Source organism: Molossus molossus, unplaced genomic scaffold (assembly GCF_014108415.1).
Source record: "Molossus molossus isolate mMolMol1 unplaced genomic scaffold, mMolMol1.p scaffold_m16_p_10, whole genome shotgun sequence".
NCBI classification, from domain to species: domain Eukaryota; kingdom Metazoa; phylum Chordata; class Mammalia; order Chiroptera; family Molossidae; genus Molossus; species Molossus molossus.
Window position 1 is genome coordinate 71,464,854 of NW_023425345.1, and position 288,358 is coordinate 71,753,211.

The 288,358-nt window shown below is 36.7% G+C and overlaps 1 protein-coding gene and 1 pseudogene across 1 annotated transcript; both read right to left on the reverse strand.

The window, feature by feature from the left end:
• Positions 1 to 66,173: 66,173 nt before the first annotated feature.
• Positions 66,174 to 230,457, reverse strand: SLC16A7 (solute carrier family 16 member 7). The gene is made up of 6 exons (XM_036252357.1): positions 230,403 to 230,457; positions 136,701 to 136,832; positions 134,166 to 134,412; positions 74,342 to 74,485; positions 70,062 to 70,874; positions 66,174 to 66,474 (listed from the first exon to the last, which is right to left on the reverse strand). Exons 3-6 carry the CDS (start codon positions 134,380 to 134,382, stop codon positions 66,206 to 66,208), a joined length of 1,443 nt encoding a protein of 480 aa, XP_036108250.1. The 5' UTR covers positions 134,383 to 134,412; positions 136,701 to 136,832; positions 230,403 to 230,457; the 3' UTR covers positions 66,174 to 66,205.
• A 7,848-nt stretch (positions 230,458 to 238,305) lies between these two features.
• On the reverse strand, positions 238,306 to 238,778 carry LOC118623560 (annotated as a pseudogene).
• Positions 238,779 to 288,358: the final 49,580 nt, after the last annotated feature.

Here is a 288,358-nt window from a genome sequence, read left to right on the forward strand (position 1 = left end):
ATAACTTTAGTCATCTAAGCTAGCTTCTGGCACTTATCTTTGATTAAGGAAAAAGACCTGCCTGCTGAGGGCTTTAGCGCCTGAGCCCCTTTGCCTGGTCAGATTTTCCAGACGCCTGGAATGAAACATAATTCTCAGTTGTCACTTGGCTGTCTTTTGTACTGCCTACAGATATGTCTATAGAAGCAGTACTATTTAATGTAGCTTTCTAATACCTTAGAGTAGACGAGAGTTTCAAATATCCCTCAAAAGCCAAACTTAACCTGAGGCTATTCACTAACTTTTTGATGAGAAGCAGCTTCTTTTCTTTCTTTTCATTTTTTTCAATTACAGTTTATTTTCAATATTATTCTGCAGTAGTTTCAGGTGTACAGAATAGTGGCTAGACAATCATACACTTTACAAAGTGTTCCCACCGATATTTCCAGTAATCACCCGATGCCATACATAGTTATTACAATATTATTGACTCTATTCCTTATGCTGTACTTTACATTCCCAGGACTATTTTGTAATTGCCAATTTGTACTTCTTAATTCCTTCACCTTAGAAACAGCTTCTTGATCACCCAGTTGTCAGGATGTTATATGGTGTTGGACTTTGAAGGGAGAATCAACATTTTCCCTATTGACTCAAGTCCAGGGCCCTATTTGATACAGAACATTGCTTCTCCAAAGATAACTTGGAAGCTCATTTCGATGAGCTGCTAAGAATGGTACATATTTTGCTCCTCTGGGATAGCCTGGATACTTTTCTACTTCCCCAAGCACCTTCCAACCAGTGTTATATTGGAGAAACTCATTGAGAGGTCGTGACCGCTAGTTGACCCACAGCTGGCCCCAGGCAACTGGAGGCTCCTCACCCCCATTTCTCTCCTTGGAATGTATGTTCCACCCACCCTTCCCACAGTGGAAGCTGTTTCCAGGAGGCAGCATTGAGAGATTAAGGCATTGTTGAGATGATCTGGATGATATATATGATTGAACCCTGGAAAAACATCTATAGAAACTTTTTATGATTCTGTGTCTTGCAGCTGCCCAAGACAAGCCTCATATGTGTGTTCCCTTGCTTAATAAATATACCAGTCTGGAATGGTCCAACTCTTTCTTTGGTCCCTGCTTGCCCTCTGTGTACAGGGGTCAGTTTCAGATTTCATTCAGGGAATTCTCAAGGTTACAACGTCTTAGCTCTAACTTCACCTCGTTTGAAGGCCGACCTCATCCAGCTCGTTCAGATGTGTATTGTGATGTTCACACTTGGTAACAGAAATGAACCAATTCCTTTCCATCGACTGGACATGGCAGGCATATTTCATACATATGAGAGCTACAATAGAAACAATTTTTTTTCTTCCCTTGAGCATTTTCTTAGATTCAACCTCTAACGAAGGAGTATTCTTAAACTGCTCCAGTGTTTCCAAAATTTTACCCAGTTAGTGTGATCAGAACACTAGAAAATTCTGGCTTCTGCGCAGTGTGCTGGTGACATGGAAATGGAGGGATGAGCAATGACCTGTCTGGAAAAGCCTGCAGTGTGTTACACAACGATCTGTATCTGCTTTCTTATAGTGGTAAAATGCATTGCCACGTTTTAAATAAATTACCTGCAGCTACAGTTAATAATCCAGGGAAAGTCAAATGGCACAAGAATACACATTCTCCTGTGTGGAAACCACAGGTTTTGGTTTTTCCCCTCAAGGTACTTGCCTTCAGGAGATGATGGCATCTGTTCCCCCTTAGTCTCTATAATAGCTTTGTGGTTCTGCAGACTGTACTTACGAAAGTAAAACAGTTCCTGAAAAGGTGTTCCGTAGTTGCTTGCTTCTGTTATCTCATTCTTATCCTTATCCTTTAATTTTAAAAAAAAATTGTAAAGACCAGTTACTTCCCACTTTTCAATAGATGTATTCCTTTCAAAGGCTGCAGGATGACATGAAAACTGGATGGAGTAAAATTTCAAGGTGAGCCAGAATAGGGAGTCTCCGCAAGCATACCATGTAAGGCAGAGACTAGGGGTGGTTAGAGCAGAATAGGACCAGAGATTTGAGTCTCTAAAATCACTTGAATTTTTTAAAATGTGCCTATAGAAACATTCAACACTAGTTGAAAGACCAAGCTAACTAGCAGAAGGGCAACCAGGTCGTGCGTATTGTTAGCCCTAGGTCCAGACTAAGTTCAAGATCAGGGGAGAATTTCAGATGAAAAGGTTCTAATAGCCTGGAAAACCTTAAGGGCTTGTAGAGTAACTGGTTTGAAAATAATGAGAATGCAAAGTCTTAGAGACCAGTACAAAGAACACTGAAATTCGGGGACAGAAATAAAGCCACAGGGTACGTACTTGGCACTCACCTTTGATTTTTCATTTTCCATCTCGTCACACCATAGCTAATTGTGAGTCACCAAGTTCTATCAATTAGAACTTCTTAAAAAGTCCTCTGTGTGATCACTGCTCTCATCGTTCCTCTCAGTTAATACCAAAGCCTTCCGGCAGGTTCCCCTGCCTTACCTTCTTCCACTCTGTTCTTCACACTGCTATGGAAGTGGTCTTTCTGCAGTAGGAACTACTTGCCTCACATCCACCAGCGGCTTCCTATTGCCTCTCAATGAAACCGAGCACTTTCTATGGCTGTCAGGGGCTGACTCTGCCTCGACTCTGATGAATCCCTCTCCGCTACTCGTCACCAGCCATGTTTAAGGGTGCTGGTATTTTCCAGAGGAGCCCTGGTCTCTCAGGTCTAATTAGCTTAGCACATTTCACCTGGTCTGTTCCACCTGTTCCTCTAAACTAAATTCAGGCTTTACCTCCTCTGGGAAGAGCCTTTCTTACTCTCTCATCTTCCTTCCCACGTCCATCGTCCTTATGTGTTGTCACTTTTATGCCAAATCTATAATATATTAGATACTGTATTGTGTCTATGGTTTATCGGTCTGTCTTCCCCACTATTCTGTGTGGTCAGTCAGTGTTTTTCATTTATCACTTGTCGTATCCAGCACAGAAATCTGAAGTAGGTTTCAATTTGCAATCTAGCTCCCAGGCAGTGGCTATCGAAGACAGTGTATGGAGATAATCATACTAGCAAGAGTGTCATGATTGATTAACGACGTCTGTCTTGAGCACTAGTTGTAGAAATAGCAACATGCATATCATGTATTTGCTTTCTCTAGTCTAGCACATAATGCATTCTCACAGTTTTTGATGAATGATGCAATGAAAAATGTGGCCGTTGAGAAAGAGAACCAGCCTGGCCGCTGTGGCTCAGTTGGTTGAGCATCATCCCATGCAACAGAAGGTCGCTGATTTGATTCCCAGTCAGGGTGCATGCCTGGGTTGCAGGCTCAATTCCCAGTAAGGGGTATGCAGGAGGCCGCCGATTGATGTTTCTCTCTCATGGATGTTTCTATCTCTTCTTCTCCCTTCCTCTCTCTGAAATCTATAAAAACACATTTAAGAAAAAAAGAACCAGTAAAATTATATAGGACTAAAAGCAAAATGAGTTAATATTGGCCCAGGAGCATTAAGTGTCTTCATCCTGTGGACATTATTTGTATTGGAATCTGAAGAAGGCTGAATTGATAAACTATGCTTATGCAGTTACAAAAGTTAAGAATAGAGTACAAAGAATCTGTTCTTAGTGTCCTGACTCCAGATAAAAATAGGAACTATCATAGCTAACCAGTGCTATACACTAAACTGAAGACTTTTGGATGGAATGATAAAGCTTCTTGAGAGTCTATTGACTAGACAGATTTTTAGAATAATCATCATAATTTTTTTTGCCTCTACAAAGCTATATTGAAATTGTCACTAAGTGAGGACTAGAGATGATTACAATAACCTTAATAGACACAAGGCCATATTATGACAAGTTTCACTAACAATATATATTAAGTTTACGGACCAGGTAATATCAAGGATCATGGTTTAAAGCTAGAATTGAAAGGAATATTGTTGTTATACTTTTGTCTCAAGGGAAGATGTCACCTTATAAGTAAGATCGCATTAGAAGAAGGCAATATGCATCCTTCAAACTAAATATTCTTTGGATAAAATGCCAGTTTGCCTCAACTTATTCCCCACAGGTATGTTGTTGTTTTTTTAAGATGTTTATTTTTTCCAAGTTGGTTTAATGTTAACCTTCAAGCCTAAGTTTGCATCTTTCAACATTCTGTGACCTATCTGGAAAGTTTATAGCTTATAGCAATGATTGTGATTAGTAAAATATTCAAAAGGAACACACACACACACACACACACACATTTGTTTGTTTAGTAAAATGCTGTAGATTGGCAGCCCCCCTCTTATTTTGCTGCTGTTTTCATGAGAACAGCTGGATAGTCCAAAATTGTACTATGTTATGGAAACAATAATTAAGCGTTCTCTATGAATGCAAGTTCAATAGCTTGATAACACATGTGACTAGTTAACTGACCATGTGCTCTGGTATGGACATTAATTATGCCACTTCAGTTTATGTTGCTAGATGATAAGAGCATAAAAATTGACAAAGTAATCCATGATGGGAAAGTTGAAGAGGCATGGAAACTTGGCTCAAGTCAATTTAATTCATGAAGCACCTACTGTGATAGGTGTAAGGTTACATACAAAGATAAATAAGCTTCTTGCTGTGTCTCTATCTATCTATAGGAATTAGGGGGGAAAATCACTGTAGGTTTCTAGTATGTTTTTTTGCTTATTTGAAAGATGATAGTGTTGGGATAAGATGATCAACTTTTTTAAAAAATATTTTTTATTGATTTTTTTAGAGAACGGAAGGGAGAGAGAGATAGAAACATCAATATGAAAGAGAAACATCCATCAGCTGCCTCCTGCACGCCCTCTACTGGGGATTGAGCCCATAACCCCACCATGTGCCCTGACCAGGACTTGAACCAGGACCTCTCAGTCCATGGAATGATGCTCAATCCACTGAGCCACACCGGTGGGACTAGATGACCAACTTTTAATGATTTGTTTGTTCTTAAACTCTTAGAATTTCATGAGTCACTTGGGTGACTCAAAAATAACATAATTGACTTTTAAATATTACTCATCAGGAGTTTGGGATTAGTGGTTATTGAGTCACAAAGTTTTTCAAAATTCTCAATTTATATAAAAAGCAAAGCAAAGAAAATTGTACATGTGGTCAATTAAAACACATGCTATAGAAAGACTGTACATTCACTATAAACTCAGGCTTTAAAAAAATGTGAAGACACAGGAAGATACAAAGGAAGGGACAAAGGTAAGTTTACAGCCCTGGCCAATTTGGCTCAGCAGTTAGAGCATCAGGCGGCGGACCAGAGAGTCCTGGGTTCGGTTCCCGCTAAGGGCATGTACCTCGGTTGCGGTTTGTCCCCGGCCCTGGTTGGGGACATACGGGTGGCGGCCACTCGATGTGTCTCTCTCACATTGAATTTTCTCTCTCTCTCTTCCTCTCTACCTTCCACTCTGTCTGAAGATGAATTCAGAAATGTCCTCAAGTGAGGATAAAAAAAAAGTAGGTTTACAGTTGTGAGTACATAACACAGAGTTTATTCTTGTATTATTATTTATTATTTTCCATAAAACAACTCTAAACCTACTTTTGCCCCACCTTGTATTAGAAAAGGCCTGGTGAGCTCACATCTAAAATAAAGTGGTTGAATTGCCTGATCATTTTTGCTTTTGCAGTGGAGTAGATGTTTGTCATTTTTAGGAGGAGGGCTGCTTCTCAGAATTGTAACCATTTTCCTTTGTTTGAGGATGGAGGGAGGCAGATACCACTTCAAACAATATCATTTGAAGTTACTGGTACTTGCTTGGCTAGTCTCCCATAAAGCTGGCCAGAAGCTCATGGAGAACCAATTTGGAAACCAGCAATGGCAACTTGGAGACAGTGCACATTTTCCTGGGGGTGCAGAGAAAGGGTGCTGAGTGGCAGCCTGTGTGCAGTGCAGGAGATGGTTGGGGCCGACCTGTACAGGGCAGGGCTCAGTGCTCATGGCAGCAGGTCCTTCCTGAGCTGCTTATGTGGTCTTTCACTGTGGATGTCTCTCTGTCTGCTATATTATTTATAATTTGCCATGTCTTTAGCCTTCTCAGTGAAATTGTACGTTACTCAATATTCTTTTCATGAATTTCTTTTGCTGCTTTAATGGGCTGGAACCAGTTTATGACCCATGCAGGTAATCTCTGCACTGACGCAAGTGTATATGGCCACAGACACTTACCCAGTAATTTTCTTTCTTCTTTTTAATTTCCATTTCATTCTTCTGATTACAGAAGTACTCATGTTCAGCTTACAATGGTCAAATATTACCACAAATCTAGAGTGGAGAAAGACAAAGTCTGCTATAATCCCATGGTTCAGAAATAATTGTTATAGTTGTTTTCTATCCATGTTTCTAATAGACTTGGAGATGTCTATTAGACACATTTTTTAACTTATCTTTATTGTTGAATGTATTATAGATATCCCCCTTCTTCCCCTATTGACCCCATCTTCCCCTCTCCCACTCCCCTTCTGCCTTCCCCACACTATCATCTGTGTCCATTGGTTATGCATATAAGTTCTTTAGTTTATCTCTTCCCACCTTCTCTCCCCCCTTCTCTTTGAGGTTCATCAGTCTAACAACAAATTTGTACTTCTTAATCCCTTCACCTTTTTCTCCCATCCCCCAACCCCCTCCTATCTGGCAACCATCCAAAGTTCTCTGTATCTATAAGTCTGTTTCTGTGCTGCTATTCCATTTTATTTGTAGATTCAATTGATAATAGATATATATTTATTGCTATTTTATTGTTAATATTTTTTATCTTCTTTTTCTTCAAGATGACCCTTGAACATTTTATATAATACTGGTTTGATGGTGATGAACTCCTTTAGCTTTTTCTTGTCTGGGAAACTCTTTATATATCCAGTGATTCTAAATCATAGCATTGCAGGATAGAATAAGCTTGGTTATAGGTCCTTGCTTTTCATCACTTTGAATATTTCTTGCCATTCTTTTCTGGCTTGTAAATTTTATTTTGAGAAATCAACTGACTGTCTTATGGGAGCTCTCTTGTAGATAAATAACTGCTTTTCTCTTGCTGTTTGTAGGATTTTCTCTTTGAGATAAACCAAAAAACTTATATGCATACATGCATGACCAATGGACATAGACAACAAGAGGGCAGAATACAGAGAAAGGAGAAACATCTGTGACAAAAATAAATCAATAAAAAAAAATAGATTCTCTCTTTGTCTTTAACCTTTTGCATTTTGATTATAATGTGTCTTGGTATGGGCTTCTTTGGGTTCATCTTGTTTGGGACTCTCTGTGCTTCCTAGATGTGTATGTCTGTTTCTTTCACCAAATTAGGGGAGTTTTCTGTCATTATTTTTTCAAATAGTTTTCAATTTCTTGCTCTCTCTCTTTTGGCACTGACATGATGCGAATGTTGGCATGCTTGAATTTGTCCCAGAGGCTCCTTACACTGTCCTCATTTTTTTTATTATTCTTTTTTTTTTTTTACTGCTCTGATTGGGTGTTTTTTGCTTCCTTATATTCCATATTGATGGTTTGCACTTGGCTTCACCTACTCTTCTATTGATTCCTTGTAAATTATTCTTTATTTCAGTTAATGTATTCTTCATTTCTAACTGGCCCTTTTTTATGCTATTGAGATCCTCACTAGGTTCATTGAGCATCTGTATAACCAGTGTTTTGAACTCTGCATCTGTTAGATTGCTTATCTCCTTTTTGTTTAGTTCTTTTCCTGGAGTTTTGTTCTGTACTTCATTTGTAATATGTTTCTTTGTCTCCTCATTTTGGCTGCCTCCCTGTGTTTGTTTCTAAGTATTAGGTAGAGTTGCTATGTCTCCTAAGCTTCATAGGGTGGCCTATTATATAATATGTATCCTGTAGGATCCAGTGGCATAGCCTCTCTGATTTACCCCAGTAGTGCCCCAGTTGTACTCTTCATGTGGACTATACACCATTCTGTTATAATTGAGTATCGATTGCTGTCGGCACATCAGTGGAAGGGATATACTCAGGCTAATCAGCTGCAAGCACTGGCTGTGCCTTCTGACTACTGACCTCTGACTACCTTAGAGGACCAGCTGTTCAGAGGCTCATCACACACAGCAAGACTTACTTTAGCAGGACTCTGGTACCCACTGAGTCCACTCCTTCAGTGTGTCATTTGTGGAGGTGGTTGGAGGGTGGTGTTTCACTGTGGTTTGAAGTTGTCCACTGTGAGTGCTGGTTTTGGGGCAAGGTCAGTCATTGCCTGTGTTCTAGCTGGGGCCACCAGGCCTAAGCTATAAAGCAATCTGCCAATGGCTGCTTCTTGTGCTGGGTTTGGAGGGGCCCAGGCAAAGCCAAGCTGTGAAGTAAGGCTGGTTGCCTCTAGTGCCAGGCCCGGGGCCACTTAGTGAGAGGTATGGAGCTTGCTGAGGCCAGATGCTGCTTGTTTGAGAGAATTTAGGAAAATCTGAAACAGGAGCCAAGACAGGCCAATCTTACGGAAAAGCCACTGGATACAGCTTGAGTGGGCCTAAAATTTGGGTGAAGCAGGGCCTCAGGGAATTAGCAGGGTGGAGAAAACAAGGCGAGCCAGGTTGCTGGAGTCACAGATATGGTGGCCATCTGCCAGCCCCATGGGGGAAGGGCTCACCCAAGAAACAATGGCTTCTACCAGCACATCAGTCCGGGAGAAAGCTACCTCTCCAGTGCCAATGCCAAACAGCTCAGTTCTTCCCCATATGTCTCTGGTGCCTTTCAAGCTGCTCCTCCATGATAGAGCCCACAGGGTACGAGTCCAAGTTAAGTCCATGCCCGAGCCCTTTAAGAGGAACTGCCTGGAGCTCCAGCAGCCTCAGCCTTCCTCAGCCTCAGTTCCATCTGGTTTTTGTAGCCAGAAGTATGGGGACTTCTCTTCCTGGCACTGGAACCCTGAGCTGGGGGCCTGATATGGGACAGGAACCCCTCACTCCTCAGGGAGGACCTTCCCAGCCCAGGCATCCCTTCTGGTTTTTATCCGCCACATGTGGGTGTGGGATCAGCCTATCTCTGCCTCCTCCCCTCCTACCAGTCTCCGGTGTGGCTTCTTTCATCTCATAGTTGTAGGACTTTTATTCAGTTCAATTTCAAGAGGTTTTGAATGATGGTTGTTCTGTAGTTTAGTTGTAAATTTGATGTGGTTGTGGGAGGAGTCCAGTACCACGTTTACCTATGCCGCCATCTTGACTGGAAGTCTCATGCAGTGATTTTCAACCTTAAGTTTATAATTCTTTAGCATATTTACAGGTCTTCAACATGAATTGACAAAGTAGATTGATCACAAAGATATTTATTTCAAAGCATGCATCTATTTAACAGTGTGTTTAGAGCGCTGAACTGCCCACTATTTTCTTAATGTGTGACCTTAGGCAGGTTTTTTAACTTCTCTAAAAATAAGTTCACTCATCTATTAAAAAGGGAAAAAATCTTACTTATCTCAAAGTATTGTTTTTAAAATTAAATTAAAAATATATACATAAAATATTAAGCCAATTGCTTGGTTCAAGTAAACAATAAATATGATCTACAGTTTTTAATAAAAATATTCTAATTCATATTATAGTAGAAAAAATTATACCTTTTGGAATTAATTTGAAATTTAATTTTGTTTCTGCTTTATTCTAATAATATAATGTTGACATTTTTGTTTAATTTCTCAGTCTATTACTGTAATGTTTAAATTTAAAAATTTTAATTACCTCACTGAATTGTTTTGTAGATTTGTTTGTGACATAGCCCTGACAAATTGTTAAAGAAATAATATTGGAAGCTACCTATTTTATGCAATATTTCTGGAAAGTTGCAGTTAGTCTTTACAAAACTTGATTTTATGAAAATAAGACTGCAGCAACTAGAGTTTAAATGATTGCTTGGTGCTACAAGGAGTACATAGAGTCAAACCTAGTCCACATCCGATACCATTGTAATAACCTGGTTATTAATTAACAGGAAAGGAGCAAAGGGAAGGCCAGATAATACAGACATGCCTTTGTACAGCTTTGCCAGGAAGCTGCAGTTTAACACTTGTCAAGTCTATTCCTTGCAGATTGATGGGAGAAGGGACTGTACAGAAATAGTTTAGATGCATGTCCAATAAGGTCTGGTATACATGGAAAGATGCTTACCTGTCACTCACACCTGGAAATAAGCCATTGGCCAGAATAGGTGTGGCCACTGCAAGCGCAGGATGATGTGATATTTAAACTCCTGAACAAAGTCATTCTGTCCTGTTGGTCTTCTTTTTGCTGCTTGCACTTGACTCCTGGCTTGCGGGGCTTCCATGTTCCATACTCACCCACATGGCTCATGACCATGTGGACCCCACATACAATGAAATAATGGACTGTGATTAGCCCGATGCTACACTAGACTTGACTCCACCATGGAATGGAAACTCTGGACACTGGCTTTGCTTCTAGCCTATTGAATTCCCAGCCATCCCTTTTCCAGGACTAAATTAAGAAAACTGGGACTTTGCAAATTGAGGATTATAATTCTATGCAAATAAAATCACTCATTCTCCTGTGCAAATCTTAGAAAATTCCTTTTCTCAAGATATCACAAGATCTGACCCCCAGCACCCAGTGGGGAGAGGGATACCTCATTCCCACTGGTGGATACTCCACATCCACCAATAATAATGTATCATTGTAATTAGCTAGTTATCAATAATAGGAAAGGAGCAAAAGGGAGGCCAGACACTATAAGCATGGCCAGCTGGGAATTTTCACCAGGGAGCTGCAATTTCACACTCCTCAGGGAACCACTGGCCCATTCCCCACAGATCACTGGGGAAAGGGGTCCAACAAAGGGGAGATAGATACATTCATAGTAAAGTTGGGGTGACTAGAGAAGGTGCTTGCAAGTCACACCTGGGAACAGAGATCATTGGCCAGAATGAGCATGGTCACTGAAAACCTGCGAAAATTTGGGAATATATAATCCCCTAAACAAAGGCACTCTCTCTCATTGCTCTTTGTTTTTGGCTCATGGGGTTCTCTCATTACATTCCTGATTTCTTGCATTTGCCTGTCTTTTCTCCGTAGCCATTTGGCCCTGAAGATGCCCACATGCAATGGACTGATGGACTGATTGCTGCCGGGACCACAAACTAAGGAAGCCGGATGCTAAATTGGACTGTCCCAAACTCTGGACACTGGCTGTGATTCTAGCCCTACTGAAGCTACAGCTATACTTTCTTGGCTGGACTAGGGGAAATGGGACCTTGGAAACTCAGGGGGGTAATTCCACAGAAATAAAAATCACTTGTTCTCCCATGAGAGTCTCAGAAAATTATTTTTCTTAGAATATCACAAGAATTCCACTCTCATTAGCAAAAAGTGGGGAAGACCCCCACACACACTTTTACTGGTGATGTTAATTTAACCCTTTCCTGCTTATCCAGCCTCACCTAATTCTACTTTTTATATTTTATACTCAAGAAACATGGAAGCACTGCAATTCTGTAGACATGCTATAGTAGTTCTCATTCCCACAGCTTTGTGCATGTCCTACCTAGCTGGATCTTTGTCATAAGACTTAGCTTTGACATTACCTCCTCCAAGAAGTCTTCCTGACTTACCTCTTGTCACCAGGTTGATGGATTAGGGGTTTTAATAGTGTCTTGTGCATAGCTCTGTCACTACCACTTCTTCAATTAAAAAAAAAATTACTAGTCCGTTTCCCCAAACTATTCTGAGAACTTTTTTAGGGCAGAAGATGTATGTTATTATCATTGATCTCAGCACCACACACAATGCCTAACATAATGCCTAGGAAATATTCAATAAATGTTTGACTAAATGAATATATTCATGGCATAATCTGCCAGAAAATTTGTTTTCTGGTTGATTATAAATGCTTTCCTGAAATTTCTCACATTTATCAGCTGATTCATATTTTGCTTCAAGTCCAGTGTAAAAACCGTCACAGTCAGAGAAGACTTAACAGCATTATACCTAAATGCAGATGGACCCCTTGAGAGTTTGCCTTGCACTGAATATTCCTAGAGGAGATTTGGATGAAATTATTATAGTGATTTCTTTCAACTTTGGGGAGTTTGTACAATTAATTAATTTAAGTCAAATTTAAATATGTCCCCACCAAATTCTCTGGCAAGGGCAATGTGATCTTGCTATCAGCAAAAACAGGATCTGAAAATGTGTTGTTTCTGACATCAGGAGAAAAGTATCCTTTCTCAAACAGAATGAGTAATGAACAAGAGACTGATAATGGTTTGTTTAAAGGGAAGGAGGGAATAAAATTAAAGAAACTATTCAAAAAGCACAGACTTAATACCAAAGACACAATGGTCTATCCTCATAGAAATAGGTTCATTACAATGGAAAAAAGAATAACCTTTATCCCTTTTGATTCAAGTCTCTCCAGCAATGGCTGAACCTTTTATTCATTAGTTGACTAATGATGAAAGCTGACTTTTTACTAATAGTTTATAGAGGCCAAAGGCAGACCTTCGCATATGTAAAAACTGTGTTCAGCATTATGTGTTCAAGGAAATTAGACAAGCAGAAAGAGCTTTCAAAGAATAGTATTATTTTAAGCAGACTGGGGGGGGGGGTGTAGTCTCCTTTTTGTGTCCACATATTCAACAAATAATAACTGAGAGGAACATATAATAGAGCACTTAGAATGGGGTAGGGGGAACAGGGAGGATGGAGGATAATAGAGCAATGCCACACTTAATAGATGCAGGTCATGGTTCGAAGCGCTTTACAAGAATTAATTCATTAATGATCCTTACCACCTTCAAAAGTAGGCCTTATAAGTCCCAGATTACTTATATGGAAACAGAACTTAAATAACTTACCCAGTTTTCACACTGCAGTGTCTGGGCTGTGGGTAAAATGTTAAGAAAAACAGACATCATCCCACAAGTGCCATTCATGAAAATAAAAATATTACAAGCATGATCTAATTGAGACAGGTTTGTAAACCAGGAAAAGTGGAATAGGGAAACTGAGACAGATAGTTAAATGGCCCAACAGTTTACAGCTATCTAGTAAATCTCAAAATCCTATCTTCCCTAACCAAGGACACTTAGAGTAAATGGTTTATACTTCTCTCCCCAAATCAGAGGGTAAATAGCTTCAATCACCCTAGTCAGGGAGATTGATACCAGAAATTCAGTTAGTTACATTTGTGCCAATTATACCCAAGGACCGATGAAGTGAGGGGAATAAATCTCATTTTGGTACGTTAGCATAAAGCTGATGAAAATTATACTGAGGTCCTCCCCTAAGAGATCCCTTAAGATCCCCACCTTTAGAAAAGAGATAAGAACCCTTGAGAAAAAGACCCAGGGTAGGCTCTCTCTCTAGCACACCCACACCTTTCTTCCCTCTCAGGCATGCATTTTTACTTTCTCTCCTAAACTATAAGGATCCCCATGAGATTTGCAACCATGCGAGCAATGGGCAGTGGCAGTTCATTCCTAGGTTACACCCTGAACCTGTCTCCAAGGCCCCCTGTTTCTCTGACTTTTCAGTGAGCTAACAGCAGCCTCACTATGGCTCGCTCACCTGTTTCTTCTAACTTTTCTAGAGAGCCAAAGCGGAGCACCACCTAGGTTCTCTCCTGTTGCTTCTTCTGTGGTAGATTTGCAGTGAGCTAAAAGCAGCTCTGACTTGGCTCACTTTCGTCCCTGTGATTTTTACTTCTCAGTGAATTCACACAGCCTAGCATGGCTCACTTCTTTTCTACAACATTTTTAGGGAGTCAAAGCAGAGCACCATCTAGGTTCTCCTGTTGCGTCTTCTAAGCCCTTCCTTTGTTTCACTGTGCCCAGCTTCAATAAGTGTACTCTCAAAACCACCTGGACTCGATTTGTGAAATCTGTCCTGCACAAAGTCAAGAACCCGCACATTGCAGGTTGGCCCGAGGCAGACCTGCTCCAGGCCCAGTCCCTTTGCAGTGACATAGTGAGTGATATCACATGTTTGCCCTCACCACATTATCCCTAGCATGGAGAAAAGTGCTTGGTAAATAAGAGGCACTCAAAATATTTCTTGTTTGAGTTAATTGAATGATAACATCATTTTTAAAAAGTTCAAAGAGAAGAATGAAAATGGAAAGAGAATATGTATGGACTGGACTTCTCTGGGATAGGCACGGTCACTACTCGGCTAGTTGGGGGTGGTGCTGATAAGCAAGAATTCAGGTGCTAGATGACCTGGCTTCAAATCCTATCTCTACCACCATATGGACTTGGAGACACTTACTTTTTCTGTGCCTTATTGTCCTCGTCTGTAAAATGGGGAAATTCACAGTAACTACTCAATGGATTAGTATGAGAAATAAATGAGTGAATAAGGCAAAATGCTTATTAGAATAGTATGTTTGCAGTGTTAGCTATTGTTGCTATTAGTTATACTTAATCGTTAGTGCATGCAATGTTCACTTTTAGTGACTGGAGAGCTTCCAAATCAGCGTCATCTTGGATATTTGTACTCTGTAATTAATGTTAAAGCAATGAAGAAACAGGAGAGGAAGATTCGGTAAGATCACCAGGGAGAAGAAAGAAGGGGGTGGGAATACAGAGATAATACAGGCATATGAAAGCGTATGGCAGAGAAAAAAATTATGGATGCTAAAGGACAAAGATTATTTTTAGAACAATAGTAGTCAAGTTTACTTGAGAAGGTTTCAGCCCAGTTGTTAATCATTTCAATTTTGTTTAAATCTATTGATCTCATCAGGGAAAATCAAACCAAAAAAAAAAATGTACAAACCAATTTGAAATGTCATAGCTTTACGTATACAACTTTAGCTTGTCATGTTAAAGAGCCTTTGCAATTACACTGACCATTAAAATTTCTGTTTTCATCAACAGTGAGTAATATAAATTTTTCTTGACAGTTAACACAGGTCCTGTTTCCCCAAGTCCTTGTGTTTGGCTTACATCTGTCTGAGACCAATAGTGGCTTAAAGCTATATGAGCAGATTCCTGTTTAAAGGCTTGTTGAAGGAACTAACCAGGCCTTATGGCAAGGCCCAGTGAACTGGAGTGTGCCGTCTAGCTGACATTGTAATTGAAAGTCCACAGCAGAGCAAGGAAATCATCAATGGTCACTGAAAATGGACAGCCCTTTAGTTCTCCACAATGGTCCCTCTGGAGCAGGACCCAAGCATAATGGCACAATAGTGCCAGACAGCCGGCTTTACTGACCTCAGTGCTATGTGCTTATTCTGAAGATAGGCAGGCCAAATAATGGTTTAGCTGGCATTTCTGACCAGCTTTTAACTTTTTTTAAATTTTAAAATGCTGGTTTTTATAGAAAACATCTATTTGTGCTTTATTGTTTTTGTCTGGGGAGAGGTGTGGAACAGAGATGCTCTGGCCATCTGTAATTGGTTCTGAAAGTGAAAGCATGCAGGCCCCGAGATCTTAGCGAACCTTTCATTTCATATGGTAAAACAAAATATTCTTGTATCCTAGCTCCAGACTAGATTTATTTCATACATGAATGAGAGGAAAAGAGACACATTAAATAATAATCATGTGCTCAATTTCAAGATGTGAGATTCTCACTGTTGACCTTTATATGGTGGCCTGTTTATGAAAACAAATTATGGGAATGAAGTCAGAAAATTAGGCCGTTATGAAAAGCTTCAGACTTAAGCAAGAGGCCGCATTAAAAGCGGCTTGCTGCATAAGTATATTTAGTCAGCAAGACAGTGAACTGGAAAACCAGATTAGGATCTTTAATATAAAAATTGGGGGCTTAGTGGAAAATGCTTAAAGAGAAAACTCACTGAGCCAGTAGAGTGATTAGTTATAGAGGGCAATCCAATTGAACATGGTAGAGATTTTTTCCCCTAGTTTCAAAGGATATAGAAGAGAGTTACAAGACCAAATAAAGCTTTTACAACTGTTGAGTAAGAATACTTGGGCTATAAATACATTTAAATTGGAAGAATATCAGTTCCCTACTTTTTATCCAAAGTAGGGAGAGAGAGACATGTCAAGGCAATGTATGCATTTAAATATAAAATATTAAAATGCTATACTTATTATTTGCAAGCTCAAAAATGAGATAAAATAGTGCTTATATATCTAGTTACTTGCCTGACAAGTTCTTTAAATGGATTTTTTGTGTGTATGAAAATGAGAAGAGAGTGATTATTACATTGAAAGTTGGAAATGGATGAAGAATTATAGAATGTTGAAGAAACGAGAAAGGGTGCATGATATTCATCACAAATCAAGCTCAAGCAATTCTCATTAGAAAGGTAATTCTGGTGCTACTACCTATTATATAAATGAAAAGTGCCTTTTCTAATTTCAGAATTTCTTGGTAAGAGATGGCTTAGCACCAGAGATCTAGAAAGGGTGATAAACAGAGTGGACATTATTTCTAGGGAAAGAGAAGATCTGTAACAGCAACAAGTTAGAACCAGAGAGGTATTCATGGATACTGAAATTTCAAGACCTGATGATGAAAAAAAAAAGAGGTTATGAAACTGCTTCATACAAGGACAGCAAGTTCTAACAATAAGGCATGTGGTACAAAGTGGAAGATCAAGAGCTAAAAAAAAAGTATCAGAAGAAAGTGAGAAGTGAAAGTATGTTAGTAAGGAGAACATCAAAGGATTCTATCATTTAAGGGTTCTGATGTACTTCCTCCTTGGATGGACCTCCCAGTTTCATGCTGTCTGGCAAATATATGACTATTCATATAGAAGGCTCACAAATGCAACCAAATACCACTATAAATGGGGGCCAAGAGAGAGCTTCCCCAGTAGCAGGATGCTATAGTAATTGTTAAGTCCAGTAGAAGGTTGAGGTTGAATAGACAAAGTACAAGTGGTCTCTTGTAGTGGTGAAACCATAATATCACACATATACTATCATCATGGTAGCTATATAACATTATAACAATGATTGTGATTAGTAAAATATTCAAAAGAAACACACATTATGAATCTGTCAACATGTGTAAAACTTTACAGAAAAGAAATGAACCTAATATATGACAATTAAAACAATCATTTAGCAGGCAGGAACATCTCAAGATGCATCAAAACAATCCAATTATATCACAAAGATCCCAGACAACTTAACTGAAGAGGGAATAGGTGATAATTTAAGTAACCTTGGAAATGAGTGAAGTATATAAGTCTAAAGGCAAAAGAAAGTGTACATAAAAATATACCTGAGTTGATAAGTTGTTTTCCATAGGGGTACAGCTGAGCAGTTCTGAAACTACTACACATAAGTGCTGGAAAGGAGGTAAATAGATGGCAGATGGCTGGGGCAGCTTTCGCACCGCTGGAATGGGGGCTTTCAGGAGTGCAGGGGGAGAGACTAGTATGATCCACGTGGCAGTGAATTCAAGTTTGAGACATCACTATGAACTCGTTTTCAGCAATATAGATGCCGATGGTTACAGACAGAAATACGTATAGATACGTGTACACACACAGATTAGTTTACATAAATATATTTCCTTGCTGTTAGCTGAGAGAGCCTAGAAATAATGACACCTCAGTAGCATAGCTACTTAGATCTTTATTTTATTCTGTTCTCCAATAAATGAGCAAGGCCTCCTTAGCAAAATGGCTAATTCTAAGACTGGAGCAACAAATATACTAGATGATAGTGGAGAATTGTGTGTACAAAATAAGGAAGTATACAAATAAACAGACAAACAACAACATCAAATACTACAATGAGAAAGAAATACAAAAATAAAACACAGGAAGCAACTGAAAGAGCTCCGCATGGCCAAGACTAGAACAATGGAAGTAACCAAATAAAGTAGTTTCGGGTTTAACCCAGAGTATAAAGTAAATATCCTTGACTTGCTGTTACTGAACTAAAGTTCATGTGCCCTATGCTTCAAAAGGCCAAAACTCAAAATTCCAGAGCTTGGAGTAAGGAAACATTTATTGATTGAAAAGGCGCCAACTGAAAAGATGGGACATTTTTTGGTGCCTCTTATCCATCTTTCTCACTGTACCAGGTTAAGCATTTTTAAAAGGCTAGGGGAACAGGTGTGCAGAAGTGCTGGTGAGGCAAGCTTTAATTGGAGGACCTTGGAACTTGGTCCTTTATTGTAACGGGGCATCAATACCAGATCTTTCTGGGCAACCGAACTTTGGCTTCTGAAGGTGTTCTGGTGTTCGAGTTGGATTATGCCCTAGTCCTTTGGTTCTGTGTATGTGTGTGTCGTGGAGGGGGTGGGGGTTTTTGAGACTTTGGTTCTAGGTTCAGTTGGAGGTCAAAGTTCTTTATCCTGCACATGCTTTGACTTCATGACTTATGGTTTTGGTCTGTTATCTCCATATCTTGTTAAACAGGATAGTGGCATTTTGAGCTGGTTCTGTAGTTACATTTTTACTGATGTAAATGAATTATTGAATAAATAAATAAGTAGAAGAATAGACAAGTCTCTGGAGCAGAAGAATTCTAATAATTTATACAAATACCCTCAAGAAGGGGGAATAATAACTCCCTTCTCCAAGTGGAGGCTGTGCATGGTAATTTCCTTTCAAAGGGTACAGCATGAAAAGGAGGAAGAAGAATAACTTTACAGTGGAGAAACCTAACAGACACTACCTTAGCCAAGTGATCAGGGCAATGGTAATACATCATGCTAATAGTATATACCCTTGAAATGAGTTGATGAAGATGGTATTTTATCTCCGTAGTCTTACTTTCCAAATCCCATACTCTGGTTTAATCATGAGAAAAACATCAAATTTCAGTAGAAGAACATTCTATGAAATACCTAACCAGTATTCCTCAAAACTGTTAAGGTCATCCAAAACAAGGAAGTCTGAGAAACTGTCACAGCCAAAAGAAGTCTACAGAGAGGTGACAACTAAGTGCAATATGCACTAAAAGAGATGTGTCCCTGAAGAACTATGGCACTTGGATATTAGTCCATTTGTGACATGGAACCACTAGATTCAGGTAGCCAGTGTGAATCCTCCAGGGTCAGGCACTCCTCTGAATTCCAGCCTCAGTGGGGGGAATGCAGTTCCTTGAAACTTGCTGACAGTGATAATGCCCTCCAGCCAACGATGAGCAGAGTGGGCTCTGGAGAACCTCAGGGAACCAGAAGAGATCCCAGCCTCAGGCTTAGCAACCACAAGAACATCCCATAAGCAACCAGCCTCCGGTGGTAGTTTTGGAGTCTCCCATTCCAGAGAACAAATAACACTTTCCTCTCCAGTAGAAAGTCTAGGCATTTTCACATGGAATAAGGATGCCCCGTAAGAAGGTACGTTCACTTATCTTGAGGAAAAGGATCCTTAGGAGGGAAGGAAGGTATCCTCACTAGAGAAGAAAGGAGAATTTGGTGAATTCGCTTAAAAGTTAAAATAAGTACAATATTGAGTTTTTTGTTTGTTTGTTTTTATTCTTCACTTGAGGACATTTTTCTATTTACCATTAGATAGAGTGGGAGGGAGGGAGAGAGAGAGAGACAGAGCGAAACATCAATGTGATAGAGCCACATTGACTGGTTACCTGCCACACGACCTCACCAGGGCCAGGGTCGAACTGCAACTGAGGTACATGCTCTTTGACCGGAATCGGACCCGCGACTCATTGGCCAGCGGGCCTACGCTCTAACCGCTGAGCCAAACTGGCCAGGGCTACAACATTGTTTTTGTTTTTGTTTTGTTTTGTTTTTCTTTTTGGTATACGCCCTTAGCGGGAACTAACCCGGGACTCTCTGGTCCGCAGGCCAACGCTCCAACCGCTGAGCCAAACTGGCCAGGGCTACAACATTGTTTTTATCTAAACTAATAACACAGGTTGTGTAATACAAAATATTTTCCAAGAGTGCTACAAGTGTGCCAAGTTGAGAACAGTGTTATTTCAGGGAATGGATGGTGACTGTTCTGTGATGCACATAGTGCAATGTTTAAAAACATGTATACATTTATTTCAGGGTAATATTTCCATTTATATGGAGTCTTTCCATCTTGAAAAAAATTTCCCCCTTGTTAGATTGGCGATAATGTAAAGACAGTAAAAATTGCTGTACACAATGGTAGGTTCTCAGTTTGAAGTGTCTTTCTATCCTGCTGAATTTCAACCAAGAATCTGCCTAGGGTAGAATTTTTGTTTTGCACAATAGTTTATTCTATGCAATTCTTTTTTAATAGAGAATGTTTTTCTCAGGGAGTCCAGGATTACAGTGGTTAAGAAACTAGACTGGGGAATGTCAAATAATATGTATGTATGTATGCATGAATAGATGGATCATTTCTCACCTCTCTGTTAATTTTTTAAATGAAAACATGTTTGCAAGTAAGAACTTTATAAAACATTTGTGAAATCAAGAATTCTGAATCAGCCTAAAGTGTCTATGTCAGAAATCTTTTCCTTTTTCCCTTTTATGCATAAAACAGGGAGCACAATTCTGCCACTCTGAAGCTACTTTTTTGGGGGGGAGGGAGTATTGATTTTAACCTGTTTCTTAAGAAGGAAACTTTGACAATTCCCTACTTTCCTGCCCAAGGATTCAGTCAGAGGAACCCTTTCTCAGGTAGGAAATCTTAAGATGTTGCCTTAGCATAATTTGAATTAAGTATGATAAACAAGAAGGCTTCAAGCAGGTGCCTATTGTTTCTGAGTCACCTAGCAAGAAATGTTCTGCCCTGTGAGTTCTGCTCTTCCTCAACTACCTATAAATTGCCCATTCTCACTTCTGAAATCTAATACTCCAGTCTCTCTTTTCCCCTTTTGTCCAAAAATATCTCATATCTACCCAGTGTTACCTCATTGTTTTTGACATTTTCATGGATTTATTATGTGTATGTGAATGTGAATTCCCCATGTGCATGTATTAAACTTTGATTTTTTTTTCCTGTTAATCTCTCTCTATTTATTTGGTTATTAGCCCCATCAGAAGAACTTGGAAGGTGAGAGGGAAAGTTTTAATATGTTTTTAGCCCCCACATAACTTACTGTGGAGAAGAAAAGGCAGCAAGGTAGAGAGGAGACTGAGAAAAATATTTAATATCTTTAATATCAATACCAATAAAAAATATAAAATTGTGTTTCTTTGAAGCAGGTTTGCACTAGGACTTTGTGTCAGAAAGTATTTAATCAAATAACTTCCCCAAATAAGAAAGATTCTGACTCGCTAAAATTAAGTCATTGATACAAACTCATAGATGGGGAAGAAAAAAAGCTTTCATTATGAGTTACAATTAAAGATCAGACAAAAAGAACGGTGTATGATTTAAATTGCCAACCCATTAAAAGTAAGATATCTTTATTTCAGTGCTGGAGAGAGAGAAACAAGGTACATAGCTTGCCCAGGGGACTCTTTTGTGAAATTGCAACAAGGTGTCTCCTGCAGGTTCCCACAGACTTGAAGGGGGCCCATGTCTTGGTTAGCGGAGTGTGGGGCGGATTTTGACATGCACGTCCTCGCTGCTAGACACCGGGAATACAGACCTGAACGTCACAGAGACAGAGTGAACGGGGAAAGAAATACTTCTCCATCTTTGCTGATGTTGCCAGTGGAAGTAGGGTTCTTGCAGTGTCCTAAGGAAAGCATTCCAGGAGACCCACAGATGGGAGGTTATGGCGGGGTAAGATTTACATGTGGTGCCCCATGCAGAACCGCGCCACCCCTGGGTTCCCCGTGTCCCAGACTACATCTTGTCTTCATCGAGGCCAAAACAAAAACTGGTGTCCAGAGTTCCTGTTTCGTATTAAAGCGTAGTCCTGTGGAGCCTACCTGGTATGCCCTGTCCCCAGGCAGCTGCCAGACCCACATGGTGGCTACGAAGAGAGCGCTTGAATGAACGGGGCAAGAATGTGTTACTGGGCAGGCGAGAGAAGAAGGGCTTTGTTTTTATCAGGTTCAGGTTGTATTATCTGAGCCTTGGAAAAGACCAGAGCTTTTTTTCAAAATAACCACTGGCCATCAAAGTTTAAGAAATAAATGTCCAGGAACTCAAGATAAAAAAGACTTTTATCTATAAAGAATGGATGCTAACGAAGATACACAAGAAAGAGAGGAAAGGGTATCTTGGCTACCAATTAATTTTTGTATTTATTACCATTGTAAGGGCTAAAAAAGTTAATACTTTTTGTCCATCTTCTAAGTTCCTCTGGCTGGGCTAATAATCAAATTAACAGACACTGATTAACATGAGAAAACCAAAAATTTAATACATGTGCATTGGGAATTCAAACAGCATGGAAATTCCAAAGACAGTAAGGCAACATTGAATATTTTAACATTTTGGACAAAGGAGAAAGGCGGATATGGGATATTAGATTTCATAAATGAGAATGGGTGATGTACAGGTAGTTGAGAAAGCGAGGAACACACATGGCAGGTGGGGTATCCAGCTAATAGCCACCTGCCTGAAGCCCTCTTATGTACCACATTTAATTAAAATTAGGTTCAAGTGAACATCCTAAGATTTCCTTCCTGAAGCAGTTTTTTCTGTCTGATTCTCTTGGGCAGGATAGGGGGAGGGGCCCAAAGTTCTGAGTGTTGTTTCTTAATAACCAGCTTAAAATCAATATCCCAAAAAGCAGTTGGTGGCAAAACTTTGGTCCCTTTACCTTCAGACTGACATCCAAGCTCCTGGGCACCAGAGGTAGTGTGGGCTGCTGCTGCTAAGTGTACCTTGCTGGGCCCTAACCGAGTGTAATGCTGGGTATCTGTAGTTCACAACCAGGAAACATTAAGAAGGACAAGTGTTAAAGTCACAGAGGTGGGAGAAAATGAGATTTTGCCTTGTCCCTACTAACACAGAATTGTGAGTATTGTTTATGTTTAATTCTCCAAGAAAGCAAATCCAGAAGCTGCTAGAGACCAACTACTGGGCTACACTCTGTAGAATGTCCCTGATTAGAAAAATAAATATTAGCCTTTTTCAATATGTTTTTTTGGTTCTCCATAGTCTTAGAAACAGAAATGGGCCTCAGTTGAAGAAAAAGGTTGAAGAAAACATAGTAGCAGTGAGAGCTTTTATTTTTAGAGTATATTATGTCCGTGGGACCAGAGAATAGGAAAAGAGAAAAGTGTTGAAAAACATAACAGGAGCATGTCCTCTATGTGTCAGACATAAGATCATCCAAGGAGAATGCAGCAGTTAACAGGACACTGACCCTACTACACAGAGCCCACCATCTGGAGCAGTAGATGAAGTGACTTCCATAGGCTCACACTCTACATACAGGGCAGGTATTCACCTCTTTAGATACCTATGTGACTCAGCCCATGGACCATCTGATGAGAGGTAACCCCTTTTACAAAGAGGAAGTTGAAGATGAGAGAACTATGAATAACTTGTTCAGCAACCAAGAGATGGAGTTGAGATTCAAACCCAGTGTATCTGACAATGATGTTTTTCTTCATCCTGTAAGATGGAGCCTCTTCTTTCCTAGCCTTCTAATTCTTGAGTTCATATTATGACAGTTACTGGTGCAAATTTTATTATAAGACTATGGCTCTGAATGGAGGTTCTATTTGCCAATTAACAAATTAATATAAAAACACACCAATAGGACATTTATTATAGCTTAACTCCTGTAGAGGAAATTGTCAGAATATCACCCAAGTTCAACTATTAAATTCTTAATTTTAAAAGTTATATACCATTTTAGAGCTAGAGCGGAATATATGAGGTGACATTCCAGCTTTTATTCATGTCAATGACTATAAATAATTCAGTGTTTTTAAAGGGCAAATCTGAGTGGACTGGTGCTCAGAAAGTAAGTTTATTACATGAAGCTTAACTTTGAGGCTCCTGCTTTTTCAGTTACTACAACTGGCAGAGATTCGAAAGTAATCGGTAGTTATTTGTTTTTACCATATAGCACAGTCTTTAAAAATCTCTTCAAGTGCCATAATTATTTTTTAATTACCCTTCATACATAACATTCTTTATAATAGCATTATTAAACATCTGAGTGCCAATACTTTACTTTCTGTTGTGTGAAGAGAGGAAGGCATGATTGTTTTGGCTTCCAATCAACCATAAAGTGTGGGGGAGTATAACAGATGCTGAATATTTTGCGTGCAGTCTGAGGCATTGCAGGAGGATTGAGCCAAGAAGTGACTGTCCTAGATAAACAAGGCGCATTTCAAATGATATTTTCCCCGGCTCCTTTCCAAGGTGTGAAAATGCAGAATCTGAAACCAAAGGCAAAACAGTAGTAGTGGGAAGAAGCAAAGTCAATTATTTTATGACCATATTCTTCTTAATTTTCTGCGACAGTTGACCTCTTCCATTTTCCCTCTATGCTACTTGAATGCATTCATTTTTTCCAGATTGTATACTGCAGTTCAAAAGGACATGCCTCCTTACTTACAAAGAGCACACAGATGGGGTGAAATTCTCTCATTTAGCATTAGGTGGGATGTTTTACAAAATCTGAGCTTATGATAAAGGGAAAATTTGCTCCCTTTAATGCATTTATGCATCCTGTTGAGACAACGGAGCTAAAGTATATGATCTCAGAGCTGAATTACTCTCATTTTTTAACCTATTAGATGTACGAATGACAGCTAAAGTCTAGATAGTGAAAGAGCCAATGGCAGAATCCACTTTCCCAGCTTCCAGGGTGAATTTCTGAATGGTTCCAGTAAGACTTTTTGTACATTCCATGTCCAACTTACTGAAAGCAATGGAAACTAAGGAATATTTGCACAACAAAGAAATGTATATCCAGCTCTAGAGTAGTCTCTCCCTAAATAATGTATGGGATGCATGGTATTTTCTTTTCTTTTTTTTTAAAACGAGAGTCCTGCCTTCCTTCATTCCTCGTGTTTATCAATGTAGCAGAGACCTACCTAACACTGGTATATTTGATTCAGTCCACGTGCAATGCAACTAAAAGAAGGTTTGTGGAAGTAGAGATCTGACAGAAATGTTTATTGTTAAGAAGGAATTTAGTGCTGCAATTCAGCTATTGTCCCTCCCCAGCCTCCCTCTATTTCTTTCTTTCTTTTTTTTTAATCCTCACCTGAGGACATTTTTTCATTTCTTGTTAAGATAGAGTAGAAGGGAGAGAGAGAGAGAGAGAGAGAGAGAGAGAGAGAGAGAGAGAGAGAAACGTCGAAGTGAAAGGGACACATCAAGTGGCTGCCATCCACACGACCCAACCACAGCCGGGGACAAACTGCAACCTAAGTACATGCCCTTAGCGGGAACCGAACCCGGGTCTCTCTGGACCGCAGGCCGATGCTCTCACCGCTGAGCCAAACCGGCCAGGGCCCTCTATTTCTTTATTGTTGACTCAAACATTATAAAATGGTGTAAAATAGAATTAAATTGTATTTTGAAGATTTTGTGGGGGTTTTTTTTTTCCCAATTTTTAAATTTAGTTATTTTGCCTTTTTGTTCGACATTTAATTAGCTACACATTACATATTACACACATTACCATCATTTCTGAGGTGCAATGAGACAAATTTTGAAAATAAGCTGTGAGATAGAGAAGGAACATTCTAGGCTCATGCCTCTGAGAGAGTTTTGATGGGGTTAATAATGAAAAATTAAAATCTTATGTCCTTTCTCTGCAGTGTGAAACAGGGGACACACAATCACCTGCTTTTACTTACCAATGCATTTTACTGGGTTGGTTATTCAAGCCCTCCTATTCCTTTGTGCATTGTTCATGGAAAACACCTTTCCAATACACCTGTGGTTCCACCAAATTCATAACCATTTGATAAGTAACGGTGCTGAATGTTTCAACAAGTATTGGCATCCCAAAACAACTAGACTGTACGCCTGGCTTTGAAAGCCCGAGAAGCAATGAACTTAGTGGCAGCAAAACACATTGCCTAGAAAAACACTAATCCTGCCAGCGCGTAAAATTTGTGTGAGTGAAATGCTACGGTGCAATATGATAAAATGAAAAGGTTCCACTTTCAAACAGTAAATAAGTTGATGTATTGATGGTGTGTCATGTGCTGAAAAGGTTGGATATAATAAACTGAAAAACAACAGCTTCTCTCTCCAGGTTGATGAGTCAACAGGTTTCACCAATAAATGTCATACCATAGCATTTGTAGGACTTGCAAATGATGTTGAAATTCAAGAACATTTTTCTGCTGCAAATGCGGTAGGCAGTTAGACAGACATGAGCAGAGCAAAGACAATAGGCAAGGTAGAAAGGATCACCAGGGTGGAAAGCCCAGGGTGCCTAGCAATGGGAAAAACCGGGAAAAGAAGGCCCTCACCCTCGGGGTGAACTTCCTTCCTCTAATATCACTGGTCATATGGTTTAGACTCCCTGACTTTTTATATCATTGGTCATGTGGTTTGGACCTTCCACTGACCTTTCCTCCCTTGGCATATTTCTAGTCATGTGGTTTTAGACCCCTTTAGAGAAGGAAAAAGGGTCCAAAGAATAACCTCATATGACTCCCACACAAACCCTTGCATGCCCCCTTCCTTAAGCTTTGGGCCCTCAGGACAATGAAATTCTGACCAACATCAAATAACCTTAGGAACAAAGCATCGGGTCTGCTGACCATGGATACAGAGTATTGGTCAAACTAGAGGTGACATTAGGCCTCAGTTGTGCTTCAGCTCCAGGTCCCCACAATGTAGCAAAACCAGACAAAGCAATGCCGTAGTTGACATCAGAACCAGATGCAGTGTCTAATGACTCCCTCCCCTAGCACTGACTAATTAGTGGAAATTACAACCCTGAAAGGACACACCTGGGGGCTAATGACTATCCTATTGAGTTCCTCTCCTAAAATTCCCACCTTTAGAAAACAGACAAAACCCCTCAAGATAAAGGAAGCCAGCACAGGCACCCTCTGGATTATGCCTATTCCTTCCTTTCCCCCTTCTTTCTCAGGGTGTGCATCTCTGCTCTCTTTCTCCTAAGCTCTAAGGGTCCTGGTGAGACTTGCAACCAGGGGAACATTGGGCAGCGGTAGCTTGTCCCTGGCTAACCCCATGATCCTGTCTCCAAGGCTCTCTTTTCTTTAATTTTTCAGTGAGCTAACAAGCAGCCCTACCTTGGCTCAATTCTGTTATTGTGACTTTAACTTCTCAGTGAGTCCATGCAGTAGACTTCTCAGTGTGGCTCACTTCTATCTTATAATGTTTCTAGGGAGTCAAAGCAGAGCACCACCGAGGCCCTCTCCTGTTGCTTCTTCTATTGTAAGCACTTCCTTTGTCTCACTGTCCGCAGCTTTAATAAACATACTCTCAAAAATCATCTGGACCCATGTTGTGAACTCTTTCCTGCAAGAAGTCAAGAACCCACACACACAGGCCCGAGGCAGACCTGCTCTGGGCCTGGTCCCTCTCTGGTGACACAAAGATCTTCTTGAAACAAGCAAAGACAAGATACAGTTTCAGAGAAAAGGTTTGTCTTGGAGGAAGGTTGGCTTCTGTAGTGACAGGGCCCTTTCAATGATTGGCTTCGTGGGGTAGTTTACCTCTCGTAAAAAAAGTCACAACACAGTGTTTCCTTCACAGATAGATGCTCTGTCAAAACATTCTTAGAAATAAAAATTTTGAAAATTCTGGATGATGGTACAAAAATGACTAATTTTATTAAACAGATGACAGTTCAGTTGTGAATGTTTTAAAAACCCTGGAGAATTGCAAATAACTCTGTTGCATACTGAATTGTGGTAGTTTAGCAGAGGAATTCTTAACAGGTATTTAAGTTGCAAGGCAAATTGCAGATGTTGCTGAGCATTTTGAAGAGGAAGAATGACTGCAGGAAACTGTCTACCTAGCACACAATTTTATTTCTTATTTTATTTTATTTATCACATCAACCAGTTTGAACAGTGCCCGTCAGAAAATGTTTTGACTTCAAATGACAAGACTTAGATTTCAAATAAAACCTAATCTTTTGAAAAACTATGTTTGAAAAGGAAATCCTGAAATGTTTCCATGGCCACTTGGTGCCGAGAGTGAGGAAAGTTATTGGTAGATCTCAATTCTTGAAACCCAGAGGCACCCCAGTACAAAATCAAATAGTGTCTTCCCCACGACCCCCTTTCACCATAAGTACATAATGGGGTGCCAACCCTTTGAATCTTCGCAGCCTGAGAACTTGACTTGGAGAAAAAAGGAAAAACTTTGTAAACTTCATTCTTATCCTGCATTTAAGGTAAAAGGTACCAATCCATCTGAAGACAATTTCTCAATTTCTGTGAAAGGAGAATAGTTTGCCATTCATAGGAAAGTGTTAAACATCTGAGAGCAAGTTCCTTTATTTTCTTTCTTTCTTATTTTTTCATTGAACTTATTGGGCTAACATTGCTTAATAAAATTATATAGGTTTTAGGTGTACAATTCTATAATACATCATCTATATATTGTATTGTGTGTTCACCACCCAAAGTCAAGTCTCCTTCTATCACCATTTATGCCATTTTACCCTCTTCTACCTCCCTCCACTCCCCTTTCCCTCTGGTAATTATCATACTGTCATCTGTGTCTATGAGTTTCTTTTATTTCCTTTGCTTAATCTCTTCACCTTTTTTACCCAACCCCTACACCCCTCTTTTCTGACAACCGTCAGTCTGTTCTCTGTATGGGTCTGTTTCTATTTGTTAGTTTATTTTGGACATTAGATTTCACATATAAGTGAAATCATATGGTATTTGTCTTTCTCTGACTGGCTTATTTCACTTATACGCTCCAGGTCCACCCATGCTGATGCAAAAGATAGGATTTTCTTCTTTTTTACAGCCATTGTGTAAATGCACCGCAGCTTTTCTGTCCACTCATCTACTGATGTGCACTTGGGTGGCTTCCAAATCTTGGCTATTGTAAATAACCTTGCAATGAACATAGGAGTACACATTCAGAAAACTAATTTATGCACCTTAGCAGTACTAACAAGTAAGTACATTATTTCATTTTCATTGGAATGTTTCTTGGTGAGCAAATCACTGTACTGTGATATTATGAGTCATTAAATATTCATTAACATTACCTAGGAAATACATTTGAACTTGCAGTTAACAAATAAATATTCATTTGTCACTTACTTTTAGCAAGGTTCTCTCTTAAGTGAAGAATGTAGGTGCGCTCTCCTTCCCAGGAGCACTTCCCATGTCTTTCCCTCTCCCCTCTCCTTCCACCATAAGCATGTATCTCCCAAGCTCTAAGAGTCCCCAGCAATAAGAAACAATATGTAGCCCTGGCTGGTTTGGCTCAACGGTTAGAGCGTCAGCCTGCAGTCCAGAGAGACCCGGGTTTGGTTCCCGCTAAGGGCACATATCTCAGTTGCAGTTTGTCCCCGGCCCTGGTTGGGTCATGTGGGTGGCAGCCACTCGATGTGTCCCTTTCACGTCGATGTTTCTCTCTCTCTCTCTTACTCTCTCTCCCTCCCACTCTATATGAACAAAAAATGGAAAAATGTCCTCTGGTGAGGATAAAAAAAAAGAAAAGAAAAGAAAAAGAAACAATATGTGAATTGTTACTCATGGGTGGTACAGAAAACAAGATCTATAGGTATTCAGAAGAGGTATAGATCATTCTTAAAAGAAGGGGTAAAGGAGGCTTACTAGGAGAGGTGGACCTTGAGCCGAGCTTTGGATGATAAGTAAAATAGAAGTAGATAAAGTGAGACCAGAAATATAAACAAAAGGGTTGAACTGACCAAAATTAACATGACTGTCTTGGCAAAAGTGCAGGCTTGCACAGAAGAATGCGAGAAAGGTAAGGTAGAGATAGATGACTTGGATGACAGGACAAGGACATTGAACTTTAAATAATTATATGTTGCATAATAATGTAGACATTTGGGGAACTATTGCTGTGACACCAAATGAAGAGTGGTTTAGAGAAACAAGAGATTAAAAGCAGAAAACCAATGAACAACCTTTGGCAATGGACTGGTTACAAATTAATAAAGCCTTGACTAAAGATATTGATGATATTAATGGAAAATATCCATTTATTTTATTTTTTCTTGATCCTGTAACTTTTTCTGGAAGGGCTTCATCAAAGTATTCCTGGAACTTAAAATCCATGTTTGTCCTCCCTGAATTTGATTCTGCAAGTCTGAATAAGCGAAATGAGTTTCATAAACTTGATATGAACTCATAAACTTCAGCAAAGGCGTGAAAGGCTGCAGTCTTACTTTTCCCAGCCAAGTGGGTTGTCTATAATAAAACACCTATCACTTCAGGGATTTTAAATTAGCAAGCCATCTGGCAGAAAACAAATTAAGGAGGACAGGATTACTCATGAGGGAGGGCCTGCATATGACTCGGTGGGCTAAACAACATTGAGGATAATCTGGTTATTTCTTTTCACAAGTTTCAGTGGTTACTAAAATAGAATACCTCTAAGGGTCACATTTTTAAAGATTTATGTGTTGGTAAACCAAAAATATGCATGCAAATGTGGGTAAATAGTTATGAATTAGATGCAGACCCCATTGATTAGTCCAGCTCTAGATAGCATCCTATGTGAAGGCCTCATTAGGTGTTCCGAGTCGTTCTTACCGTAAGGAACCTGCTCAGGTTCCGCAGTGCACTATTAAAATTGCTTGACTGCAATACCTTCTCAAGTTGGCTCCCCCAATGATCCAGGACTATCACTGTTTAAGAAAAACAAAACAAAACAAAACCTAGTGCTGATGAGGGTCAGAGGGTTCATTTACTGCTAGCAACATGATTGATTTAGCCTTCAGTATAGCAATTGCTAATATTGTTAAAAATAAAAAGTGTTTCTAACTTTTCACCTATTAGTCTCAAGCATATGAAAGTTGGGAGGTTTTGAAGAGACATTGGACAAGGAACAGAGAGGTAGGGAACTGGATCTGAAATGTGGACTTTTCACTTTCTATCAACATGGCATAAATATAGTCATAGATTTATATTTACAGAATTGAAGTGTGTATATATATATATTTATTTCTATATATTATATATATATATCATACAACTTTAAACTTGTTTCATACTAACTGATAGAAATTCTTGGATGGTAGGATTACAAGTAACATTTCTATATATTTTTGTAATACCTCACTTTTCTATGATAAATGTATATCACTTTATAAATAGGAAAACAAGCAATAAATTCTGTATTAAAAAAAAAAAAAACATGAGGAGATAAGCGACAGACACAGTAGTTCTTCTCAATCCATTTTAGCTTGGTCCATAAAGCACATAAGTGTAGGATGGCTAATCATAAGCATCTTAACACAAATGACAGATGGGCTTTTCCCCCAACATTAAAATTTCTCTCTATCCAACTTATGCAATGTAAAACTCATTTTATTGCTGCTAAATAACTGTACGTTGTTATTCTTTGTCCTATTTTGGCTTCCCAAATACCTGAGTTAATTGTTATGTGCAGTCCATTATACAAATAGATTGTTATTTTTCCATGGTACATCATAATTTTCTTATTTTGAATTCTCTCATGAACATAACCTGAGATGCAAATTTTGGCACAGGCATTTTATTTGGAAGTCCATTACAGAAAGCTGGAGGGAACAGGGGAAATATGACATGAAATAGGAAAAGCCAATAAAAAAACATATATTCTTGAAGTCATACCTATAGGCATCAGGGGCCCAATTCAGCCAGGTCCTCTGATAAATATACAGAATGTCTCCAGTGTCATACAGAGCAGACGAGGTCATTTATTGATGAGATCTCAACCCCTCAAGGATTCAGACTCCTGCACTTCAGGGCAAGGCCTGCATGTGAACTGAGCGGGATTGGGCATCTTCGGGGAAAACCATGAGACAGAAATGCAGCAGATGCGCAGCTCATGCTTGAGGAGGCGTGCTGGTAGCACACACAGAGTGTCTAGCACCAGTGCAACTAACAGTAGGGATGAGGTAAGAGAATGTTTCAGGCCAGCAAGAGCATCTACTCCAACCTACCCTTAAACCACTCACAAGGACTCGTAACTCAGTTGCTCTTCAGTGTGGTAACCAACCACAATCTCTTAATAAGACTCGGTCATTAGGGTTACTGCTGCAGGTCTTTCCAGGACCGTACGTAATGTTCATTATCTCCAGCCTTTGACAACTATTCTAGATTGCCCTTACCTTTGTCCAGCATTATAGCTGGTCGTATTCATCCAGTCAGATGATAGAGATCTTTCCCCCTGTGGGGTCTAAGGCTTTGGTTGCTCTAAGTTGCAGACACACTCTCATAGCAGTAAATCTAGCCCTCACCAGCACGGTAATTATTATTTTTTGTCTGCTAGTCTGCATGGTCACTGGGACATATGATACCCCAACTGGCCATGCAGCTGTCATAGCTTCAGTTTCAGTGAAAATGTTACTGTGCCCAGAGGTGGAAGTGCTCCTCTCCTGGGAAATAAAGACTTCTAATTTAATAGAGACTAAAGTTGAATGGATGAGAAAGACATATTCCCAAGTGGGTCTCTGGGAGTAATGGCAAAAGGCCTAATTCTACACCTACCCCTAGATTCTAGACCCAAGTATTATAACTATTTGGGACACAATGGTATTGTGTCAGTGCTTTGCCACACACTTTTCAACACACTGGCAAATGCTGTTGTACCTCCCAGGCTTTTGCTAGTCTCTCTTCCACATCATTCTTCTGTGTGCTACCGCAGACCTCCCCATGCCTCAAACTTGCAATGTTTATCTTCTCTGAAAATGCATAACTCCTTTTCTACATCTCTGCATTACTCCTGTTACTGTTACTATGTATCCTCATTGAGACCGGGGACCGTGGTTCAGTCTTTGAGCACCACTGTGTTTAAAGAAACACTCTTCTTTTATGCCTCTTCTTTCTCTCAGATTTTGTATTGTAAACACCCGAAGGAGAACAGATATCTCCTCTCAGGGGAATAGTTTGTGGAGAAACAAAGGCCAACTGTTTAAATATTGTCCTATCATCATGACCAGTTCTGCATCTTCTCTACTAGAACATTAACTGCTTGAGATCAGGAATGACATCTGATTGATATGTGTTACCCTCAGAGCAGTGTCTGACACATACTAGGGACTCAGCAAATAAATGAGTGACTGAATTATGTACATACTATCTCACAGTGGTTATAATAAAAGAACAAAGAATTTTAAAATATTTTAATGTATTATAATTATCATATTATTGTTGTTACTATGACCAACAGGTTTGTTTTATTGAAGAAGAGGGATGTGTAAAGTAAATAATGGGAGTGGGATTATTGGGAACTGAAGTTAGAAAGAATATTCTCATTTCTACGTACTTATTTTCTGAAAAAAAAAAATGTTAATGTTTATTGGTTGTAAGAGGAAGTAGGCATCAATGCAAGGATATAGCAATAAGGAGACCATGTGTGTGCTGGGATGGCCATGAGCCAGTGACTACAGAGAAAATGCAAACGCCTGTCTCTTCCATATAGATATAGGTAAATATAGACATACTGCTATTATCTCTTTTACTCTTTTTATATTTTCTGTCCCATTCTGCTTGCTTCTATTATCCAAAGATAAAGGCAAATAGATGGGGTCTAAATAAGTCATCTCCAAAGTTCAACCAAACCCATTTAAACTGATTTCCAGATTTTCTGAGCTATTAAAAGATGCTTATATTTGCTTTTAACCTGGAATTCTTTACATGTATTCCAGGTTGAGTTGCATTATTGGTTCCTAGTCATCTGCTTACCCTCAGGGTTGTGATGTATCACTTTACATCTTCAGTGTTGTTGGGTCAAATGTAACGAGGCATTTATAATGCTAGTAACTGTCTGTTCCTTCCTTATAACTGAAGTCCATGCCAGAGGCTTCTGAGTCATCCTTCATAGCATCAGCAGACATCTCCCAGTGCAATTGTGGAGGATTGGCTTTAACTTACACTTTTTTCCTGGTACTTCTTAGATTTGGTGCTCTATATCATTTATTAATGCTCTTTTGTAACCCAGCCTATTCTAAGAAAGTATAATTATTTTCTTTGTATTAAAAAATTAACTCTCATTGCATAGAATTTATTATTGTTATCAACTAAACTATTAGATAGGTCTGTAATAACTAATATAGTATATTGTAGACATGGTTCTTAGGGCTTAGAATGAGTAAACAGAACGGAGATGGCCTACCGTAATGGGAACCTTCATCGGGAAGAGAAAACAAAACAGGAAAACTATCACGTGTGTGAAATAACTATAACTAGTGATTGATGCTGTTAAAGAAGAAAATGAGTGGCTAAAGTGGAAAGTAACAGGGAAGGGTGGCACTGTGGAGTGTTCTACCTGTGAAGGAGCAGCTGAAGAAGACGGTCCTGATAAGGTGGAAATTAAACTGAAAACAAAACAATGGAAAGAGATGAGCCATTCGAAGAGTTAAGGGGAAGGAATTTGATCTAGATTAGTCAGTGTCTAGATCTAGAGGAAGAGAGAGAGCACAGGAGGAGAACGGAGAGGAAAGCCAGGAAGGCGTCATGCAGGGCACTGTTCCTCGCGAGGAATGTCAGTCTTGTGAGTCAAAGAAAAAGGATTATAGAGTTTTAAATGCTAACATGGTTAGATTCATATTTGAAGAAGGTGCCCCTTGTTATCTAGAGAATATAGAAGAGATGGGGGCAAGGAAGAAAGTGGGAATGAGCCAGGAAGAGGGAAAGTGTGCTGATCAAGGACAGGCCAGTGCGAACAGGAGATCCCAGATCACACTGTTGGAGATGCGCTGGGCTTTCCCAATGGGGCAGAAATCAGAAGGAAATCAGTTTTAGCTTGTTTTTAAAACAAACAAACAAACAAACAAACAAACAAACAAACAAACAAAACTCTTGTTTTTCTTTATTGATTTTAGAGAGAGAGGAAGGGAGAGAGAGATAGAAACATTGATGAGAGAGAACATCGATTGGCCGCCTCCTGCATGCCCCCCACTGGGGATCGGGCCCACAACCTGGGCATGTGCCCTGACCAGGAATCAAACTGATGACCTCTTGATGCATGGCTCGATGCTCAACCGCTGAGTCACACCAGCTGGACAGTTTGACTTGTTATAAGGAAGAATTTTGTCCTTCTGTCACTCATTGCATCATTGTTCAAAAGTATGTCCTTAAGAATATTTTACTTTCCTATTCCATTAACACCAGTATTGATCATATCACTTGCTTTGATAAATGAAATGTGAAGGTAAGTGATATGTGCTGGTTCTGAGCAAACACCTCATGAGCTAGCTTATGACTCATCATTGCTCCTTTCCCCTGTGAGAAGAACAGTACATCCCAAAGAGAAACACGCCTCTTGTCTGGACCCTGAAATGAAGAAGAAATGTGAGGCAGAGCCACAGCTAATCCACAAAATATATGTCATGTGAGTGGGAACTAAGTTACAAAGATTTGAGGCTTATTTATTACTATAGGATAATTAGTGACTGATACAATGTGCAACTTTTTGAAACTCATATCTTAAGCATTTTGTCATACTCAATTATATCTATAACTTGATGTTTCCTTGTTCCTGTTAGTTATTGCATATATCCATGAAAAGTTTGGAAGATCAATAGATCTAGCCTCTTTCAAAAATTTCCCAGTCTTCAATTTATTAATATCTGGGTATTTAATTCATCATAATCTCCACTATTCTCTCTTTGCTTTGCACTATGACACCGAAAAGAGAACATATAGATTATTCTGATTTATATCAGCATAAGAATAAATTTAGTTCTTCCGGCAACATAAACTGCTTAGAGGAATTCACTAGTACCATATTATTTTCAATGTCACATAATGTAACTGTTATGTCTTCTCATTTATTCCTGTTAAAAGGTATGGAGAATTGGATTAGAAGAGGATTAGAATATGCTATCCCAAAATATGCCACTTTTGCATAAAAATATTTTTGAGTTGAAAGTAATTAAAAAGCAGCAATTGTAGAGAAAGCTCTTTGTCCCTCCCCTATGACTTTAAGCAGCGTATTGATTTTCCTTTGTGAAGGTGTTCTCCTTCCCTCTGCCCACACCAGGAGGAGGAAAACAGCCCAGCTTGTGCACGCTGGTCTGCACAAACAAACCTTACTAACATAACCCTTCTTTTTCTTGTTCCCCCAGATGCAGGGTGGGGCAAAAGGAGGTTTACAGTTCTTCATGTGGAAAATACAATAATGAACACAGAACAATACAAGAATAAACTGTGCTTTGTGTACTCACAACTATAAACCTACTTTGCCCTACCCTGTATTTACCTTCCCACAATTTACAGCCCCCAGAAGCCCAAACTCCTTTTCCTTTGTTATGTCTCTTCACAAATGTATCACCTTTTGTTGGAGTTCTCATCACTGAGTTCTGCTTTGTGAATGTGGGAGGAAACTCTGGGTTTTTCCCCTCGTCAATCTCTTGTCGGTTTAATTTGCAGACCTCGCCACAGAACCTAAGAAGGTAGAGGAAAAGTTGTTTTTCCACTTGCCGGTACATTCAATTGTAGTCATAGAACTTTCCTAGTGATGGGGTGTGCCTCTATAAGACACAGTTCCTGTGTATTCATGCTATCGAGGTATTTCTTTTTATCCTTGAGTGTTTCACTTATATCTGATTGATAAAATCAATTGAGAGAAATCTGACATATATGGGAAGAAATCTGAAGGATGAAAAATATTTCCATCACCAGTTTTACATCACAGAATGAAGCTTTAAATGTTGAGAGAGAAAAGTGTTTACTGTTTTATTATCTAGTGAAATAAATGATAATTTTAAAGAGTATTACCTGCAGAGCACCACAAGAAATTAATGTTTAATATTAACTTATTGATTCGTGGCTCCCCAGTAAGAGGTTAAAAGATAAGACTTACAGATAAATTTCTTCTGGTCTGGTTACACAAATAGCTTTTGTTAGAGCTATACACATAAATATAATAATAATAATAATAATAATAATAATAATTGATGTAGAACATTTACTTTAATGTATTTCTTCTCAAATTTGTCCAGTTTTTCTTTTTTTGGATCATCCTAGTTTCTTTCTACTTTCTTTCATCACTAAAGAATTTTCTTCAAACATCAAAGCAAATAGTCCATTTTTATCAATTATGGATTATGTTGATGTAAGAAACATTCAAACCTGTAGAGAATTTTTATAAGTTTTTTTGAGCCAAACTGACGACAATTGCCAGGAAGCAAAACCTCAACAGATTGAGAAAATTCCCTGAAAAAATGTCAGTTTTGCACCTTATTTTATGCATGACAATCAAAGGAGAAATGTGGGTTATATGAAATCCACTGGTGATAAAGTAGGGAGACGGGAGAAGGCAAAGCGGAGGAGGGGGCACCTACGGGATTCAATAAAAAGTAAAATGATAGATACATGTTTCTTTTACATAAGTGGGTACAGGATAGTTAACAGTCAACAATTAGCATGAGGACAGTAACAAGGAAGGAATGTGTGGTCTCTACTCTGCTGCCTTATCTACGCCTTGAGGGGTCCAGAAGAAAAACAATCACTTTGACATTTCAAAGGTATTTTGTCCCAGGTACTAAGACAATAGAACGGCTCAATTAAGGTAAAGATTGATCTTTGTCAGGGAAGATACCAACCCAGGACATGACTACCTGCCATAATCTGCTTCTAGTTAAAAGTTATAATTTCAGACCATCGTGTGTGGTTATTTTAGGTCTCTGAGTTTGTAAGGCCATCATGCAGGCCCTCCCTGAACTTGTGTGGTTTAGTATGTGGCTCCTTTTCATCCACAGTTATTAATTAGGATCAGTTTTTATATCAACTTTCTGTTACCCTTTTCTAATATGCAACTAATGGAAAAATTGAGGTGATTTTGTGTACTGGGAGGAAGCTAGATATTTAAATTCTTTCTTTTTCATGATTTGCATGTATGACATGCTATGTAACTTCTCTCTATTCCATTTATTTCATCTATAAGTGAGTGAAATATTTTTGTTTATCTAATCTGAAAGTAAGATGAAGAAAGTCTATGAGATTACATCCTTTTAGCATCTGTCAAAGGCACAGGGCTAAAAGCCATGATTCTATTAGATAGATTACCATTTCTCTCTTACCAAAAGAGTTCTCTAATGTGGGACTTCCTACGTGTTTTATGCATGTGCAGTTCCATAAGGTATTTAATTGTTCCCTCCTATATCCTGTTATAGTGAGAGGCAAATCGGTATTTAGAATATCAATGTTAAATAGAAACATCCCACTAGAGGGCTACCACTATGCTTGGTGTTCTCTCCAACTTAATTTATATCAGGAGATGATCATCTCCAAATTAAAATGATGCCCAAATACTTGCCTCTTCATTCCCAAGTTCCATAAACACAGTTCAAATAAGAATTAGGACAGGATGTTAAGGAGATTTAAGAGATGCTCAATAAAATGTATCCTTAATTTTCTAGATTTTCAAATATTTTTAATATTGACAATACTTCACTTTCTCTGTTGCAAGGTTATGTCTCTCCAGCATCCTGTCTTATCTTGGCAGGGTGAAGTTAAAACAGGAGTCCCACCCCCACTGTATTCCTCTCTGGCTCTTGACCCTTGACAGCTGACGATTATTTATCAGGTAAAATGTAATTCTCAAACTAGTTCTATGGATTTTTTTTCTACTTGTGTTTCTTATATCTTTGGCTAGAGGAGGCCCTGGGTCCATGACAGATTCAGTATCTCTACTCCCATCCTTGCCTGCAGAGAATTTTGGTGATTTAAGTTGAGATAAGATATTTCCAGTCAGACATCGTATAAACTGATAACAAGCCAGCGTGGTGATTTTCATAAGACATACTTCAGTGCCCAACCGTATTATTGCAAGGCACAAGAAGAGTTTCAGAAAACCTTCTTGAGGTTTCTAAGTGATGTGATTCATTTCTGTCTATGGACATACAGAAAATGATCTCCTATTTTGTTTCAATTACTTTCCAGCAATGACTCCTACAGTTTAACTAATTACTCACACAGCTTTACAATGTGACAAAGTCTGATCACCGAATCATCTGTGTTCCTCAAGGGGTATAACAGGAATTTAGATGAAATAGTCCTTGTTGATGTCGTCTACAGCCCTGTCTCTTGCTCAGCAGCCCTAAGGCATATATATCCTGCAGGTTTAGAGTAATAAAAACTTTCTCCTACAGTGTGTTCCTTTCTCCTCCTCCTCTTTCTTCTATTTGGCCCTCTGCAAGAAGAAAGAAAAGCTCTTGTTTTGTGGCTAACTCTGCTAGGTAAAGAAGTTTGATCATTCTCTCTCCTATATGACAAATGAGAAGGTACTATCCAAATAACTACTTATTAATTCACTATTAGTAGTTATAAGATGAAAAAGATAATAATTAGAATTTCTCTTTCCGAAGTTTCATTTTTGTTTGATTTAGATTAATCCATAAATCCTATAATTTTGCTTTTAAAGAGAAAAGAGTATAAATATTATAAAGACAGCAATCAGCAGTTCAAATATTTAATAGGTTAGCATTAAATTGAACTGGATCTAATATATCAAATATGTCACAGATATAAATGTAGAATACAATAATTATATCCAAAAACCGATGGCAAGGATATAGATAAAAGAGATGTAGTTTTATAGCACCCCATATGAAAATGAGTTAAATTTCCTTGATTATAATTAACAATGTGATATATATGACTAAGAGACTAATGTGACCTTATGCAACATTAATAGAAGCAGAATGCCCAGAAGAAAGAATGTCATAGTTCAACTATTTTCTGTATTTCGAAGAAATTCTGCCTCACTATGGGGACATATGTTCTCTAAATAATCAAAATGATGAGGTGACTTTAAATAAAATTAATATTACATTTTCATTTTTCCTTTTTATTGATTAGAGAGAGAGAGGAAAGGAGAGAGAAAGAGAAATAGAAACATCAATGAGAAAGAACATTGGTTGGCTGCTTCTTGCATGCCCCTCACTGGGGGTTGGGCCCACAAACTGGGCATGTGCCCTGACCAGGAATCAAACCGGCAACCTATTGGTGCATGGGTCGATGTTCAACCACTGAGCCATGGCTGGCTGGACATTTTTAAATGGTTAAACAAAGAACATGGAATAAGATAAAATAGAAGGAACATTATGGTTTATTTACTTGAAGGGCAGTTTAATAGATGAATATGATCCATTTTTATCCTATGACACATTTCTCATGTCAAAATTTTAATTGAACTCAATTCATGTTTTGAGTGTTTACCCTATTTCTAGCATGATAATGGGCTGAGAACCAGAAATAAATTTTAATTCTGGTTGTTTCATTCACTATTATATGACCCTGGGCAAGTATTTCACTTTCCTAAGTTACAATATTTTCAACTTTAATGTGGAGATGATCATACCTATTTTACAGGACAGGATCAAATATTAAATTATACAATGTATGGAATATAACAGAGGCCAACTCACAGCAAGCACTTGACCTATCTTTGTGAGTATTGCTGATATTAATATCCAATGCATTTAGTGCCCAGTGGAGTGACCAAGAACCAAAATGCTAAAATTGCTGATATATCCTTGGCCAGTTTTGCTCAGTGGTTAAAATTATGGGTTCGATTTCCAGTCAACGGCACATACCTGGGTTGCAGGTTAGACCCATCGTGTCCTCGTGGGAGAGGCAACCAATCGATGTGTCTCTCTCATATTGATGTTTCTCTCTCTCTCTCTCTCCGTCCCAACCTTGCACTCTGAAAATCAGTGAAAAATATCCTCGGGAGAGGATTAAAAAAATAATAATAAAATAAAATTGCTGATATATTTCTGTTCAAATAAACAATATTTTTTTTGTTTTGCATATTATTTACTAGCCCTTCTCAAACATTTTTTGGTTCACAAATGCCTTGGAATTTTTTTTTTTTTGCCTTTTTAAAAATTTTATTTTATTTTTAGTTTTATTTTTGTTACAGATGTTTCTCCTTTTATACCCCATTGACACTCTCCTCCCCATCTCCCCCACCCCATACCCAGCTTTCTTGTCTGTGTCCATTGGTTATACGTACATGCATATAAGTTCTGTGGTTTATCTCTTCCCTCCACCCACCACTCCCTCTTCTGAGGGTTGTCAGTCTGTACCCTACTTCCACGTCTCTGGGTCTACCCTATTCCTCAGACTGTTATGTTCATTATATTCCACAAATAAGTGAGATCATGTGGTATTTGTCTTTATCTGCTTGGATTGTTTCACTTAGGATAATACTTTCCAGGTCCCTCCATGTCGTCTCAAAGGATAAGAGAGCTGAGTCCCCTCTCTATGTGCGTGTGTGTGTGTGTGTGCACAAGCAGGCAAAAATGCAAACACAAAATTTTGTTAAATATTTCAGGAGATGCATAGGTTTATTAAAATTTTTCCGTAGTATGTGTCTTCAATGCATAAACATTAAATTAAATTGGTTAAAATTAGAAATTTCACAGAGAAGACAAAGAATGCTCTTCCGCTAACAAAAGTATCTGAGAATTCTACCCGTTGTGAATGCTGCTAATACTGTGTTTTCTGTCTTAGTAAATATGCAATTAAGAAGAAAAAAAAACAAGAGATTGAAGATGTTAACTCAAGTCCAATTAAAAATTAGAGTTCATTGAGCAATATCCAAAGGATTTACTAACATTCCCTAGATATAGGATGGCAAATGAGTTGAAAATTAATCCTTGTTCATTTGCTGACTTATAGCCAATTTGTTTCCAAGCATAACATTGGAATCAATTTCAGAGTTTATGTTTTGTCAACAAAACAAGTCCCATTACACCAATTTCATAAATCTTTGCAAGCCCATGCATGGTCTCTTTTGATAAACATAGAAATATTAATTTCTCATTTAGTGTGATTTGAAATTGCAAAATAGCTAAATATTTGAATAAACATTATGGAAGTGACAATTGTTTATACTTCTGTCTCAGAGAGAAGCAAAAATAATAGAGAATTAAAGCAGTTATTCAAATTATTCTAACCAAACTTTTCTTTGGTTATTGTGGTACCTAATGTCTTTGTCTGCCCAGGAGTTCTCCTCTCCTGTGCTAACAGAATGTGGTCCCTGATCCCAGAAGCAACCATGTGACCCAGCTTGAGAGAATCATAACCCATAAATTGGATTCAAGAAATTGATCCAGGTATGGGCATAAATCCAAGAAAAAACAATGGGAATCAATCTCCTGGATTTTAAACTGGAACTAACAAGTCCATGCATTGAAGTTGCAGATATTTTGTACACATGCATGTGTAGGGGTTGGGGAAAAATGTTTTCTGTGATCATAGAGTTATATGGATATAACAGCAGAGAACAGTCCCTCATTACACAAACACAAGGAAGATGCACACATTGTGTGAAAAGTAGAGATGTGGGACAGCAGAGACTATCCTGGGAGTGTCAAGTGTCAACATGCCAGAGATGCCCTGATGCTACAGGTCTTCCTTCAGGTCCATGAAGTATGCCATGTCTTGTCAATATATTTTCTTTTTGCTCAACCTAGATTGAGTTAGGTCCCAATCATTTGGAGTGGAAATGGTTAATCCAATGACTAAGGATTTCAAGTTTTTATTTTCTTTGATTTTCAAACTTTTATGTAAAGCAGTGGAATCTTTTGCAAATAAAACAGGAGGATCCTCCCCAAGACCCTTCCACCAAAACAAAAGCAAAAACGTTGCTTGGATTTAAACAGGTAATGAGTGTTGTGGTGCCTTCTTGGACTTCCCTTTGCCCCAGAGATGACTGTCTCTACTCTCTGCCAAAAAAGGCCTTGGCCTCTGCAAAACATTGTGTGAAAAACACTGGGGAAGTGTTTTGGGGCACAAAGCATGCATTCTACTTCATCCCTCTCTTTCTTAAAAACAATTTCAGCTTGATTGAGGTATTATTGTCATATAAAAATGTAAGATATTTAAAGTGTACATTGTGGTGATTTGAAATATGTATATATTGTGAAAGAACTGCTTCCATTTAGTTCATTAACACATGCTTCACTTTACATATTTATTTTCTGTGTGTGAGAGAGAGAACATTTAAGTTCTAGTCTCTTAGCAAATTAAGTATAGAACAACACAGTGTTATTAACTATAGTCGCCATGCTATACATTAGGTCTTCAGACCTTATTCATCTTATAGCTGAGAGTTTGTACCCCTTTACCAACCTTTCCCCATTTCTCCTATACCAGCCCCTGGCCAATACTTTCCTACTATTTCTAGGAGTTTGACTTTTTTTGGATTTCATGAGTTACTTTTTTAAAATACATGTAAACAGGAGGATAACTGCATCTTTTTATCCCACTTTGTTCTGTTAATGATATCTCTATATAACTTTTTTCTACTCATATTACTTTTGTTAAAAATATTCTTTACCTAATGTGTTGTGTAAAAAATTCTGAGAGAATAATTAGCACTTTACAGAAATATGTATGATCACCATTATCCTAATGTCAACATAAAAGTTTGGTTATGTATTTCCAGAAACAATATTCAAAAGCTTTATATCATATCATTATGTTTTCAATTTAATTTTAATTTTCTAGAATGTCAGGTTTTAATATTATGTAAAACTAATAACCCCAAGCTTTAAATTGACTTCTTAATTTTAAAATAAGTGTTGTATAAACAATACTTATAAAGAAAATTCTATGAAGAAAAACATGTAGAAAACTGCTTTAAAAAGATTTTTTTTGTTGATAATTAAGCTTAAAGAGTGAAATACAATATGAAATTTTACTTTGTGATAGAGAATATAGTTGTGATATAGTCAATTATTCCTCAAAATAAGAAATGGTTAATTAAATGTGTTTCAACTTCGGGTAATGAGCAAACTTCATTTTAGTAGAGTGCCTATTTATATAGTAATCAAGAAGGTTGATAAGATAACGATAATGATGATGATGTTTTTCATTTGAATCACACGAGGCATCAGTTATCACATTTAAAGCAAATTGGAAATGAAAAAATATAATTAGTAGAAACACAGTAATTTGAAGTCACCATTTTTAAAATATATAGTAGTCATCTTTGTTTTTGCCTACCCAGCATCCTCTCTTCTTTGGTTCAGCATCTTACATTTTTTGGGGAGAAATATCCTCTATCCACAGTTAGGCAACAGAGTTCAGAAGCTCTATGCAAAACTACATTTAAGTTTCAGCCTGGTCAAACAAAACCCTGAATTGCCTTAGACACAGGGGTTGGTTGAAAGATGAGCATGTGACCCAAAATCATATGATTAGAGGGAATCCTAGGGCTTCTGGGGAATTTGCTAGGAGATACTCTACGACTTAAACTGGAGTAGAGAGCTCAGAAATAAATCCATGCATTTATATCAACTGATTTTCGACAAGGGTGAAAAAAACATACAATGAGGAAAGAAGTCTGTTCAACAAATGGTGTTGAGAAAGGAGGATGTCAATATGTAGAAGAATGAACTTGTATTCTTATCTCACATCATAAACAAAAGTGAACTTAAACTGGATTAAAGACTTAAACATAATACTTGAAACCATTAAAGCTCCTAGCAGAAATATAGAAAAAAAGTCTTAACATTGGTTTGAGCAATGATTTTTTTTGTTTATGACACCAAAAGCACAGGCTTCAAAGCAAAACTAGACAAGTAGGATTGCATTAAAGTAAAAACTGCTGAACAGCAAAGAAAACAACAGGATAAAAAGGGAATCTAGAGTATAGAAGAAAATATCTGTAAACTATATATCTAATAGGGGTTAATATCCAAAATATATAAGATACCCATACAACTCAATAGAAAACAACAACAACAACAACAAACAATCCTAACCCAATTAAAAGATGGGCTAAGAACCTGAATAGATATTTTTAAAAGACATACAAATGGACAACAGGTATATAAAAAGGTACTTACCATCACTAATATCTTGGAAATGGAAATCAACATTACACCTGTTAGAATGGCTACTATTAAAAAAACAAAAACAAATAGATAACAAGTGTTGGTGAGGATGTAGAGAAAAGGAAACCTTTGTACTTTGTTGCTGGGAATGTAAATGTTACAGAGATTATGAAAAACAGTATGCAGAATCTTCAAAAAATTACAAATAGAACTACCATATAATCCAGCAATTCCACTTCTATGTATATATCCAAAGGAAATGAAAATGGTATCTTAGAAAACTATCTGTATCCCCATGTTCACTGCAGCATTATTCACAAAAACCAACACATGCATACAATGTAAGTGTCCATTGACAGACGAGTGGATAAAGAAAATGTGGCATATATACAATGGAATAGCATTCAGCCATGATAAAAATTAATTAATTAATTAATTAAGCCTGCCACTTTGGAAGACATGAATGAAGTTGGAGGGCATTATGCTAGGTGAAATAAGACAAATACAGAAAGAGAAATACTGCATGATCTTACTCATATGTGGAATTTAAAAAGTCTAACTCATAAAAGTAGATATAAAATGGTGGTTTCCAGGGGCTGGGTGGTGGGGAAAACAAAGAAATGTTGGGAAAAGGTAATAGCGGTTACATTATAAGGAATGGAGATCTAATGTACAACTCAGTGACTATAGTTAATAATATGGCATTATACACTTAAAATTTGCTGAGAGTTGGTCTTAAATATTCTCACAAAAATCATAATTATATGAAGCTTGATTGTAATAATCATTTTGCAAGGTATATAAAACATCACATTGTCCATCTTAAATACATGAAATTTTTGTCAAATATACCTCAATAAGGTTGAGCAAAAAAATGTCTTCAAATTGTGACTTGACAAAGGACTAAAAACAGAGAGATTATTAGCCAGGAGATGAAGGTTTTTGGAAAAATTTGGCCTTGATGGCCATGTTAAGGGATGAGTACAATAATAGTTTGTAAGAGGAGTCGGGACATTTGATGAGAGCAAACATCAGAAATGTTCCTATGGAATTTTGAACATGACCATTCTACCCTTTATCTAGAAGAAATTTTAGTTTTTGGCATGTTTACATAATTTTCCCCTATTTCAAATGAAAGTGTAAGTTATTTTTTCTTAGCCTACTGAAAATTTTATTCAGAATTTAGAATAAGTAGAATTAGATGTATATATTCAAACTTCCATTTTAACTGGTTTAATTAATAATTAAGTCTTATGGCAAAAATTCACAGCTGAAAAAACATTTACTGGACCTTTAAAAGCAGGAATTTATTAAGTTAAAGAATGACAAAACACATTATAGTCTTATAGAACAGCATAAGATAAAAAGAAATGACAGATTTATGCAAATAAGAAGAGATCCATGTGACAATATTTTAGTAATTATAAAGAATTTATAATGCAATAAGTCCGGAAAGGTAAGTGGTGATAAATAATAAGAATTGTAATACCACGCTCAGAACATTGATCTTTTTTCTTCACAAAACAGTCCATTGAACATTTGGGAGGGTGATGGTGACTTGGCTGAAATCTAGCTAGAATATGAATAAACAGTCATAGGGGAAAAGTGACTGGAGAATTAGATATAGTAATTGGAGAAAACAGATTAGGGGATTAGGTACTAAAAATAGACTTGAAGACCTAGATGAATGAGAACATAGAACACAGGTGGAGTATGGGAGTCTACATGGAGAAGGTAGAGTACTACAGATTTAGTTGTAGATTTCTTCCACAATTGCATTATTTTTCTTGTTTTTGTCCTCTAGCTTGAAAAATAATTGTACAAAAATGCTACTTTCATCAGTGTTCAAATCAAATTATTTAATTTGACCATTAAGGCTCTAAAAGTTGAAGTCTAATCCCTTCTTTGATTCTATCTACTTCTCCCCTTTGCTTTCCGTCCAGCTAGACTGATATCTTGCCCTTTCTTGAACTTGCCAGACATGGCTCAGAGCATTCACACTTACTGTTGCCTTTGCTTAGAATGTTCTTCCTCCTGAAATCTGCATGTCTTGTTCCTTTGCCTCCTTTAGGTTTTTATGTAAATATTACCTTATTTTTCATCTTATCTAAAATAGCAACCTCTTTATTTACCTTTCTCTGCTCTATTATTTTCCTTAGCATTTAGTGTCTGACATAATAAGTGATTTATTTCTTTTCTTATTTATTGTTTTCTCCACTAAGATATAAGTTCCATGAGGTCTGAATGTTTTACTACTTTATTTACTGCAAACTCAGTGTTTAGAACAATATTTCTACAATTGTAAGTGCTCAGATATATTCATCAAATGCATAAAGTGGTATGCTTTACAATGTATGTGGTTGCTTATGTGCTTCTTATATTTTTACTCATTTGGAAAAAATGGGGTACAGGAAACTTCTGGACCTCAGAGGCGACTCACCTATTCCCACTTGACCCGGCCTCCACACAGCCCACCCTTGTGCCCAAACACCTCAATTCTCTCTCTCTCAGAGAAAATGTAACGAGAAAAGTTTTTTGTTGATGTTTTTCTTTTCTTTTCTATGCTGATTTAATATCAGGATTGGTGACATTTTTTTTTTTTTTACCTAAGTGGAAAGTATATATAGCATACTTTCCACAAATTACACAGTTACAGACACCCACAGTCATCTGACCCTCTCCTATTGCCTAGGTTTGTTAGAAATACATGAAGGGTCTTGAGTTCAGAGAAAATAGCCCTAGGATAAGAATTATTATTGGACTCCAGAGTAGTTATAATAATTCCCTTGGCCAGTGATTGATTTAGGAGTGACCATGTGACCAGTTGTTGCTGGTGGGCTGGAAGTTGGAGGCTACTGAAATGGGATTCACTGACAGAAAGGTCAAATCCAATTGGCATGGTGCTTTATCTGTCTGTACTTCATCCCTTCCCCTTTCCCATTCATCCTGCCTGCAATGTGAATGTGCCTACCAGAGTTGTAACTGTCAGGAGGTGATAAACATGAGGAAAGCTAATGTGCTAAGACTGACAGCACAACCGTAGAAAGATCCTTGGTTTCTGATGACATCCTTCAGTACCTGCAAATAGCTTTTGGCAGCCTACTTCTGGATTTCTTGTTACGTGGAAAATAAAAATCTGTTTGCATAAGTCACTGTAATTGCATTTGCTGTATTTCTGAATACATTCTTGATGCAGTAGTTAATAAGTGATCCAAGTATGTTGATGTAGTTAGCTAGTATTAATACAACAGTACCATGCTGCACATTTTGTTTATTTGCAGAAATACATTCCTTGTAAAATACTTTGATAGCCATGGGTTATATTAAAGTAACAATGTGTGTTAGGGAATACCATATATAATTTTACTTTATTAAGAGGGGCTGATGGCTTCATTAGGTAAAATTATTTACTGATGATCTCAGCAGATAATAATAATAGCTAACATATATTATTTTAAATAGGGCAGAGTTCTAAGTGGTTTACATTTAATATTCCATCCAATGTCAAGTTTATTCATTGTGCCACTGGCCCCACCCAGCTGATGCTATATTTATATGAAATCAAATGTAAATCTATAAATCAATATTTTTCAACTTCCTTTGTTATATATAGTTCATTGTTCCACAAGAGAGTCTCTAAATTCCACATATAAAAAATTCTAAGGGAGCCCTGGCCAGTTTGGCTCAGCGGTTAGAGCATCGGCCTGCGGTCCGGAGGGACCCGGGTTCGGTTCCCGCTAAGGGCACGTACCTCGGTTACAGTTTGTCCCTGGCCCTGGTTGGTTGTGCGGGTGGTGACCACTCGATGTGTCCCTTTCACATCGATGTTTCTCTCTCTCTCTCTTCCTTTCTCTCTCTCCCACTGTATCTGAACAAAAAATGGAAAAATGTCCTCAGGTGAGGATGATAAAAAAAAAAAAAATTCTAAGGGAGATATTACATAATTAATTTCATTTTAGATAAAATTATGTCAGATAGTTTGGCTGATAGGTAAGATTAACATAAATTTAATACCAATGCTTCATTAAATGTACTTTAAATATAAGCATATAAGTCTTCCATTAATATGAGCAACACTTTTTAGGTTGATAACTCTTAGAACTATTTTCTTTATTACTCCAAAAATGTACTTTTTAAACCCCAATTTGCAATAATATTATGATAAAGTTCATGACAAAAATAAAAATGTTGAATAATGTCCTTGAATTAAAAACAATGAATAAAAGATGAGCTTCACCTTAAAGTCAATTAAAAAACAAAACAAAACCAAATAAAAACACTTCTGGTGTCCGGTCTGTCATGGAAAAGCTTAGCAGTTGACAATGTCCTAACAAAGAAAAAGCAGAACAGACTAAAAAATTGATATTTCTTCTCATATCTGTGAGAAAGGTAAGGTAACAGGAAAAACTGTTGTTCCCAAATTGTTCAGATAGGCGAACCCAAAGAATCAGGAAACCCATGAGTAGCAAATTGCACAGGAACCAGAGCCAGAGTATGGGAAACTGAACTGTGATCAACAAAACTGCTGGAGCTCAGTGTGAGCAAGTCTGAGAATCAAAAACTCCAGGAAAGCCCTGGCCGGTGTGGCTCAGTTGGTTGGAACATTGTCTTGTGCACCGAAAAGGTTGTGGTTTCTATTCCTGGTCAGGGCACATACCTAGGTTGAGGGTTCAGTCCCCAGTTGGGACATGTGTGGAAGGCAACCAACTGATGTTCAATCTCATATCTATGTTTCCTGTGTTCTCCTTTTCCCTCTCTCTAAGAATCAATAAGCAAGTCTGCAGGTGAGGATTAAAAAAAAAAAAAAAAAAAAGCTCCAGGAAACCAAAGATCCCCACACTGTTTAGTTTTACCACAAGAAGCTTTACCAAGTTCTCACAGTAAATATTGAAGAAAAATTCCCTTGTGCTTCTTGCAGGGGACAGAGTAGAGGAACCATTTTTAAATATACCACAACATTCTATTCTTCTTCACAGTAGTTTCCTTTGAAGGAACTTATTTAACCAGGGCAGAACTTGTGGGGGTTTCATCAGAGCCTAATTGACTTGAAGGAAGGGAAATGCCAACTCCAGCTGGACCTCCGGAAGAAGGAGAATATCCAAGTGCAGCCTCTGCTAGCCATCCCGTCCCACTAGTGGAGGGACAAGAAGAGAATGAGAAGCACATGAGAAGTGCACAGTCCAGAGCACAGGTTCACCACAAGACTGAGACCTAACCACAGAACTTTACAGAGCTTTCCTCCCTCCACACCACAGCTCACCACATGACTAAAGTCTTGCTTAAGCAGTTCTTTTGCCCCAGGACATCATGTCTGGTCATCGGGAAAAACATTACGAGACGTACTTGTAAAAGGCAGACACACAGTTTGAAGAGGGAGAGCTAGCATCAAACCAGACTCAGTTATGACAGGGATGTGGAAATGATCACACCAGGAATTTAAAACAGCTATGCCAAGAGCTCTAATGGAAAAAGTGGACAACATGCAAGAACAGAAGAATAATATAAACAGAGAGAGAGAGAGAAATTCTAAAAAAGAAGAAAAAATTCTCAAGATCAAAAATACTGTAACAGTGATGAAGAGTACCTTCGATGGGTTTATTAGTTGACTGAATACAACAGAGGAAAGAATCTTTGAGCTTGAGAATATTTCAATAGAAGTCTTCAAAACTGGAAAACAAAGAGTACAAAGACACATAAATAAATAAATCCATAAATCCAAGAACTGTGGGACTATTACAAAAGTTATATATGACATTTGCCTAATGGGAATATCTGAAGGAGAAGAAAAAGAGAAGAGTACAGAAGAAATATTTGAAATAATTACTGAGGATTTTCCTATTATGTCAGATACCAGTCAACAGATACAGAAAAATTCATAGAACACCAAGCAAATGTAAAAATAAACAAACAAACAAACAAAAAAAAAAAACACCTATACCTGGATATATTATTTTTAAATTACAGAAAAAATTCTAAAAGAAATCGAGGGGAGGAGCAACTTACCTGTAGAGGAACAAAGCTAAGAACCACATCCATCTTCTCTTCAGAAACCGTGCAAGCAGGAAGATAGTAGAATAAAATATTTAAAATGCTGAGAGAAGAGACCCACTAACACAGAATTCTATACACTGCAAAAGTATCCTGCAAAACTAAAAGAGAAATAAGAGCTTTGTAAGACAAAAATTGAAGATTTATTTATTTGCTAGTAGACCTGCCTGTAAATTTAAATAAATGTTAAAAGAAGTTATTTAGCGAGAAGAAAAATTATATATAGGTCAGAAACTCAGATCTACAGAAAGAAGAGAAGAACGTTGATAAAGAAATAAGGGAAGGTAAAATATGAACTTTTATTTATCTTAGTCTTAATTGATCTAACAGATAATAGTTTAGCCTAAACAATAATGGCAGCAATGTATTCAGTGTAGATTTATATATGCTTATGTATAAGTGAAATGAACAACAACAATGATATGAAGAATGAAAGGACAATGTTAGGATTATATTGTTACTGTAAGGTATTTATGCTACCTGTGAAATGATACAGTGTTATTTGAAAGTGGATTTGGTTAGTTGTAAATGTATATTAAAATCAGTAGGATATGGGGTGGTGAACACACAATACAATAGGCACAATACAACTTACAGATAATATATTATAAAGTTGTACACCTGAAACATAATTTTATTAACCAATGTCACCCCAATAAATTCAATAGGAAAGAAAAACAATGAATAAAATCACTAGGGTAACCACTAAAAAGAAAGGTATAAAAAAGAAGTATCAGTATACTAAGACAGGACAGACCACATTCTGAGCAATAAAAGACATCTTAATTAATTTAAAATAATAAGAAAACATGCTATGTCTGTTTTCAGACCACAATGATATTAAACTAGAAATCAATAACAGAAAAATAACTGGAAGATCCCCAAACACTTGGTCATTAAACATCATACTCCTAAGTAAAAAATAGGTCAAAGGAGCAATCTCAAGAAAAATTTTAAAATACTTTAAACTAAATAAAAATAAAATATCAACACTTGTGAAAGCAGTTCTTAGAGAGAAGTGCATATTATTGAAAGACGAAACCTCTAAAATCAATCATATGAGCTTCTACTTTAGAAGACTAGAGAAAGGAACAAATTACATAAACAAAAAAAAGCCAAATAAAATTTAAAAATAAAGTGAAATTAGTGAGATTTAAATCAGAAAATCAACACAAGAATCAATGATATTAAAATCTAGTTCTTTGAAAATATCAATAAAATTGATAAACCTTAGCCAGGCTGACTGAGAGAGAGAGAATACACATTACTAATATCAGAAAGAGGGGACACTATTGGTCCCATGGACATTAAAAGAATAATAAAGTATTACTATGGGAGCAACTTTATGCCCCAACATTTAATAACTTAGATGAAATAGATCTATTTCTTAGAACACAGAATTTGTCAAACTTCACACAAGAATATATATACAATTTGAATAGACCTATATCTATTATAGAAATTTAATAAATAGTTAAAACTTTCCAAAACAGTAAGCACCAAGTCCAGATGGTTTCACTGGAGAATTCTATCAAACATTGAAGGAAGCGTTATACCAGTTCTCTACAATATCTTCCAGAACTTAAAACAGTGGGACGACTTCCTAAATTATTCTATGAGACCAGCATGTCCTTAATGCCAAAACTGGGCAAAAGCATTTTATGAAAACCACAAATCTCTCACGAACATAAATGCAAAATCCACAACCAAATATTAGCATGTTGAATCCTACAATGTATAAAAAGTATTATGCACCATGACCAAGTGGAATTTACCTCAGGTATGCAAAGTTGGTTCAACATTTGAAAATCAATTAATGTAATCCATCACATCAACAAGCTGAAGTAGAAAAATCACATGATCCTAACAATAGGTGCAGAAAAAGCATCCGATAAAATCTAATACCCATTTTTTAAAAATAAAAACTCTCAGAAATGTAAGAATAGTGGTGAACTTCTTCAACATAAATTGTAGCTACAAAAAAAACAACAACATACAATTAACATTATACTTAATTGTTAGAATCTCAAATCTTTCCCAATAAACAGCAGTAACTAAGAATGAATATTCCCTTTTACCATTGCTTTTCAACATTGTGCTGGAAATCCTAGCTGTTGCAATAAGACAAGAAAATAAATTAAAAAGTATACAGATGGGGAAGGAAAAGCTAAAACAGTCTTTGTTTGCAAATGTTAATCTATATAGAAAAATCTGACAAGAATCAACAAAAGCTCTCTTGAAACTAATAGGTAATTATATTAAGGCTGCAGAACACAAGGATAAAAATGCAAAAGTAAATCACTTTCTTATATACCAGGAATGAACAAGTGGATTAAAACTTAAAACCCAATAAAAATCCCAGCATAAATTATTTTGTAGATAATGACAAACTAAAGTTTATTTGGAAAGGCAAAATACCAAGAATAGCCAACACAATATTAAAGGAGAACAATAAAGGTAGAGAATCTTAAGACTTACTTTAGAAAACTTTAAGACATAAAGCTATACTAATCAAGACGGTATGCTTTTGTAAAAGAATAAACAAATATATCAGTGGGTCAGAATAGAGAGCCCAGAAATAGACCCACATGAATAGTCCAATGATCTTTGATACAGAAATGAAAGCAATACAGAGAAGAGATATTGTTTTGAATAAATGGTGCTAGAACAATCAGACATTTATGTACAAAAAAACATCTGGACACAGACTTTACATCCTTTACAAAATTGAACTCAAAATCGATCAATAGTCTAACTGTAAAACACAAAACTATAAAACTCTTTTTTTACATAAGGTTTTTTTATTCATTATTAATTTCTTTTACTTTATTTTTATTGTTGACACTATTACAGATGTCCCCATTTTCCCACCCCTTTGCCCACCTCCACCCAGCCTCCAGCCATCCTCCCCCCATTCCCTCTGGCCATCACCATGAGTTACGCATATGTTCATTGGGTTATGCATATTCGTTGACTAATCCCTTTACCTTTTTTATCCCATTCCCCCTCAACTGTCCCCTCTGACAACTGTCAGTCTATTTCGTGTATCCATGCCTTTGTTTCTATTTTGTTCATTAGATGCCATGTGTAAGTGAGACCATGCAGTATTTGTCTTTCTCTGACTGGCTTATTTCACTTAGCATAATAATCTCCAGGTCCATACACATTGTCTCAAAAGGTAGTATCTCCTTCTTCTTTATGGCCATATAATATTCCATTGTGTAAATATACCACAGCTTTTTCATCCACTCACCTACTAATAGGCACTTGGGCTGTTTCCAGATCTTGGCTATTGTGCTGCACTGAATATAGGGGTGCATATAGTCTTTCAAATTAGTGTTTCAGGTTTCTTCAGATAAATTCCCATAAGTGTTATTGCTGGGTCATAGGGCATTTCCATTTTTAATTTTTTGAGGTAACTCCATACTGCTTTCCACAGTGACTGCACTACTCTGTACTCTGCATTCCCACCAACAGTGCAGAGGGTTCCCTTTCCTCCACATCCTCTTGGTGATGACTATTTATTTATTTATTTATGTAATCCTCACCTGAGGACACTTTTGTATTTCTCTTCAGATAGAGCGGGAAAGAGAAAGGGAGAAAGAGAGAGAGAGAAACATTGATGTGAGAGACACATCAAGTGGCTGCCACCCACACGACCTCAACCGGGGCCGTGGACAAACCGCCACCGAGTCACATGCCCTTAGTGGGAACCAAACCCGAGACTCTCTGGTCTGGGGGCTGAAGCTTTAACCGCTGAGCAAAACTGGCCAGGGCTTGGTGATGACCTTTTACATATAACACAAAAGTCACGATCCATAAAAGAACTGATACTATAGGCTTCATTAAAATGAAAAAAAACTTCTGCTTTGAAAAACACACTGTCAAGGGGATAAAAAGACATAGACAGAGACAACAATTTGGTAATTACCAGAGGGAAAGGGGGCTGGGGGTGTAGAAGAGGGTAAAGGAGGGAGAAACGGTGATGGGAGGAGACTTGATTGTCAGTGGTGAACACACAGTACTATATACAGAGGATGTATTATAGCATTGTACTGAAACCTATATAATTTTACTAACCAATGTCAGCCTAATAATTCAATAAAAAAGTGAAAAAAACCTAACAGCTTTACATTATATTAGAAAGTTAACTGTCTCCTTTTACAAACAGAATTGAAGGCTATAAAAATAAGTTGAAATAGAAAACTCACTTTGTCATTAATTGCCACTTATGTTTCAATTATATCTAAGTTATTAAAATATAAAAGTTTAAATATTACATAAGAATTCCATGAAAATTCTTGTCTCAGAAGAAAAATATCACATTGCTTGTGTATGAAATGAAAATTTAATTTATAAATGCTGCCTAAAAAGATACCAAATGGTTGTCCTAAATACTAATTCTTCTTGATAATATTATGAGTGATATAATTTTTCCTTATTTGTTAGATTTTAAAATGTTATACTATTAGTATGTAAACTTTAGAAATTAAATAAATGTTATCATATTTAATGTAACAAAAAGGAAAGCACAGATTAGGAGACAATATTTGCCAAAGATATATGTGATAAAGGACTGTTACTCAAAATATACAAAGAATTCTTAAACTCAACAATTAGAAAACAAAAAACCTCATTAAAAAATAAGTCAAAAACCTTAACAGACATGTCACCAAAGAAGATATACAGATGGCAAATGAGCATATGCAAAGATGCCGCACACCATGTGTCACTGGGAAAACGTAACTAAACAACAGGAAACCACTAGACACCTACAGAATGGCCAAAATCCGCAGCATTGAAAACAAATGCCGGGGTGAATGCCGAGCAGCAGAAATGCTCACAAATTGCTAGAACAGCCTCTTTAAAAGAGAGTTTGGCAGTTTCTTACAAAACCAAACGTCCTCTTACCACATGACCCAATAATTACGCTCCTTGGTATTTATAACCAAAAAATTGAATGATCATGTCCACACTTAAACCTGCAAGTAGATGTTTGTAGTGGCATTTGCATAACTGCCAAAATATGGAAGCAACTAAGATATCCTTCAGTAGGTGAGTGGATAAAATGTGATACTTACAAACATGGAACTATCAAGCTCTGAAAAGATGTGGAAGAAATTTACATGTATGTGATGAAGTGAAAGAAGCCATATTGAAATTGCTACCTACTGTATGATTTCAAATATATGATATTCTGAAAAAGGCAAAGCTATGGAAACAGTACAATATTGATGTTTGCCAGGGTGGATACATATCATCATAAATTTGTCCAGACCCATAGAAGGTGCAACACTAAGAGTGGACTTTAATTTGAATTATGGGTTTTGGTGATAACAGTGTGTCGGATGCATCTGCAGGATATATATGGGAAACCTCTTTATTTTCTATTCAATTTTGCTGGGAAACTAAAACTGCTCTAAACGATAAAGTCTGCTAAAAAATGTTAAAGGAGAGAAAATAGGCTGGAAGTGGTTTGAGGAGAACTTCTATGGTGGTTTGAGGAGAACTTCTATGGTGCAGATCACGTTCTCTTTTTGAACTGAGTATGTTCCTTTCTGTAAATTCATTAAACTGTATATGCATAAAATAGCAAACAGTAGACATGTATTTTAGTCCTTAGAAATGGCTTGTATTTTGACTATGTTTGAATTCCATCGACGTTAATCATTTACATGCATTCATAAAAAAGTAGTGTCCTCACAGTTGAGCTGATGTTGAAAATTATCTTTTGATTAGCATACCATTGAATGGTCCTTAAAAAAAGACAGTGTACATTTCATTTGAAAATTTAACATGAACATTTATTTGTCATTTTAATGTTAATTTAATAGGCAATACAGTTTTTTCTTACATAGTATATAAATAAATGCATATAGTTTCTGAGAAACAGCATAGCCCTGCAATAAAAATTAGTAAGCAGTAAAAAATGACTCAAATACAATAATAATAGAGCACAAGGAAAGATATACAGTGGTAAGTTGCATAATTCAGGCAAAAATTACATTCTAATTTTCTTTTTTGCATTCCTGCACCTGAAAAGAAGAAGGAATAAAGCTCAGCAGACAGGAATGTTTATGATCAAGGTAAATATTGAAAAACAAGTAGCACCTTTGGTCAATAATATGATTGTCAATATTTATCTCCAGGAAGCATCAAGAGCGTTTCTCATTGTGTAAAGAAAATAAAACTAGTTAATATGTACCATGAATTTAGCTGCTGCATAATTCAACATTTGCATAAATGTTTACTGACAAAAAAATGAAATCTTCAAAATAAACTCTCAATTTAAAGATAAAATGCTATAAATATTTGCTTTCTATACTTTGCTTTGAAAATAAGCCAGAGAATTCCTCTAATATACATTCAGTCTTGCTTTGAAAATTAGCCAGATAATTCTTCTAATATACATTCAGCCTGCACATAGAATAATGTAGTGTTAATTTAACGATCTAGATCCATTCATTTGTCTCAATAAAAGGAATCATTCTTTTCCCTGGCACTTTGCTAGGCACCAGAATTGTTATTGCAACTAAGATAATGTCCTTGTCCACAAGGAGCTCACAGTCTAATAAGAAAGAGATAAATTTGAAGGTAAAAATACGTACCCCCACAGAACAATTCAACATCTGGTTTCAAATGAGTGATGTAGTTAAACTTAGAAATGACAACAGAGATTTTTCTAAAACAGTGTGTCCATATAACAGTGTAAATAAAAGTTATGGTAAATGATTCAGTTATTTAAATAAGTTTGTTTAAAAATAAAGAAGCAGGGACATGTAAAAGGGAATGTAATTTTAAAATGATCCACAGCATAATATATTTCTGATTTAAATAAATCTACATTGTGTTTAGTTAAAGACAAAATATGTATTGTATGAAAATGCCAATTCTTGTCAAGTTGAGAACTACTATATATACAAAAATAACAGAAATATATATTCCAAGACCAAATCACAATCACTTTAAGTACATTCATCTGTAAGAAGGCAAAAGTAGACATTTCTAGCTTATATTTTTAAACTTTAAAAGGTATTTAAATTAATTATATTAATTTTTAAATTATATTAAGTTTTTTAAAACATGAAATATGTATAGCTATAATTTAAATCATGCAAAAACAATTGACTGGATTATTTTAGGGTTCAGGCAAAGCTCTCTCTCTATTTCACCATCACAGTAAGTAGTTGATAGACCCTGTGATGTATGATCATTTGTCCAGTGGTGTTTAAGTTGCCTACAATACAAACAAATCAAATCCATTTAAACTGTTTCACTAAAAAAAATCATAAAAACACAGCCTAAGTTGTAAGTATACTTATAAAAAATTCTACAGATTAACTCCTAACTCTAACCCCTAAAGAATTCTTGCAAAAGTTATCTAAGTGTAGCTAATGCCAAGGAATGTCGCATATATATTATCAATGTGTCATTATGTATAACTTTTATCCCAATAATCTTACTTTTAATATCTGCTCAAATGGAATGATGGGATGAGATTGTAATTGTTAAAGTAATACAAGTAGTAAATAAAGTGTTTTTTTTTAATTCCTCAAAAATGGGGAATCATTTATTCTAGAAATATCAACACAGTTTAAATCATTCAGAGGGAAGTTCTTGTACATAAAAGGTTTCAAATCAAATGTAAATTTCAGCCAATAAATAGAAAGATCTTGCTCTTCCATCTTCAACAACACAGTGTATGAACTTCTATACCTGGTCTCATTTCTATCCTCATTACAAAGAAGGAGCCTTTTATTTAGCTGATGCACTCACTGCAGCTACTGAGGCTCAACCACACCCCCTCCCCCATGACAACACAAACTTAGTATATTAGTATATGAACGTCGGTTTGCCTGAATCTCACCAAACACATCCCTGGCTGCAAAGGTATTTAGGGCCCTATTCCTGAAGGTTTTACTGTGACACATCTGTTTATCAAAACTTTTATTAAAGTATATTCTTAGGGTAAATACCCTTGATGAAATAAGCATCAAATACTAAGTACAGATTACCGTTTTAACATTTTTGCAGAGAGAATTCCTAACAGCAGCAATTCTTCCCCTTCATCAGGGATCTTTTATTTGGGAGTGATTTCTTTCTGGAATGGAATCAAAAGGGAAAAAATCTAGGAAGAATACCTACCTATCTAGGTAAAATGAGAAGACAGGTAGATGGGATCTCTAAGATAAAAGAAGCTCTAGTTTTACTGTTGCCACACACCTCTTGTAGATTTTAGTATTGCTCAACTAGGCAAAATGATCATTTGAAAAGCAAACATTTTTTTAGATAGGTCCTATATTAATTATTTTATTAACATATCCTCAGATCCTTAAGTCAAAAAATATTTTGCTGTGATCTCCTCAAGGTTTTACAATGACACTTTCTTGCATGCAATTTAATAATACAACAAACAAACTTGTATTGTGTTCTGTGCTGTGGCATTATACTTTTAGAAGACAAGTAAATAATGCTTCTAAAATAAAATATGAACATAAGCCAAAAAAAAAAAAAAAAGAAAAGGAATTAATGGAACACTGACATATAGACTCTATAAACAAATCATTAATGGGTATTTTTAATGACATATATTGCTATAATGACATATACATATTGGACAAAGTCATTCATACCCTAGTTATTATGTCTAATTTATTCAGAATTATCTGTTGTGGGAATTAGCAAATATTCCTCAAATGAAATTTATAAACCTGATTTTGTAAAGTATGATTCCCTTAGGAGACATATATTCATTTTGGAAATAAAAGATTCAAATAAGGTTTAACTGTATTTCCAGGAAAGGATGTATTCACTACAAAGTTCACCATTACAAATGGGATGGTTTACCCAGTCACTTACTCAGAGGACAGATGAGTGTTTAGGCAGAGTCCCTCATCTGTTCCAGTATTATTCTGCAAAATTATGAATATCTAATAAACCTCACTTAGAGGGCTGAGATGATGAAACAAATCAAGTAAATATATATTTGATACATAAATATATCAAAAAGAAAATATAATACAAATAAAAATTACAGATAATGTTTAGAAAATAAACAGTTCAGTTCACATGTCCTTTCTCACTAAATCCAGAAATATTTATACTTTACTTAAAATAGTATGTGGTAGAAAAATAAAGTCAGTTAAACAGTCTTTCAGAAATTTGTCCTGTACTTGAATGAACAAGCTATATAAACTGGGTCCAACTTAAAAACCCGTTTCTAGGTGCATATGATGTTAAAATAACAAACCTAGCATGAAAGTCTTAGAAGAATGTTTTAACATTTTACCCTGACGTTCACATGAGGTAAGAATTTTATTCTTTTGTTCATCTGACCAGAACTTTTTACCAATTTATACCAGTGCCTTCATACAGAGCTTCTCTAGCATATTTTGTTCTATTTGGATTTAAAACAAAATAGCAAAAAGCTTGTTATACCATGTGAAGAAAAATATTTGCTTAAAAGACAGCTAATCTATGATCACGGCATAGTACCTGCAGAAATACTGAATATTACACACCTTACTAACAAGTACCTCTGAAGACTGAAAAACTTGGAGATTATGCAACTAGGGGAAGTAAACTAAACCTGCCAAAGAAACACAAATCCTACACTATAAAGTGCCCATAATTAGATAAAAATGCTAAAAAGGTTGATCTAGATATTGAAAAAAATGAAAAGAAAAATATTAAAAAAATATAATTATACAAAAAAAAGGGGGGGGGAGAGGGACGGTAAAGCAGCGTGGAATTGAGATGAGAGAAATAATGTGGTCTCGAAAAGCTTCCCATATGCTCCACTGAAGTAAAAGATTCTTCTTGCCTTATTACTTTTCCTTTTAAGGCAGAGACCTAAAATCATGATTCTCAATACTACCCTAATAATTCTTTCATGAACTGCACAGAAGCCAAACAAGGTGAAAGAAAAGCAGAAGCGGACAGAAGACTAAAATATAGCAGTTTATAGGACCATAAAGAGTTAAAACCTACAGTGTACGAACTATTGACAACAACAAAAAAGAGTATAAGAACAACAACAAAATCGCATGAGCTCAGCAAATTATTCAATTTTCAGTTATCAACAGAGGTGGTTTATGATTTTGATTATGCAAACATTGTAATTACTGATAATTGGGCCTCTCAGCTTTTAAGTGCATTTCTCAAACATGAGGTCACGCTCATGGGTATGTAGAAACATAAGCCTTAAAAAAGTGACACGACTGTAATTTCAATTTTCATCTCAATAATGTTGATGCCCTTTGGTATGGGGAACTGCTGTGGTAAAGAACCTACGTGGTATGCTGTCAGTGACACCATTGCATTGAAAGGGCTCTCAGGTGGATGCCTTGGTGCTCTGCTTGGTGGTAAGCTTGGTTCCTCCAAGTTGTCAGGCACTTTAAGAAAGTTAGAAACATCCAGGATAGTAAGGGACAAGGACAGAAAGATCAATTTTTGTAGATTAAAAAAAAAAATCACATTCAAGTATATATGCACATGCATAAGGAAGACTTACATTAACAAAAAACCTAGACTATAATCACCTTCCTTATACAGGAAACTTCAAATGTACAGTCACACGAGTTTCTTTATTTGTGAAGATGGGTGGTGATTGCATACACAAAAACATACACTGTCGGCTCCAGGAACACGGCCATTGCTGCTCATCGCAAATAAGAGCAGCAGCAGCAGCGTGGGTGAGTTCGTGAGGGACGCCGAGACACTAGAAGTGCCCATGGGAAGTGAAGCTGAGGAGAATATTCTGCACATGACAAAAGTCTGAATGAGAGGAAAACAACAATGGCATTTGTTCTTTCTATAGAAAAAAAAATGACAATGCAGGTGTTCAGGAATACATGAAAAATGAGTAAGGGTATAGGGGGCCATTGCATAAAATAATGGAAATGAATATATATTGCATAAATGAACCAAATAATTTGTGTAGTGTAACCTTTCTACAGTTTTTTTTTTTTTTTTGGTAGTTTAGAATAATCCTGTAAATGAGAATCATGATTCTGAAAAGAATGGTTCATAGTAACTACTTTTAATTCTTGAGTCATAATAAGTAGCTACCAATATGAAAATGACTTATCCGTAAAGAAAACATTTTTTTTTTCTAAATCCAACCTCAGGGAAAATATATTATGCTCAAGTTATAAATAGGTCATTTTTCTGAAAAAAGTCACACTGAAATAATGATGGATACTATACAATCACCGTCATGATTTGGGTTAACATGCATTGGCTGGAAATGCAGCCACCTTGAAATTATGCAAATGCAGGCTCTAATAAACACTATATAAATCATAAAACAAATTGAAGTTAAGTCTAATTGGTGTCCTGTGTGAGGTTTAAATTTCCTGTTCCTATATATACTGTATCTAGCTTTGCTTCTACGGGTTCTATTAGGAGGCAGCATGACAGTGAATATCCCAGGGGTTCTTTCTACTTTTAGAAAAGCCTGCGTTTTAGCTCGGATTCTGCCACATATTACATTTTCACTTTGGTGACTTGCTGAAGTTCTTTGTATGTCTGTTTTTGGTTTTGTTTCATTCACCTATTATATCAGGCCGATAGCCTCTATCTACAATTTGGCTTGAATATTAAAAGGTATTAGGTAGGCAAAATGTATAATACAGAAATATTAGTTTCCTTCCCACTTTGTATCCTTTCTTCCTATTAAATTCAGCCTAACAGTCATCATTTTTATATATTTTTTTTATTAAATCTGAAACATTATACAAATAAGAGGGGTTTATTTTTGTTTGTTTCTGTTTTTTTTAAGAAAAGGTCTTTTTGGATGGAAAATATTTTTTATCTAACTGATTAAGGGTATCTCTACATTTTATAACATCAACTTACATCGTAAATCTTGTGGTCTTTTTTCTGTATCCTCAATAGTCATGTGTAGCCAGAGAAGGATTAATAAAGATATACCTAGATTTCTACAGTGCACCTTCAGATGTATCAAACCTAATGATTTTAGTTAGTTCCTAGTGTCTGGGGAGGGGGAAGTTGTGGGATAAGGTGGTTGAAACTTGGTACTAAGGAAGTGAAACTTATGAGTCGTGTGAAGTTACATTAAGGAAACACATGCCTTCCAACCTGAGGTACAAGGTATGTTGGAACCTGACTCCCAGTCTTTTAAACATGTGCTGATTGGACCTAAAAAGGGTCAGGAAAGAGGTTGGGGATAAGCCAGGACAAGTCCATACCCAATATTCTCCTCATAAATTAGTAAAGTCATATTTATAGTTAAATGGTGAGAAATATGTGGTCCTCAGTTATCACAAATAGAAAAATAAACTCGCTAGTGATCCTGAATTATGTTGGTACCCTGGTTTATACTCCATTGTGAGGAAGAGTGTTAACAGTGGTCTCTGATTTCGCTTCATGAGATCTTAAACATCTAAAATATATCGTTTCTTAGCGGAAGAAATATTTTCTCCACTAATCGTTGCAGACACAGAAGTCTACTGTATTTCATCCTCCATTTATGTGATTATATAATAATGAATGCTCTAAGTTGATATTCTCTTTTTAATCTTTGAAAGATTCTGTTAAAGCAACAAATATTTTAACAAGTTCAAGGAAGTAGGAAGAGTGACAAGCAGAATAATTTATTTTACCCTGGAACAATTCTGAGTCCTGTATGTGAATTTACAGCACTGTTTCCAGTATTTTCTGATTTAATTTTTAATATTTATGCATGGGAATTTGTTTGTGTGCATATTTGTAACTTTCTGCATTGCTGTTGCCAGACATGACTGTATACATCATTATCATATGCTTTGAATGCACAATTTCCCTTCCCTTTCTTTTTTAAACAATTTAATATAATCAGTGTTAGAAATGAAAAGATAATGAAAATGACCAAGGAGCAACAAAATAAATACCAATTGGTTTTGGACAAGAAATTCATTAGTATGCAAATGAACCTCCTTCTGTGGAGAAAACCACTGGGATGCACCACCAGCATGTCCACCAGCAGCCCATAGAAAGGACTACAGCCTTAGATCTAAAACTCCATCTTCCTTACTTTGCTCTTCATTCCCCCCACCCCTGGGGTTTGACATCTATATTAATTTGAGTGTGTCTTCAGAGAATTCAAGACACTTTGGAAATGTTTAAGATTGGAGAGCTACTGCGCTGGCCAGTTTGGCTCAGAGGTTGGAGCATCTGCCTGCGGACCTCAGGGTCTTGGGTTTGATTCCTAGTCAAGGGCATGTACCTGGGTTGCAGGCTCAATCCAGGCCCTGGTCAGGGTCATTTGGGAGTCAACCAATCAACATGTCCCTCTCACATTAGTATTTCTTCCTCTCTCTCTTTCTTTCTCTTCCTCCCTCCCTGCCACTGTATCTAAAAAAAAAAAAAAAAAAAAAAAAAAACAATGGAAAAATATCCTTGAGTGAAGATTAACAACAAAAAGAAAAAAGAAAAGATTGGAGAGCTACTAATTTATGGTATAACATTTCTTATGACAAGTCATAGTTACATAGAAAAGCACTAATAATATGAAAATAGCTCATTTAAAAGTCAAGATTGGGCAAAATTAAATATAAAAAAAAGCCATATACAGTCACATTTCCCTGATTAATTTATCTATGGTATTGGCACATATTGTTTACTTAATATTTGAAAAATACAAATACCTCTTTTCTATGCAAAAGTGAATGTTAAATGAAATATGGAATTTTATATAGCTTCCTAAATATGAGCCACCTGCTTAAACAGTGCATACATTTTACAAATCGAATCCTTAACATTAACTATCACACAAAGCTTGGTATATAAGTACAGTCATACAGGAAATAAGAATAGCACCTGCCTCTACCTCAATAAAAAAAAGAAAAACGGTAAATTCCTTTTGACGTCTTAAGAGTGACTTCACTTCAATGATCAAGTACTAAATGCTTTTTATTAATCATAATTTTAACTTAAACTTCAGATATGTAGATGTAGATGTTTGTAACTTTAGCCTTAGTGTGCAATTTCTTGTTTAAAAGCATTTTATGACTCAGAATGGTATTTATAGTTCTGAATGTACAAAACTATCACATGCCACTGTATTCCAAAATGATTCAGATTCCCAGATGTTTTCCCAGACACTGCTAGATTAATCTGGGCTGCAGTATTGCAAGCTCCTTGCTCTTGTGTTACACAGCACCCCTACACTTCACAAGTGTTCACCGTGTCACTCCCGGGCGAGCCTATTTTTAACAGTATCCAGGTTTCACCTGCCACAGGAAGCCCTGTCAGCAGAGGGCAGAATTTTCAAATGCTGCCATCCCTATAATGTGAGGCATTTTCAGTGGCTGAGTAAAAAGCCTATTTGTGGCTTTTGTTTCCTGCTTTTGCATTTTGGGGAAGGGAGGGAAATGAGAGAGTTTAGAGGGCTCATTATAAGCACCTCCCACTCTTAGTCAGCTTGACTCAGATGGACCACTCATAACAATAACCTGCTGATCACCACCGTGTTGGGAAAAATGACAACACCTGTTTGTAAGCTTGTCCACCAGGATTATGGTTGTCTGTCTGAAAAGAGATCTGATGAGTTCTGGTTAAAATAAATCCCTGGTTGTTATTTTCTAGATTACCAACAAAAATTCTTTTTTAAAATCAATGAGCATAGTTCATTGTTCAGAGTAATGTAGGTTTTTAATTTAGTTTACACACTAAGTAAAATTCTGAAAATTATTTGAGGGTTCTGTTTTCTAGCATGGATTAATCAAATCTAACAGTGCTCAGAAACAATGGTTCAAAATGGAGTATTTTCTCCGATTTTATTTTATATATGCAAATGACTTTCTTTTTTTACAACAGCTAGCTGTATTTTCAAATTAAGATAACCTCATTTCCACCCATGTTCTTATCTTTAAAATCCACGTGTATGGTAGTATGCAAATATAATACACTTCTTTTTTCTCCATAGATTTTTTTTTATAAGTAAAAAAATAGTGGAGTGATAATGTTCCTTTTGAACTTAGTTGTCTTTTTTTCTCCAGATACTGCAAGTGGAAATTCATTTTCCTTTCATTCCATTTCACACTTTAATATCAAATAAAAAATGAAATGTGGAGAAGTATTCTCATAGTACCACACATACTCCTTCTAACTAAACTAGGGGTTTGGAATTCAGATCTCAAAAATCAAGACTGGAAGTCACGGGAAGAATTTAGAATTATTTTAATCACCCAACCAGAGTTATGTACGAAAGCAAACCCCTTGCAAGGATTCTTTATATGCATAATCTCAAAATGTAATTGCCCAAATAAATTTCAAAAAGGAAACATTTAAAATCTGCATTGAGGAAAATCTTATCTCTATCATTCATTATGAAGTTTTATTTCAACTAAAATATTTTCCAATATTTTGAAGAAAAAAAAAAGTACTCCTAAGAAAGTCATAAACACTGAAATTAAAGATGTGATTCTTGCTATATATTAGTTTCTCTTTCTGAGGGATTGCTTCCCGTTTTCATACTTTTGACTTCAACATCATATTCTTTAGATTTGTTCAAGGGTTCAGATTCTCTGGATTCAGGCTTATTATAAATTTCCTTCTTTGCATTTTCCAACTTTTCCTTTGCGATCAATCTATAGTTTATAGTATTGCCAATGAGCAGCCACACACTCGATAGGAACACAATAGCTCCACAGGCTATATACATATATTTATATTCTCCAGTTTCATCCACCAATTTACCTAAGAGACAAAAAAAAAACAAAAAACAAAAACAACAAACATATTTTAGGATAAAATAATAAATGAGCCATAAATAATAATATTTTAAATAAATTCTTCCACAGACAAAGCATGTACCTATTTCTTATTTGTTAATATTAAATGAGACTTTAATAAAGAAAAAAATTATTTTAGTTTATGACTTTTATAGATATAAATAAAGGCATGTATGGGCACATGCAGCATTCTATTACCAGTATATTAAAATTATTGAAGATTATCTCCCTCAATAAAAATGTACAACTGAGACAAAGTAGGTATATGTGCCTTTGGGTGCATATTCATAAATATATACATATGTGAGGATTATGTTTTATATCTATACATGTAGAAATAGATATATGTATCTATTTGTTTACAGCGTACACATTGAGATTGCTTCATTCCTTTCCATGCTCCCCATCTTTTCAATAAAGAGGGAAATATTTACATTCTTTAGGAAAGATCCAACAGCTTTTATAACGTTCATAACAGGGCATAATGTTTAATAAACGCTTTCCCTATGCCCAGCATTAGGCTAAACGCGTTTATTTGAGATATTTCATATAATCCTACAAGAGCACTGTGAAGTCATCTGACCACGGATACACAGCAAGGGAGTGGAGGAATCGGGGTTCTAGTCAAGATCTGTCCGAACCTCATATTTGTAACTGTTCTGTAAAATGGCTTCTCCAAGCCTCTCAGTTAAGGGTTATGTGAATTTTGTGACTAATCACAGTTTTGTTTTTTGTCTTTACCTGAATCTAAATTATTAAGAGCAAACAAATCATGAAGAAAATATTTATTCCATTTAAGTATTGAAAACATAAAACAAACTAGCCTGGTGCCATATAATCTGGAGGTTTATCAACTTTTACAAATGTTTCAGTTCATAGCTTTGTCTCTTGCTTTTGCAGGCACCTAATTCTTAACAATAACTATTATCAGAAAAAGTGACTGAGTGTACACAAATTTATATTGTTTATCACAAGCTTATTCCACGTGATTCTAATGGAGACCTATTTGTTTAGTCAGAGTCTCTATCATTCTAACTAAAATCTAGCTAGTAGCTCAGTATTCCATTTAGCTACTCGTGAAATTATCTATTTGAACAAGGTTCCCTGTTTTAATGAGGTAAATGGTGCAATAGGCTCACTTAAAATATGACATATACATAAGCATAACAAAAACTGCATAGTTTAATTTTCCATTATAACTTTAAGTCAAATATTTCTATTGATACAATGATTCTTACACTTTAAAATACATAAACATTGGTTCTATGGCCCCATCAGAGTTCACATCATTTTGGGCTGCCGTATCAACATACTTTCTAAATGTTTTGGCACTTTTTCTTTTTATCATCATCAAGGAACCATATATGATTTTCAGAACTCAAGCTTCAGTTTTGTGAGTATAGCAGTGAAAATTTGGGCTGAAAAAAGATTAAATTAAAAATCATGCTCTCAAAAAAAAAAAAAAAAAAAAAAATCACTCTCTCCCTACCTTTTCCTGCTCTTCTAACGAGAGTAGTAGGAGCAGCAGCAAATCATGAAGAAAATATTTATTCCATTTGAGTATTGAAAACATAAAACAAACTAGCCTGGTACCATATAATCTGGAGGTTTATCAACTTCTACAAATGTTTTTGTTCATAGCTTTGTGTGAGAACTAACTACAACAAGACACACTCATCCAGAAGAATTCACTGAGTGCCTACAATGTGCCAGACACCACTCTAGAAGATACCGCATGCTGTAGAGGAGAAGCCAGTCTAAAAGTCAGGGAGTGTCAGGGGTAGCAGGAGGCAGAAACAGGATGAAAAAGTAGGAGTATTTTGGCTATCGTGTGAGCTTCAAGAAGGAGCCATAAATCAACCACTGCCATTGCCACCACAGGTACAGTGGTTTGGCAGTATTAAACAATAAGTACCCAAGGGTACAGAAATAGATACAAATATTATTAATAAATATCTTCAGCCCAAGGAGAAGTAGCCACAGCAGATTCCTCCATTGTCATCCTTCAAGCCCGCTCAGTACATCTGTTGACCTGACTTGATTTTTCTTTTTTAACATCCCATTATGACTGCTAAAATACAATTTTCTCTGTTGATGAGAGTTTTATTGATAATAAGGCTACTAAAACCCATTTGGCAAAACTGCTTCTGTATGAAAAGATAGGATAGTTGTACTTATAAAACAAAATCAGTTGGCTGATAAATAAGACTGACTGGTTTTCACTCTTTTTGAAAATTGTTTTGGTGCCATGGTATATCCACACTGAGAGATACCAACCAAAACAACTGTGCAATTTACCAGGGGACAGCTGTGGTGGACAGAAAATTCACAAATACGCAGATCATTCCTAACCAAGTGAAGAAGCAAAAGGTAAAAAGTCAAAGCTGCCTTAAGACTAGCAAATTAAACATGAATTTTCCCACTTTCCAAATGATTCCTTAATGTCAGGTAGGAAGCTATTTATATAAACTGATTTAAATACACTGAACATTTTACAGTAGCCCAGCAATTACTGTGACCACTAGGGGGCGGGCTAGGAATCTAAGTGAATATCTAAGTTTAGTAGTAATCAAAATAAGGTACAGTGTTACTGGCAAAGACTGACTCACAAAACGTATTTAATATTTTTACCATTAAAGTCTAAGACTAGCCTGGCAGGTGTGGCTCAGTGGATTGAGCGTCACCCAATGGACTGAGAGGTCCCAGTTCTATTCCCAGTCAGGGCACAGGCCCAGGTTGTAGGCTTGATCCCCAGTGGGCAGTGTGTAGGAGGCAGCTGATCACTGATGTTTCTCTCTTTCTCTCCCTTCCTCACTCTCTCTAAAAAAATTAAAAAATAAATAAAAACATTAAAAAAAAGTCTAAACTTCAAAATGAACTCATACATGTGTCTTTACTAGTGCCATTACTGGGTTATTTAACACACATATTTTTGAAGGCATATTAAAATATTTCAGATCTTAAAATGAAAAGTTAGTTTTATAATTTGTAATTATGAAATGTGTCTGATAAAAAAAGACCTTTAATAGCTTTTCCTTCATTCCATATCTATCTATCTATCTATCTATCTATCTATCTATCTATATTCTTATCAGTCATATTATAAAAGTATTTCTTCCTGAGGCAAGTTTTTTATCAATATGAACAATAAGAAAATAGATCCCGATTTTTTGAGAGCATTATTTTACATTTTTTACTAACTTTAATGTAGACAAAATAAATCTATTCACCAATGATAAAATTTTAAAAACTGACTTTTTTATGCTACATCTTTAAAAGCACAAAAACTGATATGAGTGAAAACCTAAAAATTATGCTATTAATTATCAGTTTAACTTAAATTCTTAAGTTCATAGGTTCAGGCTTTGAAACAAATTTAGATCTAAATTCCACTAATTGTGAAGTTTAAAAATACATAATAAAAACCCAAAATCAACATACCCGCAGTCTTTCAAGCTATTAGTATGCTTACAAATTACAAAACACAAGATATGCTATGAAGAATGTCTCAGTTGACAGCGTTTCGCTTTTCTTGATGAGAAACACTCTTACCAGCAAGAGGAGGGCCAAGGAGCACGGGGCAGCACTCCACCACGGTGACGAGCCCCACGGCACTGGAAAACCGCTGTGCGCCAACCAGGTCCATGAGGCTTTCAAAGAGGATGCTGCTAACGCTCCCAAACCCAAGGCCAAAAAATATAGCATAGAACACCAGGCTTATATAGTTCTCTGCCAACGGGCACAAGAGATGACACACTCCGGTGAACATGATCGCAAAACTGAAGAAGTACTGGATTCGAGGTCGAATAAGTTTGGTGTTTGCAATGAATCCTACAGCAGGCCTCGCAAACATATCAACAAAAGCCATAACAGACAGCAAGAAGGCTGCAGAGTACTCATCGATTCCCCTGTCTTTAGCATATGGAGCCAAGAATATAACCGGGGCAAAAAATCCCAGAAACATGATGACATTTCCAGATAAGTATATCAAAAATCCCCTATGCTTGAAAAGGGAGAAATCTAAATAGTTATTAATTTTTTCCCATACTGATGTCTTCTTATGGCTTTTTCCCACACCTGACTCACGCTCTGTTTCTCCAATCTTTTCAGACTTAGTATTTTGTTTGGGTCCAACGGGTCTCATGAGAGAACCAGCCACACAGGCATTCAACAATATACCACCCAAAATCATGAAGCTTCCTTTCCAGCCAAAAGTATTAAAAAGGAACTGATTGAAAGGAGCTAATGTACTTAAGAACACAGGGCTTCCTGCCATGGCAAGTCCATTCGCCATGGGTCGTTTCTTATAGAAGTATTTGCCAATGATTGTTAAGGCGGGTTGCAGGTTGAAGGCTAGACCTAAACCTGCAAAGAACAAAACAGAAGGAAGAAAAACATAAACACATTAGGTCGCTCACAAAAGAAATGACTCTTCAAAACGTACATTCAGCTGGGTAAGGCAGAATTCAACGTGCAATATCAGGTAGTGATTTTTGTTAATTATAAATATCAATAGAATGACACATAAAAAGTTTCTTATAACTGGGCACTTAATATGTATGATGGTTTCATATTCCTTTCATTTTAAATAATAAAAAGTTTTAAAACCTAAAACTTTTATTGATGTTTCAATAATCATAGAATAGGTTGAAACTAAGACAAAACTATTTGTTTTTATAATTACAATCATTTAATTCCAGATTTTCATCACTTTATATATATATAAAGAGATGAAAATATATATAGATTATAATATAAAGAGATCATATATATATACATAGACAGAGAGAGATCATATATATGTGTGTGTGTGTGTGTATATATGTGTGTGTGTGTATATATACATATATATATATGATGTTTTTTTTTTCTTGTGGGAAAGACTGCATTTAAAATGGAATGCTTTATTTTTAGAGTTGAACAGACTGAAAACGTTGTCACTTATAAAAATCTTAGGTCTCCCCAGAGAGATTTCTTCAAAACCATGAAAATAATAAAGAAGAATAAATTCATGCCACTACCTTCATGCTGTCTATCCCTCACATTCCACATTTCATGAATATAGATGCACATGTGTGTTAACTAAATAACAAATACTTTTATTTCAGGGAGTAAAGGTTATTGTTTATTTATATAAGTCAAAAGTTCCTGCTGTCTAGGGAACTGCTTGGCAGTGCTAAATATCACCTTTGAAAATGAATTATTTCTTATAGCTCGCCAAGGTATTAATTCAGCAATAGTAATGAATAAGTTGTTTAAAAAGAATATAAAATTGACTTATACAAACTACCACTCTTTTGACCTTAGCCTAGATATCCTTCCATATTATTTTAGGAGTTATAGAAGTAAGAATCCTGCACTTACTAATTTACGTAAATTGACATAGTACTGCAAAGTAATTAAGTATTTAGATTCTGGGACACTCAGTTCTGAGTATAAAAATTTACTGTAAACATTTAGTACAAATGTTTTTTATGAGTTGGAGTGTCCCTAAAAGCTGACTGGGAGGAACCAAGAATGCTTGAGGAGTAACAGGGCAGATGCTCCCTGCCTGTACCTCTCCCAAACCTGTGGGACATGCACAATGAGTATGATTAGATCCAACTCAAAAGAGATAAAACTGACCAGCCTATGGTCAGTGGCTTGTAAGTGGAAAAACCAAAATGAAAACCCAGGAATTGTTTCGGATTGTGTTTTTCTTTTTAATTTTTATTTATTGAATTGAGAAAGAGAGAGACACACTGATTTGTTATTCCACTTATTTATGCATTCCATTCATTGGTTGAGTCTTGTATGTGCCCTGACCAGGATCCAACCCACAACCTAGGTTCATCTGGAGGATGCTCTAACCAACTGAGCTACCTGGCCAGAGCCCAAACTGTAGTTTGAAATTGTGTGCTAAATTTCTTTATCCTGTGCCATGTCCCATCCCCCAGCCCCCATTCTGTCACCTAGAATTTTGATTTCAGATGTTAATCCAAGTTCTCAATAGGAGAGAGTGGCCATCTACTTCCTATTCTGGCATGGCAAAACAAACATGAGATTTGAAATTTAAAAAAAATCTAAATCTACCTCAACTACTTACTTATGGTTTCTACTTGGCAAAACATTCAGATTTCTTAAGCTCTAATTCCTTCAACAACAAAAATAAGTTTGCCAAAATCAACTAAGTTCCAGAACTGTAAAACATTGTGATTATTATTATTTGCTAATATTTATTTAAAAGTAATGAAAATGCTGGGCACTCTGTAAAGTACTATATGTTAATTTTTTAAATTTAATCATTCCAAGAACTCCCAAAGGATAGAGCTATCATGTCCCCCATTTTAAAGACTAAAAGAATGAGGCATAGGAGGTTAATTTATCCATGATCACACAGATATGTGCTGAGTCAGGTTTTTTAAAAGATCTGTCTGATTTCAGATACCAAAAGTATTGGCTGTTAATGACTTAAGGTAAATTTCTTATAGGTGTTTTTAATAGTTGACTCGAGCAGCACCAAAGTGTTCAAGATCCAAAGGAGTGGAACTGAAGTTAGAATAATATACAGGGTGGGGCAAAAGTGGGTTTACAGTTCTTCGTAGGGAAAATAATACAATAATTAATAAATAATTATATAAGAATAACCTCTGTGTTCTACATACTCACAACTGTAAGCCTACTTCTGCCCCACATGTATGATACTGTTTATATTTGTGGTACAGTAATTCCAAGATCATCTTTTCTCTAATACATCTACTTGTAGGCCCAGCCTTACTTCCATGGTCAAATGTAATATAAGTATTTCAGCATTAAGGAAAGGGCATTCTCTCCACTGACCATTCTTAGACACAATAAGATTTTCATTCACACAGGGTGTTTTATCATATCAAGAAGGAGGGAGTTGTTGATAGGTAGTAAAGAGAAAGATTTTAACATCACTATGTTGTAGGCTTTAATGTGTCTAATTTTTTTCAACACATGATACATAAGTAAGTGCAAGGTTAGACTAATCTAAAATCACAATAAAAATAGAACTATATTTACCTTTTTATCTATGAGCATAAGAAAAATATTCAATTTCTTTATATATTGAAGTCTATTTTTCTTAAAACTGAGTATAGATTCAGTTTGATTCAATTTATTATTGAGGCCAGTAAAAATAGTATTTTCCAAATGTGCACATTCAAGTCAGTTTGAGTCCAGAGACATTATGCATGAGAAACAACTATAATCAAATGATAGTATGTCATTTGACAATATTTGTGTTTAGTGAAAAATGTGTCTTGTAGAGCTTTGAAACAGCATCTTTTAGGAAGGGAAAAAGGCACCAATACAGAACTCTACCATAAACAGAACACAGACACAAGTAATTCTACTATTAAAGCTAAGTCAGTGCATCCAGAAAATTATCTTTTTGCTACCATTTTAACCTATTATAAGTAATACATCAGAAACTCTAGATAGTAATAAGTAACAAAAACTACATTTAAAAAAAAAAAAAAAAGAAGCTATTTAAGTGCCAGAATGTTTCTGTCTACCATCTTAACTGGCTGAACAATATGGGTAAAACAATAAAACAGACCAAAGCTGTTTTCGTTTCTGACATTTACATCATAGCACATTGCATATCTGATAAATCGTTTTTTCCTATTACATGAAATAATTGTGACTGGATAATCCCTAGCTCGTATTTCACTATGATGAAATACTAGATGAAAATAATTCAAGATTGTACCTGATATGAAAATAAAATTCAAAGAACACAGTTAGAATGTTCTGTTGTTCATGCTTTTTAGAGAGCTTTGTAAACAACATGAGCATTAGGATAATAAGCTGAGAACAAAACTTACCTCCAATGAACCCCACGGTGAGGTAGAGTTCTATTACACTGGTGCTGTAAGAGGCTGCGACCAATCCCGCACAGCATAACAAACCTCCCAGCATCACCACTGGCCGGCTACCATATTTATTCACCAAAATACTGCTTATGGGACCTGAGTAGAGATGAGATTAAGAAATATTCAGTTGCTGGGTCATTTATTTATTTTAAACATTGTTAATTTTGAAAGCTGAGAAAGCACATTGTAATAATAAAAGGAAAACAGTAGTTCACATAGACTATACTGAAGACTTTTCAATATTTTCCAATCAGTTTGACTGGTTATCTTTAACCATATCTTTGAAAGCACCTAAAATGATAAATTAGAACTGTTTAATATATAGTTTATGGCCATAATCATTCAACTTTTGATAGAAACATTTTTCAATAAGATATAGCTAAACTGTCTAAATATCTTAATAAGTGCAGGTATATGTGGGTAGCAAAAATCTAGGCATTATATAAATGACTTGTATGTGTTAGAATTTTATTTTTTAGTATACTGTGCACACATGCATACACACACAGACACACTCACATACACTTAATTAAATTAGCTTTCATTTATTTATCAGAACCCATTATTATTTTTGTTTAATATTGTATTTCTTGGATTCTAAGAGACCAATTGTTTCCATAACTTACTACATTAGAAATAAGGGTTCATCAAAGATTTATCAGGGTGCAAACATAGGTAGTAATATAGTTATCATGGCCTATGAATGCTTGAATTGGATTGTTATTTCTGTGGCTTAGTTGGACAATGGCAATAACTCACATTAACCCACATTTCACTCAAACCATTCAAGGACCATTTAAAAAGGAATATGAAATCCTATGTTCTGTTGGCACACTCTGGTAAGGTCAAGAAAGTACCAGCACCAAACTTGGAGAGTGGACGCAGGAGTATAGATGGAATTACCAGAGAAAATGATGGACTTCTCCATTAAAATATGCTTCCTTATAGGCAAAGAGAACAATCTCTTATGTGAAAAATGAACATTAAGGACTTGGTCTCAAAAACTAATTTAGAAGAGCCAAATACTTCCTGGAAAGGCTTTAAAATGCCTTACTCAATTTATTTAACCTACATTTCCTGGATATATGTGTATGTGTGTGTGTGTATGCATAAAACATTCAGGAGTGATTAAAATGATTAAAATAATCTGTTTAAGTATGTCTCAAAAAGCTATCCTGGTAATTATAAAATTAAAGTTATAAATATTAATAAAGTGCTGCATCTTATTTTAATGTGCAGTGTTTTTTTCTTTAATAGTTCTTTATAAAATAGTCGTACAACTGTCATGGCCAGATAGGCCAAGGTTTCAGGTTCAATCCCTGGTCAGGGCACATACAGGCATCAACCAATGAATGCACAAATGGGTGGAACAACAAATCAATCTTTCTCTCTCTCCCTTCTTTCTCTCTCTCTCTCTCTCTCAAATCAATAAATAAAAATTTAAAATAATGATACAACTTGACAATTGAGGCTTAGAGTCAATGAAAATCCATACTATTTTATAAGACTTGTCAATGTGTAAATGATTTGATTTGGTTGACATTGCCTTTTTAACTTAAAATTATACTTCATCTGAAACTAAGGACACTGTTTATCTTAAATTTATTTAACTAATTTAATTTGATTAAATTTAACTCAAATCAGTTTAATGCAGCATTTCTTGAGCTCCTAGTATAAAGTCAGCTGACACAGGCCAAGAATAAAATAATAAAAGCACAACTATAATCCTCAGTGTATTATAGTCCAGAGAAATAAATAATCAAGAAGTTATTTTAAGAAATGTGATGGATGCTTTGATAAAAAGTACACTATCAGAATAAATTCAAAGGCATTTACCAATTACTTAGATTAATAACAATGATCTCTCCTCATATCACTGATATTATGTATACCATTTTCTATGTGATGTCTAGATAATTAACAAATGAGTTAACTGATTACTACATTTTATAAATGTGTTTTTCCAAAATGTGTAAATTTAAATTGGAACATAGGCTATGAGTCACAACTAAATTTGCAATGTATGTGAAATAATTATATCTATATATAGGGATAACCATATCAAGGTTTTTTTATGATTAATTAAGGGTAGCACTAAAGAAAACTTTTTTTTGAAGTGGCTTTGATAATTTCTACATTGGAATCAGTTGAGATGCAGTAAGACTTATAATTTTAACAAATAATTTTACTTTAAGTTATATACTTTAGTTGATATCCTATATGGTATATATTTCTATAATTCATCTATAATTTTTTTCTAGTAAAAAAAAAATACACTTTAGAAGTGATTATTTAGAAATAATCAAAGCCCCATACTCCTTAATATTAAATACTTACAAAATGTCATAAAATGTTTACTTTGTAATAATTGTGGGTCAAAATTTAATTATGATATAAAATAAACTCATTTTGTAAAGAATTTCTAAATTCTTAATATTAGCTTAGAAAGTTTATCTTTAGAAAGATAACATTTCAAAAGAGAAGATTCTCATCACAGGTAACTTTCATTAAAAATGAGCTAGCTTCCCAGGTGTCCCTTTTTGATGAATCATAGGTCTCATTATATTCTGAACTCATTCATTCATTTATTTATTAATTCAATCATTCTGCAAGTTTGTACTCAGCATGTGTTTTCCAAGTAATCATGATGTTTAATCATTAGTTATGTCAAAAAAAATTCTACCTGCTGATAGTTATATCTGAGTCCATATCTAAGTATAGCAGTTATTGTTCATCAATATTATTTGTTCTATTTGCTTATCAAGAGGTTATAAAAAATGATGCACAAGGATAATAATGCTTTATTTCCCCCCCCAAAAAAAAATCACAAAAGTATCAGACTGTACCTAAATCAGACTATCCCACTAATTTCTTCTGATCCTGCTTTCCAATCTAAGAATTTCTAGTGTCAAGAATAACGGCCACATTCAAGCTATGAAGTTTTATAGGAGAGTTTCCTCAGAGAACAGTGTAAGGATCCCAATATCGTCACTCATGTTTCAGCTACTTCGTTGTCTTCTGAAAGCTACTTCTGCAGCTACTGCTATCTTTCATAGTTGTGACTCCATAGCACTTAGCAAAATAATACTTATCCTGGCAGTGAAGCTTTTACTCTCAGAACTCTTGTGGCACTTAGAGTTGATAACACACACACACACACACTTACACACACAGAAAAACCAACTTATTTACTCTCCATTTCTGCTGTTTGAATCTTGTTCATACATTCTATTCTAAGTTCTGTGAAGGTAGCTGCCATACATACTATTGTTATTCATCAGCATTTATTGAGGGAAGACTCATTGCAGTTAGTGTGCTAAGAACTGTATGTGCATTATTGCCTGTGATTTTCATGAAATCGGATGATATAATTGCCTGATTAAAATTATGTAACACTTGCTAAAACTGAGGTGTGCAAATTGTTTAGATAACTTGTGCAAGGTCACGTCAGTATAAGTGGTAGAATGTGGATATGAGCCCGGGGTAATCTGATTATAAAACAGCTTTAACAACTCTGTAGAACAGAGTCAGTAACAGCAGGGCTAAGATACCATCCTTCAAAGGGCCTGATTGCAAAGCTGGCTTTTGACGTGCATCTGGGAACTGAGATTTCAGAAGTATTTCCATCATTCCCTTATTGGTAAGAGTGGCTCACTGTGCCTAAACTGTTTAACAAGCAATGTGCTTTTGCTGAACATCTGCTTTCCTTCATGGAGTCTGGAATTTTGTTTTATGCCTGACAGAGAATGCCTATGTGACCAGTTACCCAACAGAAACCTTAAGCACCAAGTCTCTAATGAGCTTCCTTGTTAGGCAGCACTTCACACATGTCAAAAGTAGTTGCAGAAGGAATTAAGCCCATCCTTTGTGATTCCATTGGGAGAAGACTCTTGGAAGTCTGCAACGGGTTTCTTCTGTATTTTGTCCCAAGTGCTTTTTTCTTTTCTGATTTTGTTTTGCACACTTTCATTGCAATAAATCATAGCCATGGAAGACATTGTTGAGTTGTGTGAATCTAGAAAGTGAATCATCAGACCCGGCTGTGATCTCTCTTACTGCTAATTTTGAGTTTTGCATACATTACTTATAAACAGATGGGTTTTTGTTAATATTTTTAGAAGGTATGACATATATATGTATGTATGTGTATATACTGGTTTATTGTTTTGTATATTGTTATTCTGGTCTGTAGATGTAAACTCATAGTGCTTGTTTTTATTTCTTCTATAATTGCATGAGTACATAATAAATGCTGTTGAAAATTTGGAGGGTATGTTATATAATGAACATTTCATAAAATATATTTGATCAATCTAAAACCATGAATTGAAATTGACTATGAATTTGAGCTATAGAAAATTTTTATGCATAGCATAAACACTAACTGAAGTAATGATAAACTGCTATAATTTATTTTTCATTTGCTTTATTTCCAATTTGTATATGTAGTAACCTGTCAGATCAAATGATAAACAGCACTAGTGCAGGACTGAGAGAAAGTTGTTCGCAATTTCAGAAATTTATCTGAGCTTACTATCATAGTATTTGTCTTACTAACAGAGACTTTCTAAATTTGAAATATTTTACAAAAAGATTTTTTTAATTAGAAAACTATTGCTATTTTAAGTTGGACAGAGGGTGGGTGCCTCTTCATTAACTACTTATTTTTACTTGAGGTTTATCCCTCCACTGAAGTTGGGATTGAATTTCCACCTGGTTTCTCTATCCATGTGACTTCCTTTCATTTAAATTCAGTGGAAAACATGAAAGGAGTGTCCCTGATAATTAGAAAGCAACTATTGCACTTGCTTATGGAATGGATGAAGATACCAGTGTTACCCAGGTAAATCAGCAGTTAGCACATTGCTCAATGATAAGTGCCCCAGGTTAACTTACTAGAGCTCATCCAGCTCCAAAAAGGATGAATTTCTATGTCAGCTGAAGACACTCCTCTTGTGAAGAAAGGGACTGATGAACATGGTAGGTATACTTGGGGCATAACAGGGACATGAGGTGACATGGTCCACAAACTCATTTTTGCATTTGCTGTTCCCTCTGTTGGAAATTTTCTCCCCTTTACATGTAAATGATTTACTTTTCTCATACTCAGGTCTCTGCAGGTGTAGTAACTCATCAGCGAGACCACTCACCATCCCAATAGATGAAGCTATCAAACTTGAATAAGGTACTAAATGCTATTTTAGAAGACACCTATAAATCTATAGCTCATTTTCCATACCTTCTATTTCAAATATTTTTCTCTGCACATTTCAGTGCCTGTCTACCATTGGTTGCAATACAAAATCTTGAATTTTATTTTAATAAGAATATAGTTATTTTTATATTTCTTCATCTTTTCCTCTCTGTGCATGAACTCTTTCCATTTCTACATTCATTCAACCACAGATTGCTCCAACTAGGCATCATCACAACTGTTTAAAGGAGATCATCATACTATATGTATTGGTGGGTGGGGAGTAGACAAACTGACATCTTATCAAAATCTTTTAATACAAATCAAAGGGTTTGAAAGTGATCATTCTTTATGCCCAAGGACAGAAATGCCAAGCAATTCCTTGGTGTTCATAGGTTGCATTACTCTCAACCAGGAAAAACATTCTCACTTGTGCAAGGTTGGTACAATGGCTACATAATAATAACACTAATATTTCTTGAGGACTTGGCATTTCTAAGCTCTTCACATTATACAATCACATTTAATTGCACAACCCCTCTAAAAGTCGGTATTTCTTCATTGCCATTTTATTTTCATTTCTGTTTTATAAATAAGGAAACTAAGGTGCAAAGTAGTAACTTTTAAGAATTGCTCAAGCACTCTGTTATAAATGCTTATGCAGAGTCTTTTATTTATTTTTTTCTGGGAGGAATGATTAATGATTATGTGTTTACATGCATAATGCTCATTCTTTAAAATAAAAATTTACACTTAATAGTACATTACACAAAATTCCCTGCTCTTTGTAATAATTTTTAAGAAGATAAAAAAATAAGACTGTATTTGCAGAAACTGTTGGTTGCCTAACCAAGAGCCATGTCCTCTTCCTTCTTTTTAACTGAATCCCAATTTTGTTTCATACACAAACTCTTCTGTGAGAGCCCAGGCCCAACAGTTGAGGGCGAGTCATAAGCACTGTTAGTAAAACATGATGGGACCATTCCCATTACCAAATACTGGTTTGAACATATGCATTTTGTGGCAATGTATGTGGGGAAGAATTCTCTGGTGACATTTAAGAAAGTTATTTCTTCAGTCTTATAAAGCAATAAAATGCCTTAGTGTGTACTCATGACAATGGGATGCCTAGAGGTGCCATGGTCATCTAGGAAGCATGAAAACTGCTTGAAAATTAGGCAGAAATGTATGCTCTTGATCATGTCAAAGAGCCAATGAATCAACCAAGCCAGGACCTGCCTTACTTATAGACTTCTTGTGACATAATATCATAAAATTTCCTTATTAGTTTACCAATGGACACCAGATTTTTCATTACTTACAGTTTAAAAGATGCTAATATATTAATAGAAAAAATTCAATTTCTATTAAAAATTTCATAAAGTCTATTATGACTATTTCACACTATGAAGTAGTTAAAATCTACTAAATACCTTCTTTTCCTCTAAGCTGGAAAGTTTACTTAGTTTCAAATAATCATCTCAATGTGATCTAACTACACGACATTCAAAATGCTTTTGACATTTTTCAATTTGTTAGACTCAGTTAAATGCTGGAATAGTTTAATCTCAATAGGAATTATGTAATTCAAAATGCACCCTAAAATATATGTATTTCCATTAACCAGTAAGAAAAATTTAATTTATAAATCGAAGATTCCTATCTGTCTTAGGCAATTAATAAATAATATGACCATTTCCAAAGGATGCTAAAATGCATTCCTGATCATGAATATTTTCCCTTATAATGCTGATTGTACATAGAATACTGCATGGAGTCCTATAAAGTTTTATATTATTTCCCTACATCTATTCTTGAAAATTAGTTTTAAATAACACTGCCATAATGCATGCCATGAACTCATCTGTCTAATGTAATCCCCATAAGCTTTTAACTGCTATGCTACTAAAGGTTCCTATTTCTCTTAAGATAGTAATATTATTCTACCTTGTGGTATCTTTATTTGCATATTTGCATTAATCACTGGATTTAAACTCTTGGAGGGCAGAGATGTAATTGCATTCATATTTCTAATTTACTTAAGCATAGGAGAGAAAATGTGTTTCATATAGTAGATGATGATTATCTTAAATTTAATTAAATTGTTTTCTAATTTGACTTAGAATTGTCATATGATGCTACAGTCATTTAATTAACATGATATCAGTATTTATCATAGAAAAGGTTTTGAGAGAATATTTAATACACTTAGTTCCTTTCTCTTCTTTTCTAAACAGTAACAATAATTCAAAAATCTCAACATATGTGCCAGGATATAGGTCATTTTAGAGATGTGTATATGATCTCCATTCATCTTAACTTTTCTCTTTAAAAGTGCCTTGGTTTCTGAGTAAAGATGTTTTAGCAAACAAAATTCCCAACTAAAATTATGAGGTCCTCTCACCTCAACATCCTTGCTACTATTTACTGCAGTATATACAGTGTACATATAGTGTAGAGGTAGATATATTTGTGTGTGTGTGTGTGCGCGTGTGATGAATCCAAGGGATATAGTATCAAGAGAATGCGCTCCTAGTATTCTTTGTGCACCTTTTACATAAGTTCCAGTATGCTATAAAGTACTACAGAGTAATAATAATTACTATTCTCTATTTATTACAGAGAATAAATAATAACTAATATTTATGAGTCCTCTCTTGGCTCATACTATTGGTTATCAACTGTGCATCCATTTTCTCCTGTTTCCTCTTCAGGGAGAACATGGAATCCTTACAGGAGTCTGCTTTTCACCGTGCAGCTGTATGTTCAGAGAATCAAACACTGTATTGAGGTGGCAATCAATCTTGCTTTATTAAGAAAGCCCATCACAGAAATCTCATTCCCCTCTCCACTGAATGATTTAGGGCTGGGCTTATGTTATGATTCTGGCCAATAAGACATGAGTGGAAATCTACTAGTGATTTCTGGGAAAGTTCTCCTTTTCTTCAAAAGAGATACAGAGAAATCACTAAATGTTGTCCTGTATGCAGGACAGCCGATCTGTGAATATAAAGAGAGCTGGCCTGAAAAAAAAAAGCTGAAACATAGAAGTTAGCAGTTCCAAGAACATCACAGTGAAGTAGACTTGGAACCCAAATGATGCCGTTCTATAGACTCCTTATATTTTATTTATTTATTTATTTATTTATTTATTTATTTATTTATTTACTTACTTACTTACTTACTTATTTATTTTTATTTATTGCTTTTAGAGAGAGAGAAAGGGAGAGGGAGAGAGAGATAGAAACATTGATGAGAGAGAACATCGATTGGCCGCCTCCTGCCTGCCCCCGTGGGGACTGGGCCCACAACCTGGGCATGTGACCTGACCAGGAATCGAACTGGCAACCTCTAGGTGCATGGGCCAATGCTCAACCACAGAGCCACCCCCAGCTGGGCAGTCCCCTTATATTTTAAATTCTTATTAAATGAGATAGAGTGTGTACTTAGTATGTAAGCTTATTGTGTGTTTAAGCTGAAAGTATCCTCATGGATAAACCTGCAGCAAAATAAATTACTTTTCCTTAAATATGGTGGTATAATAAAGAATAGATTAGAAAATATCAAAAGTAATTATAACAAAATAGTTTGGTTCAATCACATATCTAACTGGGAAGCTGTTATTCAATTTTACTTTGAAGAACTGAGTATTCCTGTTTGACAGGTTTTGGGAAAAAGTGGCACACATACATTTATTGTACTACATGTATTCATAAATTAAATGATAACTTTAAGTTGACAAAGGTTTATTGGTTTAGTGAACTTCATGGGGGTTTATACAAAATATGTAACATTGTCTAGATATGTCTTTGTGTTTGGCTTATATTTAACCTCTTCATAACAAACTATCTTCACACACTCATATCAATTCACAAAATTTTTAGAAAGGTTAAGAATGGTGTGTCTGAAGTCTCTATTTATTCTTAATTGTGGGACATATATATTCTAATTTCTGTAACATTGCTATTAATCTAGGAGACAATATTATTAAAAAATTACAATAAATCATTTTATATCCTTTGACATCATCTACAAACTCTACTAGCAGATCTAGCCACGTTAGTGTTCACAAAACAAATCTAAAATGAATACATGAATGAAGCGCACTGTGTAACAATAAATGGTGTATGCTAGCCTTATCTTTCCGAATGAGGAATCACAAATTCCAAAGAGCACCACACACTACTTGTAGCAACAGTGTCTGCAATGAAGGCCACAGAAAGAGGAGTAACTGTACGTATAAGCAACAAACACTGGTTTTCAGAAGCAAGTAACAATATTTAAGAAAAGAGAAAAGTATTCGCAGTATATTTTGATTTTAAAAATCCTAGACAGAATGTGAGAAATGATATAAAAAATGAAGGAATAACTATAAATGTCTGAAAATGTGAGTTCAAACCAAAACCAAAAAATCGGGAATTGTATTTTATATTTGATAGACAAAAGTAAGAAATTACTTTTAATAAGCTTGACATCACTAATTAGAAGGCCAGTGGGGGTTGAGGCAGAAGAGAGGAGAATCCTGGAGAAGAATGATAATATCCAGTTGAGGGAACTAAAACTAGAGTCATGAAGAGTAACCTGAAGAAGGAACAGGACAGGCCAATGTGCAACACCTGAGATACTTGATAGTTATGAGATTCAAATCTCAGCAAATTAAAAATTTATGGAGAAAAATATATGGAAAAGTAAGGAGTATCTCTACTCCTGACTTAACTAATATTATAGAAAATGTTTTAGTGGTCTACCAGTTGAAATCAGCAAGTCCCATTCAGATAAGCATTTTTATGCTGACTTCAAGTAATATAGAACTTGTGAATATCACCCACCTCCCCAAAAAACCACCTACCTCATCAGTGCTTATATTTTTAATTTCATACATTAAAGTGTACAAAATGATGTTTTGATATATGTATACATTGTGAAATGATTACAACAGTCAAGCTAGTGAACATATTAATCACCTCATATAGTTACCTTTGTGTGTGTGTGTGTGTGTGTGTGTGTGTGTGTGTGTGTGGTGAAAACACTTGAGATTTACTCTCTTATCAAATGTCAAGTATACTGTACACTATTGTTAACTAGAGCTACCATACGGAACATTAGGTCTCCAGAATTATTCATCTTACAAAGGAAAGTTTGACCAACATCTCATGTTCTCCTCTCCCCCCAGTCCCTGGCAAACCCTATTCTACTCTCTGGTTCTGAGTTCAAATTTTTTAGATTCCACATATAAGTGATATCAGGCAATATGTGTCTTTGTGTGTTAGGCTTATTTCACTTAGCATAATACATGTTGTTGCAGATGACAGGATTTTCTTATTTTTTAGGGCTGGATAGTATATGTGTGTGTGTGTGTGTGTGTGTGTGTGTGTGTGTACACACATATACACCCCACATGCATGTAGATATTTCCAGATCTTGGATACTGTGAATAATACCACAATGAACATGGGAGTGCAGATATATCTTCAAGATGGTGATTTTTATTTCCTTTGGATATATGCCCAGCAGTGAGATTGCTGATCATAAGGTAGTGCTATTATTATTATTATTATTATTATTATTATTATTTTAGAAACTTCCATATTGTTTTGCATACTGGCTGTAACAATTTAAATTCCCTCCAACAGTGTATAAGGATTCCCTTTTTTTCTCATCCTCACCAACATTTGTTATCTCTTGTCTTTTTTCATTAATTGCCCTTCTAAGAGATGTGAGATAATATTACATTGTGATTTTGATTTGCATTTCCCTGATGAGTAGTAATGTTGAGTACCTTTTCATACACCTGTTGGCTATTTTGGAATATGTCCATTCAAGCCCTTTACCCATCAGAGCTTCTTAACTGAGGCAAAATATAGTCTTATAATAGGGAACATTTGGAAATGCTAGACAGCTCATCTATTGTCATGGGAGTTTGAAAACACTGTTAGTATTTGGTGACTGGAATGAGAGATGCTACACTTCCTGCAATATGCAAGACCTACAACACAAAGATTCATCTAATCCTAAATTCCATTAAGTTCCCATTGAAATACTCTAGGCTAGATAAATAGAAGTGGATTATCTAAAGAGGAGAGTTCTTTTACACATGAACACTTGACACGCTTTTACATGAGAAATGGTTGAAAAATGTATATATTTATCTTGGAAAAATATGATTTAGGAAAAACATAATAGCTTCCTTTCATTATTTGAAAAGTTTTCAATTGAAGGAGTTATTAAACAGAACAGACAGAAGTTACAGAACATTGATTTTGTATAGGAAAGATAGTCTTAATTATTTAAAAGGCAGTTATGGGCTCTTGAAATGTTCAAATACAAGTTATGTGACCACATATATTAAGAATATTTTAGAACAACTTAAGGAATGAAGGTTGGTCAGACATTTACAGTTTTTCTAGCTTAAGATTTTCAAACAAAATATTTCATGTATCTTACAAACAAAAGCTACAATTTAAAATATGTTACATTACAAATTCCTTACATTACTAATTCTGGTCTAGTTTTGACATTATTTCTTTTAATTAAATTTTTGGGAATATTTAAGTTTAATTGCTATGGTACCTACCAGAAAGCTTACATTCTTTAAAAACAATATATATTATTTATCAAATATTGTTTCCTACAGCTCTGGCTGGTTTGGCTCAGCAGTTAAGAGTGTCAGCCCTTGAATGAAGGGAAGGTACCTGGGTTGCAGGTCTGATCCCCAGCCCCTGAAGGGACATGTGAGGGAGGCAAATGATTGATGTATCTCTCTCACATCGATGTTTCTCTCTCTCTCTCTCCCCCCCCCTTCTCTCTCTTCCATTCTATCTAAAAAATAAAATCAATGAAAACATTTTCCTTGGGTGAGGATTAACCAAAAAAAAAATTTTTGTTTCCTAAAATAAACAATTTGTAGATTTGTTATTAGGTAAAATGCTAAATCAGCTTTTCTACTTTATTGATGTTGTTATATTTTAGTATTAACATTCATTTTTCATAACACATTTATTATAATTTTATTTATAACATTTTTGAAAATGACATGATGAAGAAAGAAAGCTAGACAAGCACAGGACTTTAAAAAGATGCAAGTACCCCCGGCCAGTTTTCTCAGCGGTTAAGGCATCAGCCTGCGGACCAGAGAGTCCCAGGTTTGGTTCCTGCTAAGGGCATGAACATTGATTAAAGTTTGTCCCCAGCCCTGGTTGGGTCATGTGGATGGCAACCAGTTGATGTGTCCTGTCACATTGATGTTTCTCTCTCTCTCTCATCCTCTCTCTACCTCCCGCTCTGTCTGAAGATAAATGCAAAAATCTCCTCAGGTAAGGATAAAAAAAAAAAAAGATACAAGTAAATCTCAGCATTCTGGAACAAACATTCTTTATTCCTGTTCAAATTAATAAGAATTAACTCAATTAATTGCTCATCAAAAGTTACAAGTTTAACAATGTAATACTACTCAGCCATAAAGAAGATGGAATATTGCCATTTGCAACAACATGGATGGATCTTGAGAGTATCATGCTACGTGAAATAAATCAGACAGAAAAGAACAAGAACCATATGGAATATTAAAAAAACAACATGTGAACAAATAGATCCAGACAACAGAATGGTGGTTACTAGAAGGGACGGGGGTAGAGGGAGGACAAGGGGGTAAAGCAGTCAAATGCAAAGTGATGAAAGGAGAGTAGACTTCTTGTGGTGAGCACACAATAGAGTATGCAAATGTTGCAGTATTAAGTTGTACACCTGAAATTTAGATAATATTATTAATTTATCCCAATATTTTTTTAAAATTAGTCCTTGAGCCCTGGCAGGTTTGGCTCAGTAGTTAGAGCATCAGCCCTCAGACCAAAGGGTCACGGGTTTGATTACCAGTCAAGGGCACGTACCTGGGTTTGATCCCCACCCGGGTCAGGGTCATGCGGGGGGCAACCAATTGATGTGTCTCTCTCACACTGATGTTTCTCTCTCTCTCTCTCTCTCTCTCTCTCTCACCCTCCCTCCCTCAATCCCTCCCTTCCACTTTCTCTAAAAATTCAATGGAAATACATCCTCGGGTGAGGATTAACAAAGCAAACAAAAAATATAAGACCTTTAACACTTTATTGGAAAGGTGGTAAAAAAGATGCTCCACCAGAATTTATGTAGTAGATAACTGGTTTCTCATTTCAAATTGAGAAATAAGTGAGTACGTAGCAATGAGGTTTAGTAAGTTGGCAAAAAAAAAAAAAAAAAAAAGGTTATGGTTCATCTACAACCTTGAACATTTCTCTGAACATCTGCACTTCTCAACTAATCAATAATCTGAGCTCAAGCAGTCATGGAGATGTTAATTTCAAAGAGAGGCAGATTCTCTCATCGAAACAGGTTCTCAGAAAAAGTGAATGCTTTTATTTCTGTCAAAGAAAACTTCAGTTCCCTGGCTGAATGATTGTTGAAAACCACAATTATTTCTGTCAAAGAAAACTTTAGTTCCCTGACTGAATGATTGTTGAAAACCATAAGGCTAAGTGACTGTTAAGCTTTCTTTATAAAGGTTGACAAATCCTATGCCTTGGTAACTTGTTTGGGAATTCACTTATTCAGTCAACAAATACATAGACAGTACTTTTTATTTCATCCTCACCTGAGGACATTTTTCCATTTTTTGTTCAGGTAGAGTGGAAGGGGGAGAGAGAGAGAGAGAGAGAGAGACAGAGAGGGAGAGAGAGAGAGAGAGAGAGAGAGAGAGAGAGAGAGAGACAGAGAGACAGAGAGAGAGAGAGAGAGAGAGAGAGAGAAACATCGACATGAAAGGGACACATCAAGTGGCTGCCTCCCACACGACCCAACCAGGACTGGGGACAAATTGCAACTGAGATATCTGCCCTTAGCAGGAACCGAACCTGGGTCTCTCGGGACCGCAGGCTGACACTCTAACTGCTGAGCCAAACTGGCCAGGGCTAGACAGTTCTTTTTATATGCTAGATATTTTAGGTGCTTCCTTAGTTGCTGGAAGGGGGTTTCACTCTAAAGGAACTCAGAGGTTAGAAACGAGGGTGGTTTAGACATAAGGAAACTGCAATCTGATACTGTTATTGTGGAGGTCCTGAGAGAGTTCTAGGGAAGGAGCACTTAAGGCTGCCTCCGTGAGCCAGGGAAAGGTGACAGTGGACAGGAGGGACGGCATGGTTGACAGAGAAAAATGGTGTGACTCAACCAGCAGAAACTGCTCTAGATACATAGTTTTCAAATTCAGCTGTACTTACTCTTTGAGGTAGCACACACTTTCCAAAGGATAAAGGGGTGTTGGTATTTTAAGGGATACAGTTATTTCAGTCCACAATTTCCATATGTACTAAATCCAAGTATCATGTAGGTTCTTCTTTCCTACCTGTTTTCACAAGAGTCCACTGCTCAGGATATTAAAACCCCCATGGCACCCAAGAGACACTTGGATAGAGAATTTTTTTCTAGATGCTTTTTAATGGTTAGTAAAGACCCCAACACCCTCTATCAAGCCTCCTGACTGTCGTATGCACATTACTGTGGAATATCTGCAGGCTTGCATGGGGGACTTAGGGTCCTATTTTTAAGCATTCAGAAGCCATACACATTGCAGTGTGGGCAGCAGAAGTGATGGCAATTTTTGTTCAGCGACTCCAGTTCTTCTAACTATGGTCAAAGAAAGCATTGCTCTTAAGTGATGACAGCACTGTAAAGGGAACATTCATAAAAATTCATGTTTGTCAAAGACGGTTGTTTCAAAGTTTAAATTAGTCATTTTCAGCTGTTCTCTTTACTTGCTCTTAGAACTTGTCATTAGTTGGAAAGAAAAGCACCTTTGAACAGCAGGAGCAGTTCAAATCATTGAAGTCTGTTCTTTTAATTATAACTGAAATATTCACGAGGGCTACTGTAAGATCAGTTATTGTGATGACTAGTTAAAAAGAAACATAAAATAATTTATGTTAGCCAAACGAACATAAAATAAGTAAGAGGATTGAATAAATAGACTTAGATGCATCCAACTTTAAGGCAAATCACACTCTTCATTTTCTACATCTTTATCACATCAGCTACTAGTGAGAAAATCACAAATGCTGAGAGTTTATGTTCCTTTAAAAATAATAAAGTGAGCATTTGTGTATCAATCAAGTTGAGTTTAAGTACTAAATGTATCCCCCACCCGCAAATATTCAAAGACATAGAAACCTATTATCAGACACTGAGGAAAAACAAAATCCTATCTACTGATTTTTTAACAGTGAATAGTTCTGGGTCTCTGGGACTCTAAGCGCACTGGGTGAAATCTGCAGGGAATCAAGAAAAGTTTAAAATATTCTACTGGCAAACACAAGTATATTTTGTAGTAATCCCTGAAATTAAAGATCATATTGTCAAAATATATGTGATGTTTTTTTACAAATGGAATTAAATATTGGAAATATTGAAAACTAGCTGGTTAAAAATACACTTGGTTTAATATTTAACAGGGAAATGCGTGCACAATGTTACCAAATATTTAACTAAAGATAATAAAGCCATTAACCAATCAGCTTCTCACTTCAAGTCTTTTCACCATGTACATCCTAAAGTGGGTTTACTGTGCCCCTTGCTCAAGCAGCATAGGCCCCAGAACCCTGCACTTGCCTGGGTCCCTCGCAAGGTCTTACGTTTAAAAATATCTGAAAGGATGCTTTTATATTTTTCCTCAAAAAATTTCCTCCAAATGAGACTATAAAATCTATAATTACTCCTAGAAATTCCAGTATTTGGGGGCTGCAATATAAATAAAAGTGTCCGTTTAGACTTAGTTTCACAAAGTCCAGCTATGAATTGTTGTGTTCTTGGAATAGTCGAGTTATCTTGTTTGCGTACTTCTTAGTAACGATAGACTTTGATTTTTAAACTAATAGGATCCACAGAGTTGAAAAAAAATTCTTGGTTCTAGCAAAATATAGGTTTAGTTTTTCTGTGACCACTAGAACATAGGCCATTTATTTCTGATCAACAAGTAACTCTCATTAGAAAAACATAATGGATATGTTTAATGTCCAGTTAATATTAGTAATGCATAATTGGGGAAACAACGAGTTTATAAAAGCTGACTTAAAATAATTCTGTTGAAAAAATGGTTTTCAATATTTGCATAATTTACCTCTAAATATACCACTGCATTATTGTATCACTCAGAAGCAGAGCAAAGCATTCTGAATTAAATATTTCCTTTTGGCCCTGGCCGGTTTGGCTCAGTGGTTAGAGCGTCGGCCTGCGGTCCTGAGAGATCCGGGTTCAGTTCCCACTAAGGGCACGTACCTCGGTTGCAGTTTGTCCCCGGCCCTGGTCGGTTGTGCGGGTGGCAGCCACTCGATGTGTCCCTTTCACATCGATGTTTCTCTCTCTCTCTCTCTGTTCCTCTCTCTCCCTCCTACTCTACCTGAACAACAACAAAAAAATTTCCTTTTGTATTTTAAGCCCATAAGTCTATAGAGCGATGTCTATTTCTATTTATTTAAAAAAACACTATGTCCCTTTTTTGAAGTCTGGATAATTTTTTCTTGGTCTATTGATTTGTAGAGAAACAATGGAACATAAGTAGAATTTATAATTTCATAATTCCCCAATTATGGTCCAAAAGTCTTAAGAAAGATGCCAGTAATTATGAAGTATATTGTATTTTAATGATTGTTACATATTTCTAAAAAGATAATCTGCCATGAAAAATGGATCTTTAAAGATGGACAGGTAGGTAGGTAGGGAGATAGGTAAGTGGGTAGGTAGGTAGGTAGGTAGGTAGATAGATTTTAATCTAGGTCCTCTACCAGATACTTCTTTATATAAGTACTATGATGGGATGTTTTCTTAGTTTTATAATTCTAAAGAATAAGAGTTATTGTTTATTTTTATATATTGCATTATTTTTATTCTACTTTGTCAATATCCTTTGAAGGAAACCCAAAATAATTTTCTGATAAATTCAGGTGCATTGGGGTAGAGGCTGTGAGGAATACTAATACGGCTGGAAATGAAATGCTATATCCTGAAGGATGCACTTGAAGGTAACAATAGTAATGATACATTAACTTAATCTGCTTTTACCTGGCTCAACATTAAGTGTGAAAGCATCTTCTCATTCTACTTTCTAAGCTTTCCTCAGGCTTTAACTACTAGGGGATTCCAAGTCCAAAATTCCAGACCAGAACTCTTGAATGATTATCAAACAGATAAGCCCTGTCTAGTATTTTGAACTATGCATGTTGCTGATACTTCAAATTAGTAAATCACAAATATTGACTCATTCAAGCCTCTGAAATAAAATTTATTCTGCTACCATATTCCTGATTTTATTTAATGACATCATTATCCATTCAACGAACAGAAAGTTAAACATCATCCTAGATTATTTCTTGTTTCATATCTGACATCAAGTTAATTACAGAGTACTGCCAATTCTAGTTCCTAAATATACATATCGTTCTTTTCATCCTTCTTCTGTTTCTTTACATGAAATTCACACCGTATTTTACTAGACAAATAGACCACTAGAGTGACCTTTCAAAAAGCATATTATTGATCATGTTTTTTTCTTCTTAAAACCCTTAATTGATTGCCTATCAACTTCAGAACAAAGACTAACTACTTACAAATGAGGTATGGTCCATTCATCATGTTACCGGTCGTCACCTTCACCCTTCAGCACTTGGTTTTTATATTCTTTCATGATCTATTATTTTTGTGAATGTTGTTCTTTTAATACATCTTTTAAATATTGAAAAACTACTATGTTTTCCACACAATTCTAGGCATTAAGGATGCAGAATGAGCCCGGCCAATGTGGCTCGGTTGGTTGAGCATCATCCTGTGCATCAAGAGGTCGCAGGTTTGATTCCTGGTCAGGGCACATGCCCAGGTTTTGGGCTCCATCCTCAGTAGAGGGCATGCAGGAGGTAGCCAGTTGATGTTTCTCTCTCTCTCTAAAATCAATAAAAACATATCTTTAAAATAAAAAAATAAAAAAAATAATTCAGAATGAACAAAAGAAAATTAAACTTCCTAGTCTCTTAGCCCATCCATTCTAATTCTTTCTGTCTGAATTGTTTTCCTTGCCAACATAGAAAATATCTGTATACAGTAAATCCCAACATTCATCTTAAGGATAAACTCTATGTATACTTTATCTCCAGGAGGAAACCTTTGCTTCTTTACTTGTGCATGCATCATAACTGGTACAGTTCTGTATTATGGTGCCTATTACGTGTATTACACTGTTTCTGATATGTCTGCCTCCCTGGCCAGCATGCAAATTGTTTTGTGTCATTATTTGTGGGTTTGGTGACTAACCCACAGAATTTCTAATTGTTGCTTATGTGTGTAGTTTTTTCCATTGTTCTGTTTGCTGATTTAAATTTTAACTTAAAATTTAATGACTTTTGTATCGACTCTTAGGGCAACTGTCCATCCCTACTGTCACTAACATCACCATAATGGGCACTGCGACAAACTCTTCATCACCCATCCCGACTCCAGATTACTGATTTAGACCACTAATCCACTGACAGTAACCTCATACCTTTTGCATGTGTAGAAGATTAGAATTAAACTAATCTGAGCCAGTGAAACAGAGAAACTACTTATTTAGGGCTTCAAGAGTAAAATGCAGTCAGAAATCCAGACCTTGCCATGCAAGATCATGATGCTATCATATTTCTCTCAGCAGGTGTCTCAGGCTCAGAGACAGTAAATTACCTTAGTGAATTTTAAAGACAAACAAAATTTAAAAATGACATGTTTTGTCAGTACCAATTGGTGTTTTTGAAAATCAATGCAGAAAAACTGCTTTTCTGTTTAGAGGTAAATAATTTACAAAGTTTGCCTTTTGTCCTGGTTCCTTAGTAATTATTCTGACTTCTCTTTCTCTAGTGTTAGCTCTTAAATTTCTATTTTTACCACAATGTTGCTAATTACTGGTGAAACAGTGTGGTGAGTCCAACTGGTTATTCACGAGTCTTTTTCCTCTGACACGTCAAGCATTGTTCTTTTGCAGTCTAGTGTTCTGCATACTGAGCTCTGAAAGAGTAGTTTCTTCTTTGTCGGAAAAACTTCTGCCCCTTGGATCATCTACTTGTTTAATGACTTAGGTGGAAAGATCCTTTCTTAAACATCCAACAAATGTAGGTTTAGTTAGCAACGCAAAACTGAAATAGAAAAATTATAAAGAAAATTAACTGAAGTTAACTGAAGATTTAAAAATAAAGAAAAAAATAATATGCTAAACAATGGGAATCTCCAAGGTATATTTTTATCTATTGACAAAGATATCGACAAAGATATAGCCCAAGGGCATGTCATTCTTCTTCCTTACTTTTCCTATGACTTAGAAGATCTCTACACACATTCATACTTGTCAATAAAATTGTGTCTTCTATAAACTCTTTGTATTGATAAAGTCTGTAGATGCTATTTTAAACCCTTCCATTTCCATCAACTTTAATTAGAGTATTTTCCCTCTTCTGTCCATTGCGAAGCCGTCCTTTCAGTCTCCCACTTCTACAGTCATTTCTCACTTGCCCTCCTCCTAGGTTAGCAATCGGGGACTCTATGGAAGAATATCTGGCAGCTAAGTGAACAATGAAGAAGCACCTCTTTCCTCCATGCCCTAAAATTAGTTGTAAACCAACTAATTAATAGCATAAAGTCACTTCTTTATGCTACTGGTTGGCCTCATGGGTCCCAGCCAAGGGGTTTCCTTGAGGTTCAAGCCAATGCGTTCTTTTTGAAAGAAGAGCTGTAACACAGAGTGGAAAGGATGGTGGTAGCTCGGAATAGTGACTACATTAGGACAACTTACCCTTCTTGTTTTTATTCTGAAGAAAGAAGAACCTACCCTTCATTGTATCTCTGAATGTTTTTTTTTTTTTTCCCTTTTTAAAACAAGCATCTATGCAAAACTGAAGCAAGTCCATTGATCCATGAGCAAAGAAAGAGGTCTGGCAGTGTTCAGCATCAGAAATCATCAGGGAAATACAAATCAAAGCCACAATAAGGTGTCACCTCACACCTGTTAGGGTGGTAAGTATATTAAAATAAAACTACCATATGTTCCAGCAATCCCATTTCTGAGTGTTTATCCAAAAAAAAAAATTTTAAATTAAAATCAGAATCCCAAAGAGATATTAGCACTCTCATGTACATTTAAGTACTACTCAAAATAGCAAAGATATAGAAATAATCTCAATGTCCCATGATGGATGAATGGCTTAAAAAAATGTGGCCTATACATACAATGGAGTATTATTCAGTCTTCAAAAAGAAGGACATTTTATGATATGGGACAACACATATGAACTCTGATGATATTATGCCAAGTGAAATAAAGCAGTCACAGAAGGACAAATACTACATGAATTCCAATTATATGAGATATCTAAAATAGTCCAATTAATAGAATCAAGAGTGGAATGATGATTGGCAAGGGCTTGGAAGAGGGGAAAATGAGGAGTTACTAACCAACAGACACAAAGTTTCAGTTAAGCAAGATGAGTAAGTGTTAGAGATCTGCTGTACAACATTGTACCTGTAGTTAACAACACTGCATTGTATACTTAAAGAGTTAAGAAGGTAGCTCTCACAATAAAAGAAAATTTAAAAATATTAAAATAAAATATTAAACCTGCAGGGTAAAGTAAGACCAGGAAAAAAAAATCTGAATGAGGACATAGCCCAGAGTAATTCTTCCAGAGGTTTGTTTGAGCTATTGCTTTTTTGTTAGGGTAAGATATCCATTTTGACTGGTACCACCTTTGAAAAGTATGGCTAAGCAAGTCAGGTATCTGACATCAGATTTTATAATCATCAGATCTTATAACAGCTAAAGTGGTGCTCTTGTTGAGAAATACTTTAATTGGGGGGAAGTTTTCAAAGCAAAACGTCTTCCTATTGTTGATTCACCTCATTTTGCAAATGCAGCTTGAATGTATTCTCTGTCTTATTGCCAAAGGCAAGCTGCCCCACTCAGATTTCAGAGTGTCACTCATCAGTTACTCATTACAATTGCTATAGTCATCTCACGATGACTAATATTTACTTCCTCCAAGTTTAATAAGAAAGTGTTATTCATTTAAATTCACAATCACCTATATTGTTGAGGGGTGTCTACCTCCAAGCTGCTTGGATATATTTTACCACTCAAATTACATGCAATTGCTATATTAATTTTTTTCCCAAATCTCTTAAAATGTAAAAGCATCTCCTTTTACCACTCTGCCATTACTCAGTATATGACCAAGCTACTCAGTCGGAGAACACAGAAGAAACCAAGCAAAAATACTTCAACCTTCAGTGAACAAACTCATAAACTTTCTTGCAACCTATCAACTGAGGAAATATTTAAGAAGATGGAATAGTAAGTATTGTGAGGTATTTAACATCCTAATTTTATTTTTCAGTTGACCTAATCTTTATTCCTCAGTTCCAATTTTGTTAGTAAAATGTGAACTATCTTTGGACATCTTATAGTTTCACACTTGGTAAATACATTTAAATTTTATTCCTGGGCAGAAATATTTCATTTCTGTGATGGTGTGACCTACCTAGACTGCTAAAGTGATTCTTCAAATAAAAACCGGAAACTTCCCAAATCAAATGTAGTAGGGGTACTGAGCAGAATAGCTTAGACCAGATATCTGTCCTAGTATTGTTGTAAACTCATTTTTTTATTCAAACATAGTATCTGATAAAGTGCCAGGGGAATGCAAAACATAGAGCTTTTTGAGGGTATAATTTTATATACATCTCATAAAAATAATGAATTGAAATAGAAAAAATGATGATTATTATCTCATACTGTAGAGACAAAGCATTACTAGTATTTACAGTCCATTAGCTCTTTGTATTATAGTTTAAAGAAATGACTTATGGGACACAAGCTAAGACATTAAAACATTAAAGAAGCAACAAACTGTTCCATCAGTTCTGCGGGTCCATGAGTTGGCAAGATAGAGAGAACCATGGCCAAAGTATCAGTCAATCATCCTGTTTTCCCAGGGACACGCACAATAGTTCAGAGACACGAGAAAACTTGTGCCAGGTGAAGAGGCTTGGTCACCTCAAAAAAGTTCAGACTCTTCATACCACAGCAATGGCATTAGAAAAACTAGAAAAAGTCCCTTTTAAGTTTTTCAGTTACTCAAAAAGTCAGCTCACTTTTATACCAGCCAGAGCAAATAAGGAACATCAACACTTTGTTAGTAATAAAATTATTTAAATAATGTTACAAGAGGAAGGGTTTTTAGAGATTGCATTGATTATTTTTAAAGGTCCATTACCAAGCAATAATCATGTCTGAGAACTTCCGTAACCTGGTGTAAAATTCCTCTTCCTCCATAATGCAATAGGAAAAACATTAGCATTCTAATTTATTATAACACTTTTATTTTATTGTGTCAATGATTTCATATGATAACAAGAGCAACATCATTATTATTCTCTTTGCTTTTGGGTATGGACCAAAACTATCAAAAATAAACAGCCTAGTGGATAGAATTAGGCAGGTGAGCTAAACCGAGTTGTGCATCCTATCTGAGGCTGACTTATAATGTCCTTTGGGTTTAGCTCCCCCTTACTACATCTGTAAATGGTCCTCAACACACAGGCACAAATACTAGTCTCCGGGTGCGTGGGGAGAGTGTTAGTGACTTACTGTTAAAATACTGTGGGACAACATGCAGTCTCCACTTAAGAGAAAGAGGAGTCAGAGAACAAACCAGGATTTGCTCAGATAAAGGAGCAGAGAGCTTGATCATCAGAGACTGAGGTTATAGACTAGAAGATGGGATATATGAACTCAAAACATTTCCAGAGGGCTCATTGGGAAGGATTAGGAGGAATGTCAACATGGGACTGGAAATCATTGAAGAAACACTGGTCAGCATATGGAAAAAGGTATGTTAGAGGACGGATGATGAGGAGGATTTGTTTAGCTTAACTAAAGGCTAGACAGAGATCAGAAAGGAAATGGTTTTAATTGCCAGGCAGAACTAAGCAGTGAGATTCTAATGAGGCTGGTAGAAAATTCTTTTGTTAGAGATCTAAAGTGATGTTTTCCCAGACTGCTGTGTGGAAGAGATTATTTAACTAAATGGTTAGTGTCTGCAGCAGGGCAATGAGAGACCGTTTGTAACCCCCAGACCGATCCATTCATGAAGGGATGCATGAGAGAAGGTTGGGGAGAGCATTAGTTCACTATAAAAACTGACCCTTCAATGGACCTTCATGGCTACTGTCATTACAAATTTGCATATTGTGTTTGAAATTCTTTCAAACATTTACAGAATTTTGTTTTCTTTTCTGTATGCATTCAAACTACTTCACCCAAGCCTGCTCTGTCTTCTATTATTCTATATCTATGAAATCTCTGCTCCCAGAGAGACCAGTTGATAAACATCTAGCCTCTAGCAGTTCTTCTTAGTCCTTTGCCTCCACCATGGCTTATGCACATGCTGTTTGTGCTCATCTTTTGCTTGTCCTTTTAAGACCAGCTTAAACTCTATCACGTCCGCGATGGTCTATCCTCAGAGTCTTGCTCGCAAGTTTCCAACTGTTATAGGCAGTTAGATAGACATGAACAGAGCAAGGAGCAGGGGCCAGGTACAGAAGGTAACCAGGGCAGAAAGCCCTGGATGACTAGCAAGGGCAAAACTGAGAAAATAAGAACCTGGCCCCTACCCTATCCTCCCCTGGTCATATCACTGGTCATAAGATTTGGACCCCCTGACTTTATCGCTAGTCATGTGCTTAGACACCCCTAATCTTTTCCTCTCAAAAGATAACATCTAGGCCTCCGTTGTATTTCAGCTCCAGGCCCAGAAAAGCAACGAAACCAGACAAGGGACTCCATGGCTGCCTCAAGACCAGCTGCATTGACCAGTGACCCCCTGCCCTGGCACCGACCATTCAGTGGACACCACAACTCAGAAAGAGCACACCTGGAAAGCTGGTGAATATTCTATTAAGACCCGCCCCTAAGATTCCCAGCTGCAAGAGAGAGAGAGAGAGAGATGAAGGACCCAGTGCATGCTCTCCCCCAGGAAAGCATGCCAGCACAATTCCCTTCCTCCCTTTTTTCCCTCTAAGGGACCCCATGAGACTTACAACTAGGAAAACAGTGGGCAGCAGCAGCTTGTCCTGCCTAACCCCCTGAACCTGTCCCCAAGGCCCCCTTTCCTTCTCAGGGAGCCACAGCAGCCCAGCCCCCCCAGGCTCTCCTGTTGCTGCTTCCAAGCCCTTCCTCGTTTCACTGACCTAAGTGTATTTTTCCTGTAGCCAATAAACTATTTCTTACTTGGCTATACTTTGTCTCTTGATTGAAGTCTTTCCTTCAAGAAGACAAGAACAAAGGTCTAGTCATTTCGCCACTAATATAACCATGACTCCATCTATCATCAGATATGGAAATAAATCTCTTATTGCTTACTGGGAATAAATCTTACCACTTGTTACCTTGCATTCTTATTGGAATCATGCATTAAGATATTATTCCATCCCAAATCTTGTTACCTCAAGTAGATGGTGGTCTTCTTGAAGGGTAAATAAATGCATATGGCCTCTTTTTTCTTCTTCAGTACCAACCATGGAGTACTAGTTATACTCAATAAGTTATTTCAGAGTTTAATTTTACTCTAATGTTTGTGTGTATTTAAATATATGGCAATCTCCACTACATTAAAATTATAATATTTTACTTATTTTGAAATATTTAATGATAGATATATATTACGAAACAATGTTTCTTCACCTGTTGGCCAGCACTTCTTGGTAACCATTCCAGCAGGTGTGAGATGTTACCTTATTGTCATTTAAATTTACATCCCTCTAATCTCACTTCTGGAAATATATCCTAAGGATCCTGAAACACCAATCAGAAAGAATATATGCACCCCTATGTTCATAGCAGCACTATTTACAATCGCTAAGACCTGAAAATAGCCTAACTGCCCATCAGTGGATAAGTGAATAAAAAAAGCTGTGGCACATTTACACAATGGAATACTATGTAACTGTAAAAAAGAAGTATATATTGTTCTTTAAGACAGCATGGAGGAACCTAGACATGATTATGCTAAGTGAGATAAGACAGTCACAGAAGGACAAATATCACATGATCTCACTTATATGTGGAATCTAATGAATACATGAACTGATCAATAAAACAGAACCATAGGCATGGAAACATGGAGCAGACTGATGAATCTCAAAGGGAAGGCAGCATGGGAAGAGATAAACCAAATAATTTATATGCGTATATGCATTACCCATGGACACAGACAACAGTGAGGTGAAGCTCTGGGGCAAGGCAGGACCCGAGTGGTAGAGGGCAAGGGGAATACAGATGGGGGACATCTGTAATACTCTCAACAATAAAGAAAAGAAAAAGAAACAGTTTCAAAAAATGGTAAAAAATCGCATGTTAGATTTATGTTTGAATATAATGCAAAACCAACAGGGCCGCCATCTTTCATTTAAAAACACCCTCATGGTTATCCATGATCAAGCACAGTGGCATAGAGCATAATGTATGAGAACTGTGACATAGAATTGGCAGACTTCTAACCTAATGCCACTTTACTGCAGGCTTTTTACTTTGTTTTTTTCTTTTGAAATGGGTTTGTTTTCCTATCTGACACCAAGAAATAAAAGCATCCACAAACAGAACGCTTATTTCCCCATGAACTGTAGTAAAGCTGTACAGTTCTTCCTAACGGCTGCATCATAAATTCAAAATAAATTAGTGGCCATTAAGCCACAAACTTGCCACCATTTGTATTGCAAATGATGTTTAGACATCAGGCATTGCTGGAGCCACCTTTGATCTGAAGAGTGATACTCATGGTCTTAAGCCAGAGCACATTAAAATGATCCAATGAAATACACTAACTTCAGGAAGGATATAGCAGGTTATGCTTGTGATTAGAATATTATTTAGGTTTCCTAGTAGCAAAAAACATTTCTCCCAATATAAAAGCTATGTTTTTGAGGTAGAATTAAATATGTCTTAAATAAAAATGACTTTTCAGGAATCTCATAGTGGTATGCTATTTATACCTTGGCTATCTACCACCCTAAGCACACAGAGAGCATCCAAATTATGTTCATGAGCTATAAAAGACAATTCTGCATTCATATTTGTATCATGTTTTAAACTCTTTTCAAGATGATTTAATTATACAGAAAATGCACTGGGCTTTACTGTTGGTGTCACAGAGAAGGAAACTTCAAGTTGAATTTTAAGAAACTAGAGAATAATGCATGAATGTATAAATTTATAGCAATATGTGAGGATTTTAAATAATGTGATTACAAACCCAACAAAACAACTTTTCTTTATCTCATCTTGTTATAACTTTTCTTTAGAATATAACATTAAAAGAATATCTAATTACATAAATAAAATTAAATATGACAGTTATCTAACTAATTAAAGTCCACAAATCCACATCAACTATAATATGAAGGGACTTTTAGGACTATTTGGGATTCTAACCTGAATCTCCCAGATTACACTGTGGATTTCCCTCTAAGCCAAACAGTCAGGTTTGAATTGAGACAATGCACAGTATTCGCATATTGATGGTGTGTAGTTAACATTTATTTTTATTTTATTTATTTTTTAATGTTCAGCTTTTAAAAAATATATGTTTTCATTGAATATTTTTAGAGAGAGAGGAAAGAAGAGAGAGATAGAAACATCAATCATCTGCCTCCTGCACGTCCCCCTACTGGGGATGGAGCCCACAACCCGGGCGTGTGCCCTGACTGGAATTGAACCAGGACCTCTCCGTCCATGGGACAATGTTCAATCCACTGAGTCACACTGGCCAGGCTTTAGTTACTATTTAAATATGCTTGTTCACATCTCAGCCCATCTGGGGTCTTCCTAGCATTGGCAACTTCAGGGATTTGTTGTCCAATACCAGAGGGAATGAACTGCACATTTTTTCAACAAAGACATTATAAAGTGATCTCTTATATCAACTCTTAAAGAAATCAACCCTTCATCTAACTCCCTCCTCTTTTGCAACTGGTGTTGGCAGGGAGGAGTAAGGAGGCTAGAGATGACTAGAAGTCTAGCTGGATCTAGCTCAAGCATGCAGTCACTGTAATGGAGTGAATGGATGATATACTTGAAAGGAGGCATCAGCATGGAATGTCAGTTCAACTTTTATGAAGTCCTTTATAAAGCAGCAGAAAAATAAGCATATTGAGTATCTGAGAATATTAAGAAATAAAATTAGAAAGAGGCTGAGACTTCCTGAGAAAGGCAAAAAAAAAAAAAAAAGTATGGAGATCAGCCAATTTTTGTCTCACATGATCTTTTTGTGCATAATACCCTTTCATATACCTGCTTTAACTTATTGCCTTTAGAATCCATAAAGATTTGTCCAGCCTCTGTGGCTCAGTGGCTGAGCATATTGACTCATGCACCAAGAGGTCACCACTTCAATTCCCGGTCAGGACACATGCCCAGGTTGTGAGCTGATCTCCAGTGGGGGGTATGCGAGAGGAGGGCCAATCGATGTTCACTTTCATCAATGTTTCTATCTCTCTCTACCTCTCTCTCTAATATCAATAAAGAAAAATTTTTTAAAAATAGACCCCATAAAGATTCAGGAACCATTATGATTTTTTACATAGGACTGAAAAAATATAACATTTTCAAGTATACTACACGCTAGTGAAGCTTTTCTCCATATATAAGTATATTTGCAAAGCACCTTTTCAGTATATAAAGAACTTCACACTTTTGTTTATCCCATCTCACTTCCTATAAACATCTGTAATATATAAATATCACTGTTTTAGTGATATAAACCACTCAAAAAGTTATTATTTTGCGGTGGCCAAAACAGATGCGCACATTGGACTCATCTGGGATTAATGGTGGAGTTAAGGTTTGATTCTCTGTCTTTACCTGAGGATGAAATCCTCATGACAGAATGCCACAGCATTATAAAATAATATTTCTTTATAGTTTATAGCAGTATTCACTCATTTTCCATGCACTTTCTCTTTTGGGTGTGGGTCCCATGACCTCTGTAGACCAAGCCAAGCGTTGCATTATAACCACACGGCAGTTAAAGAAGTCACATTCAGAGTTTACGTGACTTCCAGGAGAGCCACATGGCTAGCAAATACTGGAGCAAAGACTAGCATGTAGTCTTTTCATTTAAATCAAAGTGCTTAGATAGCCAATGAACTCAAGGAGTCAAAAAAGTAGAGATAAAAGTTAATAGGACTTGTATCTGGGACTCTTGTCATGCTGTCAAATACTTCAAAGAATGAAGCTTGGGGCTACAAAGCTTGCTTTCCTACAGACAGTCCTGTGATCTTCTGCCAGTCATTTGACCTTTCTGAACTTCAGTTCTGTAATCTAAAAAATGATGAGCATGTCCTTCCCCAAACTTTTATGTTGTTTAAAATTCAAGTGAGGTAATACATAGTAAAGAACATTATCAACTTTAAAGCACCACACAAATATAAAATGTTATGTTTTGGTCACCTAAGATTTTCTGAAAAAGTCTTCAGGTAAGGGTCATTTCTTCATAAGCTTTGAACATACTTAAGAATACGATGTAAAAATCTAAAAAACTAAACATGTTTGAGTTTGCATATTTTGCATTTAATTTAGTTTGCAATGTGCATTATTAACTAGCTATTATGTAAAAGGAATTATACCAGCCCCCCCCCCCCCCAAAAAAATGGCACTTGGCATAAAGATACTTAGGACCTGTATTGGCAGAAATTTATTACACATATTTGCTTTAGATCAGTGGTTCTCAATCTTCCTAATGCCACGACCCTTTAATACAGTTCCTCCTGTTGTATGTGGGTGAACCTGCATGTGTGCAGACCTGCCTGGAGATGCATAGAGGAGCGGTGTCTCGGTTACTAAGACTATCAGAAATATGTGTTTTCCGATGGTCTTAGATGACCCCTGTGAGAGGGTCATTCAACACCCAAAGGGGTTGTGACCCACAGGTTGAGAACTGCTGCTTTAGATAGTCATCATGATTATTTGTTTTGTGAAGTGCTGTATTTTCTTCCCCTTTTGTTTCTGACCTATTAAAAAGGTCTCTATGGGTCTCTATGGGTCTTTATGAGTGGGAAGTGTCCATGGATAAACACTGTAAGAGATAAGCATAGGTGATGAAGAGACTTAGGAGTTTGAAAGTTTCTTAGATCTATTAACAGAGTCATATTTTAGTAGAATAGAATAGCACTAAATTACTTCATTCTGGAAAGCATGTATTTCAAGAGAGAGTTGCTGAGCGCAAACATGCCACCTGGAATCTACATAAGTCTTAAAATAAATTAGGAAAATGAAAGTAAAATAGATGGACTTTGCCCAGATACTTAGGCAAAATGTTCTCTACCCAGCCAGGGATAAAATGTTCTTTAAAATATGGCCACCTGTCTAGTCCTCCTTGGCTAAGTCATTCCTTGTGTCTTTCAGTGGCCTCCTTTGTTTATTAGATACAATTGTGTTTTGCTTTACCAACACTTTACTCAGCTGCAACTACATAACAGTAAGTTTAATATATACTTTATGCTCACATATTTAATTCCCACACTTAAAATATATGTATATACTAGCACATGATATAGGGGGATATTTAGAAACTCCAGTAGGTTATCATTTTAGGAGCCGTGCTTCCTGTTTATTTACAATGTTAGAGAGCCCAATCTTTTAGAGCACACATAAGACCATTTGTGTGGATAGGACTAGAAGACTAAGAGTTTTTGGTAGATGGCGCTGACAAAGATGTGCCTAGTGTCAGAGGATCTTTACTTTTGTATTAGGGTTTCGAAACAACACTGACAGCAATAAGGAAAAGTGGCAGCAGTAAGTGGTAGGAACGTTGCAAGGCAAGGCTTCAGTAATTCTGGGCAGACAGAGACCATGGTGAGACCTCTGTCCTAAAATTTAGTCTAGATCCCTGCAAGTCACAGGCTCATAACTAACCTCTGTGTAGAGACTGAAGATTCTTTTTGCAAACGTGATGGCTTGCAGGTCACCTACTCTTTAAAAAAAGTAGATCCTCAATCATCATCAATAATTTGAAAGAATGATTCTTTTTCTAGAACTACTTTTAACTTTTCCACCGAAGCAACTGGATAGCACCAGTCATATACAAAATGAGCAAAATTGTCAGCAAACTTCACTGTGCTGATTGAAGGCAATATTTAGCTTTTCCTAAACTCATTGTCTTCAAATGTCTACTTTAAATAGGACAAGTGTTAAGTGACAAACTGCAATTTGGTCAAGGCAAAAAAAAAAATTAATGGAACTAATTTGTTTGCAAGGTGAAGATACATTTTTTTTGTTGTATAATTACTTTAAAACCAAAAAAGCATCGAGATAGGAAAATCTTCTATACAACTCTTCAAAGAGACTACAACAAAAATAGTTGGGCTTTTTGTAGAGAAAGTAAGTCATAAAAGCTTTCGTGTTCACAATGAAAGAATTAAGGCTATAAAATTATAATCCAATGAGAGGAATAAAAATGTTGAATACATAATGATATAGGAATTAGATAATGGCATTAATAAAGAGAAAAACAAGAGAGAGAGACAATGAGACTGAGAGAGAGAGAGAGAAGATGACATTTTTCCATTTTTGCCACAGAAGACTTACACGAAGTGAGAAATCATCAAGTGGTGATGAGAGGAGGAGAGGCAACACCAACCTGCTCTGCCCAGCAATCAGCAGGGTGACTTATAACACCAGTAGCTGCCCTCACTTCTATGGAATCTATGAAATTTTGTAGATTTTAACAGTAAGCTCAATGTTAAAAAGAAATGACTTAAGTCCTGGCCGGTTCGGCTCAGCGGTTAGAGCGTCAGCGTGCAGTCCAGAGAGACCCGGGTTCAGTTCCCGCTAAGGGCATGTACCTTGGCTGCAGTTTGTCCCTGGCCCTGGCTGGGTCGTGTGGGTGGCGGCCACTCGATGTGTCCCTTTCACATTGATGTTTCTCTCTCTCTCTCTCTTCCTCTCTCTCCTTCCCGCTCTATCTGAATAAAAAAATGGAAAAATGTCCTCGGGTGAATATAAAAAAAAAAAAAAGAAATGACTTTAACGGGGAAAGTGGGTAATTAAGGACTTAACCAAACTATGTATAGGAATGATTAATGAGAATATGTTGAGCATCTAGTGATATCACATATAGGCATGACTTTTACCAACGTAATGACACCATAATAATCTGAAGTGGAAAAGTATTTTGCAATTTTTAATTGACAAAATGATTAAAGTGTAGACATATTGGAAAAACAAACTCAGACAAATATCTACGTAGGACACCTGCCTATTAGATACTTTCCTGTTTCAGAAGTTAGTAAATTTTCATGTCACTATAGGAGATATTTAGGAGCAGAGAACTAGAGCTGCGTGAGTCCCCACACCCCTCTGCCTGGCCTGGTCTCATTATGTTTCAAACTCCTGTTCATCCTAACCCCCCCAAAGTGATCACATAAATCCATGCTGGTCTATCAAATCGATCACCCAATGCTCTCTTTTTTTCTATCTTTCTACTGTATGCTAAGGAATTCCAATTCTTTTGTTCATTTGCTTGTTTTTGTTCTGGCTTTTTTGAGTGTCATGGCTATTCCACTACAAAACTACTTCCCTCCTTGCAGTTGGGAACTATTTTATCTCCTACATAAATACTTCAGAGCCAGGAAGTGGCAATAAGTGTTCTCTCTGTTCTCATCCACAACTCCTTCTGTCCTCAAAACACCTGGCCTTTCTCTTCCAGTACCCACCTGTCCACAATCAGCAGGTTATCACCAGGGACTAACTCATCTTCCCAGGCTAAATACCCCACTCTACCTGGATACACACATTTATTCCTTCTCAGTACAATATTTATTTCCACTTCATATTTTAAACGATCTTGCTAACAGAATGATAATACTCAGCATCAGTTGGCAAAAGTTCATTTGCCTCTGAATACTGTTTTGAGAGACACTGATGAATTTTGCCTCATGACCATTCCTTTTGAATATCATTCTTATTTGAATAAGTAAATGGATTAAGTACAATACTATCACAGCCTAGAATTTCTTTCTTATTATTTAAGATACCGTTGCATGCCTCTCTTCTGATCCACTTATGCACTAGCCACAAGTATAAATCTCTGGACAATCTATTTCCAAGTATTGTATCACACAAAGTTCTTAATTTTTTTTTTCAGAGATGTTAGCAATGATCACTGAGTGGTGAGCCTTTGGAGGTGTTGGACTGCAGGTGCTAGATCTTAGGGCAGGAAGGTGAGGCTGAGCACAACCTATACCATCACTATCAGCACCCTGACAGCCTGAAGATGGGGGATCCAACACTAAGTCAGATTTCCTAGTGCCCAGTTCTATACTCCTTTAATTCTTAGTGTTAGTTATTAACTTGGTCACTATTAGAAGTCATTAAAATATAGTACATTAGAAATCAGCCAGTAAGATTTTAGACCATATATTTTGCTATCCAAGGGCAAGAAGAATAGTAATAAAACTGTCTATTAATCTATACCTAAACACATTAAATATTCTGTTTTCAAAACAGTTTAAATATTGATTAAAAAACACACACTTTGGCCAACTGAAAATAGCCATTCTTTATAGTCCCAAAGCCTTTCCCCATAGAGTTTCAAGTTGCTACTCTTTTCTACATGAATGCCACTGGAGTTCAGGGAAGCATTCTAAAAATTCAGTGGTCCAAGACAACCCAAATTAGCTACATGGACTCATTCTTCACTGTACCTGAGATCACTTTAAATATGGTCAGGGGGAAAACAAAACTGAGGTGAAAAAATGCTTCTGAACTCTACCCACTGACGCACTTCTGATCTCTTCCTCATATCCCAAACTTGATTGAAATGGGTCAGTCGACATTCTTTCTGTGGTCTGCAGAGACCACGTTAAACACTGTGGCAATTTGAGTCACCTCTCTAAAAAGAGAGATGTTACGTTTTGAACAGTGCCAAGTAAATTGTCAACACTCAAGAAATTAATTACAATAATAAGAACATGTAGGGAAAAAAAGATGGCGGTGGGCAGGACCGGAGGGAGGGTGAGTATGTAAGAGAGTGAGCAAGTGTGCGAGAGAGTGTGACTGGATGTGAAGGTGGATTACCAAACCCGAGCAGTGCAGAGACATGGAGCAGAAGGTTCCTGTGCTGTGGACTGAGCAGCTGACTACCACAGTAAGCGGCTCTTCAGAGTGCTTCTCCCTGCACCGTGGGGAGGTCCCACCATTTTGGGAGATCCTGGGTCTTCCCTGGGAGGAGGCAGTGGGAGCATCTAGGGCCCAGCAACCTGAGCCCACCAGCTCACCTGGCACCATTGGACCTGTGGACACTCTGTCAACACAAACTGGTGCACAGTAGTGGAGCTGCCAAGGTGCCGGTCGCAGAAGTCAAGGACAGCCCAGAGCCCAGCACCATCCCCCATAGTAGCAGCCCGATCAGAGTCCAGATATACCCCCAGCAACAGAAACTGGGGAGCAGACATCCATCCTCAGGCAATAGAAGCACAGACCAGCAGCTGAGACCCATCCTCGAAATCTACAGTAAAAGCTGAGCAGGAGTTGAGCCCCACCAGGCAGCAGCACTCCCCAGCCGCCAGCAGCAGGACCTGGGGCTCCACAGACACCTGAGCAGTCCAACAGCTCACAAGTGCAGTGGGAAGCCTGAGCCCTAGAGAGACTGAAGCAATCCAGCTGCCCTCTTGCGGAGCCTGCAGGGCGTAGGGGTACTGGAGAGGCCTGTGCCACCCAGCAGGCACTTGCGATCCAGTTACCCTTAGGTCCTGCGGGGTACTGAAACACCAGAGAGGCCCTTGCAACCCAGCAGGGACTGCACCATCTACTTACCAAAAGGGCCTGTGGGGTGCTGAAGCACCAGAGAGGACTGTGCGACCCAGTAGGGACTGCTCAATCTAGTTAACCACGGGGCAGGTGGGGTGCTGAATCACCAGAAAGGCCTGTGCCACACAGTAGGGACTGTGCAATCTAGTTACCCACAGGGCCAGTGAGGTGCTGAAGCACCAGAGAGGCCTGTGCTTCCCAGTAGCCCATAACATAGGCATAGAGCCTGGTCCCCAGAGGGACTGAGAAATCCAGTTACCCATGGGACCCGCAAGGTGCGGAGGCACCAGAAAGGCCTGAGTGACCCAGCTGTGCACAAGATAGGCTTGGAGGTTGTGAAAAAGGAGGCAGAATGAATAGAAGCCACGCAGACAATCTCCCAGGACCAAAAGGGAATTACAACTAAAATAAAGACAAAACTGTGGGAAAAAGCAACAGAAAAGCAGCAGGATAGGACCATATAACCAGGCACACAGGTAGGATCTGCGGAGGCTCGAGAGGGTGGTGGGCTGGAGCCCAAGGACAGCAATAGTCTTAGATGTGAGCAGCGGCCTTGGTGAATAAACCAAGCCCACTCCACAGCCCAGAGAGCCAGGACAGAGCACTAAAATAGACACAGCCTGGGGCTACTGCAGAGGGAGGGCAGACTGGGCTGGAACTCTGTGCAGACACCAGGATTTGGAGGGCACTCAGAGTTTCTGCTGAGTTGCGGCCACAAAGGATGGTGGCCAGTGTGCTCCTTTCCTGAGCTGTGGGGAAAAGCAGCACCCCCCCCCCAGAGGTTCAGCCTTTCCTAGGTGAGACAAAAATTAAAAATTGAGGCTCATTAACAACCAGCATTATCCCAACCTCTGGAAATCCTCTTAGGCAGAACACCAGAGCGACATTCCAAGGAACTGAGTAACTGAGGCTACTAGCCACCAGGAAAAAGCTGGAGGATAACTGAACCTTTTCTGGGCTTGCAAATCTGCCCAGGAAAGTAAGACTTGACATTGGTGTTTAACGTGGGCCCACCCAGGCACATCTAAACCCAGTAGAGGGAGCCACAAACAGGAGAACAGCAACACCCACAGGAAAAGTTTGGCAGGCTCCAAACCCACTGAGATAGTCAAAATAGTGAAACAAAACAAATCCAAAATGAAAGAACAAGAGAACTCTATCGAAGATGAGATCAATGAAATGCAGCTAAGCAAATTATCAAAGGTAGAGTTCAGAGTCATGATCGTGAGGAAGCTCAACAGCATGAGTAAGGACATCAGCACCATGAGTAAAGATAAAGAAACATTGAAAACCAACTAAGTGGAAATGAAGAATGACATAGCAGAAATTAAGAACACATAGGAAGGACAAAACAACAGAGTAGAGGAAGCTGAGAACCGAATTACTGAATCAGAAGACAGGGTAGAAAAAAATCAACCAATCAGAAAACCAAAAAGAAAAATATGATTGAAAAACAGGAAGATAGCTTAAGAGAACTGTGGGACAATTAGAAATGTAATAATATTCGCAACATATAAGTCCCCAAATAGGAAGAAAATGGGCAAGGGTTAGAGAACATATTTGAAGAAATAATGAAAGAAAACTATCCTAACTTAGTGAAGGAAAAAGGCACTCAAGTTCAAGAAGCACAGAGAGACCCAAGTAAGAAGAACCCAAACAGGCCCACACCAAGACACATAGTAATTAACATGCCCTAAATTAAAGACAAAGAGAGAATCCTAAAGGCAGCAAGAAGTAAGCAACAGGTTACCTACGAAGGAAACCCCATAAGGTTCTCAGCTGACTTCTCAACAGAAACACTACAGGCCGGAAGGGAGTGGCATGAAGTAATCAAGGTCATGCAAAACAAGAATCTAAATCCAAGAGTAATCTACCCAGCAAGGCTATCATTCAAAATAGAAGGTCAAATAAAGAGCTTCCCAGGCAAAAAAAAAGGCTGAGGGAATATATTAACACCAAATCAGCTCTGCAAAATATGCTAAAAGGACTGCTGTAATTAGTAGAAGAAAAAAAAAAAAAATAGAACCACACTAAACAAAAATGGCAATAAATAAGTACATATCAATTATCACCTTAAATGTGAATGGATTGAATACACCGATAAAAAGACAGAGTAGCTGACTGGATAAGAAAGCATGACTCATATATGTTGTTTAGAAGAGACCCACCACACAACAAAAGAGTCACATAGGTTAAAAGTGAAGGGATAGAAAAAAATTGTTCAAGCAAATGGAAAGCAAAAAAAAGCTGGGGTAGCAATACTCATATCTGATGAAGTAGATTTCAAAATGAAGACCATAACTAGAGACAAAGAAGGTCACTACATAATATTGAAAGGATCTATCCAACAGGAAGACATAACCTTGGTAAACATATATACACCCAATATAGGAGCACCAACATATATTAAACATTTTTGGAGGACTTCAAAGGAAAAATTGACAGCAATACAATCATAGCAGGGGTCTTCAACACCCCGCTTACATCACTGGATAGATCTTCTAGACAAAAAATTAACAAGGAAACACAGACTCTAAATGAAGCACTAGATCAAATGGATTTAATAGATATCTACAGAGAATTACACCCCAAAACTGCAGAATTCACATTCTTCTCAGGTGCACATGGGACATTCTCAAAAATAGACCACATGTTAGGACACAAACTAAGTCTCTACAAGTTCACGAAGACTGAAATCATATCAAGCATCTTCTCAGATCACAATGGCATGCAACTAGAAATCAACTGCAACAAGAACATGCAAAGACATTTGAAAACATGAAGACTAAATAACATGTTATTGAATAATGAATGGGTTACCATGGAGATCAAGGAAGAAATTAAAAACTTCCTGGAAACCAATGAAAATGAACACACAGCAACATAAAATCTATGGGATGTAGCAAAAGCAGTTCTGAGAGAGAAGTTTATAGCACTACATACCTACCTTAAGAAGCAAAAAAAGAAACAACAAAATTTCTAACACAATATCTAACCTTACATTTAAAAAGAACTAGAAATCAAACAAACAAACAGACAAAAACAAAACAAACAAAAAAACAAAAAACCCCAGAGCAAGTAGAAGGAAGAAAATAGTAAAGATCAGAGCAGAAATAAATTACACGGAGACCAAAAAACAATTCAAAGGATCAATGAAACAAAGAGCTGGTTATTTGAAAAGACAAACAAGATTGATGGACCCTTTGCTAGACTCACCAAGAAACAAAAAGAGAGAAACCAAATACACAAAATCAGAAATGAAAGAGGAGAAATAATAATGGACACCACAGAAATACAACAGATTGTTAACAAATATTATGAACAAATTGAATATGTGAACAAATTCAACAATCAAGTGAAATGGATCAATTTCTAGAAACACATAGTCTCCCAAAACGGAACCGGAAAGAGATAGAAACCTTGAACAGACCAATAACAACAGAAAAAATTGAAGATGTAACCAAGACTCTCCCAGCAAACAAAAGCCCAGGCCCGCACAGCTTCACAGGGGAATTTACCGAACATTCAAAGAAAAACTAACACCCATTCTCCTCAAACTATTTTTAAAAATTCAAGAAAAAGGAAGACTTCTAAACTCGTTTTATGAGGCCAGCATAATTCTAATTCCAAAACCAGAAAAAGACACACTACAAAATAAGAAAACTACAGGACAATATCCCTGATGAACATAGACACCAAAATCCTGAACAAAATACTAGCAAATCGAATCCAGCAATACTTCAAAAAATTATTCACCATGACCAAGTTGGATTCATCCCAGGGATGCAAGGTTGGTACAATATTCGTAAAACAATAAATATGATACACCACATAAACAAAATGAAAGATAAAAATCACATGATCATATCAATAGCTGCTGAAAAAGCCTTTGACAAACTCCAGCATCCATTTCTGATAAAAACGCTCAGCAATCTGGGAATAGAGGGATCATATCTAAACATAATAAAGGCCATAAACGAAAGATCTACAGCCAACATCATACTCGGGCAAAACTTAAAAGCATTTCCCTTAAGAACAGAAACAAGGCACGGATGTCCACTTTTGCCACTCTTATTTAACATAGTTTTGGAAGTCTTAGCCACAGCAATCAGACAGGAGGAAAAAATAAAAGGGATCCAAATGGGAAAGGAGAAAGTGAAACTGTCATTATTCGCAGATGACATGATACTATACGTAGAAAACCCCAAAGACACCATCAAAAATTCACTAGACTTAATAAATAAACGTGGCAAGTAGCAGGATACCAAATTAACATCAAGAAATCGATGGCATTCTCATACACTAATGATGAACTCACAGAAAGTGAAACTAAAAAACACAATCCCATTTACCATTGCAAGAAAAAAATAAGATACATAGGAATAAACTTAACCAAAGAAATAAAGTACCTATTTGCGGAAAACTACAGGTCATTGAAAAAAGAAATAGAGGAAGATATAAAAAAAGTGGAAGCACACACCTTGTTCATGGATTGGAAGAATTAACATCATTAAAATGTCCATACTACCCAAAGCTATCTATAGATTCAATGCAATACCATCAAAATATCAATGACATACTTCACAGAACTAGAACAAATACATCAAAAGTTCATATGGAACCAAAAAAGACCTCGAGTAGCAACAGCAATCTTGAAAAAGAAGAACAAAGTTGGAGGGATCACATTACCAGATTTCAGATTATACTACAAAGACACTGTAATCAAAACAGCCTGGTACTGGCACAAGAACAGGCATATAGACCAGTGGAACAGAACAGAGAACCCGGAAATGGACCCAAGGCAATATGCTCAATTAATATTTGACAAAGGTGGCAAGAGCATACAGTGGAGTAATGACAGCCTCTTTAGTAAACGGTGTTGGGGAAATTAGACAGCTGCTTGCAAAAAAAACAAAAAAAAAACAAAAAAAAAAAAACTAGACCATCAACTTACACCATACCCAAGAATAAACTCAAAATATATAAAAGACTTAAATGTGACTCATGAATCCATAAAAATCCTAGAAGAAACGGTAGGCAACAAAATTTCAGATATCATACGCAGCAGAATTTTCATGGATACATCACCTAAGGCAACAGAAACAAAGAAAACAATGAACACATGGGACTACATCAAACTCAGAAGCTTCTACACAGCAAAAGATACAATTATGAAAAATGGAAAGGGTACCCACTGTATGGGAGAGTATAATTGCCAATGATATATCAGATAAGGGGTTCATTTCCAATATATAAAGAGTGCACATACAACTCAACAAAAGGAAAATAAAGAACCCAATTAAAAAATGAGCAGAGGAAATAAATAGACACCTCTCCAAACAGGACATACAAATGGCTAAGAGACATATGAAGAAATGCTCAATATCACTCATCATCAGAGAGATGCAAATTAAAACAACAAAGAGGTATCACCTCACACCTGTCAGAATGGCCGCCATCAACAAATCATCAAACAACACGTGTTGGCGAGGGTGTGGAAAAAGGGGACTCTAGTACACTGCTGGTGGGAATGCAGACTGGTGCAGCCACTATGGAAAACAATATGGTGTTACCTCAAAAAATTAAAAATTGAACTTCCATTTGACCCAGTGATCCCACTTCTAGGAATATACCCTAAGAAGCCTGAAACACCAATCAGAAAGAATATGTGTACCCCCAAGTTTGTAGCAACACTATTTACAATAGTTAAGATCTGGAAACAGCCCAAATGTCCATCAGTAGATAAATGGATAAAAAAACAGTGGTACATATACACAATGGAGTACTATGCAGCTGTAAGAAAGAAAGATCTCTTTTTCTTTGAGACGACATGGAGGGATCTGGAAAGTATTATCTTAAGTGAAACAAGCCAAGCAGAGAAAGACAAATGTCACATGGTTTCACTTATTTGTGGAATATAATGAACATAACCATCTGAGGAACGGGGTAGTCCCAGAGACGTAGAAGTGGGGTACAGACTGACAATCCCCTGAAGAGGGGGTGGGGGGAGAGATAAACCACAGAACTTATATGCATGTATGCATGATCAATGGACATGGACAACAAAGGTGGGGGCAGGGTGGGGAGGTAGTGGGAGGGGGGATCAGTGGAGTAAAAAGGAGAAACATCTGTACCAAAAATAAATAAATTAATTTAAAAAATAATAGCATGTAGGAGGCAGTTCAGGGAGAAACAAGTGAAATGTCTAAAAGTCTAAGAGACTGTTTGAGGAAAGATGGTAAGATAACAAGAGAAAAGAGTAGCTTGGTAAACAGTACCAAGGCGGGTGATGGAATAATGGCTGGCAATTTTTGAAAGGCTTGAACATGTTGAAAAGTAAAAGCATTATTACTCACCAACTAGGATAAGTAATAATAATCACTATATAGCTTATGTTTCTGTAGTACAATTTCAAAAATGCATCTCACATAGGTCAGATATAATTAAAGAGTGCAGAAATTATTTTAAATCCATTAAACATTTTTTCTGCTGAAAATAGTTTGAGGATAGTGATTTCTAAGAGAAGAATATTATATATTACTTTTTAATAGGAAAGATGAAGACTGGCCAAAAAAGGAGAAATAATCCTGAAAGATGGCACCACAAAATCCTGGAGTCAGAAGCAGATGCCCTTCGTCCTATCACTGTTACTCTCTGTGTGGCTTTTGGAAAACTCATAATTTTCTCTTTTCTTTTTCAATCCTCACCCAAGGACATACTCAGAGAGAGGATAGGAGAGAGAGAGAGCAAGAGTGAGAGCGACAGAGAGAGAGAGAGAAAGAGAGAGAGAGAAACACTGGTGGGTTGCCTTCCACATACATGCAGACTGGGAATTGAACCCGCAACCCAAGTATGTGCCCTGACAGAGGAATCGAACCAGCAACCTTTCTGTGCACAGGACTTTTCTCAACCAACTGAGCCACTCCGACTGGGCAAAAATTTATAATTTTCTTAACTTGCTTTATCTGTAAAGTAAAACAGCAATTGAGTGAAGGAGACTTTCCTTTACTTTGTAAACATATAAGAATTCATATAAGTATTATTCAAAGTGTGATTGTTTCTTTCAATATTAAATGATATAGAGTTGGAAGTGGATTCTAGCTGTTTAATGATAACTATGCCAATAACATGGCACTAAGTACTCATCAGCAACTCTCTCTCTTCAGTAATGAATATGAGTGAACCTTCTTCCCTGTATCTCTTTGATTAAATATGGATGTGTTCTTGAGGGGAAGCATTATTTAGCAATGTTTGTGGAGATACACCAATCTTCGTGAGCACTAGAATATCAAAGCTGTCATTTTTGAGTGATTTATTACACAGTAGGAAGAACAGTAAACTTTGCATAATCTGTCTACTTTACTGGTATTTTCATAGACTAAAATTTTTCTATTTTCACCATTTCACAGGTAAATATCTTATATGGGATTTTCTATAGTTGTTATATTCTTAAGTGCAGAAATTCCAGATACATATCTAAAAAAATTATTTCTAAAATATAAAAATACTTCTATTATCTCTTGAAATATACTTTTAATGAAAATATTCTCATGACATCATTAACTTGTTAATATACTCCATATAACGAAATTACAGAGTCACATATATGTCTTAAATTCTAGCACTATTCTGTTTTGCAGCTTGGCAAACATCTCAGAGAGAAGTGCCTAACTAGCTCCAGAAAGCCTGATATAATTTCTGTCACATAAAGCACAACATATATTTACTTGGGAAGTAATACATCCAATTATCAATGTTCATTATAATCTTTTTTTAATTGTCTATAATTGACATAAAACCCAGAACAGTGACCTCAAGAAAAACTTGAGATGTAATTGTTTAAACATATTAAAATTAATTCTATTATTCTTATTTAATAGTTTTATTTTCTTCTTTCCTTATAGATGGATGCACCTGAAAACTGATATTGAACTATGACAACGAGCTAAGGTTTCAGGGGAGACACCTGATACGTTCTTTGGCAGGTGTGAAAGGTGAAACAGCACCTGCTTCAGCACATTTCCAGGACTCCTTCTTCCACTGTCACCTAATCCTCAGCACTAGAATGAGAGATGGACACAAAAGCTGTATTCCACCGACGGCCTACAGAAGCCACTCTGCACCGCCCCGGCCTTCCCGGCCTTCCTGCTGTGCAGTTTTCCTGGAAAGTGTATAGGACTGCTTAGGAACTGCTGAGGTATCTATACTATTAAAGCCATAGGTAGACAGATAGATAAACGTTATACATTATATGTAATAGATATTATATAAACATATATTTTTATCTCCACAATTAAAGTTTTCATTTTCAGTTTTTTATAACCTGCATGACTATTTAGAAATGAAAGAAGAATCTGAAAATAGTTATCCCCTAACTATTAGCAGAGGGATAGTTCTTACATACATAAAAAGAAAGTCAGTGGAAACTAAAAAGCAATGCAAATTCTCAGCCAGGCCGGTGTAGCTCGGATTCAGCATCGTCCCATGGACTGAGGGGTCCTGGTTTGATTCCCGGTCAGGGCGCATGCCTGGGATGCGAACTTGATCCCTAGTAGGGGGTGTGCAGGAAGCAGCCAGTCGATGTTCTTTCACATCAATGTTTCTATCTCTCTCTCTCCCTAAAAAAAAAATCAATAAAAACATATTTAAAAAGCAATGCAAACAGAGAAACAACAGTTATAAACATCGGCTATTTTAGAGCTTTGTACCAGAACATAGCTGAAAGGTTTCAGAATATATATGAGAATTTTCTGCCTATTTACACTGTGACCTCATAATAGCACATAAAGTCATTATTATGCAATGCCTTGCATTCATATATCCTCCTTTTCCACATTTTATGTTCTAGGGAGGAATTGATTTCAAATACGGTCTCTGCTACCCTTATATTAAAAGGCTGACTCTAGTAAATCCTCTCTCCTCCAGGAAGTCTTGCCTTTCCCCTTTCCCCCAACTATGGCTTTTGACAATTAAGGCAGATTTGTATTGTTTTCTCTTCTCCCAAAGCAGTTCATATCCTTGTCATCAGAATTTTCACACAAATTGAATAATTTTTAGTCCTCTTTCTTGCTACATGGACAAAACTCCAGGTCAGGGGCCATGTTTTTTCATCTTTGTACATCAGTCAATATCTATCATAATTTCTGGCACATAGGAGGTGCTCAATGTATGTTTATAAAAAGAAATAAAAAACAAATGAAGGAAGGAATTGGGGTTCTGAGGAAGGAAATGACTCCTGAAAATAATCACACCATTAGAGTAGCACATCGAGGAATAGAACCCATCTTTCACAGCTCATTTTGTGATTGCTACAATAATTTTCATAATGATACATTTGTTCATTCCTTCAAAAAACATTAAGCACCTACAATGAGCCAGAGCATATTGCTATCTAGTATGGTAGCCATCAGCCAACTGAGGATTTTTATAATTTAAATTAGTTAAAATAAAATACAATAAAAACAGTTTCTTTCTTAAACTAACTTGAACATTTCAAGTGTTCAATAGCCACATGCAGGTAGCAGATCTCATATATTGACAATTACATTGAAAGAACATTTGTATCGTCACAGAAAGCTTTATAGGATAGCACCATTCTAATAAAAATGGAACAACAGTGAAAAGTACTACACAGGGGAAAAAATGCAAGAAAAGAAGACAGACATGTGTGAATGCGATGTTAATATTTTACATAGGCCCCTGGCCAGTTTGGCTCAGTGGTTGGGCGACAGCGAGGACCGAAGGATCACAGGTTTGATTCCAGGTCAAAGGCCCGTACTCGAGTTGCAGGTTTGACCCCCAGCCCTGTTCAGGGTCATGCGGGAGACAACCAATCAATGTGTCTCTCTCACATAGATGTTAATCTTTCTTTCTTTTTTTTTTAATCCTCACCAGAGGACATTTTTCAATATTTTGTTCAGATAGAGTGGAAGAGAGAGAGAGAGAAACATCGACGTGAAAGGGACACAGCAAGTGGTTGCCACCCACACGAGTCGCTCTGGACTGCAGGCCGACGATCTAACCACTGAGCCAAACTGGCCAGGGTGATGTTTATCTTTCTCTCTCTCTTCCACTCTATCTAAAAATATTAATGGAAAAATATCCTCAGGTGAAGATTAACAACAGCAAAAGAAATTGCAGATAGGATAGCTCTGGAAGACCTCTCTGGGAAGGTGAATTTGAGTAAGGGCACAGGGGTAGCCATTTACAAATTCAAGGGAATATTGTTCTATGTAAAGAAAAGAGTAAGTAAAGTCAGGAGATGAAAACATGGCTGGTGTATTCTCGTAGGTGGACAGTGTAACTAGGGCACAGTAAACCAGAGGGAGAATCATAGGGTTAGGAAGTACTAGGGGAGAGTAGACATACAGAGTAAGATCAGAAACCTTGAGTAAGTTTGTACAGGGGACGGGACTGGACCTAAGTTATAGAAGGATCTCACTGGCAGATATATCCAGAAGAGGGCAACCAAATCTAGGCTATAATACTAATCTGGACTATAAATAGTAGTGCCTTAAACAAGGTAATGGCAGCAGAAGTTGTGAGAAGTGATTAGATGCTGTATTTATTCAGAAGATAAAACCAAAAAATGTGCTCATTGGGAATAAGAAAAGAGAGAAATGAAGGATTGCAGTAACCTTTTTTTTTGTTTTGATCAACAGGTTTGGAGGAGAGTATGAGGAGGTTAATTTTAGGTGGGTTAAGTTAGAGACGCCTTTTAGGCATTTGAGTGGAAATGTTTAAAGGAGATTTCTATACAGCTCTGGAGTCTAGGAGAGATTGAGACTGGAGATAGAAATGTGAGAGACATCCACTTATAAATAATAGCTCAATTCACAGGAAACTGTGCATCACCTGTGGAGCAAGTACATATGAAAAAGAGGAAAAAATCCAAGAGTAATCCAGTGTTGATAGTTTAAGAAAATAAAGAAACATGAGAAATAAATATTAAAGTGGAATGGCTAATAGCATCCAAAGGAAAACACAAGTGTAGTCTTTTATAAGTAAAATGAAAAAGGAGTTTAATGAAAGAGTGATGTACTACCACATCAAATGCTGCTGAAAGGTTCAGTATGATGAGGACTGAGAAATGACCATGAAACTGATGACAGAAGTCCCGAGAGATCTTGAAAACAGCAATTTCAGATGCACGGCGCGGGCTAAATAAATCGGGAAGAGAGAAATTAACATAATAAATATAGCAATACTTTAAAGAACTTTGCTCAAAGAGAAGGAAATAGAATTGTCGCTAACAGGAAATAGGGGTCTAAAGAATGTTTATTTGTCTTCTTTTGTTTTTTCCAAGTTGGAAGATATAATATTATGTTTATGTGTTAAGAGAATGATCCTGTTGAAATGGAAATTATTGCTGTTGAAGGAGAAAGAAGAATTTCATCTGTAGTTATGTCCTTCAATGGGTTATCAGTAAGATAAAATGCATGAGTAAAGGGTGGGCCTTAGCTAGAACACAGACAATATAGGAAAGAAGGTCAAGTACAGAGGCCCAGATGTAAACAGGTGAGAAAATGTTGTAGTGGAAGCATGTGGCAGTTCTTCTGCTTACTTCTACCTTCTGAATGAAGTAAGAATCAAAGTTGTCACCTGGGACGGAGAATGAAGGAGGAAATGATAGCAGGTTTTATGAATGAGGATCCAGTGAAAAATAATCATCTCGGAGAAAGGGAGAGAGACTGGGGTAGGGCAACAGATTATACAGTATGGTTAGCAGGCAGCTTAAGGGACTTCTTGAGATTACTGATCATGCATTTTAAAAGGCCAGTGAGTCCTGCAGCACATTTTCCTTCATTACATTCAGTTGTGCAGATGGAGGCAATGAGAAGGTGGAGAGCCAGCTATAACCAGTCTAGTTTCATCAAGAGACGCAGGAACTTGAGTGGTAGGTATGTGAGTGAAATTGTACACAAGGCAGTGATAAGCATTGAATCTGACACTTGGGTAGGCAAGGAGGGCAAAGACTGCACGAAGGGAGCAGTGATAAGTGTGGCTCTATCTGTAGAAGCACAGTACCAGTGGGGCTGAAGTATTAGCAGAGTTGCGGTACTGAAGGCAATGGGCTGGAAGATAGGTCCTGGTAGGGAAGAGTAAAATATTAGAACATTGAGATTATGAAGGGTTTGAAGTTATTGGTAATGACAAGGTTAAGGATGTAAACATGAGAATTACGTTCTCCATGAAGAGGCACTGAATGGTGATGATGATGATGATGATGACGACTACTCGATGCATTACCTTTGTCATTACAACAAAATATCTAGGTAACAGTTCATAATTGCCTCCCATTTTGTAGAGAAATCAATAAAGTTTAGGGAGAACAGATAAGATTTTGTGAAGAAGATACTGGAAACAGGAAATCCCTAGGTCTACCCGACTTAAAAAAAAATCCCTTTTTTATCTATTTTATTTTAGTGACATAAGAAGTTCACACCATCATGACTGGTTTTTTTTTTTTAGTGATAGAAAGATATATTTTTATTAGCATGAGAACTAATTATGGGTTCACAAGACTATATTCTGTTTCAAGAAAACATAGAGCAAATTCATGAATGTGTGTTACAGGAAAAAGAAAACATGACCTGATAAGAAATTTCAGTCAACTATAAATCCATGAAAATAATGTAAGAAAATTCTAAACTAGGACAAATCTACTGTCCTTCCAATACTGTATTCTGTTGGCAGTGATGCCGTAATGGATTTGATGAAATATATGGGTGCTGCACATTATCTCAGCCTGGAGATTAGGAAAGAAAAGAACAAGGTATAGTGGTAAGAAATCTTACATAATTAAAACATAAAAGTAAACTGAAATATGAACTTTAAAGTCAGACAGAGGTCTGAGTCTTGTTTCTAATATTTCCTTGAGAGATTAACATGCTATCTTATTCTTAGTAAATTCATAATTGATAATGGATTGATAAGAAATATATATTAAATATCTTTGTTTCTATTTATGTCTAGATCTATCCTTCATAAATTTATCAAAACTTTATTTGATTCGGTTAAAAATTTGGTCTAATTTCTTTTTATCAGGATCATATATTCTATTGAATTATCATTCTCTTATCAAGTTTATCTTTTCAGCCTTCTCTTGGGCCCTACTTTTTCTTCTCTCTCACTGTGATTCCAATATTATGTAATTTAGTTAACACATCCATTCATATAATCCATACCCTTTAGGACTTCATACTGTTTCTTTATATCTCTTCCTAATCTTGGTATTTCTACTCTGTAAAATAAAAAACCTGACTTGTCTGTCTTGATACAGGAGATATTCTCTATTTCAAAAACAAACACAAACTCAAAAATTGTGTTTCTAATCAATTTCACTTCTCTGTTTTGAATTTTCTCTGGTTGCATCATGTTATTGCATATGGTGCTCATTTTGTGCAAATATTGTATTAAAATCTCTTTTTAAAATACACATCCATTTACAGCTAAAGGAGATGAAGCACAATGGTTTTTCTGCAATTATGATGGATTTTGCAACTCATTTATCCCCATATCAGATAGCTTTTCTCAGCCTATTGCATTCATTAAAAAGACCCAAAAAAATGAAGAAGAAGAAGAAGAAAAAAAAAAAAAAAAACCCTAGAAGATAGAACATTAAGGATGGACTAAAAGTTAAAATATCTAATTTAGATAATTTCTAGAAGAAAGATTGGCAAAATGTCATCTAAGTAATAAATGGATATACTTATATCTATAATGCTTTTAGGCAGAAATATAAGACAAAGTTGGCACACTGGAGATGCTGTGCAGGTCTTTGGATAATTTTGAGTTTTCAAAACAGCTTACAGAAGCTTAATGCTGGAACACCTTAACATGCACAGGTGTAGATGGTGACTATGTTTGCCCAGATAACTGCACTGTACTTTCTTATTGTGTTTAATTAGGGGAGATGAAAAGAACCAACAGAAAGTTCAGAAACATGTATATACACACACACATGAAAAAAAGCATGGGCATTTTATTCATAGTAAATTGCAGCAGAGATGCATTAGGTAACTTGACAGAATGCTCAGCTAGTAGGTGGCAGCACCCGAGTCTCGGCACAGCCAAAGCCCAGTCCAGGACCTACACCACTGTTCCCCTAGGTTAACCACCTCCAGAAAGAAAGAAAAAAAACAAGGCAAAAAAATACTTCTTTAGTTGAGGAATTTAGTTTAAAAAAATAAGTGTTTTGTCTTCACTTAAAAACTAATGATTACGCACTACAAAGAAGTGAAACAGGCCACTGCCAGAGAAACACCTCTTAGAAAAAATACATTGACAACAACAACAAAAGTTTCAGTCAGAAGGTGATGCACATTATGTGTCATTGAAGCAAAACAGTTAGCTCATTTAATTTGGGCCTTATTAAATTCATTTGATGGTAAATACGAATTAGCTAACGCAATAGAAAGTATGGTCGGAAACAAAACAGAAATTCAAATCCTTTGTGAGATATTTTCCTGCCACCATTACTCACTTCCCAAGGGAGAATGAATACAGAATACAGAAAACAAAAAGCATTTATATTTCCAAGTTTGTTTCTTTGCAAGTTGATAAAAAAAAACTGTATATAATAATTATTCATTATATGTACATATATTATATATAAAACATTAATGGCTGCTTCATTCATGTTATCTAACAGAATAAAATTAGTCAAAGAGACAAAAGAAGAGGTCACAAATATGAATGTAAAATACAAAGTGAATAAAGATGTTTTCGTTTTTCTCCCATAAGCACATTTTGGAATGTTAATAGTACACACAGACCAGACTCTGTGGCCAGTGAAAACAGTTTCACAAGCCTCAAATTTGTGTATTGCCTAAAGCTTCTAATTAGTTGTGCTTGAAATGACATTGGAGCCAACTTTAGGGAGCAGAGGTTATGCTCCCCTTGGAAGGTTGTATCCAGGTTCAAAGACATATCATGTTTGATTTAAGGAACAACTCTATGTAATATTTTGGTCACAACATAAAGGTATTTAACATCATTTCTTGATAGAAGCAGTGTTAGTTAATGAGAAAGGCTTCAGTTAATTTTATCTGAGTCATCTCATTAAACTTGTTTTTCTTTGTCTTTAAAGGTAAAATTAACTCTACATAGATCTTTTCCATGTACTTTTAAACTAAAAGTGAAAGACTCCTTGTACCCAAGAAACATTTGAAAGGTTAATTAATGACAACCTCTAAGTGCTCCAGGACACTCTAAATAAGGTTATTACAATTCAACCCTTTGCATGTTTCTGATAGGGGGAAAAAAGGCACAAAGTTTGTTCCATAAAACAAAGGTCAAAGAATATCCAGAGTCTTTTAAAAGTTTCCCAATGTCTGGATCCATGTCTACTCTTTAGAAGATGATAGAAGTCTGCAACATTGAGACAGACATCTGTTTCAAAAATAGTTTCCATAACCCAGTTCTTGCCCAACAGTCAAATAAGCAACCATCTGTTATTTGTGCCACATAGGTTTCACAACTCTCATTTCCACAGCATACACGTTTCATGTTCCCACTTGTAGTATAACAGCTGACACTAGTTGAGGAAAAATAGCAAATATGTTTAACTAACTGTATGATATCTTTTCTCATAATTAAATGACTAAAATGATGCTTTCATAATTTTGGCCTATAGATTATTCTTCTGCTTCTATATCAATGTAAGTCATGGACATGAATAATTCGCTTTTCTGGTGGAAATTTGGAAACATTCAAAGAAACTCAAAACCATTTACACATACATAATGTTTTTCCTTTCATTCCCCTTTGTTCATTATCCAGATTTCACTCAGCCTTGTGTACAGATAGGAAGGCTGTAAGATAACAGATGAGTCAAGTATTTCAGTGTTCTATTTACTGGATTTATTCCTCTTCAGCCTTCCAGGAATGCACATTCATTCTCGGGGTGCTGAGAAAGTATAAAGATTGCTTCCACATGGTCTCTCACATGAATCTCTAATCGAATTATTAATTGCATAGGAGGTGCGATAAAAGACATAAGCCAACAGAATACTATAGTATAGTCATCAGACATTCCCACAGTGTGCAGATCCCATTTTAATCAGAACAATGCAAGGCCCATAGCCTCAGTCTTCAAAAACCTATCACAGCATCCACAGAAGCTCACCAAAGCTTTGCACTTAACGCCTTTCTAGTGACTAGAAAGATTCTAAGTGTAACTACTAATAGCTCTGTCGAATGTGAAAGTTGTATTCCTTTAGTAAGAACTTCAGAAAAATCCAGGGTGATAATCAATGTCTACCTACAGAAATGCTGATTTTGTGGTTGTGCAGAATGGGACAAAACCAGAACCACCTGCCATGCACATGCCCACCCAAGGTCAAAAAGGGTGACATTCTACCTTCCTGTTTCAGTCCTTGTACTGTAAACAAGTGTTTTTTTCTCTATTTACTGCCACGTTGACCACATTTTTATACTTTTTCTTGGTGATTTTTCTGTATATAATGGCCTTCGAGCCCAATGCTGAAGAGCTGGCTGGTGTTCCTAAGCGTATGACGGCTGCAATATGCTTACGGAGAAAATATATGTCACATGAATTTTGCTCAGGTGTTGAGTTACAGTGCTGTTTGATTAGTCCAATGTAAATGGATCAAAAACATATATAGTAAATAAGGTGTCTTGAAACAGAAGCACACATAAAATAAGGTATATATTGATCAGTTGAAAAATATGACCAGAGGCTTGTAGGAACCTAACCCTGTATTTCCTCTAGGAGAAAGAGTTTAGTGTTCATTAATTCAGTGTCCATGAAAATGTCACAGAACATAACTAATGCAAATAATAAGAATTAACTGTATTTTAATATATTTTAATTAAATTTCTTGGAGTGATATTGGTCAATAGGATCTATAGGCTTCAAGTGTACATTTCTATGATACATAATCTGTATATTTCATTAATACATTTTGAATTACGAATATGCTGCTGAAATAGAACAAAATGGAGGAGGGTGCTCAGAGCTGCAATCTTGGTACCCTGGATGCCCATCTTCTGACCCTCCTCTCTTGTGCCTTTGTGGACACAAAATATGTTTCCCAGGATCATTTTAGTGGATTTTAGGTCATCACCTACACCTCCCTTCCTCTTGTCATCATGTACTCACATTCCCCTCCTTTGGGCTACTAAAGCTCTCTCTACCTCTTCCCTTTAGGGCTTTCACTTATACTACTTCTTCTGCTTCAAATACTTCTCTTGCTTTGATTAATGCTGCATCCTCATTCTTCAAATTCAGTTCAAAAACATTTTTTTTTCCTGATCACTCATTCAGCTATTTCATTTTATATAGTTTCATGGCAACTACTGTGTACCTTTACTGATATGTATCATAAGTGTAATTGCATAAAGAAAGGTAAAAATAGCTATTTCATATCCTGTAATCACAGCCTGTGTCTGGTGGCCTGGTGCGGCTTTTCCAATGCCAAGCCGGTACTGGGCACACTGTAGATGCTCAATGAATAGCTGTAGGATAAATAAATGAATGGATAGAATTATACAAGGCTTTCTCCCCAATTATGACGCTGTATTACCTATGTAATCCCACCTCTGATGATCATAAACAAATATTTGGGCAATAATTGGGGAGAGCTAGAGTTTCTGCCACAGCAGAAGGTCATGTCCATGAACTCATATCTGCATATGTAATTCTAACCAGATGAGCTAATTCTGCATAGCTGTTAATTATTTAGAAATGTCTTTGGAACAGTGCAATTACTCAGCCAAAGTCACTCCTTCCAAAAGAAACATCCATAGAAATAGTTTTCAAATTAACCAATATAGTTCAGGAAAATATTTCATGCTAGACCTCACTAGGACCTTTTTGGAACTTAACCCCACATATAGCTATCATATATCTAATCTACTTTGTTAAAGAAGAAAGCATTCAATGAGGACTAACTAATTCACAGAGTATAAAGGACAACTGAAGAAACCAGGCCTGATGCTTCCTGTGTTTGTCAGCTTGTGCTACCATAACAAAATATAATAATAGACTGAAAGTCTTACACAACACCAATCTATTTCTCAGTGATGGAGGCTGGAAGTCCAAGATCAAGGTTCCAGTAATTTGACTCCTGGTGATAGCTCTCTTCCTGGCTTGCAAACTAGCTGCCTTCTTGCTACACTTTCAAATGGCCCATCTTTGGTGCATGGCATGAGAGAAAGGGATCTCTCTCTCTCTTCCTTTTCTTATAAGGCTACCAATCCTCTTGGAGTAGGACCCTACTGACGTTATTTAACCTTAATCACCTCCTAAAGCCCTATCTCCAAATATAGTGATGTTGGGAATTAGGGTTTCAGCATGTGAATTGGAGGAAGAGCAGGAACATTTCAATCCATAGCACTGCCAAGTCACATTATAAAACTCAGTGCTCCCGTGGGCACATCATTGCTGTCACCAACAGCCACATACCCTGTACCACAAATCCCCTGACTCCAAACACTGACACCACTTAGTGCTGCTTTAGGACCCTGGATTATCTGTCACCACCCCATCCGAATGTTTCCTGAGGCATCCGTTTCTGCACGCAGCAGCTTCTGAATCAAACCTGGCCTTGCTCCACTGGGTTAAGGGGTCCAGGGTGCCCTAAGAGCAAAGAACTCCGAGAAAGTAAATTTTGAGCATTTTACCTGGGAAGTCAGGAAATCATAAAATTTTACAAATCCCTTAAACATAAGAAGACTTTTTAAAGGTATACAATGGCCCCAAAAGAATGATCAATGTCCACTCTACCACCTGAAAAGTAGAAGATATAAGGGGAATGTCAGAGCGAATATGAATAAAGGTCATGGAATTCCTTTTACAACTAATTATTGACCTATGCATTTCTTACTTTACCCTGTTTCCAAACCTTATTGGCACAGGTTGCTTTAGTCAGACTTACTATCTTCCTGGTACCCAAATCTGTGGTTTTATTCTATAATGGTTAATATCAAGATCAACACCAGCAACAGGAACAACTATCATGAATCAAACACTAAAAATTCCTAAGCATGAAACTCAGTACTTTCTATACATTAAAATCTTGACATTATAATTGCTGGAAATGATCTGAGCAATAGACACCAGGTGTACATACACATATCTATGTTTTTCTCTTTGTGATTTCACAGATGGGGAAACTCAAGGAAAGAGGGCCAGTCTTTCTCATGTCAAATTTGAGACTGAAACATAAGACAGAGATGCTGGTAGTCATTTTCTCTGTGGTAGGGGGAAGATATCGAAATAAATAAACAGCCTGGCCAGAGTGGCTCACTGGCTGAGCATCAACCCATTCACCAAGAGGTTGCCAGTTCAATTCTCAGGCAAGGCACATGCTCAGGTTGTGGGCCAAATTCCAGTGGGGGCATGCAGGAGGCAGCCAATCGATGTTCTCTCTCATTGATGTTTCTATCTCTCTCTCCCTCTCCCTTCCCCTTTCTCTCAAATCAATAAAGAAAACATATTTTAAAAATAAATAAATAAATAAATAAATAAGCAAAGTTACCGTACTGGAAAAAAACAGGAGAGAGGAGCGGGAACAACGTGATAGACACATCGACATCACGGGTGGAGGCTGCCCTGGATGCTGGTGCCTAAGCTGCTGCTTTGATTTGTATGTTAGAGCATTTCTATTTAGACCATAGAGGCTTTGAATCAGGTTTCTATAATTTGCAACTAAAATACATCTGCATAAAATATGTAATGATACCATGACATATATTAGAGGAATTTTAAGGCAAAGACCGGAAAAAATATTCTTGCCAGGTCATATAAGTAGGGTTTTGTTTCGTTCTTTTTATATAAGTTAGTAAGTAAAATATTCACTATCTAAAATATACATATATATATATAAAAGATTTCAATAAAATTTCTTGAGTATTTTCTGCTGTAAAGAACATTTAGTAATAATCTAATATTATTTGGATCATCATCCCTCTGTACGAAAAGTATCTCCTGGAAAAATTTCACAGGCCAAAGTATACCTGTGACCTGTCCTTGGTCCCTGCCTCCTTCCACCCATGGCTAGAGAGGGCCAAAGAGACCTTAAATCATAGAAAGCTGCATGGACATGATTTCACCCCTACTTATGTGCTTTGAAGTACCTGCCTCTCATTTTTATTCCCATGAGAACTGGCAACGATGATTTTCATTTACAACTCCCTTTTCACTTGAGATACTGAAGGCTTCCTCTTCTCTTAACACGATCTGAAGATGTGGGACATCTGCAAACCTTCTCCTGACACAGCACACGCTAAATGACTAAGGGCATCGACTAAGGGCATCCCATCGTCTGCACTAGTCCCTACGTACACGCAGCAGTCTAAGCCCTCATGTTTGTATTGGTCAGTATCACCTAGGTTGTTCTGCATAGTACACAGCTGAAGCTTAATAATTTTTTTTTTCTTATTCAAAGTATAAGCGGGACAAAGATTTTCCCTTTGTAACCACGTTATATGCAGTTAGGCTGCTGCCACAGGGAAGAGGAGAAAGGAAGATGCGCACCAGCTGGAACTGCCTTGGACAGGTGTCCAGGTGTGTGTGGTGGGGGGAGCGGCATGGATCTCTCTGCTCACAATTCACTGGTCAGAAGTGGTCACGTGGCCTGAGCCTAAGTGTAAAGAAGTTGCGAAATGCACTGGAGCTCCTGGATGAATGGTGAGCATGATGGTTCCTGTCACTGTACTGTATTTCCTAGGAAAACTTCCGAAATATTTATGTTCCTCGATGGAAAAAATCTACCACATCGCAGGTGTAAGAAGTATCCAGCCTGCTTGTACAGGATCGTCCAAGTGGCCCTGGTATGCTCTGGGTTTTGTGAAGTTAAGATGAAAGCCCTAGGTATCTCGAACAGACATGGAATAAACTGTATTTTATTACTGCTGCTAAGATACAGTCCTCATGACTTTTTAAATGGTCTCCTTTATCCTTCAAAATGTTTAGCGCACAAAGCAAAATAATGCAATGTGTTTATTTAGACTTAAAAAAGGATAGAAAGATGCACATTGTATATTATAGTCACCAATCTCCTATGCCTAAAATTTTTTGCTTCTTGGCCTCCAGTAACATAAGCTCAGTGGTCCAGCACCTGGTCTCCCGTGTGGAGCAGTCCCTTGGAAAACCTTCACCCTTGCTCTAGCACAGTCCGGTCACCACCCATATAAAGCAGAAACATTACCAAGGAGACAGAGCCAACACCCCTAAATGATAATCCTATGTAATCACTGTTTATAAAACAAAACCTCATGTCCATTTAAAACAATGTGGAAAGTTTACATTTTAATATGTTTTCTACCTCTACTTAGTGCTTTATTAATGGGGTGACCACTCTGCTTGACCTATTGCTGAAATTCGTTAGAACTTCAGGAGACCATATGGACAAGCAGATGGGTTGTGTAATTTAATGGCATTATTCTAAGGATGAAGTAAGGAATAAACATAATTTGCATTCTTTCCCATCCTTCCCGCATACCTATTATTAGTTTCATTTTTAATTCAGACATCAGAAGGGAATATAATACCTTGCTACCATAGCCCAGATGCCAACTAATTACTACAAGAGACTCCAGCCCTGACATCATAGGCCAGGCCTCTGACCACACTCCATCTTACCCGGTGACCCCACTGTGGTGATTAATAGGTTGAGTGCTAAGCCCTAATGAGTGTATCAGATCTTAGATGTTCTCTAAGCTAATGCAATTAGCATTATGTTGAACAGGGTATTTCAGACACTTGGTAGAGAGATTCATACTTTAGAGTAAACTCTAAGCCTTTTCACCGTATAATAATCAACCTAAAAGGCCTCTATAAATAGAGATCATTCAAATGTTAAAGGAAAATTTAAATATCTTGAAAACAAATATTTATTTTCTTCCATAAAACTTGTATAGGAAGTGAAGTGGTTTTCAAAGATGCTTGCTGAAATGCAAGTTTCTGGACTCTACCAACAGAAATTCTGAATAAAAGGGGTTTGAGAAAAGACCCAGGACTATGCATTTTTAACAAGCAACCCGTGATTCAGAAGCAGAAACTCTGTAAAACACACTTGAAAAAACACACTTTAGTAACAGGACTAGTATCTGTGTCTTAGATTAATTGAATGTATTGGACATTTTGTTCTTAATAGTTGTTTCTGAAAAAATTATGCATCCAGAGAGGAGGAATTGTTTTCAATTTGAGATTACAGTTTTATAAGTGACAATTATTTCTTGTTAAAAGATTAAGAACTAATTATTAAGTGAAGACATAGATGTTACTTCCAATAAACTATGTATGTGTATGAGGTCTCCATTCAATTGGACATGACAGTAGTAACATTTCTATTCAGTAGACAGTGGGCCTGGACTTTCATTTCCACTTTTAAGGAGAAAAAACAAGAGGTAGCAAAATTTCTGAAATTCCTGACATTTCTCCATGGCCAGAGATAACATACAAAATGTCTCAGTCCTCATGACAAAGGACTCTAAGCAATATTCCAACTATTTACCTGAATATTATCATCAATTAATATGTACTAAGTATTTTCATGTGTCTGGCATTGTTTTCTTGAAACAACCAGATGCAAAAATGCCTGCTGATGCTTTTTTCCTTTGTTTAGAGTGAGATAGAAACATTGAAGTGTGAAAGATACATCAATCGGCTGTCTCCTGGACAGCCCTCAGTGGGGATCGAGCCTGAAACCTGGGCATGTGCCCTGACCGGGAATCAAACCAGGACCTCTCAGTCCATGGGACATCGCGCAGTCACTGAGCCACACCAGCCAGGCTGCCTGCTGATCTTTAATGACATGTTTTATTCATCTATTACCCTAAACATTTTAGATAGTTTTTTTTTTTTTTCTAAATTGATAACTGTTTAACCAAACTATCATTTTCTTGAGGAACTTCAAAAGAGTTCTCCTCTGTGCTTTCTAATCTTTATACTTACTGAGTGTATTAAAAATAGAAAAGAACATGAATAAAACTAAAAGATTTATTTAATGATAAATATGTAATAGGTATTTACTTATGTACTGACACTGAGACATCTTTGCTACCTTTAGGTCCAGCCAGGGAGCAGAAGGCTGCCCATGAGCATGGCAAGTCTGCAAACACACCCTGCTTTCACGGACTGGAAGATACCACGCTCTGTCTGAGACTCACTGGATGCTATCTTATTTTGTTTTTTCCTTTTGGAAACCTGCATTTTCCAGCAACCCCAGTCCCTGGCTCTAGGTAGGGTGGTGTAAGAGTTCTAGTCCATGGAATGTGTGCAGAAATAGTATTCTTTTTTTTTTTTTTTAATCCTCATTCGAGGACATTTTTCCATTTTTTGTTCAGATAGAGTGGGAGGGAGAGAGAGAGAGAGAGAGAAACATCGATGAGAAGGGACACATCGAGTGGCTGCCACCTGCATGACCAACCAGGGCCGGGGACAAACTGCAGCCGAGGTACATACCCCCAGCGGAACCGAACCCGGGTCTCTCTGTACAGCAGGCCGACGCTCCAACCGCTGAGCCAAACCGGCCAGGGCCAGAAATTATATTCTTTTCTTCCAGATCTAGCCCTTAAAACATCTCATTGATCTCCCATGCTGTGTGCATTCTCTCTCTGACCAGATGGGTGCAGCAGGCCTGGGAACACTACAAAGCCTTAAGTGATGGCATCACCACTGGATGAAACACTGCTTGAGCATGCATTACTGGAGCAAAGTAAACCTGTATTGCCTTAAGGCACTGGGACCTTGAGGTTGTTTGCTTAAAACTAACAAAGTCCATTAAGACTTGACTTAATTAAAAAATTATACAATTTTTTTCTGGCTTATGAGTTTGTCAACTATCCACACAACAGAAAGTTATGATATATGGGACCTGAATTCCAAATTCAATAGACATAGTAATTCACGAATGGAACCTGTTTCAGTCATGTTTATGAAGGGGGGAAACTACATATCTTAACATAGCACATTTGGGAGCTCAGGACAAGATGACTGTGTGTTGTTCTAGCAAATCATTATCATCACCTGACTCGTGAGACAGAGGAAGAAAACCCGAAGCACAAGCTCTGCTCTTTCTAAGGTCATTGAAAATTACAGTCACAAGCCTTAAAGCAACTGTCCAAAGGAGAATCTCAGACAGTGTTTTAGAAGCAGAATTTTTCATTGACATACCCAAATAGCATTTTAAAGATACTTTTTGTTAGTGGAACAAAATGCATCAACTTAACCGAACCAAAAGGGTAAGGGAGACATATACTGAATTAACGTAAAATTGCTGATATACAGAAAGTGGAAAACACACACACACACACACACACACACACACAGGATTACTGGAGGATCAAATTTTAACCTTGGTGCACAATACATGATATTCTAAAGAATAATTATTATAATCATTATGTCACTAAAGAAATGACCTTGGTGGGTGAAACCTGAATTAAATTAGGTCTGTAGAAAGCCGAGCCCAGATCTGGCTCTGTCATTTTCTGCAGGTAAAGTGGGAGATGTGAGAAAGACGAACAGAAGAGCATAGTGATAAAAGTGTGGAATCTCCATTTCTATCTGTACTAATGATCTTTTAGACTTGGAAAAACTTTTTTTTCTCTATGTCCTCAGTTATAGAATGAACAGAAACAAATACTTATTTTATAGATTATTAAGAAGATTTTAGGTAATATAACACACAGCAAGCATTTAGAGAGACCTTAGCTGAAAGTTAATACTAATATTGGATATTTTTACTAATGATATAGCTCCATTACTATGAGCCATATTATCCTCACTTGGAAAATAACAAATTGCACTAGATGATTTGTGTGAGCACTTTAAGCACTATAGTCTGGGTTTGTAACTTGTCTCTTAAAGTCACATACACAGTTGAAAAATAAAAACTCAAATCTAAATATTTTAAGTAGTGACTTTAAAAATAATCTATAAGACAGTTTGGTCTGCGATTGAAATTGATTTAAAGAAGAAAGATGACATAAAAATGCACTAATTTATTTATATACATATATAAGTTTTAACATTCAGAAATGATATGGTACTCTGATTTATTCATTATTCCTCATGAATCATACCCTCATTTGAACATGAAATATAAGATAATTGTCAGGCAACTATTTAAATTTTAAAATGTCATATTTAATGAGTACTACAGAGATAAAAATTATTTCAGTCACACAAACCTCAATAAATCCAAAAGGTATATGATAACACTCTAATTTTACAGGTTTTGGTGAAGTACTTCCTAAGCTTATCAGTTGTCAACAACTTGAGTTTTTTTCTCATTCAGAAGAAAGCATTTCTACTAATTGTAGCAATAGTAAAAAATGATACTAACACTGTACTATAGACTTTATTCCAAATAAAGGATTTCTACTAATTGTAGCAATAGTCAAAAATGATACTAACACTGTACTATAGACTTTATCCCAAATTGAATGGAAAGATGCCGCCCTTAGAAGTTCCTTAATTTGTGCAAAGAAATCCTCACTCAAATCTCGAGTGAGACTCAGAATGATGTGAATAGTTTAAGATATTGAATCATTAAAAGTATTTTAAAATTCAGTTCTAATTATCCTTTTCGTTGATTTTAAGTCCATAATAATATGACAACAGGGCTTTAATATACCAAGACCCTACATGTAAAACACTGTGGCATGGAGGAATTGTTTTCTTCATGCAGAACTCTATTTATCACAAAGAACCTTACCTCCTGCATACATAACAGCCAACATAATGGATGATATCCATGCTATTTCACTGTAGCTGCTGTTGAATATTTGCTGAATTTCTTTGAAGAATACTGTGATGGCTTTGGGGAATGCATATGAAAATCCAATGGAGATAAAAGATGCTCCAACCACGACCCATCCCCATCCCCCATCAGGAGGTGGATGTAGTGGTGGGCCACCTGCCGGTGGAGGCATTTCTGTTCTTCTATTTGAAATTCAGGGAACCTATATTCAAACAATGAAATAAAGGTTTAAACAATGCTTTTATTTTTATATATCAATCTTGATAGTCACAAAAGTAGTATTTTCCAGTTATAACTACAACTATATAGTTTTTCATGAATATTTTTTAATATTCTTGTACTCAGAAAGTTATCAGAAATTTTACTTAAAAAATGGAGTGAGGTATGTAACTTTGTTATGTGCTAGGGCTTGAAAGCATTTAATTTGTTTATGAAAGCAATAATTTCTCAGAGAGAAGTTAAGATTTCAGATCTGTACTAAAGTACCAGCCAAAAAATAAAAGCTATCTCAATCTCATTTCTAAGTATAAAGAAAATGAAGCTACCATCACTTAAAACCACATATTTTTCAAAAATCCAAAATAGAGTTTTTATACAAAGGTTAAAAGGGACCATTTATTTAAAAAAAATAATAATAACTGAGAGTACATAAAAACATTTCAGCACATATCTGTTTTCTAAAACTGTAAGATTAGAAATTGTATGGTTCTAATGAACCAAGTTAATTTTAATGCACTTCCAGAGCTGGTCTACCTTCTATCATTTTTTGAAAGGTACATTTTATGTATTTTTTTAACACAATGAAATGCTCTCAGTCAAACAGATAACACATTATTGTTTATTAAAAGAAAGGTATTATCTTTTTGGATGTGCCTAGGAACACACTGCTTGCTTTATGGTATAGGACAACCACTCTCCTGTAGAAGCCATGATCACACATATTTTCATACAATTGATATTAAATTAAAAACATCTTTGTTCCCTAACATCAGTGTTTCTTTGTATTCTGCAACTTTACTGAATTTGTTGATTAGTTCCAATAGGTTTGTGTTTTTTGGTAAAATCTTTTGGGTTTCTATTGTATAAGGTCATGTCATCTACATAGACAATTTTATTTCTTCCACTCCAATTTGGATACTTTTGATAATTTTTTCTTGCATACTTGCTCTGACTAGGACTTCCAGTACCTAATAAACATTTATTTGTCCTGATTTATTAATTGATACATGCTGATGACATGAGAAGATTTGTATGTCTTTAGTATATTTATAGTCTGCTTTTGTAATAATTTTTGCTTTCTTGGAAATAATAAAAATTATCTATATATTTAATTTGAATTTAGGTTTCTCTTTGGCCATCAGTTAAGAACTCAACATAATGGGTTTGTAGCACATGAATACCAGAAATAATATCTTTTAAAAAGTATAATACCTAAGAAAGAAAGAAAAAAAGAGACACTGTACAAATTGGTTAAATGAGCTAAAAACAGCAATTGGTCTTTAAATTTTGTCTGAAAAATATCTGATTTTATATATTAGTAAAGTTTGTTAGTATATTTTAAAGTAGTCCACTTTCTTATTGCTTGAAAATATCTTTTTTAAAACCTAGGAGAATACTGGGGAAATACCAAAGGGCATTTATGTGGGCACTTACTTTTTGTTTTATTACCAGAGTATAAAAACAATTATGAGATTTAAAGTCCTTATTCTGCAATTTTCCTGCTTATATAAAGGGGAAAAAAATAGTTCATTATTAATTCATGAGTTTAAACTGTTGTAGCTTTTAGTGCATCTGCTATAGTCAGCACTTAAAAAGACAACTGGATGATTTATTTTTCAGTCATTTCAAAAGTCATAATAACATTTCTAAATAATTTTAATTTTACATTTAAAAATAATTATATCAATGTGAATATTGAAATTTGCTAATATTCAATTGTTATAAATATTCATATTAAAATTTACTAATGAGCTACACTGACATTGAGATTTCCATTTTACAGACAGAAATAAATCTATTCTCATAGAAGAAGCCAAGGGGCCTTTAAAAAAGGCATTATATGATTGAGCTATTTTTTTCTTGTTGCATAATTCACCAGTTTATCTTAGTATATAATCTTTTGTTCTTTATTTCCATCATATTTCCTGATTTTTAATTATAACTTCATACTCCAAATTGCAAGTCACTGCTCATGTACCTCTTAACACTTCTTTATCTCCTATGTGTTTTATTTCTTTGATATAAATTGAAATCTGATGATTTCTTAACTAAATCAGTGAACCCCAAACCAATTAACCCTTGAAAAAGTCTTTCATGATTGTCACCTGTTAATTATTAACTACTCTTGAGTTGACTAATAGTAAGGTCTGAATCATGTACACTCATTGGCCTCATGTTATTTTCCTGTGCACAATTCTATAACATTTTATACAACTTATGACTTTTATTTGTGGGCATAATCAAGAAAAAGAGTTAAAAGCGTAACTTTACCTGTCGACAGATTCCCACTTGAACAGACTTCTTTGGTTTATGTGTGGAATTGGTAAGCCCAGTCACTATTCCTTGAAGTGTGATGTTTGAAGGCAATACAGAGGAAGAGAGGTAGAGCAGACTCCAGATTATCTAAAGAAATAGAAAACAAGGGTCACATGTATGATCGAGTTCCACAAGCCTCATTGGAGCCACTAGCTATCGCTCACCCCAGTACATTGTGACCAAAGTTAAATAATGAGAAAAGCTGAATATACAGGGTTAGGCAACAGCATGTTTACAGTTGTGAGCATGCAAAACACTGAGTTTATTCTTGTATCATTAATTATTGTATTTTTCATATGAACAACTGTAAACCTATTTTGTCCCACATGTATATATACATATATAAATACATACACACATATATCTATGTTGGTATTTCTTTGTCAATCCATTGATAAGACTCCTAAGGTATGAACACAATAATTAAATATGTGCATGAGAAAAAATAAGAAATATAAAATGAAGAATTAGTTTTTTGAACAATAAACAACAATAGATTACATATCCACAAAAAATGAGAATGAAATGTATTGGCATTCATTGAGTATAATTCAGTTAAATAAACCATTCATTGGCAATGGAAACAAGTAGAAAGTTTAAAATAAAATTATTAGAAATACTATCAATAATAAACATCATTGTTTCTTACAGCAAGACAGACTGGGACATGAGAAAAAAATATTTTTGGAATCTTCTGATTTAGAATTCATGCTTCCTAATCAAGTCTGGGTGACAGATGCACCTGCTAAATCCCCCTAATACATCAAATACCTTTATTTCATCTTACATCTGTGATGACTATATAGCAGCTAGTACTTAAGTGTTTGGACCCAGTGTTCCTTTGCTTAGATTAAAGCTAGGGAAAAGTTAGCTCTTTCCATGAAATAACCAGTTGCCTGCCTTGCATCCAGGGCCACATGTCCTGAAGTGGTGAATGAGAGTAATGCAGCCACCAGGTCAGATGAGGCTTGTGTGAGAGGACAAAGAAAGTCTGTGTCCTAGTAGCCAAGTCAATGAGAAACTGAGGCAAGGGGCTAGAATAAAGACTGATAACAATCTCTGCTTGGCAGATAGGGGCAATAATAAACTATCACATCCCTTTCTGTACGTCAATTAATAAAGTATATTTTAATATACATTTGTGCACATATAGTTATACAGTACACATATTGGCCTTTGATATTTAATATAGAAGGTAGTATTTTAGAATGTGTGTCTGACTAAAAAAACAGTACAAGGCCAACAATCCTTAAAGCAAGTGGGAAGGCTGTCCTTTTATTTGGGAAACACCTGTTTTGGAAAGCCTCTTGCCTTCCAAGTAGGCACAAAGCTTATTCTCCCCTAAAAAAGCAGTGTTATCTACTGTGGATAGGAGCTTAGCAGTGGTATCAGCCAATTTGGTTTATTTTCAATTCACATATATTTAATTTTTTATGATGGGCTTTATTTATAACAGGGTACATTGAAAAAAATGCTTTAGAGTGTTTAATATTTTTCTAAAGATTCAATTAATTATCATAATCCCTTGAAATAAGAGAAAGTGGTATTTTTAAAATCACATTTACAGAGGGGGCATAAATAATCAGAGGTGCAAAGTAATTTTCCCAAAGTGTACTGTCCAGTAAGTGATTATATTGATGGCATGACTAGTATCATTTTGTCATACCCATTGTAACTGATTCCACTTTGACACAGCAACTTGGAGACGGCTCTTTCTGCTTACAAATATACTCCTTCAGTTTCACCTCCACGGTGAACTTCCTAACTCGATTCTTGCACATGACCTCACCTGTCTTGTCCGTGAATTCAAACATTTTTTTCTTTGGAATTCTAAATCGCAACTATCCTTCAAAGACTTTAGAAATTCATCCTTGTTCCAGCTTATTCATATCTGCCTTTTTATAATGTTTTTGAGTATACAGACTACCATATATCATTGTTGTTATAAAAAGGGTGACTTGATGGCTACTGAAAATATTTGGCTATTTCAAGTTGTGAGGGAGGAATACACTTTCCTCTACCTCATGGTTCTTCTGGCTGGCCTAATAATCAAATAGACATGAGACAGATTAGCAACAGAAAATAACCAAATGTAATACATGTATATGTATGGGAAGCCCACTTCCACGAGAGAGCCAGAGATCCCACATGCAGGAGAGGTTCAGAGATAGGAAGGGGGATTGAGGTGTATAAGACATTCTAAGCTAGGGATGAGGTAATGCACCTTAGGGGCTTCAAAGGGTAGTTGCACAATAGTAAGAATACAAGTTTCGTAAATAGAAGAGTGCCCTGCCCGATAGATAGGTAAAAAAAAAAAAAAAAAAAAGAAAGTTATCTCTAATAATCTATTATTATGGGCAAGTCCCCTGATTCAAGTTCTTCTATGTAGTTAAGGGAGGAGCAGGTATTTCTCTGAGCCTGTGACTAAGGTGGCCTTTAGCTCAAAGTAATTTGCATATCACAGAGGCACATCTTGAGGTGCTGAACCCCAATGAACTGTTTTCCAAAAACTTACGTGATGGGATATGCTGAAGCTCAAGAACTTTGCCTTATCTTTTGAAATCAATGTGGGTTGTTTACTTTCTGGAAGAGATGATAGATAAAGAAGTAATGAAACTAGCGCTGTCTGGTGTGGCTCAGTTGGTTGGAGCATCATCCCATACACTGAAAAGTTGTGGGCTCGATTCCTAGTCAGGATACATACACAGGTTGTGGGTGCAATCCCTGGTCCAATTGATGTTTCTCTCTCTCCCTCTTCCTTCCTCTCTCTCTCTGAAATCAGTAAGAACATGTCCTCAGATGAGAATTAAGAAAAAAACACAACTGTTAGAGATGGTCAAAAGTTAGACTATAATGATATATTCAAGAGCCTTTCTCATTCAGTTATACAGAATATCTCTTTACATGTTTTATGAGTAATTATTTATTTAACTTCCCAAATCTAAATCAGGATGCATCAATTTTATGAACCCTTATCAATACTCTATGCCATTCAGAAGTTTATGTTTCAAAATATAGTCCAGAAATAATGCACTCAGCAAACTAGTCCCAAATTAAATCAATAGTTGATAGGAGTCTTTGGCTTCACTATAAATTCTTCTAGATAGCCTACAGATAAAGCATGAGTCGCTCTTTACATTCTACCTATAAAGAGGTCTAAGTTTTCACCTAAAGGAATTAATATGTTCTTTAAAGAATAACAAACTAGCCCTGGCCGGTTTGGCTCAGCAGTTAGAGCATCGGCCTGTGGTCCGGAGAGACCCGGATTCGGTTCTTACTAAGGGCATGTACCTCGTTTGCAGTTTGTCCCCGGCCCTAGTTGGGTTGTGTGGGTGGCGACCACTCGGTGTGTCCCTTTCACGTGGATGTTTCTCTCTCTCTCTCTTCCTCTCTCTCCCTCCCGCTCTATCTGAACAAAGAATGGAAAAATATCCTCTGGTAAAGATAAAAAAAAAGAATAACAAACTAGTCTTTTTGCTTTCTATTCCCTCTTTCTCATATAAAAGGATATAGTAATGTTAAATTAATGTACAATGTCTAAATGTAGGTGACAACTCACCCAATTTTATAACAAGAATTAGAATGAAACAAGTATTTTCTTTTCCGACATGTAACTGAATTAAAATTGAGATCTAATCCCGGGAGGTTATTATTATTTTTTAAAGTGGACCCACTTTTAAATCCTATTGACTGATATACTTTGATAACTAGACAAGAGAGGTATCAATAGTGCATAGCCCCTAAAATATCAGTAATAACACAAAATTTATTTTTATATGTAAATTATTGCAGTAGTTTAAAAGACTCTGAAAATGTTAATTGTGATAAGGGTCAAACTAACTAAAGATGTTTTTATAATGGACAAATTAGAAAAAATAATATGAACCAGCACATAAATTTTTATGAAAAATTGGACATTAACATCCCATACCAAAAAATTCCCCTAATACTATACTTTTAGAATTGTGTAAAAGCAATTTTAATGGGCTGAATAGTGGCTGCCGAAAAGTATATCCATGTCCTATCCTCATCCCCAGACGTGTGATATGCCTTACACGGTCCTATGGACTAAATATTTGTGTCCCCCCCAAATTCTTATGTTGTTACTAATCCCCAACCTGATGGTTTTAGGACATGGGGCCTTTGGGAGGGAGGCAATTAGGTCATTAGGGTGAAGCCCTCAGGAGAGTAATTAGTGTGCTTACAAATGAAGCCCCTGAAAGCGCCTTCAACCCTTGTGCCAGGTGAGAACCCAGTGAACCAGAAAGGGCCCAAACCGGACCCTGAATCTGCTGGCACCTACCTATAAACACCCAGTCTGTGGCATTCTGTTATAGCTGCCCTCACAGACTAAGATAGAAATTGGAACCGGGAGTGGGATGCTGTTGTAACAAATACCAAAAAATTTGAAAGAGGCTTTGGAACTGGGTAACAGGTAAAAGTTGGACAAGTTTTGAGGTGTGTACTAAAAACAAAAGTTATTGCTATAAGTGGACTGCTAAGAGAGATTCTGGTGAGACCCAGAAAGAGAAATGGAGAGCTGTAGAGAAAGCTTAGACCACAGCCCAGGGGGTTCAGAAGGCAGAGCATCCAGTCAATGACGATCATACTTGACCTTACAATGTAATGTTGTTTGCTCTTAAAGTTTAATGTTTGGTTTGGGACTTACTTGGGACCCGTTACTCCTTTCTTCTTTGCTATTTCTCCCTTTGCAATGAGAGTGTATATCTTATATCTGCCTCACCATTATACTTTGAAATATTCAAAAGCTCACAGCTGGAGAGGAATTTGCCTCGGGATGAATCACACCTTAAGTTTCACCCATATTATATTTCCATGATATTTAGATGAGATTTTGGACTTTAGACTTTTGAGCTGATGCTGGAACAATACTATTGGGATGGAATGAATGTATTCTGTATGAGAGAAGGACATACATTTTAAAAGGCCAGGTGTGGAATGTTATAGACTAAATGTTTGTGCATCCCACCCCCCAATTTGTATGTTGACTCTGATCTTCAGAGTGATGAGGGATTTGGAAGGCAACTAGGTCATGAGGGTGGAGCCCTCATGAATAGCATTAGTGCTTTCATGAAAGAGGCGCCTTCTGCCATGTGAGAGGACACAAGAAGATATCCAGGAAGCTGATTCTCACCAGGCACTGAATCTGCTAACACCTTTTTAACCTCAGACTTTCCAGCCTCCAGAAAGCCACCCAGTCTATGGTATTTTGTTATAGCAGTTCCAACAGACTAGGACTTACGGCAAAAAAAACGTATGATTCAGTTAAGGATCCTGAGAGAGAAATTTATCCTGGATTATCTAGATGGTCCGTAAAGGCAATCACATATATGCTTATAAGAAAGAGGCAAAGGGAGTTTAGACACAGACACACAGGAAAGAAGTTACAAAGGAACTGTGATATGACAATGGAGGCTGAATAGAATGTGATGTGGCAACAAGCCAAGGAACGCCGGCTGCCACCACCAACTAGAACAGGCATGGACTGAGGATCAAACCAGTGACCTCTCTGTGCCTGGGACAACATCCCAACGATTGAGACACACCAGCTGGGCATTCATGTTATTTTTCAATCATGAACTGCTTGAAGTGTTCATCTTGTCACCCACTCTCCACATGACTGTATTTTGCCTGTTCTAATACTTGCTTCGCATAGGTCAGGTGCCTGGGTTATCTGCCCCCCACCCCTCCCCACTGTGTACTTCCCCAAACACTTCAGGTAGCATCCAATTACTTGATAATTGTCAAAATGGAAAGAAGAAACTAAAGCTGAAGCCTATGAAAATGAACCATCTAGTGTATTTAGAGAAATGTAGACAGGATTATGAAACTGTAAAGAAAATGGCTGTGGAACTCTTAGGAACCTACTCAAGTTACCAGTCGTGTCTTCTACTATACACTTATGAGTGAATTAAATGGGTGTTTTTATTTTTTATTTGTTTTTTTAACCACATTATCAGTTATATTTTCTGAATTTTAACCTCTTTTATTTGTACTATTGTTTCAGCTGCACCATTTTCATGATCCACATGCATCCTAAGAACTACTTTTAGTTGTGAACTTGTACAACTGATTTTTTTCATCACTTTTTGTCTCCTCTCCCACCTTCACCCATCCCCCTCCACCACTGCAATCATCACATGGTCATTCATGTCCATGAGTTCTCTCTCTCTTTTTTCTCTTTTGTACTCAATCCTTCCACCACCCCAACCCCTGCCCCCCTCCCCCAGCTGTCTGCCTGCTCTCTATCTATAGGTCTGTCTTTATTTTGCTTGTTAGTTCATTTTGAATTAACATACAGCAATGCTCGTCATGCTTGTTGTGGTTTTGAGCTAAGCCACATGACATTAAAATATAAGCCAATGACATAGAGGGCATGCCTAAGAGTAAGCTTAAAATGTGTTTGTATGTTTTGATTCTACACCTGTAATCCTTATATTCCAATATGAGAACATGTCCCTTTAGTCTAGATCCTTGAAAATAAGAATCTGTTTGAAGGTCAGCTAAACCCACCAGAGCCAACCAAAGCTCTAGCTCACCCATAGCCTCCAGGTGGCATGAAAAAGAAATAAGTAGCTTTTTTTTTGTAAATCCTAAGGTACTGGAATTATTTGATAGAACAACAGAATCTCAGATTGGGTGTGTAAAACAAAATCCTTAAATATATGGCATTGGTTTTAGGGATGGGCAGCTGGTAGTGAAGACCCTGTTAGAAGAGGTTAAAAGAATGACAACTTGTGTTAGGTAGTAGCAAAGTGTTTGGTAATACTTTTGCTGTGATATCTTGAAAGGCAGAAAATGTGCACAGAGAGGTTGGGTTTCTGGGACAAGAGATTTAGAGGGAAAATGCTACTAGCATGAGTTGGTTGTTATTTGCTATGTTGAATAGCTACTAGGAGAGGCAATGAGGTCCTGATAGACTTGACCTGTCTGCAAACTGGGACAAAAAGGGAAAAGGGACAAGCTGTGTATTACAGCACTTGCAAGGTTGTTTCCCGCCAAATCTGTAGTCTGGTAAAAGATTCTTAAGTGTGGCCTTGGTACTTTCTCTTAAAACCTCTTCCAGACTTAAGTCAGACACCTGTAAATTCTTTCAATTTGCAAAATAGTGGAGAGTGTGGATGAAGAGGTTGATCCATGGTGTGGTCCCAGAAGGTCTAATAAACTTAAATTTTCTATAGAAGTTCATTGAGAGAGATATGTCTCACATAGAACTGAGTTACTATTTGCACTAACTAAAACCAAATAATTTTAAAATATCGTTTAAATAGTTATACTATAAAATGTGCTACCAGCCTGAATAAAAAGAAAAAATGACTGTAGGAAATGCAAAATGACCAGTATCCTATAACTTGCTTTATGTGATGGACAGAGATAGAACACTGAAAAATTTAAATATGTATATTTAAATATAATAAATGTCACAGGTTTACTATAAACTGTTGTAACCTTTTGAGCAAGTGACGTTCACACTGGAGCTTAGTTTCCTTTTTAGTAAAAAAAAATAGGGTAGGATTAAGTATTCCCTGAGGTCCTTTTTCAGCTCATATTTGATTCTGTGACACTAAAGTAGTCCTATTTATAAACTTGCTTCACATGTGAAAAATATATTTCTCCCTTTCTCTGGGAAAATGCTACTGCCATTCAAAAATAACTAATGAGCCCTGGCCGGTTTGGCTCAGCGGTTAGAGTGTCGGCCTGCGGTCCAAAGAGACCTGGATTTGGTTCCCTCTAAGGGTATGTACCTTGGTTGCAGTTTGTCCCCTGCCCTGGTTGGGTTGTGTGGGTGGCAGCCACTCGGTGTGTCCCTTTCACGTGGATGTTTCTCTCTCTCTCTCTCTCTCTCTCTCTCTTCCTCCCTCCCTCCCTTCCTCCCTCCCACTCTATCTGAACAAAAAATGGAAAAATGTCCTTGGGTGAGGATAGAAAAAAAAAAAAAAAATGACTATATTACCATAAAAGTGGGACAATTGGTTTAATTTTGCAAGTAAGTCACGTGAGAATATTTTTCAAAGATAGAATGCAAACAATACTTCACATATTATATACTCAGAATATTTTAAAGAACTGTGTAATATTTTAATTCATACACTACATGTCTTTGTTTCCCATTTGTCCAACTTATATGCCCTTAAATTTAAAAAGCGTACTATATAACTACAAATAGGAATCATGTCAATCATATGTTATTCAATAAAACTATTATGTTTAATAGAATTTAAATAAGATATGATTAATAATGAATAAGAATTGACTATTTACAAACACTCCAAAAGATATTCCTCTTGTCAAACTTAAATATAAATTGTATGACCCTGACATCAGGGGACTGTTAACTGCTGTCATTTCTTATAGAAGATCAATAAGACCTATCTGAAATAGGAGGCAGAGCTGAGTGATCATTTGAATGACACTTTATGACATTCTGAAGACTCACTATGAAGACCCTAAGGAAGCCTTACTGTGAAGTTTCACAGAATTCACTTTCAAGCCCTTGTATTTAGAATTTCACGTTATTGTTCTGTAATATTCACTGAACATGGATGATGAAGTTAGTGCTGACTAGAACAAAAATGAACTCAAAGTTAAATACAACCTATATGAGAGCTACATGAGCTGTTGCAAACAAGTCAATTGGTTCTATCTTTCTTGTCACTTCTGGAAGGTCACCAGATAGAAGCGTTATCACGAATGCAGAGAGAAGAAAAACTTCTCATTCCCTGTTCCCTTTTCTTACTGTACTAGTCAAGCCTGTGACTCCCACAATATTACATAAACAAATAAATGCAGTCCTTTGGGAATTGATGACATACTTGTACCCCAGCAAATGAGAAGTAGCAAAACCACTAGAAACTTTTCACGGTCCCACATTACATTCATTTTCCTCACCTTTAGCTGTTTCCTAAAGGCTACCCTATTTCAGGTTTGGCTACCAACTGGGCAGAGAAGACATCTATAATTCCAAGCATCATCTTCATCCTCACTTAATTTTTCTACATTTTCATCCTTTTATTAGTTTAATTTGGTTTCCACCTTGCCTTTTTCTCATACATCCTGCCATCCACCCATCATTCCAGGTCGGAGATTCTCCTGCCTCACTGGGCACCCTTCAGCTCTACACGATCACTCATGTTTGTTCTGACTTTGATTCAGCGTGAATGAAAATCTCTCACCTCCTTATCCTAATGTTTCCTTTACATTATTTCATGCTCCACAAGACAGCACTGTGCTTTCTCTGAGCCTCTGTTTGCGCCTACCAAATACCCCAGCCTGACGGACGGCAGGAGAAGCAGCTGAACCAGGAGCAAGCTGCTCACCAGCACCCTGCTCGCCAGCAGGACAACAGCTTGAACCTGGGAACGACAGCAGAAAGGGGATTCCAGGGGGCAAAGGTTTTAAAGACAGAAACTAAAGAAACTTTTCCCGAAAGAATTTGAGGCTCTGTATGCAGTGATGTTATAAGATTCAGAAGATAAAATTTGGTGTAGATTTGGTCAGGGAACATTTTTGCCAGTTCTGCCTGCACCTCAGCTTTGGTCTTTGAGGATCAGTTATTGTGGGAGCCTCAGGAGACATGACCCTTTACATAGACAGTGTTGTTGGTTTTACCGAGGGCATTAGCCATGGTGAGACAGAGTAGTGGAAAAACTCATTTGACCTCTTTATTTCTCTGGTTTCATGTGATTCCCAGAAGTATTTGGTGGGAGACTTTTCAGAGAATTCAAGGTATTTTTTGGTTTGTTTGTTTTTACTTTTTATTCTGCTTTTTGAAAGCAAGGGAATGATTGAGTTACTTTGCATTTTTTTCTTTTCTTTTTTTTTTTTTAAATAGTGATGACCACTGTTTTAAAAAAGTATGTTTTTATTGCTTTTCTAGAGAGAGAGGAAGGGAGAGAGAAATAGAAACATTGATCAGCTGCCTCCTGCATGCCCCTTACTGAGGATCGAGCCTGAAACCCGGGCATGTGCCTTGACTGGGAATTGAACAGGGACATCTCAGTCCATGGGATGACACTCAATTCACTGAGCCACACCAGCCAGGTTAGTTACTTTGCATTTTAGAAAATAATGCTAAAGATAGGGTAAGAAAAATGGTTGAAGGGAGATAGAGGATATATCAACAAAAGAGCAAAATTCTATTTCAGTAATAAGCCATGACAGAGTAGAAGCTTTATTAAAAATAACAATAAGTATAATAATTTGTTAATGAATACACAATATAAAAAGAGGTATGTTGTGATACCAAAAACAAAGTGTCGGGGGAGAGGGATTAAAGATAGAGTTTTATATACAATCAAAGTTGTTATCAGTGTAAAATAAACTTATATCTGTGAAATGTTTTATTATCTTCATGGTGACAACAAAGCAAAAACCTACAAAAGGTACATAAAAGATAAAGAGAAGGAAATTATAGCATACCAATAAGGAAAATCATCAATTCATAAAAGAAGAAAGCAAGAGAGAAAAAGTGAAATGAGCAAACCACAAAATAATCTAAAAACAATAAGATGGCATTAGTAAGTTCTCACCTATCAATAATACTCCAAATGTAAACGGACTGAATTCTTAATAAAAAGGCATAGAATGGCTAAATTGACAACAAAAAGTAAACTTAAAAATGATCAAACTATGTACTGCCTTACTGTCAAGGCAGTAAGCCTATACTCTCTTAAGGCAGTGAGCCTATAAGAGACTCATCTCTGCTTTAAGGACACACATGTGCAGAGGAAAGATATGAAAAAAGATTTCCATGCAAATGGTAATAAAAAGAGATTGGCATAACTGTACTTATATCAGCCAAAGTAGACTTCAATTTAAAAACTCTAACAAGAAACAAAGAAGATCATTATATAATAATAAAGGAATCAATTAATCAAGAAAATATAACAATTTAAATATATATAACCACAAAATGGAGCACTTAACTATATTAAGCTAATACTAACAAATCTGAAGGGGAGAAAGAGACAGCAATTCAATAATAATAGGGGATTTTAATACCCAACTATCAATAATACATAGCTCATCCAAACAGAAAACCAAAACAGAAACATTGGACTTGATATATATTTTATAGCAAAAGGACCAAACAGACATATACACAACATTCCATCAAACAGTAATAGAATGAACATCCTTCTAAACTGCACGGAAAACATTCTCCAGAACAGATCATATGTTATTTCACAAAACATGTTCTACATCATTTAAAAAGACTGAAATCATACCAATTATCTTTTCCAACCACAATGAAATGAAATTAGAAAGAAATAATAGGAGGAAACTGGAAAATTTACAAACACGTGGAAATTAAACAGCACACTGCAGAAAAACCAATGAGTAAAAGAATAAACCAAAATAGAAATCAAAGTATATCTTCAAACAAAATAAAATGAACACACAAAAGGCCAAAACTTATGGGAAGTAGCAAAAGTAAGTCTAAGAGTGAAATTTATAGTGATAAACACCTATGTTGCAAAGATGAAAAAATCTCTAATAAACAAATTAACTTCATACTTCAAGGAACTAGAAAAAGAAGAAAAAACTAAGCCCAAAGTTAACAGAAGAAAATAAATAAAGATCAGAACAAAAATAGAGACCAGAAAAAACATTTGAAAAGATCAATAAAACTAAGAGCTAGTATTTTTGAAAAGATACACAAATTGACAAACTTTTGGCTAGAGTAAAGAAGAAAAAGAAAACACTCAAATAAAGAAATGAAAGAGGAGACATGACCATTGATACCACAGAAGTACAAAGGATCATAAGAGCCCTGTATGAAAAATTATATACCAACAAATTGCAAAGCCTAAAAGAAATGAATACGTCCCTAGAAAAATGCAACCTACCAAGATTGAGTCATGAAGCAATAAAATATCTGAACAGATCAATAACAAATAAGGTGACTGAATGGGTAATCAAAAATCTCCCAGAAAGAAAAGACTAGGACCAGATGACTTAAGTGCTGAATTATATCAAACATTTAAAGAAGAATTAATGCCAATCCTTCTTAAACCCTTGCAAAATATTGAGGAAGAGGAAACACTCCCACATGCATTCTGTGAGACCATCATTACTCTGATATCAAAGTCACATAAGGACACTATAAGAAAATAAAATTATAGGCTAAATTCCTGATAAACATAAATGCAAATATTCTCAACAATATACTAGCAAACTTAATTGAACAGCCCATAAAAGGATCGCATGCCACAATCTATTCCTTAGTTGCAAGGATGATTCAACATACACAAACCAATAAATTCGATACACCATGTTAACAGAATGAAAGATAAAAATCATATGTTCATTTCAATTGACAAAATTCAACATCATTTCATAATAAAAACTTTCCAGGAGTTAGATATAGAAGGGATAAAACTCAGCATACAAAAGGCCATATATGACAAGCTCACAGTTAACATAAGACTCAACAGAAAACTTTTCCTCTAAAAATCAGGAACAATATAAGGCTACTCACTCTCCTACTTCTATTTAACATTGTACTAAAAGTCTTAGCCAGAAAAGTAAAAAGAAAAGAAAAGAAATAAATAAAAGACATTCATATAAAAAAATAAGTAAAACTGTCTTTGCGAAGAATATAAACTTACACATAGAAAATCCTAAATAATACAACAAAACACAGAATTTGTTGGTGGATTCAGTAAAGTAAATACAAAGTTAAATACATAGATCAGTGGCATTTCTATTCACTATCAGTGAACTATCTAAAAATAATTAAAAATAAAATCTCATTTTTAATAGCATCAAAACAATAAAATATTTAAGAGTACATTTAACCAAGGAGGTGAAAGATCTGTGTACTGAAAACTATAAGACTTTTATTAAACAAATTAAAGATAGAAATAAATAAAAAGATATCCAAAGTTCATAGATTATAAGAATCAATAATGTTAAATGTTCTCATTAATTGAACTACACATTGAATCTACACTGTCAAGACACAAATGACATTTTTTACAGAAATAGAAAAATAATCCTAATATTCATATGAAGCCACCAAATACCCTCAACAGCTAAAGCAATCTTGAGAAAGAACAAAGCTGGAGGCATCACACTTCCTGATTTGAAACTCTATTACAAAGCTTTAGTAATCAAAACAGTATGGTTTGAGCAAAAAATAGACACACAGACCAATGTAACAAATTCAAGAACCCAGAAATAAACCCATGCATATGCAGTCACTAATATTTGACAAAGGAGTTAAGAATACTAAATGGATAAATAATAATCTTTTAAATAAACTGTTGGAAAAAATGGATAATCACACTCAAAAGAATGAAATTAGGCCCCTACCTTACATCACTCATAAAAATTAACTTGAATCCTGGCAGATTTGCTCAGTGGTTAGAGTGTCGGCCTGCAAACAAGGGCACATACCTTGGTTGCAGGTCTGTCTTAGCCCTGGTCAGGGTCTTGCAGGGAGGTAATCAGTTGATGTGTCTTTCTCATATCAATGTTTCTTTCTCTCACTCTCTCTCTTCCTCCCTCCCTCCCACTCTGTCTGAAGATAAATGAAAAAAAAATATATCATCGGGTGAAGATTTAAAAAATTAACTTAAAATCAATTAAAATTTAAATGTAAAAATAAAATCCTAAAACTCCTAGAAGAAAACATTGAAAAAAAAGTTCCTTGACTTGATCTTTAAAATAATTGTTTTGGCTATGATACCAAAAGCACAAGAAAGAAAAGAAAAAGGAAAAGTGGGATTGCAACAAAATAAAAAGCTTCTGCACAGAAAAACAAGGAATCAAACAAACAAAACCACCTCAAATCAATAAAATGAAAAGATAATTTACAGAATGGAAGACAATATTCACAACCATCTGTTTTATGAGGAGTTAATATCTAGTCTATATAAGGAACTCATACAACTCAGTAGCAATAAACACTAAACAATACAATTTAAAAATGGGCAAAAGACCTAAATAAACATGTTCCTTAAGACAATATACAAATATTTAAGAGATATATGAAAAGGAGATCAATATCACTGATCATCAGAGAAATTTAAATCATAACTACAATGAGATATCAACTCATACCTGTTGGAAGGGTTATTAATAAAAAAACAAGAGATAACAAGTGTTGGCTAGTACATGGAGAAAAGGAAACCTTGATGTACTGTTGGTAGGAATATAAATTGGGAGAGCCACTGTGAAGCCCTGGTTGGTGTGGCTCAGTTGACTGGGCATCGCCCCACAAGCCAAGAAGGTTGTTGGTTAGATTCCGGATCAGGGCACATGGCCCATTTTCAGGCACCATCCCCAGTAGGGGGCATGCAGGAGGCAACTGATGAATGTTTCACTCTCACATCAATGTTCTGTCTGTCTCTCCTTCTCCCTTACTCTCTCTCTAAAATACAATTTAAAAAGCCACTGTGGAAAACAGCATGGACAGTCCTCAAAAAATCAAAAATAGAACTATGTTATGATTTATCAATACTGTTTTGGAGAAAATTAAATCACCATCTTGAAGAGCTATCTGTACACCACATTCACTATAGCATTATTCATCATAGCCAAGATATAGAAACACCCAAAGTGACCATTCACAGATTACTGTATAAAGAAAATATGTGTGTCATACAATATTATTTAGCCATAAACAAAAAGAAATTCTGCCATTTGTGACAACACAGATGGACCTTGAGGATATTATGCTAAGTGAAATAGGACAAACAAAGACAGATACTGTATGAGCTCACTTACATGTAGAATTTAAAAACATCAAACTCATAGAAACAGAGAGTAGAATGGTGGTTGACAGGTTGTGGGATAGGGGAATTAGGGAGATGTTGAATGAAGGGTACTAACGTTCAGTAATAAGATGAATAAATTCTGGGGACTTAATATATAGCATGGTGACTATAGTTAACCAAACATTATTATATACTTAATGTTTCTAAGAGAGTAGGTTTTAAATGTTCTCATCACAAAATAAAAATGATAATTACATGAGGAGATGGAGATGTTAACTATCCTACTGGAATAATCATTTTGCCACATATATGTGTACAAAATCATCACATTTTATATTAAATTTATAAAATGTTATATCTCAATAAAGCTGGGAAACATTGATACCCCCCAAACCCACACAAAGTAATGAATCAATACCAAGTTTAAAAAAAAAAAAAATGGTGATCTAAATGATCACAGACAATAGTGTGGGACAGGCAGGAGGGGCAGAGATCAGGCAGGAGGGACAGAGATCAGGGAGGAGGGGGTCAATGTGGGGAAAAGGAAGAACATCTGTAATACTTTCAACAATAAAGATTTAAAAATGGTTATCTACTTGGGGGGTAGTTTGGGGATGAAACAAAAAGAAGTAAAATTGTTTCAAGTGATGCTTGTAGTAAATTCTTCAGATGAATGGCAGGCTCCAGAATATTCATTGTATGAATCTGTTTCCTTATTTATGTAAATATTACTTAAAACTGTATTTATCAAATACTTATGTGGCAAAGTATATAATAAACAGTAATGTTATTTTATCTACTTAATAGAAGAAAATAGTGTACAAAGGAATAGTATGTTATCCCCCTGACTCCCTTTATTGCATTTTGTTTTCTTTTTTAATGTGATGGACTTTAGTTCTTTAAAAAATAATTTTAAAACAATATAATTATTCAAGTATTCCTAAGGAGTAAGAGAAAAGCATTTCTTAGTTTTCCATTTTTCAGAAATTACAAGCTTATTTAGTGGGGCTGCACCTAATTGTCCATGATGTTTTTTCAAGAACATTTGCTGTGTTTGACTAGATAATGGTAATAAAAATCCAATAATTAGTTAATAGATTTTTATAAAAGTATTAGTGTTAGTGTTACCGTTAGGTAAAAATTTTCAAAAAATCAGAAAAGCTTCTTGACATCAAAAAAGACAAGAGCAGAATTATGTCAGCATACTAAAAAAATGCATTAAAATTACACATTTTAAAATATATAAGCAATTTAAAACCAGTTTATTCTAAATGCACATGTCCTCAGTATAAAATAAATTAAATTTTCTCATCCAATTAGTGAACAAGCATAGTAAAAATACAAAAAAAAATGAGGCAAATTGTTTTTACCTGAAAGCATAATAAATCAGATGCAAATGAGAGTTGTTGAGAACATCAATCTGTACAATCACTCTGCTGTCAGGCTCAGGTTTGAGGCTTAGTCATTTTAGAATCAAGAAGGACATGAGTCATCTTGTAGCCAAGAGACACTTGGGAACACATATTCATGATGGTACCCTCATAAATTCCTTGACAATTTGCCTGAAGGTCAATTGACAATGAACTCATAGAGATTTTAAGTTTTGAACAGATTTCATGGTGTATGTAATGACTATTTAGCCTGGATTGTCATTTGGTCTCATAAATATATCCACTGGGAAATAAGAGATATTCTGCAAAACTAGTAAAACATGTAATCGTCCTGAAGTACACTTAATAATTAAGTGCATGATGCGTAAGCACTGAATAACATCAGAATATCTGATGTTAGGTCATTTTTTTCTACAGGGTTAGCTTTCCCTTTTAATGTTTTATATTCAAAGAATCATAATTCATTAATTTATAATAACTACACAAATTTTATTAAGTCATGCATCATATTTATTCAGACTATACAGTAACACAATTATAGTAGATTGCAAAATTGGCCACAAATTATTCATCTCTTTAAATAGTTCCCTTTCATATTTACTCTGGGCTTGGCCATGTGACTTGCTGTGTACATTACTTTCTGTGGGCTGCCATAACAAAATACTATAGACTGGGTGGCTTAAACAACAGAAATTTATTTTCACACACATCTACAGGCTAGAAGTTCAAGATCAGGGTGCTGGTCTGGTTGGGTTCTAGTAAGAATCTTCTTATTCCAGGCTTTTGGAAAGCCACTTTTACACTAAGTGTTTATATGGGCTATTCTTGGTGCACAAATGAAGACAGAGAGAGATCAAGCTCTCCAGTATCTATTCTTATAAAGACAATAAATCCATCAGACCATGTCCCCAGCCTCAGAATCTAATTACCCCTCAAAGGCTCCACCTCCAAATACCATTACATTGAAGGTTAGGACTTCAACACACAATTTGGAGGAGGGTGAATAAGCAATCAGTCCATAACACTGTGGCCAAAGGAACAGCAAGGAGATACTTGAAAACCATGTGTGCATTTGAGCTCCTCCTCTCTTGCTATTCTTGGGGCCTTTGTCATTACTACCCTATAAAGGAACCCAAGCTAGCTTGCTGGGTAATGAGAGGCATGTGTCCTTGCCCCACCTTTGGCCTGGCTGACCTAAGCTAGTTCAGCTATAACAGAATGACCTGAGAGCTGAAGAGCAGTGCTATCACTCTCTGAGACAATTACGACTACAGATTAGCCCCATTCTCCCCCTGACTGGAACTTTCAGATATTAGCACTAGTTCTTATGTGACCTAGGCTCACATGCCCCTCCTTGGACACTGTAATATGAATTGTTGATCACCTTAAAGAGTTCTATTATCAACGTTTTGCCAGAAGAAGTTTTCTTAGCATTCTATCACTTATTTCATAAATATTTCTCAAAAAACTCCTACATGGAAAGAGTTCAATGTGTTAGAATTAGGAGTACAATGGTGAAACAAGATATAGCCCATGCCTTACAGGCTATAAAACTCTTTGAGAGATAACAACAAATCTGGGGGTGATGGGGAGGATTATAATACTCTGTGGCAGTTTTTCTTAACTGCAATTATCTGAACCATCAAACATAGAACATGATTTGAGTGATTATTCCTAGTTTTCCCAATGATGATGTTACATAGATATTATGCAATTCAATGCACAGGAGATAAGTTAATTCAATCCATTTTTAGACTTATGGCATTAAGGTGTAATTTTCTCATCAAACTCTAGATAAGAAAAGCTGGTCTCTAGTAATAACTATTGTATTAGGAAGTATAATTAAATGAGTCGGAGGAAATCATAAATATATTTTGGTTAACTTTTGAATGAAGAGCATGCTTTAATCAAGTAAAAAAAAAAAAAAAAAAACATGCAAGAAGACTCTACTTTGCAAAGGTTCCGAGTGAGAGAGATGCTGATGTATTTGGAGAACTAATGAATGCAGTCAATACCCTCTTTCTGTTAGACAACCAATAATGCCCCAGAAAATCTCACAGAAAGGTCCAATGGAGACTATAGTCACTAAGGCACAAAATGAAAGGCATAGTTTCATCTTTATAAAATGTTTTCACTGTAAATTCAGTGTTATGGATAAGAAATATGTTTTTAAATCATTGCTTATGCCCTTCTAGATTATATGAGTCAGTTATTTACTATTTCTATGATTTTAACCTACAGTAAAAGAAAAATATATTAATTAAATATTGCCTTGGCCAGTTTGGCTCAGCAGTTAGAGTGCCGGCCTGTGGTCCAGAGAGACCCGGGTTCGGTTCCCCCTAAGGGCATGTACCTCGGTTGCAGTTTGTCCCCAGTGCTGGTTGGGTAATGTGGGTGGCAACCACTCGATGTGTCCCTTTCACGTCGATGTTTCTCTCTCTCTCTCTCTCTCTCTCTCTCTCTCTCTTCCTCTAACGAAAAAATGTCCTCCGATGAGGATAAAAAATGTGTGTTTATATATATATATATATGTAGCCCTGACCAGTTTGGCTCAGTGGTTAGAGTGATGGCCCGTGTTAGAGACCGGGTTTGGCTCCCGCTAAGGGCATGTACCATGCAGTTTGTCCCTGGCCCCGGATGGGGTTGTGTAGGTGAAAACCAGTCAATGTGTCTCTCTCACATCGATGTTTCTCTCTCTCTCTCTTTCTCTCCCTCCCTCCCGCTCTATCTGAAAATAAATGCAAAAATGTCCTCAGGTGAGGATAAAAAAATATATATATATAAATGTAAAATGTTTTATTGCTAAAAAATTTAATATACTAAAGATTACCAATGGACAAAGAAACCTATATTCACTGCCAACCTGTCCAGTCTTTAATTAATACAGTACATCACCTTATTGACTTAAGTTTAATTTTGTTCAACATCACGAGATTCTCATCTTCCATGTTTATTCTGTCTATACTGACAGCATGGTCTTAGTATTATATTTCATATCTAGCCTTAAGTAACAACTGAATCTATTGGCCAATTACTGTCTGAAAGAACAGTTCAATGTTAAGTATGTCAAAACTAACTTAAAATTTTTTTGTAGATATTCTACAACAGATATAAAATGCTAAAAATTCTACCCAACAGATTAGCTTCATCCTAGGTGAAGTGTTATGTAGCAAAAGCATCCTGACATGCATGCTATACTGCTCAGCATTCTAAAGTTTATAAGAGCCTTGTAAGTTATTTTATAATACAGGTGATAAAAATGGAAACTTCCTGCCTACAGAATATCCCAAGTCACCCTGGCTGGTGTGGAGCAGTGATTAGAGCATCAGTCTGAGCACTGAAGGCTTGTGAGTTCAATTCCCAGTCAAGGACACAAATCTGGGTTGCAGGTTCCATCCCCAGCCTGGTCGGGCGAGTGAGGGAGGCAACCAAATGATGTATCTCTCTCATATTGATGTCTCTCTTCTCCCTCCTTCCCCCCTCCCTCCCTCCCTTCCACTCTCTCTAATATATTTCCCAAGTCACAATCAAGTCTGTTATACTTTATAGAACAGAATTCCACGGTTTTGTTAAAGCTTTGGTTCAAATAACTGACTAGATTTAAACCTACATTTAAATTAAAGTCTTCATACTATAAAGCACTCTTACAGAATAATGTTGGTGCAGAAATGGCACAGACTTCCATCTAGCTAAGAATACAATAATGCCACTTTTGCAACCCACCCAATTAGAATACAAAGCAGATCTATCTTATTGCAACAGGCAAAACAGAACTGCCAACCACTTCAGCCTTGATTATTTGCTCTCCAATTTTAGTCAAAAGTCAGTGGAGAGATCAAGACAATTCTGTAAATTTGCACTTGGATATAACCCCTCTGGCTCAAGCACATGGTGATGAAAAATAAAATCTGAAGAGCAAACGCCAAATTAAACAATTAACAAAATAACAATAATAATAAAACCAAAACCAAACATCTCCATTGACCTGAAGCACAGTGTGATGAAACAATGAGCCTGCTGGAATCTGGAACTAGAAGCCATCAGCTGGGCAGAAGTTCATGTTCTACATAATAGAGGGGATTGAATGTTCCATGCAAGATGGAAGACAAGAGAGTCTGGTTCACTGGCTCACTGATGCAAGCCAGGTACTGATCTAGGCCTGCCTTACATACCTTCAATCCCTCTTGAATGGACAAGCAAAAATAAAACTGTTTCACCACCTGGGACAATATTTGTTTTTACATTGGAGCCAATGGGACACAGATAGAACTTTGCAACAAAACCAAATGAAGCAACTCCATGCCTTAAATCTAGACTTCTTTAGCTTCAAAACAAGTAGTGGACATGAAGCAGTGGAAACTCTCCTGCACTTCAAAAATTGCTCATTGAAGTTGTGCATATATTACAATCAATTTCTCTCCTGGATGTGCATGGAAAACATGTAAAAACTGTTACAGCAGCATGAAAACAAGAGTTTAAAAAGTTAGAAACAATTTAACTGTATATGGGTAAGAAAATAGATCATTAAAATTTGTATATTCATAGAATGGAATATAAAGAATTAAAATGAGCAAGCTAAAGCTATGTTTTAGGCATCTCAAATAAACAAAGTATATGGCAAAGGAACCAGAATTTGGTGGTTTGGAAAATTCTCAGCATATCCAGAGCGGGCACTCTGAAAAAGGTCAAGGATAACCTGCATGCAATCAGTTATCTCAGCAGAAGTCAGGAACAGAGATGCAAGTACTCAGAAAAGATCTGTGGAGAAACCTCTTATCTGATGGCTTGGATCCTATAAATTACACAAGAGGCACACAAGGTTTTTAAAAAACATATACCAGCACAAACACTGTCAGCACGGATTGACGGAACAGAGACGGCATGAAATGAAGAAAGAATGACTCTGAGGGGAGAACCACAGATGCAGAGGCCTCAGCTAAGGACCGCCTCAGTTCTCGAGGGTGGAGCCACCTCCTCAGCTCTAGTGGCAGGGCTGAGGGCGTGAGACCACCCCGGCAGGACCGGAGGACAGGGCATCGGCCACAGAGAACTGTTCTGAAGTCTTAAAACCTAATGAAATTTGCTCTGCTAAGTTGCAAACTTGCTTTAGATCAGTGACCCCTTTTTTCTTTCCAATTTCTGCCTTTTGCAAAGAGAAGGTCTATTTCATATCTGTCACATTGTTGTATCTTGAAAGCAGATACTTGTTTTTTAGACTTCACAAGTCCACAGATGGAGAGGAAGTTTGGCCCTGGGTGGGCCAAACCCCAAGTCTCACCCATACTAATTTAGATATAAGTTGATGCTGAAATGGTTATTAAGACTTTGAGGGTGTTGGAACCGGGTGAACATATTTTTACATGGGAAGAACTTGAGTTTAGGGGTCAGAAGGCGAACTGTTATGGGTTGAACTGTGTCCCTCAAGATATATTTAAATCCTAACCCCCAATACCTCAGAATGTGACCTTATTTGGAAAGGGGTAATATAATGAGTTAAGGTAAGTTCATACTGCAGTAGAGTGGACTCCTGATCCAGTATGACAGGTGTGCTTATAAGGAGATGGCCATGTGAAAACACGAGGACATGGAGGCATAGACTGGCATGATGCCACCACAGCCTGAGACTATCAGAAGGGAGAAAAGGAAAAGGAGCCTCTCCCTAGAAGCTTCCAAGAAAGCACAGCCTGGCTGACACTTTGATTTCACACTTCCAGTCTCTAGAACTGAGATAAAACTTTGTGTTGTTTAAGCCACTCCATTTGTGGCCGCCCTAAGAAGTGCTCTGTAATGATGTGTGATCTACAAGGCAACGTTTGATATGAATGCACATGGTTCTCCTAGTAAACAAGTTAAGGAAGCACTACTATTACTGTTATGACCCCCATTTAAAACTCATTTAACAGAGGCTCCTATAGGCTATGTGATTTACCCAGGATCTGCAAAGCATGTTAACTGTAATGCTGGGATTTTGAGTTAGGTTTTCCAACGCCTATTCCCTATACAACATTGAAAACACTGGTACTCTCTGCCTCCTTTTTAGATAAATCTTGTGAGTGTGTGTTTACATGTGTGTGTTTAATATTTATGCGTAACTGCAGAAGGGTCTTGGTGAACGTTTTAGCAATTCATGGGATATATCAGATAATGGGCTAAAGGAGCAAAGACAACTTTTTGATGGTAACCTGATTTGCATATTCGCAATAAAAAAATTGAGAAGTAGGTGAATATCCACTGGACACCGCAAATAGTACCTATACACTGAATATGTGCAAGCCAGGTTCTGAATACAATTATCTAATAATAAAAATGAACTGAAGAGTCTACTAAAAACATGATAAGAAATCTATACATACTCAATTTTAAAAACAAAGTCCTAATTATTAAAATCTCAAACTTAGTTATTTTAATCATCATAAGTCAAATAGTTGTTTTATTCTTAGATTGCCTACAGTTTGCTTCAAACTTTAAATGAATACACTTCATATTTCTCCATATGTTTTGATTTTACTTATATTTAAAATTTTCTTAATTTTATACACCTGAACATTTCATTTATAAATTATGAACCCATCAGTATGGCTTAATATGCAAAGTGAAATAAGCAAGTCAGAGAAATATAAATAGCATATGATCTTACTTATATGTGGTATCTAATGAAGAAAATAAACTGACAAACAAAATAGAATTAGGCATAGAAACGTGGAACAGACTGATAGCTGTCAGAGGGGAAGGGGGTGGGAGGACTGGTTGAAAGAAGGTGAAGGGATTAGCCAATGAACATGTATGCATAACCCATAAACACAGACAACAGTGAGGTGATGGCCAGAGGGAAGGGGGGATCAGGGCTGGGTAGAATTCGGCAAAGGGAGGAGAATCTGTAATAACTGCAAAAATAAAAATAAAATTAAAAAAAAATAACTAACATTGCTCTCTTCCTTAAACTTGAGAACATAAATATATATAAACTAATCCATATACAGACAGAAGGACTGGATTATATAAATTATAAAAAAATTGAGACACAAATTTTAGCAGTGCCAAGAGTGAACTGAAAATATCACTCCACACAACTACATCTTAAATACCAGTACTTGTTTAGCCATACCTCCAAAGAGAAATACATTAAGGAATAAAATATTATTTCCCTTTCAGAAACAACATAAATATTGACTGATAAACAATTAACTCTATTTGTCAGCTGGTAAATATTTGTTCTTCAAGGTTCCTACTAACTCCATAATTCCATTGCATAATCATCAATCACTGTTTGACATTTAATTTCAGTTCAAGAAAAATATAAATAAAAACTGTATATGTAGCAGCATAATAAAGTTTAAATACTTGAGTCTAAATACAACCAAAAGAAGTTTTCTTGCCCTGGGATACTTGCTAAATAAAGATAACAATGGCCAGATACTTTAGAAAGAACAGAAACTCTCTATATAAATTCACCTAATTTGTGGCTTCATTGGTTTAAGCAATGTATCTCTTTATGTAGAGAACTCAATTAAGAATATGATTAGTCTGTAAATGTACAGAGCGGATACTTTTATTTTTAGAAACCAGCTTTGACAACTATAAAATTTAGAAAGCAATGTTTTTAATTACATCTAAATTATACAGATGGCATCGCCTGAATTATAACTATACAGTAACTTCATATCTTGTCCTAGTACAATTGCAAATGTTTGGGAACAAATTGCCTAAGCCTCATCATTAAACCTAATTTATTTTTACAATTTGTTCGGCAAAGTACACATGGACATTTATAAATCATTATGATTTCAAAGAAAAAATTAGATTACTTTTGAAATTTTTATATCAAAGAAAAGTGAATTTTAGTGACTAAAGATACAGTGTTGTTTTTTAAATTTCAATGTTCGGCAAACTTTAAGATTTTCCTGACTAATAAAGACTTGGCAGACTATATAATGTACTATTTTATTCTAAGTAATTATGATTAATATACCTGCCAGCCAAGAGTTTTAAGGATGACAATAGTTTCACATAAAACATTTAAATATTCTATTTTCCTCATACAAGCACAGAAGCCTTTATTAACTTCAACTCAGCACAACTGAAAAGCAAAAATCTTTTTCTATCAGCCAGTGTGTATAGAGATTTCCATTGTTCTTTCATTAAGCTCAAAACATGAAATCGTTTTATATTAAAGGAATAAAAAAATCCCACATGTCCATAATCTACAGTATAGTTTAATATGGGTCTAATTTGTATAATTTAAAAGTTACCTGAATAGAGAGAGAACGTGAGTTTGACACTTTTCTCAGGGCTCAGAGGCAACTAACTGATCATTAACTGTTAGCCAGAGGCAAACTTGAGCACAAAGCTCAGGGGACTCTCTGCTTTGCCCTTCCCTCTGCTGTCTCTAAATAGGGGAAAGGTAACTCTCTCTTCTAGAACTTGTTTTGACATACACAATTAGTTCATACTTTTCACAGTTAAAGCTAACTTGGCTTCAATACCCTGGGTCAAAGAAGGAGACCAAGGCTGGCAGTCTGAACTGCTAAATTTAATCTTCTGATTCTCATTTTCTGATGTTGATCCTGCCACAGTTTCAAGTGTAAGCATATCGTGCATAAAACACATTGTGAAAGTTCTATATGCCTAATGTCCCAGTGACTCTTCCCGGAGGCTGAGACTAGGTAACCCAGGATGCGGTGAACTAGGATAAAGAGGCTGAGTCAGGTGCTGAATCCCTTGAGAGCCAGTTAGTTTCATCTTGTTCCCCATCACACATCACACTCCTTACTCGGCTGGTCATCCTGTAGATACACTGTCTCTGTCACAAAGTCCTCCCTAGTGACGGTGAATCTGATGGGGAGTCAGTGTTGCCACCTTTGTTTTTGAAGAAATTATTATCACTCTTGGAGACATAAAGAGTTGTTTATTGGGTGTGTCTCATATTCTAGGTAGGTATTTTCCCAAACAATTTATACCCATAATCATTCTCGAAGCCATATGAGATAAATTTAATATGAAATTTAATTATGAGAACATTAAAGCTCAGAGTTTTGATTATTTATATAAGGTCTTACAGCTGATAAATAATGGGTCCTGGATTCTAGTTCTAGTTTGTCTAGATGCAAGGTTCATTTTCTTTCATTAAACAACAGTCCAACATTTCCAGAGTCCGTGGGTGAGGAAAATTTGATTTCCCATGTGGAAAATGCCATTATTTAGACCTAGGCATTAAGCAATAGCTTGTTGAAAATGTGCTTCTTAAAGACTTTAATAGGCTGCATTTCTAATTGTATGTAATGGTGATAATAACAAAAAGTATCTGGACACTTCCTATAATGTAACCAAATAAAGCAAGTACCTTTACAAAATAAGGTGTGGTGTTTTTCTATCTTCTATTAAAACCTTTAGTTCAAATGATAAAATAAAAGCATCAGGAAATTTTGTGTAATTCAAAATTAAACATACACTAAGATTATAATATACTAAATAAGTTGTACTGTGAATAGCAGTTACGTAGTACATCTGACAACTAAAAACAGGTAACATCTTTACTGAGAATTCTTCAAATACCTTTGTCCCAACCCAGCAAAGTACTTAGTAGCTAGTAAGTGTTCAATACATTTATTAGGATAAAATTTCCTGATGTAATATAGGAGATTAATCAATTAAATATAACTTCATTTTGTACTCTGGAGAGACACCTCAAATAATTTTCTTTTTCAAAAAATGGTGAAGGAATAAAATTTAAATAAGGTTGCTTGCTTTAACAACTACTTTTATATAATGCAAATACAAGCAATAAGATTCAATTTTATGCAAACAAATGATTATTAACTTTATTAAGTAGACACATTAATTACAAGTGTTAAATTTAAAAAGGTCTTATATAAAAATAATAATAAAGCCACTCAATGTGTCCCTTTCACATCGATGTTTCTCTCTCTCTCTTCCTCTCCCTCCCTCCCACTCTATCTGAACAAAAAATGTCCTCCGGTGAGGATAAAAAAAATAAAAAAGGTTTTATACATACAATTACATTTTTTACTTAGTATTATTATAAAAAAGTTCTGAAGTTAATAAAGAGATACAAAGATATATCTAAGTTTGATATGTAACATTATGTTATCAAGAAAGTAACTTGAGCCCTGGCTGGTGTGGCTCAGTTGGTTGAGCATCCTCCCATGCACCAAGAGGCTGCAGGTTTGATTCCTGGTCAGGGCATATGCCAGGGTTTTGGGCTCCAACCCTGGGTGGGGGGAGATGGTGTGCAGGAGGCAGTCAATGTTTCTCTCTCTCTCTCTCTCTCTTTCTCTCTCTCTCTCTCTCCCTTCTGCTCTCTCTAAAAATCAATTTTAAAAAAAACATTTAAAAAAAGTAAAAAAGTACCTGGACAACATAAGATCTATAAAATTAGAATGCACTGGAGTGTGAACAATATACTTTCTATTTATTTTATATGATTTTTCTCAATATTATTACAATATTAAATCCTTAACAAATTACAAAATGATAGAAACTCTGGTCTGTTAACTTTATAGAGCCTGTTAAAAATGTTTAAAGAGCTCTAATTATAAATTGTATATATGTTTTTTTTTTTTAATATTTTTTCTTTATTGATTTTAGAAAGGAAGGAAAAGAGAGAGAGAGAAACAATTGATGAGAATAACATCAATTGGTCGCCTCCTGCATGCCCCCTACTAGGGATCAGGCCCACAACCTGGGCATGTGTCCTGACTGGGAATCAAACCAGTGACTTCTTGGTGCATGGGTTGACACTCAACCAATGAGCCACACTGACTGGGCATGTATTTATGGTTTTTTTGTATGTAGAATTCATTTTTCTTCACATAAGTTATTTCTCCTACTGAAATATTTTAATATCAAATCTACCAAAAATTCAAAATTACCAAATTGAAAGTGTTTGCTGAAGTAGAAAAAAATAACAAATATAACTATGTGACTTTAATATGCAACTTAACACCTATGTAATCGCCATAAAACTTTAACAATGTGACTCATTTTGTTTATGTGAAATATAGCTGAGTTGAATCACAGAAAGTCGTGTTATTAAAGTGGAACAGTTGAGTTCTATGAGGTAAGAGATAAATGCAGATCTCCATGTTTGCTACATAAACCCTTGAGAAGAGAAAAGCCAAACGCAGGAAGAACTTGTTCAACAGGAGCACGGGGGAGAAATAGCTGAAGGTGACTGACCTTTGCCAAGGTTACAAACTCTCAAGAGTAATTCCAAAAGTACGATAATGTGAGCTTGTATTTTTAATTCCAGTTTCCAGAATTCTTCAATAATGTAGGTACAGGATCGAGAGAAAATAGAGTCTCTCAGGGGGAACCTTGATGAAGAGCATGTGTGCTCTTGGAACAGGTTATCAACTCTGAGTCTGAAACATGACAATCCGTGCTTGGCAATGGATTTGTTTGTAGTATTATTCCCCGATTCTATGCAGCATTTGCACATTTCCCTTGTGAGATTTTGATGTTTTTTTTTTCATTACGACTAAGGAGTGAAAACTGAGTTAATATGGAAAACCCAAATTTATCATCTGAATAAAAAGTGCAAGAAATTCCACAGGGCAGAAGCTCAGGCAAATATTTTTGGTGAGAAAAGGCAGTAAACTAGTCAGAAGACAGAAACATTAAATCCCTCACAAATGCCATGGAAATCTTCTCATGGTTTACTTTTATAATCTAGAAAAAAAATGTTCCCTTACTATTTTTCTGGAAAAAGTACCATAATCTTAACATTCATTTAGCAAAACTGACTGTGATCCTATTATGTTCTGAATTCTAGAGTTATAATGGAGCTAAAAGTCAACATATACAGGAAAAAACAATCCAAGTTTATTTGCTGATTTAATTATCCCTCAAAGTTATAATGGAAAAAAAGAATTTTTAACCTTGATAAGCATAAAAGGAAAAAACGTCTTTAGTTAAATTTGTCTTTGTAGTATAATTTCTATAAGACCACAAAAAAGCATACAGAGAGCAAGGTGGTCCTGAACACTAAACATATATGTATTCTATCATTTCAACAGATTTCCCCTTTCTGCTGATGACAGTGGCTCACTACTAATAGAACAGAATTACTGGAAGTGACTTGAGTACATATAACTTTTAAGACCCTTCCTTCACTGCCAGTTATCCAGTCAATAAAAGATACCACTGTTACCATTATAATTAGATAGTTATTTATATTAATAATAGAAAAGGAGCAAAGGGAAGGCCAGACGTCATATGCATGGTCATCTTGGCAGCCTCACCAGGAAGCTTGACTTTGAACTCCACAGGAAACCACCGGTCCATTCCCTGCAGATCACTGGGGAAAGGAAGAGGGGTGCTTGTGCAGTAAAGTCGGGGTGACATAGGAAAAGTACATGCCTGTCAGTCTAACCCAGACACAAAGGTCATTGGTTAGGAGGGTGCACCTCAAAGCAAGTCCAAGAACATTTGGGAATACATGATCCCCAGACCAAGGAAGCCTCTCTCTGATGTTGCTCTTTGCTCCTGCTTCCTTGCAGTCACCCATTTCCCTCCACAGCCATGTGGCCCTAGAAGCAGCATGACCAGCCCGCAGGCAATGGACTACAGCTAGGAACACAGGCTAAGCCAGCCTGATGCTGGACTGGACTGTGCAAATATGGAGTGGAAATACTGAGCAATGACTTTAATCTTAGTTCTGCTGAAGACAAAATGGAACTTATTCCTTGGAGGGCCAGAGGAAGACTGGAAACTCAGGAGTTTAATTCCACACAAATAAAATTTACTTATCCTCCCCAGCAAGTCTCGGAAAATTCCCTTTCTCATGACATTGCAAGAAGCCCACTTGCAATGGCAATAGGTAGGGACATGAAGAATACCCCACCAATAGCATTACTATATTCAGTTAATACAGAAAGCATGCTCATAAAGAAAGTGCTTTTAAAAAATCGTCTAGTCCAGAACCATTGACTTCCCTTAGTTCCCTGACACCACCCTCAGAATGCATTGTGGTCCCACAGTTTTCTGTTAAATGCACCAGCATTTGTCCAGAGACTCAGTGGTAGTTAAAAAACATCCTAGAAAAGCTCCCCTGTATCTGAAACCAATATACCTAGTAATCAGATTTTCCATGGACACATCAGCAAATGTGACTGATTTGTTCATAACAGGAAGTCTCAAGTCATTATTTCTGGACCATAACATGAATGGAGTTAACTAAACATATTATTACATTTTTTCCTAGGTGTGATACTTTGCCCAAAAAGCCTAGCCATTTGGTAATCAGCACTGACATCTAGCCACACAATCCACAATCTATGTAAAAGAAATGATGACACAGTGAATGGGGTGGTGAAATTTCTAATAGAGAGACTACAGATTGGCAAGCTCTGCTTACCTCCCTAGTAACTTCTCATTGTGGTTTCAAGGTAGAAAGACATAGAGAGGTAAAGAAGACATGACAATGTATTTGGTATGTGATTTGTCTAAAACCTTCCACTAACTCATTCCAGTGACTTTTTGTTCAAATAATTTCTTCTCTTTCTCTCTCTCTCTCTCTCTCTCTCTCTTAATTTTTTTTTTCTTCTACCCTCCTGTCAACTGCAGGATTAAAGTTAAAACAGAGGCAAGAAAAGGGGATATCCTCTGCAGGTTCAGTGTTCAAAAGTTTCTCTCAGGCCACACAAGGATCTACATATGTATATTTTCCCACAGTTAAGGCTGCCCTGGAGAAAGCCCTTCCTAATTTTCTGTGATTTTTAGCTGAATCCAGGTAAACAAGATGCTAATCAGTGAAGTATGGGAGGAATGGAGTTATAAAATAGAAGATGAAGGAATGGACCAAAGGGCAACACTAAGATGCCAGATGTATTTGAGAAAAACAGAAATCTCATTTAACTAAAAGTACACATTATTTGTGTGATTATTTTTGTCTGTTTCTTAACCACATACTCAATAGGCCTGTGATTGCAGTTGATATCAGGATACATAGTCTGCATTCTCAAATCATAAGAAATAGGCAGGGATAAATCAGTTCCCTTAGGAAATCATGTGTCCATAGGAACCATATGATGTATTATGAGGAACCTCAACAGACGCTTGGAATGGGACAAAAATTAAACTAATGAGGCAAATAACCCATGACTCACCTAATGTCACCCTGGCAACAACCAATCTACTCTCAAACTTCTCATAATGTCACACTGTTAGACTGTTTTAGTTTTCTATTGCTTCTGTAATAAACTATCACAAAATTAGTGGCTTCAAACAACATAAATTTATTCTTTTATAGTTCTGGAGGTCAAAAGTCTCACTGGGCTAACATCAAGGTCTCAGTGGGAGGCTTGGGGGAGAATCTGTTTCCCTGCTTTTTCCAGCTTCTGAAAGTCACCCACATTCCTTGGCTTGTGACTGCATTCCTCCATTTTCAAATCATCAAGGTCAGGCTGAATCTTTTTCATGCTGTCACCTCTCTTTTGTTTATCAGTTCCCTGGTGATTACACTGGTCCCATGCATATACTCAAAGATAATCTCAAGGTCATTTAATATAGCAACTAATTCTCTCTCACTATATTACATATATATTTATTGGATGTGGGGATTAGAATGTAGGGAGCCCTTACCTTGCCTGCCACATGGACATACCAAAATCTGCTCTGAATATGAGGTAGAAGACAAAGTGCAATCATAAACTTGGTCTAGGAACTGTTCATGACAAACAGGTAACACCATTTGGTAAATTTATAGCACTACTCTTCTAATATAGTTTAAATATGTAACAATCCAAAATGCAAAAAAAGAAATCGCTCCAATTAAATATCTTTTCTGAAAAGAGCATGGTTATGACAACATCTGATTTCAAATTCTCTCTTTCACAAGTTATGCACTCTTGTGCAAAACATTTGCAATGCTGAGCACTAGTTTTCTCCTCTGCACGGTGGGGGATACTGATTCCTGACCTGCTTTACACCAAGATGGTATTGAGGATCAAATTACATTAAGTCATTAGTATGGAAACTCTTTGAGTATTGAAAGCTTATACAAATAAAATATAAATATAAAAGAAATCCCAATATAATTATTTTTGTTAAAATTTAGTCACTTTTAAAGGGTATCAAGGACAAAGGTAAATAACATAAGTATATCCTTATAGCTTCCACATTTACTTTATTTTATTATTATTTTATTATTTTTTTAATCTTTATTGTTGAAAGTATTACAGATGCCTCCCCCGCCCACTCCACATTTACTTTAAACCTAGGATTTACATTAGTAATAATAACATAATTCTTTTTATTGTTATTGAATTTAATCACTTATTACCTTTAATGACCTTTTGATAAAAGGTTTATATTTAACTCTATTTTATATACAGAGAAACTGAAGTTTAATTGTTTGACCAAGATCACACAGAATATGGAGTCACAGAAGGACTAAAGGCTAAAAGTGCCAACTCTAAAATCCATGCTATTTTTGAAAATGAATTTAAATACCAGACAAGCCAAAATTCCCATTGACATCACAATCCAATTCCACAAACAGCATTACACACTGAGGGCACTCACAAAGTAGCTCTATTGGCCAGAGTCCTAAAGTCCTTTGGTTTACAAGATTCCGTGTCTCAGGTTTCAGAAGAAAGCATTACACACTAAGACTAATTTCTAGAGAATAGAGTAACCATCTCAATATTGAGATGCAAGTTAAAAAAAAAAAGAAAAAGCTATCTAACTCCATCTCTGCAAGACTTAATAACTGTAGCTTTCTATTTTACTGGCTAAAACTGCTGTTTGCCTTCAATAAATCTCCAAGGTTTTATTTCTAGGCTCCCTTTAGATTATGACCAGATTATTTAATTCAATTACTTCACATCACCACTAACCCTATATCATAACTATGGTGCCTGCCTTTACATATTCTATCCTAACCCATATATCCCAAAGTGCAGAGGAGTTCCTGCAAAAACATCAAAGAGATTCACTTCATTCCAATGCATTTGGGATTTCAAAACAATAACTTGTTTTTAACTTTTGGGAGACTTGTCCCTCTACTCTTGGTAGGTTAATGTATAAATGCATACATAGGTGTGTCTTTATAAAGCAATAACTTGAAATTTTTACATAAATACATTAAAACTCTATTACATCAAGTGTAATAATTAAAACATTTGAAGGAGCATTGTAATAAGATTTATAAAGTCTAATAATAAATCAGAAACACTTTTTAAAAAGCATCAAAGTTTGACCATCAATTCCTGTATGTTCCTTGATTATACAAACCTTTAAAAAAAGCTTTTGACTTATCTAATTCTCTAACCTAGAAAATAAGAGAATATATAGTAGGGATTAACCCAAAATTGTGACTATTAAGTCAGTTAATATTTGTAAAATGCTAGCACAGTGTTTGGCAACAAAATAGTAATAACAGTAATAAGAATAATTATTAATAATAGCTATTTAAAGAAGAGAAAAAAATATTAGTTTATATAGACAAATACATATTAGGTCCTTGCTTATTCCCAACTTGAAAAATACAAGACTTAACTATACAAGTCCTGGTATTTTTCTATTATTAAGCCAAATAATTAATCAACTTGCAGATATGCTTCAGAAAAACCAGACTATTTTACAGTGACATAGTTTAGTGCAAATTTATTTAAATATATTTCACAGGAGCAAAAACTAAGAGGAGAGAACAGAGGTAATGCAATGTCATTTAAATGGCATTTGTAATGTTACCTGATTTGACCAGAGACACTTAACATTGTAGTCTAAACTGGAAGGAACTTGGACTAGCAGTCAATCTACTTACTGTATAAGTTCTAAGGCTATAATAAGCAGACTAGGTACACATAACTGTCTCATTTAGTCAATAATTGCACATGAAAACTTGTCAATTCACATGGCATGAACTTCTTTATAATGATAATTAATTCGAATTTGGAATCAATATTAAAATATATTTTACAAAATTACTGGTATTATTTATATAATTCTATATAATACAGTTAACATGTTTAAGAATATAACATCTTACTACAATTAAATTTAATTCTTGCTTTAGTGACTACCACTGAAATCTACCATTTTGAATTCATTTCATTTACAGATATGATGATGTATCGGTATTATTTACTACAATCCACTTTGGCCTGCAAAAGTACATTCCTTATCCCATGTCTAAGAAATATCCCTCATAGTTGATCTTTTGCAAGATAAAGTGTTACTAATATTTGAAAATGATGAGATAAGAAAGTTTTTTGCTTTCCTTTTTATCTCAACTATTGTTATTTTTTAAATGTGAGTTTAGAAATTCCCTGATTTTACTCTAGAATATTAGAATACCAGACTTAATTTCCACTTACAGTAATCTGTTATGCAATTTTAATTTACAGTATTTTGTTATGCAAAAATAGGGCTGTAAAAGTGTTCTAATTTGCTTTATTGTGTACTTTTTGTAAAACAAAACAAAAAAAAAGACCTTAAAAGGTATGTGTTTGTGGACTAATATGGAAAAAAAAATAAGGACTAATTTTATAGTTATGTAATCATATCTATTAAATAAAGATTTTTAAACAAAAGGTAGTTAAAAAGAAATAGAATGTTTTCAATTTGTTTTGGCAAACCTTTTGAACTTCTGAGTAAACTTCACCTTGTACAAAAGTTAGTATACATGGCCTTTTGAATCATGCATGTCTAAACCATATATATGTTTTACAAAGATTTTTACTCATTGAAGAAAATAACAACTTGCTTTATAATTCCTTTAATATAAACCCAGTAATAAAAGCTTAGGCTGTACCTATAGAAAATCCCAAAAGCTAAGAGAAATTCCTTGATCTATTACATTAAAAATCAACACAAATAAGAAAAGGAAGAAAAGATACAGGAATCTCTCAGCCTCTGGAAAGTTAAGTTAATATCCAATCTCTTATCCATTATCAGGTAGAAAAAAATATATGATATTTTAAATTCTGTAATTTGAGAGGGAACATTATATAAGTGATTTACATGGCCACACTTTTTAGAAAGAACCAGCAGCTATTTCAATATTGCTCTTTTAATACTCTGTGGTGTCATAAAGGTCTATGTCTGGTATTAGTCATCTCACAATTAATTGACTTGGGAATTTGAGTTGCAACTAAAATGCAGTGCCTAGGGTTCATGATCTTTTCTAATATTTACAAATTTTAATTAAGACATAAATAAGACATTTTTACAAAGGTATTTATTAAAGGAGCTCAATATGTATGATGTAGAGGAGGAAAATATACAGGAGTGAGCAAAAGTAGATTTACATTTATAACATTCTTTTGAGTTAATAAGCTATTGTAATAACCATAACCTGTATGTCTTTTCCCATATGAATAACTGTAAATCTACATTTGCCAACCCCCATATTATTCATATTTATACATGGTTGGTTATTACCTACAGAGTAATAAAAAGAAAAAATTATATCAGCTGAAATAGATAATTTTATTGATGTATTTGACAAACTAGACAAAAAAAAATCCTCCCAAAACAAAGAGCTGTTTTTAGAAACCAAAGTAAAGTTGAAAGAACATTTAACTATAAATCCACTCAAATTTCCAGGAGAAACAGCAGATAATCCTATACCCTTAGGAGAGAAATTTTGCCCTTTAACTTAATAGCGTCATCCAATCACGTCTGTAAATATTCAGTGTTCATTAAGAAAAAGTTCCCTTAATGAACTATTAATTAACACCTAATTCATAATTCCATACTTTATGACAGCAGTTAGCATTAGCAATAAAGCCAAAATAACTGAGAAACCCTCTAGTATTTTCTTTTAAATCTCCTTCTTCTTTTCTTTTCCCACAAATACCGAAAACATGTTTGTTTTGGAAACAAATGGCAAACACTACCAGAGAACATAAAGTGAATGATAAACTATCAAGGCAAAAATGTAAAATCACATCAGCTGACCGCGGCTGGCTGACCCAAGGTCGAAGCATGTGAGAGCATTAGGACAAGTGAAGAATTTCTTTTGCTGTTAAATGACAGACATGAGCACCACACCACCTCACTCTTAGATATCCAAAAACAAATCCATTGTTTTAAGTTCACACAACCACTGAAGGTGATCTTTGAAAGTCACAGGAGACAGTCTCTAAAGCTATGTACAACTACTATAGATAGTCATCTTCATGACCAACTCCAAGGAATTCTCCTGTACCCCTTAATAAGTACTATAACCTAACATTTCTAAACAAGTGCAATAAAATTGCATGAGTGGAATCTAAGGAAATGACTTACACCATCTTACAATGAAAATAAAGGGAGAAAACACTAAGACAAATCGTTTTGATTGCAGAACTTTGGCAAAAATATTGAATGCACTGATCTTTTTCACATATCATTGTGGAGATACATATTGTCTGCCCTTTTAACTGAGGGAGTAGAAGATAAGGGAAAATCAATTGGTACTGAAAATAAATACAATTTTTTAAGTACCACATTGAAAATTAACCATGAAGAGGGACAAAGCCAAAACACCTTTGAAAGCTTAGTGAGCTTGTTTTGTTGCTGTGTGGCTTTGCTTACCACAGCTCTGTGATGCAGGTGTGAGAGGGGTTTCTAGGGGAAAATGTGAAGGCAGCCAAAAAAAATAGCAGCTTCTATTAGCTAGCATCTCCCCTGCAGCAAAATTGACATTTATCTTTTATTCCATGAAGCAAATTGTACACCAGAGCCTTTAGCAGTATTATTTTTATATATGATTAGAGTGGACAAAAATGGTGTGGTGCTTTTAAGAACATGCTTCAAAAACCTCTGACTAGAGGAAGTATTTGACCAAGGGCCCACGCTGCCCAGCTCTGGAAGCCATGGCTGCATTTGCACAGAGTCCACACTTCCCACCGGCTGCTCCCAGGCTACACCTAAGCAAACAGGGACATTAAGTAGGTCATTCCTAAGATATATGGGACTTCTCTGATGACTGATTTTGGCTGGGACTCCTGCACAACCTTGACTGGCATATGCCGGATATTCATTAGTTATCTTGGGGAAATAAACTCTTGTCATTATTCAGTTGTCAAAGCCCAGGTCATTGCATAAACATCAAAAATTGACCTCAGTGTGAAAGTTAGTTTTTAGATAATTTTCAGCTTCTTCATATAGTTTCAGGCAGCTGAACCACGGCAAATGGGTTAGAAAACTACAGAGACAGACTTTTGTTCCATGTAAATATAACCTCTGGTAGTCAGGGATATCCAAAGCTTAAATGGGCTGCTCCAATCCTCTCAATTACTTTTTGTAATACTAGCATCCCCATTTTATAAAACAGGAAACACTTGGCTTGGAGAAACCAAGTTCTCAGGGTAACAGAATTTTAGTGCAGGAGGTAATATTGCCACCTCGACTTTCCTCATTCTTTCCACAATGACCATACAGCTAGGAAATGTCTCTTTCATGAAAAGACCCCAAATGCATGCATCAGCCATCACTTGTGGTTAGACTATGTGATGTATGAAAACACTTCCAGTGCTAAATTTTGATAACTTTTACAAGAAAATGTAGTACTTTCATATAAGCCACCTTTCTTTTTCACATATTGTGTGGGACAGGTAAATCTACAGACCCAATTTAAATTTCTTAATTTGTGTCACAGTTATCAAAGTGTTCAGGTAAGATTATGTTGTTAAGCAGACACCTGTCCTAACAATAAAAAATGATGATATATAAATCCTGAACACTAAGTACCAAATCAGCACAGTACAATACTTTGAGCAAGTGAAACATTAGGAAAACATGTCTTTGAGATATGTACTAATATCAAGTTTAGAATTTTTAAAATAAAATACTATCAAGCAAGAGATATAAATCCAGTTAATTTTATCCAAATCTTACATTGAACTGGCCAGCAAGTCATGCACATCAGCCCAATACCTACAGAGCTGTGGACAGCGCCACTCCTACTTACCTCAAACATTGATGTAGTGGAGTCAGGTCATGGCACTATTTGGAATCAAAATAGCAAAACACCCCAAACCGAAAGCTCTTTGTACAAATCTGAAGCCATCAAATGCCACTGATGCTTTTTGTTTCTGTCACTGTCAAGTCCCAAGTAAACTGTTTCCTCTCATCACTAACCGTCTTTCTCAATCTCGTCCTCATACAGCTATGCATTTTTTTCCCGTTTGGATCATATTCTCCACACAACCACACCCCTTTTGGTGTCTTTCCTAATATTTTTCATTATATCCTTTAGAGCTCCCATTTAATAAACAAGCAAACAAACTTTCTTATTCCTGACCTGAAAATAATTTTATCTTCACATTCTTTTTCCCTTCAGGATCTGACTCAAATGAAATCCTCTAGAACACATGCTAATTCCATACCTTCATGTCCAGAACAGAGGCTCAGCATAATCCCAGTTCCAATTTGTGACTTTTATATCATTGCTATTTCAATTTATGGGGGGAAAATGAGACTCATCAGCTTTCAGATCATTTCTTAAAAATCCATTTCTCTTCACTCCAAAGTCCCATCATAATTAACATTCATAATCAATACCCTTACACTGCAATGAATAACATAGCCAGAGAATTCATGACCTCTGCTTCCACTCTCATTTCATTAACCCACTTCCAACTTGAACTTCATGACCATTCTGAACAGCTCTGTCATTGGAGTCTTAAACATTGATATTCTAACTCCCAATTACAGTTTCCTATATTTTATGCAACCTTAAAACTATTATTCTACCAATCCTGTTCTGGAATTTCCTTGACACTTATCACTTATACCATCTCCCTAACTTTTAGCCCTTTTCTTTTTTTTTTTAATCCTCACCCGAGGACATTTTTCCATTTTTTGTTCAGATAGAGCGGGAGGGAGAGAGAGGAAGAGAGAGAGAGAGAAACATCGATGTGAAGGGACGCATCGAGGGGCTGCCACCCGCACAACCAATCAGGGCCAGGGACAAACTGTAACCGAGGTACATGCCCTTAGCGGGAACTGAACCCGGGTCTCTCTACTGCAGGCCGACGCTCCAACCGCTGAGCCAAACCGGCCAGGGCTTAGCCCTTTTCTAACTGCAATTTCTTCTCTATTCAGCTGTAAGTTCTGCTGATTACTTAGTAGTAGAATGTCTTTAAAAATTATTTAACTAGATCCTCAATTTTTAAAAATATCTTATTATTGACTTTAGAGAGACAGGTAGGCATAGGGGGAGAGAGAGAGAGAGAGAGAGAAACATAGATGTGAGAGAGAAACATCAATCAGCTGCCTCCTATACACTCCCTAATGGGGATCAAGCCTGCAACTCAGGGATGTGCCCTGACTGGAAATCAAACAGGTAACCTTCTGTTGCATGGAACAATGTTCAACCAACTGAGCCACACTGGCCAGGGCCTCCATTTTTTAAGAATACTACATTATACCTCATAAGAAAGAAGGGGATAAATGTGACAATGTTCGTACTGTACTTAGTTCCTAGCACATTCTAAGTACTCAATAAATAGTAATGTCACCTAAAATCACCAACATTCTCAAGTCACTCATACCTTTATCTTCCTGCAAAAAGGAACCAGAAATTTCCAAACTCAGACTGGAGTACAAGTATAGTACTGAGTAGAACCAGAAAGAAATGGATTTGTACAGATTGATGCCATTGCACATTCATAGATTTCCATTTCAGCATGACTTTCGATGCCTCTCCAGTAAGCTTTTCTCTCACCTCTTGGTGTCTTTTCTTCCCTTCCATTTCAGTTCTAAACATCTTCCCCTCTCCTCAAGTTTCCTAACCCCCTCAGTCATCACCTGTAGATGGCCTGACATCTGTTCACAGAGAAAATGAAAGCCATCAGAACAGGCGTGAAGTCTCATGATTTCTTATTACCTTTACACATTTCTACATCTCTATTAATCCTGCCTTCATTTCCTCCTGCCCTGGTAGCCCTAGTCACCAAATTGACCCTCACGCACTTTTTGATCATTTCTCCTTGACCTTTCTGTTTTTGCCATCTGAGCTAACCCTTTTCCCCTTCATTCTCCTCTAATGTCAGTTCTTCCCTTGCACCCTATATTGTAACAAAACTGAATTAATTTGTTTCCAGCTCATTATATGCTATTCCATACCCTCATGTCTTTTATGGCCTATTATATGTCCTTGCCTATCAAGAAATTCTCTCCCCATGCCCAGCTGGTGTGGCTTATGGGTTCAGCATCGACCCATGGACCAAGAGGTTGCTGGTTCAATTCCTGATCAGGGCACATGTCCACGTTGTGGGCCAAATCCCCAGTGGGGCATGCAAGAGGCAGCGAATGAATGTTTCTATCTCTCTCTCCCTCTCCCTTCCTCTCTCTCTAAAATCAATTTAAAAATTAAAAAAAAAAAAAAAGGAATCCTCTTCCCACTTTTCTATTAGACAAGCTCCTATTTTTTTCTTCAAGGCCCAACTTCAGAATGCCTCTTTTGTAAGAGTAGTACACAAGAAAGACATAAGAGAGAGGATGATAAGCGGTACTGACCCAATGAGGAAGTTCTAGGAAAGGTGATAATAGGGAAGCCTCACAATATCTTGAGTTGATAGATGATAATGAGTTTCAATTAAGTTGGATTTCTTAACTTCTATCTTCCATATACACTTGCGCTTATTGAAAAGTATTTCAACTGCTCCCTGACAGCTAAGAAATAGAGTCTTAAGCCTTCCAGATTTGCAGATAATTACAAAAATATCTCCAACTGTCAAGAAATTACCATTTTCCATCTGTTTATGAAAAGATTTTGAAAGGGAAGAGGGGAAAAAGAAGTCAAGCTTTAACACACATTTGCTGGCTAGAAAATAAAAATTGAATAAACAGAGATCATTGATTTTCCTGCAATTTTCACAAATTTCTTTCATACTAGTGACTTATAATGTCATCATTATACAAGCCTAAGGTAACTTCTGAAACTGAAATACAGGACTCTATAACCTTTGAACTACAATAAAGCCAGAACCTAGACTGTAACATCTGGTAAAGTTTTGCTTCTTTTTGGGGGGTGGTTTTATTTTGATCATCCAGCTTTATTAAGTACTAAATAACATAAATTCTTCTGTTTGACTGCTGTTTAGACTCTAGGCCAAATGTTAGCAATATATGAAGCCAAATATTCAAACTTATCGAACATTCAACATTTCTAGTACAAAATCGCCCTCATGCTCAGAGTTGCAAGAGGAGAGATACTGCTCTCTAAAGGACTGTGCCATACCATCTCTATGGATATTTATTGCATTTTTTTTTAACAGATGTAGGTCATTGCTGAGATAGTTCCAAAGTCACCTTCCAAAGCTGAAATAAAGATGTGACATATGGCCACAATTTTCTTCAGTTCACCAAAATTTCTTATGTGGAAAGGCTGCTGGAAGAGCCATGTTTTCAAACTGTTCAGCTTAATTACACTGGTGTAGTACCACTTATCTAAAGCTATTTTAAGCATCATCTTGGGTTACAGTTAGCTATATTACAAACCTAATTACACTTGCCTACAGAAAAGTAAGTACATGTAAACTTTGCTCAGTAATGTACTTAACAAAAGGCACAATATTTTTCTTCATAGCATTTATCAAAATTGTTATGAGACAGTTCTTTATATTTCTAATGCCTATGTATGTGCAGTCCCTAGCACAGTGCCTAGACACTAAACAAACGTTTGATGAATGAATGAATGGGTGACCATCTAAGCTATATTTATATACATTTATTCTTGTCACTTTACACTCATGCTGAAAAAGTACACATATTTCAGAGACTCATTGGGACACAGTGCAGTGTAGAATAACAAAGCACTGGCTTTCAATTCAAATGAAATGAATCTAACATGAGATCTGGTCTTTAAAAGTTCAGTGATCACCCAGCCAGTGTGGCTCAGTAGATTGAGTGTTGTCCCATGGACTGAGAGGTCCAGGTTTAATTCCTGGTCAGGGCACATGCCTGAGTTGTGGGCTCGATCCCCAGTGTGGGGCATGCAGGAGGCAGCTGATCTATGTTTTTCTCTCACATAGATGTTTCTATCTCTCTCTCCCTTCCTCTCTCTCTAAAAAAATAAATAAAAACATTTTTTATAAGTATATAGTCTGTCCAAAGCATGTAACAAGGTTAGTGTGGTAGGTACCATCATTTATTAAAACTTTATATAGCTTTCAATTATACTATATTAATTTTACTATCCCAGAGTTTTCAAAAATTGACAAAAGGTCTATTTTGAGCACATGTAGATAGTAATAACTCATCAATAATTTACAGCATTAAAATGAATTTTTCAATAACTTTGTGCCTGTTTTTTCAATTATTAAAAGCAGCTTCAACAAGTTACTTTCAATTAATTTCATCATTCTTTACTCTGTACTCTATTTCTAAATTCTTCACAACCATCCTGGAACCTATCTCAATTGGTCCCCATAACCACACTCTTAATTCGCGGTTAGTGTAGTTCTCTGGCCAAGGCTGTATGCTCTTCCTCAGTCAACTTTCATTCTGTTATTACCCTTATATTCCATAACTTCAACCACTACCACAATGCATAAAGCAGTTGTCTTTGAAATGTGTCTCTCTTCTAGACTATACCTTCAAAGAATCAAGTCCAATTTCAATCCTTAGCATTTATTCATTCATTTATTCACTAAATCTATACTGAGCATCATTTATGTTCTTATTCATATATTGAAACCTAATGTCCAAGGTAATAGTATTAGGAGGTGGGGTGTGATGCTTAGGAACTGGATTAGTGCCTTAAGAAAGAGGCTCCAAAAAGCTAGTCTGCCTCTTCCACCGCATGAGGACACAAGGAGAAGTCTGGGACCTATGAAACCCTACCCTGACCATGCTGTAATTCTTCTCAAGCCTCCAGGACTGTGAAAAATAAGTTTCTACTATTTATAAGATACCCAGGCTGTGATATTTTGTTATGGCTGCCTGGACAAACTAAGACAGTCTATGACCAAATACTGTGTTGAGTTGCAGATTAACAAAGAGCTCATAATCTAATTAGGGGATGCAAACTTAGAAATAGATAATTATGAAAAATGTAGTGCAGTAAGTAAAATAATTATGTGTGTGGCTATGTGAAAACACCAAGAAAGATTATTAATTTATCCTGGAGTAAGTAAAGAACCGTGATGCTTCTTAATGATAACGAGGAACCAATGGATGAAAAGGACAAGTGGAAGGGATTCCAAGGCGGAGGGTCAATATGAAGCATTGAAACAAATAATAGTGTATTCATATAAGATATGTTAAAACAACAATTTTATATATTTAGCTAGTTTCATTGAATTTATTGGGGTGACACTGGTTAATAAAATTATGTACATTTCAGGTGTACAATTCTATAATATGGCATCTGTATGTTGCATTGTGTGTTCCCCATCCCATGTCAAGTCTCCTTCCATCACCATTTTTTTTAAAATATGATTTTATTGATTTTTTAGACAGAGGGGAAGGGAGAGAGAAAGAAACATTGATATGAGAGAGAAACATAGATCAGCTGCCTTATGCACACCCCCCACTGGGGATCAAGCCCGCAACCTGGGCATGTGCCCTGACCGGGACTCGAACTGGGACCTCTCAGTCCATGGGATGATGCTCAATCAACTGAGCCACACTGTTCAGGCTCAAAACTGCCTTATTTATTTATTTATTTATTTATTTATTTATTTATTTATTTATTTTGATATCTGCCCCTAGCAGGAACCAAACCTGGGACTCTCTGGTCTGCAGGCCAATGATCCAACCACTGAGCCAAACTGGCCAGGGCAAAAACTGCCTTATTAATGACCTCTCAGAGAGGCCACAAACTGACATACTTTGGAAGGCACAATTGATAATGGTTTATTAAGCCCTAGGTTGTAGAATAGCATGAGAACTGACTCCCTCTTTGCACAAATGGAGAAAGTAAAAACCAATGATACTCAATAATTTCAGTGACTTTCCCCAAATCAGAAATAGTCATTCAATTGACTCCCTTGAATATAAAAGTAAAAATGTCATAAAGATAACATTTTTAAAAAACATAACAACAAAGACTAACTTTATTCTGTGCTGATACATATAAAATAATAGCCCTAGAAACTATTGCGCAATTACCGAATAAATTTGAACTCATCAAAAAATTTATTTATCAATGCAACAACTGGTTTTGTGTTCTATAAGGGCAAAGACTCACTTTTGTTCATCACTAAGTTCTAAGAAATACTTCCAAATGAATAAACTAACTAACTAACTAATTAATTAATTAATGCTATGTAGACTCTAGACTGCAGATTCTCTCAGGAGAATCTGGCAGCAAATGAATATACAGTGTCTCCGCTCTACCAGGAGATTCAGATTAAATTAAAATACAAAGCAAAAGAATTGCTTTGTATAAAGTAAATAAAAAGAGGAGCATAGGAATAAAGGGTGGGGGAAATGGCTCCTTCAGCTAATGTGTTTCAGGAAGGCCTCTGTGGAGGAGTGAAGGAGACTGACCTAGGTGAGTACTGTACATGTGCAGTGTTTCCGGCCAGCTATCGATCTCCAACTTACAGACTAAGAAGTTAAAGTAAAGAGTTAATATGAAATTGTTTTAATATGTATGTATACAAATACATATATATATATACATACACACACATATATTTAATTCTATACAAACGTCTTCAATGTTTTGTTCAACTAGAAACCCTTTAGACCTCTCAATATGCCCATATAAGTCATTAATCATACATGCAATTTCTCTCAAAATACCTGTACAACATTAGTGTATAGGTTCCTGAGGGAACTTTGCCTAAATCTCAAAATATTCTCTTAATTTTTTTTGTTTTAATTTTTGGAAAAGACATTTAAAATAACCTCTTTATCGGGCCGCCAAGATGAAAGGTGAGTACTTTCAGTTGTTGGTAGCGGGTCACATTTGTTTGTGCATGGGGCTGCTGATACCTTTCATTACACCTGTCAATTCAGAGGTAAAAAGAAGAGAAAAAAACATCATTGAACAAAATCCTACACATTACAAACACTTGGCATGATAAATGGTTTTAGTAGCCAAGGGTGGTATGAATCCTCCTGTTATTTGGGTAGATAGAAACTATCTTAGGAAAAACACTACATTATTTATTTTTTCAGAATCTCAGTAATTTAATTTCACAAATCAAAAATAACCATCAAGTGCTTGAAAAACTAAATTCTAAATTTCCTTCTGTCAGAGTGCAGAGTTCAAGTTAACACAAGATTTCATTTTAAATGACAAAAAGGGACATTCACCGAACTTCAAAAAAATGTATAAGTTGAAATCATGAAATCACCCCCCAAAATCAATTACAAAAAACAAAGAGTAAATCACAAATTTCCTTTTGGTCTGCTTACTAATTATATAAGTAAAATGTCTTCTTTATTTCTAGCAATATTCCCGCGTTTCCTTACAACCATTTAAACTAGGCACACGGCTGAGAAATAGATCAACATCTGTGAAAGTTGCTCCAAGTAGGGATATGAATCGTAAACCCAGGATGAGGATAATCCAGCAAATACTAGTCATTCTTCACTGGCAATGCTGCCTTTTGCTACATCATCTTGGCTATATGGAATGGTTTCAATTCCCCTCACTATCACAAGTTTTGTGTTGTACTTTCAGGTTGATTTTATGTTTGTTTTCTTGCTTATAAACAGTAATATCTGTAAGAACATTGAAATGTTACCATTGCCCGGCCAGTGCAGCTCAGTGGTTGAGTGCTGACCCATGCACCAAGAGGTCGTGGGTTCGATTCCCGGTCAGGGCACATGCCCAGGTTGTGGGCCAATCCCCAGCAGGGAAAATGCAGGAGGCAGCCAACCAATGTTCTCTCTTATCGATGTTTCTATCTCTCTTTCCCTCTCCCTCTCCCTCTCTCTCTAAAAACTAATAAAGAAAAAAAATGTTACCATCATTAACTAATTATTGATGGGAAAGGAAACAAAGGAAGAGTCAGGCATTGGTGCACATATTCAGCTGGGAAGGAGAGGCCTGTTTGCTTCCCTAGGAAGCTACAACTTCACACCCCAAGAAATCTTAGCATTGTCCTCCAAGGGGACTAACACCCTTCCCTTCCCTGCTCCGTACCAGATTGTGAGTGTGGGAGGGGGGAGCAAGGGGAGATAAGGACGTGCACAATAAAGTCATAATGGTGCAGAGGGAGGTGTTGGGCCATAGAGACCTGTCAGTCTAATCTGGAAAAAGATGACTGGCTAGGGGGTGGACCCTATTAGACGCCCATGAAAGTTTGGGAGGCTGGTTGGCTATTTTGAAAAAGCTTCTGGTCCTTCCCAAGCCTGAGAATACATACTTCCAGGTGGACAAAGAAGTTCTTTCTCTCTCTTATTTGGGACCCGCACTTTCCCAGTTCATTTGCGACTTCTCTCTCCATAGCCTTGTGACCTTAGAAGCTTGTGTCACTGATTGTGCGGACCTCACAGGCAGGCTCCAGGCGGGAGCCTGGGTACAGCCGCAAAGCGACGGTTTACAGCCTGCAGCAGGAAACACAAGCTAAACTAGGCAGATGCTGGACTGAACTGGTTTTAATGTGGCACAGAAACTCTGGACACTGACTCTACTTCTGGCTCTGATTTTCCACGGCAAGACAGACAGAGATGGGACATCGGGAACTTCTTTAATTTTGCTTCTGAATACATTTTGCCACCAGACCTCATCCTCTCTTGTGGGTTACAGCAAATGCTTTTCCCTGGGGACATCACAAGAACCCAACTTCCACCGGCAACACTAAGAGGAGGAATAAGACAAGAGCAAAACAAGGCTCTGCTCTGTATTAAACAAAAATCGGCAAACTAAAAATGAATTCCCAGAATAGAGAACAATAAAACCAAAGAAGAATGGTAACAATTACAAGAGCATTTTGAAAAATTAGCTTTCAACTCCTGATCTAGTGTTGGAATTGCTAAGAACCTTTAAAAATAAAATCAACATATCTTTTAAGGCTTCGAGGTCAAACCCATGAGCTTGCTCATGTTTGCTCATGTATGTATTACTGAGTTGATACTTCCTAATGATAGATTAAAAACTGGATATAATTGCAAGCTATTAAGTTCATATCTGATGCTAAAGTCAGAATAAACTATTCTAATTCAGACCATGTCCAACGACCAAGGTATAATTCACCTCAAATATTAATAGAAATGGTACAGAAATATGTAATAACTCATCAGGGCACATGAATGCTGATCTTATAATTTGATATTCATTAAGTACTAAGTATTATGTTTCCTATGTTAATTATAGTCAAACAAAGCTCTCGGAGATCTCAGTACACTTTATTTTAGAAAAACATAAAACTTTTCTAAAAGATTACATGGAAGCAATTTTAGTATTTATACTTAATGGACTGGAGAAAATCTTTACAAAATGTTTAATTTTAAGATATTTAATAATTACTTGCAGCATATTTAATAACTAAGAGTCAGAATCTGTCTCTTAGGTCAACAACTAATAAGCTTTGTGAATCTTGAAAATTAAGTTAACCTCTGAAAATCAAAGTTTCTTCATTTCTAAAATAGGAATATCTCTTAAGTTACTGAAAGAATAAAATAATATACTGTACTACTTGCGGACAGCTTAGTATTTGCATGACACACAGCATTATCAATCATATTTTTTTCCAGAAGCAAAGTGACTAAGCCATTGGAATAAAACAGAAAAGGAACTATTGTTAAATCCTTTATTTTAAATTTTTTTCCTCTGCTGGAATGTAGAAACACAAGATGGGAAAATAATGGTGACATGAAAAAAAGGCAATGACCATGACAGCAGGACATATTTTTATTTACAGGAACCTGTTAAGACAGAAAGAGGAGGGAGGAGACAGGAAGAGATTGATAAAAGAGCAGACAGGCCACAAGGAGACAAAGAGGTGGAAATACTAGGGTTATTATATTCAAAATATTTTGGGGGGAAATTCTCTTGTCCAAAAGTGAATTCTGTTAGTGTCCTTTGAGCCTTAAGCATGTGTGCAAGATACCACAGATTTGACATGAATATTTTGTGGTATCCTAAATGTACATACTTTTAACTATTTGTGACACATTTCTTTCCTTGTCTTCCAATGTGCACACAAAAAGAACCAAACATGAACTGCTTCTTTTATTAAGGGCAATCTGAGGTCGATATAAACATAACCCTTTTGACATGACTTGTTAGTTTCTTCTTTAACACTCAACGGGTGAAAGCTGACCATTTTCAACCTTTATAGTTTGCATTTTCCATAAAGAAATGAGCAAAAAAGTCCATGGTATTTATTAGTACAGACCCATATTGGAAATAGGAACAAAATTTTCTAAGTTATTCAAAATGAGGAATTAGTTTCTCTTAATCTACATACTATCTGAAAAATAGCATGTCAAGTCTATTTGCAGAGAGAGTAACATTTGATTAACACAATGTATCAGGCAATACATGAAAGCTGAAATATCTGATCTTACATTTATATAATCAAATGCATAATATCCATCCAAACATATGTGGCTGCCTGTTATATTCACTACCACAGAGGCCGTTAGGCTGACAGGGCTCAGTGCCACAGCGACCTACCCAAACAACCCAAAACCTTAGCCTATAAATGCCTCAAGGTTATAATATCAAAATGCTAAGGAGAGCCAATCACAAACAGCAAAGTAGGCTTTAAGCTACAGCCAATCAAATAATTTCTTTACTTTGCTTGTCTTTTCTCTATAAGACTTTACCCAAGCTCCTATAGGTGGAGCACTCCTATCCACTTGTGGTTTGGCATGGCTTAATTCACATTAATTTTTGCTCAAATAAACTCATAAAATTTTTAATATGCCTCATTTTATCTTTTCACATGTCTCTCCAGCTAAATTTGCTCACCACCTCTATAATTATATAGTAACAATATCCAGTAATAAATTACTATTTTTAAAATATATTTTTTTGAGAGAGAGGAAGGGAAAGAGAGAAACATCGATGTGAGAAACATCAATCGGCTGCCTCCCCTACTGGGGATATTGAACTGGAATCTCTCAGTCCATGGGACAACATACATCACCACTCAATCCACTGAGGTACACTGGTCAGGCTAAATTACTATTTTGTACACATATTTTTGTCACCAAATAAAGAGAAAAAACATAGCTGGAGTATTCTATATAATAACTTAATCAGAAAAGGCCCCCAAAAAACTTTTGTTCCATACTTTTAAAAAGAGGATAATTTAATCTCAAATCTCAATGATGAACATTTTCTAAATTAAATTTTTTCTCTTTGATTGTTTCTTGACATTATCAATGCTGGTAAAAATTAATTTCATCTGAGGAAAAGAAGAAGTGTTCATGTTTAACTTCTTGGGAATATTATAATTCTTACATAGATCTTGATTTAAACCTATGCAGTTTTGATCATTTTACCTCATGAGCTCATGAATGTCAAGCTTCATTTATTTGGAAAATGTTTTATCAGTTTTTAATAGAGATAAATAAATAAAAATCTAAGGGGAACAAAACTCACATTCAGCTTACCCTACACAATTGTCTCAAAGTAAGAGCTATTTAATTGAAATTCATGAAGTAACTATTTATGTTTAATATGTACTGAAATTTTTAAAAATATATACTTGTGCCCTGGCCAGTTTGCTCAGTGGTTAGAGCATTGGCCTGTGGTCCAGAGAGTCCCATGTTTGGTTCCCGCTAAAGGCATGTACCTCGGTTGCAGTTTGTCCCCAGCCCTGGTTGGGTCGTGCGGGTGGCAACCACTCGATGTGTCCCTTTCACGTCGATGTCTCTCTCTCTCTCTCTCTCTCTCTCTCTCTTCTTCCCTCCCTCCCACTCTATCTGAACAAAAAATGGAAAAATGTCCTCAGGTGAGGATAAAATATATATATATATATATATATATATATATATACACACACACACACACACACACACACATACTTGTAAGTATTTACTTAAGATAAATGTGTCTGAGTAATATCGACGTCTAGTATGTCATTATTAATATATGCACAGAACCTAGAATGAGGATGTTGGAGTGGTGAAGAGTTCCCAAGTATAGAATAGAGGCTTCCTACCTCCTAAAGGGGAGAGTATGGTGATCGAGCAGTGGAAAATCCATAAGCTTAATCACATGGAAAATCTGAAGGATTTTCTCAGGCAAGGACTTTTTTCTGATAGATGAATCTGGTCACAAACATTCCCTCTGAAACCTTTGGACTACACAAGAGTCTTGCCAAATTAGACTCCATCTGAAGTGTAGGTGGGTTTCAGGAAATTGTAACACAACAACTCCTTGCAAACCCTTCATAGAATTTATTATTGTATACTTAACCCTGAGATTTTCAAACTGCAAAATGAGTTTCAAACTGCTGAAAAACGCATGAATTTATTTCCAGATTATCAAGTGAAAAAATGGTGTGCAAGTAACTAATCAGTAAAGTAAAAGACATTTTAATATTCTCTAATGACATAAGTTGTATTAAACTGGCCTCCTGTTTATTGCATCGCATGATTTATAATGTATTCTACCATAAGCTCACTTTGTATATAAAACTGAGGAATTTGTTTCAGCCAAATTGCCAATGGAAAGAGAATTGAGGAAATATGTTACAAAGGCAATGCTAATAAGGGGCAGAAATTCAAGTCTGATAGTACATTTTGTATCTGGATATAGCAGAGAACTTTCCAATTAAGGCCAACAAGTAGAAAGCTGATAACTCCAAGCTGAGATTTATAAGGAGAGGTCAGCAGCATGTAATGAGAATTTGGAGCACATACATCCAGCTATAACACCTTTAGTATAAGTATAGTTTCTAATGCCAAAAGCTAATGGCTCCAAGACAATAATAAATAGCAGTGAGAGAATATTCTAGCCTTAGGCCTCAGAAAAAGAACTCGGTGGCATTATACAATTTTCATTAACACTAGCTGAAGGAGTACTTCTAAAGGGGTCGTTTCCTTCTCCTAAATGCTTCAGCTACACTAGAATATGTAATATCACTATAGGCAAGGAACAACTTTTCAGTTGAAAGCCATCCTTTCCTCCACAGAATTACATCTAGGCATGCCCTTGCAGAAAAGAGAGAGAGAGAGAAATCGCTGCCTACGTTTCCATCATTCACTGTATACTATTCAGAAAAAAAAAAAAAAATGTTTAAAGTAAGTAACACTTAAAAGCATCGGAATTCACTCAGCACATATTGCATACCTACCAGTATAATCTCAGGGCACTCGTGTAAGAGACCGCCTGGAGTTGTGCTCTGCACCATCAGCCAGGCCATTTACAGCCAGCCTTGGAGTAGTATTTAAGAACACAGACTCCGGAGTTGGCAGACCCATCCGGAACCAAGTGACCCTAACCATGTGACTCTGAGCAAGTTAATGAACCTGCTCAGTTCAGTTTCCATAGGCATAAAATGAGGATAATATTCACCACCACCAAGGGTTACTGAGCAATACATGCAAATAAAACACATAAGACACTTCCTGTCAGATGTTAGTGAGCTATGAAACTCAACTATTTAATTTGTTATTATTACCAGGTACCAAGCTTTGTACTAAATGTTGCAAAAAAAAAAAAGGCAATGTGCTGGTTGACACATTGAATGTGAGACACTTGTAATTTTAGAGTTTAAACTCTATTGCTCAACGTTAAGTAACCATCTCACTCTTATTTGACTCTTACAGTGAAAGTGGACATCTACAATATGATGATGCAGTTTCCTCATCTCGTACTGACGTGAGTGGTGGTCCACTAAGATCTGCTGTGTCTGTAAGCTCACGGCAGCCAAGCTGCACAAATTGCAGTTCCCCAAGTGCTAAGGCATTCCCAAAGCCCAAGAAAACAGAACAGCGTAGGGTAGGGTAGAATTGATAACAGCATGTATAAATAGTACAATGAAGGAGTAATCAAGGAGAGTGTCTAATTTTGTAAAAGGAAAATAAATATTTTTTTTTAGCATTTGTACAAAGACCAAGAAAATGCATTTCGAAGTCTTGCCATATCCACCCCAAGATTGACAGCAGAATTCTTCTTCCTCAATGCAGTCAAGCAAAGCCTAGAAGTCAGGTATATTTTTAACTGCAGAGTGGATTCCTCACGTTTAGGGGACTTGCATACAAACCCTTGTCTCTTCCTAATGCCCATCAGCAGCTTAATCACAACAGTTTCTTTCCACAGCTCTCTCTTCAAACTCTTAATCCCCAAGTGTGTCTCAGTAGCTCATACACTGCTCAAAAATATACCTGTATTTAGTCACCACCTTGAGTGAGTACAAAATAGGTCCCCGAGTACACCTGTGTTTAGTTGTTACCTTGAGTAAAAAAAGGTTATACCGAGGGCTGCTCCCCTTGGCATTTTACAAATAAAGAAGAAATAAGTTGAGTCATTCTAGTTAGACTGTAGTGGTTCTTAAAGGAGCATTGAGTGGATTGTTTCCCTGGGGGATATTTGGAATTTTTTGGAGATATATTTGGCTGTCACAACTGAGAGGTTGCTACTAGCTTCTGGTGGGTAAAGGCAGTGCCTGGACTATGGTGAAGCAAGGTGGGTGCTTAGAGCGCATGATTTAAGAAGGCATTCATTCACTTTTGGGGTCATGCCAATGCAAGATTAAAATTCATGTGACCCCGAATAAGTGCCTTTTTAAAATACTGTGCCCTAGTTGCCTCATTGGCCTCACCCTAGTCCCAGTCCTGAGTAGAGGCCAGGGATGCAGATAATTATCTAGTTCAAGAGACAATGCTGAGGTTGAGAAACCCAGACTGGTTTAAATAATATAAAGAAAAGCTGGGCTGGAAACTTTTGATTCCCTCCCTTTTCCATTTAAAGTTACAAACTTAAAATCCACTTATGTTAAATGTGCCTAAAAGTAAAATAATACCAAATTCCAGCAATTTGGTTTAACCTACTCTATTTCTATTCACCTAGCCTGCGATGACGTTAAATCCATCAGACTCGTTCTTTCCCAGACTTTGCGCCCAGGCCCCAGTCTCCCCTCTGCCGGTGTGTCATTCACTTATTCCATCTACCTTTTTTTTTTTTATCCTCACCTGAGGACATTTTTCCATTTTTTGTTCAGATAGAGTAGGAGGGAGAGAGAGGAAAAGAGAGAGAGAGAGAGAGAGAGATTGATGTAAAAGGTACACATCGAGTGGCTGCCACCCACACGATCCATCCAGGGCCGGGGACAAATTGCAACCAAGGTATGTGCCCTTAGCAGGAACCAAACCCAGGTCTCTCTGGACCACAGGCCGACGCTCCAACCTCTGAGCCAAACTGGCTAGGGCCATTCCCTCTACCTTTAAGGTCCACATGCAAAGGTACCTTCTAGTGGACACCTTCCCATCAAAATGTGACCTCTTTCTTCTCAGACTTGTTTCTTTCCCATATGGTCCTTATTACACAATTATTTTACATACTTATTTAACTACCCCCTACCCCACCCCCCAATACAAAAATGTGCACAAATATACACATACTAATTTAGCTTCCTTATGGCCTTAGACCAGGTCTTTTTTATATTTACTTCCCAACCACCTCAATGTAGAACAGTGCTCCGAACATGTAAAGACCTCAATATATGTATTAAATGGATCGATGAGGCCGGTGTACTTAATCATTCATAACAGATAGCATGAACATAATATTTCCTGGTGGCTATCTGAATCTACATATAACATTGCATTATTAGGCCTTGTTAAACCAGTACCAATTTAATTTTCCTGACAGATGTTTTCATATTTCAAGTTTGATATCCCAGAATTTTTGAGATTTGTCTTCTATAGGTAACTAACTTGACATTTTGCTACAAATAAAAATACAAAATGAAATGTAGATTCCCCCCATCAAAGGCCTATTCTAATCTAAGTAGAAAAGCACGTATCTTTGAGCCTCAATTCAAGAAGCTAGGAGCCAAAAGAAGAAAATAAAATTCCTAACAAGAGTTGAAGTAATAGCCTTGTAGTTATGTCAGACTCTCCAGGAAACTAAGTAGAAGCAGCTTGAAAGCACATTTCCATTTATCTCTACCTCACCCTTGACCTTCAGCTATTTCAGAGTGTTTCTAATTTTGAATTTAACTAAGAATAAATTAAGACAATCTAAGTCATTAATATCTAACTAGTGACAACTTTTTAAAAAGAATCAAATCTACATACAGTAAAAATTTCCAGCTAATTTGCCCTTGAAACAAATATAATTTGTCTTATGTTCCTAATGTGTGGCTTGAAAAAGGAAATGGAAGTCTTTCCCCTATGGACACGATGACACTACTGATTTTAATCATTTAATCTTCTCATCAGAGGGTCAGCTTAACCTTTAACTAGTACCTGGAAAGATTAAATACCAATCTGACGGGTTTATAATGAAACAGTTATTGTGAAAAAATAACTTGATTGAAAATTAAATGCATATTTATTTCATCAATAACTTTCAGAAATGGAGGTCATGGAGTTACTGTGTTAGGTTTCCTCAGGGTACTGTTTGATTCAGTGATAAGTAAGAAGCATTTTAATTGTTCAGTCCATAGCCATTAGTTGGGAGAAGAGAGCTGACTTATTCTAAGCGCCCAGTGTGAGTCAAGTCATGTCCACCTTTGCTTCATTCAATACTTGTAACAACTCTACCAAGAGAGGTTCTACCACCGACCTTTTACAGATGAGGAAATGGCCTCAAGAAGGTTAGCAAGTTGCCTGTATTCATACCAGTGGTATACAGTGCTTCTAGAAACATGATCATCCAGCTATGTCAAACGACTATAATCCACAAAATGTTCCAGATTATATTTACCTATGAAAGGCAGAAAATCTGCTCATATTTTAAAAGTGTTCCACTAGTGAACCAATACATGCAACTTGATTTTAAACTATGGTAATGCTCAAGGTCAATCAAGGACTATAAGCTTCCCAAAGAGGAAAAGCACCATATCAAGGAAAATGAGCACAGTAGAAAGCCATCACCGTATTGGATTTTCAGTGGTATACACAAAGAGAAGGGAAGGCCCTGGAGGTGTGGTTCAGTTGGTTGGGCATCGTCCCTGCACCAAAAAAATTGTTGGTTCAATTCCAGGTCAGGGCACATGCCGGGGTTGCAGGCTTGATCCCTGGTAGGGGGTATGCAGGAGGCAGTTGACTGATGTTGATGTTTTGCTCTCACATCAATGTTTTTCTCTCTCCTTCATTCTCCTCAAAGAATCAATAGAAAATATTTTAAAATAATGTTTATAAAAATAAGAGAGTGAAGAGAGGGAGAGTCAGGAGGTATCACAATTCCCACAATGCCAATCCAGTTCTCATTCCTTTGTTCCTTGTTCCAACAATAGACAATTTTGGCCTACTATGTATAAGGCACTTTAGTGCCTATTATATAGCACACACACACACAAAAGATATAAACATGTTTTTCTTCCAAAACTTTACATGCACTACATAAAAAAAATAAAATAAAAAGCAAAATAATATAAAAGTTTCAAAGTATTATTCAATCAGTGAGTGCTATGAAAAGTTCAGATTATTCTATCTGAGGTCATCAGGATTGGCATTATTAAAAAGGATTAAATTCAAGCTACCTTTGAAGGACAGGCTATATATCAATAGGTACAGATTATTAAAAATATATACTAAATCAAGAGATCAAAAGTTTGGATACAGAAAAGCATATAGCATATTTGGGGAATTAAATAAACATGAAGTTTAAAACAGTCTACATTTGCATATATTCTTGAATGCTTCATAGCAGAAAATTTTTATAGCAATGACATAAATATTATCAACCACTTCCTCTTAAAAATTGCTGTTAAAAACATTTTAGTTTCTCTCATTTTATTACTTATGAGTATATCATTTTTATAGTTTCATGTATAATATGCATACTGGCCATAATATACCATTTTAAACAAATATGAGAAGAGCACATCATCTTAACAGTTAGGCAAATAGCTTCTAGATTAAAAAAAATTTTTTTTATTACTATCATTTAAGAAAACTTAGTTCTCCAAATACTATTCTACAATTGTATACGGCAGAAATAGAAACAAATAGATATAGTTAGATGAAAAACGCTATGGACTGAATGTTTGTGTATCCCCTAAATTCATATGAAGCCCTAGTCCCCAATGTGATAATATTAGAAGGTGGGGCCTTTGAGGGGTAATTGAATTTAAATCAGGTGATGGGGAGATGCAGTTCTCATGATGGGGTCAGTGCCCTTCTAAGAAGAGACCAGAGAACTTTGTCTCTTGGTCTGTCGCTCTCATGTGCTCACCCCTCCCCTCTCATCCTGTGAGGACACACAAACAAAGTAACTGTCTACAAGCCAGGAGGAAGGGCCCTCACCAGGAACCAAATTAGCCAGCACCTTGACCTTGAACTTCCTACTCTGAAGAATAGTAAGAAATAAATATCTATTGTTTGAGGCATCAGTTTGTGGTATTTTGTTATAACAACCCAGGCCAACTAAGACAGATAAATTGGTAAGTAGATAGACCAACTAACAAACAAACGGACCTCTAAAATGACTTCGAGATATGAACATAGAGACTAGTCTTTTGAGAATCAATGTAGTCTTAAGAGATTATTTCTATCTCTAGTCTAAGGATAGGAAAATTTAATCTGAATGCCACATGGGACATTAATTAATGGATTCATTTATTTACTTAGTAACTGAGGACCTACCATATGGTAGGCCCTAAGCCAACACACACACACCCTGCATGAGTGTGATGTGTTTTTGTCTCGCTACATAGCAGGGGAGATAGATGTATAATATAATTATAGTCAAATGTGTTAAAAGCTACAATGGGTAGATTCGGTTTCTGTGAATGCAATGAATGCTTCCTGTGGAACTCTGGCATAATTTCACAGAGAAAGTGACCATGAACTGAGTTATGAAAGACAAGCAGTTAAAGGAAAAGGTTTTATAGGTCATTTCAGATAGAAAGAACAGAATATTCAGACACAACTCTTGACAGGACCTTAACACATGATGGCTCTGAGTCTCTACATGATCAGGAGTAGAGACCGAGGCTGGAAATGTAAAACAGTGCTTGACAATAAAGGGAAGCTAAGGGTTACCACAGTAAAGGGAGGTCAGTAGGGTTTTTTAGCATGAAAGGGGTATGATTAGATTTGTATATTAGTAAAACTGCTTTGAGGGCAAAGAGGAGAATTACCAACAAGAACAGAGAGAGGCTGTGAAATCGCTCACATGTGAGATATGAAAGATGAAAGATCTCAACTCAAGCATGGCAACAGGAATGGGAAAATGATGTTGGAGCCAAGGATATATCTTGAGTCTTCAGGGTTTGATGAAAATTTGGATAAAGATGATAAGAAATGTCAAGAATGACCCGGTGTTTTCAGTGAAAGACGGGGTGGCTATCAACGGGTTTGTAACATTGATACACTTAGAATGGAAGAAAGTCATGTAGGCAGTGGTCATGCAGGACTACAGCAAAAGAGACCAGTTAGGGCAAGAGTTGTAGACAGGAAAACCATCAGCTTAGAGGGGCTAAATTGAAACTCTGAAGACAGATGTGGCACTGAAAAAAAATGAGTCAGAAAAGAAAGAAACAGAGGTTTCAGAAATAGTGTTGGTGATAAAAAAAAAGGGGGGGTGGTGGTTTTTGAAGCAGACAAAAGTAGGGAGGAAGGTTGTCAAATGTATAAAAGGGAATGGGAACTGAGTAAAGGTGATGGATTTATCCAGAGAAAGTCCTCATATTTAATCTTACTTCCTCTGAAACTTTATGGCAAAATATGCCATTACTGAAAAGTAAAAATATCTTTCCTCAGACGGCTAAGATTTCTCTCTAGCAAAGTTAATGGCAAACTTCAGACATAGAATGATCAATAAATAAAAATCAAAAGACTGGTACAGACACATACATAAATAGATAATTGCATGATAACACAGCTTACATAAGAAATTGATATGTACTTTATACAGCGCAACACAATCTTAAAATAGTTGTCTATCGAATGTATATACTTCTGAAAGAATTCATTTAAATTATTTCTACTTAAATGCAAAAGAAATTAGTGGATTTTTTTCATCGTGGAGGTCGTGATATAATGCCACAGGACATTATTTCTGGTTAATTCACCAATCCTGCAGACACTCTCTCGGGTTCTGAAGCACAGCCTGGCGTAAGTGATATGAGACCTGTGGGAACTGCAAGACCGGCTTCATTTCTAACGAGGGAAAGTTTTATTTACAAGACAACTCAGCTGTGAAACTGAAGTAATAACATGAATTAATTTATACACTCTGCATTTAAAGGTCGAGTACTTTTAACAACTTCTCTGCGTGTTCTTGAGAGTAGGGAAAAAAAAAGCTATATTAAATAATATTTATAAATGTTGTAAGAACCAAGTCTCTTATGGGTACACGCTGAACTCCTACATGATATATGTTCAGATGGAAAGTTTAAATCGCTTTTATTCAGTGGCAAAAGAATTAAAACTGTCCTGGTTAAAATCGATATCTTTTTTGTTTTCACCACACAAAACTTAATTCCCCTGTGACTCAATCTGACCAAGATGTTATGTGCTGTGAGCCTGAAAGTGCAGAGGCAACATAATCAAAGGAAGAATTAGTAGAAGCTTGTATTTTAGAGTTCCTCTGAGTTCAAGACACTATGGTGTTACCTGAAAAAGTTAGAAATTGAACTGTCATTTGATCCAGTGATCCCACTTCTAGGAATATACCCTAAGAAGCCTGAAACACCAATCAGAAAGAATATATGTACCTCCATTTTTATAGCAGTACTATAACTAAGCTTACAATAGCTAAGATCTGGAAACAGCCCAAGTGTCCATCAGTAGACGAATGGATGAAAAAGCAGTGGTACATATACACAATGGAGTACTATGCAGCTGTAAGAAAGAAAGATCTCTTATCCGTTGAGACGACATGGAGGGACCTGGAGAGTATTATCCTAAGTGAAATAAGCCAAGCAGAGAAAGACAAATTTCACATGATCTCACTTATTTGTGGAATATAATGAACATAACAGTCTGAGGAATTGGGTAGACCCAGAAACATGAAAGTAGGGTATAGACTGACAACCCTCAGAAGAGGGAGGGAAGAGATAAACCACAGAACTTATATGCATGTAAGCATAACTGATGGACACGAACAACAAAGCTGGGTATGGGGTGGGGGGGATGGGGAGGAGGGTGTCAATGGGGAAAAAAGGAGCAATATTTGTAACAAAAATAAATTAATAAAAAATCATTTTAAAAAGAGTGTATTCTAACACATTAATTAATAGCAGTATATTCATTTCTATAACAGGATTGATTTCTGACAAGTACAGAGAAGAACCTAGAACTTGAATCCATGACTTCTTTGTTTGAAGTTTGCTCTACTCTGTATGTGTTATAACAGTGAGTGAGTCACTTACAGTCCCTGAGCCTCACTGTGTTCATCTGTAAAATGGAGAGGTTTATTGCATTGGTCCACTGCACCGAATTGATTCGATGAATCAGGGAAAGCACTGTGTTAATTGTAAAACACTGTACAAATAAAAAGCATTGCTACTTAAAAAAAAATTATCACTAGGTATTAAGGCAGTTCCAGTTTTAATTTTTTGAGGTAATTCCATACTGCTTTCCACAGTGGCTGCACTGTCTGCATTCCCACCAACAATGCACGAGGGTTCCCTTTTCTCCACATCCTCACCAGCACTTGTTTGTTGATTTATTGATGGTAGCATTCTGACAGGTATGAGGTGATATATTTTATTGTGGTTTTATTTATTTATTTTTTATTCCATATGTCTACTGCTCTTATGTATGTCCTCTTTGGAGAATTATCTATTCATGTCCTTTGCCCAATTTTAATGGGATTATTTGGGTTATTTTGTTGTTGTTTTGTGTTGAGTTTTATAAGTTCTTTTTAACTTTTAGATATTTAACCCCTTATCAGATGTATGGGTGAATATGTTCTCCCATTCAGTGGGTTGTCTTTTCATTTTGTTGATGGTTTCCTTGGCTGTGCAAAAACTGTTTAGTTTAGTTTGAGCCCTGGTCAGTTTGGCTCAGCGGTTAGAGCATCGGCCTGCGGTTCAGAGAGATGCGGGTTCGGTTCCCGCTAAAGGCATGTACCTGGGTTGCAGTTTGTCCCCAGCCATGATTGGGTCGTGCGGGTGACAGCAACTCGATGTGTCCCTTTCACGTCGATGTTTCTCTCTCTCTCTCTTCCTTCCACTATATCTGAACAAAAACTAAAAAAAATGTCCTCTGGTGAGGATAAAAAAAAAACTGTTTAGTTTGATATAGTCCCATTTGTTTTTCTTCTTTTGTATCCCTTGCCCTAAGAGATATATCAGAGAAAATATTGTTACAAGAAATGTCCGTGAATTTACTGCCTATTTTCTTCTAGGATTTTTATCATTTTGAGTGTTGCATTTAAGTCTTTAATCCACTTTGAGTTTTTTCTTGTGTATGATGTAAGAAGGTGGACCCAGCAATTCCACTTCTGGGAATATATCTGAAGAAAACCAAAACACTAATTAAAAAGAACATATGCACCACTATGTTCATTACAGTGTTGTTTATAAAACAAGATTTGGAAGCAGCCCAAGTGCCTATCAGTAGATGAGTGGATAAAAAATCTGGGGTACATTGATGCAGTTACTTTTAGTTACTCATTTCTAAGTTGCAAATGACTTGAAAATAACCCAATACATAACTGGATGTACTAATTTGTGAGAATTAGGCTAAGTACTGACCTTTACTTCAAAGTCACATGTTCTTCCCTTAAAAATACAAAACAAAAACATCCAAAAGAATTAAAATAAAACCTTGAGGCACATAAAAGAAATACAGAGAAAACAATTCCTGGAAATGTTTACAGTATTTCTAGAAGTGTTTAGATAAAAATAAGACTCTTTTCTGTAAAATGCTCGCTATTCTACTTTTATATTCTATAATTGTACCTAGTAATGTATTCTGCTTTTCCCTCCTTTATGCTCTGCCCACATAATACAATGTTTCACACACAATAAATTGTCAATAAATATATGATAAACTGAAATAGGAAAAATGTCAGCTGTGAAATGTTACACATAATATAGCTCAGTCGATGTAAATTTTTTTAAAAATCTGTCTCTTTAGGTAACAATTCTATCATTCAAGTGTATTTTTATATAAAAATTATATTAAATGTTTCAGCAAATTGACAAGTTGTTTTGTTTCTATTTCTCCAGTTTACATTAGTCCTAGTTGCTGTTGCCTTCCTTTCTTTCCATTTGCATCTCACTGGTGATGAAGGAACATACCTAGTAAAACGTGATTTTACCACATCATCCTAATTCCTGGCCACAGCCAATTAGATCAGGGCACAACAAGTGAGGAGAAATAACAATATTTATTTAGTCCCTATATCCAAGGCACTACTCTTACTTTTCACACCCCACATGTTGTAACTTATTTATTGTTCATCACAACTATTATTATCATCCCCATTTACAGAAGAAGAAATGGAGTCACAGAATTCTAAATCAGGTTTCCCAGGATTATAACATGTAGAGCTTAGAAGCAATTCCAGCCAGTTCAGCAGTAGAATCTGAGCTCTAACCATTGTTGTATATCATCCTTAAATATCATATACCGCCTTAATAGTATCTTTAGTTGAGGCTAAGACAATTTGATTTTCTATCTCAAAAATGTAAATTATGCATAAAGAGACTAAGTCAGTGAGACTGTGTTGGACACCAGAAGTGTGAGGTCATTTAACACTGTAACAAAATGGAAAATTGGTAGGCCCTGAGGAAAACTAGCCCTGGAATACCTGTCCTTGGTAGTATAAAAATCTCTCAATTGGGAGCAACTAAGAATTGTACATAAAATATAAAAAGTAGATAGAACAAAGTGTCCAGAGAATAAAACTAACTGATAGGGGAAATCTGATGGATACGAGGAGTATTGATTCAGATGTCTTCTTGGAACACTTGATGAATTTGGTGACTTGGACTTGAGGGTCCACAGCCCAAAGAGTGTTTGCAATAGATCATAAGACCCAAAGCCAGCCAGAGATGGAAAGTCTGAAAGGTGATATGCTCGCCTATGTCTCAATGAAACTGGATTGTCACTGTACCAGGAACATACACACAGAGCATACTATATCTTGCTGGTGACTGCAAAGAAACCAGTCTGCCTCCAAACTTGACATTAGTGAAGGTGAACAAAAAATACCGCCTGAAGACCCATGACTAGGTGACCCTCACATGGTTTTGCAGCCAAATTGCACACTATCAGGGTGGTTCAAACAACTACAAACAGTTTACATTGTTGGGTAATGTCCCAAGCCTTGGCAGAAGGAAATGCAAATTCTCTCAACTAGTTAATCCAGTTTAGCCCAAGCTTCACATAATTCCCACATGATAAAGATCCAGGTAATGCTCATTTGTAAGGCAGTATGAAGCAAGAACCAGGAGAAACTAGAAAGAATGGAATCAGTTTGATAAAGACATTCCTTAGCAAAATTGTCAACCAGGAGACATAAATTAAATATGTTATAAATAGGAAAGGATTAAAATATAATTAAAGAATAAAAGACCCTGAGAATTACAAGAACTAAACATTAAAAAACATACATACATTTTTCCCACATAAAGTTTATTATTGAAATCTAACAACTGCCCCCACCCTGGCAAAAAAATCAAATGAATAGTCAATACAAAAATTTCAATAGTGATTAGCTCTGGGGAGAGAGAGTAAAGACAAGAAGCTTGTGAAGTTGTGGTTACTGACAGTGACAGGTGCTAGTGCCAGGATAGATGAATTCACCAAGAAACAGAAAAGAAAGCCAAGAAATATACACATGATTTATTTTTTATTTCAAAACTGGCACCATCAATCAGGAGGGAAAATTTGTTGCTCTAGGCCAACTGGTCATCCCTAAGACAAAAGATGACACCAGATAATCCCTTCCATCATGCAGAAAAATGATTACCAAATGAATCACCATTCATGGAAAAACAAAGCTGTAGCTGAGCTACTCAATCCAACAGTCAATAACCACATGAGGTTATTTAAATTTAAACTTTAGCTAACTAAAATTAAGTTAAAAAATTTAGCTCCTCAGTCACACTCTTCAAATTTCAAGTGCTCAATCGTGACATCTGCCTTGTGGCTATGGACAGTGCCAGATTTGGCATATTTTCATCAGTGTAGAAGAGTAGATTAGACAGTGCTGAGACACAGTCTTTATGACCTGGGGGTTGGGAAAGATGTATTAAGCAATAATAATAAAGTAAACAAATAAACAAATGGAAATACCCGATCAATTCAGCTATTATAATTCAGAACCATTTATCAAAAGACACTATAAAGAAAAGGGGGGAAAATAAAGCCTTAATCTGAAGATGGTACTTGTAATATGTATGTACACAATATACAGGATATATAAAGAATCTATATAAGAAATAAAAAGATATACAAGCCAACAGAAAAAAATGGACTAAAGACTTAGGTATTTCATTCTATTTGATGACCGAAAAAGATAATTATAGTCTGACATTTTTATCAATATCGATGTTCTATTTTAAATCACCAAGAGAAAGAGGGGAACAACAACCTACTTTCAGCCTGGAAGGAAGATTATGCTGACTTAGATGCCACCCAGCAACATATAAATAGGTTGATAATAATGTTTGATCATGTAATTAAATAGATATTTCTAATGTTGGCTTATCCTTTATTAAAAGATAGTTTTTAGTTCACCTAGCAATTTGTCTTTACCTCATTTCAAGTACTAATAGAGTGCCTGAGAGTCACATAGCACATTTATAAAAACTTTTCCCTCTGAGTATAGAATCGGATTGTGACTAAGGCATTAATCTCATGTTTACTTAAGAAGAGTCAGAGAACACAAGGGTGTGTGTGAATGGAGGGTGGAATGGGGAAAGTACAGAATGTTCCAAACATATGAGGAAATAGTGAAAATATAACTGAAATGAATAGTTTTCCCAAAGGAAAGATAAACTGTAACTCTAAATTAGTGGGTATTACTCTATTCACCACCCTCTTCTTCACCCAAAACAAGCACGGACAGGATAAAAAACAAATCACCTTCCTAGCTTCTATATACAAAAAAGTTTTAATATTTAAAAGAAAAACTTGTTTATGTACTTACAATTTGAAACAAAACTGTAGTCACACCACATTAGCAAGTGATCTAATTTATGCTTAGTTTTTTTAAAAAATTATCTTTATTGTTGAAAGTATTACAGATGTCCCCCTTTTATCTCCAACTGAGTTTATTCTTGTATATGGTGTAAGTTGGTGGTCTAGTTTCATTTTTTTTTTAATGTACCTGCCCAATTTTCCTGACACCATTTATTGAAAAAACTGTCTTTAATGCATTGTATACTCTTGCTTCTTTTGTGAAGTATTAATTGAGCATAATGGAGGGGTTCAATTTCTGGGTTCTCTGTTCTGTTCCATTGATTTATACACTTGTTACTATGCCAGTACCAGGCTGCTTTGATTACAGTGGCTTTATAGTATAACTTAATATTCCGTATTATGATTCCTCCTATTTGTTCTTCTTTCTCAAGATTGCTACTGCTATTCGGGGTCTTTTTAAATTCCATATAAGTTTTTAGAGTATTTGTTCTAGATCTGTGAAATATGCCATTGATAATTTAATAAGGATTACATTGAATCTATAGATTGCTTTGGGAAGTATGGATATTTTAATGATGTTAATTTTTCCAAACCATGAAGATAGTATATTCTTCTATTTGTTAATATATTCCTCTATCTCTTTTTTCAATATCCTATAGTTTTCCAAGTACAAGTCTTTTATCTCCTTGGTTAAGTTTATTCCTAAATCTTAATTTGTTTTGTTGCATATGCTTAGTTTTAACCAAAGTCTAGGAGAGGTATTGAAGACTTTCTTACATTTTATTTTCACATATTATTAAAAAAACGTAATGATATTAAACAACTTCAAAATAACTTAAACTATAAATTAGTATATCAAAATATATCAAAGGGTAACATGTGAAGGTTTGGGCAGTGTGAGTATATGCCAATGGTTCTAGAAGTAGACTCAATTTGTCAAAAAGAAATGCACAATAGAGAACACTCTGTGTGGATCCCACGAGATTATAACATGATTTCACCCTTCAAGGGGAATAGTATTAGACAGGTGCAGAGAATGGGACATTCAAGTCAGATTACATATTACAGGCTATATGACATCCATTAGCAATAATTAGAAAGAATCTATACCATGAATCAGGATCCAAGCCAAATGGATGGTGCATGGTGCGTGATAGCCTGAAGACTAGGCAAGCAAGAAGTCACCATTGATAAAATCCACTCTAGGTTAGCGTACCTTCAGCTCCTAGGCTAAGGTTCAAGAAATCCTCTCCCCAAAGGAGATGGTAAAGAGCATAGCAATATCCCAGTATGCAGAGGATTGGGGAGACAGAGATGACTACAATCAATAATCAGCATGTGACCTTGCCTGGGTAACTAAGTTGGTTAGAGTATGGTTCCGATATGCCAAGGTTGTGGATTCAATTTCTGGTCAGGGCACATACAAGAATCAACCAATAAATGCATAAATAAGTAAAACAACAAATCACTATGGTTCTTCTCTCTCTCTCCTTATAATTAATAGATATAAATTTTTTAAAATAATCAGCATGTGGAGCCAAGCATAAGGTAGTTTTAACAACAGAGGAAATGGGGTTGAGAAACTCAAGCTCCTGAATTCAGACATGTAACGTCCATTATAAGAAAAAAGGGGTCTAGATTTGATAGAATGACAGTGGAAACTCATAGGTCAATCACAGTGTACCAAGTCTTGAATCAGATTTGTTGTTGGGAAACATTGCTAAAAGCTAATCCTTCCAGTTGTCAGTTTGGGGAACCCCATTTCAGCTTAGCCTCGCTACTTCCTAGGATCCTAAGCAGAGACTGTTTAAGTATATATTTTGCATCTATTCAGAATCGCCTGCCAAACCACATTAAATTTGGGCAGTGAGCCAACTCTGCACAGCTAAACAAAGCGAACAAAAGGTCACAAACTCAGATGCTAGTGTGAAGGGTAAATTTTTTTTAAGTAATATTATAAATAATAAAAACTATAAATATTTCCCCCAGTTTGAAGGGGGTGAACTTTTCTGCATAATTTTCTTTCAAATTAATAATCCCATATGGTACCCTTTTGAGGTATATTCTTATTGTGCACTTGTTTTCTGTTTCTCACAAATGTGTACCTCTTACTTCTTCTAATTTCCTATTTTTTATTCCTTCCAAAGCAATTCCTTGTGTTCTCACAAGGGTAAAAGTGTAGATGTTATTGTTTTTGCAAAATCAAGAGGAGAAAGTGATTAGAAGGGTCTTAGTAATTGATTTTCCAGGCTAATAAAAATGCCAAGAGAAATGTTACAATTTTGTGACCATCAAATGGCAAAGACTGTGTTCTAAACCCATAGGTAGGGCCACTTGGTTGATTCCTGCCTCCTTAATATTATCTCTAATGCGGATCATATTGTGCTGCCTTCATATTAAATAAATAAACATAGCTCATTATAAAGTCAATAATTACTTGCACTTTTTGGAAAGGGTTTATATGAGGCAGCAGGTGTTTTCCAAGTTGATTTGTTTTGCTTTGCACATAAAATCCCAACAATTAATCTAAAACACAGAATTTTCTATTAGGCAAAACTTTAAAAAAACATTAATCAAAACTTTTTCATAGGTAGGGATCTATGTTTGCAAGAAATTAAAATCTACTCAGTGTAGTTTAAGGAAAGGGGAGGAAGAAAATAGTAACAATGTATCAACACAGAACTGAACCACAGAGCTGAAGTGTTCTCAGGCAGATGCCTTCTGTTTCTGTAGGGCCCTGACCAGTTCAGATACTAAGAGTATGATTTAAGTATTCCACTGTGGCAGCTGGGTGTCTAGTTTCAAACATCATCTCTATTACTTATTAACTTTGTAAACTTTGGTGAGTCACAATGTCTTAGACACTTAGTTCTTATTTCTGTAAAGTAGTAATAATGGTACCTATCTTAAAAGTATGGATTACAGAAGATGAATGTGTAAAGTGTTTAGGATGGTGCCTGAGACAGTAGGCACTCAATAAATGCAAGTCATTGTAATAACATCATCAGAACTGCTTGTTTTGAACACATGTCCCATTCTTCCCTCAGCATGGCAGTTTCTTCCCTTTGCTCATGTGCCCACAGAACCACCAGCTCCGAGTTAACGATGTCACACGAATTGAGCGCCCACCACTTCTGATTCACTCAGCCCATGTCATGTGATGTATACAAGGCTACCTTCACTAAGGCTGCAGATAGGGACAGAGTCCTCAGAATCTGTCCATAGGGAGCCAAAGACCTGCCTTTCTGGTATGAATGCTGCCAATTTGTAATTTAATAAATATCTAAATAACATGATTCGTGGGCACTATTCCTCTGAGGCTAATACTTAAATAAACTTACCAACAAATGAGGCTAGCTAAGAGTTCACTGTATGTAGGCAAAACTTTTCATTGAAGCTGGATAATCACTTTTTATAGATTTAGTAGGACTAACACACTGGGTGAAATACTGGGCTACACAACTTCTAAGTTCCTTTGAGCGCGTGATTCGATCTATATGAACAGTTTGTGTAAAATCCATGATACTAAACCTTCAGTGCAAAGCCAGAACTTAAATTTTTCTTTCCTCGAATTCTACACATCTGAAAAGGAAAAGGGTATACCTTGTAAATTAGATTCAGTAAGTTCTAAATGCCTATTTCGACAGAAAGTATTTGATGAAATCTTCATGTCAAAGTGAGAAGTCACTCAGAATGTGTGTGCTCACATTAGATACAATCTAACAAACAGTTTTTAGGGTAGATAAAAAAAATGAATTAATTGAATAGTTCTTTATATCAGATATTGTAAATGGGAAAATATAAAAATAGAAAAACCAGAAAATTGTATCAGCATAATATTCTACTTAGAAAGTGTAGACAACTTCCAAGCAAAACACCATTTCTACTATCAACGATATCATTTGTATACCAAAATTTCACTGTAGATAGGTGATTTCCACAAAAACAAGAAAAAAGTTGAGTTGTGGGTGATCAAAAGTCACAAGCATTTCTCTTTGGAAGTGCTTGACCTTAGTACCCATAGGTACCTTATTGCCAAAATCACTATTGAAAAGGGAGGATCACATACCATAGGAGTGTGTACTGAACAACCAAGGCTGCTAACAGTCATGCATTTGGGATTTGGAAGAGAACATCCTACTTTTAAAAATTAGCTTTGCAGCCCTGGTCGGTTTGGCTCAGCGGTTAGAGCATTGGCCTGTGGTCTGGGGAGACCTGGGTTGAGTTCCCCCTAAGGGTGCATCTCTTGGTTGCAGTTTGTTCCAGGCCCTGATTGGTTGTGCAGGTGGCAGCCGCTCGATGTGTGCCTTTCACGTCAATGTTTCTCTCTCTCTCTCTCTCTCTCTCTCTCTCTCTCTCTTCTTCTCTCTCCCTCCCACTCTGTGTGAATGAAATGTGGGAAAAAAAAAATGTCCTTGAGTGAGGATTAAAAAAAATTAGCTTTGCATAATCTTTATGTTTATGTCCTTGGAATGTGTAGAAAGGTAGTTTGAAAGAAAAAGTCCAGTATACTGTTTTAGCAGACTGGCGAACAGCCAATATTTAGAAACTTGTTCCTGCACTTCTTGAAGGCAGGTGACTTACTTATTCTTGAGCTCCATTACTGAGTCTAGTATTTTTAATTGCATTGGTCTCAGTCATGCTAGAAAGAATAGAATGAGATTAAATGGAAACACAATTAGTAAAAAAAATACTAAGTATCATATCTTAAAATGTATGTTAGTTTGCCATCTACTTTTTTAAATGTTTGAGCATGAAGTATATAAAATAAAGCTGTAGAATATGGTGAGAAAAAAATGATTGAAAGATCCTGTTTTATGTTTAAACAAATCTATGAAGTTTATCAGATAAGCATATAAACAGAATTGATAATTACCAAAATAACTATAGTAACCTCACATGGGAAGTGTTCGTTTAGTCTCAAGATTTAAATAGTTTTGAGTCTTTTAGGCCCGACTCCAGGTCTCAACAATTAATCCCCCACCTCAATAATACCATTGATTATTTTGCTTTTTATTATTTAAAAAGTTTTATTTTTCTTTACTGATATTACAGAGAGAGAGAGGAAAGGAGAGGAAGAGAGAGAGAGAAACATCAATGAGAGAGAAGATCAATTGGCTGCCTCTTGCATGCCCCACACTGAGGATTGGGCCCACAGCCTGGGCATGTGCCCTGACCAGGAATCAAACCGGCGACCTCTTGATGCCTGGGTCGACACAGAGCCACACCACTGGGCGCTTTGTATTATTATTATATCAATATCGAAATTTTATTACCCCATGTGATCTTGATGTTTGTCATTTGATTATGAAGATTAGGACAGCAGCTACCTATTTTGACATACATTATAAAACACCTGAGAATATGTCATATGTTTAGATCTCTGAAAATGAAATCCAAATTTAGTTACTCTTCAGGCACATTCAGGGCTTTATAAATAATACTTTCAAAAAACTATTTTGTCTTAAACACAGTTCTTTCCTCAAGGCTACGTTTGCTAAATGGTGTTTCATAAAATTCCAATGCTATAAAATTTTGTTCAAAAATGGCATCTGTAATCAAATAAGTTTGAAAAATTATGAATTTAGGCATTGCCTGAATAACTATAGATTGGAGGCTAATGCCTGTCCAAAGTCAAGTAGAATTTTATGAGTATATTAATAATGATGGATGAGAAGGGTACATATATTTAATAAGAAGAAACCATTTTGCCTTTATAAATCTTAGAATGTACACTAATTTAAGTAATATATTCACATGACTAAAGACTTGAAGAATAGAGCAATAATATATGAAGATTAAATTTTTTGATTCCATACTTTATGGAGAAATGGAACTAAAAGTCATGTGAAAAAAGAGAAGTAATTTCATCCTCACACTACATATTAACTCAAAATATTATGCATTAGAAGAAATATAGATTAATTCTTTAATAAAGTTAGCAGCAAACTCTCTATAGAACGTATTTATGCCATAACATATAACAATTAAAATCTATAAAATCTCACTCATTTGAAGTAAATTCTAGGGCAGAATATGACTTTTAACTGAGTAATGATGTTAGAAAATATGTTATTAAGTATAACAGTAGAAATGAGTTTTAGATACCTTTTAAATAATACATGTAAGGAGAACTGTGAAAATAAATTACATGTATTTTAGCTCTCCTCATATAATGGGTTTATTCTGGAAATGCTGAAATTCCTATATTTCCACGGACAACATTTTTCTCCTTAATAAAAATGATTCAGTTCCCCTTCTTCATTCTATTGAACAGTAGGTTTTGCTCTTACAAACAGCTGACTTGAAACAATTGACTAACTAAGAAATAGGACCAAGCAGTCTTATGATGATGACAGAGCTATTTTTATACAATAAAATCCAAATAATGTAACTTTAAAATAAACTGGGTATTTTTTTTTTTTTTGTATTTGTGAAAAACATCTAACTCAATTTTTTTCATTAAAAAATAACTAAAGTAAGTATCAAAATTTAAAATAAATTCAGGAAAAAACAAGAGCTTACTTATAGGGGTTAAATGCAAATTTAAACTTTCTTAGTGGTCTACCAGGATATCTGAATTGCATGACAAATGATCTTTTTTGTTGTTTAATTTTTTAGTTTTGTTCAAAGTAAATAATAAAATGCTTTGGTCAGGAGCAAAAGAGAGAACTCCCATAAAATGATGTTATTTGGGTACCATAGGCCACTTTCTGCCTTCAGTAAATGCATTAATATGTGCCTCCAATTCTTCTGTTATATGAGAAGCACAATGCTGTACAATGAAGTCCCTACTGTATGTATGTATGTCTAAAGGTCGCAGGCCCAGGGTGGTAAAGCTCCAAGCCAGTTACTTTAGGCATCATGCTGTTGCTTGCCCTTTATGCTTTTCTTTGTCAGTCTGGCTTTTGGCAACTGTTAGGTTCCCATGACTATTATTTGTAGTTTTGCCTTCCAGTAAAACTGAAGGGCATTTCAGGGAACAGTCACTAGGTCCTGGCCAGAGTCAATGCCAAGATTCAACAGAGTCAAGTCATGGAGCACGAACCAGGCCAGGGTCCAAGATAAGGCAATCAGCAGGCTCCCACAAGCTCATCTTTTTAGACTCTGGTACTGTAGAGTTCACAAGATAAATCCACATCTGATGAGCAAGACAAACTCCAAAGGAAACAAGAGTCTTTATGCTGACTAGGTCACTTTTTCAGCAACAGGCCAAATGCAGATTTCGGGGGCAATGGCAACACCATCCACGACACTCCAAGAACAGGAGTAGACAGCCGAGATGAGAGTGCCCGGCAACATTCTGGTTTCATTATCGACGCTATTGTGTGACTACACAGGGCACTTGTTTCACAGAGACAGCAAACTCAGCATGTGAATGTTTGCCAATCTGGGCACATACTTCTCTCTATACATGTGTTTCCAACCCTACCAGAAAATTCCTCTTACGAGCAAGCGTCTGTAAAGAAAAAGAGAGAGAAAAAAAGAAAAGGTGATAGTGAAAAATAAAATTAAAAATGTTGAAAGTCATAAAGGTAGAGAAAGATTTTACTAGTGATCACTGGCATTTTTGAAACAAAAATTATACTGAAAAACTGAGAAATTATGTGGTTATGTGTTTTTGTTTTCAGATTTCTAGGAATTGGAGAGACTTGTCAGGAGTGTAAAGAGGAGAGGTCTGTACAGGCCAAAATGTATGATTTAAAAAAAAAAAAAAAGTTTAATTATCTAATAAAATTAGGTTAAAGAATCATGGCACTTCCACTACCTTATGTTATTCTGATGCCTTTTACTAACATAAAGAGCACATTAGAACCACTTCCTTTAAATCATTAATGATTTCATTATAAAAGATGGTCTGTTTCAGGAGCCAAAATAGTCACGTAAAAACTTTTCTCATCCCAACAGACAATCTGGCAATACAATGCTGGTTTAATCCAGGGCTAATAATCTTCAATAAGATTACTGGTCATAATCCAAGAATGCTTTCAAACTGAATTTCTAATTTCACTTTTGTGAAAGAAGCCCAGTGATATAGGAAAACCTATCTTTGTTTGAATTATTGGCCTTAGACTCTTGGCTTTGGTAAACTATAACTAACATATTATACATACATGATCTTTGTGATGTGCCTTTGTTGAGTAACCAGGGCAGACTCTGTGTGTGTCTGTCTTTCTCCCTTTTATTCCACTAATGAAAGGGAGAAAGATTTCCCTTTTAAAAAGTCAGGAGACAAGAGGAAAGCATTGAATGCTGAACCCCCAGATCTGTGCTCTTAATCTGTCTATAAAAATTTTGAATGAACAATGGAACATTTATCCCTGGTTGATTTGGCTCAGCAGTTGGCGTGTCGGCCCGAGGACCAAACAGTCTCGGGTTCAGTCCCACTAAGGGCACGTACCTCAGTTGTGATTTGTCCCCAGCCCTGGTAGAGTCATACGGGAGGCAATCAGTCAGTGTGTCTGTCCCATGTCAATGTTTCTCTCTCTCTCTCCCTCCTCCCACTCTATCTGAAGATAAATAAAAAATATCCTCAGGTGAGGATAAAACAAAACAAAACAATGGAACATTTAGTAAAGTATAAAGAGGGTCAAATATATGGTGATGGAAGGAGATTTGAACTTGGGTAGTAAACACCCACTGCAATATACATAAGATGTATCATAGAATTGCACACTTAAAACCTATAGAATTTGCCCTGTCGGTGTGGCTCAGTAGTTGAGCATCGACCCATACACCAAGACGTTGCCTGTTTGATTCCTGGTCAGGGCACATTCCCACGTTGTGGGCCTGATCCCCAGTGGGGGGCTTGCAGGAGGCGGCCAGTTCATGTTCTCTCTCATCGATCTATCTCTTTCTCCCTCTCCCTTCCTCTCTCTCTGAAATCAATAAAAAAAAAAATTTTTAAACCTATATAATTTTATTAACTAATATCACCCCCAATAAGTTTAGTAGAATTTTTTTAAATTTATCTTTATTGTTGAATGTATTACAGATGTTCCTCATTTTTTCCCTATTAACTTCCTCCTCCCCACTCCTGCCCCCTTCCTGTCTTTCCCCACACTGTTGTCTATGTCCATTGGTTATGCATATATACATATAAGTTCTTTGGTTTATCTCTTCCTACCTCCACCCCTCCTTCCCTTTGAGGTTTGTCAGTCTAACAACCAATTTGTACTTCTTAATCCCTTCACCCATTACTCCAACCCCCCTCCCATCTGGCAACCAACAAAATGTTCTTTGTATTTATGAGATGCTTCTGTTCTGCCTGTTCATTTTGTTTGTAGATTCAGTTATCGATAGATATGTATTCACTGTCATGTTCTTTGTTCATATTTTTTATCTTTTCCTTCAAGAAGAACCTTCAACATTTCCTATAATAATGGTTTGGTGATGATGAACTCCTTTAGTTGTTTCTTGTCTGGGAAACTTTTTTTTTTAATCCTCATCCGAGGACACTTTTTGCATTTATCTTCAGATAGAGTGAAGGGGCGGGGGAGAGAAACATTGAGTGAGAGAGACACATCGAGTGGTTGCCACCCGCAGGACCCCAACCAGGGCCAGGAACAAACTGCAACTGAGGTACATGCCCTTAGCGGGAACCGAACCCAGAACTCTCTGGTCCGTGGAATGACGTTCTAACCATTGAGCCAAACCCGCCAGGGTAGTCTGGGGAACTTTTTATATGGCCATCAATTCTAAATGACAGTTTTGCAGGATAAAATAACCTTGGTTGTAGGTTCTTGCTTTTCATCACTCAAAATATTTCTTGCCATTCCCTTATGGCCTGCAAATTTTCTATTGAGAAATCAGCTGAGAGCCTTAGGGGAACTCCATTGTAGGTAACTAACTGCTTTTCTCTTGCTGCTTTTAAAATTCTCTCTTTGTCTTGAAATTTTACATTTTGATGATGATGTGTCTTAGTGTGGGCCTCTTGGGGTTCATCTTGTTTGGGACTCTCTGTGTTTCCTGGACTTGTACATCTGTTTCCTTTACCAAGTTAGGGAAGTTTTCTGCCATTATTGTTTCAAATAGGTTTTCAATTTCTTCTTCTCTCTCTTCTCCTTCTGGCACCCCCAAGATGCGAATGTTGGCACACTTGAAGTTGTCCCAGAGACTCCTTACACTATTCTCATTTTTTAGGATACTTTTTGCTGTTCTGATTGGGTGTTTTTGCTTCCTTATATTTTAAATTGATGGTTTGCTTCTTGGCTTTACCTACTCTACTATTGAATCTGTATAAATTATTCCTTATTTTAGTTAGTGCCTTCTTCATTTCTGACTGGTCCTTTTTTATGCTCTTGAGACCCTCACTAAGTTCACTGAGGTTCTCACTAAGTTTATTGAGCATCCTTATAAGCAGTGTTTTGAACTCAGGATCTGTTAGGTTGCTTATCTCCATTTCGCTTAGTTCTTATCCTGGAGTTTTGTTCTGTTCTTTCATTTGGGACCTGTTTCTTTGTCTCCTCATTTTGGCTGCCTCCCTGTGTTTGTTTCTATGTATTACTTAACGAGAGGTATGGGACTAACTGACACCAAATGCTGTTTGAAAGAATTTAGGAAAACCTGAAGCAGGATCCAAGACAGGCCAATCCTATGGTAAAGCAACTGACAACAGCTTGGGTGGGCCAGAAAGTTGGGTGGGGCGGGAATCACCAGTGCGGGGCAAACAGTGTGAGCCAGGTTGCTGGAGTCCCAGATATGGCGGCTTTCTGCTGCCCCAGGGAAGGGCTCACCAAAGGATCAAAGGCCTCTGACAGCATGTCTGTCCAGGAGAAAGCCGCCTCTCCAGCCCTTGCTCCAATGCCAAACAACTTAGTTCTTCCCCATATGTCTCTGGTGCCTTTCAAGCTGCCTCCCATATGCTGGAGCCTGGAGGGTGTGAGTCCGAGTAAGTTTGTGTGCAGGCCCTTTAAGAGGAGCTACCTGGAGCTCCAGCTGCCTCGGCCTCCCTCAGTCTCAGTTCCCACTGGTTTTTTCAGCCAGAAGTAATGGGGACTTCTCTTCCTGGCACTGGAACTCTGAGCGTGGTGCCTGGTGTGGGACAGGGGACTCCACAGTCCTCATGGAGGACCTTCCGAGCCAGGTATCCTCCTGACTTTTATCCAACACACATGGGTGTGGGACCAGTCCGTCCACACCTCCACCCCTCCTACCAGTCTCAATGCAGCTTCTTTAATTTCATAGTTGTAGGACTTCCATTTAGCTTGATTTCAGGCAGTTTCGAATGATGATTGTTCTGTAGTTTAGCTGTAACTTTGATGTGGTTGTGGGAGGACGCGATACTGCATTTATCTATGCTGCCATCTTGACTGGAAGTCCAGTTGATTTTTTTCTAATGCAGTATTTCTTTTTTTTTTTTTTAATTGTATTATTTTTTGTTTATTATCTTCACCCAAGGACATGTTTGCATTTATTTTCAAATAGAGCAGGAGGGAGGGATAGAGAAACATCGATGTGTGAGAGACACACCAAGTGGTTGCCACCCACAAAACCCCAACCAGGGCGAGGGACAAACTGCAACCAAGGTATGTGCCCTTAACAGGAACCGAACCTGGGACTCTTGGCTGATGCTCTAACTGCTGAGTCAAACTGGCCACCGTAAATGGAGCATTTCTTGTTTTCCTCATGAACTCTACTATTCAGTAGGTAGTATTAAGTGATAATATTTCTTCACCTCATCATTTGGATATCTTATTGGAGTCAAGTTAGATGATATTCTAGTTACAATGCACAAATCATATTTTATTGTCAAATGTAAAAAAAAGTCCCACTGCATTTAAGAGTATTAGATACTATAGAACCTTGATAAATAAAACATAATGTTCAACTCAACTGCCACATATTTTGAAACATGTAATATCTCAATCACGTATTTTGAAGTTATGTGTTACTATGAAAAGGACAGATTTTTAAACATGTATGCTGGAATTTCATTATCGTGCCATATCTTTGGCACACAACTAGCACAGAGTAAGTATGTAATTTGCCTCCTCTTTCCTTTTCCAGCTCCAAAAACCTGAATGTGTAAATCCTTCTGAGAAGCCTTAGGACACCAAGAGAATACCAAAAAATTACATTTTCAAATTTAGATTTCATAGATTGCAACTCACTATCTGCGTGTATAGCTGAAAAGACATTAAGTATTATTGCTTTAAGAAAAAAGCTAGTAAAAATAAGAGGCCCACTAAAATGTGAAATACTTAAAAATGTTAGATGAAATAGTCAATCTTAAATGGAACTTATAAACCAAATATGCATAATAATTTTGATCATAAATACTAAAGTAATAATTAGGTTTCTAAGCATTTATTATTATTATTCCTCACCCGAGGATATTTTTCCATTTATCATCAGATAGAGTGGGAGGGAGGGAAAGAGAGACAGAGAGAGACAGAAACATTGATATGAGAGAGCCACATCGACTGTTTACCTCCTGTATGACCCTATAAGGGCTAGGGACCAATTGCAACCAAGTACGTGTCTTTAACCAGAATTGAACCCTCGACTCATTGGTCTGCAGGTGGACACACTAAACGCTGAGTCAAACCATCCAGGGCAGGTTTCTAAGCATTCAAAATGAATTTTTTTAATTAATAGTAGGTACTTAGAAGTGTCTCTTCCCTTTTCTGGAACATTTGAAAACAAATGTGGAATGCACCCTGATATCTTACCAAGATAGAGTAAATAAAAAATCTATAATTACTGGTAAAAATATTTAAAAAATAAAAATATGCACATTTCTCAATAAATACATTATTTGCAAATCAATAAATGTGATGCACCACATAAACAAAATGAAAGATAAAAATCATATGATCAGATCAACAGACGCTGAAAAAGCATTTGACAAAATCCAGCACCCATTTTTGATAAAAATGCTCAGCAATCTTGGAATAGAGGGATCATATCTTGACATAATTAAGACCATGTATGAAAGACCTACAGCCAACATCATACTCAATGGGCAAAAACTAAAAGCATTTCCCTTAAGAACAGGAACAAGACAGGGATGCCCACTTTCGCCACTCTTATTTAACATAGTACTGGAAGTCTTGGCCACAGCAATCAGACAGGAAGAAAAAATAAAAGGGATCCAAATTGGAAAGGAGAAAGTGAAACTGTCATTGTTCGCAGATGACATGATATTATACGTATAAAACCCCAAAGACTCCATCAAAAATTTACTAGACTTAATAAATGAATTTGGCAAAGTAGCAGGATACAAAATTAACATCAAGAAATCAACGGCATTCTTATACACCCATGATGAACTCACAGAAAGAGAAACTAAGAAAACAATCCCATTTACCATCGCAGCAAAAAAATTAAGATACCTAGGAATAAGCTTAACCAAATAAATAAAGGACCTATTTGCAGAAAAGGACAGGTCATTGAAAAAAGAAATAGAGGAAGATATAAAAAACTGGAAGCACATATTCTGTTCATGGATTGGAAGAATTTGCATCATTAAAATGTCCATACTACCCAAAGCAATCTATAGATTCAATGCAATCCCCATCAAAATACCAATGTCTGTTCACAGAACTAGAACAAATACTTCAAAAGTTCATATGGAACTATAAAAGACCCTGAATAGCCACAGCAATCTTGAAAAAGAAGAACAAAGTAGGAGAGATCACATTACCAGATCTCAGGTTATACTATAAAGCCACTGTAATCAAAACAGCCTGATACTGGCACAAGAATAGGCAGATAGATCAATGGAACAGAATTGAGAATATAGAAATGGGCCCAAGACTATATGCTCAATTAATATTTGACTAAGGTGGCAAGCGCATACAGTGGAGTCAAAACAGCCTCTTTAATAAATGATGTTGGGAAAATTGGACCGCTACATGCAGAAAAATGAAACTAGACCATCAACTTACACCCTACACAACAATAAACTCTAAATGGATAAAAGACTTAAATGTGACCCGTGAATTCATAAAAATCCTAAAAGAAAATGTAGGCAACAAAATTTCAGACATCCTACACAGCAGAATTTTCACTGATACATCACCTAAGGCAACAGAAACAAAGGAGAAAATGAACACATGGGACTACATCAAACTCAAAAGCTTCTGCACAGCAAAAGAAACAACCACCAAAATGGAAAGGCAACTCAATCTATGGGAGAGTATAATTGCCAATGATATATCAGATAAGGGGTCAGTTTCTAAAATATATACAGTGCTCATACAACTCAACAAAAGGAAGATAAAGAACCCAATTAAAAATTGGGCAGAGGAACTAGGTAGACACCTCTCCCAACACGACATACAGATGGCTAAGAGACATAGGAAGAAATGCTCAACATCACTAATCATCAGAGAGATGCAAATTAAAACAACAAGAAGGTATCACCTCACACCTGTCAGAATGGCCGCCATCAACAAATCATCAAACAACAAGTGTTGGCAAGGGTGTGGAGAAAAGGGGACTGTAGTACACTGCTGGTGGGAATGCAGACTGGTTCAGCCACTGTGGAAAACAGTATGGTTTTTCCTTAAAAAATTAAAAATTGAACTGCCATTTGACCCAGTGATTCCACTTCTAGGATATACCCTAAGAAGACTGAAACACCAATCAGAAAGAATATATGTATCCTCATGTTTGTAGCAGCACTATTTACAATAGCTAAGATCTGGAAACAGCCCAAATGTCCATCAGTAGATGAATGGATCAAAAAGCTTTGGTACATATACACAATGGAGTAATGTAGCTGTAAGAAAGAATGATCTCTTATCCTTTTAGCTGACATGGAGGGACCTGGAAAGTATTATCCTAAGCAAAACAAGCCAAACAGAGAAAGATAAGTATCATATGATCTCACTTATTTGTGGAATATAATGAACATAACAGTCTGAGGAATGAGATAGTCCCAAAGACATGGAAGTGGGGTACAGACTGACAATCCCCAGAAAAGGGTGTGTGGGGGGAGATAAATCACAGAACTTATATACATGTATGCATGAACAATGGACATGGACAACAAAGTTGAGGACAGGGCAGGGAGGGAGGGGGGGGAAAAAGGAGAAACATCTCTAATGAAAATAAATTAATTAATTCTAAAAAGTCTAATAAATAAAATTATATAGTAAAAACAATAAAAATATACATATATATCAATGTAGTGTTTTTTTCTTAAATTAATGCATATGTTACTCAAAAGTTAATGATAAAAAATGGAGTAATTTTTAGATGAGCTTTAGATCTGTAAATCCTCCTGTGGCAGGCCATCACCATGTGTAATTAATACTCTCCATGTGGCACAAATGGCCAGGTTATTCTCCAGAGACGCTAATGTGGCCCATGGGGAACAGACTTACATTTTCTTACAGTCCTTGAGGCTTCTTCTGAATCATTCACCTTTTTCTATCTACTCATTATTCTGTTATATCAATTAGTGATATGCAAATATTTCTGCAGTACCTGCTGCTTTTTAAGTTAGAAAAAAACAAACAAAAAAAAATGGCATTGACTTGCATTGATTCTTTGTTTTCCTTCTGAAAGAGGCCATCCCTTTAGGAAAAAGCATTCCAGTACTTTACTGCTACACTGAAGATACCATACAATAAGTAACCGGGACCTATATGAATATTAGGAAAAGGAGGGAACAAAATAAACTAACCAACAAAATAGAAACAGACTCATTGATACAGAGACATACTGACAACTGTCAGAGAGCGGTGTTGTGGGGCTGGATGTAAAAAGTAAAAGATTTAAGAAAAAAAAAGACAACAGTATGGTGATTACCAGAGGGAAAGAGGGGTGAGGGGAAGTAGAAGAAGGTAAAGGGGAGATAAACAGTGATAGAAGGAGACTTGACTTGGGGTAGTGAACACACACTGCAATATACAGATGGTGTATTACAAAATTGTACCCCTGAAACCTATATAATTCTAGTAACCAATGTCATACCAATAAATTCAATATTAATAAATAAATAAAATAAAAAGAGTGCTGCTGGTAGCATTGCCAAAAAAAAGGGGAAATGTGGCAGAAGCAGAAAGGAAGCAAAGAGAAAAGATGCACTTCCGGTCAAATAAAATACCCATATTTTTAATAAAAGTTTGCAGAAATATTTTCAAGTGAAAGCAGACTCAACCACTATAAAATATGGCACAATGCTTTTAATAAAAAATAATTAAGTTATATTAGAACAAATTGGCAAATACTTTTTTTTTTTTAATTTTGAGACTGTTTGTTAAAGCTGGGGACAGCGAAACAAGGCCTTAGGGCAGAAGAAGCAACAGAAGAGAGCCTAGGCCCGGCTGCTCTGACTCACTGAAAAATAAGTCACAGAGAAAGAAGTGAGCCTGGGTGGAGTGGCTTTGGCTCCCTAGAAAGTCAGAGAAAAGGGGACCTTGGGGACAGGTTTAGGGGGTTAGCCCAGGATGAGCTGCTGCTGCCCATTGCTCCTCTGGTTGCAAGTCACATGGGGACCCTTAGAGTTTAGGAGATGCATGTCTGTGGGGAAGGAGAGGGGGAGAGAAAGGTGCAGGCATGCTCCTGGAAGGGAGAGCATGCTGGCAAATCTTTTTTTCCCCAAATTTCTAAAAGTCCATTCCTACCTATACCTTAGCTCCAAAGTTTCTCTTTTTTTAAAGAATCAATTTATTGGTCATATTTGATAAAAAAGAATCTATTTACTGGTATTGTAGTCTCAAGTCAATTATTTTTCCATCTGATCCTTAATACCTCTTCTATAAATAATATTTATCTCATTGGGTTCTTGTAAGTGTTTAATGAGATAAGGCATAAAAAGCTCTTGGCACAGTGCGGTCACATAGTTGTGTGCTCAATATCTAGAATTTATTTTATTATAACTACTTATTAGTAAAAATTATTAGTGTATGTTCAGCATGCATACACTTTATAAAGGAAGAGATAACATGGGAGAAAAAAGATAACATGGGAGAAAAAGAAATATATTCTCTGTCCTTAATAGAAAAAAATCAATTTTATCAAATGAGTAAATATTCTAGATCAGAGATTTTCCCCATAGACTATACCCTAATATCACAGATTATACAGTAAAACAAAAATCTTATTTCTAAGCAGTTCACCAAGTGATTCAAATGTCTCATCAAGTTGAAGAATCGCTGTCCTACATGAACACTTACAAAAAACTGTACTCACAGACAAATGATTATAATATATGAATTGTACAAGTGATATGATTCTTACACTTCACTAGACTTTCATATTTATCTTTGTGTTTGATTTTGCTTTTGAGTTTTGTGGCACTTACAATGGCCATCTCCTCTGTTTATTTTAAATACTCCTGTCCGTCAGCTCCCAAAGACATCCACTTCTTTCATTAAAGCCTTGTTTGGGTCTGGCTTGTGTGGCTTAGTGGATTGAGCATGGTCCCCTGGACTGAGAGGTCCTGGTTCAATTCCTGGTCAGGCTGATGTTTCTCTCTCACATCAAAGTTTCTATCTTTCTCTCCCTTCCTCTCTCTCTAAAAAAATCAATGAAACCATATTTTTAAAAAGTCATTCATTCATTCATTCATTCATTAAAAAACAAAACCTTCTTTGATTTTTCCGTCACATAGGAAAGTCTCCCTCTTCTGAAATCCCAGAGCAGAGTTCAACAAATATTATTCTCCAAAAGGCCAGATAGTAAATATCGCAGGCAGCAAAGGCTTAGTTACAACTACTGCACTACACAGAACAGGAAAGCAGTCACAGAATATATTATAGCAAACTGGTGGCTGTATTCTAGTATAACTTTTCTTGTAAAGAGAGGCAGTTAGTTGAATGTGGCCCAAGGGTTGTTCTTTGCCAATCTCTATTGTAGAAGATCACTGCGTTCTACCACTTATTTTGACACTTGATCCGACCCTGGCTCATTCCTTTACATAGTGCATACATAAAGTGTAGCTCTGAAATTAGTTTCCTCAGGGGCTCAGGAAAGATGTCGTCTTTTTTTTTTTTTTTTTTCAGATCTCTATGCAAAGTACTTCAAATAGCAATGCTTGATTATTTACTGATTTAAATTGATTTAAGATTATGGGAGTAAAATCTAGTTGCCATCAGCATCTTACCTGCACTGAAATATCTACTAAAACATTGACTCTTGAGATTCTCTAATGGACAGCTTCATCCTGCCAAGTCTTTATTCTCTCTGTAATGGATATAATTTATCTTTTCTTTTCCCATTTGAGACCACATTGTATTTTCCCCCTTATTATTATTACCTGTTGCAGAAATGCCCATGGAGATGTCTGTCGTGACATAATCCAGCCCCTGTGGCTGCTTTTCACTATAGTAGCTGCCTTTCATAGTTCTGAGCCATGTGACTGCCTGTTGTGATAGTAGCTGCCTGTTGCAATAGTGTGTGTGCCCTAGCTGCATGTCACAAGATTTAAGGGATTCCAAGAGAATATTTTTTTTTTAATGGAATGTATTGGGGTTACAGTGGTTAATAAAATTGTATAGGTTTAAAGTGATAATGAGGATTAGAAATACTATATAAAGATCAAGGCCCTGGTAGGTATGGTTCAGTTGATTGGAGCATCAAGCGATATACCAAATGTTGTAGGTTCGATTCCTCTTCAGGGCACATACTTAGGTTTTGGTTTGATCCCCAGTCAAAGCGCATGTGGGAAGCAAACAATGGATGTTCTCTTCTCTCTCTCTCTCTCTCTCTCTCTCTCTCTCTCTCTCTCTCTCTCTCCCTTCTTCTCTCTAAATATCAATAACAAATAAATAAAAATTAAAAAATAAATAAAAGATCAAGCACAGAGGGAGCATGTAAATGGTATCAATAACTATGTTGGCATACATTTTTGTTTCTTAATATGAACGAACATCTCTAAGTCAGAATAGAATAATTGTTTTTTTTCTTTGTGGTAGCTTTTAAATGTGCTTCTGTGCACTACTACATCAAAGTGAAAAATAAAGAATGCCCATCTTAAAATTCCCTTGGGATGTAGTCCCAAATAACATTACTAACTCTGTGGCTAAGTGAAAAATTTAGCACTTAAATCATTTTGCAGCATTAATATCCACACTTGAATGCGCCAAAAACCAGTTTGGTCCACATTGGGAATACCCACATTATTGTAGTCAATGAGTTCTTGCTGTTGTTGTTTTGTACATCTCCTAATTGTTTCAGGCCATGAATGGCAGCGTTATAACTTATAAACACTTGTGCACAGACGAGAATTCTTCAAGAATAAAAGGGCTTTGCCGAAAACAGAGGTAGAGAAAAAAAAAAGCAAAATAATTACGATTACCATTTATTGGTTACTGACATTATTTATTTGCTCTCCAACAACAACCCCATGATGCAGGTTTTAGTGTTTACATTTTTAAAAATGAAGATATTGGGGCCCTGATTTTGGTTGAACAGTTTGGACGTAAGTAAGTCAAAATGCCATCAAGTTCTGTCTACCTATGAAGTCTCTGATCCATCCTGTGGCACTGAGATGGAGGAAAAAGGAAAAGAGAGAACTATTGAGTGAGACAGACAAAGGAAGATGACGACACTGGAGATCTACAAATAGTTGACCGAGAAACAAAACTGCTTAGCCTTGCTTTGTGAAAATGTTCCATTATTTGTGTGACTCAAAACTAAAAGGAATTTCCCTATACTATCCCCAGCCTTCTCTCTAATATCTAAAATGGTGTTTAGACACAAATTTGAAAGAATATGTGCACCCCTATGTTTACTGCAACATTATTTACAATAGCCAAGATATGGGTGCTATCCAAGTGCCCATCAGTAAATGATAAAAAGTTATGGGGGCCCTAGCCGGTTTGGTTCAGCAGTTGGAGCGTCGGCCTGCAGTCCAGAGAGACCCGGTTCGGTTCCCGCTAAGGGCATGTACCTCGGTTGCAGTTTGTCCCCGGCCCTGGTTGGGTTGTGTGGGTGGCAACCACTAGATGTGTCCCTTTCACGTTGATGTCTCTCTGGAAAAAAAAGTTATGGGCTACTTCCTCCATTTTCCTCCAGGCAGAAACCTCCATGGGGGGTTGGCCGTAGTTGCTTGTACAGAATTGCAACCCCCCACTCCCCCAAATAAATCCTTTTTGCTGAATGGAAAAATAAAATTTGCCTGACTGGTGGCTCAGTGAATTGAGCATCATCCCATGGACTGAGAGGTTCCAGTTCCATTCCTGGTCAGGGCACATGCCTGGGTTGAGGGCTCAATCCCCAGTAGGGGTCATGCAGGAGGCAGCTGATCGACGTTTCTCTCTCATGTTAATGTTTCTATATCTCTCTCTCATTTCTTTTCTCTCTAAAAAAATCAAAAAACATATTTTTAAAAAGTTATGGTACATATATACAATAAAATTTAGTCATAAAAAAGAATAAAATCTTACTATTTGAGAAAGACAGTATAGATGAACCTAGCAGGTATTATGCTATGTGAAATGAATCAGACAGAGAAAGGAAAATACCATATGAGATCACAGAATAGTCACAGGAATGTGTAGTGTTGCTTAGGAAACAGAGTCAATGATGCTGCAATAACGAGGCATGGTGCTGGGTGGGTACTGGACATATTGGGAGGAGCACTTTGTAAAGTATATGCTTATCTAACCACTATGCATTAAACCTAAAACTAATACAAAATAACACTTAGTGTAAACTGCAACTAAACAATAAAATAAAATGGTGTCTGGAGCACAGTGGATGAATAAATAGTTGTTGAAGAAGAATTATATTATGTGGCTTGAAACATGTCAGAAGCTTTCTTTAAAATCCCACTTCAGTAAAGAGATGACATAGACACATCAAGGAGAATTCAGCAGACTCTACTCTGCTCATGTACCCCCAGCCTGCGACTTTACAGGAATCCCACCGCACCACACACTCTACCCCTAGTACCTTGCAACTAGCACTGGGGGGATCATATTCTTTTTGTTGTTGTTTCATTAACCAGAGACATATTTGTTGTAAAATTTTATAAAGCAAATATATAACTTGTTATCAGAGAAATGCACAGTTCTAAAATTTACAGTTTTAGTTTTGACAAATATGTACACCTGTGTATAACCCACTTGCTCATTAACATGTAGATGATTTCTATCATCTTAGAAAGTTCCCATCATCCCAGAGAATTTACTTGTGCCCTTCATAGAAACCCCACCTCCCTGAAGCCCCTTTCTTTCCATTGAATTTATTGGGGTGACTTTGTTAATAAAAGTATATAGGTTTCAGGTGTGCATTTCTATAATATATCATCTGTACTTTGTTGTATTGTGTGTTCATCACCCCAAATCAAGTCTCTTTCTATGACATCGTATTCTGGACTTATTATTCCTTTAGAGGCTACTGGGTCTCCAGCCTCTCTGAGTTCACAAGCAATCACATTATCTCCTCTGAGCTTCCTAGTTTGGTTTCAGTTGCATCCTCTAAACAATAAGGAAACCTTATCATTCTGCTGACTCCGTGTTTTAACAGAACAAAACTAATTTTAGTTGACTAATCTTTCTTTTTTTAAACATTTCTCAAACTTCCTCCTTCAGGAATCTCTTAAAACCCACTGCATCACTGAATGTTTTAAAATACTAATATTGAAAATGTGCATTGTGGTTAATAGGCTCAAATCCAGATCCCTCCACTGACAAGATGGATAACCTTAGGTAAGACACTTAAACCTCTGTGACCTAATTCCCTCATCTGTAAAAGGAGAATCATAAGGTTTGGAAGATTAAATTAGTTAAAACTTGTAAAAGAATGCTTTGCATATTGAAGTGTTCAATAAAGGCAAGCTATTTCTACTCAATGCTATCTCTGTAGCTTAACCCAATAGTCACTTCTTTGATCCAGTATCTCTAAACTCATTGGTTATACACATACATACAAACACGGCATGTTTGTCATTGTACCTGTCATGGCACTCATCTACAAAGGTGAATAATTTTACTGAGTGGCTAATTTTTCATTATAACAAAAATTTAAAGAGAATTTTCTTTCCTTCCTTCCTTCCTTCCTTCCTTCCTTCCTTCCTTCCTTCCTTCCTTCCTCCTTCCTTCCTTCCTTCCTTCCTTCCTTCCTTCCTTCCTTCCTTCCTTCCTTCTTTCCTTCCTTCCTTCCAGTGGTTTATTCATTTATTATGCTGAGGCCCACAGAGATAAAATGTTTAACCATGAGATAACAGTGAGTTCTTCCACAGGTGGGTCCCCCACACTCCTCTATTTCTCCCCTCCGACTTCATCTGAAAAGGAATGGTATTGATGGCTAGTTGAGTTATGAGCAAGAGTTCAAACATTGATATTCATAAACAATCATTTTTATACTTGAACTAATCTATACATTTCTTGACTTTTCTAAACTTGAATGCCTCCTGAAACATAGCTGCCTTAAAAAAAAAAAAAAAAAAAAAAAAAGAGCTTAAGCCCTGCCAGTGTGGCTCAGTGGACTGAGCACCATCCCATGGACTGAGAGGTCCCAGTTCGATTCCCAGTCAGGGCACATGCCCAGGTTGCAGGCTCGGTCCCCAGTAGGGAATATGCAGGAGACAAGATGATTGATATGTCTCTCTCACATCAATGTTCCTATCTCTCTCTGCCTAAAAAAGTCAATAGAAACATATTTTAAAATATGTAAATTTAAAGAAGAGCTTAACCAGGTCATGTGAAAACAGAAAAATAGAATAGGTTAGATTAATAGAGAAAACATAAACCTGTGGGCTGTCACCACATATGTACAGATTGTCAACTGACCCATATAGGAATTTATTTTGTGTGGCCCCAGAAAATTGAGTAAGGACCCTAGGTAGAAGCAATGGAATTGAGTAACAGTTGTATCTGGCTGACAAAGAACAGGCTGTCTCTGTGTGCATACTTGAAATAAACAATAGGTGATTGTTTATTGAAGATGCTGAAGAAACAATACACAAAAGTGAAAACAGATATCCTCTCAATTCCTTGAAACTCTATAATCCACCAAAGTGCTGAAGGGTATATAAATATGAATTCATTATTGCCGACATCCAGGAATTTGTAGTATATGAAGAAACTGAAGACTTATACAAATGCAACTATAATAACATGGTTAAAACAAAACAAAAAAAGACAGATTAATGCAATGTAACTGAAATTTTAAAAAAGCTTCTTTGTCCTATCCAGGGGCTTCAGAGGGAATCTGAAGGTGGTGTTTAAGCTCAGTATAAAGATGAGATTAAAGCTAGATGTGGCCAGAGCAGGAAGTTAGAGCATTTTAAGATGACAGAACAGCGTGAACAAAGATGACATAAAGATGAATGAGGCACAGGGGACAGTTTGATTGGACTGGACTAAGATGGAGTGGGAGACAAGCCTGAAAAACTTTTTTGGAATAACAAGGACTGAAATGTTGCTCCTTAGACCTAGGTAATGGGAGTCACCGAAGTGTTATTTACAGGTAGGTAAGGGAGAAGTACTTCAGTTAGAGTATCTGGTGGCATGTACAGAATTAACTTGTATAGTGAGAGACTAGAAGTGAGAAGATCCTCTGAGAGACTACAACATGACTATAAGAAATACATCAAAAAGTGTCCGACTCTGTGGCAGCATCAGAAAAGAGGAAACTTTGGATAGGCAAATGTCAAGTCTCAGCAACTGACTGTGAGACACAAGGCCAGGAGGACAGGGGTCTCAAAAGCTTCTAGACTATAAAATACGCTATAAAATAATAAGACCAATAAATACAAAGGGGGCAACAGAAAGAAGGAACACACAGGAAGTTCAGAAGAGACCACAGGGTGTCCGGCAGTGTAAGTCAGAATAAAGGGGAGCTGTCCAGCAAGGCATTTGGAAAGGTCAGCCTAGAGATTATGTGAAGGTCAGGGCTAAAGATAATGACGTGGGAGTTATTCCCACTGAAGTGAACGCCAAGGCCAAGGGAGGATGAGTTTTGCCAGTCAATAGACTATACGCAAAAGCAAAACTCAAAACAGAAACGGAGGAACACATGGTTTAGTAAATAGGAAGTGAAAGGAGACTCAGGCTGCAAAGGAGCAGTCAGAGTGGTAAGAGGAGAACACAGGGCGTGGAAACCAACGGGAGTCTGAGAAGCCGCAGGTGCCAAGGTTACCAAAGTCTATTGACAGCTTAAAGCAAATGAAGATTTGGAGCCTGAGAAATCCATGATAACCTGATTACTAAATGTTAATACTTATATATACCTTACAAGAAAGACCTGTTGCTTCATATCAAAATATTTTCACATGAGATTTTTTTTATCCTCTGAAGAAAAAGCAAAACAATTTCTTATTTGAAGATCTCAAGGATCATTGTGTTAAACAGTCTCAATGTTGATCCTGTTTGCCAATAGTACTAGTCTTCCAAGGGGTACATTTACATGTAGGGGCAGTTTAGGTCATCACAATGACTTAGGGAAGCTATGATCATGAGGAGGACAGAAGCCATCAACACCACATGTCCTCCAATGAAGGAGTCCTGCATCCCCACACAATGAAGAGGTACCTGTCAAAAACACCAAAAGTGACCCCTTTTCAGAACACTGTCACATGATGCTGTTTATCACTAAATGCACCTTTGGCATATTTGAGAAGACCTGATAGAAGTTCAGATGCTGAAATTTTGGAAAACTGATTTTAAAATGAGGTAAATATTATTAGTGTAGTTTAACCCCTAGAAGCTTTTCAAGCAAACATGTCTTTTAGTTCCATTGTTTATTCTTTCTAATTTAGTTCTGAAAGAAACAGATCTTCAAGTAAATTAATTAGTAGGACCATTTTAAATATATACGGTGTGTGTGTGTGTGTGTGTGTGTGTGTGTGTTTATTGATTCTAGAGAGGAAGGGGGAAGAAGAGAGAGAGATAGAAACATGGATGTGAGAGAGAAATATTAACTGGTGCCTCCTGTACACACTCCAACTGGGGATCAAACCTGCAACCCGGGCATGTGCCTGACTAGGAATCAATCCTAAGACCCTGTGTTGCTCTGGACAACTTTCAACCAACTGAGCCACACTGGCCAGGACATAAGGCAGCTTTTCATTTTTTTTTTAATGCTCACCTGAGGATATTTTCCATTGATTTTTTTTTTTTTTTAGATAGAGTGAGAGGGAGAAAGAGAGAAACATCGATGTGAGACAGACACATCAATTGGTTGCCTCCAAAACGACCCTGACTGGGGCCAGGATTGAACTGCAACAGAGGTACATGCTCTTGCCCAGAAATTGAACCCAAGACTCTTTGGTCTGCAGGCTGATGCTTTAACTGCTGAGCCAAGCCAGCCAGGGAAGCTTTTTATAAATAAATTATAGTTATCATACATATTATCTCTAATCAGAATCTGAGTAAGGGTATAGATGATTAAGAATACATTTCATTATAGTATTAGGTGATAAAACAGCCAATGTTTGAAATAATATGCTTTCTTAAAAATACCAACATTTTATACAGATCTTTATTAATCAAAACTCTTGTATTCATCACTCATACTAAATATTTCCTATTGAAAATTGCTGTTTTAATGCCTAATGTTACCAAGAATATGTCATCAGTTTAGATCATTGAAGCACATAGACATTTTTGTGGGACTCTTGTAACTGCCCAAAACTTTTTTTTTTTAATCCTCACTAGAGAATATTTTTTCATTGATTTTTAGATAAAATGGAAGGGAGGGAGGGGGGAGAGAAAGAGAGAGAGACAGAGAGAGAGAGAGAGAGAGAAACTTCAATACAAGAGAGAAACTTCAATACGAGAGAGTAACAAAAATATCTTTATACCAGCATCTTGTAGCTGTCATTCAAATGTCCTGTAAAAGTTTTATGAACTTGCCCTGGCCGGTTTGGCTCAGCGGTTAGAGCGTCGGCCTGCGGTCCTGAGAGACCCGGGTTCGGTTCCCGCTAAGGGCGCGACCTCGGCTGCAGTTTGTCCCCGGCCCTGGTTGGTTGTGCGGGTGGCAGCCACTCGATGTGTTCCTTTCACATCGATGTTTCTCTCTCTCTCTCTGTTCCTCTCTCTCCCTCGCACTCTACCTGAACAAAAAATGGAAAAATGTCCTCGGGTGAGGATAAAAAAAAAAAAAAGTTTTATGAACTCATTTAGGGTTCAATAAATATTAATGAGAACATTTGCAAGACAGTTTTGGCATTAGGACAGGCAAATTATTTATAAAATATATGCATCACTTATTAAACTGATATTTATGAATAACAGTGATACTTATTTTAACATGTTTATGAATATGTCTGAAGCACCCAAGCACCCATTAGTCCAGCCCAAGGTGAACTAGTTTTATTATAGTCAAATTCAATTTGTTTAACTTGTGGTTAATTTTTTTCCAGGATTCTTGATTATTACTAAACACACCTGACCCCTCTTGTTTACTAACTGCCAAGTATGTGTGGTAAAGTTTATTTCTTCCTCTAGACAATGGTCCATATTAGGCTATTCTCTCATATTGTGATTGCAAGCAGCAAATTGACTAGGCACCGGGGTTCACCATTTAAGGGACCCATTGAGAAAATTAAGCTTTCTCTAAAAGTTTCACCAGAAGATAAAAAAATCTATTACTTACTAAGGCTCAGTGTACAGTTGTTTCCTAACACATTTCCTAATAGCTTTGATTCAAACAGTGTTGAGAAAGCCTGTGACAAACCAGGATCACCTCTCAGACAAGGAGTCCATTTAGCAGTCTATTATACAATCCAACACTGTAACGCCATCTAATGGGAAACTGCATTGCAAAAGGTTCCCGAAAATCTTTAAAAAGAATAAGCCAGTGATCCTTGTAACAATCTAAGAGACATAAGGTTAAATACTAGCTACCATACATTAAGGAGTTATTTCTATATATGTGTTCCGCCAAGATCAAAACCCAGGTAGGCCACACTTCAGAGCCCTCTGCCCTGTCCTGCCCCAGAGGCCCTGGTCCCATAGAAGCTCCCAGATGAAACACCCATGGTCATTACTCTCAAGGCCCTGTCACTTAGAGAGAGAGAGAGAACATCTACCTAAGTAATTACAATTCCAAGTAAAATATATTAAGAGAAGTCCAGATCAAGTTACAAGCCAGTTCAGATGAACACAGATTTCTTGAAAATAACAACTTGGAGCAATGTTTTTCTGAGGGAGAGATTGCAGGGGAAGAAGGGGGATGAAGGGCATATGGAATATAACTAGTATTGCTACATGCCATTCCCTTTGGTAGAGGAGAAGACACCTTCCATTTGCTATCTTCTTTGTTCAGAAAAACCATACAAGTATTACTCCACAGTGCATGCAACTAAGTCAACTAGTGGCTAAAACTGGAACCCAGAAACCCTGAAGGTAACCTGTTCTTTTCTGTTTGTTCCATGTTGAGTACATTTTTTTTTCCGTGTTTACTTTGTGTAGGTACCTTTTGCTGATTTCTCATCCTGAAGAAAGAATATTTTTCTAACTCACACAAAGTTAAGTGACTACATGCAGGGCAAGGCACAGGAATCCTTAAAAGGCTCCCAATTACTCTGTCCCTAAGGCAGAGCCCCTGTGGGATTCCGTACACATTTATAATAGGCAGAAAAGCAGGCTCACTCTCATTTTTCTTCCTCCTCTTATCCTCCACATTTTTCCCCTCCCTCCTTCCATCCTTTATTTCTTATATAATCAGTTCAGAACTATTATGTGCCAGGCACTGCATTCTCTGGGAATGGAGAATCTGAAAAAAGTCCTTGCCTTAAATATTTGACCTTCATTCAGCTTCATCCAAGGCCAAAGCTATACCACTTAGTGGTTAAAGCCAGACTGCCCTAGTGTTTGTCCAAGCTCAATGACTTAGTAACTGTGCTATTTGAGCAAGCTACGTAACTCTGGGCCTAAATTCCTCTTCTGGAAGTGTGGATATTGACATATCAAACTCACTGGGTGGTTAAGGGGATAAAAGGAGTTAATAATAAGCAGAAAGTGGCAACACCATGCCTGGACAATCGTGCGCATTATTGGGACATTGTTATAATTTACTATACTCTGCTTGGCTTCTTAGAGAGAGTGGATTAGTCTGTCCAAAGTCTGGAAGATATTGCAGTTCAGTCTCTTCTCTCAAAAAGTAGAAATCAATTCATTGGCAGACATAATCTTCAAGGAAGGAGTGTCCTCCCCTCATAGCTAGAAGAAAATCCTCCATGTCTGTTTATACAAGGTCACTCTCAATGGGCAAAAGAATGGGGCTGAATACACAGCTTCTAACGTAAAATACCCTTCTCAAATTTGCCTATTAGCAGATCTTAGAAACATTTCTTAGACTGCTAAATCCCTATCAAGTTATTTGGAATGAATGTCTGTTCCTTTGAGAAAGAAATGAACTGAGCCCTGGCCGGTTTGGCTCAGCGGTTGGAGCGTCGACCTGCGGTCCTGAGAGACCCGGGTTCGGTTCCCGCTAAGGGCGCATACCTCGGTTGCAGTTTGTCCCCAGCCCTGGTCGGTTGTGCGGGTGGCAGCCACTCGATGTGTTCCTTTCACATCGATGTTTCTCTCTCTCTCTCTGTTCCTCTCTCTCCCTCCCACTCTACCTGAACAAAAAATTGGAAAAATGTCCTCGAGTGAGGATTAAAAAAAAAAAAGAAATGGACTGAAAGCAAATAGGGTAGGAGGAAGATAAACTGGATGACTAGTTGTGAATTTTTTGAAAGCAGAATTCCAACTTCACTCATCTTGGTAACCACACATTACTGTCTGGAATGGCTTTAGGAGTTTAAATGTATCTAGTCTTTATTTCAGGTGCTTTCATAACTGCAAACTGTTGATTTAAATTTTGTGAAAAAACAGTATTATACTTCATGAGTTAGTATATAAAACGCTGAGTTGCTTAAGGTAATAATGTTTCCCTTTCCCTGAGATCACTCAGTTGCCTGCTCCCTTAGATTGCTGTAAATGGAATGTCACAAGCAGAAAGTGGAGCTAAGATTGCTTCACCAAGGTTAAAGAAGAGTCACCTTGCTCAAACCTCATCTGCTCCCTGCAAGCCACCACCCAGCTCAGATTTTTCCACCACTCCACCAAATGCAAGCGCGACATATCAACCTTGTGGTTCCAATGACACAGCACATTGTGGCCCTCTTGAGCTCTTAGTTTGGTTTGAGCCATAAAGCAGGGGATGCCAGGAAAGGACATCTAGTGCCCACTGCTTCTTCCTGTCCAGTTTTTTCATATCATCCTCATCATTGTTAGCTATTTTATACCTCTGATGTGTCTCTTATTAGATCCAGGAAGAAAGGAAGAGATGAAATATTAGCTTTCCTACTTCCACCAGCCCGCTTTTTCCATTCAACCCAGCCCACTCAGTACTACTTCTGTAAAAGTGTAGGCAGACACGTGCAGCGAAGCCACTCCTTTCTCTCTCTCTCTCTCTCTCTCTCTCTCTCTCTCTCTCTCTCTCTCTCTCTCAAACACACACACCCCACACTTAATTTTAATAGCCCTGGTGTAGACCACAAAATTCCCTCGCTAGCCCTACCGGGAAAGTGGCCCTTGCTCACAGCCGCCCTTGCCAAGCCAGCGTGCAATCCCTTTCCTGGAAGTAAGGAGTAAGGGAGAAAAGCGGATGGAGAGAGCCTCTGCATCAGCCCAGAGAAGAAGGCAGTTCGCACATGAGCCGCAGCCAGCCTCCCGCGCTACCTGGCCTGGCGCCCCAGCGTGGCGCAGGAGACTAGGAAACCCGGCGTGAGCTGCCGGGGGCGCAGGCCCTCTGAAAGACACACTTGCCTTCTGCCAGGGCGCATACCTCGCCAGCACACACCTTGCCACCAGCCTCTTACCCCAACATGCTACCTGGTGACCAAAGAAGAAGACGACCTCCCTGATACTTCGTCCCCTCCCAGCCTCTCCTCTCCGAGCCCCAGATAGTCTGCTAAAAGAGAAGACACTCCCTACACACCTTGACCACCAGCCCCACTCTAGACCCTTGCTGTGCAGGAGACAGGCCACCCTGATGATCGTGGGCTGGGGACGGGATGCTGGTGAGAAGCGCACTGGAGACACACCGGAAGGGAAGCAGCCCCGGGAGACTCCTGGGCCAAGGAGAGGGGAAGGACCGCACCAGAAGAGTCTCTGTGCAGAAGCCCAGGATGTGAGCACCTCCTGGCTGAAAGCACGCGGACTCGCGGGAAGCTCTCCGCCGCTGGGGACCCCTCATGCCCGCCCCCCTTCCCCGCCCCACGCGCACTCCCAGCCGGCAGCAGCTCCTGCTCTGCTGTCCTGTGCTGGATCGCTTGAGCTCTTCTCTGGAGGCAGCCTGTGTGTGTGTGTGTGTGTGTGTGTGTGTGTGTGTGTGTGTGTGTGTGTGTGTACACACACGCACGCGCTATATAAGGGCTCACTGGCGAACTCTGCGTTTGGCGTGTTTGTCACGGGCGGGTTTTTACACACGCGTGAGGCTCCCAGGGACGGCAGGGTGGAGACGCATGCTCGCCTTTCTCTCGGCCTGGCACCTCCCCTGCTCCTCCTCCTCCTCCCGTCCTGGTACGTTACCTGGTCGCTGGCACCGGGTGGGCACTGCGGCTCTCCGTTCCCTCCTAGGCGCAGCCGTTTCGCCTCGCTGTTACCCAGTGAATGGAATTATTTATTTATTTATGTCCCCTGACGTGTCCTCGCCTGCCACAGCCCGAGGTGGGAGGAGGAGGCAGCAGCGAGGGGAGGCGCGGTGGCGGCGCCCTTGTGGATGCCCCGGAGCGAGCGCCGGGCGGGAGGGGGGCTGGAGAGGAGGGAGTGGTGAAGAACCCCCGGCTAGAGCCATTCGCTTCGCAGGGACCGCCCGCTGCGGGTGGGGACAGAACCGCCGCCTTGTGATTCAAGGGGGACTGAGCATGCTCCAAGCCCTTGTCAACGCTGTAGACACTTTCTCCGGGGCTGGGGCACTCCACTTCAGGTTTTAGTTTTGACCAAGAGAGAAAGTCAAAAGTCTAGTGGAGAGAAAAGTTGTTCCAGATTGGTACCGACTGGCTTTATCCGAGTCCTTTGGCCCTTAACTTCGGCGCCAGGTGTGTGGTAGCTGTATGTAGATGCCCCAGGGGATTGTGCAACCTGGAGCACAGAATTGCCCGCGGAAGGAGAGGAGCCTGGCAGAGTGCAGGGCGACCAGGGCATTCTCTTTATGAGCTTGGAGGGAAAATGTCGGGCCATTTTTCAATTGAGGTCTTTTGTATGTGGTGTGTGTGTGTGTGTGTGTGTGTGTGTGTGTGTGTGTGTGTGTGTGTGTGTGTGTTGGGGGAGGGGGGTGGCAGTGTTGGAGATTAGGCTCACCAACTAAATCACTCTAAGGGAAAAAAATAAAATTTACACTGTGGGTGGAAGAGTATAGAAAATAGCACCAGAACCTGAAAATATATAAGAAATGAAAGAAAGTCATTTGAAAATCATTCTTTTTTCTTTTTAGTTTCTCAAATGACTTCATTCTTCAAGGTAGAATTTAGTTATTTGACAATGAACAGTGCTAGGGATATGGTAATTACACAGTCATTAGTTTGGCGTCTTCTCTCTCTCTCTCTTCCCTGTCTGGAACATGTTTCTTGGGGAAACTGGAAAGAGGAAAAGGCTGGAAATGAACATTTAGCTTGGGTTCCTTTAATGTCTTGAAGGTTAAATTACTAGTTATAGAAAAAGAAACGGTCCGGAAGAATAAATGCAGGCTCGGATTTGACGGTTCATTGTGCAGTTTTTCTATCAATTCAACTGACCCCATCCCCTTCTTGCCTCTAAAAAGTGAAAGAGATAAAATGTTATGTTAATCCTGGATGATAATATAACTTCCTGGAAGCTTTTCTTGTTTATTTTATAACTTAACAACATTTGTTGTTGAGAGCTTTGAAGCCCCAAAGACAAAGGATCAAAATAGTAATAATAGAAAATTATATTTATTTATTAAATGTGTGGAGGTTAGATCCAAGTCACCCCAACATGTGCCTCTGTGGTATAAAAACTGTTTTGAGCTAAAGGCAACTTGAGCCACAGGCTCAAGAGAAATTTCTGCCCCTAACTTAACTACCTAGAAGAACATGAATTGGGGCCTTTCCCTTTAGTAATTATTAGAGATGGCCTCACCTGACCTGTCTTTAGGGCAGAGTACATTTCTATTTACTAAACCTCTGTTTTTACTGGCCTGCAATGACAATTTGAAGCCTCCAAGGTACATTACCTCATTCCTAGCTCAGAATGTCTTATATACCTGAATCCCTTTCTTCCTCTGACTCTCTCTCCTGCATGTAGGGTCCCTGATTGTTTCATGTATGTGGGGTCCCATACATATGCATGTATTAAATTTAGTTATTTTCTTTTGCTAATCCATCTCATGTCTGATTATTATACCAGCCAGAAGAACTTTGAGGGTAGAGGAATGTTTCTCCTCCACAGAAGTGCTTATCATTATCAAACACTGTTCTAAGTACTCATATGGATTACCTCAATTAATATAATAACTTTATTAGATTATTCACACTTTACAAATTTGAAGACAAATTAAGTCACTTAGCTAAATTTACATTGCCACCGGGCTGGTGTGGCTCAGTGGATTGAGCATTGTCCCATGGACTGACCAGGTGCAGGCTCAAACTCCAGAAGGGGGCCTGAGGGAGGCAGCTAATTGATGTTTCTCACATCAATGTTTCTCTCTCTCTAAAAATAATAATAATAATAATGAATTCACATTGCCTTACTTCTGCCATAGCTTGTCTATAAACTAGGACAAAATATGAATTTTAGTGTCCGTAGCTACAAACTTGAAATAATATCAGCTTTTCATTGCTTTCATAAGATTTAAGTGAGATAATAGATGTGAAGTGGATGGTAGATAATATGATAAATAAATGGTAGATATTATTAGTAACTTCAAAAGGTTTGAAATACAATTTTATAAAAAGGGGTAGTTTGGAAACTAAGGCAGAAAAATCTAGAAAGAACTGTAGCTCTTTTTTAAAGCTAAAGTGAGTAATTGACATTTGTATAAGATATTACAGGCATTTCATAATGATGGAATGTCTATCAGTGACTATAAACATTTCATTTTCATTACAAAACAATGTTAATTTTAAAAAATAAGACTCAAAAGACTTAAAAATCAAGGTCATATTCTTGAGTGTTTGCTAATGACATTTTTTTCTGTTCATTAATCATCTTTATTTCAAAAAGGAGAAGAAAGATTATGTATTTCCTGAATTTTGACCCTATTCTCCCTTTTCCTTTTCTTTGATTTTTCTTCTTTGTCCTGTGTTTTTTTAAAACTCCATGTCCTTGTCCTATTTAACTCATTGCCAAACTCGTAAACATCACTCCTCATAGCATTATATCATAACCAAGCTTTCTTTTTAAGTCTTGTTTTTCCAATAACTAAAATCTGGAACCAATTTACCTATGATCTTGCTCCATTGTTAGTATTTGGGGCTTCACTTCTAAATCACCTTGTTGCTATGGCTAGGCATGCTATGTAAATATTTGGTTAGGTTAGAAAGGAATCTGAAAGGAGCATTAGATGACTGACAATAAAGTTGGTTAATTTATCCTATGACTTATAGTCTCAATATTGTTCAGATATTGAGAAAAATATGTGTGATTTAGGGAAAAGGCAAACTATATGACAGAACTTGGAATGCTTTTGATAATATTTTTGCCTTGCTTTTTATTTTCAGGTTAAATAAGAATGGAAGAAACAAAGAATAGCAATATACTTAATATTCTTGCAGCTCACGTTCCACGTGTGAACTAGGGAATACATACAAAACAAAAACCAGCTAAATCCAAACGTTTTGTATATACCCATAGCCTCATATTCCTGGTTTTCTGACCCTTCTTCATTCCTCAGCCATGCCATACCTTCCCACATTTTTGTCTTTTCTCATTCACTACCCTCTTCTTTTTATCAAATTCCCCTAAGCGCCTTCCCACCCCTTTAAGGCCTAGCAAATGTGCGATTACATCTGTAGCATTTTAAGGATTCCCTCAATAAGAATTAATTCTGTCCCACAGGACATGTTGTACGACTCTATTTAGGGCATTTTCTTTCTGCTTCATAATATGGCTATACTTTTTTGTGTCTCCCCAATCTATTAGGCTGTCGGGGAGTAGACATGACATTTTATTTATCTCTGTAGTCTTCCAGCATTCAGCACAAATTTTTGCAGAAAGAAAGAGATTAATAATGTTAGCCAAATGAAGGAAAGGGATAATAGTGTACCTTTAGGCAACAGATTTTAGGGAGAAGCTGTTGGTGCTTACAATATCTATAATCTGCATGACACTCTCTTTCTCTATTTCTCTTAAAGTTATTTTGAGGCCATCTCACTAGTTTTAACTAATAGAATATGAATGAAAGTGATGTGGGGGTCCAGAATAAGTCACCCCAAGATGTGCCTCTGTGGTATACAGATTGTTTTGAGCTAAAGGCAACTTTAGTCTCAGGGTCAGGAGAAACTTCTGTCCCCCACCCTTCACTGCCTAGAAAATTTTGAATTAGAAGCCTTGCCTATAAGAGACTAGCAGCACTATGTTTTTCAACCCACCTATAAGGCAGGGCAAACTTTATTTACCAAGCATCTGCTCTTATTCTGCAATGACCCTTTAAAGCCCCAAAGGTGCATAACCTCATTCCTCGTTCAGAATGTCTTATATACCTCAAACCCCCTTGTATCTCTGACTCTTTCGTGTGTTTGGGGTTCCCATACACATGTATGCAGTACATTTGGTTATTTTCTCTTGCTAATCTGTTTCATGCCTACTTGACTGTTGGACCAGCCAGAGGAAAATTGTTCTTCCCCACAGTGACATATGCTGTTTCTGGGTAATGGGGATTAAGGGCCAGGATGCCTCCATCATTCTTGCCTTTCTCGGCTTTAACAGCCTCCTGTTTTCAGATGGAGTAGCTACAAAATGAAGTTACTGAAAGACTTTTTCTAAAAAGCTGCTTGACTTACACGGGGCATTGTGTGAACAAGAAACCATTATTGTGTTAAGCCACTGAGGTTTCCGGCTTTATCTGTCATGAGAATATAACCTAGCTTATTCTGACCAATAAAATATCTTACTTAATAAGATTATAGGTCATAATGGCATAAATAAATGAAACATTTAGCTTATGAAAATGGTATAATGTGTTTTTAAGTCAAGCCAAAATTATATATTCTCACCCAAAATTGGTATATAATGTCTTTTTATAGAAAGACTCTGTGAGACCCAAGTTGGTGTGTGATTGTGTGTGGATACTATGCAATACATTATTTTTTGTTTTGTTTTGTTTTTGATACGTGCTCCTAGCAGGAACCGAACCCGGGATGCTCTGGTCCTCAGGACGATGCTCCTACCGCTGAGCCAAACCGGCCAGGGCCATTGGTTTTAACTAAGAAAAAAGACCCTATGTCATAATATCCCCCTTAGCCTGAGTGAAAAAAAAACAAAACAAAAAACATGCACCTGCCATCCAAGTGGTAGTGTTACGGGGAAGGGGACCTAGCCCTGAACGGGTCTGCCGAGGACCGGCCAGTAGTGTATGGGTTCTTGACAGATTGGTCAGTGTTAGGGCAGTCATTAGTCATTGCAGCTGGTCCTGGTGTCACCCACCTGGTTTTGCTGCATTTCTGGGTCTGGAGTTGAAATACAACTGAGGCCTAGATGCTGTTTCTAGGGAGGGGATCTTCTGTATCTGCTATAAATTGCTCCGCCAGTTTAAACTGTTCAGCTGTCTCAGTTTCCTTATTCCACTTATCCTGGCTTACTGGCCTGCCTTAGCAGCACACTGCATCTGAAACTGTAGCTGGCTAGCAGCTGCAAATATGACGGTTCTGACCTGGTTTCATAGAATGTACAAAATATGAATGACATTTTCCCACTGCCTCTAAATGTATATGTTGAATACATCCATACAGGCTACTTTAAAAATAGCTTCTATGGCTGTGTGGAGACTCACAATGATTCACCAGATTTGCTTCTGTGGGATACAGATTGTTTTGAGCTAAATCAGCTTTAGCCATAGGCTCAAGAGGAACTTCTGTCCCTCCTTTTACAACTTAGATGATAAAACAAGCACATGTTAGATGAGTAGACATTTGTCCTCCCCATAGATCAATAAAAACAGGTTTTCTCTGATAACCTCTTATTATGGGCAAGGCCCCTATTCAAGTTCTTCTAGGTAGTTAAGGGAGGGGCAGAAATTTTCTTGAGCCCATGGCTAAAGTTGACTTAGCTCAAAACAGACTGCATATTGCAGGGGTACATCAGAACCCTTACCACCAACTTGATTCCTTCTTTCTCCCCCAACATTAAAGGGCCTCAAACATGTCTGGTCTACTTACCCCAGAGCGGAGAAATTTAAGAGACATGAATCAAGCGATTACAATGAGAAACCTGACCAGCAATCATTTGGGGCAACAGTCAGGATGGTTAAATCAAGTGAAAGACTGATAACAGGGCCAAGGTTCCTTGGCTTGACCCCTCGCTGGGGACCCAAATCCTTTTTACACACAAAAGTGGCTAAAATGGTCAGGAGATAGAAAAGGAGAATGTCCAGAACTACAGTAAACCCACGGTTTGCAGACCTAAATTTAATGGACAAAATTTTTAGTCCTTATGTCATATGCGAAAATTAACACCCTGCTAATTTTAAAATGCTTTTAACTGCCTGACTGGTGTGGCACAGTAGATTGAGTGTTGTCCCATGGACTGAGAGGCCCTGCCTGGTTCAATTCCTGGTCAGGTTACTGGCTCGATCCCCAGTAGGGGGTGTGCAGGAAGCAGCTGATCAATGTTCTTCTCTCACATGGATGTTTCTCTCTTTTCCCCTCCCTCCCTCCCACTCTATCTGAAGATACAAAGAAAAATATCCTTGGGTGAAGATTAAAAATAACTAAATAAATAAAATAAAATGCTTTTAACCAAGATTTGCTTATAATTAAATTAACGGCTTATTTTTTGTTCTCAGTTCACTGTTATTTTTAACAAATTTTAGCAAATAGGCCATATGTTGGAAAAAACACTGTAGTAATTTTGCCAACATAAATGAATATTACATATCTACAACTATAGTCTACATATTTAAATCCAAGAGTCACCGCTTATAAACAATGTTTAACAAATGATTTGCTCATGATCCCACCACATCGCGTGGTAATTGGTTGTGTTGTCACATGGCTTGACTTTCTGCAGTAGTTTTATCTCCTGCCGGCCTGTGTTACGACTTACATGAAGCCATGCCCCAGCCGTGTGCATCTGTTTATTCCCGGTGACTGTTGAATGAACCTGTTTACTAGACCTATTCAGTATAAATTTAACATTACTGTAATACATATAGAAAACTTTTCTGTGAAATTAAACTTTTCATACATACTTCATTTTAATTACACAAATGTGTCTTTTTTTCTCTATTGTTAAAAGTTTTACAGATATCCCTCTTTTTTCCCCAATTGAGACCCTCTTCCCTGCTCCCCCTCCCCACCTTCACCGCACCATTGCATGTCCATTGGTTATGTATCTATGCATATAAGTTCTTTGGTTTCTCTCTTCCCGTCCCCTCCCACCTCTCTTCCCTCTGAGGTTTGTCAGTCTATTCCCTACTCCTATGCGTCTGAATCTATTACAAACATGTCTTTGTAAGTAAAAACATGTAAATGAACTATTTTGTCAATTTTTTTAACATACTCATTCAGAAAACATACTTTATTATATAACAAACTTTTGGCTTTAACAAACACCTCCTTGCCCGAATTAGTCTGTTATATGGAAGTTTTCCTGTATTTGATATGGGAATTCATGAACGTGGTACCTAAACTAGTTGTTGAAGGTCTGACTCAGAGTAAAATTAGATCAAAAGAATATGGGGCCCTAGCTGGTTTGGCTCAGTGATTAGAGCATCAGCCCACAGACCAGAGAGTCCCAGGTTCGGTTCCCACTAAGAGCACATACCTCGGTTGCAGTTTGTCCCTGGCCCTGGTTGGGGTCATGTGGGTAGCAACCAGTAGATGTGTCTCTCTCACATTGATGTTTCTCTCTCTCTCTTCTACCCTCTCTCCCTCCCACTCTATCTGAAGATAAATGCAAAAAATGTCCTCGGGTAAGGATAAAAAAAAAAAAGAATATGGAAATGTAAGGATTGATAAGATTATAACACTTGCAAAGTTTTTGTCCATATTAATTGATTGAATCTCTTTTATCTGATTTAATTGTGAAAATAAATATTGTGTCCATTGGAGAACTGGAACATAAAAACTATCAGTTCTTTCTTTTGACTCTCAGAGGGAAAGACTTTAGAAGGAGGTAGACTCTTCATCCTCTTGGTTCCATGGAATTGCTTAATTATGCCAGAAACATTTACTATTTGTCCCAGCTGAAACCTGGGAAGATATTTGAAAGGATTATTTGTTGTTGTTGTTCATGTCTTCTATTAACCCATATACAATTACTTGTTTCCCGGCTTGTTGAAGCACTAGATCAGACAACATTCGGCACAACAATGTCTGTCAAAGGGTCTGGCCATAAAACTCCAGCACCACTTTCACCTGAAGAGCACTCCCAACAAGGCGACTGATTTTGCCGTTCTCATCCACCCTGTGGGATTTCAGGACAGCCAGTTCAACCTTCTTTCTCTTATGCTTATTCATCTTGGGAGTGGTGTAAGACTTCCTCCTTTTCCTAGCACCACCACGAAGTCTCAAGAAAAGATAAAGAGTGGACTCCTTTTGAATGTTGTGGTCAGACAAGGTACGTCCATCTTCCAGCTGCTTGTCAGCACAGACCTGAATCAGGAGGACTTCCTTCCTTATCCTGGATTTTGGCCTTTATGTATTTTATTGTATCCGAGGGCTCAACCTTGAGAGCGATGGTCTTCCTCACAGGGGTCTTCATGAAAATCTGCATCTTGGTGGCAATTCCACCACAGATGGCAGGTTGGGGAAAAGCTCATGATACAGGATTAACACACTGACGACTGTCCCAGGAGATGGTGTGGACTCACTATGAGCAAGGCCCCTGGAAAAATGGATAAAGCAATAGCCCATAATGAGTGTATTAGTTAGGGTTCTCCAGAGAAGCAGTATCAGGGTGTCACAAAAAAAAAAAATGTATACAGGATGTCCATAAATTCGATTACATTTTTGAAAATGAAATATATTCGAATAAAGACTGGTTTTATAATTATTCAAAGTTTTGTATACAAAGTTTTGTGTACCCTACACACACACATACACACACACACACACACACACAGCATGAAAGGGAGAAAGAAATTTGGAGTTATTATTTTTTTTTATCCTCACCAGAGAACATTTTTGCACTTTTTATCTTGAGATATAGAGTGGGAGGGAGAGAAGGAGAAAGAGAGAGAAACATCGATGTGAGAGAGACACATCGACTGTTTGCCCCCACATGACCCCAACCGGGGTGAGGGACAAACTGCAACCAAGGTACATGCCCATAGCAGAAACTGAACCCTGGCCTCTCTGGTCTGCGGGCCGACACTCTAACCACTGAGCCAAACCGGCCAGGGCTGGAGTTATTATTTTAAGGAATCTACTAACTTAAATGTTTATGACATCTAAAAAAAAAACCTTCACAGAGACATCTAGATTAGTGTTCAACCAAACAACTGTCCACTATAGCCTAGCCAGGTTAATACTTAAAATTAAGCATCACACTGAGCAAAGTTGGAATGCCAGAATTCCCACGGCAAATCGTAAAGGAAAGCATTAAAAAGCTCAGGGAAGTGGGTTTGCAGGAATGTGGATATAATATCAAAGCACTTCCCAGGTGATCATTTTCTCCAGGGTGGTCCTTTTAGCACAATATTTAACAAGGCCATAGAAATGTGCTGGTTATAGGGCACTCACATCACCAGTGTTCATTGGTCACTCTCCTCTGTAGTTCAGGCAAGGCTGTTACAGAACTAGGCTCACTAGCAAGGAGGATAATCAGGCCTCAGAGCAACATAATTTAGATAACAGTGCTTAACTACCAGAAATCAGGATATAGAGATTATTGTAATGACTGATAAGCCTAGTGTGGCTCATTCACAGTGTCGCTAAGATGATTAATAGAACTTGATAAACCAAGTGTTATAAGAGATGGACAGCTGACAAGAGCACTGCTCATCTTCAACCAGCAGAAGAAATCCAAGTTGGAATACCAGGAGGGGAGGCAGTCACACTGCAAAATAAAATTAAAAAAAAAAAAAATCACCAATGTTTGCCCTGGTTTTAAATCTGAGCCAGTTTTTAGAACTCAGACACTTTGATTATAGAGGTGGCTGGTTCCTAGGAGAAACAGCTCTGCAACAGCATGACATAATTCCCTCAGTTTTCCCCCAAAGGCCCCTACAGCCATTTCATTGGGAAAGGGGACAGCCCAGTGTTATGAGGATTAAAGGACAGAGTGAACGAGTGGATATTGACACCTAAAGACCCAAAGTATCATTACTCCTCTTCCAAGTGTTTGGGCCTATGGGGTCCCAATAATAAATGGGGCACTGCCAAGGTCCAGCTTACAATGAGTTTACTGTGTCAATAGACCCATCCAGTGGTCATTTGCCATCTAGGATTCAAACACTGGAGAGTTGAACTAACTTACATATTGTATCCTTGGTCTTTAAAATAAGTTATTACAGTGGAGAAGTCCAAAGGAGGCCTCCTTAGAAACTGATTGATTGGGTAAAACAATTCTTTCTATGCCAATCAGAAAAAATGATGAGAAACAGTTCACATTCACATGGACTGGACAACAAAATACATTTAGAGTTCTGCTTTGTGGTTCTACTAACTCTCCTGTCCTCTCTCATACCATAGTAGGAAGAGATCTGACCATCTGGACATTTTAAGGAACATCGTATTGATCTATTACTTTGATAGTATTATATTTAGCAGGCTGAATAAGCAAGAAGTGGCAAATGCTGGAGTTCTTGGCAATATACATCACTCCAAAGGGTGGAAGATAAACACAGTGATGTTCAGAAACCTTGCTCTTCTGTAAAATTTATAAGGGTCTCCCTGGCCAGTTTGGCTCAGTGGTTGGAGCGTTGACCTGCGGACTAGAGAGTCCGGGGTTCGGTTCCCGCTAGAGGCATGTAGGCATGTACCAAAAAAAAAAAAAAATTAATAAAGTTTCCACATATATTTTTTAAAAAATAAAACTTATAAGGGTCTAATGTTCCATGATGTGCCAGGATATCCTGTCCAAAGTAAAGATACATCATTATACTTTTCACCTTCTACTATAAAAAGAGAAGCATGCCATCCACTTGCCTCTTCTGTTTTTAGAGGCAGCATGTTTTTTTTTTTTAATCCTTACCTGAGGATTTTCGTTTTCATTGATTCTAGAGAGAGAGAGGAAAGGAGAGGGAAAGAGAGAGAAAGAGAACATGCTGATTGGGGATCGAACCCTCAACTTGGGTATGTGCCCTGACAGGGAATGGAACTGCCACCCTTTGGCGCCTGGGACGACACTCCAACCTCTAAGACCAGGGCTGGAGGCAGTAGATATTACACGTGTAGATACTGGTCTGGCCAAGAGACTGAAGGATTGAAAACCTGGCATCTTTGAGTGGGACCTAGAGGAAGAAAGGTGCTTACTTCTTGAGAAGCCCAATTCAACACTCTCTACTGTGTTGGTAATATTAGTGGTGGGGAAAAATAATATGGAATTTTTGGCAATCTCCAGTGAGAGAATCCTACTGAAGGTTTCTGGGGTTCTGGAGCAAGATCATGCCATCTGCACATAAACACAGCAGTCATGAAGTAGAAATGTAGGCTGTGTGCTTCTGTTCCCACCACACTGAGTGCTACAGTATTAGAGGTCCTGGTCCCCAGAAAGAACACACTTTTTCCAGAGGCCACAGCAAGGTTCCCATTGAATGATAATCTCTGACTGCTACCTGGCCACTTTGGGTTCCTTATGTCCAGGAACCAACAGGAAAGAAGATAAATCACTTTCTTGGCAGGAGTAATTGACTAGTCATCAGAGGGAAATAGGACTGCTGCCTCACACCGGGAGAAAAAATACATGTGGAATTCAAGGAATTCACACCACCAGCTATTGATAGCCCCTTACCCTACTGTTACATAAAGAGGTACATCGCACCCAGGCTGAGAAGGGCATGGTGACCAGACACTTAGGCCCATTGGCAATGAGGGTCCGGTTCACACCACCAGGTAAGTCACTAATGTCAGCAGAGGGTGACAGCTGAGAGTGAGGGTAACCTGGAATGTATAGTAGGGGAAGGAGAAGATCACAACTGAGCACCAGTGGTGGCTCCAAGCATGAGAGTTGTGGCAGGAGCTGTCATCTGTCTCACTAACCTCCAGCTTCTGAGAGTCTCCTCTGAGAGGCCCACCAGAATCCTGCTCCACCAGGAGTTCCTTTGGAATGTCTATAGAGAAGTCGGTGCCTGTGGTGCAAAGAGTGAACTATGAGATATATGAAGATGCATCACCCAGATACCCTTCAAAGAACAATTTGCTGGAGGGAATGTCATCCGTGCACAGCCTCTAGTATCACGCCTTCTGAGCTGGCCTCCTTCTGCTGGAGCAAACTGCTGCACCTAGTAACCAAGCAAGGCAGGGGTGGAAGGGTTGACGATTTACCCCACCACTGGACACTTTTGGAGACCTAGGGTTGATGTACCTGTCTGTTTACTGCCAAGACTGGTTAAGGGAGAATCAATAGACGCCATGGGGATCACCTGATTTCTCTTTGGAGCTCCATGCCAAATTGTCCAAGGCTTTGTTAGATTTATATCACAGCTGCATTTATTTCTCTGCCCAATCTTGCTTACTCACTGCTCTCTCTCTCTCTTTTCTAATTAACACCCTGCTCACCGAATGTTTGCTTCTGGAGAACCTGACTGGTACATAACCAGTTTAGAGATGCAAACCAGACACTGTCTGTCTCTCTGCCTTCAGGGTTCACATTCAAGACACAGAACTATGTGAAGCTCCATAAAAAATACACAGTATCACTAAGCCAGTGGTAAAATAAATCAGGCTAATATACAAGTTCCTTAAATTCTGGTTATCTCTTAAACCACACACTATAATTTAAAATTGTTGTGGATGAAATCATTCACATGTGTGGTATTTTTAAACTCCTATTAGCATGTTCATCTTTCTAAATGAATCATGTTTGTTTTTGCTATTTTTTATTCAAGTTTAATGAGGTATAATTTACCTCCAGAAAAATTCACCCTTTTTAGGTAAATAGTTTTATGAGTTTGGACGAATGGACACAGTCCCATAATTCCCACCACAATCAAATAAATAGTCAACTTCCTCCTACTCTCAGCCCCTGGCAAACAGTGACATGGTTTTCCTTCTTTCTTTTTATTTTTCTTTTTATCCTCACTCGAGGACATTTTTCCATTTTTTGTTCAGAAAGAGTGGGAGGGAAGAAGGGAGGGGGGGAGAGAGAGAGAGAGAGAGAGAGAGAGAGATCGACATGAAAGGGACACATCGAGTGGTCACCACCCGCACAACCCAACCAGGGCCAGGGACAAACTGCAACTGAGGTACGTGCCCTTAGCAGGAACTGAACCCGGGTCTCTCTGGACCGCAGGCCGACATGCTAACCGCTTAGCCAAACCGGCCAGGGCCCTTCTTTCTTTTTCTTGCTTTGACATTACATCCTCCTTCACAATCACACCTGGTGTTTTAGTCTGACTCTGAGTGACATCAGGCAGCCCCTCAGCACTCAGGAAATGGCTCTCTTGCTTCTCTGGAACATCTCACATTCACCAAAGCAGAATTTCCGCTGCTGTGTGACGTGATGGGTTAATGCAGCTTCCGTGTTGCCTGGCTCTGGGGCACTTCCTTCTGCTGTTACGGAAAAGACACCGACAGAACACGGAGGAAGCGAAGAGGTTCCTTTGTTCACGCATGCGGACCCAGAGGAGGCAGTCTCCAAATTCTGGGCCCCGAGTTGTAGGGCGTGCCTAGCTTGATAGCTGGCTGGGCGATATTCTTTAGATTCCAGAGCAGTAAGCAGCTTACAGGAGCAGGAAGCCAAAAGGTCTGGTTATCTCTAGGAGGCGAAAGGGTCTAGTTATCTCCTGGGTACTTGTTTTTTCTAAAATGGCAGTTTACTTCCTCCATCACTGCCTTTTCCAATCAGTCAGGCTATCTCCTTTTTCCTCCAAGTTCATTGCTTTGAGGGTCTCAAAGATTCCCCACTTGAACTGAGTAATCACAGAGAATCTCTAGGACTCATGAAATCAAATGAATTCATATTTCAACTGGAGTAACTCAGAGTCGATCACCTACTTCCTCCCAATAAGCTTTAGATTTAAATGGCTTGCAGCTTCATTAAATTGCAAGTCCATTTAATGGGAAACACCCTTACTGCTAGAACTTGAACTAAAAAATTACAAAAGATAAAAAGTTTATTTTTAGACGACAGAAACTAATCCTAATTCAAGCCTTCATCAAGCTCTACCTTGATGATTAGAATACTCTTCTAAATGATTTCCTACTTCTAATCTTAGTCCACCTTCATCATTTCATTCTTTGGAAGGATATCAGTATCATCTTTCTTTCTTTTAAAATCATCCAATAAAAGTGAAGGATCAATATAAAGGTAAGGTTAACGAGAAACATGGGTGGCTTGTGGGGCATTTCAAACAGTATGCAGATTCTTTTAAAATAATGCCCCTGTTCCCCACCCAATGTAATATAATAGCTTTTCTTTGGGGAAGCCCCTTACAGAAGGAAACATAGACATATGCTATTTGCATTTCCTCTATAGCAACAATGTGTAGTTTATATAATATTGTCCAATCGAGCCAGGCATAAATATAATAGGAGAGTGTGGTTTGCAGTTCATGGGAATCCTATGTTCCTGTACCTTTCCAAAGTCTGAGAAAAGAAATACATATATGTGATATTATTTGCCTTTATGGACAAAAAAAAGGGGGATTCTATGGAAAGTAACCTCAGGGTAATCTGATCATAAATTCCTAACTGGGCAGGTTATGGTGGGCAGCCACTCCCCAGACAAACAACTTCTTTAGCAAAAGGCTTATCTCTGCCTTCAGCAGGACCTGTTGGTTGTTTCTGCCCAGCAAGGTTGACAGATCTTGGAAATGCCCCCTTTTAGACCCCTCCCTCTTAAGCGGACCACCCTCAATTTTGTAACCCAATTCCTGCCTGGCTTTTTTCCACCTTCACATCCTTTTTCTCATGTTCCCCCTTAATCCCAAATGCATAAAAGAAACTTCAAAACTGTAATTATCAAGAGCATTTGAGATCTCACTCCCTAGCATCTGTCCTCGGTTTTGGCTCATATTAACTCATAAAAAGTCTCTTAAGGTTTTTGATACCTTATTGAGTCGTAAGATCCTCAATAAGTGTTTTTACATAAGAACCTAAAGAAGGCAATCTATAAAGTCTTTAAATAAGGGTTGAATGAAAAGTAATTATCTTATTTTCTTATTGCTATTTAGAATAATAAACAGCTCATAAACCCATTTGTTCTCAGTCCCAATTGATTTTATTTGAACAATTATGTTTTATATTTTTTATTTCCATGCCCTAAATTATAAATACTATTTTCCTTAATCTTGGGTTTTGATTTATTATTCATTTTACAGATGGAAATATTGTAATAGTCTGAGTAAAATTTCAAACAAAGCTGCCTCTATGTCTTCTCTATCTAATATTATCTCATGAATGTTATTTTTATATGCACAAGAATAAACTTCTGGGAAATAATTGACGGCTGACTCTTACAAGCTAAAACTTGAATAGATAGCCTGGCCAGATTGGCTCAGTTAGGAGACTGTTGCGGTGCACTGAAATGTTGCCAGTTTGATTCCTGGTCAGAGCACATACCTGGGTTTCAGGTTTGATCCCCAGTAGGGGAGCGTAAGGAAGGCAACTGATCCATGTTTCTCTCTCTCTCTCTCTCTCACCCCTCCCACACACAAAACAAAACAAAAAAGCTTGAATGGAAAATTAGTCAATATACTTGAAAGTAGAAATATTGGATTACAATTATATTTTTCCTGTGACTTTAAATAAGTGAGGTCTCTTCTGTGCTCTTTACCAACCAGATCCATAGATAATCTCAAAAAGAGAATCAATACTTTAATAAATATCTACTGAAGTTTTCATGTGCAACAAAAATGGAAACAATAGATATTTCATGAGTGCTGACTACACATCAGAAACTATGTTAAAAAATGTATATATGTTATCTACTTAATCTTTATAACAAACACAAGATAAAGATGTTTACTCCATTTTGCAGATAAGGAGACTGACGCAAATTAATCTTAGGGACTGTGCTCAAGTCCCAGAGCAAATCAGTAACATTCAGTCTACTCAAGTCTGTCTGATTCCAGGGTTTGTGCTATTACTTAGTATGTTATAGTGCTTTGCTCTTTTAGGTTGGAGGTACAAAGATGAATGAGAGCTTTACTATCTCACAGATAATCTAGTTATAATATTTATATAGGTAATTATAATTCAAGGGAAAAAGAAATAATCAGCCTAGGAGTCCAGATCAAGCAGTGGAGCAACTCCAGCTAGAGTGGATGGAGCAACATCTCATGGTTGAAGGAACCAAGAATGGCCTTTTGTGGGAAAGAAAGATGGCAGAGTATAGTAATTAACAATATGAAGTACGTGGATTCAAATCCAAGCTCTGTAACTCATTAGCTGCATGATCTTAGGCAGCTCTTAGGGGCTGAATATCTTCATCTATAAAATGCAGATGAAAATTGTTTTATAGGGTTATTGTGAAAATTGAAAGAGCCAATATTTAAAGCAGGTGGAATCATGCCTGGCACATACTCAGTTTGTTTTAAAAACATTTTGAACAGGACTTTAGAAGACAGGAGTAAATTTACCTTTGGACATAGAGAAAAGTGAGAAAAGGTAAGGATTAGCATTTTTTGTGGACTTAGATTCTCCAAGTCACTATGGATATTATTATGATTTAAATTTTAAAGTAAAGATTCTGTGACTCAGAGAGGTAATATTTGCATCCAAATTCATAGCATATATGACAAAACCAGTTCTGATTCATAACATTTAGCAATTCACAGGATTAATTCTGAAGTTCCCCATATTTACCATGGCCTTTAACTGAGCCTTTTTTTTTTCATAGTTGACCAGTCACTAGGAACTGCCATTTGTACCTCCATAATCTTTTCTTCATCCTCCTTCTCGTTTCCATCTGTCTTTGCCTTCTTAAGGATTACCAGTCTCTATTCTCTCTAAATTATTCCCATAAACTTCTTTTTCTCTCTCTTCCCCTCCCTCTACTCCCACTCTCCTTCTCCCTCTGCTTACTCCTAAACTCATTTTCATTTGAAAGAACAGATTTGAGTCTGTCACTTCACAGATCATATATTCAGAAGCTTCACAATACCAACAGAATGCACTCTACACTAGGAAAAAAAATACAAAAAGCAAAGCCAAACATCTGTGTCTAATACTTCTCCGAGGCGAATCATTCCGTTTCCCACATTTTTGGCAGTTCGATGTATCTGTTGTGCTCTCTGTGCTGTCTATTCAACCTTTCCTCTTGACTGTTTTTATAACATGATGTAATCAACTTTTCCAATAGTCTCAGAATTCCAGGGAAAAGACTAATTACATCCATGAATAATCTACTGCAACACGAACACAGTGACCACAGCCTCAACAGCTTAGAAGAAAGACTAGAAGCGTAAAAGGAGATTTCTTAAGGAGAATTGTAAAAGCAAAGGACGCTTATGTTTACCCCTCCCGGACCTTTTAACTGAACACTGTGAGAATTCTGGGGAGTACCTTTGGAAGGATTTGATACGGGTTCTCAAATATTTGGCAATGTATGTGAACTTGGAAACACAGACTTCCATGCCTGCTTCTTGCCTCAGTAGTTTCAAGGCTTGAGCCAGTGAAGAGACTTGGACAGAAGGGAAGAGGGTGAAAGCTAACTTCTGAAGCTCTATTTCTGCCCTTTGGTAAACCAAAGATGCGGAAGATCCCCCACAAGGCACTCAGATTCCAGGCAGTGTACCTGGACTTGAGTTGCCTCAAAGGGATCCCACTTAAGAAGATCTTGTATGATACACCTCCAGGAGATGGGAGCTGAAGAAAGGAAACCGAGAAAGTTCATGTAAGGCTTGTTAAATACCACTATCAAGTAAGACGTCTGCCTGCCTCCCTCCACACCCATCTCTGACCCTGGCAGCACACTCAGCAGAGAGAGGAATGAGTGAAGGAAGACCAGATTTAGCACTTCTTCAGCAGAACAGGTCCCCAGGAGAACAGACAGGTCCATGTTGAAGGAAGAGAAGGAACTTGAACTCAAATGAGGTGGAAGTTTCAGAGCTGTGTGATCTTCCTGAGATATTGTTAGTAAGTAAGTAGATCCAAAATGGTGTGTTTTATAAGAGAAATAAAAAAAAAAAAAAACCCCACAATATATTGCATGTCTCATCATGTTTTGGGTACTAATAAACCATTTGATTATAGAATCCTTACCAGTAGAATTTAAACTTGCTTAAAACTCCAGCATTTAAAAAAAGGAAAATACTCATTAAATTCTGCACTTTTTACATACTTCTTATTTTATAATGCAACTTTTAGGGGCAGGGGGAAAGAGAGAAAAAGAGAATGAGACATTGATATGAGAAAGAAACATCAGTTAGTTGCTTCCCGTACATGGTCCAATCTGGGGATTGAACCCACAACCTGGGTATGTGCTCTGACTGGGAATCCAACCTACCACCTTTTGCTCCAACCAACTAAGCCAGTCAGGGTTCAATGCAGCTCTCTGAAGCAGCTATTTGTAATATTCATCTCCACTACCTTTATCACCTCACCTTTAATATTCCTCAACTCTATGCACTCTGCTTATCCAATCTCCCCTTAGCTGAAGCAACTCTTGATGTTTTTTCTTTTTCTAAGTCTAATGGATATTGTTCAGTTGTTTTATTTGATATCTCATTAGTCTGTAATTCTTGAAAACTCGGTCCTAGAAACTCTGCCCTCCATTGGCTTCATTACACTGCACTGTCCTGTTTTCCCTCCAACTTTTTGCCCAAGTATTTTCTTTTTTAAATAATTAATTTATTTTTGTTACAGATGTTTTTCCTTTTCCCCCCACTTATTCTCCCTGACCCCTCCCTCCCCTCCCTCTCCCAGCTTTGTTGTCCATGTCCCTGTTCATGCATACATGCATATAAGTTCTATGGTTTACCTTTCCCCCCATCCCCTCTTCTGGGGATAGTCAGTCTGTACCCCACTTCTGCATCTCTAGGGATACTCCATTCCTCAGACTGTTATATTCATTATATTCCACAAATAAGTGATATAATATGATACTTGTCTTTCTCTGTTTGGCTTGATTCTCATAGGATGACACTTTCCAGGTCCCTCCATGCCGTCTCAAAGGATAAGAGATCTTTCTTTCTTACAGATGCATAGTACTCTAATGTGTATATGTACCACTGCTTTTTTATCCATTCGTCTACTGATGGACAATTGGACTGTTTCCACATCTTAGCTATTGTAAATAGTGTTGCTATGAACATGGGGGTACATATGTTCTTTCTGATTGGTGTTTCAGGCTTCTTAGGGTATATTCCTAGAAGTGGGATCACTGGGTCAAATGAAAGTTCAATTTTTAATTTTTTGAGGTAACACCATTTTTTTCATAGTGGCTGCACAAGTCTGCATTCCCACCAGCAGTATACTAGAGTCCCCTTTTCTCCGCACCCTCGCCAACACTTGTTACTTGATGATTTGTTGATGGTGGCCATTCTGACAGGTGTGAGGTGATACCTCATTGTTGTTTTAATTTGCATCTCTCTGATGATGAGTGATGTTGAACATTTCCTCATATGTCTCTTAGCCATTTGTATGTCCTGTTTGGAGACGTGTCTATTTAGTTCCTCTGCTCATTTTTTAATTGGGTTCTTTGTCTTCCTTTTGTTGAGTTGTATGAGCACTCTATATATATTGGAAATTAACCCCTTATCTGATATATCATTGGCAATTATGCTCTCCCATACAGTGGGTTGCCTTTCCATTCTCATAACTTTATCTTTTGCTGTGCAGAAGCTTTTGAGTTTGATGTAGTTCCATGTGTTCATTTTCTCCTTTGTTTCTATTGCCTTAGGTGACGTGTCAGTGAAAATTCTGCTGTGTATGATATCTGAAATTTTGTTGCCTGTAGTTTCTTCTAGGATTTTTATGGATTCGTGAGTCACATTTAAGTTTTTTATCTATTTTGAGTTTATTCTAGTGTAGAGTGTAAGTTGATGGTCTAGTTTCATTTTTTTGCATGTAGCTGTCTAATTTTCCCAACACCATTTATTAAAGAGGCTGTCTTTACTCCACTGTATGATCTTGCCACCTTTATCAAATATTAATTGAGCATATTGCCTTGGGTCCATTTCTGGGTTCTCTGTTCTGATCCACTTGTCTATATGACTGTTCTTGTGCCATTGCCAGGCTGTTTTGATTACAGTGGCTTTGTAGTATAACCTGAAATCTGGTAATGTGACCCCTCCTACTATGTTCTTCTTTCTCAAGATTGCTATGGCTATTCAAGGTCTTTTTTGGTTCCATATGAACTTCTGAAGTATTTGTTCTAGATCTGTGAAATATGTTGGTATTTTGATGGGGATTACATTAAATCTATAGATTGCTTTGGGTAGTATGGACTTTTTAATGATGTTAATTCTTCTGATCCATGAAAAAGGTATGTGCTTCCAGTTTTTTATATCTTCCTCTATTTCTTTTCCCAATGAGCTGTCTTTGTATGTGAAAAGTTTCTTTATTTCTTTGGTTAAGTTTATTCCTAGGTATTTTAATTTTTTAGCCATAATGGTAAATGGGATTGCTTACTTAGTTTCTCTTTCTGTGAGTTCATCTTTGTTGTATAAGAATGCCATCGAGAGATTCCAAAGTGGCAGCGAGTGAATGGAAGCTACACAGACGTTCTCCCAGGACCAAACTAGAACTACAACAAAAACACAGACAAATCAATGGGAAAAAGCAACAGAAAAGCAGTTTGCGAGAACCATATAATCAGGGACACTGACTCCATCCTGGTAGGATTGCAAAGGCACGAGCACACGGTTTGCAGCTCAGCAGCGGCCTTAGCTGTGAGCAGTGCCCTTGGGTTAAACTCCCAAGCGGCTCGACAGCACAGAACCAGGACAGAGGCTAAAATGGCCACAGCCACTCACCTTGGGTTCTGGCAGAGGGAGGGCAGACTGGACAGGAACTGTGTGGGAACACTCAGGATTTGGAGGGCACTCAGAGCTTTGGCTGAGTTGCAGCCAGGCAGGACTATGACCATATTGCTCCCACCCTGGGCTCTGGGGAGAGGCAGCAGCCCCTCCCTCAGACATTCAACCCCACCCTGTGGGCCATTGAAATGCAAATTGAGGCTCACTAATGACCAGCATCTGCCACACCCTTGGGAAATTCCCTTATGCTAAGCACCTGAGGGAGTTTTTCAATCCAAAACTCTTCAAGTAACCTTGACAAGTAACCTTGCCTGCTAGCCTCCAGGCAAAAAGCTAGAGGATAACATAACCATTCCTGGGCTAGCAAATCTAACCAGGAAAGTAAGACTTTATAGTGGTGTTTAATGTGGGTCCTCCCTCACTCATCTAAACCCAGGAGAGGGAGCCACAGACAGCAGGACACCAATACCCACAGGGAAAACTTGGTAGGCTCCAAAGTCCACTGTGATAGTCAAAATGGTGAAACACAGAAACAAAAGCCAAATGACAGAACAAGAGACCTCCACTGAAGATGATTTCGATGTGGAGAAGTTAGGCAAGTTAACAGAGCTAGAATTCAGAGCCATGATCTTAAGGAAGCTCAACAGCATGAGTAAGGACATGGAGATGCTGAAAATAAACCAATTGGAAATTAAAATCCACCAAGAAGAGATCAAGAGTGACATATCAGAAATAAAAAACACATTGGAAGGTCTAAAGAGCAGAGTAGAGGAAGCTGAGGACTGGATCAGTGAATTAGAAGACAGGGTAGAAATAAATCAACCAATCAGAAAACCAAAAGAAAAAAAAAACGATTAAAAAACAGGAAGACAGCTTAAGAGAATTGTGGGACACATGGAAACATAATAACATTCACATCATAAAAGTTCTCAAGGAAGAAGAAAATGAGCAAGGGTTAGAAAACATATTCAAAGAAATAGTGACAGAAAACTTCCCTAATTTGGTGAAGGGAGAAGGCATTCAAGTTCAAGAAGCACAGAGAGCCCCAAGTAAAAACCCAAACAAGCCCACACCAAGACACATAGTAATCAAAATGCCAAAAATTAAAGACAAAGAGAGACTCCTAAAGGCAGCAAGAGATAAGCAACAGGTAACCTACAAAGGAAACCCCATAAGGCTCTCAGCTGACTTCTCAACAGAAACACTACAGGCCAGAAGGGAATGACATGAAATAATCAAGGTCATAAAAAACAGGGATCTGAATCCAAGACCACTCTACCCAGTAAGGCTGTCATTCAAAATAGAAGTTCAATTAAAGAGCTTCCCAGACAAAAAAAAAAAGGCTAAGGGAATACATTAGGACCAAACCAGCACTACAAGAAATGTTAAAATGACTACTGTAATGAGTGGAAAAAATAGGAAGAAAAATATAACCAAACTAAACAAAAGTGGCAATAAATAAGTACATATCAATAATCACCTTAAATGTAAATGGACTGAATACTCCAATAAAAAGACACAGAGTAGCTGATTGGATAAGAAAGCATGACTCATTTATATGTTGTTTACAAGAGACCCACCTCAAAACATGAGACTCACATAGGTTGAAAATGAAGGGATGGAAAAAATTTTCCAAGCAAACAAAAAGTAAAAAAAAAAGCTGAGGTAGCAATACTTATATCTGATAAAATAGATGTCAAAATGAAGACCATGATTAGAGACAAGGCCACTACATAATAAGTAAGAAGAACCCAAACAGGCCCACACCAAGACACATAGTAATCAAAATATATTAAATATATTAAAAATCTTCTGGAGGACTTCAAAGGAGAAATTGACAGCAATGCAATCATAGAAGGGGACTTCAACACCCCATTGACACCACTGGATAAATCCTCTAGACAAAAAATTAGCAAGGAAACAGAGACTCTAAATGAAGCACTAGACCAAATGGATTTAACAGATATCTACAGACAATTAAACCCCAAAACTACAGAATTCACATTCTTCTCAAGTGCACATGGGACATTCTCAAAGATAGACCACACGATAGGACACAAACTAATCTCTACAAGTTCAAGAAGATTGAAATCATATCAAGCATCCTCTCAGGTCACAATGGCATGCAACTAGAAATCAATTGCAACAAGAACAAGCAAAAGCATTTGAACACATGCAGGCTAAATAGCATGTTATTAAACAATGAATGGGTCACCGAGGAGATCAAGGAAGATATTAAAAACTTCCTGAAAACCAATGAAAATGAACACACAACAACACAAAATCTATGGGATGCAGCAAAAGCAGTTCTGAGAGGAAAGTTCATAGCATTACGAGCCTAACTCAAGAAACAAGAACATTTTCTAATTGACTGTATAACCTCACAACTCAAAGAACTATAAAGCAAACAAACAGAAAACCCCAGAGCAAGTAGAAGGAAGGAAATAGTAAAGATCAGAGCAGAAATAAATGACATAGAGACCAAAAAAACAATTCAAAGGATTAATGAAATAAAGAGCTGGTTTTTCGAAAAGATAAACAAGATTGATGGACCCTTAGCTAGACTCACCAAGAAACAAAAAGAGAACCCAAATGCACAAAATCAGAAATGAAAGAGGAAAAGTAACAACTGACACAACAGAAATACAAAAGATCCTTAACAGCTACTATGAACAATTATATGGCAACAAATTTGACAATCAAACCGAAATAAACAAATTTCTAGAAAAACACAGTCTCACAAAACTGGACCAGGAAGAAATAGAAAACTTGAAGAGATCAATAACAAGTAAGGAAATTGAAGAGGTAATCAAGACTCTGCCAGCAAACAAAATCCCAGGCCCAGATGGCTTCACAGGGGAGTTTTACCAAACATTCAAAAAAGAACTAACACCCATTCTCCTCAAACTATTTCAAAAAATTTAAGAAGAAGGAGGACTTCCAAACTCATGTTATGAGGCCAGCATAATTCTGATTCCAAACCCAGAAAAAGACACAACAAAGAAAGAAAACTACAGGCCAATACTCCTGATGAACATAGATGCCAAAATCCTAAACAAAATGCTAGCCAATCGGATCCAGCAATACATCAAAAAAATCATTCATGATGACCAAGTGGGATTCATGCCAGGAATGCAAGGCTGGTACAATATTTGCAAATCAATATATGTGATACACCACATAAACAAAATGAAGAATAAAAACCACATGATCATATCAATAGACGCTGACAAAGCATTCGACAAAATCCAGCATCCATTTCTGACAAAAACTCTCAGCAATGTGGGAATAGAGAGATCATATCTCCACATAATAAAGGCCATATATGAAAAACTTACAGCCAACATCATACTCAATGGGCAGAAACTAAAGACATTTTCCTTAAGAACAGGGACAAGACAGGGATGTCCACTTTTGTCACTCTTATTTAACATAGTACTGGAAGTCTTAGCCACAACAATCAGACATGAAAAAAATAAAATAAAAGTAATCCAAATTGGAAAGGAGGAAGTAAAACTGTCATTATTTGCAGATGACATGATATTATACATAGAAAACCCTAAAGACTCCATCAAAAATCTACTAGACTTAATAAATGAATTTGGCAAAGTAGCAGGATACAAAATTAACATCAAGAAATTGATGGCATTTTTATACACCAATGATGAACTCACAGAAAGAGAAACTAAAAAAACAGTCCCATTTACCATTATGGTAAAAAAATTAAGATACCTAGGAATAATCTTAACCAAAGAAGTAAAGGCCCTATTTGCAAAAAACTACAGGACATTGAAAAAAGAAATAGAGGAAGGTATGAAAAACTGGAAGCACATACCTTGTTCATGGATTGGAAGAATTTACATCATTAAAATGTCCATACTACCCAAAGCAATCTATAGATTCAATGCAATCCCCATCAAAATACCAATATATTTCACAGAACTAGAACAAATACTTCAGAAGTTCATATGGAACCAAAAAAAAAAAAAAACAAAAAAAACCTGAATAGCCAGAGCAATTTTGAAAAAGAAGGATAAAGTGGGTGGGATTACAATACCAGATATCATGTTATACTACAAAGTGACTGTAATCAAAACAGCCTGGTACTGGCACAAGAACAGTCATATAGACCAGTGGATCAGAATAGAGAACCCAGAAATGGACCCAAGACTATATGCTCAATTAATAGTTGACAAAGGTGGTAAGAGCATACAGTGGAGTAAAGACAGCCTCTTTAATAAATGGTGTTGGGAAAATAAGACAGCTACATGCAAAAAAATGAAACTAGACCATCAACTTACACCCTACACAAGAATAAACTCAAAATGGATAAAAGACTTAAATGTGACCCGTGAATCCATTTAAAATTCTAGAAGAAAATGTAGGCAACAAAATTTTGGACATCATACGCAGCAGAATTCTCACTGATACATCACATAAGGCAACAGAAACAAAGGAGAAAATGAACACATGGGACTACATCAAACTAAAATGCTTCTGCACAGCAAAAGAAACAACCATCAAAATGGAAAGTCAACCCACTGTATGGGAGAACACCATTGCCAATGATACATCAGATAAGGGGTTAATTTCCAAAACATGTAGAGTACTCATACAACTCAACAAAAGGAAGACAAAGAACCCAATTAAAAAATGGGCTGTGGAGCTGAATAGACACCTCTCCACACAGGACATACAAATAGAGAAATATACCCTAAGAAGCCTTAAACACTGATCAGAAAGAATATATGTACCCCCAGTGTCATAGCAGCACTATTTACAATAGCTAAGATCTGGAAACAGCCCAAGTGTTCATCAGTAGACGAATGGATAAAAAAGCAGTGGTACATATACACAATGGAGTACCATGCAGCTGTAAGAAAGAAAGATCTTTTATCCTTTGAGATGACTTGGATGGACCTGGACAGTATTATCCTAAGTGAAACAAGTCAAGCAGAAAAATACAAATACCAGATGATCTCACTTATATACGGAATATAATGAATATAACAGTCTGCGGAATAGAGTAAACCCAGAAACACGAAAGTAGGGTACAGACTGACAACCCTCAGAAGAGGGGGTGGTGGGGGTGGAAAGAGATAAACCCCAGAACTTATAAGCATGTATGCATAACCAATGACATGGACAACAAAGCTGGGGATGGGGCAGGGGGATAAGGTGGAGGGTATCAATGGGTTAAAAAAAAGAAACATCTGTAACAAAAATAAAACAAACAATCAAAAAAAGGAATGCCATGGATTTCTTGACATTAATTTTGTATCCTGCTACTTTGCCAAATTCATTTATTAAGTCTAGTAGATTTTTGATGGAGTCTTTGGGGTTTTCTACATATAGTATCATGTCATCTGCAAATAATGACAGTTTCATTTCGTCCTTTTCAATTTGGACCTCTTTTATTTTTTCTTCCTGTCTGATTGCTGTGGCTAAGACTTCCCGTACTATGTTAAATAGGAGTGGCGAAAGTGAGCATCCCTGTCTTGTTCCTGTTTTTAAGGGAAATGCTTTTAGTTTCTGCCCATTGAGTATGATGTGGCTGTAGGTCTTTCATATGTGGCCTTTATTATGTCTAGATATGATCCTTCTATTCCCACACTGCTGAGCATTTTTATCAGAAATGAATGCTAGATTTAGTCAAAGGCTTTTTCGCCATCTATTGATATGATCATGTGGTTTTTATTCTTCATTTTGTTTATGTGGTGTATCACATATATTGATTTGCAAATATTGTACCAGCCTTGCATCCCTGGGATGAATCCCATTTATTCATGGTGAATAATTTTTTTTGTGTGTTGCTGGATCCGATTGGCTAGTATTTTGTTCAGGATTTTTGCATCTATGTTCATCAGGGATATTGGCCTGTAGTTTTCTTTCTTTGTAATGTCCTTTTTCTGCTTTTGGAATTAGAATTATGCTGGCCTCATAAAATGAGTTTGGAAGTCTTCCTTCTTCTTGAATTTTATGAAATAGTTTGAGGAGAATGAGTGTTAGTTCTTTTCTAAATGTTTGGTAAAACTCCCCTGTGAAGCCATCTCGGCCTGGGCTTTTGTTTGCTGGGAGAGTCTTGATTACATCTTCAATTTCCTTAGCTGTTATTGGTCTGTTCAAGTTTTCTATCTTTTCCCGGTCCAGTTTTGGGAGACTATGTGTTTCTAGAAGTTTGACTGTTTCGGTTAGATTGTTGAATTTGTTGCCATATAATTTTTCATAGTAGTTGTTAACGATATTCTGTATTTCTGTGGTATCACTTGTTACTTATCCTCTTTCATTTTTGATTTTCTGTATTTGGGTTCTCTCTCTTTGTTTCATGGTGAGTCTAGCTAACGGTCCATCAATCTTGTTTTTTTTTTGAAAAATCAGCTCTTTGTTTCATTTATCCTTTGGATTGTTTTTTTTTTTTTTTTTGGTCTCTATTGCATTTATTTCTGCTCTGATCTTTACTATTTCCTCCCTTCTACTTGCTCTAGGGTTTTCTTTTTGTTTGCTTTCTAGTTCTTTAAGTTGTGAGGTTAGAGAGTCAATTAAAGATTTTTCTTGCTTCTTGAGGTAGGCCTGTAGTGCTATAAACTTCCCTTTCAGAACTGCTTTTCCTGTATCCCATAGGTTTTGTGTTGCTGTGCGTTCATTTTCATTGGTTTCCAGAAAGTTTTTGATTTTTTCCTTGATCTCCTCCATAACCCATTTGTTGTTTAATAACATGCTATTTGGCCTCTGTGTGTTTAAATGTCTTTGCAATTCATTTCTAGTTTCATGCCATTGTGATCTGAGAGGAGGCTTGATATGATTTCAATCTTCTTGAACTTGTAGAGACTTAGTTTGTGCTTTAACATGTGGTCTATCTTTCAGAATGTCCCATGTGCACTTGAGAAGAATGTGAATTTTGTAGTTTTGGAGTGTAATTTTCTGTAGATATCTATTAAATCCATTTGGTCTAGTGCTACATTTAGAGTCTCTGTTTCCTTGCTAATTTTTTGTCTAGAGGATCTATCCAGTGGTGTCAACAGGGTGTTGAAGTCCCCTGCTATGATTGTATTGCTATCAATTTCTCCTTTAAAGTTTCCAGAAGATTTTTAATATATTTTGGTGCTCCTATATTGGGTGTATATATGTTTATAAAGGTTATATCTTCCTGTTGGATAGATACTTTGAATATTATGTAGTGGCCTTCATTGTTTCTCGTTATGGTCTTCATTTTGAAATCTATTTTATCAGATATTAGTATTGCTACCCCAGCTTTTTTTTGCTCTCCGTTTCCTTGGAAGCTTTTTTTCTACCTCTTCACTTACAACCTATGTGAGTCTTTTGTGGTGAGGTAGTCTCTTGTAAACAACATATAGATAATTCATGGTTTATTATCCATACAGCTTACTCTATGTCTTTCTAATGGAGCATTCAATCAATTTACATTTAAGGTGATTATTGATATCGATTTATTTATTGCCATTTTTGTTTAGTGTGGTTATATTTTTCTTCCTATTTCTCATGCTAATTACAGCAGTCCTTTTAACATTTCTTTTAGTGCTGTTTTGGTGGTAATATTTTCCCTTAACCTTTTTTTGTCTGAGAAGCTCTTTATTTGACCTTCTGTTTTGAATGACAGCATTGCTGGGTAGAGTAGTCTTGGATTCAGTTCCTGGATTTTCATGACCTTGATTACCTCATGCCATTCCCTTCTGACCTGTGGTGTTTCTGTTGAGAAGTCAGCTGAGAGCCTTATGGGGTTTCCTTTGTAGGTAACCTGTTCCTTAGCTCTTGCTGCTTTTAGGAGTCTCTCTTTGTCTTTAATTTTTGGCATTTTGATTACTATGTGTCTTGGTGTGGGCCTGTTTGGGTTCTTCTTACTTGGGGCTTTCTGTGCTTCTTGAACTTGAATGCCTTCTTCCTTCACCAAATTAGGGAAGTTTTCTGTCACTATTTCTTCAAATATATTCTCTAACGCTTGTTCATTTTCTTCTTCAATGACTCCTATGATGTGAATGTTATTATGTTTCCATGTGTCCCACAGTTCTCCTAAGCTGTTTTCCTGTTTTTCATTCGTTTGTTCCTTTTGGTTTTCTGATTGGTTGATTTATTTCTATTCTGTCTTCTAATTCACTGATCCAGTCCTCAGCTTCCTCTACTCTGCTCTTTAGACCTTCCAATGTGTTCTTTATTTCTGCTATGTCATTCTTCATTTCTTCTTGGTGGTTGTTAATTTCCAATTGTTTGATATTCAACATTTCTATGTCTTTACTCATGGTGCTCATGTCCTTACACATGCTGTTGAACTTCCTCAAGATCATGGCTCTGGATTCTAGTTCTGTTAACTTGCTTAACTGCACCTCATTTATGTCCTCTTCGGTAGAGGTCTCTTGTTTTTTCATTTGGCCTTTGTTTCTGTGTTTCACCATTTTGGCTCTCACAGTGGGCTTTGGAGCCTGCCAAATTTTTCCTGTGGGTGTTGGTATTCTGCTGTCTGTGGCTCCCTCTCCTGGGTTCGGATGAGCCATGGAAGACCCATGTTACACACCACTGTCAAGTCTTACTTTCCTGGTTAGAGTTACTAGCTCAGGAAATGGTACAGTTATCTTCTAGCTTTTTGCCTGGAGGCTATCAGTAGGGGTTACCTGAAGAACCTTGGCTTCTCAGTTGAATGAAAAACTCCCTCAGGTGCTCAGTGTAAGAGGATTTTCTAAGGGTGGGGCAGATGCTGGTTGTTATTGCGCCTCAATTAGCATTTCAATGGCCACCAGGTGGTGTTGAATCTCTGAGGGAGGGGCCGCCATCTCTCCCCCATCTCTGAGAAGAAGTAAGATGACCACAGTCCTGAGTGGCTGCAACTCAGCCAACGCTCTGAGAGCCCTCAAAATCCCAAGTGACTCTTCACAGTTACAGTCCAGTCTGCCCTCCCTCTGCCAGAGCCCAAGGTAAGTGGCTGCTGCTATTTTAGCCTCTGTCCCAGCTCTGCTCTTTGGAGCCACTTGGGAGTTTAACGCGAGGGCACTGCCCACAGCTAAGGCCCCTGCTCACAGCCAAGGCCACTGCTCACAGCCAAGGCCACCTCTCCCAGCTAAGGCCGTGCCCAAGTATTTTCAATCTTCTTGTAAGATCATCCTTTTATACACACAATTAGATGTTAGCATTTCTCATGGCTTTGTACTAGGTCATCTTTTCATATTACTTTATATGCTCTTCTTCAACAATCATTTTAATGTCTGTAACCTTAGTTATTATCTACATGCCAATGCTTTTTTTTATTTATTTTAAGTCTATATAGTTGACTTGCTTGATTTTTTCCATTTAAATATCACAAATGAGCTTCCAACCACCCATTAGCCTCTAATTGGTGTCTCTTCCAATGTTCCACATCTCTTTAAAATAATTCTCTTTTTTTCCTTTATTGATTTTGAGAGATAGAAGAAGGGAGGGACAAGGGGGGGACGAGAGAGAGAGAGAGAGAGAGAGAGAGAGAGAGAGAGAGAAAGAGAGAGAAATATCGATTGGCCACCTCCTGCATGCCCCCACTGGGGATCAGGCCCACAACCTGGGCATGTGCCCTGACAGGGAATCCAACCTGCAACCTCTTGGTGCATGGGTTGATGCTCAACCATTGAGCCATACCAGCCCAGACCACATCTCTTTAAATGGTGACACTATTTGTTCAGTTGAAGTGCACCATATCACTTGAGCTCCTCGGCTGATCTCCCCACTTTAATGCTTGCCCCCATCTAGTCTCCATAAGGAAGCCAAAGGATTTTAAAAAAATTATAATCAGGTTATATACTACCCTGCATAAATCTCTTCATGACTTCCATGCCACTTAGAATAATAATAATAATAATAAAACTAAATATGTTTTTTTGGCTGAGATTTCTAATTTCCTATTCAATATTTACTCTCCATTTTCTTTCACCCCTATTGTATTTGGTGAGGTGGCAATATGCTCAGCTAAAAACTATAATTTCTAACCTTTCTTGCAACTAAGTGTTGCTATGTGACTAAATTCCTGCTAATGAAATGCAAATGGAAGTTTTTTAGTTCAAGTTTTTGTTCAAGGCTCCTTAACAAGGTATAGACCTGTTCTTTCCTCATTCCTTATCTGCCCTGGAATGTAAAGGATGCCTGTGGTTTTAGAAGTCATCTTGAACCATGACATGACTAGAGAATAAATCAACATTCCTAACCTAGGAATGTTGAGACACAAATATAGTAAATAGCTGTGTCAGATCAGGCCAGAACTTTCTACCCATGTACCTTTTTATCTGAATGAGAGAAAATTAAACCATTATCCTTTTTGAAAGCTATTAATTGTTTCTGACATGGGACAATATCAGCCAAGTGCAGTTACTCATGGATGCCATGATCCTATCCCACCTAGTTACAGAAATAGAATGATATGTCACCAACCTTGGACACTTCTGAGCGTGGAAAGAGCAACAATAATTACTAATTATTATTTATCTTAAACCTGGACTATTCTAGGCAACTGGAATATATAGTCCACCTACCTCTTGACACACCTCCCTCATGCTCAGTTCACGTCATTGATTACTCCGGACCGCAGGTCGACGCTCTAACCGCTGAGCCAAACTGGCCAGGGCACGTCATTGATTACTTTTTATTTCTTAGACCATTCAAGTTTTTGCCCATATTGAATCTATGCTGCCCTCTCTTCTACACTTCTTCTCTTATCCCTCAGACAACTAACTCATCATTCAGATTTCAGCTCAAATATTGTTTCCTTAGGGATCCAGAGTAGGTTATTTCTCCTTGTTCTATGCCATGTATCTTTCCTACATAGTGTTTGTACCAGTTATTATATTAAATTACACATTGCATGTCAATTTGATTTCAATCTGCCTTCTCCTTAGATGTCAGGTTCATAAAAATACTGATGGTGGCTGACCTTTTTTGTACTCAGTAACTAACACAGAAACTGACAGACACAGAATAATACTTAATATATCTTGTGATATTTAAAGAATGGTATGTGGCATCTTTCTATTTTTTACAATAACTTAGTATAGTCATTCATATTTTCCCAATATTATTCAAATAGACTGTTTCATTATGTAAATCCATGTTTCCATCTCTTCTTCATCCTCTGTTCTCCTCGATAGTAAGAGAAGCAGGTAAAAAAAAAACACAAAAAAACTCAGGAATGTGTGATAACTGGTTACTGGTAAACAGGGTGAATACTAGATGCTTCATGTTATTGGTCTATATTTTCAATATGAATATAACCTAATAAAGATTTAAGCAGGAAATTTGAAAATAACTCTGTAGCATATTGACAATAAAATTAAAGTTGAATTTGCTAGGAATTTCAATTAAATGCATAAAACCAAATAAAGTTTTATTTAAGATATATATATATATATATATACACACACACACACACACACACACACACACATATAATTATGATTGGTGTTTGACAACCAATTTCTTTTCTATGTGGAATTTATGACAGTTCACTAACTTATAAGTAGGCTTTATGTTTATTTGTTTTGTCTTGTTTTTAATTTTGCTTGTTTCTTGGTCTTTATCTGTATTCTTTTAAATGCCTCACTTTTTTTTTTTTTATCCTCACCCGAGGACATTTTTCCATTTTTTGTTCAGATAGAGTGGGAGGGAGAGAGAGGAAGAGAGAGAGAGAGAGAAACATTGATGTGAAAGGGACACATCGAGTGGCTGCCACCTGCACGACCAACCAGGGTTGGGGAAAAACTGCAACCGAGGTACATGCCCTTAGCGTGAACCGAACCCGGGTCTCTCTGTACCGCAGGCTGACGCTCCAACCGCTGAGCCAAATTGGCCAGGGCCTCACTTTTTTTTCTTAATTGATTTTAGAGAGAAAGAAAGGGAGAGGGAGAGAGAGATAGAAACACTGATGAGAGAGAACATTGGGGATTTGGCCACCATCCTGGGCATGTGCCCTGACCAGGAATCAAAGAGGTGACCTACTGGTACCTAGGTCAACATTCAACCACTGAGCCACAACAGTGGGGCTAAGTGCCTCAATTTTTAAAATCTCTTGGTCTCAGAGGACTTTATCTTTCATAATATCTCTATCTTTTGCTGTCTATTATTCAGGAGACTTGGGTATCCTAATCAAATAGTCAATGTCCATTCATTTTCATTATACAAAAATTTTCAGTCATGGCTATAAATTCTTCATTTTAAACATTAACTCTATATTTTACTTTTATATCTACTCATGCTTCTATCTGTCTCCTTCATCAGTCACTGATACTAATTTCTTCCTCTCCACTTATGCTGCTTGTTTTCACATTATCTTGAATTTTTTTCCCCCTCAGCTAATGTGCTGGTTCGTCTTCAATGATTTCTTGCATATCAGGAAGAACTGCTTATCTAATGGAAGATTCAAAATAAATATTTCAATGGTACTTGTGTCCATTTCATCTTTAAAATAGAAATTCCTAACATTTTGGTATCATGAATTGTTTGTTGATCTGTTGAGATCTATGAAGTCCTTCTTTATCAGATTTGAATGAATAAAATAAAATGCATAGGCTTATCAAGGGAAATGTATTATTTTTTAATATATTTACCAAAATATTTAAAATTATCATACAGTAACATATGCATGTGTTTATTAAGATATTACATTGAATAGTATGGCATAGATGTAATAATTGCCACATTCCCAAGTAGGTATAGACTTAAGGATATTTGAAAATATCTGCAATAACTCATATCTAGTATGAATATATCTATGATTTATTAATATTAAAGTTATAGGCACTACTGTGGTTTATGGTTTAAAGACAACACTTACTTTAAACAGAGGTTAATGAAAACTAAGTATATAATATTGATCCATGTTTACTGACCCATGAATTCTATCCATGGATCCCATGGAAATCTAAGGACCATAGGCTAATAATTGCTGCTTTTAAAGCATGCTCAATTTTTAGCAAGCAGCCATGCAAAAAATTCATTCATTTCATAAATATTTATTGTATTTGATATTGGTCATTTAAAGATTGAAGGTTCTTAAAGAATTTACATTCTGATGGAGAAGGGCATGTAAAAAAGTATAAAACTAGGTTGTGATATGCTGTATTAAAAATTCTCTAAGTGTCAAGTGGAAGAATTATGTTGTAGTAGAGAATATTAAGCAGGCAACTATAGTATATATTCAGACTTGCTTTTTGGGAAGAAGACTTTGACAGCATTATAGAGAACAATATTATTTGGAGACTGATGATGATAATCACAATAATGATGATGATGATGATGATTGTGTGTGAGTAGAGGAGGAGAATGTTGAGAATGTAGGAAATCTAGGAGCTAAGAAAAGTCTCAAGAGTTCTATTTGGATTAATACATATTTAGTTATGTTGTTTATAAAAATCAAGCATATTAAAAATTCTGATTTTACAGAAAAGTTATGCATTTGTTTTTGGAAATAGAAAATCAAGGCATTGGGTAGAAATGTTCAGTAGGCAACTGGAACAACAGTAAGAAATGATACTGTGTTTGGGAATCAGTGATATGTGGGTGATTTTATCACTAGAAAGGATAGGATTATCAAGGAAAGCAGACAGAGAAAAAACAGGAGGCTTAAGAATGAAACCATGGAGTGCTGCAAAGGAGAGGGAAGAAGGGCAATCAATGGCACAATCTTCAATATTACCAGTCTATCTTGTGAAAGCAATAAAAACATTATTAAAATAAATAAATGGAGATTTCAAAATGGTAACAGAGTGAATGGAAGCTACACAGTTCATCTCCCAGGACCAAACTGGAATAACAACTAAAATAAAGACAAATTGTCAGGAGAAAGCAACAGAAAAGCAACTGAAGAAGACCCATATAACCACAATCAGAAATGGGACACTGCATTGAGCCTGGTAGGAACTGTAGAGGTGTGATAGGGCGGGCTGGGAGCCCTCAGACAGCAGCTGTTTTAGCCGTAAGCAGCTCCCTCAGGGTTAAAATCCCAAGCCAGCTCCAAGCACACAGGGCTGGGACAGAGCACTAAATTAGCTATAGCCACTAACCTTGGGCTCTGGCAGAGGGAGGACAGACTGGATATGTGTGGATATTCGGGAGCTTGGAGAGCTGGGACCGCAATGGGAGTTTCTTGCTGAATCACTTCCTCACAGGACAGCAGCCATATTACTCAGAGTCCCTTCCCAGAGACCTTGGGAGAAGTAAAAGCCCCTACCTCAGTAATTTAACACTACCCATCCAGGCCAGAGAAATGCAAATTAAAGCTCATTAACAGCCCCACCCTCTGGAAATTCTCTTAACCTAAACACGTGAGGGATTTTTTTTTCATTCAGTTGAGGGCTACAACCCAAGGCTCATCAAGTAACTGAGACTAATAGCTTCCAGGCAAAAATCTAGGAGTTAACTGAACCTTTTCTGGCTTGCAAATCTACCCAGGAAAATAAGACTTAACAATGGTGTTTAACATGGATCATCCCATGCTCATCCAAACCCAGTAGAGGGAGCCAAAACCAGCAGAACACCGACACCCACAGGGAAAATTTGGCAGGCTTTAAAACCCACTAAAATAGCCAAAATGGTGAAACAAAGAAAAAAATCCCAAATGAAAGAACAAGATAATTCAACAGAAGATGAAATAAATGAAAGGGAATTGAGCAAGTTATCAGAAGGGGAGTTCAGAGTATAATCATGAGAAAGCTCAACAGCATGAGTAAAGATATAGAAGAGTTAAAAGCCAATCAATTGGAAATGAAGAATGACATAGAAGAAATAAAGTACACATTGTAAGGAATAACCAGCAGAGTAGAGGAGACTGAGGATTGGATCAGTGAATTAGAATACAGGGTAGAAAAAATTGCTCAATTAGAGGACAATAAAGAAAACAAACAAACAAACATTAAAAAACAGGAAGACAGCCTAAGAGAACTGTGGGACAATATGAAATGTAACAATATCTGCATAATAGGAGTTCCAGAAGAACAAGAAAATTAGCAAGGGTAAGAGAATATATTTGAAGAAATAGTAACAAAAATCTTCCCTAACTTGGTGAAGAAAAAAGGTATACAAGTACAAGAAGCACAGAGAGCCCCAAGTAAGAAGAACCCAAACAGGCCCACAACAAGACACATAATTAAAATGCCAAAAATTTAAGACAAAGGCAGCTAGAGATAAGAAACAGGTTACCTACAAAAGAACCCCCATAAGGCAATCAACTGACTTCTCAATAGAAATACTACAGGTTAGAAAGCAATGGCATGAAATAATCAAGGTAATCAAAAACAAGGATCTGATCTAAGACTGCTCTATCCAGCATGGCTATCATTCAAAATAGAAGGTTAAATAAAGAGCTTTCCAGAAAAAACAAGGCTAAGGAAATATATTAGCACCAAACCGCACTGCAAGAAATGTTAAAAGGACTGCTGTAATTAGTAGAAGAAATAGAAAGAATAATATAAGTACAAGAAACAAAAGTGGCAATAAACAAGTACATATCAATAATAACCTTAAATGTAAATGGATTGAACACGTTGATCAAAAGACACAGAGTAAGTGATTGGATAAGAAAGCATGACTCATATATATGTTGGTTACAAGTGACCCACCTCACAACAAAAGATTCACATAGATTGAAAGTGAAGGGATGGAAAAAACCTTTCAAGCAAACAAAAAGGAAAAAAGAGCTGGGGTAGCAATACTCATATCCAATAAAATAGACTTCAAAATGAAGGCCATAACTAGAGACAAGAAGACCACTACATGATATTGAAAGGATCTATCCATCAGGAAGATTTAACCTTGGTAAATATATGTGCAGCCACTATGGAAAACAATATGGTGATTTCTCAAAAAATTAAAAATTAAACTGCCATTTGACCCAGTGATCCCACTTTTGGCAATATATTCAAAGAAGCCTGAAACACCAATCAGAAAGAATATATGTATCCTTATGTTCATAGCAGCACTATTTACAATTGCTAAGATCTGGAAACAGCCCAAGTGTCCATCAATAGAAAAATAGATAAAAATGTTGTGGTACATGTACACAATGAAACACTATGCAGCTGCAAGAAAGATCAATCTCTTATCCTTTGAGACAACATGGAGAGACTTGGAGAGTATTGTGCTAAGCGAAATAAGCCAATAAGAGAAAGACAAATATCACATGACCTCACTTATTTCTGGAGCATAGTGAACAAAAAAAGTTGATAAACAAAACAGACCCAGAGATTTAGAAAAAGTATGGTTCAGACTGACAAACTTCGAGGGGAGGCAGGGATGGATGAGATAAACCAAAGAACTTATATGCAGGTATGCATAACCAATGGACATAGGCAACAAATGATTGTGGGGCAGAGGGATAGGAAGAAGTGTGTCTGGGGTGGGGGGGTGGAGAAACATCTGTAACAACAACAAAAACAGAATGAAACCATGAGAAAGATGTATATTTAAATGGTAGCAGAGGAGCAAAAACCCTTTAACTAAGAAACTGTCATGGAGGTAGAAGAAGATAGAGGTTGATGCTTTGGAAAATAAAAATAGAAAATTTTACTTTGGCCCTGTTAAAAAAATTTAACTTAAAATTTAAATATCTTATTAGCTTTAATCAACAATTCATGAATCAAGTAGCATCCAAACCAGGAGAGAGAAAAAGCTTCGAGGAACTGTACAAAATAAAAGACTTTTGTACACAGATGGAGTGGGAATAAGAACATTATACTAAGCAAAAAAGCGATATGGTTATTGCAATGTTATTTCTCTGCAGGGGATGGCAGGGGTCTATCAGGCATATTAACTAACTTATGCTGATCAGGTGACATCTGATGAACTGGTTTATTATTCTTTGTTTGAGGGAGTTGAAACTATAATCCATTTTCAGTTTGGTGATGTTGGGCTTAGCATAAGTGACTCCATTTTGGACCTATTGTATTGTTTTTAACAGCACTTTACTATTCACTCTGCCATGCAATTTTTTCTTTCATCCTCATTCCATGATCACATTTTTTACTGTAAAGACTAATATTATGTATATTTTCAACATTTTCTAATTCTTGAAGAATTGGACAGAAATTTCACACACACTTTGTATTAATTCCATATCTCTATCTCTTAAAGATATGATAGGCATATTTTCATGATTCTCTTATGGTATATGGTCTCTGCCCATTTTATTTAATGCATTTCACATTCTTTGGTCAGTTTTAGAAATTTATGGATGAAGATTCTCCCTCCAGACACTATTTAATTACAAAATTAAAATTCTTTATTACTCTTCATTTACATTCACCATTAAAAATAATAATAATGCCATAAACCCCTTTCTCTAGTTGTAGCTTCTTTAGACGCCCCCCCTCCCCATTCTACTTCCCAATTATCCTTTTCACTATGAAAGCCAAATTGATTTGCTTGGGTGCACTCAAAAGTAAAGGCTGCAGGGTTTTCTTCCCACATACTTATTATTACAGAGGGTGAATATTAGCATAAATCAGATGATTGAGATTTGGAAAACGAAAACAACAAAAGGTCTTTCAAAAATTTTGTATGACATCTTAAGGGTGTTTTAAATGTTTATTCAAATACATATTAATTTATCTTTATAGACGTAATAATTTAAAAATAGATGTTATATAATTTCTTGATTTCCTTATTTTCTTAATCTTCATATCATTTCAGCTTTACATCTATTTTATTTCCAGAGTTTAGCTATTTCCATTAAAATTTTTATCTTTTTAAGATGTGATAAATTTACACACCAAAAAATACATATAACACAAATGTATACAGCTTCAAATTATTAAAAAGTGAATAACTGTTAAGATACCCAGCTCAAATACGGTGGCTGAATGGATATGAAAACAAGACTCTCATATATCCTGTCATTAAGAGACTCACTTTATTCGAAAGCCATACACAGACTGAAAGGAAAGGGATGGAAAAGATATTTCATAAAAATGGAAATGAAAAGAAAACTGGATAACCATACTTATACTAGACAAAATAGACTAAAAACAAAGGCTATACCAACAAAAAATGTAGGACCCAACAATCTCACATCTGGGTATTTATCCAAAGAAACTTAAATTACTAAATTGAAAGACACATACATCCATATGTTTGTTGCAGGATTATTTACAATAGCCAAGATAGGGAAGCAACCTAAGTGTCCATCAAGAGATAAATGGGTAAAGAAGAAGTGGGACACATATATACAAGAACAAAATCTTGCCATCTTTTTCAACATGGATGGACTTAGAGGGTATTTTGCTGATGGAAATAAGTCAGACAGAGGAAGACAAATGTCAGATGATTTCACTTGTATGTGTAATCTAAAGAACAAAATAAACAAACAAGCAGAAGAGAAACAAACTCATAGATACAGAGATCATTTTGATGGTTGCCAGTTGGAAGGATGTTAGGTGAATGGGTGAAATAAGTAAAAAGATTAAGAAGTACAATTGGTAGTTCCACAATAGTCATGGGGATGTAAAGTACAGCATAAGAAATATCAGTAGTGTTGTCATAACTACATATGGTATCAGGTGGGTACTAGATTTATAGGGATGACTATTTTGTAGGTTATATGAATGTCTGTACACCTGAAACAAATATAATGTCGTATGTAAACTGTAATTGATAAATGAAATCATTAAAATTAAGTTTGTTTTTATAAAACTACCCAGGTCAAGGGAACATTTAGAGTTTCTCAGAAGTTCCCCACTCATTGTTTCCATTTTTCATCCCCTTTTATTGACTTCTATGTTAACACATCCACGTTTTGCTGTATAATTTTTGTATTCTAAAAATACATTTCTAAGCACTAAAATTTAATTTTTGCTATCATAAAACTTTACATAATTAAACGATACTGTACGTATTCTTCTGTGTTTGACTTCTCTTGTTCAGCAATCCTTTCATAATTTCACCAGTGATTTTGCAGGTCTATTCACTTTTTCCACTTTGATTATGTTGTATGAATAAGTCAACATATATTGATCTATTTTGCTATTGATGGACTTTTGGTTTACTCCTAAACTGTTGCTCTTAACATTTTTGTGCCTATTTCCTAGTGTATCATATGCTCACAATTCCCATGGCCAAATACATAGGAATGGATCTGTTTGCCTGAGGCTTTGCATATTTTCAACTTTTGTAGATTAAAAGTTCAGGTTTCTTTTTCAAACTAGTTGTACTAGCTTACATTCCTAGGAGCACTGTATAAAGTTCTGTTGCTCCAAATTCTTTCCAACACTTTGTATCATCAGAAATTTTTATTTTAACCATTATGGTGCTTGCATAGTGGTATTTAGTTATGGATTTAATTTAAATTTTTCTTATTTATAATGAGGATGTATCTTTTCATGTGTATATTGGCCAAAACATATTATCTTTTGTGAAGTTTCAGATTCTCCTCTTTCCCATTTTTTCATCATATTGCTTTTTTTTCTTATTGGTTTCTAGACATTTTTAGATATGTTCTGAATATAAGATGTATGTCAATTATACATGCTGTTAACTGCATTTTCACATCCCAAATAATGCCTTTGGTAAATAAAAGTTATTAATTTTAATATGATCAAATTTATAACTATTTTCTTTATTATTATTTAATTTTGTGTCCTGTATTAGAAATATTTCCTGCCCTAATATCATGAAGATATTTCCCTTTATTATCTGTTAAGAGCTCTATTGTTTACTGTTTTCCTTTCCACACTTAGTTTTATGAATTGCAGTGGTGTGAAGTAGGGTTCAATTTCATTTTTCCACATGAATACTCAAGTGTTGGAGGACTATCTATTGTTGCACTGCTTCGCAAAGCCATGTTTGTCATATCCCAGGTGTATCTGGGTCTGTTACTGGAGCCTCTATCTTATTGATCTATTTTTGTATTCCTGGGTCAGTACCACACCATATACTTTTAAATGGCATGGACTGTTATTATTACACCTATTATTCGTTTATAAGCCAATCTTAAGTTATTTTTTCACATATGCATTCATTTATGCGATCTTCATTTTTTATTGCACTGCTAACTTGCCCTCTGTTAGTATTACCTTTAGTATCCTGGTAGTATTTTCTTTAGTATCAGTCTCTAGTAGTGAATTCTTTCATTTTTGTTTGTTTGAGAATGCCTTTATGTCAGGTAATATTTTAAAATGATATTTTTTTTAGATAGAAAACATTTGGTTTCAGCATATTGATAAGGTATTCCACAATCTTTTAACTTCCTTATTGCTGTTGAGAAGATAGCTGTCAGTCTATTGCTACTTATCAGTCATAAGAGTACTGTCGTTAGCTCTTTAGTGTTCTAAAGAGTATATTTGGAATATTTTGCATAGGTTTAAAATTGTCTTATGTAGCCATTTTGTTCCAAAATGCACAGACTACATTACATAAAACCAAAATCTATCCACTCTTTTAAAAAAGTTGTGGTGCCTATATACAATGGAATATTACTCAACTACAAAAAAATGATGAAATCTTCCCATTTGCAACATCATGGATGAACCTAGAGTGCATTATACTAAATGAAATAAGTCTGTAAGAGATAGACAGACAAATACCATATGCTTTCACTTATGTGTGGAATCTAAACCACAATTATTTATTTATACATATATATATATATATATATATATATATATATATATAAACAGAAACACTAATAGATACAGAGAGCAGACTGATGGTTGTAGGGAAGGGGGGCACTGGGTGACAGAGCTAAAGGAAATGAGAAATACAAATTGGTAGTTACCAAATAGTCACAGAAATGAAGTACAGCATGGAGAACATAGTCAGTAATATTGTAATGGTACCAGATGGGTACTAGAAATACTGGGAGAACATAGTATAAAGAATACAATTGTCTAACCACTGTGCTGTACACCTGAAACTAATACAAAACAATATTGAATGTCGACTGTAATTGAATAAAAAATAAAATCCATCCACTTCTTTTTCATTAAATATACACACACACCATTGTTTTCTTCCTTAATAAAAGTAGATAAAAATTGAACTCTTATCCCAGAGATTTTCTTGTCCTTTTTATCATTGAAACAAAGAGCAAATTCTTCATGAATCATGCCAATACCTTCTTTAATCACTTATAGATACTGATTTGACTTAAAATAATTTTATCACAAAAGAGTCTGTGAGTTAGGAAAGACAGACACAGAAAGCTAAAGTTATTGATTCATAATCATCTATTAAAAGATGATTCTGGCACTAGAGTTCAGATTTTCTAAACTGCTAACTCATGAGTTTATCATCCTTCAGAGAATAGACAGTAATAAAAAAAGAGTGTAAATAGTTTATTCAATTTATAATTTTGACATTTTTCTTTAAGTGAAAATTGAGAAGATAAGGACTATTACTTCCCAATACTTAAACAAGCCAGGGGCTCACTTAATATACTTCTATCAGACTATGGTAACTAGAGTTTAATTGTTTGATAGGGAGTAAAAAAGGGTTAGAAATTTGAATTTTGTAAAATAAATCTAGTTATTAAAATTTACTAACATTTATCAAAATTAAATTAACTTATTAGTTATTAAACATAAACAGCTATGGCTCTTATTAATCCATATGTCCTCAGGATTGAATTTAAAAATATATAAATATGATAAGTAGAATATTAAAGACATGGCCTTAAGAAAAGTTGCTATAAAGATCAATGAAACCAAGAGCTGGTTCCTTGAAAAGATAGACCTTTATCCAGACTCACCAAGAAGCAAACAGAGAGGACCCAAATTCATAAAATCAGAAATAAAAGAGATGAAGTAACAAATGACACCATAAAAATACAAAGTATTGTAACAAAATATTATGAACAATTATATGCCAATACATTTGACAACCTAGGCAAAATGGGTACATTTCTAGAACCAATCTTCCAAAACTCAATTGGGAAGAGTTGGAGAACTGGAACAGAACAATAACAACTAAGGAAATAGAAGAAATAATAAATTAAATCCAAGCAAACAAAAGCCCTGGTCTGGATGGCTTCACAGGTAAGTTTTACCAAACATTCAGAGAAGATCTAACACCTATTCTCCTCAAACTATTCCAAAAATTTTGAGAGAAAGGAAGACTTCCAAGTTCTTTTTATAAGGCTAGCATTATCCTAATCCCAAAACCAGCTAAAGACACTACAAAAAATGAAAATTACAGGCCAATATCCTTGACAAACACAGATGCCAAAGTCCTCAACAAAATATTAGCAAATCAGGTCCAGAAATATATTTAAAAAAATTATTAACTACGACCAAGTGGGATTTATCCCAAGGATGCAACATTGGTACAACATTTGCAAATTAATAAATGTAATACACCACATAAACAAAATGAAAGATAAAAAGCATATGATCATATCAAAGATGCTGAAAAACTATTTGACAGAATCCAGCACCCATTTTTGATAAAAACTCTCAACAAAGTGGGAATAGAAGGATCATACTTCAGCATAATAAAGGCCATATATGACAAACTTACAGACAGCATCATACTCAGGCAAAAACTGAAAGCATTTTTTTAAGAACAGGAACAAGTCAGGGATGTCCATTTTAGCCACTCTTTTTATTTTAAATATGTTTTTAATTGATTTTTTAGAGGGAGAGGATGGGAGAGAGAGATAGAAATATCGATATGAAAGAGATACATTGATTGGCTACCTCCTACACACCCCCACCAGGGACTGAACCCATGACCCAGGCATGTGTCCTGACCAGGAATTGAACCAAGACCTCTTAGTCCATGGGACAATGCTCAATCCACCAAGCCACACTGGCTGGGCAACTTTAGCCACTCTTATCCAACATAGTACTGGAAGTCCTAGCCACAGCAATTAGACATGAAGAAAAAATTAAAAGAGATCCAAATTGAAAAGAAGAAAGTGAAACTGTAATTGTTTGCAGATGACATGGCATTGTACATAGAAAACCCTAAAAACTCCACCAAAAAAACTACTAGATTTAATAAATGAATTCAGCCAAGTAGCAGGATACAAAATTAACATCCAGAAATTACTGAAATTTTTATACACCAATAATGAACACACAGAAAGAGAAACTAAAGAAAATAATAATATTAATTCCATTTACCATTGCAACAAAAAAATTAAAATACCTAGGAATAAACTTAACCAAGGAGATAAAAGACCTATTCTCAGAAAACTACAGGACATTAAAAAAAGAAATAGAGGGAAAGTAAAAATGGCTGTGGAGTGAATGGAAGATACACAAACGATTTCCCAGGACCAAACTGGAATTGCAAGTAAAATAAACACAAATCATTGGGCAAAAAGCAACAGAAAAGCAGCTGGAGAGGACCATATATCCAGGGACAATGAATTTAGCCTGATAGGTCTGCAGAGGCGTGAGAGGGCAGTGGACTGGGAGCCCATGACAGCTGCAGTCTTAGCTGTGGACAGTGCCCTCGGGGTTAAAATCCCAAGCTGGTTCCACATTGCAGAAGGCCAAGACAGAGCACTAACTGAGCTACAACCACTTACCTTAGGCTCTGGCACAGGGAGGGCAGATTGGACTGAAACTCTGCCGGGATACCCAGGATTTGGAGGGTGCTCACAGTTTTTGCTGAGTTGTGGCCACACAAGACGGTGGCCAACTTGCTCCTTCCCAGACCTCTGGGAAAAACAGCACATTGGAGATTCAACACGACCCAGCTGGGGCAAAGAAATGCAAATTGAGGCTCATTAACCACCAGCATCTACCTGATTTTCTGTAATTCCTCTTACAATGAACACATGAGGGAGTTTTTCATGCAGCTGAGGACTACAACCCAAGGCCCTGAATAACTGAGATTAATAGCCTCCAGGCAAAAAGCTAGAAAAGAACTGAACCTTTTCTGGGCTTGAAAATCTACCCAGGAAAGTAAGACTTAAGACCTGACAGTGGTGTCTAATGCGGATCCTGCCATGCTCATCCAAACCTAGTAGAGAGAGCCACAAACAGCAGAACACCCACATCCACAGGGAAAATTTGACAGGCTCCAAAACACTGAGATAGCCAAAATGGTGAAACAAAGAAACAAATACTAAATGAAAGAATAAGAGAACTCTACCAAGGATGAGATAAATGAAATGCAGTTAAGCAAATTATCAGAGGCAGAGTTCAGAGCCATGATCTGGAGGAAGCTCAACAGCATGAGTAAGGACCTCAACACCATAATTAAAGATCTAGAAACGCTGAAAACCTACCAAGTAGAAATGAAGAATGACATAGCAGAAATAAAGAACACATTGGAAGGACTAACCGGCAGAGTAGAAGAAGCTGAGGACCAGATCAGTGAATTAGAACACAGGGTAGAATAAATCAACCAATCAGAAAATAAAAAGGAAAAAACGAATAAAAAACAGGAAGACAGCTTAAGAGAACTGAGGGACAACTGGAAACAAAATAACATTTACATCATAGGAGTCTCTGAAGAAGAAGAAAATGGGCAAGGGTTAGAGAATATATTTGAAGAAATAGTGACAGAAAACTTTCCTAACTTGGTGAAGGAAGAAGGCATTCAAGTTCAAGAAGCACAGAGAGCCCCAAGTAAGAAGAATCCAAACAGGCCCACACCAAGACACATAGTAATCAAAATGCCAAAAATTAAAGACAACGAGAGACTCCTAAAGGCAGCAAGAGATAAGCAACAGGTTACATACAAAAGAACTCCCATAATGCTATCACCTGACTTCTCAACACAAACACTTCGGGCCAGAAGGAAATGGCATGAAGCACAAGGTCATGAAAAACAACGATCTGAATCTAAGACTACTCTATCCAGCAAGGCTATAATTCAAATTAGAAGGTGAAATAAAGAGCTTCCCAGACAAAAAAAAAAAAAAGGCTAAGGGAATACATTAGCACCAAACTAGCACTACAAGAAATGTTAAACGGACTGCTATAATTAGTAGAAAAAATAGAAAGAAAAATATAACTACACTAAACAAAAATAGCAATAAATAAGTACATATCAATAATCACCTTAAATGTAAATGGATTGAAACTCCAATAAAAAAGAAGCACAAAGTAGCTGATTGGATAAGAAAGCATGACTCATATATATATTGTTTACAAGAGACCCAGGTCAGAGCAAAAGACTCACATAGGTTGAAAGTCAAGGGATGGAAAGAAATCTACCAAGCAAACGGAAAGAAAAAAATAGCTGGGGTAGCAATACTCATAGTTGATAAAATAGATTTCAAAATGAAAGCCATAACTAGAAACAATGAAGGCCATTACATAATATTGAAATGATCTATCCAACAAGAAAAAATAACCTTGGTAAACATATATGCACCCAATATAGGAACACCAAAATATATTAAAAATTTTCTGGAGGACTTCAAAGGAGAAACTGACAGCAATAAAATCATAGCAGGGGACTTTAACACCCCACTGACATCACTGGATAAATCATCTAGAGAAAAAATTAACAAGGAAACACAAACTCTACATGAAGCAATATATCAAGTGGATATAAAATATATCTACAGAGCCCTGGCCGGTTTGGCTCAGCAGTTAGAGCGCCAGCCTGCAGTCCGAAGAGACCCAGGTTCAGTTCCCACTAAGGACACGTACCTTGGTTGCAGTTTGTCCCCGGCCCTGGTTTGGTTGTGTGGGTGGCAACCGCTCGACGTGTCCCTTTCATGTCAATGTTTCTCTCTCTCTCCCCTGCCCTCTCTGTCTGAACAAAATATCAAACAATGTCTATAGATGAGGATAAAATATATATATATATATATATATATATATATATAGAGAGAGAGAGAGAGAGAGAGACTTACACCCCAAAACTACAGAATTCACATTCTTCTCAAGTGCACATGGGATATTCTCAAAGATAGACTACATGTTAGGACACAAACTAAGTTTCTACAAGTTCAAGAAGATTGGCATCATATCAAGCATTTTCTCAGATCACAATGGCATAAAACGAAAAATTAATTGCAACAAGAACATGCAAAGAAATTTGAAAACATGGAGGCTAAATAGCATGCTATTGAACAATAAATGGGTTACCATGGAGATCAAGGAGGAAATTAAAAACATACTAGAAACCAATGAAAATGAACACACAACTACACAATATCTATGGGAAGCAGGGAAAACAGTTATGAGAGGGAAGTTTATAGCACTGCAGGCCTACCTCAAGAAAAAAGAAAAATTTATAATTGACTATTTAACCTCACAACTTAAAGAACTAGAAAGCAAACAAAAATAAAACCCTAGAGCAAGTTGAAGGAAGGAAATATTAAAGATCAGAGCAAAAATAAACAACATGGAGACTAAAATAACAATTCAAATAATCAATGAAACAAAGTGCTGTTTTTTTTGAAAAGATAAACAAGATTGATGGACCCTTAGCTACACTCACCAAGTAACAAAGAGAGAGAACTCGAATACACTAAATCAGAAATGAGAGAGGAGAAGTAATAAATGACACAACAGAAATACAAAGGATTGTTAACAAATACTGTGAACAATTTTACGGCAACAAATTCAACAATCTAAGCAAAATAGACAAATTTCTAGAAACACATATTCTCTCAATACTGAACTGGGAAGAGATAGAAAACTTGAACAGATCAATAACAACGAAGGAAATTAAAGACGTAATCAAGACTCTCCCAGCAAACAAAAGCCCAGGCCCGGATGGCTTCATGGGGGAATTTTACTGAACATTCCAAGAAGAACTAACACCCATTCTCCTCAAACTATTCCAAAAAATTCAAGAAGAAGGAAGACTTTCAAATTTGTTTTACAATGCCAGCATAATTCTAATCCCAAAACCAAAAAAAAGACAGTGCAGAAAAAGAAAACTACAGGCCAATATCCCTGGTGATCACAGATGCCAAAATCCTGACCAAAATACTAGCAAATCAGATCCAGCGATACATCAAAAAAATTATTCACCATGACCAACTGGGACTCATTACAGGGATGCAAGGCTGGTACAATATTCACGAATCAATAAATGTGATATACCACATACACAAAATGAAAGATTAAAACCATGTGATAATATCAATGGATGCTAAAAAAGCATTTGACAAAATCCAGCACCCATTTCTGATAAAAATGCTCAGAAGTTTGGGAATAGAGAGATTATATCTTGATATAATAAAGGTCATAAATGAAAGATCTACAGCCATCATACTCAATGAACAAAAATTAAAGCATTTCCCTTAAGGTCAGGAACAAGACAAGGATGCTCACTTTCACAACTCTTATTTAACATAGTACTGGAAATCTTAGCCACAGCAATCAGACATGAAGAAAAATTAAGAGGGATCCAAATTGGAAAGGAGGAAGTGAAACTGTCATTATTCTCAGATGACGTGATACTACACGTAGAAAACCCCAAAGACGCCATCAAAAATTTACTAGACTTAATAAATGAGTTTGGCAAAGTAGCAGAATAAAAAATTAATGTCAAGAAATCGATGGCATTCTTATACACCAATGATGAACTCACATAAAGAGAAACTAAAAAAAATCCCCTTTACCATTGTGGCAAAAAAATTAAGATACCTAGGAATAAAACTAACCAAAGAAGTAAAGAACCCATTTGCAGAAAACTACAAGACATTGAAAAAAAGAAAAAGAGGAAGATATAAAAAAGTGGAATCACATATTTTGTTCATGGATTGGAAGAATTAACATCATTAAAATGTCCATATTACCCAAAGAACTCTATAGATTCAATGCAATCCCCATCAAAATACCACTGACATATTTCACAGAACTAGAAAAAGTACTTCAAAAGTTCATATAGAATTAAAAAGACCCTAAATAGCCACAGCAATCTTGAAAAAGAAGGACAAAGTAGGCAGGATCACAATACTGGATATCAGGTTATACTAAAAAGCTACTGTATTCAAAAGAGCCTGGTACTGGCACAAGAACAGGAGTATTGGTCAATGTAATAGAACAGAAAACCAGAAACTGACTCAAAGACATTATGCTCAATTAATATTTGGCAAAGGTGGCAAAAGCATACAATGGAGTAACGACAGCCTTTTTAATAAATGGTGTTGGAAAAACTGGACAACTCTGTGCAAAAAATAAAAATAAAACTAGACCATCAACTTACATCATACACAAGAATAAACTCAAAATGGACAAAAGACTTAAATGTAACTCATGAATCCATAAAAGTCCTAGAAGAAAATAAATGTAGGCAACAATATTTCAGACATCGTATGCAGTGGAATTTTTACTGATACATCACCTAAGGCAACGGAAAGAAAGGAGAAAATGAACACATGGGACTACATCAAACTCAAAAGCTTCTTCACAGCAAAAGCAACAACCATCAAAATGAAAGACAACCCAATTTATGGCAGAACAGCATTGCCAATGATACATAAGATAAGGAGTTAATTTCCAAAATCTATAGAGTGCTCATACAACTCAACAGAAGTAAGACAAAGAACTCAACTAAGAAATGGGCAGGGCACCTAAATAAACACCTCTCCAAATAGGACATACAAATGGCCAAGAGACATATAAAGAAATGCTCAACATCACTAATCATCAGAGAGATGCAGATGAAAACAACAATGAGGTATCACCTCACACCTGTCAAATGGCCGCCATCATCAAATCATCAAACAAGTATTGGTGAGTGTGTGGAGAAAAGGGGCCTCTAGTACACTGCTGGTGGGAATGTATACTGGTGCAGCCACTATGGGAAACACTATGGTGTTACCTCAAAAAATTAAAAATTGAATTGCCATTTGACCCAGTGATCCCACTTCTAGGAATTTACCCTAAGAAGCCTGAAACACCAATCAGAAAGAATATATGTACCCCCATGTTCATAGCAGCACTATTTACAATACCTAAGATCTGGAAACAGTGCAAGTGTCCATCAGTAGACAAATGGATAAAAAAGCAGTGGTACATATACACAATGGAGTACTATGCAGCTGTAAGAAAGAAAGATCTCTTATCTTTGAGACGACATGGAGGGACCTGGAGAGTATTACTTTAAGCAAAACAAGCCAAGCAGAGAAAGACAGATATCACATAATCTCACTTATCTGTGGAATATAATGAACATAACAGTCTGAGGAACAGGGTAGGCCCAGAGATGTGGAAGTAGGGTACAGACTGACAATCCTCAGAAGAAGGGGTGGGGGATAGATAAACCACAGATCTTCTATGTATGTATGCATAACTGATGGACATGGATGACAGAGCTTGGGACAAGGTGAGGGGGATGGGGAGGAGAGTGTCAATTGAGGAAAAAGGAGAAACAGCTGTAAAAAAAATAAATTAATAAAATAAAGAAATAGAGAAAGATATAAAAAAGTGGAAGCATATACTATGTTCATGAATTGAAAGCATTAACTTTATTCATACTATCCAAAGCAATCTATGCATTCAATGCAATCCCCATTAAATTACCAGTGATATATTTCACAGATGTAGAATACTCCAAAAGTCTATATGAAACCAAAAAAGACTCCAAATAGCCACAGCAATCTTGAAAAAAAAAAAAAAGACAAAGTGGGAGGGATCACAATACCATGTATCAGGTTATACTACAAAGCCACGGTAATCAAAACAGCCTGGTACTGGCAAAAGAACAGGTATCCAGATCAATGGAACAGAACAGAGAACCCAGAAACTTTCCCAAGACATTATGCTTAATTAATATTTGACAAAGGAAGGAAGAGCATACAATGGAAAAAAGACAGTCTCTTCAATAAACGGTGTTGAGAAAATTGGACAGGTAGATGCAAAAACATGAAACTAGACCACCATCTTACACCACGCACAAGAATAAACTCAAAATGGATAAAAGTCTTAAATGTAACTTATGAAACCATAAAAAGTCTAGAAGAAAATGTACGCAGAAAAATTTCAGACATCATACGTAGTGGAATTTTCACTGATACATCACCTAGTGCAAGAGAAACAAAGGAAAAAACAAATGGGACTACATCAAATTAAAAAGCTTCTGCAAAGCAAAAGAAACCAGCGTCAAAATGAAAAGGGAACCCACTCTCTGGGAGAACATATTTGCCAATGATCCATCAGATAAGGGGTTAATATCCATAATATATACAGTACTCATACAACTCAACAAAAGGAAGACAATTAAAAAATAGGCAGAGGACCTGAATAGACACTTCTCTAAATAAAACATACAAAGAGCCAGGAGACATGAAAAAAATGCTCAATATTTCTAATTATCAGAGACATGCAAATTAAAATGACTATGAGGTATGACTTCACACCTGCCAGAATAGCCGCCATCAACAAATCCTCAAACAAGTGCTGGCGAGGGTGTAAAGGAAGGGGTGCTCTATTAATACAGCTGGTGGGAATGCAGACTGGTGTAGCCACTACAGAAGCAATATGGTGTTTTCTCATAAAATTAAAAATGGAATTGCCATTTGACCCAGTGGTTTCACTTCTAGGAATACATTGTAAGAAGCCTGAAACACCAATCATAAAGAATATATGCACCCCTAGGTTCATAGCTGCGCTATTTACAGTAGCTCAGATCTGGAAACAGCCCAAGTGTCCATCAATAGATGAGTGGATAAAAAAATCAGTGGTACATATACACAGTGGAATACTATGCGGTTGTAAGAAAGGAAGATCTCTTAGTCTTTGAGATGACATGGAAAGACCTGGATGGTATTATGCCAAGTGAAATAAACCAATCAGAGAAAAACAAATATCACATGATCACATATTTGTGGAATATAATGAACAAAATAAGCTGATGAATCAAATAGATCCAGAGACATGGAATTAGGAAACAGACTGACAAACCTCAGAGGGAAGAGAGGTGGGGAGTGAGAAGAGATTAATCAAAAATGTTATATGTATATATGCATAACCCATGGACACAGACCACAGTATAGTGAAGGCAGCTGGTGGGGCGGGGCATGGTTGGAGTGGGCATGAGGGTGTCAGTGGGATAAAAAGGAGGGGCATCTGTAATAAACAAAATAAATTAATACAAATAAAATTTTAAAATAGAAAAAGAAAAGTTAATATAAATTTGCTTTCTCTAAAAATTTACATCATGTTTCCCATGACACAAACTGATAATTTTCTAAATATTTCTACAAAACAACTGTAATTCAATTGGAACTTTTTAAATTAGGGAAACTAAATTTTTAGAGTAGTTTCTTATATTGTATCAAATTTTCATGAAAAGTTTCACTTTTATTTTTAAAATAAATGCATCTGATCTCTTGAGTGTCAACATAAATCACTTTATAAATGTCTCACAACATCTAGCATGATGTTCAAAGTGATCTAAATGGATTTTTCATAGTTTAGGCTCTTTAGTGTATTTCCCAGTGAGACTCTTTAATAAAAGCTCATGTGAAGTCAATAATAAAGTTCTGCATTGTAAACCTATTGAATCTGATTCTTTAAAAAAAAATTTTTTTTTACTCCTTCTGAAACAATATTCCTATTTGTAAAAGCCTGGGACAATTTAAAATCAGTGATACATATATAGTGTACATACACACACACACACACACAATTTTAATCCATGTTTTCTGGAATCACCTGGATCTATTCATTTTTCAAAATAAAATATATGGTAATGATTGCTCTTATTTTGAGAAAACCTGGTATATAAAACATAATTTTATGAAAATATTAGTGGAAAATGTAAACTTAGTTTTCATCACATTGAAATTGTGGCTTATTTTATTTGACAAAAATATTAGAGAAAGATATATTTAAGTAGAAGTACAAATGACACATTTAAATATTTTTATGTATTTAACTTCTTGAAAAGGTGTGTGGGGGGAATCTTATCTGTTAGTAACTAGAAATTAATGTCAAAGGAGGATTAATCACAAATTAAAGCAGTATTAATTTATAGTATTTATCAGTAAGAAACTAAGTTAACATACAAACATTCAACAGCAACTATTTGCGTGACATTGTTACATTGTGTGAAATTATATGTAGAAACAATGTTCAAGTAATGGATAATACATCAGCAAGTAAATAACTGTTAGAAGTTACCCATCAACTTTAACACAGATCAATGTGTTTCTGACAATACAATGTTACAATTATTATCTCTCCTTTTTAAATAAACTGTCATTAACATTGTAATTAACTTTTATTAATGTTTAGAATTTGAGTCAAAATTTTTGCATATTTACCGACTTTCATTTTTCTTTCTAGCTTTCCTATACATTTGAACACCTACTAATGATTATTCTGATTTTGGTGGTATAGTGTTAAACAAGATAGATCGGGATCCCTTTGTCCTTGGAGTTTATCTCCTGGTAGTGGAATGCAAATATTCACTAGTCAACACAAAAATAAATAACTGCTCAGATGAACAAAAGGCAATATAATAAAAATGCAAGGATGAATATTAGATGTGGGAGAGGAAATAGTACAAATTAGATGATTAAAGAACATTTTCTGCAAAAGAGGTGAAATGGACTTAAATAACAAAGTGGAAAGTTATTCAAAAAGTGGAAGAAAAACTAATTTAGTCAGACAGAACAGCCTATGGAAAATTCTTAAATCAGTAATGTGCCTGGAGTACTAAAAAAATGAGAAAAGTCCAAGTCTAGTTTGAGCAAGAGGTGTACCGTGTCTGGAATGTTATTGGCAAAGTGGTAGGAATGGATAGACAGTGGTTCACAATGACATCAGAAACTGAAGCAGAGCCAGCTCATGGATTACCCTGGAAACTACATAATGTAATATTTCATTCATTTTAAGTTCGATGGGAAGCCACTCAAGTATGCCAAGTGATGGCTGCTACAAAGTGCACGTGGGGGGCAGTTCAACATCACACCCCTATCTTTCTTCACTCCAGTAAATATACAATTTGAGTGAAAATGTGTGCCTGCAATGCCAATGCTTCTAAAACATTTTCCCCAAATACTTTAGCCAACCTCCTTTTTCCAATCAGATTAATACTCCAACAATGCTTTTGTAGAAATTCCAGAGCTGCCACTGATGGAAAGCCATAGAGAGCTTTATAGTGTGTGTGGGTGGCAGGGGTTGGGGGTGGGGGTGGTTGCTTTGCTCTTACTTGAATTAATATATGGAAATACATGAATGGAAATTGGGAGTTCTGGACATGTTCAGCTTGAGATATATATTAAATACTCAAGGGAAATCTGGAGTTAAGAGGACCTGTAAGGCTTTAAGATACATTTTTATGAGTCACAAACACAGCAATAGTATTTAAAACATGAAATTAGATGAGCTTATCAAAAGGGTGCATGAAGGCAGGTAAGAATTTTGGGCTTGTTCCATTGATGTCCGTGACGCTGAAGGTTTATCCTGTCAACATTCCTTGCCCTAAGCATATAATAATTAAAACTAATTTTTTTAATTGTTGAGTGTTACAGATGTTCCCCCTTTTTTCTCCAATGATGCCCTTTTTCCTACTCCCACCCCTGCCTGCTTTCCTCAAATCAATGTCTGTGTTCATTGGTTGTGCATATATGCATGTAAGTTCTTTGAGTTTCAGATCTCTGAGCCTCTCATGAATCGGGATTTTTCACATTCCCAGATGACAAAACTCAGGTCACAGATCTCAACGCTGGTATTTGGGGCCCCATGTTACCCATTTCCAGACAAGCAGATCCCAACATTTTAATGAGATCCTCAGCGGGAGCTGCTGGCTTCCTTCCTACCAGCCCTCCTTCATTTCGCACTTTCTACTGTCAGTTTTCTGACTTGTGAGTCAGCCAGCCATATTCTTTCTTTCTTTTTTTTTTTTTTATCCTCACCCGAGGATATTTTTCCATTTTTTGTACAGATAGAGTAGGAGGGAGAGAGAGGAAGGGAGAGAGAGAGAGAAACATCGACGTGAAAGGGACACATCGAGTGGCTGCCACCCGCACGACCAACCAGGGCTGGGGACAAACTGCAACCGAAGTACGTGCCCTTAGCGGGAACCGAACCCGGGTCTCTCCGGACTGCAGGCCGACGCTCTAACCGCTGGGCCAAACTGGCCAGGGCCAGCCATATTCTTTCAAGTATCCTTCTATCGGCTGAAGGCCTACTACTGTTAAATCTTGCCTATCACTTTATGTACAATGATTGTGTTTTCTCCAGTGAAATCTCATGCACCATTTATAGATCCGCCACAACTAAACTCTACAGGACTATTTCAGAATCCCTTTACCTCTTCCTGAAAACTTAGGAATGGTCTGTGTGGATTGAACTGGTCACTTCGTGGTGATAGCGACAGATTGGGAAACAGTTCTCCTAGCTTCAGTGCTAGTATGGCAGGAAGGATTTAGGAAATTATTTTCATTTCCAGTGTTGTGGCAAGAGTCTGTGAGTAAAAAGTATAACAAAATATCATCTGATGAAATAAACAATATAAACTAGACAAATAAATGGACAAAACTAGGTTTGGGGTTCATAGAGTAAATTTCATTGTATGGAAAAATATGTCCTTGGAACATGCTGAGAAGTCATCCTTAGACCTCTATTGAATGCTATTATTTCTTTCTTTATGTAGCATTAATTGTTAAGCAAGCCTCACCATGAAATAATATCCTGTGCAAATCCTGACCATTGTACCTGTGTACATTTCTAATCCCTTCGGCCCCCAGGAAAATTCTTGGATTATAGAAAGATTGTGTTCTTTCTTCAACTATTGTCTTTACACTGGCAAATATCTGTTTGCTTCGGCAGTTCTTCTGTTATGATTTTCAAACCTTCCTCTGAAAACACTCACTTACAACGTTTTCTCTAAAATGTGGGGCCCAGAGCCTATGAGTGTGTACCAAATGGCATGGGCATATGGGGCAAACGCTTAGCATGGCTGACTCATGTTATGTTGCAATCAACTATATCTATTTGTTTTTTCTCTGTATGAACTACTGTTAAGCCTTCTGTCTCCTTTGTGACATTTCAATAGATTTGTCAAATCTAAACTCACATGGATTAGTCAGGGTTTTTACAAGTAATAATTAAAAAATAGAACCGACTATTTATGATTTTTAAAGCAGCAGAAAAAAGGAGTATATTAAAAATATTCTGGATAGCTCACAGTCTCTCTTATAGGGCCAGAGACCCAGACTTGGAGGTTACCTGGCAGGAATGCAGTTCCCCACCTTTGTGTCCCTGAATGTGAGTGAAGTCTGGTTCCAGAGCCAAATAGTGTTTGTGAAAAGGGTATATCCAGCATCTGTATTAAAAGGTAGTTTCTGCCTCTCAACAAAACTCATGAAGTGAAGAAAAATTTCCCAAACATATAAATGAGGTTCAGAGGATGCATAAGTACAAAAATTAACAATGTCTACTACTCTACTTTAAAAGTGTAAAATTTATAATTGGTATGGAGCCTTTCCTTTTATTTAAATGATAAATCTACAATGTTCCTACTATCTTCTTATGGTTTACTATATAATTTTACTAGTAAATGTTAGGTATAAAGAAAGATTTGGACCAGCAAATATTAAATTTTAAAATTAGTGAATAAACACAATAAAATCATATCAAATTAAAAAAATTCTTATTAGAAAATTCTTATTTTCAGATATTAAAGCAATACTGTATTTACCATATTTGAGAATCTGTTAATGAAGTAATAGAGTAACTATTTGAACACATTAGATTGTAGGTTCAATACATTGTGCTGACAATTACTTAGGGTTGTTAAAAAAGCAAATTTTAAACCCCACTTCAAGCCTGTTCATGTATAGTCTGGGTTAAATCCAAAGAATATGCACTTAAGAAAGCGTCTAGGAGAGTGTATGCAACAAAATTTGAGAACCATTATGCTAAATACTAGTCCATTTTACCTAACATTTTTGAGAATTTTTTTCCTGAACTGCTGCTATAGTTAAAACCAGGCATCTCTGCCACCTCTGTACTCTGATATTGAAACCAATAAAATGGCAAATTGGTATTTATTTATATCTTTTTAACATTTAATTTAATTTTTGACTAGGTAGCACATTCATATGGTTCAAAAATCAAAACAATATAAATATATATATGTATATGTAGTTATTATTCTTGTTCCCACTCCCGCTTCGATCTTTTTTATCATTTTTATTAGTTTATTGCATATGATGTGAGTGCTTTTGTAGAGATAATTTTATTTTCTTTCTTTCACAAAAAATAGCAAACCATACACTCTCTGTGCCTTGCTTTTGTCATTTATACCCTGAAGATTCATAAATATTATTGATATATGCATTACCACTCATTAAATATTTTTAACAATAATGCTTAGCCTAAATAATTTTCTCTGTGTTTTTAGATGAAAAAAAAATTTTAACTTACTGGTATTTGTATTTTGTAATACTTCACATTTTATTACAGCACTAAGAAAAGATAGTTAAGGAGTGGATGATCCAGTTAAGAAAGATGAAATTCCAAAGAGACTAGTCAATTTTAAATGACACAGATGTCTTTATTTTGTGAAGGATGGAGTATTAAACTATAAGGCAAACAAATAAAAATAGGACATGAACAAGAAATCGAGAACATGTCTAAATATATTTTACTTTTAGTAATAAAAATTTGCAAATGCAAATATTTAAAATTGTGTTACAAAAAAATTAAATAGATAGTTTTTACTTCAATATACTGTTTGAAACAGTGATGTATAAAACTCTACCTGAACAAAAAAATGTCCTCGGATGAGGATAAAAAAAAATATATATATATATATATATATATATATATATATATATATGTTTGTTTATGTCCAGTCGGTGTGGCTCAGTGGTTGAGCCTTAACCCCTGCACCAAGAGGTTGCCAGTTACATTTCTGGTCAGGACACATGCCCAAGTTGTGGGCCCAATCCCGAGTGGGGGTCATGCAGGAGGTGGCCTGTTGATGGTCTCTCTCATTAATGTTTCTATCTCTCTCTTCTCCTCCCTTCCTCTCTCTCTAAAATCAATAAAAAAATTAATATTTTTTTATTTTTATATTAATTATTATTATGAAAATAATATTCTTTGAATTGCATCTACCAATATTATAAGTTGAAACATTTAAAAATGCCATATTTGTAGGTAAAAAAACAAAGATTGGATATTGGAAATTTTGAAGAGTTCAACCTAATAATAACATGGGTTTTTATATTCAGATCTCAGACAAAGTTTCAGTGACAGAGAGAATCAGGCAGAGGGCTCACTGAAAGGCACTATAGTCACATCATAACCTTGGCTACTTGTGTTTAAAGTGGAAAAACAATGGACTGTTTCATAGGCATTTGTACTCACGCAGAAACATGTGTACATTGAGGCTTTAAAAGACCCAGGGTCTGCCACACCCTCATTTCTTATTTTTCAGGCACTGTTGTGTT

What these genes read in the sequence shown, in the direction of transcription:
- SLC16A7 (XM_036252357.1), bottom strand. Translation starts at nt 134,382, where the DNA reads ATGCCTCCACCGGCAGGTGGCCCACCACTACATCCACCTCCTGATGGG. An exon ending in CACCGTGGGGTTCATTGGAG is followed by an intron (nt 70,875 to 74,341) that starts GTAAGTTTTGTT and finishes TGTTCTTTGCAG; the next exon opens with GTTTAGGTCTAGCCTTCAAC. An exon ending in CCTTGGCCCTCCTCTTGCTG is followed by an intron (nt 66,475 to 70,061) that starts GTAAGAGTGTTT and finishes TTTGTCTCTTAG; the next exon opens with GTAAATTGGTGGATGAAACT.